The following is a 288,358-nucleotide window of genomic DNA, read 5'->3' as shown; positions in this document are numbered from 1 at the left end:
GTTGGCAGCAATGAGTGATGAGTTTAGTAGGCGTTTTGAGAATACGCAGCCGGAAGATATCATTCAAGTGTTGAATGAATCATTCGGGGTTCCTGACGACGTTGAGAGGCACAAAACTAGTTGTGCCATCTTCAGCGCCCGAATGAAAGATGGGACCTTGGTAACTGATCATGTACTGTACATGATTGAGTTGATCGAGCGTCTAAGCTCTCTTGGCTTTCCCCTTCATGATCAATTGGGGAAGGATGCCATACTAAACTCATTGCCTGGATCATACCGTCCTTTTCTCACTCATTTTCGTATGACGAAACCTGTAGTGAATTATCACCAATTGTTGGGGTTACTACAGATGTTTGAGAATGATCACCAACTTCTTAAGAAGACGGTGAATTTAGTGGGAGGTTCATCCAAGGGTCGCTCCTTTAAGAAAGGGAAAAAGAAAAATAAAATCCAAAAGAAACAGGTGCACCATGCTCAGCCTAGTCAGAAAAAGAATAAAAAGGCTGATCAGAGCAAGGCGGAGTGCTTCTTCTGCAAGAAGCAAGGACATTGGAAGAGGAACTGTCCTCTTTACATTGCATCCCTCGATCCGAACCAGCCTAAGAAAAGTGGGCAATCAGTTGCCAATCAAGGTACTTATATGATAACACCTTGTAATTTTTCTATTTGTGATAATTCGACCTGGGTATTGGATACCGGTAGTGCTTTTAATATTTGCAATTCGTTGCAGGGGCTACAAGTCAGTAAGAGGTTTGAAGAAGGAGAAAGGTTCCTGAATGTTGGAGATGGAAGATCAGTTCCAGTTCTAGCTTTAGGAATTCTTAAACTTGAATTCAGCTCTCATGTAAATGTCCTTAGTGATTGTCACTATTGTCCAAGTTTTCTATTGAATATCATTTCTGTAGGCCTTTTGGCCAAAAATGGTTATGAAATATCAATAAAAAAGGATTATTGCAATGTCATTTGGAATGGTGTTGTTGTAATGAATGGAATTCTGAGTAATGGCATTTACATTTTGTCACAGCCTGTTCATGTAATGTATAAATCCAATAAGCGCCCTAGAATAGATAATGTCATGGATGTCTACCTTTGGCATCATAGACTAGGTCATATTAACACGAATAGGATGAACAGGTTAAGTAAAGAGGGAATCCTTGATGTTAATGATTGTGAATCATTGACAACCTGTGAATCATGTCTTCTTGGTAAAATGACCAAATCACCTTTTACCGAAAAAGGTGAACGAGCCAGTGATTTATTGACCCTTGTACATTCTGATGTATGTGGGCCAATGAGCACAGATGCTAGAGGTGGGTATTCATATTTCATTACGTTTACAGACGACCTTTCTAGGTATGGTTATATCTATTTAATGAGACATAAATCTAAATCATTTGAAATGTTCAAATTATATCGTAATGAAGTAGAAAAACAAACTGGAAAGAGTATTAAAACTCTTCGATCAGATCGAGGAGGTGAATACCTCTACAGTGAATTTTTGACATATCTAGAAGAAAATGAAATTCTCTCCCAATGGACTCCTCCTGGTACACCACAATATAATGGTGTGTCAGAAAGGAGAAATCGAACTCTGTTAGACATGGTTCGATCCATGATGGGGTTTGCTAATCTGCCCATATCTTTTTGGGGATATGCTCTTGAGTCAGCCTGCTATATTCTAAATAAGGTTCCAAGTAAGTCTGTAAATAAAACACCACATGAGATGTGGACTGGACGTAAGCCGATGCTCTCTCACCTTAGGATTTGGGGGTGTCCGGCGTACGCAAACGTTTGAAGACAGACAAACTTGAACCCAAGTCTGACAAATGTTTCTTTGTTGGTTACCCTAAAGAAACTAAAGGATATTACTTCTACTTTGCTGAAGAACAAAAGTTGTTCGTAAGCAATAGAGCAATTTTCTTAGAAAAAGAATTCCTTGGTGAAGGAACAAATAGCTCTAATGTTGAGCTTAGAGAAGTTCAACATGTAGAAGATCCGACACCATCTACTGAACCAGTTGAGTCGGATTTGATTAGATCAGATCCAGAACCCATATTAGATGCACCATTAAGGCGATCGGGTAGAGTACCACGTCAGCCGGACAGATACTACGGTTTCTTGGTCCGGGATGGGGATCCTATCGAACTTGATGAAAACGATGAGGATCCGATCACATATATGGATGCAATGCAGAGGTATGACTCTGATAAATGGCTTGGAGCCATGCAATCCGAAATGGAATCCATGAAGGTCAATGATGTTTGGACATTAGTTGACCCACCCGAAGGAATTAAATCCATAGGGTGTAAGTGGATATTCAAAAGAAAACGGGGCGCAGACGGAAAGGTAGAGACCTATAAAGCCCGTTTGGTTGCCAAGGGTTATCGTCAACGTTATGGTATTGACTATGACGAGACGTTTTCTCCTGTGGCAATGCTCAAGTCCATTCGGATTGTGCTTGCGATAGCAGCACATTTAGACTATGAAATCTGGCAAATGGATGTAAAGACCGCATTTCTAAATGGAGATTTAGAAGAGGAAGTGTATATGATACAACCTGAAGGTTTTACATCTGCAGATGAGTCTAAAGTGTGCAAGCTTCAAAAATCCATTTATGGATTAAAGCAAGCTTCACGGAGTTGGAATATACGTTTTGATAAGGTAATCAAAACATATGGCTTCATTAAGAATGAAGAGGAACCTTGCATTTATAAATGGGCAAATGGTTCAGTTATTATATTCCTTATTTTGTATGTGGATGACATTCTTTTAATCGGGAATGACATTCCTGCATTACAAGGAATAAAGGTTTGGCTATCATCTCAATTTGCCATGAAGGATTTGGGAGAAGCATCTTACATCCTAGGGATGAAGATCTATAGAGATAGATCTAGAAGATTGCTTGGATTATCCCAATCCACATACATTGATACTATACTGAAGAGGTTCAGTATGATTAATTCCAAGAAAGGCTATCTTCCGATGGGCCATGGAATTAACCTCTCTAAAAAGGATTGTCCGACAACCCCTCAAGAAAGAGAGAGTATGGATAGAATTCCATATGCTTCGGCAGTGGGATCTATAATGTATGCCATGACATGTACTAGACCAGACGTGGCATACTCACTAGGAGTAGTGAGCAGATACCAGTCTGATCCAGGTAGCAACCACTGGAAGGTTGTAAAAACCATCCTTAAGTATTTGAGAAATACTAAAGATCAGTGGCTTGTCTATGGTGATTCTGACTTAAAACTTGAGGGATATACTGATTCAAGTTTTCAGTCAGATCAAGATGATAGCAAGAACGTGTCAGGATATATCTTCACTCTTAAGGGTGGGGCCATCTGCTGGAAGAGTTCCAAGCAGCATACAGTGGCAGATTCTACATGTGAAGCAGAATATATCGCAGCATCTGATGCCGCCAAGGAAGCTGTATGGTTGCGGAAGTTCATCACCGAGCTTGGAGTGACACCCTCCATTGATGGTCCAGTGCCTGTATTTTGTGACAATACTGGGGCCATAGCTCAAGCAAGAGAACCCAAAGCACATCAGCGGACCAAGCATATTCTACGTCGCTACCACCTGGTTCGAGAGATCATCGATCGAGGTGATATTGATCTTCAGAAGATTGACACAAAAGAAAATCTGGCTGACCCATTTACCAAAGTCCTCGGCATCAAAGAGTTCGACGAACACAAGTCGAAGATGGGTATTAGATACTGTGCCGATTGGCATTAGGCTAAGTGGGAGTTGTTGGAATTTGTATCCTAAATGTCAATCGTCAGCATATTGATGATTGAATTTTGTAAATGAATTGACAAATTAATAAAGTGTTATTTGGCATTATTCATCATTTCATCTTCAAATGAACTCTTATATGATGAAGTCCTTGGGACTTATGTTATGATAAAGGAGGATTTATCTTTGAGTCCTTAAACTTGTTTGCGACGAAATGATATGTTGTTACTAGGACGACAACATTATCGAGATTAGGTCGTTGTGTGACATATACGTTGGTTGTCCTCTTAACCAAGGAGTGTGGAGACACTGGTATGCCACACAAGTGAAGTGTAGAAGTACATTTCACTAAACGTGACCAATTCCGGAATGCTCTACTGTCGAGAGATGTTCCGAGTGGATATGGGTATAAGTTTGGCCCTCTGACCTGAGACCGTAACCTGTGACTAGCAAGCAACTCACTGTACTTTGGTACCGGACTACCTGAATTTCTAATTCAGTGACGGAAGGTCACTGGGTGCAGTCAAGTACTTGCGTAGTCAGTTGTGAGTCAAGATGGAATTGACCCCTCCTGAAAACAGGAGATAATGTCTTGTGATTAATTTAGCAAAACCTTGGCCAGGGTAATCCCAGTGAGGAGTCACGGGATATCTAAAGTTAATCACATAATGGATGTACTAATTATAGGGTTGACAGTGAGCTCTAAGTCATCCTGGCATTAGGAGTCAAAGGGATTGAATTATACAGTAACCATAGTTCAGGGTTCCAGAATATTTGCTTCGCATATATTCGACCTATCCGGACGTCGGGTACCATTGCTAGATGGTCACATCGATTAGTGTAGAAAATTGTTCCTATACTACTGGCTTAGGTTCGAACCTATGAGGTCACACGCATAGAAGATTCCTGATTGATCAAGAAAGCTGATGAATGATTAAGAATCATTTAGGGGTAATTTGGTCAATTTGATTGGCAAATTATCTTATAAAATAATTAAAGTAATTATTGAAGGATTAATTAGTAATTAAATTACTAATAAACTCAATTTGATTGAGTAATTGTGCTAAGGATGAGCCAAATTGAATTGGATTCAAGTTTGGGCTCAATCAGGGTTTTGACCTGATTGGATTAGGTCAGAACCAAAAAGGACTTAAGCTGATCAAATTAATTTTAAATTAATTTGTTCTTAATTGGAGATTGACCTAATTAAATTAGGTCCAACACAAAGTAATAATTCAATTTGATTGAGTTTGCATGAGCCAAAATTGAATTGGATTCAATTTGAGCTCAATCAGGGTCTGACCTGATTAGATTGGGTTCAACCAAATTGCTTTGTTTTAATTCGGGTTTGACCAAATTTGATTAGGTGCAACCCAAGGGGATTAGGCTCAGATGATGTGACAATTATTGGTGACATGGAATTGGATTTCATGAATTTTAAATAAACCAAAATTATTGCATGGCACATGGACCCATTGCTTGACACATGGCGACATTGTTTGTTATTTGAATTTAAATTCAAACATTAAGCAATGTGTTAAATAATTTTAATCACTCAAACCATCAGCCAAGGTGGCGTCTGAGTTTTTGAATGGATTAAATTCAAATTTCAAGAGGTGATTTCGAAATTATGAAGTGTTTTACCTTGCCGCATGGATTTCAAATTCCTTCCCTCTTGCACATGTGTTTAAAATTTGAATTTAAATCAGATTTGGTTGAGATCTGATTTGGGTTGTTCCTATTCCTTTGCATGTGCCAACTAAAAGAGGTTTTCTGAAAATAAATTTCGAATTTTGAATGAAAATTCGGAGGCCATTAAAAGGGGTCAAACATGGGCACCAAAAACACATCCATTGCAGCCTTCTTCCTCACCCGCCTCCTCCTCCTCTTCTTCTCCATTTTAGATAGGGTTTTCAGGGTGAATATCTAGAAGATTAAAGATCAGATCTGAGTCCTCTACTTCCCTTAAAAACCTCATCTCTATCTGCTTCAAGACGATTGATCAAGAGTTGATTGAATCCCGGCGGACAGATTTCAGCTTTCAAGTGTTCTGCAGCTGCTAGCACTGTTGCGGAAGAAGATCCTTCAGGACTTCGCGTGTACTTCTCGTAGAGGCCATTCGTGTGCGTGGCTGCGAAGTCAAGAATCAGATTCACAACTTTCATCCATCATAAAAGGTATTAATCTAGCATTAATCATTTATTATGGTGTCAAGGTCTAGGTCCAATTCTCCGAGGTTTTACCCTCTTTTGGGGCTCCTCACGGAGATATCTCCAGAATCCATTCGATGGATATTCGGAGATTAATTAGAATAGAGTTCTTAAGTTTCAGATCTGATAGTTAATCATGCATAAAAGTTTTAGCATAATTGTTTAAACGATTCCGGCATAATCCTATATGTTCTTAAGGTGCTGATTTCTAGATTTGATCTTGTAAGCATGCATGAATTAAATTGTTTGATTCGGTTTTTCCGCTGCGTTTTAAAACTTAAAAAGAACTACGTATGGCTTGATCCTCCTTACGAAGGGGTACGTAGGCAACCCGATCAGGTTCAGCCATGGTTTTCAAAAAAAAAAAAAATTCAGCATGCTAAACACCGAAGAACCTAGGATTCACTTTCACTTTTAGGAGGCACGCAGGCCTCTCAAAACATCAAATAAGATGCATGCAAGCATCTAAAATATTACATGACATTACAGATCACATCGCAGGTCATTACATTTGATACCAAAAAAGGGTTTGAATCCTATGATCATCACCACATGCAGCAATTATAATTTTCAGATCTGAAATCTAATTGATTATCTCATGACATAGGTTGCTGATCATGCTAATCATGATTCTAAACTTTGTAATACCATTAACAATGCAATTAGAATCATCTTTTTATCACATAAAAATCAGCATGCAAAAATCAGCACCCCAGAAAAAATCTGCATGCAGAAAATTTTCAGCATGCATAATCATTTAAATTTCAGATCTAATAAGCCTATTAATAATTAATCCTTATCTTAATCTACGATGCCTAGGCTCTGATACCACTGTTAGAAACCTGCCCATGCCTCAGAAAAATTTCAAAAATTTCAGATGCAGCGGAAGAGGCATGCGCGGGATCAACTGTTCATCGCATGAACGTTGTTTAAAACCGTTCGTAGATAGATAAGGATTAAAAACTTTTTAAAATATTAGAAGATCAGATCTTCACCTTGTGCGGGTAGATGATCACCGCAAACTGATGATCGTGGTTTTTGGATGAAGGTTCGCTTGAAGCCGTTCAAGTGCCCGGCCTCTACGGGTATCCACACGAAGCAGGAACCAATCCAAGCTTTCTATCTCCCCGAGGTGCTAGCTCCCTTGCAGAGATAACTTTTGATGGCTGATGTCCTTCCTTTTAATCAACCCTTGATTGTGCTTGGGAGGAGGAAGAAGAAGGATGAAGAGAGGAAGAAGATCAAACCCCTTGCAGCCTTCTTTCTTTTTCCTGCGTTGGAAGGAAGAAGGGAGGAGGAAGAGGCCACCAAACAATCTTCCTTTGCTTTCCCTTGCTTGCGGCTGAAGATGGAGAAGGAGGAGAGGGAGGCCACGGCTGCAAGGAGAGGGAGATCACATCACATAGGGCGCCGGCCCTTGCTCCCTTTTTAAAGCCATCTAGGGCTCCTACAATTTAGGAGCCCTAGACTAACTTCCTAAGAGGGGGCGCCGGCCCCCTCTCTTCATGCCACACCAAGAAAAGGAGAGGGGATCATGCCCCTCTTATTTGGTTAACCTAATCCTCCTCCAAGGAGGATTAGGTGTCCCTCTTGTGGCTTAGTCCTAATCCAATTAGGCTTAAGTCAAATTATGAATCAATTGGGTTCAATCTATGCTAGTCCTAATCCAATTAGAACTTGAATGAACCATGACTCAATTGAACCCTTCAATCCTAATCCAATTAGGAGTCATGTTGATTCATTAGATTAATAATTAATTAGGACTTAAGAAATCCTAATCCAATTAGGACTTATTTAATTTTAGTCCTAATCCAATTAGGACTCTTATTTGAATTTGAAGTCCTAATCCGATTAGGACTCTAGAAATCCTACTCCAAGTAGGAATCCAAATTTAATTCAAAACTCCTAATCTAATTAGGATTGTAGGAATCCTACTCCAAGTAGGAATTCTAGTCCTACTCCAAATAGGATTCCCAGTCCAAGTAGGAATCCCAGTCCAAGTAGGATTCTTGTTTTAAGTCCAATTTAATTATTTTCCTCTGTTCCTTCTTCAACTTATTATCAATCGAATTGATTACTTGTGATTCCTAATTACGATTCAACCATCGGATCGGTCAATACCTCTAGTGTGTGTGAATCCACAGGTTCTACTCTGACTGGTAGTGAGATATATTGTGATCTCTATCACAATATTATTGAAAACTTCTTTCAATGGATTGGAACGATTCCAACTCTACTCATTAGGGTTTATCGATCATCGAGATAATCCCTATGAGTCCCACCATCCACCAGTGACACCAAGCAGCATGTAGTGGCTACCCAGTAGAATAGAATGATGAACCTCTAGGTCCAGTTATCATGTGATACAGTCCTACTATCGTGGATCCCTACAGGACGGAGGTCATGGACAACTTGTCAAACCCCATCGCCTGTCATATGTCAATATTTATTCGACTTAAGTTCGAGAGCGGAGAACTCTTTCTCCACTATGCAATCTGACCCGGCCGAGGTCTTACGAACTCAGTCTTATAAATCACATAGGATCTCTCCTTATCTATCAGGGTCGATAGATTCCTTATAGGTGCATACCCTACTCCTACAGTGAACCTACTGCAGCCAATCTACACTGCATGGACCCATATGGCTAGAGACCATGTATATGTGCAGTCAAATTATAATAACCTCACCGTGAGTAGCCGAAGCATTGCAGGTCAAAGGACCAGTCACACTACTGCAACATCAAGCAAGTCACTGACGAGTGGATAGACATCCAAGTGACTTCTTGTCTTGGTCACGCTCAGTACCCTTGTTCTCTAACAAGCACCTGCACTATTACTTCAGTGTCTCCACACCGTGGACTCGAGTCTCATCCATCCATAGGGAGAGTAATGTGTGCACTGATCTCATCGGATCGATCACCGTCCTCGTGATGATCCATCGATTAGGAGCGTTTAGAAATTAATCACTAATGATACATGGCTCAAATTCTCAACTCTTGAGAATATGCATCATCATCTTATTAATTCCTTGGACGATTCATAGACACAATAACAATATGAATGAAAAAGATGCCTTTCATTTATTCAATAATAAATAGTCAAGTACAAAATTATGTCCCTAGAATTAACAATGTGTCAGCCAGATTGGCTTCTAGGGCATACATCTAACACAATAGAGTCTGATTCCTTCTCTCTGACACTCCGTTGATCTGAGGTGTACCAGGAGGAGTCCATTATGAAACTATACGATTCTCCTTGAGATAATCACGGAACTCTCCACTAAGGTATTCACCTCCTCGATTTGATCGAAGAACCTTAATGAGTTTTTCTGTTTATTTTTCTACTTTATATCTTAACTCTTTAAACCTTTCAAAAGTTTCAGATTTGTGTATCATACACATATCCATACCGTGAGTAATCATCGGTTAATAAAGTAAAAATTACAACCCCTAGCCTGCACATCGAATGGGCCACACACATCAGTGTGTACTAGGTTAAGTATTTTAGTAGACCTTCCTGTGTCCTACAAAGAATAATTTGGCCATCTTTCCTTGAAGGCAGAATTCACAAATCGAATATGACTCGAAAGTCAATGAGCCCAAAAGCTCATGTTTCTCCAATTTGTTTATTCTATCCTCTCCTATATGGCCAAGCTTGAGGTGCCACAAATACTTTAGATTTATCTCATTTCTGGATCTATTAGATTCTATGGTATTTAATGTTTGTTCAAATACATTCACAGATACATCCATATGTATGTGATAGAGACTGTCAATCGTAAAACCACGTTGAACCGATTTATTTCTCAAATAAATGGAATAATAGTCTTATAAAAATCTTTCTATGCTAAACAAGATACATAAATCAAATTTCTGCTAGCAATAGGTAACAGTCCCTAAGTATCCTGAGCATTTCTGACATACCTTCTGAAGGTCTGTCACCCTTCATGTTCTTTATGCTTCTCATGTATGTAGGACAGTTTCTTTTCCAATGGCCGTTCATTATGCAATGAAAACACTTTTCCTTGCAATTGGCCTTTTTCTTGGAACTTCCTTACTTGGCTTCTTGTCCTTTTTCTACTTCTTTGCAGGCTTCTTTTTCTTCCAGATAGACTCTCTCTTGAAAGTAGAAACCAACTCGACAGCGAGAATGATGCCCCTTGAACTCTTCAAGGTCCTTAAGGTAGTTACCAATTTATTTAACAATTCTATTTTTGGTGCATACAATCTTGTTCATATGGTAGTCTACTATAAACAGTTCATATGAATCTAGAAGGGATTGCAGGATCAGATCTATTTGCAATTCCTTATGCATGGTTATACCGAGCTTCTCAAGCTCCTCTAGGTCTTTGATCATAGTCAAACAATGATCGTGGACAGACTGCCCCTTACGCATCTTTGCCTTGAAGAGCCTCTTGGACACTTCAAAACATGCTGCGCGACTCTGATCACCATACAACTCGTGCAGCATTCAGCAGCCGATTCTGTATGCGAAGCAGAGTATGTTGCTGCATCAGATGCGGCAAAGGAAGCTGTTTGGATCAAGAAGTTTGTAAATCAACTTGGTGTTGCTCCCTCAATCAACGGTCCAGTTCTTTTGTATTGTGACAATACTGGAGCCATTGCACAAGCAAAGGAGCCAAAGTCTCACCACAGGACCAAGCACATTCTGCGTCGCTACCACCTTGTACGAGAGATCGTGGAACCAGGTGACGTCAATCTTCAGAAGATCGATGGAAAGGAGAACCTAGCTGACCCATTCACTAAAGCCCTTTCTGTAAAGGAGTTCGATTATCACAAATCGAAGATGGGTATAAGATACTGTACAAATTGGTTTTAGTCCAAGTGGGAGTTGTTGGGAATTGTGTCCCAAAGCCAATTTATTAGTTGTAAGAAATTGAATTATGTATATGTTTTATTAAAATGAATAAAAATTTATTCTGGCAATTTTCTATTCATCACAAGTGTTGCATCTTCAAATTGAACTCCTGTGTATTGTGATGAAGTCCTTAGGACTAATTTAGTGGATAAAAGAGGTTTTATCATTTAGTCCTTAAACCAGTTCGCGACCAAATGACGAGCTGTCAATTGGACGATAGCTATGTCAAGTATAGGTCGTTGTGTGCCATTTAGTTGGTTGTCCTCTTAAACCAAGGAGTGTGGAGATACTGTATGGCATACAGGTGAGATGTAGGAGTACATCGTCACTGAATAGTGACTCACCTGCGTAGCACTCCACTGTCGGGAGTTAGCTCGTAAAACGTATGGGCAAAAGTACCCCTTAGACCTGAGACTGTCACGGTGACTTGCAAGCAACTCACTGTACTTAGGCACTGGATGACCTGAATTTCTAATTCAGGGATCGGAAGGATGCTGGGTGCAGTCAAGTACTCGCGAAGTCTGTGTATGAGTCAAGATGGGATTGACCGCTTCAGATTTTAGGAGTTGATGTCTCACTGTATTTCAATTCAGTAAAATCTTGGCCAGGGTAAACCAAGTGATAAGTCACTTGATTTGATTAATTGAAATACACTATGAATGACCGGACCCAGAGTTCGACAGTTCACTCTGAGGTCATCTTGAGCATCGAAGGTCATAGGGATGAATTATGCAACAACCATACGTCTAGGTTCTTGAATGTTGCTTTGCATATTTGACCTATCCGGACGTCGGGTATCATTGCTAGATGGTCACCTCGATTAGTGCATGGAGTAGTCCATGTACTACCGGCTTAGTGTTCGAACCTATCGGAGTCACGCACATTAGTCAAGCTAAGTAGGAAGGTCTTGACCCAATTTAATTAAGAATTAAATTATGGGTCATTTGGAATTTGGCTCTGTCTATGTTCAGCTAGCACTGAACATGAGGTACATGCTAAATTTTATGGATGAACAACTAATTAAGTCTGTATTTCGGGTCAATCAAGTTTTAATTAATATAATTGAACTTGATCAGGACTCAATTGTTGAGATTGGATTTGATTGGGTCTAAATTAGTGTAATTGGGCTCGATCATGATTTAATTGGGATTTAATTTCGTATTTGTTCTGATCTAAGTCGGACTTGGATCGAGCCGAAACTAGACCCAATTGAATCTCCTATGAGTCAGACTCATGTGGAATTTTTTCGGGTCAAAAATTCATTCAAATGGGCTGCAAATTTGGTTTAGAACCAAATTGACTAACTTATGATCAAATGGGCTAACCCATTTGTATCACAAGTTGACTTTTCCCATTTAGAGTGGTTGCTGACCGTGAATAAATCCCATGGACCCGTGGACCACTCCCTTCACATGGACCCTTAGCACCTTTTTTGTGAGCCGCGACTCACCTGGGACGCATGAAACAGAGCTTCTCTGTTTCACGCGTCCGCAACCCTTCCAACCGTCGATTGCGCGGCCAACCGGCCTCCGGCCAGACGGCCGACTGGACCGGAATGTGCGGTTTTGAACCGCCAACATTCCAGTCCAGTTTGATTTTTGAAATCCAGCAATAATTGACATTAATCACTGTTTTATTCCACGGTTGTTTTTGAAACAATCGTTATCAAATTCATTCATATTTGATAATGAATGAATTCAATAACGCTAGACCATTTATGCCTCTTAACTCCTCTCAGCGTTGGCCTATTTGTAGGCCACCGTTTCCTCTCGAAGAGAGAGAGAGAAAAAATTTTCTTGGGAAGAAAACGTGAGACAGAGAGATAGGTTGATTCTGTGAAGAAGAAGAAGAGTGAGGAAGGAGTTTCTCTCTCTTTCTGGTGGTTTGGAGTTCGGCCCAGGTCCGGCGTCCTCTCCTCCCTTCCATTCCTCTGTGATCAGGATCAAGAGACGGGTGTCTGTTCGGCCTAGGCGTGCTGTGAACAAATGGGAGAAAGAAACCGAAGAAAGAAAGAAAGAGAAGAAAGAAAGAAATAGGAAGGTCCTTTTTCTAGTTTTCCTTTCTTCCAAGGGTCCTTTTGCAAAAGATTGTTTTGCACGAGTAAAGACATCATCCAACCTTCTTGCGAAGCTTTACGTGCGTGCGAAGTAGAGGGCTTGCATATCCAGGCCTTGCAGAGCTACCTTCAGGGATCTAGATCCAGATCCAGATTCAAATTACATCGACCAACTTCCGCTACGGGCTTGAGGTAATTTTACATAAAAGTTAAATTTAATATTTATAATTGTTATAAATAAAATAAAAAAAAATTTAAACTGATTTTCATGCCTGGCGTTCGATTTTATCGGACAACTCGGGAAATGTTTCCTTCAACTGGTATCAGAGCCAGGTTGGCCGATGGAATTGGCCTATAATATCTAGAATTATGCATGATTTAATTTTTAAATTTAGATTAGATCTAGATTTATTGATAAAATATCAATCTTGTGCTGAATTATAAGGTTGTCCTGCTATAAGGTTAACCCCTTATAGTAAAAAGGTTGTCCTAGCACAAAATTGAGATAAATTTGTATCATAAAATAAATAGTTTATTTTTGTGAAATTATGCATAATTGCTGTTTATGAAATTTCAGTTTTAAATTTATTATGGCCATAAAATTTAAATATAAATTGTTTATATTTGGAATAAATTGACACCTTGAATCCATGATCATAATGCATTTAATAAAGAATTAAATGTTGAATTTAAAATTTAAAATTTGAATTTCAAATAAAGATTTAAAATTCAAAATTTGAAATTCGAATTAAAATTTAAATTTGAACATGGGATTTGGGGATGGGTTAGCACAATCAGATTAGTTGACTAGGTTAGACCTAATCATGAAATCAAATTGAAATGGACTAACTTAAGAAACATGATTTAATCTAATCAATAGTTGAACTAGACTAAATCAAGGTTTATAAAATGATCAAACTCAATAGTTGTAGTTTATCATATCCAAACATTTCAATTGGATCTGATTGTGGCTTAGTGGTCGAGCCCGAGTTCCCAAGGATAACCTAAATCAACTTGATAAACCAATTGGTGTCTAAGGTAAGTCGGCATTTGATCATGGTTTTTAATTGGGGCTACCTCTTACCTGGCCAACATAGTTGGTGTCTAGGAAAGAGGTTAATGGCGTAACCCTCCCATGATCTCTCTTACCTGGCCAATTTGGTCGATCAAGTTTTGATTAAGGTACCTTGAGACTTGGCACTCACCCATGCCATTAAGAAAAATCAGTGTGACTGATTTAGGTGTCTAATAGACCAATAAGAGCTAGTCCTCTATATGATTTGGTGAAGTCAGTGGGAGGATTTAGAATTATCCGTCAGTGTTACATATCATTTAAAATCCTCTAAATTATTAGGTCCTTAAAATGATAAAATTATATAGATAACTAGATCATAGCCTCCCATTAAGGTGAATGATAATAGGTCCAATATTACAGTTGAACATGCAGGACGCTTCCGTCTGGTGTTCCTCTGAATACTGGAATTATCCTTCGTTATATGATAGCGTTTTGAGCTATCTAATTGTGATTAGGTTGGCCGAGCCTTCCTCGGGCCTGATCATACATTAGGTAGTGTCATCGAGTTAGTTCATTAATGGTTGGACCTAACCAGGATCTTCAGTGGAGGCCTCCGCCTACTGATTACCACCTGGGGCAAAATTGATTACTAGAAATTGGTTAGAGAAACAATTGGTAATAGACCTACCCTTAGATGCAAATGGGTTGGCCGAGCCTTCCTCGGGCCCGTATGCAGTCTATGCGGATTCTAGTACTCACTAGGGAATTAAAGTAATTCCTCGAATTAAAGGTAGAGGCTATTAATTCGATTAAAATAGTGGGAGAAAACTTTTGACTAAAGTCCAAGTCTTTAGGATTAAATAAATCATATACTGATTAGTTGGGTTTTTCCTTTATTTTTCAGATATAGCTAACTCATTATCCCTCCGAACACTATTAGACAATGATAAGCTTAATGGACCTAACTTCGATAGCTGGTATCGAAGGATGAAAATAGTATTAGAGCATGAGCGGATCCTGTATGTGATATCGGATCCTGCACCTGAGGAACCTGCAGCCAATGCACCACGTGCAATCAGAGACGCTTATCAGAAGTGGCTCAACGATCGCACTACAGTGCGTTGCATCATGAGGGCCTCGATGAATGACGAGTTTAGTCGTAAATTCGAAGAAGCGCAGCCAGTGGAAATCCTTCAAATGTTGAAGGAGTCTTTCGGCACACCTGATGATGTTGAACGACATAAGACCTCCTGCGCTATATTCAATGCCCGCATGAGGGAAGGGGCTCGGTCACCGATCATGTATTGTATATGGTCGAACAAATCGATCGCCTAAGTAAACTTGGCTTTCCTTTGCACGAGCAATTGGGCAAGGATGCCATTTTGAACTCACTTTCCAAGTCCTACCTGACCTTCCTTAGTCATTATAGAATGACTAAACCTGAAGTATCCTATCATGGTTTGCTAGGTTTACTGCAGACCTATGAGAATGATCACCAACTCAAAAAGGAGTCGGTGAATGTGGTAGGTGGGACTTCTGCAGGACTTTCTTCCTTTAAGAAAGGAAAGAAGAAGAAGGTGCAAAAAGCTCGTGCTGGGGTCTCTAAGCCCAGCCAGACTAAGAAGCATAAAGCCGATAAGAGCAAGGCAGAGTGCTTCTTCTGTAAGAAGATGGGTCATTGGAAGCGGAACTGTCCGGCTTATATAGCGTCCCTTGATCCAAATAGGCCTAAGAAGAAAAAAAACAGCAAACAGTTGCTGCATAAGGTAATTATATGATAACACCTTGTAATTTTTCTATTTATGATTCTACTGCTTGGGTATTGGATACCGGAAGTCCAATTAATATTTGCAATTCATTGCAGGGACTTCAAGTTAGTAGAAGATTCAAGAGTGGCGAAAGATTCCTGAACGTTGGAGATGGAAGATCAGTTCCAGTCCTAGCTTTAGGAGTCATTGAGCTTGTTTTTGAATCTAGAGTAGTCATATTAGATGATTGTCATTATTGTCCAACATTTTTAATGAATGTCATCTCTGTAGGCCTTTTGGCCAAAAATGGTTATTGCTTATCAATAAAAGAAAATTTTTGTGATATCATTTTGAATGGTATTAAAATTTTTCGTGGACAATTGAAATATGGCATTTATACTCTATCACTGCCTGTGAATGTAATGTACACCTCTAATAAACGCCCTAAGTTAGATAATGTCAATGAAGCCTATTTATGGCATTGCCGGCTAGGTCACATAAATAAAAACAGGATAAACAGGTTAGCCCAACAGCGCATTTTAGAAATCAATGATTGTGAATCATTGCCAACTTGTGAATCCTGTCTTCTGGGTAAGATGACCAAGTCACCTTTTTCTGGAAAGGGTGAACGAGCCAGCGATGTTCTTGGCCTCATACATACTGATGTATGTGGACCTATGAACATAAGTGCCAAAGGTGGTTATGCCTACTTCATAACCTTCACAGATGACCTATCCAGGTATGGGTATGTCTATATGATGAAGCATAAGTCGGAATCATTTGAAATGTTCAAACAATTTCGTAATGAAGTAGAAAAACAGACTGGAAAGAGTATTAAGATCCTTCGGTCAGACCGAGGAGGAGAATACCTTTCCGGTGATTTCTTGACTTATCTAGAGGAGAATGGGATTCTCTCACAATGGACCCCTCCAGGAACACCTCAGCACCATGGTGTATCCGAAAGGAGGAATCGAACTCTGTTAGACATGGTTCGATCCATGATGGGGTTTACTAGTCTGCCTCTATCTTTTTGGGGTTATGCTTTAGAGTCTGCGTGTATAATACTAAATAAGGTTCCAAGTAAGTCTGTTGAGAAGACTCCATATGAGATATGGACTAGGCGTAAGCCGACACTTTCATACCTTAGGGTTTGGGGATGTCCGGCTTATGTTAAACGTTCTCAAACTGACAAACTTGGTCCTAGGTCCGATAAGTGTTATTTTGTAGGGTACCCCAAGGAAACTAGGGGTTATTACTTCTACCTTCCTGATGAACAAAAGGTGTTCGTAGGACTTAAGGCAACCTTTTTGAAAAAAGAATTCCTTAGTGAAGGAATTGTTGCCTCTAAGGTTGAACTTAATGAAGCTCAGCAGATGGAAGATTTAACACAAACTACTGAACCCATAGAACCGGATTCGATTAGATCAAACCCGGAGCCCAATATAGAAGCACCATTAAGGCGATCAGGTAGAGTACCGCGTCAAGTGGACAGATACTACGGTTTCTTGGTCCAAGACGCAGATCCCATTGAGCTTGATGAGAACAATGAGGATCCGATTACCTATATGGATGCTATGCAGAGGTCCGACTCTGAGTTATGGCTTAATGCCATGAGATCCAAAATGGAATCTGTTACGGGGGAACTTAGCCACCATGCCCCACGTGACCGGCACGCGCGCCCAGGAAGACTAGGCAGCCCCTTGATCCAGCAATCCGACCCCGAGTCGGACATCTTCGGCTCCGCAGCCCGACCCCGAGTCGGCTGCCCCTTGATCCAGCAATCCGACCCCGAGTCGGACATCTTCGGCTCCGCAGCCCGACCCCGAGTCGGCTGCCCCTTGATCCAGCAATCCGACCCCGAGTCGGACATCTTCGTCTCCGCAGCCCGACCCCGAGTCGGACATCTCTCGACAACGACAGGCTATTTCCCAGAGGCACGCCGCGGCCCTCTGCTCCACTACTCCCTGCAACGGTCGTATCCGGCGCTGCTCCACGATCCCCTGTAACAGCCGTACAAAGCGGAGCTCCACTACGCCCTGTCATGGCCGTACCCAGCGCTGCCCCACGACGCCCTGTAACGGCCATGTCAGTAGCAGCTCCATCGTGCTACACGATGACCAACCCCCCAAAAGGGCCCCCCAGCCTGGTATATATGCGGCTGGGGGGAGAAGGGGGAGGGTAAGCAAGAACTTCCAGAGCATTCTCCTACTTGCTACTATTATCTTTCCTTCTTCTCCAATCTCCTCTGACTTGATCGTCGGAGGGCCCCCACTACCCCAGTGGTGGTGCGAGGCTTGCTTGCAGGTTTCCCGGTGGAAAGTGGAGCGCAATCAACACCAACCAAGGCAACCCAAACGGAACCCCGTTCACACCGCTGTGCCAATCGTTCTCGGTTTGGACTACCAGCAACAGTTGGCGCTAGAGGAAGGGCCGAATCTCAGAGCGATCGTAATGGCACGGCGAGGTGGTCGTGGAGCTTCCAATGCCTCCGATCGCGGGGCCTCTCGCGCCTCCGGCCGGGAGGCCGCTGCGTCTCCAACACATTCTCAGCAACACTCCACCGTTCCACCCCCCATTCAGATGGTCGAAGCCGCTCAGTTCGACCAGTTAGCCCAGCAGGTTCGCACCCTCGCGGAGGCAGTGCAGAACTTGCAGGGCGTGATGTCTCGGGCGCCGCAGCGGGCCCAGGAGCCGCTGCTCCCTGAGCGCTCACCTGTCCTCCTCAACCCGCGCTCCTTCCTCTCCCGTGGGGAGGAGCGCCGGCGCGAGGAAGATTCTCGAGCACGGTCCATTCTGCCGGGACCTTCCCATCGGAGCTGCGCGGGGTACGAGAGGCGGGCCCGGGTGCGTTCCCAGACCCCCCAGTCCTCAAGGAACCCGCGCTCCAGTCGGTCCCCCTCTCGGTGCTCCTTGTCTCCCACCCATCGGTCGCGCTCCCTGGACCGGCGGGTGGACGATCTCCACCGACAACTCCAGGTCTTGAAGGGCCACTCCAAAGATCCCTTCGCCGACTTGGAGATCTCCTCCCAGCCGGCGCTTGCCTCGAGGATCCTGCGGACCCCGAATCCGCCGGGGTTTAAAATGCCGGCGATCGAACCCTATGACGGGGCGGCGGACCCGCGGGATCACGTCGAGAGTTTCAGGACCCTTATGCTCCTCCACGGAGCATCAGATCCTCTCCTCTGCAAGGCCTTCCCGGCGACCCTCCGTGGCCCGGCAAGGGCGTGGTTCGCCGGCTTGGAGGCTAACTCAATCCAGTCCTTCGACCAGTTTACTCGCCTTTTCATCACCCATTTCGCCGTCAGTAGCCGGCGGCGACTGGTCTCCGACTCCCTCTTTGATGTCCGGCAAAACGAGGGAGAAAGCTTGCGGGATTATCTTACCCGCTTCAACAAGGCTACGCTGGAAGTCCGGGACCTGAGCCAGGAAGTGGCTCTTTCAGCCCTGAAGCGTGGCTTCCGAAAGGGCAGACTCACCTTCTCCCTGGACAAACGCCTGCCGCGGAGCTTCCCGGAGCTGTTGTCCCGGGCGAACCAGTATGCGGACGCCGAGGAGGCGGCCGCCCACCGGAGCAAGGAGGCCGCCGAGATCCCTCCAAAGCTCGGGAAGAAAAGGCGAAAAGAGGCACGCCAGAGGAGGAGCCCGACGCCTCAACGTCGGCGCAGGAGCCTGTCGCCGGCGAGGAACCACGGCGCCCTACGCCCTCGTTCTCCGCCCCGACGTTTCAACCGGTACACTCCTCTCCTGACTCCCCGGGCCCAGATCCTTATGGAAATCAAGGGGCGGGAGGACCTCCCGGTCCCGAGACAGATGAAGAAGATTCCTGGGAGGAGGCCCTCTCGGGCGTACTGTGAGTACCACCGGGACCACGGCCACGACACCGAAGACTGCTTCCAGCTTCGGGACGAGATCGAGGCTCTCATCCGCCGAGGGCGTCTCGGTCGATATGTGAACGACCGACGTCCCCCCGCAGACCCGCGTCCGGCCGATCCGGCCCCTCAGGAGCCTCGGGAGCAGAATCGACCCGTCACGGGCGTGATCCACACTATCACTGGGGGCTGCCCCCGGCCCGAGAGGAACGCAGGGGGCTCGACTGAAGCGTCAGGGACAGCCGTCGCGAAGAGGCAGAGGGTCGGTAATGTAATCACTTTTTGTGATGAAGATGTAAAGGGGGTTCAGACCCCCCACGATGACGCCATGGTGATCTCCCTCACTATGGCAAACTATGATGTAAGGCGTGTTCTTGTGGATAGTGGAAGCTCAGCTGATATTTTGTTTTACGAGGCCTTCCAAAAGATGAGCTTGTCCAGACAATTGTTGCACAAAACATCCACCCCCCTCATAGGATTCACTGGTGACGCTATCTCGGCCGAAGGTGTCGTTGAGCTGCCTGTGACTGCGGGCGTTGCACCCGCAGAAGCCACGGTGCGGCTCGGGTTCTTGATCGTCCGTGTTCCCTCGGCCTACAACGCTATCCTCGGACGACCCGGACTGAACGCCCTTCGCGCGGTGGTCTCTACGTACCACTTGCTCATGCGGTTCCCCACGGCGGCCGGGATTGGAGAGGTCCGAGGTGACCAACCGACCGCAAGGCAATGTTTCCTAGCAACTCTCAAAGGGAAGAAGCCCGTAGAAGCCTTAAGCGTCGAGTCCCTCGACGCCAGAGACGAGGTGGCCTTGCGGCACGGGGAGCCGGCCGAGGGTGTGATCGAGGTTCCCCTCGAGGAAGGTCGCCCGGACAGGACGATCCGGGTCGGCGTCAATCTCGACCTGGGAGCTCGGGCCCGGTTGGTGGAATTCCTCCGAGCCAATGTCGATGTGTTTGCCTGGTCGGCGGCCGATGTACCTGGGATCGACCCGGAGGTCATTTCTCACGCCCTCAACGTCGACCCGACCCACCGACCGGTAAAACAGAAGAAGAGACACTGTGCCCCGGATCGGATCCGAGTGGTCGACCAGGAGGTAGACAAACTCTTGGAGGCAGGATTCATAAGGGAGGTCAGCTACCCCGAATGGCTGGCAAATGTCGTACTTGTCCGAAAGGCGAGCGGAAAGTGGAGGATGTGCGTCGACTACACCGACCTGAACAAGGCATGCCCCAAGGATAGCTTTCCGCTTCCGCGGATAGACCAACTGGTCGACGCGACTTCCGGATATCAGCTGCTGTCTTTCATGGACGCCTTCTTCGGCTACAACCAGATAATGATGGCTCCACAGGACGAGGAGAAAACTGCCTTTATAACAGACCGGGGGCTGTACTGTTACAAGGTAATGCCCTTCGGTCTGAAGAATGCTGGCGCCACTTACCAGCGCCTCGTCAACAAAATCTTCAAAGAGCAAATCGGCCGGAACATGGAGGTGTACGTGGACGATATGCTGGTGAAGAGCCGCCATACAGACTAGCACATCGCGGATCTGGAGGAGACTTTCGCCACCTTGCGGAAGTTTCACATGAAGCTGAACCCAGCGAAGTGCGCCTTTGGCGCTTCGGCCGGGAGGTTCCTCGGTTTCATTGTCAACCAGCGGGGGATCGAAGCCAACCCGGACAAAATCAAGGCCATCCAAGATATGTCCCCTCCGACCAAAGTGAAGGAGGTTCAGGAGCTCGCTGGGAGGGTCGCCGCGCTCGGACGATTTGTGGCAAAATCGGCCGAACGCTGCCAACCTTTCTTCAAGGTGTTGAAACGCCCGAAAGACTTCCTCTGGACGGCCGAATGTCAAGCAGCATTCGACCAGCTCAAGGAATACTTGGCGTCTCCTCCCCTGCTGTCCAAGCCGCAAGAAGGGGAGATGCTCTACCTCTATCTGGCGGTCTCCCCAACCGCAGTCAGTGCGGTACTGGTTCGGGAAGAGGCAAAGCTCCAGAAGCCTGTGTACTACATCAGCCGGGTCCTACGGGATGCCGAGACGCGGTATACGAAGGCTGAAAAGATCGCCTTCGCGCTGCTGACCGCGACCAGGAGGCTTCGCCCCTATTTCCAGGCCCATTCTGTCACCCTCTTGACCGATCAACCGCTGCGGCAGATCCTCAGCAATCCAGAGAATGCGGGACGGCTGGTGAAGTGGGCAATAGAACTTGGTGAGTTCGACATCCGCTACCAGCCCCGACCCGCCATCAAGGCCCAGGCGCTCGCGGATTTCCTCGCTGAGTGCACGGTGCAGGAGGCGAAACCTAGGTCGCCGGAAACACCCAGCCTCGACCTCCCGATTTGGACGCTTCACATCGATGGGTCGTCGAACCCCGAAGGTGGAGGGGCCGGGCTGGTCCTTACCAGTCCAGATGGAGTGATAGCCGAGTATGCCTTGAGGTTCGGATTTCCAGTGACCAACAACGAGGCGGAGTACGAGGCCCTAGTCACGGAACTCAAACTCACCAAGGAGCTCGGCATCCGGCGCCTGAAGGTCTTCACCGACTCCCAGCTGGTGGTCGGGCAGGTCCGTGGGGAGTTCGAAGCCCGGAACCCGACCATGCAGAATTACGTCCGGAAGGTGCAAGCACTCATTCCCGACCTCGGCAGTGTCGACATCCAGCAGGTCCCAAGAAGTGAAAATGCCAGGGCCGACAGGTTGTCCCGCTTAGTGAGCGCAGACGCGCACAACTTGTCGAGGGCGATCTACCTGGAGACCCTGGATGCCCCGAGCATCGGCGAGGCTGGAGCGGTGATGGCGATTGATCCGGAGCCGTCTTGGATGGACCCGCTTGTCGCCTACTTCGCCGAAGGGATCCTCCCTGAAGACGAAGATCAAGCTCGGCGACTTGTTATGAAGTCCGCCCACTACGTACTCTATGAAGGGAGGCTGTATCGGACCTCGTTCACCGCCCCCCTCTTAAAGTGCCTCCGCCCCTCGGAAGCGACCTACGTCCTCGGCGAAGTCCACGAAGGCGTTTGCGGATCACACTTGGGGGCTAGGTCCTTGGCGCACAAGATCATGAGGCAAGGCTATTATTGGCCTACCTTGTTGGAGGACTCAAAGGATCATGTACGGAAATGCGACGCCTGCCAGCGCCACGCCAACGTTCAGAGAGTCCCTTCTGTCCCCTTGGCGCCAATCACTGCACCCTGGCCCTTCGCCCAGTGGGGAATGGATATCCTCGGACCATTCCCCGTCGCTTCAGCTCAGCGGAAATTTTTGATTGTTGCAATCGACTACTTCACCAAGTGGGTGGAGGCAGAGCCGCTGGCCACTATCACGGAGGCGCAAGTCCGGAAGTTCGTGAAGAAGAACATCATTGTCCGATTTGGGGTACCTCGGGTCCTCATCTCGGATAATGGTCGACAGTTCGACAACAAGCATTTCCGTGACTTCTGCGAGGAGTTTGGGATCGAGCATCGGTTCACATCGGTGTCGCATCCCCAAACCAACGGCGAGGCCGAGGTCACAAATCGGACAATCCTCCAAGGAATCAAAGCGCGAATCGGTCGGACGGGGCAAGCTTGGGTCGAAGAACTCGAGAACGTCCTTTGGGCGTATCGGACCACGCATCGGACCCCTACCGGGGAGACGCCTTTCAGCCTAACCTATGGCACGGAAGCCGTTGTCCCCGTGGAGCTCGGACTCCCCTCACCTCGGGTGGCCGCGCACCGACCCGAGGCCAATTCGGAGCAACTCCGAGGGAACCTGGATCTCTTGGAAGAAGCAAGGGAAATGGCGCAGGTTCGGATGGCGATGTATCAGCGGAGGGTGGCCCGATATTACAACTCCAAGGTCCGACCGAAGCTTTTCAGAATCGGAGATCTGGTGCTAAGGCGAGCTAAAGCATCTCAACCTGCGGAAGGTGGGAAGCTAGCGCCAAATTGGGAAGGCCCGTATAGGGTTCGCTGGGTAAACCGACCTGGCTCCTACCAGTTGGAGGCCCTAGATGGTCGAGAAATTCCAAGGAGCTGGAATTCCGCTAACCTGCGGATGTATTACCAGTAGAACGACAATGCCAGAAAGACAGTTCAAAAATGTATAACACTTTTCATTTCAATAATTTCTGGTTACAATGGTGTGCTCGTGTGATTACAAGGAATTCCCAGAGGGGAATTAGGGCGTAAAGAAAGTAAAGAAGAGGTGGAGACTCCGAGGAGCTGAAGATCTGGGATCCCGAAACCTCCATCCGAAGCGGCTGCAATCCCGCCGGAAGTGGGTGCTTCCAACCGGAGGCGCCATCGGCGTCTCACGAAGAAGACGAAGAGCCGGCGCGGATGAAGAAGAACTGGACGAAGGAGAAGTCCACACTGCTCCTGCCCAGAGGCGCCATCCACGCCTCACGAAAAAGACGAGGAGCCGCCGCAGACGAAGCTCCCGCTGCCTCCAGGGGAACGCCACCTCCAAGGGATATTCCGGTCCTCCCCAGAGTTAGGAGAGAGAAGGAATACAAGGGAGAAGAGCATATGGAGGCGCGGTCCCGGATCAAGCGCCTGGTGCGGAGCTCAATTGGGAGGCCGAACTTCAAGGAGGGGAGACGTGATCCCGGATGAAACGCCTAGAGCGGAGTTCCGCCGGGGAGAACCTCCTTGTTGATCCCAGATGAAACGGCTAGTTGGCGGAAGTCGCGAAGGGCGCGCCTCCCGTTCCTTCGATAGGGGTCTCTCAACCATGCGCCGGAGAGGAGGCCCACGATCCATGGTAACCTGAACAGCTCCGGCTTGGCAGGCTCCATCGCACCTGCACCTATATTTATAGCCAAACTGCGGCCCCCCGGTCGTTCCGCTGCGGGTGGCTCCAATAAATGCGGGCGCATTGAATCCGGAGCCGATCCGGCTCTCGAGGCGTATCTTCCCGCGATTTCCTAAGCGTTATTCTCCTTAATCGCATTCTTTGTGCAAGACACTCCGGGTGGCCTGTACCCCTAGGTCCACATATCTCCGCTCGCGCCCAGGCCGCATCCGCCTCGAAGAACGCGCGTATCGCGGCCGCTTAACTGACACTCCTCGCAAGCAGCAACTGGCGATCCGATTTCCCAGGTAACCCCTCAATTAGCATTTAATGCCCATCTGGTGTTCCCCAGGCGACGCTTGGAGAGGAGGAGAAACACGATCGCAGCTGGCCACGGAGAAATCCCGTCGGGCGGCAAGCGACAGGCGCACGACCAGCGAACGGAATTTCCCGAGGCTCGGCCCTCGGATGCCAGGCTAACCCGATGATCATCCCGGGAGCAGACTAGCCTGAAGCCCCGACCGGTCGCCTCGGCTTGCGCCAGCCTTGGCCGACCAACGAGCGGAATTTCCCGAGGCTCGGCCCTCGGATGCCAGGCTAACCCGATGATCATCCCGGGAGCAGACTAGCCTGAAGCCCCGACCGGTCGCCTCGGCTTGCGCCAGCCTTGGCCGACCAACGAGCGGAATTTCCCGAGGCTCGGCCCTCGGATGCCAGGCTAACCCGATGATCATCCCGGGAGCAGACTAGCCTGAAGCCCCGACCGGTCGCCTCGGCTTGCGCCAGCCTTGGCCGACCAACGAGCGGAATTTCCCGAGGCTCGACCCTCGGATGCCAGGCTAACCCGATGATCATCCCGGGAGCAGACTAGCCTGAAGCCCCGACCGGTCGCCTCGGCTTGCGCCAGCCTTGGCCGACCAACGAGCGGAATTTCCCGAGGCTCGGCCCTCGGATGCCAGGCTAACCCGATGATCATCCCGGGAGCAGACTAGCCTGAAGCCCCGACCGGTCGCCTCGGCTTGCGCCAGCCTTGGCCGACCAACGAGCGGAATTTCTCGAGGCTCGGCCCTCGGATGCCAGGCTAACCCGATGATCATCCCGGGAGCAGACTAGCCTGAAGCCCCGACCTGTCGCCTCGGCTTGCGCCAGCCTTGGCCGACCAACGAGCGGAATTTCCCGAGGCTCGAACCTCGGATGCCAGGCTAACCCGATGATCATCTCGGGAGCAGACTAGCCTGAAGCCCCGACCGGTCGCCTCGGCTTGCACCAGCCTTGGCCGACCAACGAGCGGAATTTTCCGAGGCTCGGCCCTCGGATGCCAGGCTAACCCGATGATCATCCCGGGAGCAGACTAGCCTGAAGCCCCGACTGGTCGCCTCGGCTTGCGCCAGCCTTGGCCGACCAACGAGTGGAATTTCCCGAGGCTCGGCCCTCGGATGCCAGGCTAACCCGATGATCATCCCGGGAGCAGACTAGCCTGAAGCCCCGACCGGTCGCCTCGGCTTGCGCCAGCCTTGGCCGACCAACGAGCGGAATTTCCCGAGGCTCGGCCCTCGGATGCCAGGCTAACCCGATGATCATCCCGGGAGCAGACTAGCCTGAAGCCCCGACCGGTCGCCTCGGCTTGCGCCAGCCTTGGCCGACCAACGAGCGGAATTTCCCGAGGCTCGGCCCTCGGATGCCAGGCTAACCCGATGGTCATCCCGGGAGCAGACTAGCCTGAAGCCCCGACCGGTCGCCTCGGCTTGCGCTAGCCTTGGCCGACCAACGAGCGGAATCTCCCGAGGCACGGCCCTCGGATGCCAGGCTAACCCGATGATCATCCCGGGAGCAGACTAGCCTGAAGCCCCGACCGGTCGCCTCGGCTTGCGCCAGCCTTGGCCGACCAACGAGCGGAAGAAGTTCCTGAGGCCTAACCCTCGGATGCCTGGCTTAGCGCCGGAAGAAGTTCCTGAGGCCTAACCCTCGGATGCCTGGCTTAGCGCCGGAAGAAGTTCCTGAGGCCTAACCCTCGGATGCCTGGCTTAGCGCCGGAAGAAGTTCCTGAGGCCAAACCCTTGGATGCCTGGCTTAGCGCCGGAAGAAGTTCCTGAGGCCTAACCCTCGGATGCCTGGCTTAGCGCCAGAAGAATTTCAAGAGTCGGGAGTCAGCGAGACGCTACCAAGAGTTAAAAAGAAGAAGGACGAAAGTGAAATGAAGAAACTCTATTTGCATTAACTTTCATTGTTTCAGGGCCGAGACCCATACAACTTGGCAAAACGCCAACACACAAAGAAAAGAACGAAAATACAGAAGGTCAGCTTGGAGGAACCCCCGGGTCGGGAACGCCGGCCACGTCCGCAGGGGGTAGGGAGACGGTTGGAGAAGCAGCAGGCAATGGCGCCGGAGGGGAGTCGAGAAGGGAGATCCCACTCAGGTCAATTTCGGGGTACTTAGCCGACACCCTTGCCAGGCCTTCCTCGAAGCCTAAGACAAAGGAGTCGGACCCCGCGTCCGACATGTCACGGACGAACTCGTCAGACTGACGATAGGCCTGTACCGCCTCCGACATATCACGGGTGAACTCGGCGGACTGACGATAAGCCTGTACCGCCTGACGCCCGACCTCCGCACTCTTCTCGGCCAGCGCCGCCTCTGCCCGCTCCATAATCTGAGCCTTCGCCTCCAAGACCTTCGCCACAATCCGGTCGTCCGCCTCGGAGGAGATCCTCAGCAGATCAGCCTGAGCCTCCTTGTGCTTCGCCTCGGCAGCAATGCGAGCAGCCTCAGCCTCCTCCAGGCGCGACTGAAGCTCCTGGTCGCTCGCGCGGGACTTCTCCAAGGCCGACTCCAATTCGCCCAGCTTGGCTTCAAGAGACCGGGTTCGGTTGCGGGCGTTGTCGGCTGACCGCTGGGCCTTCTCCCACCTCTCCCGGTAGTCGGCAGCCTTCCGGGACTGCTTCTCGGCCCGCTCCTCCGCCTTCTTGATCTCGCCCTCGAGACCCGAGGCAACCTTGAGTTGCTCCTGAGCCTCCAACAGTTGCTTCTCGAGGGTGACGAAGCCGAGTGCCCGCTCTTCGGCCACCTGGAGCCTCATCTCGAGGTCCCTGGTCGTCCTCCCCGCCGCAGCCTGACCTCCCTCCTCTACTGCCTTCAGTTGGCTCTCGGCCCTCGCCAGAAGCCTCGCCTGTTCCTCGTAGCACTCCTCCAGGCGGATCATGTACTGGGCGAGCTAAGAGATAGGAAAAACGAGGGCGTCAGGCGGGGATCAACAGAGCCTATAAATGATGAAAGCGACCAAAAGAACACTCACCGACATGAGACAGACGCAGCTGGCAACCCCAACGTCAGGGACCCTCATCTCCCGGACCTGCCTGCAGTCCTTCTCCAGCAGTACCGTCTCGATGAGGCTTCGGGCGCCGGCGAAAGTGAAGGCCGACCCCGACTTCTCCCCGGAGTCGGACGGTGGTTCCGCAGCCTTACCCTTACCCATCGCTTGGGGAAGAGTCATGCTGACCATGCTCGGGGCGGGGACCGCCCCTGGAATTGACAGGGTCCCGCTCGGCCGGGGCCTTGGCGCGTCCCTCCTCGTATCATCCGGAGCCGACCGAGTCAAAGGCTGGGCCGGGGACCGATCACGTCCGACCCGTCCATCTCGGCCGCGCCCGGGTGATGCCTCCGGAGAAACGGTAGTCTCGGCATCGAAGGGCTGATACAGCGTCAACTCCCGGTCCGCGCCCGCGGCGTCCCCCTGATCGGTGGGTCCGGACCCGTCTGTCGGCGTCGGAGTCGCCTGCCGGCGGGACTTCTTCGCCGGTGGGGCCCCGCTCGGAGGAGCTCGTTTCTTCCTCCGGACTGCTTCCAGTAGGGACGTCCTACCAACAGCCGTTGCCTTGTCCGACCGCATGACGTCGTCGATCTCTGCAAAAAGGACGAGGTGGTCGGAGGTTGAGAAACTGAAGGAAAGAACGAGACGAAAGAGGAGAAAAGAGCTAAAAAAGAAATGGTGGCGGGCTCACGGTCAGTGGGGACCGAGCTCAGACCAACGTTCACCAAGGTATCCTCGGAAATAAGGCAAGCCACCGAGGGGAGCCGGCCCTCGGCAACCAACCCCTTTAAGATGGCGACGCCATCGGATTCCTCCCTCGACAACCTCGATAGGCCAATCGGGGACTTCATCGGCGTCTCCCAGGTTGCCCTGATTCCCCAAGAGGGATCTACGTCAATGAAAAAGAAACGCTCCTTCCAGCCGTGAATGGAGGAAGGAGCCTCCTTGACGAGGCCGCACCCTCGCCGCGCCGCAAAGCACCACCACCCTTTGTCCTGGGGGTGGCCGCTCAGGCCGTAGCATTCCCAAAAGACACTCAGGGTGGCGGGAACCTCGTGCATGCGGCAGAGAACCTGGAAGGCCGTCAGGGCGCGCCATGAGTTCGGCACCAGTTGCGTCGGCGCCACTCTTAAACCCCGAAGCACCTACACAACCAAGTCCGAGGGGGGAAAGCGAAACCCAGCCTGAAGAATGCCCTCATTGATGGCGACCTTCCCTGGAGGAGGATGGGACATCCTCTCCTCAGGCCCCGGGAGCGTAACATTGCAAGCCTCGGGAAGGTGGTATCGAGCCACGAACCTATCTAGGTCTTCAGCGACCAGCTCCGTCTTAATGCGGTCTGCTCTCACTTCGCCCATCCCTAATGGCCAGTGAATCTACGGTCAGGACGGGGTCAAGAAGGGGGAAAGGACCGGAACGACTGGAGTACCCTAATACAAAAGGAGAAAGTATGGAGAGCCTTAAATTGAAGAATGGGGCAACTCACCGGAAGAAAAGGAAGAACGGCTCCGAGAGCGTCAAAGGAGGAGCAAGCGAACAGTCCGACGGCAATGGCGGCAGCGCAAAGGAGAAACTCGAAGATGTCTGTAAAGAGAAAGGCGGACGGAGGAGGGCCCCCGGTTAAATAGGCGGAAAGGTGGGTGACGCCTCGGTGACGCCAGAGGACGCCTGGCTGCCGAAGGGTCGCTCGCGCCCCAAAGGCGAATCGACGCCATTAAGGAGGGATGTCCGCCGAAATCCTCAGACTGCCAGGTTAGCAACAACCGCCGTACGCCATAAAGAAGGCGGGGAGCTCGAAGCGCGCGCGCCTCTCCGAGGGATGGCGGCAATCTCGAAGCATCACTCCCTTCACCCGTTCCCCTTCTGATTTCAGGCTCGGAAGTGGGGGGCTACTGTTACGGGGGAACTTAGCCACCATGCCCCACGTGACCGGCACGCGCGCCCAGGAAGACTAGGCAGCCCCTTGATCCAGCAATCCGACCCCGAGTCGGACATCTTCGGCTCCGCAGCCCGACCCCGAGTCGGCTGCCCCTTGATCCAGCAATCCGACCCCGAGTCGGACATCTTCGGCTCCGCAGCCCGACCCCGAGTCGGCTGCCCCTTGATCCAGCAATCCGACCCCGAGTCGGACATCTTCGTCTCCGCAGCCCGACCCCGAGTCAGACATCTCTCGACAATGACAGGCTATTTCCCAGAGGCACGCCGCGGCCCTCTGCTCCACTACTCCCTGCAACGGTCGTATCCGGCGCTGCTCCACGATCCCCTGTAACAGCCGTACAAAGCGGAGCTCCACTACGCCCTGTCATGGCCGTACCCAGCGCTGCCCCACGACGCCCTGTAACGGCCATGTCAGTGGCAGCTCCATCGTGCTACACGATGACCAACCCCCCAAAAGGGCCCCCCAGCCTGGTATATATGCGGCTGGGGGGAGAAGGGGGAGGGTAAGCAAGAACTTCCAGAGCATTCTCCTACTTGCTACTATTATCTTTCCTTCTTCTCCAATCTCCTCTGACTTGATCGTCGGAGGGCCCCCACTACCCCAGTGGTGGTGCGAGGCTTGCTTGCAGGTTTCCCGGTGGAAAGTGGAGCGCAATCAACACCAACCAAGGCAACCCAAACGGAACCCCGTTCACACCGCTGTGCCAATCGTTCTCGGTTTGGACTACCAGCAGCAGAATCCATGGAAATCAATAGTGTATGGACACTAGTTGATCCACCCAAAGGGATAAAACCCATAGGGTGCAAATGGATCTTCAAAAGAAAGAGAGGCGCAGACGGAAAGGTGGAGACCTATAAAGCCCGTTTGGTTGCCAAGGGGTATCGTCAACGTTATGGTATCGACTATGATGAGACTTTTTCCCCTGTGGCAATGCTAAAATCTATTCGGATCATGCTTGCTATAGCAGCATATATGGATTATGAAATCTGGCAAATGGATGTGAAAACAGCTTTTCTAAATGGAGAGCTGGAAGAAGAGGTGTATATGATACAACCTGAGGGTTTCACATCCACAGACGAGTCCAAAGTATGCAAGCTACAAAAGTCCATTTATGGACTTAAGCAAGCTTCTCGAAGTTGGAACATACGTTTCGATAAAACTATCAAAACGTATGGCTTCGTTAAGAACGAAGAAGAACCTTGTGTCTACAAGTGGACTAACGGTTCAGTGATCACATTCCTTGTCTTGTATGTGGATGACATTCTCTTAATTGGAAATGACATTCCTGCATTACAGAATGTGAAACTCTGGTTGTCATCTCCATGAAGGATTTGGGAGAAGCATCCTACATCCTAGGGATGAAGATCTATAGAGATAGATCTAAGAGGTTGCTTGGATTGTCCCAATCCATGTACATCGACGCTATGTTGAAGCGGTTCAACATGGAGAATTCCAAGAAGGGCTATCTTCCGATAGGCCAAGGAATTTCTCTCTCTAAGAAAGATTGTCCGACAACTTCCGAAGAGAGAGAGCGTATGAGTAGAATCCCATATGCTTCTGCAGTAGGTTCTATTATGTACGCCATGACATGTACAAGACCGGATGTTGCTTACTCACTAGCAGTAGCGAGTAGGTATCAGTCTGATCCGAGTGAGAACCATTGGAAGGTGGTGAAAACCATCCTTAAGTATTTAAGAAATACTAAGGACCAATGGTTAATCTATGGAGAATCTGACTTAAAACTTGTGGAGTTTACAGACTCTAGTTTTCAGTCAGACCATGATGATAGTAAGAGTATGTCTGGATTTGTGTTTATCCTTAATGGAGGAGCAGTCTGCTGGAAAAGTTCTAAGCAGCATTCAGTAGCCGATTCTGTATGCGAAGCAGAGTATGTTGCTGCATCAGATGCGGCAAAGGAAGCTGTTTGGATCAAGAAGTTTGTAAATCAACTTGGTGTTGCTCCCTCAATCAACGGTCCAGTTCTTTTGTATTGTGACAATACTGGAGCCATTGCACAAGCAAAGGAGCCAAAGTCTCACCACAGGACCAAGCACATTCTGCGTCGCTACCACCTTGTACGAGAGATCATGGAACGAGGTGACGTCAATCTTCAGAAGATCGATGGAAAGGAGAACCTAGCTGACCCATTCACTAAAGCCCTTTCTGTAAAGGAGTTCGATTATCACAAATCGAAGATGGGTATAAGATACTGTACAAATTGGTTTTAGTCCAAGTAGGAGTTGTTGGGAATTGTGTCCCAAAGCCAATTTATTAGTTGTAAGAAATTGAATTATGTATATGTTTTATTAAAATGAATAAAAATTTATTCTGGCAATTTTCTATTCATCACAAGTGTTGCATCTTCAAATTGAACTCCTGTGTATTGTGATGAAGTCCTTAGGACTAATTTAGTGGATAAAAGAGGTTTTATCATTTAGTCCTTAAACCAGTTCGCGACCAAATGACGAGCTATCAATTGGACGATAGCTATGTCAAGTATAGGTCGTTGTGTGCCATTTAGTTGGTTGTCCTCTTAAACCAAGGAGTGTGGAGACACTGTATGGCATACAGGTGAGATGTAGGAGTACATCGTCACTGAATAGTGACTCACCTGCGTAGCACTCCACTGTCGGGAGTTAGCTCGTAAAACGTATGGGCATAAGTACCCCTTAGACCTGAGACTGTCACGGTGACTTGCAAGCAACTCACTGTACTTAGGCACTGGATGACCTGAATTTCTAATTCAGGAATCGGAAGGATGCTGGGTGCAGTCAAGTACTCGCGAAGTCTGTGTATGAGTCAAGATGGGATTGACCGCTTCAGATTTTAGGAGTTGATGTCTCACTGTATTTCAATTCAGTAAAATCTTGGCCAGGATAAACCAAGTGATAAGTCACTTGATTTAATTAATTGAAATACACTATGAATGATCGGACCCAGAGTTCGACAGTCCACTCTGAGGTCATCTTGAGCATCGAAGGTCATAGGGATGAATTATGCAACAACCATACGTCTAGATTCTTGAATGTTGCTTTGCATATTTGACCTATCCGGACGTCGGGTATCATTGCTAGATGGTCACCTCGATTAGTGCATGGAGTAGTCCATGTACTACCGGCTTAGTGTTCGAACCTATCGGAGTCACGCACATTAGTCAAGCTAAGTAGGAAGGTCTTGACCCAATTTAATTAAGAATTAAATTATGGGTCATTTGGAATTTGGCTCTGTCTATGTTCAGCTAGCACTGAACATGAGGTACATGCTAAATTTCATGGATGAACAACTAATTAAGTCTGTATTTCGGGTCAATCAAGTTTTAATTAATATAATTGAACTTGATCAGGACTCAATTGTTGAGATTGGATTTGATTGGGTCTAAATTAGTGTAATTGGGCTCGATCATGATTTAATTGGGATTTAATTTCGTATTTGTTCTGATCTAAGTCGGACTTGGATCGAGCCGAAACTAGACCCAATTGAATCTCCTATGAGTCAGACTCATGTGGAATTTTTTCGGATCAAAAATTCATTCAAATGGGCTGCAAATTTGGTTTAGAACCAAATTGACTAACTTATGATCAAATGGGCTAACCCATTTGTATCACAAGTTGACTTTTCCCATTTAGAGTGGTTGCTGACCGTGAATAAATCCCATGGACCCGTGGACCACTCCCTTCACATGGACCCTTAGCACCTTTTTTGTGAGCCGCGACTCACCTGGGACGCATGAAACAGAGCTTCTCTGTTTCACGCGTCCGCAACCCTTCCGACCGTCGATTGCGCGGCCAACCGGCCTCCGGCCAGACGGCCGACTGGACCGGAATGTGCGGTTTTGAACCGCCAACATTCCAGTCCAGTTTGATTTTTGAAATCCAGCAATAATTGACATTAATCACTGTTTTATTCCACGGTTGTTTTTGAAACAATCGTTATCAAATTCATTCATATTTGATAATGAATGAATTCAATAACGCTAGACCATTTACGCCTCTTAACTCCTCTCAGCGTTGGCCTATTTGTAGGCCACCGTTTCCTCTCGAAGAGAGAGAGAGAAAAAATTTTCTTGGGAAGAAAACGTGAGACAGAGAGATAGGTTGATTCTGTGAAGAAGAAGAAGAGTGAGGAAGGAGTTTCTCTCTCTTTCTGGTGGTTTGGAGTTCGGCCCAGGTCCGGCGTCCTCTCCTCCCTTCCATTCCTCTGTGATCAGGATCAAGAGACGGGTGTCTGTTCGGCCTAGGCGTGCTGTGAACAAACGGGAGAAAGAAACCGAAGAAAGAAAGAAAGAGAAGAAAGAAAGAAATAGGAAGGTCCTTTTTCTAGTTTTCCTTTCTTCCAAGGGTCCTTTTGCAAATGATTGTTTTGCACGAGTAAAGACATCATCCAACCTTCTTGCGAAGCTTGACGTGCGTGCGAAGTAGAGGGCTTGCAGATCCAGGCCTTGCAGAGCTACCTTCAGGGATCTAGATCCAGATCCAGATTCAAATTACATCGACCAACTTCCGCTACGGGCTTGAGGTAATTTTACATAAAAGTTAAATTTAATATTTATAATTGTTATAAATAAAATAAAAAAAAATTTAAACTGATTTTCATGCCTGGCGTTCGATTTTATCGGACAACTCGGGAAATATTTCCTTCAACTGGTATCAGAGCCAGGTTGGCCGATGGAATTGGCCTATAATATCTAGAATTATGCATGATTTAATTTTTAAATTTAGATTAGATCTAGATTTATTGATAAAATATCAATCTTGTGCTGAATTATAAGGTTGTCCTGCTATAAGGTTAACCCCTTATAGTGAAAAGGTTGTCCTAGCACAAAATTGAGATAAATTTGTATCATAAAATAAATAGTTTATTTTTGTGAAATTATGCATAATTGATGTTTATGATATTTCAGTTTTAAATTTATTATGGCCATAAAATTTAAATATAAATTGTTTATATTTGGAATAAATTGACACCTTGAATCCATGATCATAATGCATTTAATAAAGAATTAAATGTTGAATTTAAAATTTAAAATTTGAATTTCAAATAAAGATTTAAAATTCAAAATTTGAAATTCGAATTAAAATTTAAATTTGAACATGGGATTTGGGGATGGGTTAGCACAATCAGATTAGTTGACTAGGTTAGACCTAATCATGAAATCAAATTGAAATGGACTAACTTAAGAAACATGATTTAATCTAATCAATAGTTGAACTAGACTAAATCAAGGTTTATAAAATGATCAAACTCAATAGTTGTAGTTTATCATATCCAAACATTTCAATTGGATCTGATTGTGGCTTAGTGGTCGAGCCCGAGTTCCCAAGGATAACCTAAATCAACTTGATAAACCAATTGGTGTCTAAGGTAAGTCGGCATTTGATTATGGTTTTTAATTGGGGCTACCTCTTACCTGGCCAACATAGTTGGTGTCTAGGAAAGAGGTTAATGGCGTAACCCTCCCATGATCTCTCTTACCTGGCCAATTTGGTCGATCAAGTTTTGATTAAGGTACCTTGAGACTTGGCACTCACCCATGCCATTAAGAAAAATCAGTGTGACTGATTTAGGTGTCTAATAGACCAATAAGAGCTAGTCCTCTATATGATTTGGTGAAGTCAGTGGGAGGATTTAGAATTATCGGTCAGTGTTACATATCATTTAAAATCCTCTAAATTATTAGGTCCTTAAAATGATAAAGTTATATAGATAACTAGATCATAGCCTCCCATTAAGGTGAATGATAATGGGTCCAATATTACAGTTGAACATACAGGACGCTTCCGTCTGGTGTTCCTCTGAATACTGGAATTATCCTTCGTTATATGATAGCTTTTTGAGCTATCTAATTGTGATTAGGTTGGCCGAGCCTTCCTCGGGCTTGATCATACATTAGGTAGTGTCATCGAGTTAGTTCATTAATGGTTGGACCTAACCAGGATCTTCAGTGGAGGCCTCCGCCTACTGATTACCACCTGGGGCAAAATTGATTACTAGAAATTGGTTAGAGAAACAATTGGTAATAGACCTACCCTTAGATGCAAATGGGTTGGCCGAGCCTTCCTCAGGCCCGTATGCAGTCTATGCGGATTCTAGTACTCACTAGGGAATTAAAGTAATTCCTCGAATTAAAGGTAGAGGCTATTAATTCGATTAAAATAGTGGGAGAAAACTTTTGACTAAAGTCCAAGTCTTTAGGATTAAATAAATCATATACTGATTAGTTGGGTTTTTCCTTTATTTTTCAGATATGGCTAACTCATTGTCCCTCCGAACACTATTAGACAATGATAAGCTTAATGGACCTAACTTCGATAGCTGGTATCGAAAGATGAAAATAGTATTAGAGCATGAGCGGATCCTGTATGTGATATCGGATCCTGCACCTGAGGAACCTGCAGCCAATGCACCACGTGCAATCAGAGACGCTTATCAGAAGTGGCTCAACGATCGCACTACAGTGCGTTGCATCATGAGGGCCTCGATGAATGACGAGTTTAGTCGTAAATTCGAAGAAGCGCAGCCAGTGGAAATCCTTCAAATGTTGAAGGAGTCTTTCGGCACACCTGATGATGTTGAACGACATAAGACCTCCTGCGCTATATTCAATGCCCGCATGAGGGAAGGGGCATCGGTCACCGATCATGTATTGTATATGGTCGAACAAATCGATCGCCTAAGTAAACTTGGCTTTCCTTTGCACGAGCAATTGGGCAAGGACGCCATTTTGAACTCACTTCCCAAGTCCTACCTGACCTTCCTTAGTCATTATAGAATGATTAAACCTGAAGTATCCTATCATGGTTTGCTAGGTTTACTGCAGACCTATGAGAAGGATCACCAACTCAAAAAGGAGTCGGTGAATGTGGTAGGTGGGACTTCTGCAGGATTTTCTTTCTTTAAGAAAGGAAAGAAGAAGAAGGTGCAAAAAAGCTCGTGCTGGGGTCTCTAAGCCCAGCCAGACTAAGAAGCATAAAGTCGATAAGAGCAAGGCAGAGTGCTTCTTCAGTAAGAAGATGGGTCATTGGAAGCGGAACTGTCCGGCTTATATAGCGTCCCTTGATCCAAACAGGCCTAAGAAGAAAAAAAAACAGCAAACAGTTGCTGCACAAGGTAATTATATGATAACACCTTGTAATTTTTCTATTTATGATTCTACTGCTTGGGTATTGGATACCGGAAGTCCAATTAATATTTGCAATTCATTGCAGGGACTTCAAGTTAGTAGAAGATTCAAGAGTGGCGAAAGATTCCTGAACGTTGGAGATGGAAGATCAGTTCCAGTCCTAGCTTTAGGAGTCATTGAGCTTGTTTTTGAATCTAGAGTAGTCATATTAGATGATTGTCATTATTGTCCAACATTTTTAATGAATGTCATCTCTGTAGGCCTTTTGGCCAAAAATGGTTATTGCTTATCAATAAAAGAAAATTTTTGTGATATCATTTTGAATGGTATTAAAATTTTTCGTGAACAATTGAAATATGGCATTTATACTCTATCACCGCCTGTGAATGTAATGTACACCTCTAATAAACGCCCTAAGTTAGATAATGTCAATGAAGCCTATTTATGGCATTGCCGGCTAGGTCACATAAATAAAAACAGGATAAACAGGTTAGCCCAACAGGGCATTTTAGAAATCAATGATTGTGAATCATTGCCAACTTGTGAATCCTGTCTTCTGGGTAAGATGACCAAGTCACCTTTTTCTGGAAAGGGTGAACGAGCCAGCGATGTTCTTGGCCTCATACATACTGATGTATGTGGACCTATGAACGTAAGTGCCAAAGGTGGTTATGCCTACTTCATAACCTTCACAGATGACCTATCCAGGTATGGGTATGTCTATCTGATGAAGCATAAGTCGGAATCATTTGAAATGTTCAAACAATTTCGTAATGAAGTAGAAAAACAGACTGGAAAGAGTATTAAGATCCTTCGGTCAGACCGAGGAGGAGAATACCTTTCCGGTGATTTCTTGACTTATCTAGAGGAGAATGGGATTCTCTCACAATGGACCCCTCCAGGAACACCTCAGCACAATGGTGTATCCGAAAGGAGGAATCGAACTCTGTTAGACATGGTTCGATCCATGATGGGGTTTACTAGTCTGCCTCTATCTTTTTGGGGTTATGCTTTAGAGTCTGCGTGTATAATACTAAATAAGGTTCCAAGTAAGTCTGTTGAGAAGACTCCATATGAGATATGGACTGGGCGTAAGCCGACACTTTCATACCTTAGGGTTTGGGGATGTCCGGCTTATGTTAAACGTTCTCAAACTGACAAACTTGGTCCTAGGTCCGATAAGTGTTATTTTGTAGGGTACCCCAAGGAAACTAGGGGTTATTACTTCTACCTTCCTAATGAACAAAAGGTGTTCGTAGGACTTAAGGCAACCTTTTTGGAAAAAGAATTCCTTAGTGAAGGAATTGTTGCCTCTAAGGTTGAACTTAATGAAGCTCAGCAGATGGAAGATTTAACACAAACTACTGAACCCATAGAACCGGATTCGATTAGATCAAACCCGGAGCCCAATATAGAAGCACCATTAAGGCGATCAGGTAGAGTACCGCGTCAAGTGGACAGATACTACGGTTTTTTGGTCCAAGACGAAGATCCTATTGAGCTTGATGAGAACAATGAGGATCCGATTACCTATATGGATGCTATGCAGAGGTCCGACTCTGAGTTATGGCTTAATGCCATGAGATCCGAAATGGAATCCATGGAAATCAATAGTGTATGGACACTAGTTGATCCACCCGAAGGGATAAAACCCATAGGGTGCAAATGGATCTTCAAAAGAAAGAGAGGCGCAGATGGAAAGGTGGAGATCTATAAAGCCCGTTTGGTTGCCAAGGGATATCGTCAACGTTATGGTATCGACTATGACGAGACTGTTGGAATTTGTATCCTAAATGTCAATCGTCAGCATATTGATGATTGAATTTTGTAAATGAATTGACAAATTAATAAAGTGTTATTTGGCATTATTCATCATTTCATCTTCAAATGAACTCTTATATGATGAAGTCCTTAGGACTTATGTTATGATAAAGGAGGATTTATCTTTGAGTCCTTAAATTTGTTTGCGACGAAATGATATGTTGTTACTAGGACGACAACATTATCGAGATTAGGTCGTTGTGTGACATATACGTTGGTTGTCCTCTTAACCAAGGAGTGTGGAGACACTGGTATGCCACACAAGTGAAGTGTAGAAGTACATTTCACTAAACGTGACCAATTCCGGAACGCTCTACTGTCGAGAGATGTTCCGAGTGGATATGGGTATAAGTTTGGCCCTCTGACCTGAGACCGCAACCTGTGACTAGCAAGCAACTCACTGTACTTTGGTACCGGACTACCTGAATTTCTAATTCAGTGACGGAAGGTCACTGGGTGCAGTCAAGTACTTGCGTAGTCAGTTATGAGTCAAGATGGAATTGACCCCTCCTGAAAACAGGAGATAATGTCTTGTGATTAATTTAGCAAAACCTTGGCCAGGGTAATCCCAGTGAGGAGTCACAGGATATCTAAAGTTAATCACATAATGGATGTACTAATTATAGGGTTGACAGTGAGCTCTAAGTCATCCTGGCATTAGGAGTCAAAGGGATTGAATTATACAGTAACCATAGTTCAGGATTCCAGAATATTTGCTTCGCATATATTCGACCTATCCGGACGTCGGGTACCATTGCTAGATGGTCACATCGATTAGTGTAGAAAATTGTTCCTATACTACCGGCTTAGGTTCGAACCTATGAGGTCACACGCATAGAAGATTCCTGATTGATCAAGAAAGCTGATGAATGATTAAGAATCATTCAGGGGTAATTTGGTCAATTTGATTGGCAAATTATCTTATAAAATAATTAAAGTAATTATTGAAGGATTAATTAGTAATTAAATTACTAATAAACTCAATTTGATTGAGTAATTGTGCTAAGGATGAGCCAAATTGAATTGGATTCAAGTTTGGGCTCAATCAGGGTTTTGACCTGATTGGATTAGGTCAGAACCAAAAAGGACTTAAGCTGATCAAATTAATTTTAAATTAATTTGTTCTTAATTGGGGATTGACCTAATTGAATTAGGTCCAACACAAAGTAATAATTCAATTTGATTGAGTTTGCATGAGCCAAAATTGAATTGGATTCAATTTGAGCTCAATCAGGGTCTGACCTGATTAGATTGGGTTCAACCAAATTGCTTTGTTTTAATTCGGGTTTGACCAAATTTGATTAGGTGCAACCCAAGGGGATTAGGCTCAGATGATGTGGCAATTATTGGTAACATGGAATTGGATTTCATGAATTTTAAATAAACCAAAATTATTGCATGGCACATGGACCCATTGCTTGACACATGGCGACATTGTTTGTTATTTGAATTTAAATTCAAACATTAAGCAATGTGTTAAATGATTTTAATCACTCAAACCATCAGCCAAGGTGGCGTCTGAGTTTTTGAATGGATTAAATTCGAATTTCAAGAGGTGATTTCGAAATTATGAAGTGTTTTACCTTGCCGCGTGGATTTCAAATTCCTTCCCTCTTGCACATGTGTTTAAAATTTGAATTTAAATCAGATTTGGTTGAGATCTGATTTGGGTTGTTCCTATTTCTTTGCACGTGCCAACTAAAAGAGGTTTTCTGAAAATAAATTTTGAATTTTGAATGAAAATTCGGAGGCCATTAAAAGGGGTCAAACATGGGCACCAAAAACACATCCATTGCAGCCTTCTTCCTCACCCGCCTCCTCCTCCTCTTCTTCTCCATTTTAGATAGGGTTTTCAGGGTGAATATCTAGAAGATTCAAGATCAGATCTGAGTCCTCTACTTCCCTTACAAACCTCATCTCTATCTGCTTCAAGACGATTGATCAAGAGTTGATTGAATCCTGGCGGGCAGATTTCAGCTTTCAAGTGTTCTGCAGCTTCTAGCACTGTTGCGGAAGAAGATCCTTCAGGACTTCGCGTGTACTTCTCGTAGAGGCCATTCGTGTGCGTGGCTGCGAAGTCAAGAATCAGATTCACAACTTTCATCCATCATAAAAGGTATTAATCTAGCATTAATCATTTATTATGGTGTCAAGGTCTAGGTCCAATTTTCCGAGGTTTTACCCTCTTTTGGGGCTCCTCACGGAGATATCTCCAGAATCCATTCGATGGATATTCGGAGATTAATTGGAATAGAGTTCTTAAGTTTCAGATCTGATAGTTAATCATGCATAAAAGTTTTAGCATAATTGTTTAAACAATTCTGGCATAATCCTATATGTTCTTAAGGTGCTGATTTCTAGATTTAATCTTGTAAGCATGCATGAATTAAATTGTTTGATTCGGTTTTTCCGCTGCGTTTTAAAACTTAAAAAGAACTACGTATGGCTTGATCCCCCTTATGAAGGGGTACGTAGGCAACCCGATCAGGTTCAGCCATGGTTTTCAAAAAAAAAAAAAAAATTCAGCATGCTAAATACCGAAGAACCTAGGATTCACTTTCAGTGGTATCAGAGCCAGGTTTATGTTTAAACTTTTATGTTTTAATTCTTGCAATTAAATCTGAAATCATTAACATGTTTAGATTAGATCTAAAGTGCTTTTTATGATTGATTTAATTGCTGATTATGCATGATTAAGTAGATCTGAAATTTTGGATGCATATGATGCATGTTTGTGTTAGGATTAGTAACATGAATAAATCTGAAATCATAATATTGTTTAGATTAGATCTAAATAAAGTTTATGATTCATATGATCTTTGATTTTAATGAACAAATCAGATCTGAAAATAAAAGTGAAAAAACAAATACATAAGATGTATGTTGTTTGTATTAATTCATGTTGTTAGGTATATGTGATGCATGAACATAAAACATAATGACTTAAACATGAATTAAATCTGATTACATGTGATTAATTACAAAAACTCAGATCTGAAAATGTGTTTTAAGAACTGAAAGATTGTAATTAATATGTAATTAAAAAGAAATATGCAATGATCAAAACTTTCATAAGTCTAAACTTAATTGAGAATTAAGTGTTATGAAATAGAATTGTAACTCAATTAATTGACATTGCATAATTCTTTGGGCATATGGGTTAGCTTGAATCAAGTTCTTAGGATTGGGTTAGACCTAAGGATAGAATCAAACATGGTCTAATTAGAGTTAATTGATCAAATCTAATTAAGTAGTAACTAGATTAGGTCAAGAAAACTCTAGGTTAAATACAATAGTTGTAGATTGATCAATTCCATGTCTTTGATTAGACCAAGATGGAACTTGATTTAGGCTCAGAGGTGTAGCCCGAGTCATTTGAGTAATCAAATCGAAATTGATTAACCAGTCGGTGTCTAAGATAAGTTTGGCAGTTTTGACCGGTGGTTTTTAATTGGGAGCTACTCGCACTGATTCGTCTTTGTCGAGTTAATGGCATATCCCTTCCACCGATCTCACTTACCTGGCCGACATGGTCAATCACATTTTGATTGGATCACTTAATGATTCGAGTTAGCCCATGCCTTAAGAAAAATCAGTATGACTGATTTAGGTGTCTCCTTAACCGGTTTGAGTCTAATCTGATTTGGTGAAGTCAGTGGGAGAAATTAGACTAACCGGATCTTCTCATCTATCCTAATTATGAAATCCTCTAAAATTATTAGGTCGTTAAAATGAAATGGTTATGGAGATAACTAGGTCATAGCCTCCCATTAAGTTGGGTGATAATGGGTCCAATGTTTTGATAATTATTGGAGGCGCCACACGCCTGGTACTTATCAAGCATTAGAATTGTCATTCAATATATGATGAGTTAAGTGTACCTTCAATAGGCGGTCAGGTGAGCCGAGCCACACTCGGGCTTGGTCGTCTATTAGTTGATTAGACTTAACCCTATCATTTAATGGTTGGACCTGACTAGGGTATTCGGTGGAGGCACCACACACCTGCCGAAAAACCTAGGGCAAAATCATCACTAGAAGTTGCTTGGTGAAGCAATTGGTTAAGAACCTACCAATAGGTGCATATGGGTTGGCCGAGCCACACTCGGGCCTATATGGGATCTATTGGGTTCTAGTGCCCACTAAAGAATTAGGAGTAATTTTTCGAATTAGAGGTAGAGGCTACCAATTTGTATAAAATAGTGGGAATATCTTTAGACTAAAGTCCAAGTCTACTGTGTTTAGTCAATTCATATACTAATAGCCAAATTTTCTTTTTATGCAGAAATGGCCATTAATTTATCACTTCGCTCATTGTTGGACAATGACAAGTTGACTGGTCCAAATTTCAATAATTGGCATAGGAAACTGAAAATAGTGCTAGAGCATGAGAGGATCCTTTATGTGATAACGGATCAAGCACCTGAGCAGCCCGCTGCTAATGCATCAAGATCGGCCAGAGACACTTATCAGAAGTGGCTCAGTGACCGGATCACTGTTCGATGCATCATGTTGGCAGCAATGAGTGATAAGTTTAGTAGGCGTTTTGAGAATACGCAGCCGGAAGATATCATTCAAGTGTTGAATGAATCATTCGGGGTTCCTGATGACGTTGAGAGGCACAAAACTAGTTGTGCCATCTTCAGCGCCCGAATGAAATATGGGACCTCGGTAACTGATCATGTACTGTACATGATTGAGTTGATCGAGCGTCTAAGCTCTCTTGGCTTTCCCCTTCATGATCAATTGGGGAAGGATGCCATACTAAACTTATTGCCTGGATCATACCGTCCTTTTCTCACTCATTTTCGTATGACGAAACCTGTAGTGAATTATCACCAATTGTTGGGGTTACTACAGACGTTTGAGAATGATCACCAACTTCTTAAGAAGACGGTGAATTTAGTGGGAGGTTCATCCAAGGGTCGCTCCTTTAAGAAAGGAAAAAAGAAAAATAAAATCCAAAAGAAACAGGTGCACCATGCTCAGCCTAGTCAGAAAAAGAATAAAAAGGCTGATCAGAGCAAGGCGGAGTGCTTCTTCTGCAAGAAGCAAGGACATTGGAAGAGGAACTGTCCTCTTTACATTGCATCCCTCGATCCGAACCGGCCTAAGAAAAGTGGGCAATCAGTTGCCAATCAAGGTACTTATATGATAACACCTTGCAATTTTTCTATTTGTGATAATTCGATCTGGGTATTGGATACCGGTTGTCCTTTTAATATTTGCAATTCGTTGCAGGGGCTATAAGTCAGTAAGAGGTTTGAAGAAGGAGAAAGGTTCCTGAATGTTGGAGATGGAAGACCAGTTCCAGTTCTAGCTTTAGGAATTCTTAAACTTGAATTCAGCTCTCATGTAAATGTCCTTAGTGATTGTCACTATTGTCCAAGTTTTCTATTGAATATCATTTCTGTAGGCCTTTTGGCCAAAAATGGTTATGAAATATCAATAAAAAAGGATTATTGCAATGTCATTTGGAATGGTGTTGTTGTAATGAATGGAATTCTGAGTAATGGCATTTACATTTTGTCACAGCCTGTTCATGTAATGTATAAATCCAATAAGCGCCCTAGAATAGATAATGTCACGGATGTCTACCTTTGGCATCATAGGCTAGGTCATATTAACAAGAATAGGATGAACAGGTTAAGTAAAGAGGGAATCCTTGATGTTAATGATTGTGAATCATTGACAACCTGTGAATCATGTCTTCTTGGTAAAATGACCAAATCACCTTTTACCGGAAAAGGTGAACGAGCCAGTGATTTATTGACCCTTGTACATTCTGATGTATGTGGGCCAATGAGCACAGATGCTAGAGGTGGGTATTCATATTTCATTACATTTACAGACGACCTTTCTAGGTATGGTTGTCTATTTAATGAGACATAAATCTGAATCATTTGAAATATTCAAATTATATCGTAATGAAGTAGAAAAACAAACTGGAAAGAGTATTAAAACTCTTCGATCAGATCGAGGAGGTGAATACCTCTCCAGTGAATTTTTGACATATCTAGAAGAAAATGGGATTCTCTCCCAATGGACTCCTCCTGGTACACCACAATATAATGGTGTGTCAGAAAGGAGAAATCGAACTCTGTTAGACATGGTTCGATCCATGATGGGGTTTGCTAATCTGCCCATATCCTTTTGGGGATATGCTCTTGAGTCAGCCTGCTATATTTTAAATAAGGTTCCAAGTAAGTCTGTAAATAAAACACCACATGAGATGTGGACTGGACGTAAGCCGATGCTCTCTCACCTTAGGATTTGGGGGTGTCCGGCGTACGTCAAACGTTTGAAGACAGACAAACTTGAACCCAAGTCTGACAAATGTTTCTTTGTTGGTTACCCTAAAGAAACTAAAGGATATTACTTCTACTTTGCTGAAGAACAAAAGTTGTTCGTAAGCAATAGAGCAATTTTCTTAGAAAAGGAATTCCTTGGTGAAGGAACAAATAGCTCTAATGTTGAGCTTAGAGAAGTTCAACATGTAGAAGATCCGACACCATCTACTGAACCAGTTGAGTCGGATTTGATTAGATCAGATCCAGAACCCATATTAGATGCACCATTAAGGCGATCGGGTAGAGTACCACGTCAGCCGGACAAATACTACGGTTTCTTGGTCTGGGATGGGGATCCTATCGAACTTGATGAAAACGATGAGGATCCGATCACATATATGGATGCAATGCAGAGGTATGACTCTGATAAATGGCTTGGAGCCATGCAATCCGAAATGGAATCCATGAAGGTCAATGATGTTTGGACATTAGTTGACCCACCCGAAGGAATTAAATTCATAGGGTGTAAGTGGATATTCAAAAGGAAACGGGGCGCACACGGAAAGGTAGAGACCTATAAAGCCCGTTTGGTTGCCAAGGGTTATCGTCAACGTTATGGTATTGACTATGATGAGACGTTTTCTCCTGTGGCAATGCTCAAGTCCATTCGGATTGTGCTTGCGATAGCAGCACATTTAGACTATGAAATCTGGCAAATGGATGTAAAGACCGCATTTCTAAATGGAGATTTAGAAGAGGAAGTGTATATGATACAATCTGAAGGTTTTACATCTGCAGATGAGTCTAAAGTGTGCAAGCTTCAAAAATCCATTTATGGATTAAAGCAAGCTTCACGGAGTTGAAATATACGTTTTGATAAGGTAATCAAAACATATGGCTTCATTAAGAATGAAGAGGAACCTTGCATTTATAAATGGGCAAATGGTTCAGTTATTATATTCCTTATTTTGTATGTGGATGACATTCTTTTAATCGGGAATGACATTCCTGCATTACAAGGAATAAAGGTTTGGCTATCATCTCAATTTGCCATGAAGGATTTGGGAGAAGCATCTTACATCCTAGGGATGAAGATCTATAGAGATAGATCTAGAAGATTGCTTGGATTATCCCAATCCACATACATTGATACTATACTGAAGAGGTTCAGTATGATTAATTCCAAGAAAGGCTATCTTCCGATGGGCCATGGAATTAACCTCTCTAAAAGGGATTGTCCGACAACCCCTCAAGAAAGAGAGAGTATGGATAGAATTCCATATGCTTCGGCAGTGGGATCTATAATGTATGCCATGACATGTACTAGACCAGACGTGGCATACTCACTAGGAGTAGTGAGCAGATACCAGTCTGATCCAGGTAGCAACCACTGGAAGGTTGTAAAAACCATCCTTAAGTATTTGAGAAATACTAAAGATCAGTGGCTTGTCTATGGTGATTCTGACTTAAAACTTGAGGGATATACTGATTCAAGTTTTCAGTCAGATCAAGATGATAGCAAGAGCGTGTCAGGATATATCTTCACTCTTAAGGGTGGGGCCATCTGCTGGAAGAGTTCCAAGCAGCATACAATGGCAGATTCTACATGTGAAGCAGAATATATCGCAGCATCTGATGCCGCCAAGGAAGCTGTATGGTTGCGGAAGTTCATCACCAAGCTTGGAGTGACACCCTCCATTGATGGTCCAGTGCCTGTATTTTGTGACAATACTGGGGCCATAGCTCAAGCAAGAGAACCCAAAGCACATCAGCGGACTAAGCATATTCTACGTCGCTACCACCTGGTTCGAGAGATCATCGATCGAGGTGATATTGATCTTCAGAAGATTGACACAAAAGAAAATCTGGCTGACCCATTTACCAAAGTCCTCGGCATCAAAGAGTTCGACGAATACAAGTCGAAGATGGGTATTAGATACTGTGCCGATTGGCATTAGGCTAAGTGGGAGTTGTTGGAATTTGTATCCTAAATGTCAATCGTCAGCATATTGATGATTGAATTTTGTAAATGAATTGACAAATTAATAAAGTGTTATTTGGCATTATTCATCATTTCATCTTCAAATGAACTCTTATATGATGAAGTCCTTAGGACTTATGTTATGATAAAGGAGGATTTATCTTTGAGTCCTTAAATTTGTTTGCGATGAAATGATATGTTGTTACTAGGACGACAACATTATCGAGATTAGGCCGTTGTGTGACATATACGTTGGTTGTCCTCTTAACCAAGGAGTGTGGAGACACTGGTATGCCACACAAGTGAAGTGTAGAAGTACATTTCACTAAACGTGACCAATTCCGGAACGCTCTACTGTCGAGAGATGTTCCGAGTGGATATGAGTATAAGTTTGGCCCTCTGACCTGAGACCGCAACCTGTGACTAGCAAGCAACTCACTGTACTTTGGTATCGGACTACCTGAATTTCTAATTCAGTGACGGAAGGTCACTGGGTGCAGTCAAGTACTTGCGTAGTCAGTTGTGAGTCAAGATGGAATAGACCCCTCCTGAAAACAGGAGATAATGTCTTGTGATTAATTTAGCAAAACCTTGGCCAGGGTAATCCCAGTGAGGAGTCACAGGATATCTAAAGTTAATCACATAATGGATGTACTAATTATAGGGTTGACAGTGAGCTCTAAGTCATCCTGGCATTAGGAGTCAAAGGGATTGAATTATACAGTAACCATAGTTCAGGGTTCCAGAATATTTGCTTCGCATATATTCGACCTATCCGGACGTCGGGTACCATTGCTAGATGGTCACATCGATTAGTGTAGAAAATTGTTCCTATACTACCGGCTTAGGTTCGAACCTATGAGGTCACACGCATAGAAGATTCCTGATTGATCAAGAAAGCTGATGAATGATTAAGAATCATTCAGGGGTAATTTGGTCAATTTGATTGGCAAATTATCTTATAAAATAATTAAAGTAATTATTGAAGGATTAATTAGTAATTAAATTACTAATAAACTCAATTTGATTGAGTAATTGTGCTAAAGATGAGCCAAATTGAATTGGATTCAAGTTTGGGCTCAATCAGGGTTTTCACCTGATTGGATTAGGTCAGAACCAAAAAGGACTTAAGCTGATCAAATTAATTTTAAATTAATTTGTTCTTAATTGGGGATTGACCTAATTGAATTAGGTCCAACACAAAGTAATAATTCAATTTGATTGAGTTTGCATGAGCCAAAATTGAATTGGATTCAATTTGAGCTCAATCAGGGTCTGACCCGATTAGATTGGGTTGTTATGGGGGAATTTAGCCACCATGCCCCACGTGACCGGCACGCGCGCCCAGGAAGACTACGGCAGTCCCTTGATCCAGCAATCCGACCCCGAGTCGGATATCTTCGGCTTCGCAGCCCGACCCCGAGTCGGCTGCCCCTTGATCCAGCAATCCGACCCCGAGTCGGATATCTTCGGCTCCGCAGCCCGACCCCGAGTCGGCTGCCCCTTGATCCAGCAATCCGACCCCGAGTCGGATATCTTCGGCTCCGCAGCCCGACCCCGAGTCGGCTGCCCCTTGATCCAGCAATCCGACCCCGAGTCGGATATCTTCGGCTCCGCAGCCCGACCCCGAGTCGGCTGCCCCCTGATCCAGTCATCCGACCCCGAGTCGGCAATCTCTCGACAACAACAGACTGTTCCTCTGAGGCACGCCGCGGCCCCCTGCTCCACTACTCCCTGCAACGGCCGTATCCGGCGCTGCCCCATGATCCCCTGTAACAGCCGTACAAAGCGGAGCTCCACTATGCCCTGCCAGGGCCGTACCCAGCGCTGCCCCACGACGCCCTATAACGGCCATGTCAGTGGCAGCCCCATCGTGCCACACGATGACGAATCTCCGGAAAAACCCCCCAGCCTGATATATATGGGGCTGGGGGGGGAGGGGGAGGGTAAGCAAAGGTTTTCCAGAGTATTCTCTTATCCGTTACTACTATCTCTCCTTCTCCTTCAATCTCCTCTGACTTGATCGTCGGAGGGCCCCCACTACCCCAGTGGTGGTGCGAGGCTTGCCTGCAGGTTTCCCGGTGGAAGGTGGAGCGCAATCAACCCAACTCCAAGGGAACCCCGTTCACACCGCTGTGCCAATCGTTCTCGGTTTGGACCACCAGCAACAGTTGGCGCTAGAAGGAGGGTCGGATCTTAGAGCGATCGTAATGGCACGGCGAGGTGGTCGTGGAGCTTCCAATGCTTCCGGTCGCGGGGCCTCTCGCACCTCTGGCCGGGAAGCCGCTGCATCTCCAACACGCTCTCAGCAACACTCCACCGCCCCACCGCCCATTCAGACGGTCGAAGTCGCCCAGTTCGACCAGCTAGCCCAGCAGGTTCGCACCCTCGCGGAGGCGGTGCAGAATCTGCAGGGTGCGATGTCCCGGGCGCCGCAGCGGGCTCAGGAGCCGCTGCTGCCTGAGCGTTCGCCTGCCCTCCTCAACCCGCGCTCCTTCCTCTCCCATGGGGAGGAGCGCCGGCGCGAGGAGGATTCTCGAGCACGCTCCATTCTGCCGGGACCTTCCCATCGGAGTTGCGCGGGGTACGAGAGGCGGGCCCGGGCGCGTTCCCAGACCCCCCAGTCCTCAAGGAACCCGCGCTCCAGTCGGTCTCCCTCTCGCCGCTCCTTGTCTCCCACCCACCGGTCGCGTTCCCTGGATCGGCGGGTGGACGATCTCCACCGACAACTCCAGGTCCTGAAGGGCCATTCCAAAGATCCCTTCGCCGACTTGGAGATCTCCTCCCAGCCGGCGCTTGCCTCAAGGATCCTGCGGACCCCGAATCCGCCGGGTTTCAAAATGCCGGCGATCGAGCCCTATGACGGGGCGGCGGACCCTCGGGATCACGTTGAGAGTTTCAGGACCCTCATGCTCCTCCACGGAGCATCAGATCCCCTTCTCTGCAAAGCTTTTCCGGCAACCCTCCGTGGCCCGGCGAGGGCGTGGTTCGCCGGGCTGGAGGCTGACTCGATCCGGTCCTTCGACCAGTTCACTCGCCTCTTCATCACTCACTTCGCCGTCAGTAGCCGGCGGCGACTGGTCTCCGACTCCCTCTTTGATGTCCGGCAAAACGAGGGAGAGAGCCTGCGGGATTATCTTACCCGCTTCAACAAGGCTACGCTGGAGGTCCGGAACCTGAGTCAGGAGGTGGCCCTTTCAGCCCTGAAGCGTGGCTTCCGGAAGGGCAGACTCACCTTCTCCCTGGATAAACGCCTGCCACGGAGCTTTCCGGAGCTGTTGTCCCGGGCGAACCAGTATGCGGACGCCGAGGAGGCGGCCGCCCACCGGAGCAAGGAGGCCGCCGAGATCCCTCCAAAGCTTGGGAAGAAAAGGCGAAAAGAGGCACGCCAGAGGAGGAGCCCGACGCCCCAGCGTCGGCGCAGAAGCCCGTCGCCGGCGAGAAACCACGGCACCCCACGCCCTCGTTCTCCGCCTCGACGTTTCAACCGGTACACCCCTCTCCTGACTCCCCGGGCCCAGATCCTTATGGAGATCAAGGGGCGGGAGGATCTCCCGGCTCCGAGACAGATGCGGAAGATCCCTGGGAAGAGGCCCTCTCGGGCGTACTGTGAGTACCACCGAGACCACGGCCACGACACGGAGGACTGCTTCCAGCTTCAGGACGAGATCGAGGCTCTCATCCGTCGGGGGCGTCTCGGTCGATATGTGAGCGACCGACGTCCCCCCGCGGACCCGCGTCCGGCCGACCCGGCTCCTCCGGAGCCTCGGGAGCAGAACCGACCCATTGCGGGCGTGATCCATACTATCACTGGGGGCTGCTCTCGGCCTGTGAGGAACGCAGGGGGCTCGATGGAAGCATCAGGGATGGCCGTCGTAAAGAGGCAGAGGGTCGGCAATGTAATCACCTTTTCTGACGAGGATGTAAAGGGGGTTCAGACTCCCCACGATGACGCCATGGTGATCTCCCTCACTATGGCAAACTATGATGTAAGGCGTGTTCTTGTTGATAGTGGAAGCTCAGCCGATATTTTGTTTTACGAGGCCTTCCAAAAGATGAGCTTGTCCAGACAGTTGTTGCACAAAGTGTCCACCCCCCGCGTAGGATTCACCGGTGACGCAGTCCCGGCGGAAGGTGTCGTTGAGCTGCCTGTGACTGCGGGCGTCGCACCCACAGAAGCCACGGTGCGACTCGGGTTCTTGGTCGTCCGCATCCCCTCGGCCTACAACGCTATCCTCGGGCGACCCGGGCTGAACGCCCTTCGCGCGGTGGTCTCCACGTACCACTTGCTCATGCGGTTCCCCACGGCGATCGGGATCGGAGAGGTCCGAGGTGACCAACCGACCGCACGGCAATGTTTTCTAGCAACCCTCAAAGGGAAGAAGCCCGTGGAAGCCCTAAGCGTCGAGTCCCTTGATGCTAGAGACGAGGTGGCCTTGCGGCACGGGGAGCCGGCCGAGGGAGTGGTCGAAGTTCCCCTCGAGGAAGGCCGCCCGGACCGGACGGTCCGGGTCGGCGCCAATCTCGACTCGGGAGCTCGGGCCCGGTTGGTGGAATTCCTCCGAGCCAATGCCGATGTATTTGCCTGGTCGGCGGCCGATGTACCTGGAATCGACCCGGAGGTCATTTCTCACGCCCTCAACGTCGACCCGACCCACCGACCAATAAAGCAGAAGAAGAGACACTGTGCCCCGGATCGGATCCAGATGGTCGACCAGGAGGTAGACAAGCTCTTGGAGGCAGGATTCATAAGGGAGGTAAGCTACCCCGAGTGGCTGGCAAATGTTGTACTTGTCCGGAAGGCGAGCGGGAAGTGGAGGATGTGCATCGACTATACCGACCTGAACAAGGCGTGCCCTAAGGATAGCTTTCCGCTTCCGCGAATAGACCAACTGGTCGACGCGACTTCCGGATATCAGCTGCTGTCTTTCATGGACGCATTCTCCGGTTACAACCAGATAATGATGGCCCCACAGGACGAGGAGAAAACTGCCTTTATAACAGACCGGGGGCTGTACTGCTACAAGGTAATGCCCTTCGGTCTGAAGAATGCTGGCGCCACTTACCAGCGCCTCGTCAACAAAATCTTCAAAGAGCAAATCAGCCGGAACATGGAGGTGTACGTGGACGATATGCTGGTGAAGAGCCGCCATGCAGACCAGCACATCGCGAATTTGGAGGAAACTTTCACCACCTTGCGAAAGTTTCGCATGAAGCTGAACCCAGCGAAGTGCGCCTTCGGCGCTTCGGCCGGGAGGTTCCTCGGTTTCATTGTCAACCAGCGGGGTATCGAAGCCAACCCAAACAAAATCAAGGCCATCCAAGGTATGTCCCCTCCGACCAAAGTAAAGGAGGTTCAGGAGCTCGCTGGAAGGGTCGCCGCGCTTGGACGATTTGTGGCAAAATCGGCCGAACGCTGCCAACCATTCTTCAAGGTGTTAAAACGCCCGAAAGACTTCCTCTGGACGGCCGAATGTCAAGCAGCATTCGACCAGCTCAAGGAATACCTGGCGTCTCCCCCCTACTGTCCAAGCCGCAAGAAGGGGAGATGCTCTACCTCTATCTGGCGGTCTCCCCAACCGCGGTCAGTGCGGTGCTGGTTCGGAAAGAGGCAAAGCTCCAGAAGCCTGTGTACTACATCAGCCGGGTCCTACGGGATGCCGAGACGCGGTACACGAAGGCTGAAAAGATCGCCTTCGCGCTGCTGACCGCGACCAGGAGGCTTCGCCCCTATTTCCAGGCTCATTCGGTCACCCTCTTAACCGATCAACCACTACGGCAGATCCTCAGCAACCCCGAGAATGCGGGACGACTGGTGAAGTGGGCAGTAGAACTCGGTGAGTTCGACATCCGCTACCAGCCTCGACCCGCCATCAAGGCCCAGGTGCTCGCGGACTTCCTCGCTGAGTGCACGGTGCAGGAGGCGGAACCTAAACCGCCGGACACGCCCAGCCTCGACCTCCCGATTTGGATGCTTCACATCGATGGGTCGTCGAACCCCGAGGGTGGAGGGGCCGGGCTGGTCCTTACCAGTCCTGATGGAGTGATAGCCGAGTATGCCTTGAGGTTTGGATTTCCAGTGACCAACAACGAGGCGGAGTACGAGGCCCTAGTCACGGGACTCAAACTCACCAGGGAGCTCGGCATTCGGCGTTTGAAGGTCTTCACCGACTCCCAGCTGGTGGTCGGGCAGGTTCGTGGGGAGTTCGAGGCCCGGAGCCCGACCATGCAAAACTACGTCCGGAAGGTGCAAGCACTCATTCCCAACCTCGGCAGTGTCGACATCCAGCAGGTCCCCAGAAGCGAAAATGCCAGGGCCGACAGGTTGTCCCGCTTGGTGGGCACAGAGGCGCACAACTTGTCGAGGGCAATCTACCTGGAGACCCTGGATGCCCCGAGCGTCGGCGAGGTTGGAGCGGTGATGGCGATTGATCCGGAGCCGTCTTGGATGGACCCGCTCGTCGCCTACCTCGCCGAAGGGATCCTCCCTGAAGACGAAGATCAAGCTCGGCGACTTGTCAAGAAGTCCGCCCACTACGTACTCTATGAAGGGAGGCTGTACCGGACCTCGTTCACCGCCCCCCTCTTAAGGTGCCTCCGCCCCTCGGAGGCGGCCTACGTCCTCGGTGAAGTCCATGAGGGCGTCTGCGGATCGCACTTGGGGGCTAGGTCCTTAGCGCACAAGATCATGAGGCAAGGCTATTATTGGCCTACCTTGTTGGAGGACTCGAAGAATCACGTACGGAAATGCGACGCCTGCCAGCGCCACGCCAACGTCCAGAGAGTCCCTTCTGTCCCCTTGGCACCAATCACCGCGCCCTGGCCCTTCGCACAGTGGGGAATGGATATCCTCGGACCATTCTCCGTCGCTTCAGCTCAGCGGAAATTTTTGATTGTTGCAATCGACTACTTCACCAAGTGGGTGGAGGCAGAGCCGCTGGCCACTATCACGGAGGCGCAAGTCCGGAAGTTCGTGAAGAAAAACATCATTGTCCGATTTGGGGTACCTCGGGTCCTCATCTCGGATAATGGTCGACAGTTCGACAACAAGCATTTCCGTGACTTCTGCGAGGAGTTCGGGATCGAGCATCGGTTCACATCTGTGTCGCATCCCCAAACCAACGGTGAGGCCGAGGTCACAAATCGGACAATCCTCCAAGGAATTAAGGCGCGAATCGGTCGGACGGGGCAAGCTTGGGTCGAAGAACTCGAGAATGTCCTTTGGGCGTATCGGACCACGCATCGGACCCCTACCGGGGAGACGCCTTTCAGCCTAACCTATGGCACGGAAGCGGTTGTTCCCGTGGAGCTCGGACTCCCCTCGCCCCGGGTGGCCGCGCACCGACCCGAGGCCAATTCGGAGCAACTCCGAGGAAACCTGGACCTCTTGGAAGAAGCAAGAGAAATGGCGCAGGTTCGGATGGCGATGTATCAGCGGAGGGTGGCCCGATATTATAACTCCAAGGTCCGACCGAAACTTTTCAGAATCGGAGATCTGGTGCTAAGGCGAGCCAAAGCATCTCAACCCGCGGAAGGTGGGAAGCTGGCGCCAAATTGGGAAGGCCCGTATAGGGTTCGCTGGGTAAACCGACCTGGCTCCTACCAATTGGAGGCCCTAGATGGTCGAGAAATTCCGAGGAGCTGGAATTCCGCTAACCTGCGGGTGTATTACCAGTAGAACGACAAAGCCAGGAAGACAGTTCGAAAAATGTACAATTCTTTTCATTTCAATAATTCCTGGTTACAACGGTGTGTTCGTGTGATTACAAAGAACTCCCAGAGGGGAATTGGGGAGTAAAGAAAACAAAGAAGAGGTGGAGACTCCGTGGAACTGAAGATCTGGGATCCCGAACCCTCCATCCGAAGCAGCTGCAATCCCACCGGGCGTGGGTGCTTCTCCCCGGAGGCGCCATCGACGCCTCACGCAAAAGACGAAGAGCCGGCGCGGACGAAGAAGAAGTGGACGAAGGAGGAGTTTCCGCTGCCTCCAGAGGAACGCCACCTCCAAGGGATATTTCGGTCCTCCCCAGGAGAAGGGGAGGGAAGGAACACAAGGGAGAAGAGCGCGAGGAGGCGCGAACCCGGATGAAGCGTCTGGCGCAGAGCTCAATCGGGAGGCGGGGCTGAAAGGAGGGGGGATGTGATCCCGGATGAAACGCCTAGAGCGGAGTTCCGCCGGGGAGAACCTCCCTGTTGATCCCAGATGAAACGGCTAGTTGGCGGAAGTCGCGAGGGGCGCGCCTCCCGTTCCTCCGGCGGGGGTTTCCCAGCCACACGCCGGAGAGGAGGTCCACGAACCATGGCAACCTGAATAGCTCCGGCTTGGCAGGCTCCACCGCGCCTGCACTTATATTTATAGCCAAACTGAGGCCCCCTGGTCGTTCCGATGCGGGCGGCTCCAATAAAGGCGGGCGCACCGAATCCGGAGCCGTTCCGGCTCTCGAGGCGTATCCTCCCACGATCTCCTAAGAGTCGTTCTCCTTAATTGCATTCTTCATGCAGGACACTCCGGGCAGCGTGTATCCCGCGGCCCACGTATCTCCGCTCGCGCCCAGGCCGCATCCGCCTCGAAGAGCGCGCGTATCGCGGCCGCTTAACTGACACTCCTTGCAAGCAGCAACTGGCGATCCGATTTTCCAGGTAACGCTTCAATTAGCATTTAATGCCCTTCCAGTGTTCCCCAGGCGACGCTTGGAGAGGAGGAGAAACACGATCGTAGCTGGCCACGGAGAAATCCCGTCGAGCGGCAAGCGACAGGCGCGTGGCCAACGAGCGGAATTTCCCGAGGCTCGGCCCTCGGATGCCAGGCTAACCCGATGATCATCCCGGGAGCAGACTAGCCTGAAGCCCCGACCGGTCGCCTCGGCTTGCGCCAGCCTTGGCCGACCAACGAGCGGAATTTCCCGAGGCTCGGCCCTCGGATGCCAGGCTAACCCGATGATCATCCCGGGAGCAGACTAGCCTGAAGCCCCGACCGGTCGCCTCGGCTTGCGCCAGCCTTGGCCGACCAACGAGCGGAATTTCCCGAGGCTCGGCCCTCGGATGCCAGGCTAACCCGATGATCATCCCGGGAGCAGACTAGCCTGAAGCCCCGACCGGTCGCCTCGGCTTGCGCCAGCCTTGGCCGACCAACGAGCGGAATTTCCCGAGGCTCGGCCCTCGGATGCCAGGCTAACCCGATGATCATCCCAGGAGTAGACTAGCCTGAAGCCCCGACCGGTCGCCTCGGCTTGCGCCAGCCTTGGCCGACCAACGAGCGGAATCTCCCGAGGCTCGGCCCTCGGATGCCTGGCCTAGCGCCGGAAGAATTTTCTGAGGCCTAACCCTCGGACGCCTGGCCTAGCGTCGGAAGAATTTCCTGAGGTCTAACCCTCGGATGCCTGGCCTAGCGCCGGAAGAATTTCCTGAGGCCTAACCCTCGGAGGCCTGGCCTAGCGCCGGAAGAATTTCCTGAGGCCTAACCCTCGGACGCCTGGCCTAGCGCCGGAAGAATTTCCTGAGGCCTAACCCTCGGATACCTGGCCTAGCGTCGGAAGAATTTCCTGAGGCCTAACCCTCGGATGCCTGGCCTAGCGCCGGAAGAATTTTCTGAGGCCTAACCCTCGGACGCCTGGCCTAGCGCCGGAAGAATTTCCTGAGGCCTAACCCTCGGATGCCTGGCCTAGTGCCGGAAGAATTTCCTGAGGCCTGACCCTCGGATGCCTGGCCTAGCGCCGGAAGAATTTCCTAAGGCCTAACCCTCGGACGCCAGGCCTAGCGCCGGAAGAATTTCCTGAGGCCTAACCCTCGGATGCCTGGCCTAGTGCCGGAAGAATTTCCTGAGGCCTAACCCTCGGATGCCTGGCCTAGCGCCGGAAGAACTTCAAGAGTTAGGAGTCGGCGAGACGCTACCAAGAGTTAAAAAGAGGAAGGACGAAAGTGAAATGAAGAAACACTCTATTTGCATTAACTTTCATTGTTTCAGGGCCGAGACCCGTACAACTTGGCAAAACGCCAACATACAAAGAAAAGGACAAAGAAAGGTACAGAGGGTCAGCTTGAAGGAACCCCTGGGTCGGGAACGTCGGGCACGTCCGCAAGGGGTAGGGAGGCAGTTGGAGAATCAGCAGGCAATGGCGCCGGAGGGGAGTCGAGGAGGGAGACCCCACTCAGGTCAATCCCGGGGTATTTGGCCGACACCCTTGCCAAGCCTTCATCGAAGCCTAAGACAAAGGAGTCGGACCCCGCATCCGATATGTCACGGACGAACTCATCGGACCGACGATAGGCCTGTACCGCCTCCGACATGTCACGGATGAACTCGGCGGACTGACGATAGGCCTGTACCGCCAGACGCCCGATTTCCGCGCTCTTCTCGGCCAGCGCCGCCTCTGCTCGCTCCGTAATCTGAGCTTTTGCCTCCATGACCTTCGCCACAATCCGGTCGTCCGCCTCGGAGGAGACCCTCAGCAGATCAGCCCGAGCCTCCTTGTGCTTCGCCTCGGCAGCAATGCGAGCAGCCTCGGCCTCCTCCAGGCGCGAACGAAGCTCCTGGTCGCTCGCGCGGGACTCCTCCAAGACCGACTCCAATTCGCCCAGCTTGGCTTCAAGAGACCGGGTTCGGTTGCGGGCGTTGTCGGCTGACTGCCGGGCCTTCTCCCACCTCTTCCAGAAGTCGACAGCCTTCCGGGACTGCTTTTCGGCCCGCTCCTCCGCCTTCCTGACCTCGCTTTCGAGACCCGAGGCAACCTTGAGTTGCTCCTGAGCCTCCAACAATTGCCTCTCGAGGGCGGCGAAGCCGAGTGCCCGCTCTTCGGCCACCTGGAGCCTCGTCTCGAGGTCCCTGGTCGTCCTCCCCGCCGCAGCCTGGCCTCCCTCCTCTACTGCTTTCAGTTGGCTCTCGGCCCTCGCCAGGAGCCTCGCCTGTTCCTCGTGGCTCTCCTCCAGACGAATCATGTACTGGGCGAGCTAAAAGATAGGAAAAATGAGAGCGTCAGACGGGGATCAATAGAGCTTATGAGTGGCGGAAGCGACCAAAAGAACACTCACCGACATAAGACAGACGCAGCTGGCAGCCCCGACGTCAGGGATCCTCATCTGCCGGACCTGCCTACGGTCCTTCTCCAGCAGCACCGTCTCGATGAGGTTTCGGGCGCCGGCGAAAGTGAAGGCCGACCCCGACTTCGCCCCGGAGCCGGACGGTGGTTCTACAGCCTTACCCTTGCCCATCGCTTGGGGAAGAGTCATGCTGACCGTGCTCGGGGCGGGGGCCGCTCCAGGAATCGACAGGGTCCCGCTCGGCCGGGGCCTCGACGCGCCCCTCCTTCTCGTGTCATCCGAAGCCGACCGAGTCGAAGGCCGGGTTGGGGACCGATCGCGTCCAACCCGGCCGTCTCGGGCGCGCTCGGATGACACCTCCGGAATAACGGTAGTCTCATCACCGGAGGGCTGATACAGCGCCAACTGTCAGTCCGAGCCCGCGGCGTCCCCCTAATCGCGTCTGTCGGCGTCGGAGTCGCCTGCAGGCGGGACTTCTTCGCCGGTGGGACCCCGCTCGGAGGAGTCCGTTTCTTCCTCCGGACCGCTTCCAGTAGGGACGTCCTACCAACAGCCATCGCCTTGTCCGACCGCATGACGTCGTCGATTTCTGCAAAAAGGACGAGATGGTCGGAGACTGAGAAGCTGATGGAAAGAAGAAACGAAAGAGGAGAAAAAAGCTAAAAAAGAAGTGGTGGCGGGCTCACGGTCAGCGGGGACCGAGCTCAGACCGACGTTCACCAAGGTGTCCTCAGAAATAAGGCGAGACACCGGGGGGAGCCGGCCCTCGGCAACCAACCCCTTCAAGACGGCGACGCCATCGGATTCCTCCCTCGACAACCTCGATAGGCCGATCGGGGACTTCATCGGCGTCTCCCAGGTTGCCCTGATTCCCCAAGAGGGATCTACGTCAATGAAAAAGAAACGCTCCTTCCAGCCGTGAATGGAGGAAGGAGCCTCCTTGACGAGGCCGCACCCTCGCCGCGCCGCAAAGCACCACCACCCTCTGTCCTGGGGGTGGCCGTTCAGGCCGTAGCATTCCCAAAAGACATTCAGGGTGGCGGGAACCTCGTGCATGCGGCAGAGAACCTGGAAGGCCGTCAGGGCGCGCCATGAGTTCGGCACCAGTTGCGTCGGCGCCACTCTTAAACCCCGAAGCACCTGCACAACTAAGTCCGAGGGGGGAAAGCGGAACCCGGCCCGAAGGATGTCCTCGTTGATGGCGACCTTCCCCGGAGGAGGATGGGACATCCTCTCCTCAGGCCCCGGGAGCGTGACGTTGCAGGCTTCGGGAAGGTGGTACCGGGCCACGAACCTATCTAGGTCTTCGGGGACCAGATCCGACTGAATGCGGTCCGCTCTTACTTCGTCCATACCTAATGGCCAGTGGATCTACGGTCAGGACAGGGCCAAGAAGGGGGAAAGGACCGGAACGACTGAAGTACACTAATACGGAAGGAGAAAGTATGGAGAGCCCTAAATTGAAGAATGGGGCAACTCACCGGAAGGGAAGGAAGAACGGCTCCGAAGGCGTCAAAGGAGGAGCGAGCAAACAGTCCGACGGCAACGACAGCAGCGCAAGGAAGAAACTCGAAGATGCCTGCGAAGAGAAAAGCGAACGGGGGAGGGCCCCCGATTAAATAGGCGGAAGGGCGGGTGACGCCTCGGTGACGCCAGAGGACGCCTGGCTGCCGAAGGATCGCTCGCGCCCCAAAGGCGAATCGACGCCATTAAGGAAGGATGTCCGCTGAAATCCGCAGACTGCCAGATCAGCGACAACCGCTATACGCCATAATGGAGGCGGGGAGCTCGAAGCGCGCGCGCCTTTCCGAGGGATGGCGGTAATCTCGAAGCATCACTCCCTTCACCCGTTCCCCTCCTGGTTCCAGGCTCGGAAGTGGGGGGCTACTGTTACGGGGGAATTTAGCCACCATGCCCCACGTGACCGGCACGCGCGCCCAGGAAGACTACGGCAGTCCCTTGATCCAGCAATCCGACCCCGAGTCGGATATCTTCGGCTCCGCAGCCCGACCCCGAGTCGGCTGCCCCTTGATCCAGCAATCCGACCCCGAGTCGGATATCTTCGGCTCCGCAGCCCGACCCCGAGTCGGCTGCCCCTTGATCCAGCAATCCGACCCCGAGTCGGATATCTTCGGCTCCGCAGCCCAACCCCGAGTCGGCTGCCCCCTGATCCAGTCATCCGACCCCGAGTCGGCAATCTCTCGACAACAACAGACTGTTCCTCTGAGGCACGCCGCGGCCCCCTGCTCCACTACTCCCTGCAACGGCCGTATCCGGCGCTGCCCCACGATCCCCTGTAACAGCCGTACAAAGCGGAGCTCCACTATGCCCTGCCAGGGCCGTACCCAGCGCTGCCCCACGATGCCCTGTAACGGCCATGTCAGTGGCAGCCCCATCGTGCCACACGATGACGAATCCCCGGAAAAACCCCCCAGCCTGATATATATGGGGCTGGGGGGGGAGGGGGAGGGTAAGCAAAGGTTTTCCAGAGTATTCTCTTATCCGTTACTACTATCTCTCCTTCTCCTTCAATATCCTCTGACTTGATCGTCGGAGGGCCCCCACTACCCCAGTGGTGGTGCGAGGCTTGCCTGCAGGTTTCCCGGTGGAAGGTGGAGCGCAATCAACCCAACTCCAAGGGAACCCCGTTCACACCGCTGTGTCAATCGTTCTCGGTTTGGACCACCAGCAACAGATTGGGTTCAACCAAATTGCTTTGTTTTAATTCGGGTTTGACCAAATTTGATTAGGTGCAACCCAAGGGGATTAGGCTCAGATGATGTGGCAATTATTGGTGACATGGAATTGGATTTCATGAATTTTAAATAAACCAAAATTATTGCATGGTACATGGACCCATTGCTTGACACATGGCGACATTGTTTGTTATTTGAATTTAAATTCAAACATTAAGCAATGTGTTAAATGATTTTAATCACTCAAACCATCAGCCAAGGTGGCGTCTGAGTTTTTGAATGGATTAAATTCAAATTTCAAGAGGTGATTTCGAAATTATGAAGTGTTTTACCTTGCCGCATGGATTTCAAATTCCTTCCCTCTTGCACATGTGTTTAAAATTTGAATTTAAATCAAAAATGGTTGAGATCTGATTTGGATTGTTCCTATTCCTTTGCATGTGCCAACTAAAAGAGGTTTTCTGAAAATAAATTTCGAATTTTGAATGAAAATTCGGAGGCCATTAAAAGGGGTCAAACATGGGCACCAAAAACACATCCATTGCAGCCTTCTTCCTCACCCGCCTCCTCCTCCTCTTCTTCTCCATTTTAGATAGGGTTTTCAGGGTGAATATCTAGAAGATTCAAGATCAGATCTGAGTCCTCTACTTCCCTTACAAACCTCATCTCTATCTGCTTCAAGACGATTGATCAAGAGTTGATTGAATCCCGGCGGGCAGATTTCAGCTTTCAATTGTTCTGCAGCTGCTAGCACTGTTGCGGAAGAAGATCCTTCAGGACTTCGCGTGTACTTCTCGTAGAGGCCATTCGTGTGCGTGGCTGCGAAGTCAAGAATCAGATTCACAACTTTCATCCATCATAAAAGGTATTAATCTAGCATTAAACATTTATTATGGTGTCAAGGTCTAGGTCCAATTCCCCGAGGTTTTACCCTCTTTTGGGGCTCCTCATGGAGATATCTCCAGAATCCATTCGATGGATATTCGGAGATTAATTGGAATAGAGTTCTTAAGTTTCAGATCTGATAGTTAATCATGCATAAAAGTTTTAGCATAATTGTTTAAACGATTCCGGCATAATCCTATATGTTCTTAAGGTGCTGATTTCTAGATTTGATCTTGTAAGCATGCATGAATTAAATTGTTTGATTCGGTTTTTCCACTGCGTTTTAAAACTTAAAAAGAACTACGTAAGGCTTGATCCCCCTTATGAAGGGGTACGTAGGCAACCCGATCAGGTTCAGCCATGGTTTTCAAAAAAAAAAAAAATTCAGCATGCTAAACACCGAAGAACCTAGGATTCACTTTCAGAGACTTTTTCTCCTGTGGCAATGCTAAAATCTATTCGGATCATGCTTGCTATAGTAGCATATATGGATTATGAAATCTGGCAAATGGATGTGAAAACAGCTTTTCTAAATGGAGAGCTGGAAGAAGAGGTGTATATGATACAACCTGAGGGTTTCACATCCACAGACGAGTTCAAAGTATGCAAGCTACAAAAGTCCATTTATGGACTTAAGCAAGCTTCTCGAAGTTGGAACATACGTTTCGATAAAACTATCAAAACGTATGGCTTCGTTAAGAACGAAGAAGAACCTTGTGTCTACAAGTGGACTAACGGTTCAGTGATCACATTCCTTGTCTTGTATGTGGATGACATTCTCTTAATTGGAAATGACATTCCTGCATTACAGAATGTGAAACTCTGGTTGTCATCACAGTTCTCCATGAAGGATTTGGGAGAAGCATCCTACATCCTAGGGATGAAGATCTATAGAGATAGATCTAAGAGGTTGCTTGGATTGTCCCAATCCATGTACATCGACACTATGTTGAAGCGGTTCAACATGGAGAATTCTAAGAAGGGCTATCTTCCGATAGGCCAAGGAATTTCTCTCTCTAAGAAAGATTGTCCGACAACTTCCGAAAAGAGAGAGCGTATGAGTAGAATCCCATATGCTTCTGCAGTAGGTTCTATTATGTACGCCATGACATGTACAAGACCGGATGTTGCTTACTCACTAGCAGTAGCGAGTAGGTATCAGTCTGATTCGGGTGAGAACCATTGGAAGGTGGTGAAAACCATCCTTAAGTATTTAAGAAATACTAAGGACCAATGGTTAATCTATGGAGAATTTGACTTAAAACTTGTGGGGTTTACAGACTCTAGTTTTCAGTCAGACCATGATGACAGTAAGAGTATGTCTGGATTTGTGTTTACCCTGAATGGAGGAGCAGTCTGCTGGAAAAGTTCTAAGCAGTATTCAGTAGCCGATTCCGTATGCGAAGCAGAGTATGTTGCTGCATCAGATGCGGCAAAGGAAGCTGTTTGGATCAAGAAGTTTGTAAATCAACTTGGTGTTGCTCCCTCAATCAACGGTCCAGTTCTTTTGTATTGTGACAATACTGGAGCCATTGCACAAGCAAAGGAGCCAAAGTCTCACCACAGGACCAAGCACATTCTGCGTCGCTACCACCTTGTACGAGAGATCGTGGAACGAGGTGACGTCAATCTTCAGAAGATCGATGGAAAGGAGAACCTAGCTGACCCATTCACTAAAGCCCTTTCTGTAAAGGAGTTCGATTATCACAAATCGAAGATGGGTATAAGATACTGTACAAATTGGTTTTAGTCCAAGTGGGAGTTGTTGGGAATTGTGTCCCAAAGCCAATTTATTAGTTGTAAGAAATTGAATTATATATATGTTTTATTAAAATGAATAAAAATTTATTCTGGCAATTTTCTATTCATCACAAGTGTTGCATCTTCAAATTGAACTCCTGTGTATTGTGATGAAGTCCTTAGGACTAATTTAGTGGATAAAAGAGGTTTTATCATTTAGTCCTTAAACCAGTTCGCGACCAAATGACGAGCTGTCAATTGGACGATAGCTATGTCAAGTATAGGTCGTTGTGTGCCATTTAGTTGGTTGTCCTCTTAAACCAAGGAGTGTGGAGACACTGTATGGCATATAGGTGAGATGTAGGAGTACATCGTCACTGAATAGTGACTCACCTGCGTAGCACTCCACTGTCGGAAGTTAGCTCGTAAAACGTATGGGCATAAGTACCCCTTAGACCTGAGACTGTCACGGTGACTTGCAAGCAACTCACTGTACTTAGGCACTGGATGACCTGAATTTCTAATTCAGGGATCGAAAGGATGCTGGGTGCAGTCAAGTACTCGCGAAGTCTGTGTATGAGTCAAGATGGGATTGACCGCTTCAGATTTTAGGAGTTGATGTCTCATTGAATTTCAATTCAGTAAAACCTTGGCTAGGGTAAACCAAGTGATAAGTCACTTGATTTGATTAATTGAAATACACTATGAATGACCGAACCCAGAGTTCGACAGTCCACTCTGAGGTCATCTTGAGCATCGAAGGTCATAGGGATGAATTATGCAACAACCATACGTCTAGGTTCTTGAATATTGCTTTGCATATTTGACCTATCCGGACGTCAGGTATCATTGCTAGATGGTCACCTCGATTAGTGCATGGAGTAGTCCATGTACTACCGGCTTAGTGTTCGAACCTATCGGAGTCACGCACATTAGTCAAGCTAAGTAGGAAGGTCTTGACCCAATTTAATTAAGAATTAAATTATGGGTCATTTGGAATTTGGCTCTGTCTATGTTCAGCTAGCACTGAACATGAGGTACATGCTAAATTTCATGGATGAACAACTAATTAAGTCTGTATTTCGGGTCAATCAAGTTTTAATTAATATAGTTGAACTTGATCAGGACTCAATTGTTGAGATTGGATTTGATTGGGTCTAAATTAGTGTAATTGGGCTCGATCATGATTTAATTGGGATTTAATTTCGTATTTGTTCTGATCTAAGTCGGACTTGGATCGAGCCGAAACTAGACCCAATTGAATCTCCTATGAGTCAGACTCATGTGGAATTTTTTTGGGTCAAAAATTCATTCAAATGGGCTGCAAATTTGGTTTAGAACCAAATTGACTAACTTATGATCAAATGGGCTAACCCATTTGTATCACAAGTTGACTTTTCCCATTTAGAGTGGTTGCTGACCGTGAATAAATCCCATGGACCCGTGGACCACTCCCTTCACATGGACCCTTAGCACCTTTTTTGTGAGCCGCGACTCACCTGGGACGCATGAAACAGAGCTTCTCTGTTTCACGCGTCCGCAACCCTTCCGACCGTCGATTGCGCAGCCAACCGGCCTCCGGCCAGACGGCCGACTGGATCGGAATGTGCGGTTTTGAACCGCCAACATTCCAGTCCAGTTTGATTTTTGAAATCCAGCAATAATTGACATTAATCACTGTTTTATTCCACGGTTGTTTTTGAAACAATCGTTATCAAATTCATTCATATTTGATAATGAATGAACTCAATAACGCTAGACCATTTACGCCTCTTAACTCCTCTCAGCGTTGGCCTATTTGTAGGCCACCGTTTCCTCTCGAAGAGAGAGAGAGAAAAAATTTTCTTGGGAAGAAAACGTGAGACAGAGAGATAGGTTGATTCTGTGAAGAAGAAGAAGAGTGAGGAAGGAGTTTCTCTCTCTTTCTGGTGGTTTGGAGTTCGGCCCTGGTCCGGCGTCCTCTCCTCCCTTCCATTCCTCTATGATCAGGATCAAGAGACGGGTGTCTGTTCGGCCTAGGCGTGCTGTGAGCAAACGGGAGAAAGAAACCGAAGAAAGAAAGAAAGAGAAGAAAGAAAGAAATAGGAAGGTCCTTTTTCTAGTTTTCCTTTCTTCCAAGGGTCCTTTTGCAAAAGATTGTTTTGCACAAGTAAAGACATCATCCAACCTTCTTGCGAAGCTTGACGTGCGTGCGAAGTAGAGAGCTTGCAGATCCAGGCCTTGCAGAGCTACCTTCAGGGATCTAGATCCAGATCCAGATTCAAATTACATCGACCAACTTCCGCTACGGGCTTGAGGTAATTTTACATAAAAGTTAAATTTAATATTTATAATTGTTTTAAATAAAATAAAAAAATTTTTAAACTGATTTTCATGCCTGGCGTTCGATTTTATCGGACAACTCGAGAAATGTTTCCTTCATGAAATACTTACCCTGGTACACACAGATGTGTGTGGCCCATTCGATGTGCAAGCCAGAGATCGTTATTCGTACTTCATTACCTTTACCGATGATTATTCACGGTATAGGTATGTGTATCTTATGAGACACAAATCTGAATCTTTTGAAAAGTTCAAAGAGTTCAGAAATGAAGTAGAAAAACAAATTGGAAAATTCTTTAAGGCTCTTCAATCAGATCGAGGAGGAGAATACCTTAGTGGAGAATTTTGGGACTATCTCAAAGAGAATGGCATAGTCTCACAATGGACTCCTCCAGGTACATCTCAACTCAACGGGGTATCAGAGAGGAGAAATCAGACTCTATTGGATATGGTCCGGTCCATGATGAGCTTCACTGATTTACCTATATTTCTTTGGGGAGATGCCTTACTTACCGTAGTATATCTACTGAATAGAGTTCCCTCTAAATCCGTTCCTACCACACCGTATGAGATATGGCATGGTAAGAAACCAAGTCTTGATCATCTCAAAATTTGGGGATGTCCGGCCCACGTCAAGGGACTACAGGCGGACAAGCTAGAGGCTAGGACCATAAGTGCTTCTTTTATAGGATATCCTAAAGAGTCATTAGGATATAATTTTTACGTCTCAGAGGATCACAATGTGTTTGTGAGCCGACATGCCATTTTCTTGGAAAAATAGTTTTTCCTTGATAGAGGTAGTGGGAGGAAATTGAGCTTGAAGAGAAAGTCTCTGAAAAGCAACGAGTCATGAATCCTATAGAATCCATTCTTACAGAGCCAGTACACGTTGTTCCTCCACCTCACAGATCTAGTAGGATCTTCCATCCTCCTGATAGATACTTAGGTATGCTTGAAGAGAATACTGATAGTCAACTTTAAAGACCACGCAATAGCACGTATCTGGTAGGATAGTGATTACGGGTATCGATCCACAAGGATTGGGGAACAGTTGCTTTTCTTTTAAAAAAAATAAAAATATTTAAAAGGAAGAGTTTGTGAAGAAAATTAAACTAAGGAATTTAATAAATAAATGCAATTAAAATGATATCAGTTTGAGGAAACTTAGGGCAGGGAATTCATCACTAACATCGGAACAAGGATTATTTATATTTTAATCTATTCTTGGATTAACATGCAAATTGGCTACAAGCCTAATAAGCATTTAAATAGAAATTCACAAAAGTAATTTGAGAATAATCCATCTTCAATTGGCATGAAATGTCTACCCTAAACTAATGTGGCAGGACACCGTATTTTTTCTAAGCATGAACCATCTTATATTTACTTAGTGATCATGAAGAATAGTTGTATAAACGTCATACTTAAAATCACAGAAATTAAATATGAGATGAAATAAAATATTCATTAGGAGCAAAATAAAGTTTATACAACTCCAGGAATAGAAAAGTAAAATATAAAACCCTTGGCCCTTTGTTAGGGCTGCATCCAGCCCTAGTGCAGAGCTTAGGCTTTCAAGCAGTGGTGGACGGCAGCAGCAGCATAGCAGCGGGCTCCCATCATGGCTATCTCCTTCTTTTCTCTGTCTTCTCCCTGCATTTTTACTTCGGTGGGAACTCCTGAGAAGAGATTGGATGAGAAGGCTGGCATGATGACAGAGGGAGCTCTGGCTAATCCCTTTCTTCCATGGGAGAAGGTGGCATGAGAGAGGAGAAGATGGCGTAACGCTAATGAAAGAAGGCCCTGGCTGATCCTTCGATGCCTCTCCATGCAGTGGCAGATAGCCTTTTATAGCTCACTCTTCCTCATGGCTTTATCCAAGTCTTCTACCAGCGGATAACTTCAAATCAAGGGGCTGAGAGGAATCGGGAAGGGCTTCAACGTGGAGGGCTCTATTCGTGGATACGGGAGATCCCTCGTGGTTGGCTGGCGTCAATCCGGAATGCCGAGATGTATTCATTGAATAGCTGGGATTCGGGTTATCTCGTGGATAAGCTGATGCTCTGTTCTTTGGATACTTGCAGTTGGCATCTGGATGAGGATCACGCTGAGATGCACGGTCGCGGATGGAGCTGGGGCGTTGGGATGAATCGTGGATAAGGGGATCTTTGGAATCAAGCCGGAAGAGGAGGATTGAGATGAAGGTGGATCACGGAAAGAATGGGACCTTGATACTTCGGTTTCGAAACAGAGGAAGCTTGTTTGGACGCCGTGAAATCTAGGACTTCGTTTCGAACGGGAGGATGAGACGGAATGGTTGAATGCGAAGAAGGCTTGGAAGCTTGGAGGAAATCTGGGATGATACGGATGACATGGGAGGGTAGGTTGGATTTGGCTGGGGTTAAGCTGGGAGATCCGTGGGATAAGGATGAACTTTGTTTTGAGGCTGGGATGCTTAATCTACGGACACAGGATGGGTAGCTTGGGACTTCGTTAAAGGCTGGGATGAGGGGGGTGGTGTTCTCGGCTGAGAGGAGATGCCGGAAGAATTGGATTTGGGTTCATCCCGTGGATCATGTGATTCTGTTTTGGGATGCAGGGAATCACAAGCGGGATGAGAGTTGGTTCCGAAACAGGGGATAAGCTTGGGAAGTTTGCTGGGATTAGTCCGGAAGGATGTTGGGATGTGGAGAAGATAAGGATGCTAGGAGGAAGATACGATGGGAAGATGAACTGGGATGCAGGGGATTCGGAAGTCATGGGAAGGAGAAATGATTCGTGAGCTGGGATATTCGGAGAAGGAAAGATGTGCTGGGAGCAAATCCGGATGGGGTTGATCCGGCTGAGATGCGGCTGAGCCGGACGCGTTCGAAGATGAAATGGTTAGAAGATGTTGATCCACGGGAGATTAGCTCTATTTTGAATCTAAAACAGGGGAGGAAAGGATGACGTGGAAGCTTTGGATGCGGAAGGGAAGGACGAGGATGAACGCGGAGAAATCCGGAAGAAGGAATCTGTTCTTGTTCTTTGGACATGGGAGGGAAGGACGTGGAACAGGGGATGATCTTGGATTCTTATCCATGGGAGATGAAGATGTTGAATCCTTGTTTTGTGGAAAGGATTGAGTGCATGGGATAGGGATGAACGGCTGAAGCTGGAGAGTCTGTGGGTGATGAAAAGCTAGTTCGGTTGGGAGAAAATTGGATACGGGGATGGCTTGGTTCTGGCTAGGACACGCACATGACTGAGATGCGAATGGGTGCCTGAAACTTGAGGGAACACTAATACGTGGAAGCATTAGATGGATAATTTATTTGCAAAGTAATCCTGCCATCCAAGTGTTCATGATCCTCCTTTTGAAATCCCATGTACTTTGGCATATAGGCATGTGTCACTCGGGATAGCTGCCACGTGTGCTCTAGTGTTATCAGTCTTCATGGTTATGAGTCAGACAAATGATGGGTTCGACCCGACCTGCATACATTAGACTCGACCAAAATAATTAAACCAAACTCGAATTATCAAATAATTTATTAAAATACAATGATGAAGGGAAACATATTTTCTTATGTTTAACTTTAAAATATGTGCATAAAAACAATAATATGTGCTATGTAAAATAGGTAAATTTATTTATTATTTAACACTTATCACACCCCCAACCTACATTTTGCTAGTCCTCAAGCAAAATAAAAACTAACTCACTTTCTCAGGAATCGCGATTGCATTTACCGTATGCAATAAGGCTTTAAACCCCTAGATGGCCCTAGTGGATGAGTTTTGTCTCGTGCGGATTTCCGGCTTAGATACCCACAAACTGTTGTCTCTACCCAAAGAGTTTATTGTTTTATACAATCTAATTTCAAATGCATAAGTGCCAAAAATTTCAAAAGCTCACAAAGTTTTAATTACTAAGTCAGCCCAAAGCCTAGGTCAAAATACAATTCAAGTTGAGGTCATTAAGTTTCCGTTAGGGAGTTGTAAGACTTTTTATTCTTGGGTGCTCGATGAAATCTGGACCATACACAAGCTAAGGCTTTAGATCCTCCAAAATACTGCTAAAGCTAGTAGTTTCCAAGCACTGGTCAATAAGACCTAATCACTGATTCAAAATCATCCTATCTTGCAGAATTTCGAGAGTTGTGGATGTTTACTTTAATACCTCATGGACTTTATCTGTAATATTCCAGTTTACTCGAATTTTTACAACGACGGCTTTCACACTATCGTCTTTTCCAAGGTCAATATTATTTTCTCTTTCTCTTTTTTTTCTTATTTATTTATTTATTTATTTATTTTGTATTTATAAATAAATTATGCACTTTTACTCTTGTAATGATTCCTCCGTGTAGCGAGCATTCAGTCAACAACTCCCACACCAAATGGCATAAGGTGTTGGGCATCAAGACTCCCCTACGGACCTATGCTCGGGTCCATCATTACAAGCCCGCTGACCTTTGACAATAGGTAGCCCTTTTCGATGTACCTGACTAAATTCACCTCTCTTTTTTTTTTAATAGTGAATTAGATAGGTATGATTCATCAGGACTCAAGGTTGCTACCAGACTTAACAACATCATGTTGAACCTAACCCTTAGAAGTGCAGACCATGTGTGCAGACCATGTTTACTTTAATACCTCATGGACTTTATCTGTAATATTCCAGTTTACTCGAATTTTTACAACGACGGCTTTCACACTATCGTCTTTTCCAAGGTCAATATTATTTTCTCTTTCTCTTTTTTTTCTTATTTATTTATTTATTTATTTTGTATTTATAAATAAATTATAAATACAAAATAAATAAATAAATAAGAAAAAAAAAATAATAAATACAAAATATTGACCTTGGAAAAGTACATTACCAAATATCGAATCTTATATAAGATGCACATATATATTTGATGTACATATCATACCAAGTAAAAGTACATTACCAAATATCATTTGCTTCTTCATTTAAAAAAATATTCATTTTTTTATAAAAAAATATTCTTCGAATTGTACATAAGTTACCGATATAAATGGGAGTCCCTGTTAGCCCACGACCTTTCCAGAATTCCGGTTCAACTCCGTAGCCGTTGGTCTCGGCGCCGTTTGATGCGGAGGAATCGGCACGGTCCGCTTTTGAAGAAGTTTGAAACCGGAAAGAAACAGGGACGGTGGAGAAAAGCCGCGTCCTCCCTCGTCTCGCAAAATCTTTGGGCGGAAAGCCGGTGGGGACCGACCCGCGGGTGGACGCCGCGGTTTCCTCTTCCTGCTTTCCAACGATATAAATTTATACCGATATAAATTTATATCGTGGAAAGGTTGTTGACTCCCATTTGGTGTGGGAGTCAACAACTCCCACACCAAATGGCATAAGGTGTTGGGCATCAAGACTCCCCTACGGACCTATGCTCGGGTCCATCATTACAAGCCCGCTGACCTTTGACAATAGGTAGCCCTTTTCGATGTACCTGACTAAATTCACCTCTCTTTTTTTTTTAATAGTGAATTAGATAGGTATGATTCATCAGGACTCAAGGTTGCTACCAGACTTAACAACATCATGTTGAACCTAACCCTTAGAAGTGCAGACCATGTGTGTTGTGAAATTCTAAAGTAAAAATTATCTTGCAACTCACTAAAAGAATTTTTAATGAAAAGAACTCAAGTTGTCTTACTTCTGACTAATCATTGGGCTTGTTAGATTTTATATACTTTGTGTGATTATCATTTCAGCACTAAAACATAGAAATTAAGTTTTTTTTTTCTTTTTTTTGAGATAAAACTTATTTAAAAATACGAAAACTTTCTTCAAATTCGAATTCTATACCCCCTAACCTAGACCAGACGTTGTCCTCAATATTTTTTTTATTTTTTTTTATTTTTATTTTTTAATAATATTATATTATTATTATTTTTTTATTGATTTTGTTATTTTTATTTTGGACGAAAATATGATGCATATGGAGGATAGAAGCATTTTACCGTAGTTACATCAGTAATATGAGGGATCCTGTTAAACATTGAAAAATGCAATAAGAAAAATGCAAAAACGAATTACGAAAATTGGGTTGCCACCCAACAAGCACTAAGTTTAACGTCTTCAGCCAGACGCAGCGCATCCTTAATTATATCATGCCGGGTTCATGCTGAGTTCTCCAAGAAAGAAAATTTGTGGAAAACTGATTGTCAGGCAAGGAGTTGACTGCTTCTATAGCCTTGTCTATATCAAAGTCAAAATGGGCCAAGTATGTTTTTAGAGGGTCATCTTCTAAAATATAGGGAAGGACTTTTTCTATAAGATCATCCATTTTTTCTATTAGGAAGCACTCAACTTTCCTCGCGGGTTAATCAGAAGCACGAAATATATTTAACTTGACCTTCATATTCTCAAAGGATATATTCATCACCCCAGTTCTACAATTTATACTCGCATTGGCTGTAGCTAAAAAGAGGCGCCCAAGGATCACGGAGATTTGTTTCTTAGGATTAGGCTCATGTTCCATATCAAGGACGATAAAATCTACTGAAAAATAGAATTTGTCTACCTTAACAAGAACATCTTCAATTATCCCACGTGGTGTTTTTACAGATCGATCAGCTAATTGAAGGGATACCGATGTTGGTTTTAAGTCACCTAACACAAGTTTCTTATAAACTGAGTAAGGTAAAAGGTTGACACTTGCCCCTAGATCTAAGAGTGCTCGATCAATGAAATTATTTCCTAAGACACAGGAGATGGTGGGAGCACCAGGATCTTTGAATTTCGGAGGGATGTTGTGTTGGAGAATAGAACTCACTTGCTCAGTTAGGAAGACCTTTTTAGGCACATGTGTCCTAGATTTTTGCTTTTGGGTACAAAGGTCTTTGAGAAATTTGGCATAGAAGGAAACTTGTCTAATAGCATCAAGAAGTGGAAGGTTGATTTTAACTTGTTTGAAAACCTCCATCATCTCCTCTAGTGAAGTTCCCTTTTTGCCAAAGGAAGAGGGTGAATTAAGAGCTTCAGGAAATGGGACTTTTGAAATGTGAGTTCTGGCAGAAGGTGGACTAGCTGAAGAAGAAGAAGGTTTTGAATTTTTATGTGATACATTTCTATCCTCTTCTTCACCTTTCTTATTGTTATCCTCACCAATCTTATTGTTTACTACACGTCCACTCCTTAGGGTAGTCAAAGCATTGGCTTGTTCATGATGAAATTGTATTTAGTTGATTTTCTTGAGCCATGTATTGTCCCCTAGGATTACTCACTGGTTGGCTTGGAAGCTTTTCTTCCTCTCGCTTGTTCAGTGCATTTGCTAATTGCCCCATTTGGGATTCTAGCTTGGCGATAGATTGCATGTGAGAGTGCACCAATTGTGTAATGGTTTCCAAACCTTGAAGGGCGGTCAACACTTTCTCCTCAAAGGCTGTGTTTCTATGGGGCGGAGGAGGAGTGTGTTGAAATTGAGTCGAAGGATGGTAGGGATTATCATTCTGGAATGGTTGAAAGTTTTGGAAATAAGGTTGGGAAGTATTGGAAGTCTGCTGCTTCCAAGAGAAATTCGGATGGTTGCGTCATCCCGGGTTGTAAGTGGTAGAATATGGATCATTACCGGGTCGGAATTGTGTTTGGGCAGCATTTACGTGTTCTTGCACAAATTCAGAGAATTGTGCTGCCGAAGGGCACTCAAAAACGGTATGAGATGGACTAGAACAAAGAGCACAAACTTGTTCTTCGAAAAAGTTTGGAAGCTGTTCTCTAGACATTAGCTGGTCCAATTTGCGGGACAGTGCATCTACTTTGTTGGATAGACCTATGGACAGGCTAACTTCATATATGGTCCATTTTCTTTGAGAATTCGGGGGTGCTTGACGAGCGGAGGAGGCATGGTGGAGGAAATTTTCATTAAGGTTTTCAAACATCTGCCATGCCTCATGCTCACTCTTAAGCATGAAAGTTCCCCCACAAGAAGCATCAACCATCTGACGGTTTCGTTCAGACAATCCGTCATAAAAGCATTGCACTAATTGCCATTTAGGTATTTGATGATGCGGGCATTTTCGGAGTAAATATCTAAATTTTTTCTAAGTTTCATGAAATTCTTTCCCATCAGATTGGGAGAAGCTCGTGATAGCACGCCTAAATTGGTTTGTTCTTCCTATGGAAAAATATTTCTTTAGAAATTCATGTTGCATTTGAGCCCAAGAGAGAATAGAATTGGCTTCTAATGAATGGAGCCATTGTTTAGCTCTATCCTTAAGGGAAAAAGTAAACAGCCTAAGTTTCAGAGCGTCATCAGTGAAGTTCTGAATTTTGACAGTAGTGCAGATCTCGAGGAACTCATCTAAATGTTTGTATGGGTCTTCATTGTTGAGTCCATAAAAAGAGGGAAGCATTTGGATGACATTAGACTTAATCTCAAATTGTGCAGCAGCAGTGGTATCAGGTAGTCGAATACAAGATGGAGAGGTATAAATGGAAGGAGTGAAGTACTCTTTTAACAGTTTGGGTTGTTCTTCAGCCATCTCGATAGGTGGAGCAGATCCTATGGTTCTATAGGTACGAATTTCGGCTCGAAGGGCCCTAATAGAACGCTCTATTTCAGAATCGAAAGGTACTAATTCAGGAGATCTGGAACGACACCCTAGCATACACCAATACCTTTCTGATCAGTCAAGTACAGTCAAGCATGCACTAAAAGAAAAACACATCAAGTCCTTGTGTTTGCCCTAAAATCACTAGACAGCTCCTAACTGATTTGAAGAGGGCACCTAAGCCTCCAATCCAGTCTAATAAACTGAGTTGACCAGGTAAGCTCCCAGGTAAGTGGGGGGGTCACGATGCGTTGCAAAGGTCCCACTTAAAAACCACTTGCCTCAAACAGATGAACTGTCTCCCTTGGGACAAAGCTTGCCTAGAAATCAACTAAGCCACAGAGCGAAATTAGTGTAACTTTCGGTGATATTCGTCCTATTGAGCTCGAATGTCCCTAGGGGCCAACGTCTAATTGATTTTAATTAAAGTGGTAATTATGTGAGAATTGATTCACCTAATTTGGGCAAGAATCTGGTGATGAAATCCAGCTCTTATCTTGTTGGGGTGATTGCCCTTACTATGTGCGGATTAATTGGTGTATGTGTATCAAGCATGCATTCACACTTTTGCTGAAATTAAAATCATACAATCACCACAAAATTTCAGGCTAGTTGGAAATCAATTTAAATAGGAAAGGTTCAGATGTTACCAAGAGGAATTTTTCCAGCAATTTTTAAAGCAAACCTTTACAGCATTCCTTTTCCAATAGTTCCCTTTTTGATCGCCCCAGATTTTCTCTTCGATTCCTGATCAAATAATACCAAAATAAAAATCAAGAATTAGTAAGAAAGAAGAAAGGGGATAATTAAAGTAACAAAAATAGAAAATATTTTTATTTTATTATATATATATATATATATATATTTGAAAGTTTTTTTTATATATATATGAAAAGAAAAACAACTATACTAACAATCCCCGGCAACGACGCCAAAAATTGATAGTCAACTTTAAAGACCACGCAATAGCACGTATCTGGTAGGATAGTGATTACGGGTATCGATCCACAGGGATTGGGGAACAGTTGCTTTTCTTTTTAAAAAAATAAAAATATTTAAAAGGAAGAGTTTTTGAAGAAAATTAAACTAAGGAATTTAATAAATAAATGCAATTAAAATGCTATCAGTTTGAGGGAACCTAGGACAGGAAATTCACCACTAACATCGGAACAAGAATTATTTGTATTTTAATCTATTCTTGGATTAACATGCAAATTGGCTACAAGCCTAATAAGCATTTAAATAGAAATTCACAAAAGTAATTTGAGAATAATCCATCTTCAGTTGGCATGAAATATCTATCCTAAACTAATGTGGCAGGACACCGCATCTTCCCTGAGGATGGACTATCTTATATTTACTTAGTGATCATGAAGAATAGTTGTATAAACATCATACTTAAAATTACAGAAATTAAATATGAGAAGAAATAAAATATTCATTAGGAGCAAAATAAAGTTTATAGAACTCCAGGAATAGGAAATTAAAATATAAAACCCTTGGCCCTTTTTTAGGGCTGCATCCAGCCCTAGTGCAGAGCTTAGGCTTTCATGCAGTGGTGGACGGAAGCAGCAGCACAGCAGCGGGCTCCGATCATGGCTATCTCCTTCTTTTCTCTGTCTTCTCCCTGCATTTTTACTTCGGTGGGAACTCCTGAGAAGAGATTGGATAAGAAGGCTGGCATGATGACAGAGGGAGCTCTGGCTAATCCCTTTCTTCCATGGGAGAAGGTGGCGTGAGAGAGGAGAAGATGGCGTAACGCTAATGAAAGAAGGCCCTGGCTAATCCTTCGATGCCTCTCCATGCAGTGGCAGATGGCCTTTTATAGCCCACTCTTCCTCATGGCTTTATCCAAGTCTTCTACCAGTGGATAACTTCAAATCAAGGGCCTGAGAGGAATCTGGAAGGGCTTCAACGTGGAGGGCTCTATTCGTGGATACGGGAGATCCCTTGTGGTTGGCTGGCGTCAATCCGGAATGCCGAGATGTATTCGTTGAATAGCTGGGATTCGGGTTATCTCGTGGATAAGCTGATGCTCTGTTCTTTGGATACTTGCAGTTGGCATCTAGATGAGGATCACGTTGAGATGCACGGTCGCGGAAGGAGCTGAGACGTTGGGATGAATCGTGGATAAGGGGATCTTTGGAATCAAGCTGGAAGAGGAGGATTGAGATGAAGGTGGATCACGGAAAGAATGGGACCTTGATACTTCGGTTTCGAAACAGAGGAAGCTTGTTTGGACGCCGTGAAATCTGGGACTTCGTTCCGAACGGGAGGATGAGACGGAATGGTTGAATGCGAAGAAGGCTTGGAAGCTTGGAGGAAATCTGGGATGATACGGACGACATGGGAGGGTACGTTGGATTTGGCTGGGATTAAGCTGGGAGATCCGTGGGATAAGGATGAACTCTGTTTTGAGGCTGGGATGCTTAATCTACGGACACGGGATGGGTAGCTTGGGACTTCTTTAACGGCTGGGATCAGGGGGGTGGTGTTCTCGGCTGAGAGGAGATGCCGGAAAAATTGGATTTGGGTTCATCCCATGGATCATGGGATTCTGTTTTCGGATGCAGGGAATCACAAGCGGGATGAGAGTTGGTTCCGAAACAGGGGATAAGCTTGGGAAGTTTGCTGGGATTAGTCCGGAAGGATGTTGGGATGTGGAGAAGATAAGGATGCTGGGAGGAAGATACGATGGGAAGATGAACTGGGATGCAGGGGATTCGGAAGTCATGGGAAGAAGAAATGATTCGTGAGCTGGGATATTCGGAGAAGGAAAGATGTGCTGGGAGCAAATCCGGATGGGGTTGATCCGGCTGAGATGCGGCTGAGCCGGATGCGTGGGAAGACGAAACGGTTAGAAGATGTTGATCCATGGGAGATTAGCTCTATTTTGAATCTAAAACAGGGGAGGAAAGGATGACTTGGAAGCTTTGGATGCGGAAGGGAAGGACGAGGATGAACGCGGAGAAATTCGGAAGAAGGAATCTGTTCTTGTTCTTTGGACATGGGAGGGAAGGACGTGGAACAGGGGATGATCTTGGATTCTTATCCATGGGAGATGAAGATGTTGAATGCTTGTTTTGCGGAAAGGATTGAGTGCATGGGATAGGGGTGAACGGCTGAAGCTGGGGAGTCTGTGGGTGATGAAAAGCTAGTTCGGTTGGGAGGAAATTGGATACGGGGACGGCTTGGATCTGGCTAGGACACGCACATGACTGAGATGCGAATGGGTGCCTGAAACTTGAGGGAACTCTAATACGTGGAAGGATTAGATGGATAATTTATTTGCAAAGTAATCCTGCCATTCAAGTGTTCATGAACCTCCTTTTGAAATCCCATGTACTTTGACATATAGGCATGTGTCACTCGGGATAGCTGCCACGTGTGCTCTAGTGTAATCAGTCTTCATGGTTATGAGCCAGACAAATGATGGGTTCGACCCGACCTGCATACATTAGACTCGACCAAAATAATTAAACCAAACTCGAATTACCTAATAATTTATTAAAATACAATGATAAAGAGAAACATATTTTCTTATGTTTAACTTTAAAATATGTGCATAAAAACAATAATATGTGCTATGTAAAATAGGTAAATTTATTTATTATTTAACACTTATCAGATACTAAGGAAATGTTCCTCATGGGAGATAGGGAACACATAGAGGATCTCAAAACCTACAACGAGGCGATATCAGATATCGATTCCGAGAAATGGTTGGAAGCTATGAAGTCAGAGTTAGACTCCATGCATTCCAACCAAGTCTGGACTTTAGTAGATCCACCAGAAGGTATTGTACCTATTGGATACAAATGGATCTACAAAAGGAAGATAGGTTCGGATGGAAAGGTAGAGACCTATAAGGCAAGGCTAGTAGCGAAAGGGTATAGTCAACGCGAAGGCATTGACTATCAGGTGACCTTTTCACCTGTAGGCATGCTGAAATCCATCCGAACATTGCTTGCCATAGCAGCATTTCATGATTATGAAATTTGGTAGATGGACGTGAAAACTGCTTTCCTGAATGGATATCTTGATGAAGATATCTATATGGAACAGCCATTGGGTTTTACCTCCAGTGATGGAGATCACAAGGTCTGCAAGCTGCAAAGGTCCATTTATGGACTAAAGCAAGCATCTCGAAGTTGGAACACTCGTTTTAATGATGCAATCAAAACGTTTGATTTCATCAAAAACGAAGAAGAACCGTGTATTTATAAGAAGGTTAGTGGGAGTGCTGTCATATTTTTCGTATTGTACTTGGACGACATTCTCTTGATAGGGAATGATATTTCCATGCTAACCTCGGTCAAGGTTTGGTTATCAAAAGAATTCTCCATGAAAGACCTTGGGGAAGCATCCTATATTTTGGGGATAAAGGTCTATAGAGATAGATCTAAAAGGATGCTTGGCCTATCAAAGAAGATGTACATAGAGGAAGTGCTGAAAAGGTTCAGCATGGAAAACTCTAAAAGGGGTCTCTTACCCCTAAGGCATGGAATTCATCTCTCCAAGAAGATGTGCCCCAACACATCTGAAGAGATTCAACGCATGAGCAAGATCCCTTATGTATCGGCAATAGGGAGCCTCATGTATGCCATGCTGCGACACGACCTGATATAGCCCTTGCTGTGAGTGTCACTAGTAGATATCAGTCGAATCCAGGTGAAGAGCACTGGACAGCTGTGAAGAATATTCTTAAGTACTTAAGAAGAACTAAAAATTTATTCTTGATCTATGGAGGAACAACAGAGTTAAAGGTAGAAGGATACATAGATTCAGACTTCATGACTGATATTGATGATAGAAAGTCAACATCTGGATATGTATTTTTATGCAATGGTGGTACGGTGAATTGAAAAAGTTCTAAACAGCCGATCATTGCTGATTCTACCATGGAAGCTGAATACATCGCCGCCTCTGAAGCTATTAAGGAAGGCTTCTGGTTCAAGAAATTCATTGCGGAATTGGATGTAATGTCATCAGATAACATAACACTCTACTGCGATAATAATGGCGCCATAGCTCTTGCTAAGGAGCTAAGGTCTCATCAGAAGTCAAAGCATATAGAGCGGCGTTTTCACCCCATACGCGACTATGTTGAGAAGAAATATGTCGAGGTGCAGAGAGTAGACTCCACGGACAACGTGGCGGACTTGTTCACTAAGCAGCTGAGTCAGCAAAAGACTGAAGCCCACCTTGAGAAGATGGGACTAAGATATATGACTGATTGGCTTTAGTGTAAGTGGGAGATTGTTAGATGTATGCCCTAGAAGCCAATTTAACTGACACATTATTAATTCTGGGACATAATTTGTACTTGACTTTATTATTATTGAATAAATGAAAGGCATCTTTTTTATTCATATTTTTTATGTGTCTATTGTTAGAAATCCCGATCATGCCGCTGAAATTTAAAAAAAAATTCAGACGCAGTGGAAAAGGCATGCGCGGGATCAACCGTTCATCGCATGAACGTTGTTCAAAAACCGTTCGTAGATAGATAAGGATTAAAAACTTTTAAAACCTTTAGAAGATCAGATCTTCACCTTGTGCGGGTAGATGATCACCGCAAACTGAAGTTCGTGGTTTAGGATGAAGGTTCGCTTGAAGCCGTTCAAGTGCCCGGCCTCTACGGGTATCCACACGAAGCAGAGGACCAATCCAAGCTTTCTATCTCCCCGGGGTGCTAGCTCCCTTGCAGAGATAATTTTTGATGGCTGATCTCCTCTCTTTCAATGAACCCTTGATTGTGCTTGAGAGGAGGAAGAAGAAGGATGAAGAGAGGAAGAAGATCAAAGCCCCTGCAGCCTTCTTTCTTTTCCTTGCGTTGGAAGGGAGAAGGGAGGAGGAAGAGGCCACCAAACAATCTTCCCTTGCTTTCCTTTGCTTGCGGCTGAAGATGGAGAAGGGAGAGGGAGGCCACGGCTGCAAGGAGGAGAGCATCACATGCATTAGGGCGTCAGCCCCCTTTCACCTCCTTATAAAGCATCTAGGGCTCCTACAAGTTAGGAGCCCTAGACTTTTTTCCAAGAGGGGCGCCGGCCCCTCTTGTGTTGCCGCACCAATGAAGCAAAGGAGGAGGGGCTTGAGCCCCTCCTTCTTGTGTTGCCCCAATCCTCATCTAATGAGGATTGGGAGCCCCTAATGTGGTTTAGCCTTAATCCAATTAGGGTTTAACCAAATCATGAATCAATTGGGTTCAATCTATACTAGTCCTAATCCAATTAGAACTTGAGTGAACCATGACTCAATTGAACTCTTCAATCCTAACCCAATTAGGAGTCATGTTGATTCATTAGATTAATAATTAATTAGGACTTAAGAAATCCTAATCAAATTAGGACTTATTTAATTTTAGTCCTAATCCAATTAGGACTCTAATTTGAATCCGAAGTCCTAATCCGATTAGGACTCTAGGAATCCTACTCCAAGTAGGAATCCAATTTTAATTCAAAACTCCTAATCTAATTAGGATTGTAGGAATCCTATTCCAAGTAGGAATCCCAGTCCTACTCCAACTAGGATTCCCAGTCCTAATCCAATTAGGACTCTAGGAATCCTACTCGAAGTAGGATTTGTGTTTAAGTCCAATTAATTAATTCTCTTTGTTCCTTCTTCAACTGAATATCAATCTAATTGATTACTTGTGATTCCTAATCACGATTCAACCATCGGATCGGTCAATACTTCTAGTGTGTGTGACCCCATAGGTTCTACTCTGACTGGTAGTGAGATATATTATGATCTCTATCACAATATCATTGAAAACTCCTTTCAATGGATTGGAACGATTCCAACTCTACTCATTAGGATTTATCGATCATCGAGATAATCCCTGTGAGTCCCACCATCCACCAGTGACACCTAGCAGCATGTAGTGGCTACCCAGTAGAATAGAATGATGAACCTCTAGGTGCAGTTATCATGTGATACAGTCCTACTATCGTGGATCCCTACAGGATGGAGGTTATGGATAACTCGTCAAACCCCTTCGTCTGTCATATGTCAAGATTTATTCGACTCGAGTTCGTTAATGGAAAACTCTTTCTCCATTTTATATTACTGCCCTGGCCAAGGTCTTAGAACTCAGTCTAACAAATCACATAGGATCACTCCTCTTCTATCAAGGTCGATAGATTCCATGTGAGTGCATACCCTACTCCTACAGTGAACTTACTGCAGCCAATCTACACTACAAGGACCCATATGACTAGAGACCATGTATACGTGTAGTCAAACTACAATAACCTCACTGTGAGTAGCTGAAGCACCGCAGGTCAAAGGACCAGTCATACTACTGCAACATCAAGCAAGTCACTGACGAATGGATAGACATCCAAGTGACTTCTTGTCTTGGTCACGCTCAGTACCCTTGTTCTCTAACAAGCACCTGCACTATCACTTCAGTGTTCCTACACTGTGGACTCAAGTCTCGTCCATCCAGAAGGAAAGTGATCTGTGCACTGATCGGATCGATCACCGTCCTCGTGATGATCCATTGATCAGGAGCATTTAGAAATTAATCACCAATGATACATGGCTCAAATTCTCAACTCTTGAGAATATGCATCATCATCTTATTAATTTCTTGGACGATTCATAGACACATAAACAATATGAATGCCCATTTATTAATCAATAATAATAAAGTCAAGTACCAAATTATGTCCTAGAATTAATAATATGCCAGCCAGATTGGCTTCTAGGGCATACTTCTAACAATCTCCCACTTGCACTAAAGCCAATCAGCCATAAACCTAAGCCCCATCTTCTCATGATGCGCTTTAGTTTTCTGCCGACTTAGCTGCTTAGTGAATGGGTCCGCCACATTTTCTGTGGAGTCTACTCTCTGATCCTCTACTTATTTTTTTCGAGGTAGTTGGTTATTAGGTTAAACTGCCGCTCTATGTGCTTCGATTTCTGGTGAGACCTTTGGCTCCTTAGCTAGTGCTATGGTGCCTTTGTTATCATAGTAGAGTGTTATGTTATCTGATGACATTTCACCTAACTCTGCAATGAACTTTTTAAACCAAAAGATTTCCACTGCACCCTTAGAGACGGCTTAACATTCAGCTTCTAAGGTAGAATCTATAATGATCGGTTGTTTGGAACTCTTCCAATTTACTGAACCACCATTGCACATATTCTGATGTAGACTTTCTATCATCAATATGTGTGCATCCTTCTACCTTCAACTCTGATCTTCTCCCAAAGACCAAGAACAAGTCCTTGGTTCTTCTCAAGTACTTAAGACTGTTCTTCATAGCTATCCAGTGCTTTTTGCCTGGATCTGATTGACATATGCTCGTGACATTCACAGCATGTACTATATCAAGTCATGTACATAGCATGGCATACATGAGGCTCCCTATTGCTGATGCATAGGGGATCTTGCTCATGCGTTGAATCTCTTCAGATGTGTTGGGTCACATCTTCTTGGAGAGATTAATTCCATGCCTTAGGGGTAAGAGACCCCTTTTAGAGTTTTCCATGCTAAACCTTTTCAGCACTTCCTCTATGTACATCTTCTGTGATAGGCCAAGCATCCTTTTAGATCTATCTCTATAGACCTTTATTCCCAAATTATAGGATGCTTCCCCAAGGTCTTTCATGGAGAACCTTTTTGACAACCTGACCTTGACCGAGGTTAGCATGGGAATATCATTTCCTATCAGGAGGACGTCGTCTACGTACAGTACGAGAAATACAACAGCACTCCCACTAACCCTTTTGTAAACACACGGTTCCTCTTCGTTTTTGATGAAATCAAACGTTTTGATTGCGTCATTGAAACGAGTGTTCCAACTCCGAGATGCTTGCTTTAGTCCATAGATGGACCTTTGCAGCTTGCAGACCTTGTGATCTCCATCACTGGAAGTGAAACTCAAAGGCTGTTCCATATAGATGTCTTCATCAAGATATCCATTCAGGAAAGCTGTTTTCACATCCATCTGCTAGATTTCATAATCATGAAATGCTGCAATGGCAAGTAATGTTCGGATGGATTTCAGCATGGCTACAGGTGAAAAGGTCTCCTGATAGTCAATGCCCTCGCGCTGACTATACCCTTTCGCCACAAGCTTTGTCTTATAGGTCTCTACCTCTCCATCCGAACCTGTCTTCCTTTTGTAGATCCATTTTTATCCAATAGGTACAATACCTTCTGGTGGATCTACTAAGGTCCAGACTTGGTTGGAATGCATGGAGTCTAACTCTGACTTCATAGCTTCCAACCATTTCTCGGAATCGATATCAGATATCGCCTCGTCATAGGTTTTGGGATCCTGCGTGTGATCCCTATCTCCCACTAGGAACATTTCCTCGGTATCCTCTTCTAGTATACCTAAGTATCTATCGGAAGGATGGGAGACCCTACTTGATCTACGAGGTGGTCGAGGGACATCGTGTACTGGCTCTGTATGAATGGGTTCGATAGGATCCATGACTCGTTGCTTTTCAGAGACTTTCTCTTCAAGCTTAATTTTCCTCCCACTGCCTCTATCAAGGATAAACTGGTTTTCCAAGAAGATGGCATGACGGCTCACAAACACATTGTGATCCTCTGAGACGTAAAAACTGTATCCTAATGACTCTTTAGGATATCCTATAAAACGAGCACTTATGGTCCTAGCCTCTAATTTGTCCGCCTGTAGTCTTTTGACGTGGGCCGGACATCCCCAAATCTTAAGATGACCAAGACTTGGTTTCTTACCATGCCATATCTCATACGGTGTGGTAGGAACGGATTTAGAGGAAACTCTATTCAACAAGTAAATAGCTGAAAATAGGGCATCTATCTAAAGAAACAAGGGTAAATCAGTGAAGCTCATCATGGACTGGACCATATCAATAGAGTCTGATTTCTCCTCTCTGACACTCCATTGAGCTGAGGTGTACCAGGAGGAGTCCATTATGAAACTATACCATTCTCCTTGAGATAATCACGGAACTCTCCATTAAGGTATTCACTTCCTCGATCTGATCGAAGAACCTTAATGAGTTTTGTGCTTATTTTTCTACTTCATATCTAAGCTTTTTGAACCTTTCAAAAGTTTCATATTTGTGTCTCATACACATATTCATACCGTGAGTAATCATCGGTAAAATGAAGTAAAAATTACAACCCCTAGCCTGCACATCGAATGGGCCACACACATCAGTGTGTACTAGGGTAAGTATTTCAGTGGACCTCCCTGTGTCCTACAAAGGATAATTTGGCCATCTTTCCTTGAAGGCAGAATTCACAAATCAAATATGACTCGGAAGTCAATGAGCCCAAAAGCTCATGTTTCTCCAATTTGTTTATTCTGTCTTCTCTTATATGGCCAAGCCTGAGGTGCCACAAATACTTTAGATTTATCTCATTTTTGGATCTATTAGATCCTATGGTATTCACTGTTTGCTCAGATATATTCACAGATACATCCATATGTATGTGATAGAGACTGTCAATCATAAAACCATATTTAATCAATTTATTTTTTCAAATAAAAATCTTTCTATGCTAAATAAAATACAGAAACCAAATTTCTGCTAGCAATAGGTAACAGTCCCTAAGTATCCTGAGCATATCTGACATACCTTCTGAAGGTCTGTCACCCTTCATGTTCTTTATGCTTCCCATGTATGTAGGACAGTTCCTCTTTCAATGGCCATCCATGATGCAATGGAAACACTTTTCCTTGCAATTGGCCTTTTTCTTGGAACTTCCTTACTTGGTGTTTTCTTAGTCTTCTGTTTCTTTGCAGGCTTCTTCTTCTTCTAAATAGACTCTCTCTTGAAAGTAGAAACCAACTTGACAGCGAAAACGAAGCCCCTTGAACTTCTTCAAGGTCCCTAAGTTAGTTACCAATTTATTTAACAATTCTATTTTGGTGCATACAATCTTGTTCATATGGTAATTTACTATAAACTGTTCATATGAAGCTAGAAGGAATTGTGGGATCAAATCCGTTTGCAATTCCTTGTGCATGGTCATGCCGAGCTTCTCAAGCTTCTTCAAGTCCTTTATCATGATCAAACCATGATTGTGGACAGACTGCCCCTCACGCATCTTTGTCTTAAAGAGCCTCTTGGACACTTCAAAACATGCTGCGTGACTCTGATCACCATACAACTCTTGCAGGTGATTTAATATGTCCCTGGCAGTCTCATGTTCTCATGCTAGCATTGTAATTCATTGGACATGGATGCCATTGTGCAGCACCTTACTTTATTGTCATTGTTCGTCCACTTAGCATGCGTTTTACGCTGATCAGTGATCGGATAGATTGGTAACACGGGGATTCCATGGTCTAGCACATACCCTAATTTCTCATAATTCAAAACTATTTTGAAATTTGCGGAGCCAGTCTTTATAATTGGGTTTGGTCAAACGGTTGTTCTATAGGATATGAGTTAAAAGTCTAAAAGTTAACATTATAATCCTCAGAGAGTAAAGATTCTAGTTAGAATTTTGTACTTGATTCTAATTTGTTCTAGGGTCTTTTAGAACAAATGTACCTCCCACTATTTTTTCGAATTCCTCACACTCTCCTGGTAGGAAAACGGAAATCCTACACGACTAGGGTTTCTAGTGGGTACTGCGGTCCCACCGATTTACATGCCACCTCACCTAACAGTTATTGGTGACACATAAATTGATGAATGTACAACTCTTGTACAATGCTTCTCAAGCATGTTGCAGTGCTACTTGGTCTCTAAGCCATGAAGACCTCACCTAATAGTTATTGGTCCCATTTCTTAGTTAAGTCATACCCACCGTATAACCGTAGAAATAAAGTCGTCGTTGGGTCCTCACCTAACAGTTATTGGTGCCCAACCCCACCTTTATCCTACAACATCTCATGTCCATAGAGAGGTCCAGCCCCCCGATGCAACTTGACCACTGTATCCAGCCGAGACAAATCAACATCAGAAAGGCCTTAGCAGCTCTACTACAGTGGAAGACCTATTGACTTAATATTGGTTAATCAGGTCTTAGTGTTTGCAACTTGAGCTCTTCATAAGAGGTAATCGAACAATTGGCAAGGTAAGCAGGTGAGAGGCTCTCCTTACTCAGAGAGTAAGGTCCTAATTAAGTAACCACCTTTCATGCTTTTCTAGACACCAATTAGATCAATTAGTCTAATATGACTTGCTCATGTTGGTTCACTCTCGACTTGATTGAGGAGGTTTTAATTTAGGTCTCAATTGGGTTTGTTACATCACATGTAAACCTATCTACCCAGCTTTCATTCACATCACATGCAAACGGCACATCACAGGCAGTTATAATCGCAGCATCAAAATAAAGCTAAACTTTAAATAGGTGATGATCATGGATTCTAATTAGGTCGTATTACTAGCACATGCACGTCAATCGATCAATGGTCTTCAACTCTTGAATTGGTTCCAAGCCTCCTTGATTCGATCCTTGACCAACTCTTGATCCAATCGCCATCAACCGCTTAGACCCCTGTTCATCTCATGCCTTGTCTTCAACTTGATCGTTGACGTACATCACATCACAGAAATACAACCAGATGTAAAATAATAATAATAATAATAAATTACATCTTCTTTTAGGAGGCACGCAGGCCTCTCAAAACATCAAATAAGATGCATGTAAGCATCTGAAAAATTACATGACATTGCAGATCACATTGCAGGTCTTTACATTTAATACCAAAAGGGTTTGAATCCTATGATCATCACCACATGCAGCAATTATAATTTTCAGATCTGAAAACTAACTGATTATCTCATGACATAGGTTGCTGATCATGCTAATCATAATTCTAAACTTTGTAATCTCATTAACAATGCAATTAGAATCATCATCTTATCATATAAAAATCAGCATGCAAAAATCAGCACCCTAGAAAAAATCTGCATGCAGAAAATTTTCAGCATGCATAATCTTTCAATTTTCAGATCTAATAAGCCTACTAATAATTAATCCTTACCTTAATCTATGAAGCCTAGGCACTGATACCACTGTTAGAAATCCCGATCATGCCGCTGAAATTTAAAAAAAAATTCAGACGCAGCGGAAGAGGCATGCGCGGGATCAACCGTTCATCGCATGAACGTTGTTCAAAAACCGTTCGTAGATAGATAAGGATTAAAAACTTTTAAAACCTTTAGAAGATCAGATCTTCACCTTGTGCGGGTAGATGATCACCGCAAACTGAAGTTTGTGGTTTAGGATGAAGGTTCGCTTGAAGCCGTTCAAGTGCCCGGCCTCTACAGGTATCCACACGAAGCAGAAGACCAATCCAAGCTTTCTATCTCCCCGGGGTGCTAGCTCCCTTACAGAGATAACTTTTGATGGTTGATCTCCTCTCTTTCAATGAACCCTTGATTGTGCTTGAGAGGAGGAAGAAGAATGATGAAGAGAGGAAGAAGATCAAAGCCCCTGCAGCCTTCTTTCTTTTCCTTGCGTTGGAAGGGAGAAGGGAGGAGGAAGAGGCCACCAAACAATCTTCCCTTGCTTTCCTTTGCTTGCGGCTGAAGATGGAGAAGGGAGAGGGAGGCCACGGCTGCAAGGAGGAGAGCATCACATGCATTAGGGCGTCAGCCCCCTTTCACCTCCTTATAAAGCATCTAGGGCTCCTACAAGTTAGGAGCCCTAGACTTTTTTCCAAGAGGGGCGCCGGCCCCTCTTGTGTTGCCGCACCAATGAAGCAAAGGAGGAGGGGCTTGAGCTCCTCCTTCTTGTGTTGCCCTAATCCTCATCTAATGAGGATTGGGAGCCCCTAATGTGGTTTAGCCCTAATCCAATTAGGGTTTAACCAAATCATGAATTAATTGGGTTCAATCTATACTAGTCCTAATCCAATTAGAACTTGAGTGAACCATGACTCAATTGAACTCTTCAATCCTAACCCAATTAGGAGTCATGTTGATTCATTAGATTAATAATTAATTAGGACTTAAGAAACCCTAATCAAATTAGGACTTATTTAATTTTAGTCCTAATCCAATTAGGACTCTAATTTGAATCCGAAGTCCTAATCCGATTAGGACTCTAGAAATCCTACTCCAAGTAGGAATCCAATTTTAATTCAAAACTCCTAATCTAATTAGGATTGTAGGTGTAGGGTTCTAGCATGTCATAATGGGCAGCGGAAGCTAGGGATTTTAAAAGTTTTCTTAATAAAGTTCCTATGCATGAAACCCTTTTAAGCCTAGATCACCTTAATGATTACAATCAAATAATATAAAATAAATGCAGAATTAGTAGAATACCTCAAACGCTAATCCAAAGTGTACAATCTCCACGAGGCGTCCAAGTGTCCGCCCTCCAATGGTGATCCACACGAAAACTTGATCAAGACTTTAGCTCCAAAGACTTTTGATTCTTAATGCAGAATTCTTCTAAAGAACTCTAATGGCTTGCTTTCCTTCCTTTCTATTTTTCTTTAGCCTTCTAAAATCACTTCTAATCCTTTTGTCCTAAGGAAGACCACCTTGTCTTGGCTTAGGACACACTAGAAGCAATGTTAGAAAGAAAGAAACTAATGTAAGAAAGAAGGGATATGAGAGAGAGAGAGTTGGATTGATTTCCGATGATTGAAAAACACCGGGAGCATTCCCTATTTATAGATGGCGTACGGATGCATTGTAGCCATCCATTCATGCATGAAGAGGGGCGTGAGATCAAGGGGCGTGTCATTTGATGAGAGGGTATATCAGAAGTAGTTAGGATAAGATGAAGTGCTTATGATATGGCGCTTCATCCTTATCCATTCCCTAAGCATCTCTTCATGAAATCCACCGTACTCATGCCTCTCTTCATTTCTTCTCACGCATGAAAAATAGGGAGCATTCTCAACCATTGATCAAGGCTAGATGATGATCCAAAGGCCCTTATTGGTGGCGCCATAAGAAAGAAGGAGAGAGAGAATGATGCGGTTGAAGGGAAAGTAGTTAGGATAAGATGACGTGTCATCTTTATCCAATCCAAGTGGCGCTTCTTCATGAGGCGCCATTCTACATTCACCGTATTCCCTTCTTTCTCACGCCATCTGATGTTGACTAAGTCAATATCACAAGTCCATCACGAGATCATGATCTCCCATCATCCCATGATGAAGATCCAATGGCTCTAATCCATGGCGCCATCCATTTGATCCTTCTCTTCATCCAAATGTTGATCCAACGGTCAAAATTAAATGTTTTATCAAATCTAATCCAATTAGACTCAAATCAAGCCAATTAGATGCCAACTCTTGGCTAACCCATATTAGAATATGATCTAATCAAATTAGATTCTAATCAAATTAGATCAATTAAGAGTCAGATTCGAATCCAATTCGAATCAGATTCGAATCCAATTCGAATCAGATTCGAATCCAATTCGAATCAGATTCGAATCCAGTTCGAATCAGGAGCTAAGGTTTGCAACACCTGCTAGGATGTTTATCTTGCAAATATGATCTAATCCAATTAGACCCTTGATAAGTTTTCTTGTATGTGACCCATTGGGTTCCATACTTAGCCAGCAATAGGTGTGAGTGCGAGTTGACCCAACTTGATTAGAACTCTTCTAATCGATTTAAGTCCAAACTGCGCAAATCCGAACTTAACAATTAGAATCCTTTCTAATTGGTGATCGAATTAAACTCTTTAATTCGATCAAACCTATAAGACAAGATTGACGTCTAGCAACATGTCATGTCTACCCAAAAAATATGAAATTTGGTGGAAATACCAAAAATACCCTTCAGTGGCAAGTTACCATGCAATTCAATCCTTTAATCAAACTGCATCCCAAATATGTATATGAGTATGAATATATGTCAAACTCAATTTCATATTCATATTTTTCTCAATCTTTTAATGATAATTCAAATAATGAAACATTAGAAACTCTTTCTAATTTTCATTCTGCTTTGATCAAAGGCTTCCTGAATTATCATATGATTAGAATAAATAGGATGCTATCTTCTCTTACTAGAAGTGATTAATTCCTTGTTGACCTACTCATAATCTTCATACACAATCCACCATATCCAGAGACCTCGTACATAACTTATTGTCATGAATGAGTATAAACCAAAACATAGGTTCATGTGCACAAGATACCATGGTGATCTTAGGTCAAAGGATCAGTTGCACAACTCCCACTAAGAGAATCATCTTTTGACATGTAAGTAAGACTTCATAAGATTTCTCTTTGTAGGTCAATTCAGTGAACTCATTCTTCTAATGAGCACCCATATCTTTGTATTAGTGTCTCCACACAAATGATTGTGAGATCAATCATCCTCTGCATTGAGCATACATAAGACATGCCAGTCTTTCCGGTAATCATTGATCCCCGACTCAATGTACCAATGACTGGAAATATTTAAGATTAGGATTTTAGAATTTTAAGTCTCACTAGTATGATCTCATCATAGTCTTAAAATCATTGCCCTAATCTAAAGAGTTTATCATAAATATAATCAACAGCATATGATAAAACATAACGCCTTTATTCATATTTAAATGTCATGTACATGATTTGGACAAATCAAAAGAAAAACCCTTCGCAATACATATTGCGATTGGCTTGTAGGGCATCTACTCTTTCAATCTCCCACTTGCACTAAAGCCAATCGCTCTTATATTTTATCCCCATACAATAGAGGTGGCGATCGAACTGCTGTTGTGGTAGAGCTTTAGTGAACGGGTCTGCTAGGTTGTTCTTGGTGTCTACTCGTTCAATGACTATGTCTTGTCTCTCGATAATCTCTCGAACAAGATGGAAGCGTCTTAGAATGTGCTTGGATTTGTGATGAGACCTTGGTTCCTTCGCTTGAGCAACAGCTCCAGTGTTATCACAATAAACTGGGACTGGTCCAGCAATCTCGGGAACTACTCCTAACTCAGAGATGAACTTCTTCATCCAGACAGCTTCCTTAGCGGCTTCACTTACAGCAATGTATTCTGCCTCAGTAGTTGAGTCAGCTACAGTTTGCTGTTTGGAATTCTTCCAGCTCACTGCACCACCATTTAGGGTAAAGACATACCCTGAAGTGGACTTGCTATCATCTGGGTCTGATTGAAAACTAGAATCAGAAAATCCTTCTAGTTTCAACTCAGATCCTCCATAAACTAGAAAAATATCTTTAGTCCTTCTCAAGTACTTAAGAATATTTTTCACAGCTATCCAATGATCCTCTCCTGGATCAGCCTGGAATCTACTTGTTATGCCTAAGGCATAAGCAACATCAGGCCTAGTACATAGCATAGCATACATAATCGATCCTACTGCCGAAGCATAGGGAATAGAATTCATTCTATTCCTCTCTTCAGATGTCTTAGGAGACATCTTCTTGGAGAGACGTATGCCATGACTCATAGGCAAATAACCTCTTTTACTTTCTTCCATGCTGAATCTTCTCAGCACATTATCTATGTACCTAGACTGGGACAAGCCTAGCATCCTTTTAGATCTATCCCTATAGATCTTTATACCAAGTATATAGGATGCTTCTCCCAAATCTTTCATGGAAAAGCTTTTTGACAGCCAAGTCTTGACCGATTGTAACATTGGAATATCATTTCCAATGATCAGTATGTCATCTATGTAGGGTTCTAGCATGTCATAATGGGCAGCGGAAGCTAGGGATTTTAAAATTTTCTTAATAAAGTCCCTATGCATGAAACCCTTTTAAGCCTAGATCACCTTAATGATTACAATCAAATAATATAAAATAAATGCAGAATTAGTAGAATACCTCAAACGCTAATCCAAAGTGTACAATCTCCACGAGGCGTCCAAGTGTCCGCCCTCCAATGGTGATCCACACGAAAACTTGATCAAGACTTTAGCTCCAAAGACTTTTGATCCTTAATGCAGTATTCTTCTAAAGAACTCTAATGGCTTGCTTTCCTTCCTTTCTATTTTTCTTTAGCCTTCTAAAATCACTTCTAATCCTTTTGTCCTAAGGAAGACCACCTTGTCTTGGCTTAGGACACACTAGAAGCAATGTTAGAAAGAAAGAAACTAATGTAAGAAAGAAGGGATATGAGAGAGAGAGAGTTGGATTGATTTCCGATGATTAGAAAACACCGGGAGCATTCCTATTTATAGATGGCGTGGGGATGCATCACCAAAGGATGCATCCCATCCACACATCCTTCAGATGGGGCGTGATAAGAGGAGAGAAGGCGCCACAAAAATAGGGAGAGGCGTATCAAAAGTGGTTAGGATAAGATCAAGCGCTTATGATGTGGCGCTTGATTCCCTAAGCACCTCTTCATGAAAATGCGCCGTACTCTTCCCTTTCTTCACTTCTTCTCACGCAAGAAAAATAGGAACCAACCTTATCCATTCATCAAGTGTTGATGATGATCCAAAGGCCATGAAAGAAGGCGCCATATATCCCTTAGGCGTGATGAAGAGAGAAGAGAGAGAATGGATAAGATCAAATAAATGGTTCATCCTTATCCATTTAATCTTCACGTATTCTCTCTCTTTTCTTCACCTATTTTTCATCTCCATGCCTCCCAATGATATCCATCACGTCATCATGATCTCCCATCATCCTATGATGAAAATCCAATGGCTCCAATTCATGGTGCCATCCATTTATTCCATCTCTTCATCCAAATGTTGATCCAACGGTCAAAAATGAATGATTTATCAAATCTAATCCAATTAGACTCAAACCAAGCCAATTAGGTGCCAACTCTTGGCTAACCCATATTAGAATATGATCTAATCAAATTAGATCAATTAAGAATCAGATTCGAATCCAATTCGAATCAGATTCGAATCCAGTTCGAATCAGGAGCTAAGGTTTGCAACACCTGCTAGGATGTTTATCTTGCAAACATGATCTAATCCAATTAGACCCTTGATAAATTTTCTTGTGTGTGACCCATTGGGTTCCATACTTAGCCAGCAATAGGTGTGAGTGCGAGTTGACCCAACTTGATTAGAACTCTTCTAATCGATTTAAGTCTAAACTGCGCGAATCCGAACTTAACAATTAGAATCCTTTCTAATTGGTGATCGAATTAAACTCTTTAATTCGATCAAACCTATAAGACAAGATTGACGTCTAGCAACGTGTCATGTCTACCCGAAAAATATGGAATTTGGTGGAAATACCAAAAATACCCTTCAGTGGCAAGTTACCATGCAATTCAATCCTTTAATCAAACTGCATCCCAAATATGTATATGAGTATGAATATATGTCAAACTCAATTTCATATTCATATTTTTCTCAATCTTTTAATGATAATTCAAATAATGAAACATTAGAAACTCTTTCTAATTTTCATTCTGCTTTGATCAAAGGCTTCCTGAATTATCATATGATTAGAATAAATAGGATGCTATCTTCTCTTACTAGAAGTGATTAATTCCTTGTTGACCTACTCATAATCTTCGTACACAATCCACCATATCCAGAAGACCTCGTACATAACTTATTGTCATGAATGAGTGTAAACCAAAACATAGGTTCATGTGTGTTGGGAACCCGCCCATGCCGCTGATATTTCAAAAATTTTCAGATGGCAGCGGAATCGGCATGCACGGGTTCGACGTTCATCGCATGAACGTTGTTTCGAGACCTTTCGCAATTAGGTAAGAATTAAAACTTTTAAAACTAATAGGAAGATCAAATCTTCACCTTGCGCGGGTAGATGATCACCGCAAATCTGAATTCGTGGTTTTGGAAGAGGGTTCGCTTGAAGCCGTTCAAACGTCCGGCCTCTACGGGTATCCACACGAAGCAGGATCCGATCCAAGCTCTCTATCTCACCGGGGTGCTAGCTCCCTTGCAGAGATAGCTTTTGATGGCTGATCTCCTCTCTTTCAATCAACCCTTGATTGCACTTGAGAGGAGGAAGAAGAAGGATGAGGAAGAGGAAGAAGATCACAGCCCTTCCCAGCCTTCTTCTTTTCTTACGCGTTGAAGCCAAGAGGAAGGAGAAGGGATGCCGCCTAGCTTCAACTTGCTTGCACCTTGCTTGCGGCCTAACCAAGGGAGGAGAGGGGAGGGTGGCGGCAGCAAGAGGAGGATTCTTCAATGCCTTAGGGCGCCGGCCCCTAGTCCTCCTTTTATAAGGATTGGAGCTCCTAACAATTAGGAGTTCCATGATAACTTACCAAAGGAAGGGGGCGCCGGCCCTAGCTCTTCATGTCGCCCTAGCCAAGTGAAGAGGGGCTGATGTCCTTCTGACTTGGTTAACCTAATCCTCTTCCAAAGAGGATTAGGTGCCTCTCTCATGGTTTCATCCCAATCCAATTAGGATTAGCCAAATTGGGTTCAATCTATGCTAGTCCTAATCTAATTAGGACTTGAATGAACCATGACTCATTTGAACTCTTCAATCCTAATCCAATTAGGAGTCATGTTGATTCATTAGATTAATAATTAATTAGGACTTAAGGAATCCTAATCCAATTAGAATTTGTTTAATTCTAGTCCTAATCCAATTAGGACTCTAATTTGAATCCAAAGTCCTAATCCGATTAGGACTCTAGGAATCCTACTCCAAGTAGGAATCCAATTTTGATTCAAAACTCCTAATCTCATTAGGATTGAGGAATCCTATTCCAAGTAGGAATCCCAGTCCTACTCCAACTAGGATTCCCAGTCCTAATCCAATTAGAACTCTAGGTATCCTACCCGAAGTAGGATTTCTTGTTTCAAGTCCAATTAATTAATTCCCTTTCCTTCTTCAACTTCTTATCAATCAAATTGATTTCTTGTGATTCCTAATCACGATTTCAACCATCGGATCGGTCAATACTTCTAGTGTGTGTGACCCCATAGGTTCTATTCTGACTGGTAGTGAGATATATTATGATCTCTATCTCAATATCATTGAAAACTCCTTTCAATGGGTTGGAACGATTCCAACTCAACTCATTAGGGTTTATCGATCATCAAGATAATCCCTATGAGTCCCACCATCCACCAGTGACACCTAGCAGCATGTAGTGGCTACCCAGCAGAATGGAATGATGAACCTCTAGGTGCAGTTAACGTGTGATACAGTCCTACTATCGTGGATCCCTACAGGACGGAGGTCATGGATAACTCGTCAAACCCCATCGTCTGTCATATGTCAAGATTTATTCGACTTGAGTTCGATAGTGAAAAACTCCTTTTCCACTTCATATTTCTGCCCTGGCCAAGGTCTTAGAACTCAGTCTAACAAATCACATAGGATCACTCCTCTTCTATCAAGGTCGATAGATTCCTTATAGGTGCATACCCTACTCCTACAGTGAACCTACTGCAGCCAATCTACACTGCATGGACCCATATGGCTAGAGACCATGTATGTGTGCAGTCAAACTACAATAACCTCACTGTGAGTAGCCGAAGCACCGTAGGTCAAAGGACCAGTCACACTACTGCAACATCAAGCAAGTCACCGACGAGTGGATAGACATCCAAGTGACTTCTTGTCTTGGTCACGCTCAGTACCCTTGTTCTCTAACAAGCACCTGCACTATCACTTCAGTGTCCCTACACTGTGGACTCAAGTCTCGTCCATCCAGAAGGAAAGTGATCTGTGTACTGATCGGATCGATCACCGTCCTCGTGATGATCCATTGATCAGGAGCATTTAGAAATTAATCACCAATGATACATGGCTCAAATTCTCAACTCTTGAGAATATGTATCATCATCTTATTAATTCCTTGGACGATTCATAGACACATAAATAATATGAATGAAAAGATGCCTTTTATTTATTCAATAATAAACAGTCAAGTACAAAATTATGTCCCTAGAATCAACAATGTGTCAGCCAAATTGGCTTCTAGGGCATACATCTAACAATCTCCCACTTGCACTAAAGCCAATTGGTCATATATCTTAGGCCCATCTTCTCAAGGTGGGCTTCAGTCTTTTGCTGACTCAGCTGCTTAGTGAACGGGTCTGCCATGTTATCCGCGGAGTCTACTCTCTGCACCTCTACATCATAGTCGCGTATGAAATGGAAGCGCCGCTCTATGTGCTTGGACTTCTGATGAGACCATGGCTCCATAGCTAGTGCTATGGTGCCAATGTTATCGCAGTAAAGTGTTATGGCATCTAATGACATTACACCTAATTCTGCTTTTAATCAGAAGGTTTCCACTGCACCCTTAGATACGGCTTAACATTCAGCTTCTAAGGTAGAATCTATAATGATCGGTTGTTTGGAACTCTTCCAATTTACTGAACCACAATTGCACATATTCTGATGTAGACTTTCTATCATCAATATGTGTGCATCTTTCTACCTTCAACTCTGATCTTCTCCCAAAGACCAAGAATATGTCCTTAGTTCTTCTTAAGTACTTAAGACTGTTCTTCACAGCTATCCAGTGCTTCTTGCCTGGATCCGACTGATATCTGCTTGTGACACTCACAGCAAGAGCTATATCAGGTTGTGCACACAGCATGGCATACATGAGGCTTCCTATTGCCGATGCATAGGGAATCTTGCTCATGTGTTGAATCTCTTCAGATGTGTTGGGGCACATCTTCTTGGAGAGATGAATTCCATGTCTTAGGGGTAAGAGACCCCTCTTGGAGTTTTCCATGCTGAACCTCTTCAGCACCTCCTCTATGTACATCTTCTGTGAAAGGCCAAGCATCCTTTTAGATCTATCTCTATAGACCTTTATTCCCAAAATATAGGATGCTTCCCCAAGGTCTTTCATGGAGAATTCTTTTTGACAACCAGACCTTAACCGAGGTTAGCATGGGAATATCATTCCCTATCAGGAGAATGTCATCTACGTACAGTACGAGAAAAACGACCGCACTGCCACTAACCTTTTTGTAAACACACGGTTCCTCTTCGTTTTTGATGAAATCAAACGTTTTGATTGCATCATCGAAACGAGTGTTCCAACTCCGAGATGCTTGCTTTAGTCCATAGATGGACCTTTGCAGCTTGCAGACCTTGTGATCTCCATCACTGGAAGTGAAACCCAAAGGCTGTTCCATATAGATATCTTCATCAAGATATCCATTCAGGAAAGCAGTTTTCACATCCATCTGCCAGATTTCATAATCATGAAATGCTGCAGTGGCAAGCAATGTTCGGATGGATTTTAGCATGGCTACAGGTGAAAAGGTCTCCTGATAGTCAATGCCTTCGCGCTGACTATACCCTTTCGCCACAAGCCTTGCCTTATAGGTCTCTACCTCTCCATCCGAACCTATCTTCCTCTTGTAGATCCATTTGCATCCAATAGGTACAATACCTTCTGGTGGATCTACTAAGGTCCAGACTTAGTTGGAATGCATGGAGTCTAACTCTGACTTCATAGCTTCCAGCCATTTCTCGGAATCGATATCAGATATCGCCTCGTCGTAGGTTTTGGGATCTTGTGTATGATCCCTATCTCCCACTAGGAACATTTCCTTGGTATCTTCTTCTAGTATACCTAAGTATCTATCGGGAGGATGGGAGATCCTACTAAATCTACGAGGTGGTCGAGGGACATCATGTACTGGCTCTTTATGAATGGGTTCTATAGGATCCATGACTCGTTGCTTTTCAGAGACTTTCTCTTCAAGCTCAATTTTCCTCCCACTGCCTCTATCAAGGATAAACTGATTTTCCAAGAAGATGGCATGACGGCTCACAAACACATTGTGATCCTCTGAGACGTAAAAATTGTATCCTAATGACTCTTTAGGATATCCTATAAAATGAGCACTTATGGTCCTAGCCTCTAACTTGTCTGCCTGTAGTCGCTTGACGTGGGCCGGACATCCCCAAATCTTGAGATGACCAAGACTTGGTTTCTTACCATGCCATATCTCATACGGTGTGGTAGGAACGGATTTAGAGGGAACCCTATTCAATAAATAAATCGCTGTGAGTAAGGCATCTCCCCAAAGGAACATAGATAAATCAGTGAAGCTCATCATGGACCTGACCATATCCAATAGGGTCCGATTCCTCCTCTCTGACACCCCGTTGAGTTGAGGTGTACCCGGAGGTGTCCATTGTGAGACTATGCCGTTTTCTTTGAGATAGTCCCGGACTTCCCCACTAAGGTATTCTCCTCCTCGATCTGATCGAAGTGCCTTAAGAGGTTTTTCAGTTTGTTTTTCTACTTCATTCCTGAACTCTTTGAACTTTTCAAAAGATTCAGACTTGTGTCTCATAAGATATACATACCCATACCGTGAATAATCATCGGTAAAGGTAATGAAGTAAGAATAACGTCCCCTGGCTAGCACATCGAATGGGCCACATACATCTGTATGTACTAGGGTAAGTATTTCAGTGGTCCTCTCCCCATGTCCTACAAAGGGCAGTCTAGCCATTTTTCCTTGAAGACAGGACTCGCAAACTGGATATGACTCGGAAGTCAATGAGCCTAAAAGCCCATCTTTATCCATTTTGTTTATTCTGTCTTCTCCAATATGGCCAAGCCTGAGGTGCCACAAATATCTTTGGTTTATCTCATCTCTGGATCTTTTGGATCCTTTGGCACTCACTTCTTGCTCGGTAACATTCACAGATACATCCATATGTAAATGATAGAGACTGTCAATCATGAAACCACGTGCGACTATTTTATTTCTCAAATAAATAGAACAGCAGTCTTTGTCAAATGTAAAAACATGACCTTCCTGTGCTAGACATGAGACAGAAATCAAATTTCTGCTAGCAGCAGGTACATAATAGCAGTCTCTAAGTATTAAACTAAATCCAGACGGTAGTCGCAGATGGTAGGTGCCCACAGCCACAGCAGCAACTTTTGCCCCGTTGCCAACCCGAAGGGTTACCGCACCTTCCGCCAGCCTTCTACTTTCCTTTAGACCCTGCATGGTAGTGCACAAATGAGCACTAGAACCAGAATCTATAACCCAACTAGAAGTAGAAGAAACCGTTAGATTAGTTTCAATTATGAGCAAGTCTATACCTTCTGAAGGTGTGTCACCTTTCTTGTTCTTCAGGCTCTCGAGGTATGAAGGACAGTTTCTCTTCCAGTGGCCTTCGACATTGCAGTGGAAACATTTTCCTTTGTCGTTAGCCTTTTTCTTTTGAACTTCCTTCTTTGGCTTCTTGTCCCTCTTCTGCTTCTTAGCAGGCTTCTTTTTCTTCCAAGTAGACTTTCTCTTGGAACCAGAAGTCAACTCAGCAGCAAGGACATTGCCCCTTGAACCTTTCAAGGCTCCCTCAGCAGTTACCAACATGTTGATTAGTTCAGTCTTAGTGCATTCAATCTTATTCATGTGGTAGTTTACTATAAACTGACCAAATGAATCAGGAAGTGACTGTAGGATCAAATCCACTTGTAATTCCTTGTGCATGTCCATACCGAGCTTCTCAAGCTCCTCTAGGTCCTTGATCATGGTCAGACCGTGATCATGGACAGACTGCCCCTCGCGCATCTTCGCTTTGAAAAGTCTCTTGGACACTTCAAAACGAGCTGTGCGACTCTGCTCACCATACAACTCTTGCAGGTGTGCCAGTATTTTCCTAGCAGTCTTCATATTTTCATGCTGGCATTGGAGTTCATTTGACATAGATGCCATCATATAGCATTTAACTCTTATGTCATCATCCAACCACTTTTTATGCAACTCACGCTGAACATCAGTAGGACGTGCTGGTAGTGTGGGGATATCTGAATCGAGTATGTAGCCTATCTTCTCACAGTCCAAAACTATTTTGAGATTTCTAAGCCAGTCTTTGTAATTGGTTCCGGTCAGTCGGTTGGTCTCAAGAATATGGGTCAGAGGGTTTGAAGCCGACATGTATCTGCAGAGAGTAAAGATTCTAGTTAGACTTTTGTACTTGATCCTAATCTGTTCTAAGGTCTTTTAGAACAAATGTGACTCCCACTATTTTCTCGAATTCCTCACACTCCCCTGGTAGGAAAACGGAAATCCCACACGACTAAGGTTTCTAGTGGGTACTGTGGTCCCACCGATTTACATGCCACCTCACCTAACAGTTATTGGTGACACATAGATGGATGAGTGTACAACTCTTGTACAATGCTTCTCAAGCATGTTGCAGTGTAACTTGGTCTCTAAGCCATGAAGACCTCACCTAACAGTTATTGGTCCCATTTCTTAGTTAAGTCAGACCCACCGTATAACCGTAGGAATAAAGTCGTCATTGGGTCCTCACCTAACAGTTATTGGTGCCCAACCCCACCTTTACCCTACAACATCTCATGTCTATAGAGAGGTCCAGCCCCCCGATGCAACTTGACCACTGTGTCCAGCCGAGACAAATCAACATCAGAAAGACCTTAACAGCTCTACTACAGTGGAAGACCTATTGACTTAATATTGGTTAATCAGGTCTTAGTGTTTGCAACTTGAGCCCTTCATAAGAGGTAATCGAACAATTGGCCAGGTAAGCAGGTGGGAGGCTCCCCTTACTCAGAGAGTAAGGTCCTAATTAAGTAACCACTTTTCATGCTTTCCTAGACACCAATTAGATCAATTAATCTAATATGACTTGCTCATGTCGGTTCACTCTCGACTTGATTGAGGAGGTTTTGATTTAGGTCTCAATTGGGTTTGCTACATCACATGTAAACCTATCTACCCGACTCGCATTCACATCACATGCAAACGGCACATCACAGGCAGTTATAATCGCAGCATCAAATTAAAGCTAAACTTTAACTAGGTGATGATTATGGATTCTAATTAGATCGTATTACAAGCACATGCACATCAATCGATCAAGTGGTCTTCAACTCTTGAATTGGTTCCAAGCCTCCTTGATTCGATCCTTGATCAACCCTTGATCCCATCGCCATCAACCGCTTGGATCACCTTTCATCTCATGCTTATGCTTCAACTTGATCGTTGATGTACATCACATCACAGAAATACAACCAGATGTAAAATAAAAATAAAAATAAATTACATCTCCTTTTAGGAGACACGCAGGCCTCTCAAAACATCAAATAAGATGCATGCAAGCATCTGAAAAATTACATGACATTGCAGATTACATCGCAGGTCATTACATTTGATACCAAAAGGGGTTGAATCCTATGATCATCACCGTATGCAACAATTATAATTTTCAGATCTGAAAACTAACTGATTGTATCATGACATAGGTCGCTGATCATGCTAATCATGATTCTAAACTTTGTAATCCCATTAACAATGTAATTAGAATCATCATTTTATCACATAAAAATCAGCATGCAAAAATCAGCACCCCTGAAAAATCTGCATGCAGAATTTTTCAGCATGCATGATCAATCAATTTTCAGATCTAATAAGCCTTTAGATATTTAATTCTTACCTTAATCTACGAAGCCTAGGCTCTGATACCACTGTTGGGAACCCGCCCATGCCGCTGATATTTCAAAAATTTTCAGATGGCAGCGGAATCGGCATGCACGGGTTCGACGTTCATCGCATGAACGTTGTTTCGAGACCTTTCGCAATTAGGTAAGAATTAAAACTTTTAAAACTAATAGGAAGATCAAATCTTCACCTTGCGCGGGTAGATGATCACTGCAAATCTGAATTCATGGTTTTGGAAGAGGGTTCGCTTGAAGCCGTTCAAACGTCCGGCCTCTACGGGTATCCACACGAAGCAGGATCCGATCCAAGCTCTCTATCTCACCGGGGTGCTAGCTCCCTTGCAGAGATAGCTTTTGATGGCTGATCTCCTCTCTTTCAATCAACCCTTGATTGCACTTGAGAGGAGGAAGAAGAAGGATGAAGAAGAGGAAGAAGATCACAGCCCTTCGCAGCCTTCTTCTTTTCTTACGCGTTGAAGCCAAGAGGAAGGAGAAGGGATGCCGCCTAGCTTCAACTTGCTTGCACCTTGCTTGCGGCCTAACCAAGGGAGGAGAGGGGAGGGTGGCGGCAGCAAGAGGAGGATTCTTCAATGCCTTAGGGCGCCGGCCCCTAGTCCTCCTTTTATAAGGATTGGAGCTCCTAACAATTAGGAGTTCCATGATAACTTACCAAAGGAAGGGGGCGCCGGCCCTAGCTCTTCATGTCGCCCTAGCCAAGTGAAGAGGGGCTGATGTCCTTCTTACTTGGTTAACCTAATCCTCTTCCAAAGAGGATTAGGTGCCTCTCTCATGGTTTCATCCCAATCCAATTAGGATTAGCCAAATTGGGTTCAATCTATGCTAGTCCTAATCCAATTAGGACTTGAATGAACCATGACTCATTTGAACTCTTCAATCCTAATCCAATTAGGAGTCATGTTGATTCATTAGATTAATAATTAATTAGGACTTAAGGAATCCTAATCCAATTAGGATTTGTTTAATTCTAGTCCTAATCCAATTAGGACTCTAATTTGAATCCAAAGTCCTAATCCGATTAGGACTCTAGGAATCCTACTCCAAGTAGGAATCCAATTTTGATTCAAAACTCCTAATCTCATTAGGATTGAGGAATCCTATTCCAAGTAGAAATTCCAGTCCTACTCCAACTAGGATTCCCAGTCCTAATCCAATTAGAACTCTAGGTATCCTACCCGAAGTAGGATTTCTTGTTTCAAGTCCAATTAATTAATTCCCTTTCCTTCTTCAACTTCTTATCAATCAAATTGATTTCTTGTGATTCCTAATCACGATTTCAACCATCGGATCGGTCAATACTTCTAGTGTGTGTGACCCCATAGGTTCTATTCTGACTGGTAGTGAGATATATTGTGATCTCTATCTCAATATCATTGAAAACTCCTTTCAATGGGTTGGAACGATTCCAACTCAACTCATTAGGGTTTATCGATCATCAAGATAATCCCTATGAGTCCCACCATCCACCAGTGACACCTAGCAGCATATAGTGGCTACCCAGCAGAATAGAATGATGAACCTCTAGGTGCAGTTAACATGTGATACAGTCCTACTATCGTGGATCCCTACAGGACGAAGGTCATGGATAACTCGTCAAACCCCATCGTCTGTCATATGTCAAGATTTATTCGACTTGAGTTCGATAGTGAAAAACTCCTTTTCCACTTCATATTTCTGCCCTGGCCAAGGTCTTAGAACTCAGTCTAACAAATCACATAGGATCACTCCTCTTCTATCAAGGTCGATAGATTCTTTATAGGTGCATACCCTACTCCTACAGTGAACCTACTGCAGCCAATCTACACTGCATGGACCCATATGGCTAGAGACCATGTATGTGTGCAGTCAAACTACAATAACCTCACTGTGAGTAGCCGAAGCACCGTAGGTCAAAGGACCAGTCACACTACTGCAACATCAAGCAAGTCACCGACGAGTGGATAGACATCCAAGTGACTTCTTGTCTTGGTCACGCTCAGTACCCTTGTTCTCTAACAAGCACCTGCACTATCACTTCAGTGTCCCTACACTGTGGACTCAAGTCTCGTCCATCCAGAAGGAAAGTGATCTGTGTACTGATCGGATCGATCACCGTCCTCGTGATGATCCATTGATCAGGAGCATTTAGAAATTAATCACCAATGATACATGGCTCAAATTCTCAACTCTTGAGAATATGTATCATCATCTTATTAATTCCTTGGACGATTCATAGACACATAAATAATATGAATGAAAAGATGACTTTTATTTATTCAATAATAAACAGTCAAGTACAAAATTATGTCCCTAGAATCAACAATGTGTCAGCCAAATTGGCTTCTAGGGCATACATCTAACAATGTGCACAAGATACCATGGTGATCTCAGGTCAAAGGATCAGTTGCACAACTCCCACTAAGAGAATCATCTTTTGACATGTAAGTAAGACTTCATAAGATTTCTCTTTGTAGGTCAATTCAGTGAACTCATTCTTCTAATGAGCACCCATATCTTTGTATTAGTGTCTCCACACAAATGATTGTGAGATCAATCATCCTCTGCATCGAGCATACATAAGACATGTGTTGCCCAGATAGACAACCCAAGAGGGGGGGTGAATTGGGTTTTAAAATAATTTTACAATTAAAACTTTTGTAGATGACTAATTAATACTTTTGCAAGGTGATTAATTAGTTGCTATGTGCTGTGAGTGAAATGAGAATGAGAGAAAGAGAGACAACCAATCACAAATACAAAGTTTTTATAGTGGTTCGGAGCTAACCCTTGCTCCTACGTCCACTCCCCAAGTCTTACTTGGGAATTCACTATAACCCCTTGGATTACAGCCGGTTGTTTTACAAGCTCACAACCTAACTTGTTGTTTTACGAGCTCACAACGAACTCGGTTGGTTTTCCCAGGCTCACCGACTAGAACCACCCCGATTGTTTTCCCGGGATCACAATCGAACCCTTACACGTTGGTTTTAACCTAGGCTCACCAACTAACCTCTACACCCTTGATTCAATCTCCCGATTGAATCAAGCAAAGACAATATGGAAAGAATAAGAAACAAACAGAAAAACTGAGCTTCTTAAAAAGCATATTTGCTACAATATAAACTAGAGAGAAGTTAAGAGCCCTCAAACACTTTTGCGTTGGAGTAGAATAAGGCTTCTTGAACTTTGAGTCTCCTCTGGAACGTCTGATCGACTTGAATGCAGGAGGAGACTTCTTTCAATGCTGGGAAGAGGTTGTTGGATTGAGTTAATGGCGCTCTTTTTTCTTTTTCGTTGAAAGCAAGTTTGCAGAGAATAAATACTTGATCTCTTTGAATGGAATGGTAGTTCTCTACCTTGCTACAGTCCTCTGTGGCTATTTAAGCCATCCCCCACGGAAACTAGCCGTTAGACACCTATTTCTGCCCGTTCTGCACACTCTGCACAACCTGACAATGTGTCCGTTGGGGTCGGAGTCGACTCGCGCGATCAGGAGTCGACTCGGCTGTAGCGGGAGTCGACTCATGCTTTTCTGGAGTCGACTCGGCAACTGTTTCGGATTTGAATTAAAGTAGCTTCTTCGACTGGGAGTCGACTCGTCTTGACCCGGAGTCGACTCGCCAACTTCTGGAGCTGACTTGGCATTTTCGGAGTCGGCTCCTCCCATGAAATCCGTAGATCAACTTTTCAATTTGGTCCGCTCGAGTCGACTCGACAGTCCTGGGAGTCGACTCGGCGCTCAGAGCCCGAACTCCCGATCTTCTGTCTTTTGGCTCGTCCAGTCTTGGAGTCGACTCGAACTTCCCCGGAGTCGACTCGGCTCTCAGTTTCCGAAACTTAGTCTTCTGCCTTTTTGGTGTACCGCTGCCTTAGAGTCGACTCGAGCTGTCTGGGAGTCGACTCGGCTCTCAGAGACAACAAATTGATCTTCTGTCTTTTTGGGTCGCGCTGTCTTGGAGTCGACTCGCGTATTGCGGGAGTCGACTCGAATCTCAAAGTCCGAAAACGGTTCTCTGACTTTTGCCTTGTGTTCCACTGAGAGTCGACTCTCACTTTCTTTGAAGTCGACCTGCCAACCATCGGAGTCGACTCGCGTTCCACAGGAGTCGACTCGAATCTCAGAGTCCGAAAACGGTTCTCTTACTTTTCTGTCTGTAGCTTCTTGGAGCGACTCATATTACTCCGGAGTCGACTCGGTAAGCATCGGAGTCGACTCGCGCACTTCAGGAGTCGACTCGCTGACAGGTTTTGAGTTGATGCTTTTTGTTCATCTGTCTGTTCTCAGTCGGAGTCGACTCGTACTGGTCTGGAGTCGACTCGAGCCCGTGCCAGTGATTCTGATACGCTTGGAGTCGACTCAAGTCTCAGACTTTGGTTCAAACTGACTTCATACCTTATCCAAAATATCTTGAACCAAGTCTAGAAACACTTAGACACGATTTTCACTGAAACACTTAATTGAATTCATTAGTAAACATAAGATATACTCAAACGCTTTGAGCTCATCAAAATCAAATAGGAGTTTTAATCAATCACTCCACAATCTCCCCCTTTTTGATGATGACAAAACTTTGAGTATATGTAAAGTGAATTGCTTAATAAACAAGAAAATAAAATCCATAAATGAATTCAAATGTCTGGTTATTTGATTTATCCAATCTTGAAAGGTGTGAAACAATAAATTTTGGAGTTAAAGCTCCCCCTTTCATTTGGAATTATATAAGCCTTCATATCATGCAATCAATTGTTTGGCTTATATATATTTAATGATTTAGCTTTCTTAAAAATTCAGATTCTCCCCCTCAACATACGCATTCTACTTTATTTTGATTCTCTGAATTTTCTTTTAATGCATTGAAGTTTTTGAACTGAAATTTTTGGTTTTTAGAGAGAAAATCTGTCAATTTGTTCTTGAGTAGGATTCGGCTAATCTCCGAATATCCCTTGAATAGATTCTGGAGATTACTCCATTAGGAGCCCCAACAGAGAGATAATGAGCCTCGAGGTACCAAATCCACTAAGAACAAATTATGTTTTAATTTTCATTTTGATTCCTTTTATGTTGATTCCATTTACATATCTATTAAATATTTCTCCCCCTTTTTGTCATCGTATCAAAAAGGAGGTAATCAGAACACACAATCAATCATAGATCAAATGGCACAGAATTTGCAGAAAATATGGCTACTCATTGTATTGATTTGTATGTAAATACATTTGAGAATACAATAAGTAAAGGAAAACAATACATATCCAAATACAAAACGATATCTAGGGCTTCCTCGAAGAGGATGTGGCTCCTCGAGGCATGCGCTCAGCGAGTGCTTGGACCGCATTGGTGACGTGCTCTAGCTGTCAGATGATGGCCGAGGTGGCCCTGCTATGCATCGTGTCGAGCTCGGTCACCGACTTCTGAAGTGCGTCCAGCTTGTCGATGAGCACATTCGACAAGCGCTCGGCCCCCTGAGTAGTGGTGCTCATGTCCTTCCGGATGTCATCGCGCATCTTCCGAGTGATACCCGTGACCTCACTCATGCTGGAGAACTGAGCCTGGATCAAGCTCCGGACATTGTAGATCTCTTCCTGTACATGGGCCGTCATGTCAGTCACGGCAGTCAAGGAAGGGACCAACTCAGAAGATGTGGGTGCAGGAGTGGGAGCAGGCACTGAACCTCGGAGCTCCCGAAGTAGATCATCCCGCAGGTCTCTGACAATCTCCTGCCGCAACTCCAGGAGCTGCTCAGGAGCGATCCGGACCTCCATGGGTGGTGGAGCTGAGGAGGAGGGTTCGGCTGAGGTGGAGGGTACTGGAGTGGAAGGCTGAGTGGGATAATCAGAGTCTGGGTCAGGACTAGGAGAGTGTCTGGTGGTACGTGTGGAGGTAGAAGACTTCCTAACCCATGTCCCCTCGACCTTCCGAAACCCCATCCTGTGTAGGGTCCCCGGACGCATGCGATCTGTCCATCGCAATGCGCAAGAGGGTTCCCCCTCAGGAATAGGGATCTCGGCCTCCCTAAAGATAAGGGTGAACAACATGCCATAGGGGAGGGTGAGCCTAGGTCTATCTAGTGGCTCACATAGGTATCTATATATCATCTTGGGAAAGTTTATGGGGGTATCCTGGAGAAAGTAGTACATGAGGGCTAGGTCCCTCTCAGACACAAAGTCGAACCGTCCGATCTTTGGGAACAAAGACCGAGAAATGATGCTCAAGAGGAGCCGCATCTCAACTGAAAGTGAGCTGGCGGACACCTCATCTAAAGGGGACTGGGGTGGATGCCCTAGAATGGCCGTAAGGGCCTCAGTCCTATCTTCGGGGTGTGTGGGAGCCACCCCTAACTGTGGAAGGTGGAGGATTTGGGCTATGAAATCCTCGGAAATAAACAGTGGGACACCGGCTACGGTTCCCTCTATTCCCCCATCCCCCCTATGGACAGTACCATAGAACTCTCTAATCAGGCCAGGATATGTGGGGAGGTCTAGGGAACAAAAGTACTCTAAACCCTGGGCCCTAAGTCTATCTCCTATAGTGAAGCCCTCCCGGGAGAGATAGTCGAAATCGACGTATCTCCCGGTGGAGACCGCCTTCCCGGCACACGGCCTCGAGGGAACGGCCCTCGGCGGGGAACGAGCCGGAGGTTGTGGCCTCACGGGGTCGTTCCGAGCCTTGGAACGCCGCTCGGCACCGGTTGCGGAATGGGGCCTCTTCCGGCTTGGGACAGAGGCATGGTTGACCTAGAATGGGATGAGAAACCTAATGGACTATGAAAGATCGACGGAAAAAGACCTAGGGGCGGCCGGAGACGATCTAGGAGTCGGCTCTAGGGTTTTGAACAGTGGCGGCGGTGAAAATAAGTGTTTTCTAAACGATGGAGTTAGGGTTAAAAAGTCGGATCCCGACTGCGAGTCGACTCCACTGAGTCGCGAGTCGACTCGACCTCGAGTCGACTCCAAAATATGCACGAGTCGACTCTCCTTATGCGCCTGTTTACCTTGAGTCGACTCCCGACTGTATGCGAGTCGACTCCCCCTCTGCTGCCATCGTTCTCGAGTCGACTTCCGTAAATGTGCGAGTCGACTTCCCCTTACGAGCCGACTCTGAAACTTGCTCGAGTCGTCTTGAACCCTGGCACGCACCTAAAAATCATGCTATGTTCGTGCCGTATGAGGGAAAATCACTAAGTTATGATCTGATTTGATGATCATTGTAAAGAAACTCTAAATTAACCATGATCTAATCATCAAAATCAATGAACTAGTGGAAAATACCACTAGGATGGATCAATCACTCCTAATCCCCTCCTAAGCACACTAAATCTCTCTTCACTTAGGGGTTTTGTAAAAATGTCAGCTAATTGATCATCAGTGCACACAAATTGTAGTGTCACATCACCATTCAGTACATGATCTCTTATGAAGTGATGTCTTATCTCAATATGTTTAGTTCTTGAATGCTGAATTGGATTTTTAGTTAGATTAATGGCACTTGTATTATCACAATTAATGGGTATTTTATCTTGTTTAATGCCATAATCTTCTAATTATTGTTTGATCCATAAGATTTGAGCACAACAACTCCCGGCTGCAACATATTCAGCTTCAGCATTAGATAATGCAACCGAGTTTTGTTTCTTGCTAAACCATGAGATTAGGTTTTCTCCTAGGAATTGACATGACCCGCTGGTGCTTTTTCTATCAAGTTTACATCCAGCAAAGTCTGAATCTGTATATCCTATTAAGTTCAGACTAGATTCTTTAGAATACCATAAACCTATGTTCTTAGTTCCTATTAGGTATTTAAAGATTCTCTTAACTGCAATTAGATGTGATTCCTTAGGATTAGACTGATATCTTGCACACATGCAAACACTAAACATGATATCAGGCCTACTTGCAGTAAGATACAGTAAAGATCCTATCATACCTCTATATAGTTTCTGATCTACAGATTTACCTGATTCATCTTGGTCTAATTTACATGATGAGCTCATGGGGGTGCTGATTGACTTGTTTCCCTCCATATCAAACTTCTTGAGCATCTCCTTGATATATTTGGCTTGATTGATGAAGATGCCTCCTTCGGACTGTTTGATTTGAAGCCCGAGGAAGTAGTTCAGCTCTCCCATCATGCTTATCTCAAATTCACTCTGCATCAAATCAGCAAATTCTTCGCAGAGGCGATTGTTAGTAGCACCGAAAATGATATCATCAACATAAATCTGCACTAACAACATATCTTTGTTTTGCTTTTTCAGAAATAGTGTTGTATCTACATTACCCCTAGAGAACTCATGTTCTAATAGAAATTTGCTAAGCCTTTCATACCATGCTCTAGGTGCTTGTTTCAAACCATAAAGTGCTTTGTTCAATTTATAAACATGATTAGGGTATTGATGATTTTCAAAAGCAGGAGGTTGTTCTACATATACCTCCTCATTAATATATCCATTTAAAAATATACTTTTTACATCCATTTGAAATAATTTAAAGTCCTTAGAGCATGAAAAAGCTAGTAAAAGTCTAATTGCTTCAAGTCTAGCTACCGGAGCAAAGGTTTCATCAAAATCTATACCTTCTTCTTGATTATAACCCTTTGCTACTAGTCTAGCCTTATTCCTTATTACAATACCATTTTCATCAAGTTTATTTTTATAAATCCATTTGGTACCTATAATTGAATATTCAGTAGGTCTTTCAACTAGATTCCATACTTTGTTTCTAGTAAATTGGTTTAATTCTTCTTGCATTGCATTTATCCAATTTACATCTTTTTCAGCTTCTTCTATGTGTTTGGGCTCAAAATGTGAAACGAAAGCTAGATAATTGTTTAAGTTCCTAAGGGATGCTCTAGTCCTAATAGGTTGAGATGGATCATCTAGAATTAATTCCTTAGGATGCCCGTGAGCATACCTCCAAGCTTTAGTTAGCCCATGATCCACAATAGCCTCTTGGCTTGATGATGCACCTTCAATTAATTTTTGATTATCATCTTGTAATGTCATCTCATCTATCTTTTCTTCAAGAATTTCAGCATCATCATCAAAATTAACTCTCTTGCTAGAAGAGATGTCACTAGAATCATCAAATACAACATGTATAGATTCTTCTATAACTAAGGTTTTTTTATTAAAGACTCTATAGGCTTTGCTAGTTGTAGAGTACCCCAAGAATATAGCCTCATCAGATTTTGAGTCAAATTTTTCTAGATTATCTTTCCCATTATTATGAACAAAACACCTACATTCAAAGACATGAAAATAGTTTACCTTTGGTTTTCTGTTTTTCCAAAGTTCATAAGGTGTTTTCTTTATAATAGGTCTCAATAAAACTCTATTTAGTATATGACAGGAAGTATTAATGGCTTCTCCCCATAAGTACTTAGGGAGGTTACTTTCACATAACATAGTTCTAGCCATTTCCTCTAGAGTTCTATTTTTTCTCTCCACAACTCCATTTTGTTGTGGTGTCCTAGGTGCAGAAAAGTTGTGTGTTATCCCCTTTTTACTACAAAATTCTTCAAATAAATAATTTTCAAATTCGGTACCATGGTCACTTCTAATAGCTATTACTGAAGTATCCCTAGCATTGGTTACTTCTTTATGAAATTTCTTGAAAACTGAAAAAGCTTGATCCTTATGAGTTAAGAACATGACCCAAGTGTATCTAGAATAATCATCTACAATAACTAGACCATATTTATTTCTACCTAGGCTTGTGGTTCTAGTTGGTCCGAATAGGTCCATGTGTAGTAGTTCTAGAGGTCTAGAAGTTGAGACACAATTTATAGATTTAAAGGAGTTCCTTGATTGTTTGCCAAATTGACATGCTTCACAAATTTTATTCTTTTCAAACTTTAATTTTGGCAAACCTATCACAGAATCTCTTTTAACTAGTTTGGATATTGTGTCCATGCTTGCATGACCTAACTTACGGTGCCATAACCAACTAGCATCATTGTCCTTAGTTTCATTAACAACTAAGCATGGGTTGTGTTTGGCAAGATCCTCAAGGTCTACAACATACACATTTCCACGTCTTATTCCTTTAAAAACTAAACTATTGTCATTTGGGTTTGTTACGATGCATAGTGATGGTTTAAACATAACATCATAGCCTCTATCACATAATTGACTAATGCTTAATAAATTATGCTTAAGACCATCAACATATCGAACATTATCAATAAAAGTAGAAGGGATAATTTGTACTTTACCTATACCAATGATGTGACCTTGGTTGTTGTCTCCAAAAGTCACAGCACCTCCCTTCTTAGCTTCAAGGGTGAAGAATTGATCCTTGTCACCCGTCATGTGTCTTGAGCAGCCACTGTCCAAATACCAGCAATTTTTGTTGACCTTGGCTGCAAGACACTCCTACACAAGCAGATCATATAATCTTAGGTACCCAAGTTTTCTTGGGTCCTTCATGGTTAGTCATATTGGTTCCTTTTGGAACCCATACCCTTTTAATTTTTCTTTTAGTTTTCCCTTTCCTATAGTCACATATGTTTGCTTTATGTCCTACAGTTCCACAACAAAAGCAGGTTACTTTCTTAGTTTTGCTTTCTCCAGCTTTAACAAAGAAGTTACTAAGAAGTTTTTGCTTATTTTTAGGTTTATATCCTAAACCCGCTCTATTAAATATGGCTCGTTGACTATTAAGTATCATATTCAGTTTTTCTGAACTATATGTAAATTTTTCAACCAAAGGTTTGTACTTTTCAAGTTCTTTAGTTAGAGTTTGTTTTTCGGTTTTTAGAATGTTTAAATCTTTTATGACATTCTCGTTTAAGATTTGTTTATTGTTTTTAAGTTCTGAAATTTTCTTAGTTAGTTTTTCAATATCTTTACTCAAGGTATTAGTCTTTTGAGTTAAGAGTTGATTGCTTGTCTTAAGTTCTAAATTTTCTTTGGTGATAGAGTCCTTATCCTTAACTAATTTATCGTATTTATGTAAGTAAGATTGATTAGCTAGCTTTAGCTCTTTGTTCTTAAGGTTTATAGCCTTATATTCTATCATTAATTCATTAAATGCATCATACAATTCATCAAATGTAAAATCTAGATGCGTTTCGGACGTTACCTCATTTTCATTGGCCATGAAGCAGAAATTGGCCTTTTCTTCTTGTTCTTCATCCGATGATGAAGATGATGCGTCAGAGTCCGATAAGGTGGTAACAAGGGCTTTCTTCTTCTTGTACTTGCTGCTCTTCTTTAGTAAGGGACACTCAGCTCTGATGTGTCCCGGCTTTTTGCACTCATAGCAACCAATCCCCTCATTTTCTCTTTCCTTACCTTTATCCTTGCGATAGGAATTTGAGGGGCCTCTCCTTTGATGATAGGACTTCTTGTGGTTGATGAATTTTCTGAATTTGCGCACAAGAAGAGCCTCATCATCATCTCCCTCATGATCCTCTTCTTCACTGCTGCTACTGCAAGATAAGTCCTTGTTAGATGATGTAGATTTAAGAGCTATTACCTTTTTCTTATGGGAGGACTCTTCTTCGCTGTGCTGCTTCATTGTTAGCTCGTGAGTCATTAGGGATCCAAGGAGCTCTTCAAGTGGAAGTTTGTTCAAGTCCTTAGCTTCTTGGATTGCCGTCACCTTGGCTTCCCATGACCTTGGTAGACAGCGAAGAATTTTCCTGACAAGATCACTGTTAGTATAGTTTTTGCCAAGGCTTTTTAGGCCATTGACAATGTCAGTAAACCTAGTGAACATGCTAGTGATTGTCTCATTAGAATCCATCTTAAATAGTTCATACTTATGAACTAATATATTTATTTTGGATTCTTTGACTTGATTCGTGCCCTCATGGGTCACTTCAAGTCTGTCCCAAATCTCTTTTGCAGAATTGCAAGTAGAGACTCTATTGAATTCATTCCTATCTAATGCACAGTAAAGCACATTCATTGCTTTAGAATTGAGTTGGGCCTTTCTCATGTCATGTTCATCCCAATCCTTTTCTAGTTTGGGTACAGTGACCCCCTCTACATAGATGGATGGGATGTATGGTCCATTTGATACAATGGTCCACATCTCATAGTCTTGGGCTTGGATGAATATTCTCATCCTAGCCTTCCAATATGAGTAATCGGATCCATTAAAGAATGGGGGTCTTTGGGTGGACTGACCCTCAATGTGAGAAGATCCAAATGGGGTTGTTATTTCGATCTTTTACTCTTAGGGTAGAAGAGTTTAGGCTCTGATACCACTTGTTGCCCAGATAGACAACCCAAGAGGGGGGGTGAATTGGGTTTTAAAATAATTTTACAATTAAAACTTTTGTAGATGACTAATTAATACTTTTGCAAGGTGATTAATTGTTAGATGTATGCCCTAGAAGCCAATTTGGCTGACACATTGTTGATTCTAGGGACATAATTTTGTACTTGACTATTTATTATTGAATAAATAAAAGGCATCTTTTTCATTCATATTGTTTATGTGTCTATGAATCGTCCAAGAAATTAATAAGATGATGATACATATTCTCAAGAGTTGAGAATTTGAGCCATGTATCATTGGTGATTAATTTCTAAATGCTCCTGATCAAAGGATCATCACGAGGACGGTGATCGATCCGATCAGTGCACAGATCACTCTCCTTCTGGATGGACGAGACTTGAGTCCACAGTGTAGGGACACTGAAGTGATACTGCAGGTGCTTGTTAGAGAACAAGGGTACTGAGCGTGACCAATACAAGAAGTCACTTGGATGTCTATCCACTCGTCAGTGACTTGCTTGATGTTGCAGTAGTGTGACTGGTCCTTTGACCTGCGGTGCTTCGGCTACTCACAGTGAGGTTATTGTAGTTTGACTGCACACATACATGGTCTCTAGCCATATGGGTCCATGCAGTGTAGATTGGCTGCAGTAAGTTCACTGTAGGAGTAGGGTATGCACCTATATGGAATCTATCGACCTTGATAGATAAGGAGAGATCCTATGTGATTTATAAGACTGAGTTCGTAAGACCTCGGCCGGGGCAGTATGCACAGTGGAGAAAGAGTTTTTCACTATCGAACTCGAGTCGAATAAATCTTGACATATGATAGACGATGGGGTTTGACGAGTTGTCCATGACCTCCGTCCTGTAGGGATCCACGATAGTAGGACTGTATCACATGTTTAACTGCACCTAGAGGTTCATCATTCTATTCTGCTGGGTAGCCACTACATGCTGCTAGGTGTCACTGGTGGATGGTGGGACTCATAGGGATTATCTTGATGATCGATAAACCCCAATGAGTTGAGTTGGAATCGTTCCAACCCATTGAAAGGAGTTTTCAATGATATAGTGATAGAGATCACAATATATCTCACTACCAGTCAGAATAGAACCTATGGGGTCACACACACTAGAAGTATTGACCGATCCGATGGTTGAAATCGTGATTAGGAATCACAAGAAATCAATTTGATTGATAAAAGGATGAAGAAGGAAAAAGGAATTAATTAATTGGACTTGAAACAAGAATCCTACTTCGGATAGGATACCTAGAGTTCTAATTGGATTAGGACTGGGATTCCTACTTGGAATAGGATTCCTCAATCCTAATAAGATTAGGAATTTTGAATCTAAATCGGATTCCTACTTGGAGTAGGATTCCTAGGAATCCTAAATGGATTAGGACTTCGGATTCAAATCTAATCCTAATTGGATTAGGACTAAATACATCCTAATATGGATTAGGGTTTCTTAAGTCACAATTAATTATTAATCTAATGAATCAATAAGACTCCTAATTGGATTAGGATTGAAGAGTTCAATTGAGTCAAAATTGATTCAAGTTCTAATTGGATTAGGACTTACCTAGATTGGATCCATTGGTTCACCCTTGGGCTAAACCTAATAGGATTAGGGCTTGACCACATTAGGGCAATGCAAACCCTAATGTGGACTAGGGTTTACCAAGAGGGAGGGGCGCAAGCCCCTCCCCCTTGATCCATTGGTGCGGCACAAGAGAGGGGGCCGGCGCCCCCTCTTTGGAAAGATGTCTAGGGCTCCTACTTAGTAGGAACCCTAGATGGCTATAAAAGGAGGTGTGAGGCCGGCGCCCTAAGCATAGAAGAACTCCTCCTTCTCCTTGCCGTGAGCCTCCCTCTCCTCTCTTCTTGTGATCAGCCGCAAGCAAGGAAGACCAAGGCCAAAGGTTGGCGGCATCCTCTTCCTCCCTTCTTCCTTCCAACGCAGGGAAAAGAAAGAAGGCTGCGTGGGGATTCTTCTTCTTCCTCTTCTTCAACCTTCTTCTTCCTCCTCTCAAGCACTTTCAAGAGTTGAAAGAAAGAGAAGAGATCAGCCATCAAAGGAGTCTTTGCAAGGGAGCTAGCACCCCGGGAGGACAAGAAAGCTTTGATCGGTTCTCTACTTCGTGTGGATACCCGTAGAGGCCGGACGTTTGAACGGCTTCAAACGAACCCTCTTCCAAAACCACGAATTCAGATTCGCGGTGATCGTCTACCCGCGCAAGGTGAAGATTTGATCTTCCTATTAGTTCTAAAAGTTTTAATTCTTACCTAATTACGAAAGGTCTCGAAACAAGCGTTCATGCGATGAACGTCGAACCCGTGCATGCCGATTCCGCTGCCATCTGAAAAATTTTTGAAATATCAGCGGCATGGGCGGGTTCCCAACAGTGGTATCAGAGCCAGGTTTTCGTAGATTAAGGTAAGAATTAAACATCTAGAGGCATATTAGATCTGAAAATTAAATGATCATGCATGCTGAAAAATTCTGCATGCAGATTTTTTCAGGGGTGCTGATTTTTACATGCTGATTTTTATGTGATAAAAGGATGATTCTAATTGCATTGTTAATGGGATTACAAAGTTTAGAATCATGATTAGCATGATCAGCGACCTATGTCATGATATAATCAGTTAAGTTTCAGATCTGAAAATTATAATTGTAGCATACTGTGATGATCATAGGATTCAACCCCTTTTGGTATCAAATGTAATGACCTGCGATGTGATCTGCGATGTCATGTAATTTTTCAGATGCTTGCATGCATCTTATTTGATGTTTTGAGAGGCCTGCGTGCCTCCTAAAAGGAGATGTAAATTATTTTTATTTTTATTTTACATCTGGTTGTATTTCTGTGATGTGATGTACATCAACGATCAAGTTGAAGCAAAGGCATGAGATGAAAGGTGATCCAAGCGGTTGATGGCGATGGGATCAAGGGTTGATCAAGGATCGAATCAAGGAGGCTTGGAACCAATTCAAGAGTTGAAGACCACTTGATCAATTGATGTGCATGTGCTTGTAATACGACCTAATTAGAATCCATGATCATCACCTAGTTAAAGTTTAGCTTTAATTATTGCCGCGATTATAACTGCCTGCAATGCGCCGTTTGCATGTGATGTGAATGAGAGTCGGGTAGATAGGTCTACATGTGATGTAGCAAACCCAATTGAGACCTAAATCAAAACCTCCTCAATCAAGTCAAGAGTGAACCGACATGAGCAAGTCATATTAGATTAATTGATCTAATTGGTGTCTAGGAAAGCATGAAAGGTGGTTACTTAATTAGGACCTTACTCTCTGAGTAAGGGGAGCCTCCCACCTGCTTACCTGGCCAATTGTTCAATTACCTCTTATGAAAGGCTCAAGTTGCAAACACTAAGACCTGATTAACCAATATTAAGTCAATAGGTCTTCCACTGTAGTAGAGCTGCTAAGGCCTTTCTGATGTTGACTTGTCTCGGCTGGACACAGTGGTCAAGTTGCATTGGGGGGCTGGACCTCTCTATAGACATGAGATGTTGTAGGGTAAAGATGGGGTTGGGCACCAATAACTGTTAGGTGAGGACCCAATGACGACTTTATTCCTACGGTTATACAGTGGGTCTGACTTAACTAAGAAATGGGACCAATAACTGTTAGGTGAGGTCTTCATGGCTTAGAGACCAAGTTGCACTGCAACATGCTTGAGAAGCATTGTACAAGAGTTGTACACTCATCCATCTATGTGTCACCAATAACTGTTAGGTGAGGTGGCATGTAAATTGGTGGGACCGCAGTACCCACTAGAAACCCTAGTCGTGTGGGATTTCCGTTTTCCTACCAGGGGAGTGTGAGGAATTCGAGAAAATAGTGGGAGTCACATTTGTTCTAAAAGACCTTAGGACAGATTAGGATCAAGTACAAGAGTCTAACTAGAATCTTTACTCTCTGCAGATACAATGTCGGCTTCAAACCCTTTGACCCGTATTCTTGAGACCAACCGACTGACCGGAACCAATTACAAGGACTGGCTTAGAAATCTCAAAATAGTTTTGGACTGTGAGAAGATAGGTTATATACTCGATTCAGATATCCCCACATTACCAGCACGTCCCACTGATGTTCAGCGTGAGATGCATAAAAAGTGGTTGGACGATGACATTAGAGTAAAATGCTATATGATGGCATCTATGTCTAATGAACTCCAATGCCAGCATGAAAATATAAAGACTGCTAGGGACATACTGGCACACCTACAAGAGTTGTATGGTGAGCAGAGTCGCACAGCTCGTTTTGAAGTGTCCAAGAGGCTTTTCAAAGCGAAGATGCACGAAGGGCAGTCTGTTCATGATCACGGTCTGACCATGATCAAGGACCTAGAGGAGCTTGAGAAGCTCGGTATGGACATGCACAAGGAATTGCAAGTGGATTTGATTCTACAGTCACTTCCTGATTCATTTGGTCAGTTTATAGTAAACTACCACATGAATAAGATTGAATGCACTAAGACTGAACTAATCAACATGTTGGTAACTGCTGAGGGAGCCTTGAAAGGTTCAAGGGGCAATGTCCTCGCTGCTGAGTTGACTTCTGGTTCCAAGAGAAAGTCTACTTGGAAGAAAAAGAAGCCTGCTAAGAAGCAGAAGAAAGACAAGAAGCCAAAGAAGAAAGTTCAAAAGAAAAAGGCTAACAACAAAGGAAAATGTTTCCACTGTAATGTCGAAGGCCACTGGAAGAGAAACTGTCCTTCATACCTCGAGAGCCTGAAGAACAAGAAAGGTGACACACCTTCAGAAGGTATAGACTTGCTCATAGTTGAAACTAATCTAACGGTTTCTTCTACTTCTAGTTGGGTTATAGATTCTGGTTCTAGTGCTCATCTGTGCACTACCATGCAGGGTCTAAAGGAAAGTAGAAGGCTGGCAGAAGGTGCGGTAACCCTTAGGGTTGGCAACGGGGCAAAAGTTGCTGCTGTGGCTGTGGGCACCTACCATCTGCGACTACCGTCTGGATTTAGTTTAATACTTAGAGACTGCTATTATGTACCTGTTGCTAGCAGAAATTTGATTTCTGTTTCATGTCTAGCACAGGAAGGTCATGTTTTTACATTTGACAAAGACTGCTGTTCTATTTATTTGAGAAATAAAATAGTCGCACGTGGTTTTATGATTGACAGTCTCTATCATTTACATATGGATGTATCTGTGAATGTTACCGAGCAAGATGTGAGTGCCAAAGGATCCAAAAGATCCAGAGATGAGATAAACCAAAGATATTTGTGGCACCTCAGACTTGGCCATATTGGAGAAGATAGAATGAACAAAATGGATAAAGATGGGCTCTTAGGCTCATTGACTTCCGAGTCATATCCAGTTTGCGAGTCCTGTCTTCAAGGAAAAATGGCTAGACTGCCCTTTGTAGGACATGGGGAGAGGACCACTGAAATACTTACCCTAGTACATACAGATGTATGTGGCCCATTCGATGTGCTAGCCAGGGGACGTTATTCTTACTTCATTACCTTTACCGATGATTATTCACGGTATGGGTATGTGTATCTTATGAGACACAAGTCTGAATCCTTTGAAAAGTTCAAAGAGTTCAAAAATAAAGTAGAAAAACAAACTGGAAAACCTCTTAAGGCTCTTCGATCAGATCGGGGAGGAGAATACCTTAGTGGGGAATTTCGGGACTATCTCAAAGAAAACGGCATAGTCTCACAATGGACACCTCCGGGTACACCTCAACTCAACGGGGTGTCAGAGAGGAGAAATCGGACCCTATTGGATATGGTCAGGTCCATGATGAGCTTCACTGATTTACCTATGTTCCTTTGGGGAGATGCCTTACTCACAGCGATTTATTTATTGAATAGAGTTCCCTCTAAATCCGTTCCTACCACACCGTATGAGATATGGCATGGTAAGAAACCAAGTCTGGGTCATCTCAAGATTTGGGAATGTCCGGCCCACGTCAAGCGACTACAGGCGGACAAGTTAGAGGCTAGGACCATAAGTGCTCGTTTTATAGGATATCCTAAAGAGTCATTAGGATACAATTTTTACGTCTCAGAGGATCACAATGTGTTTGTGAGCCGTCATGCCATCTTCTTGGAAAATCAGTTTATCCTTGATAGAGGCAGTGGGAGGAAAATTGAGCTTGAAGAGAAAGTCTCCGAAAAGCAACGAGTCATGGATCCTAAAGAACCTATTCATAAGGAGCCAGTACACGATGTCCCTCAACCACCTCGTAGATCTAGTAGAGTCTCCCATCCTCCCGATAGATACTTAGGTATAATTGAAGAGGATACTGAGGAAATGTTCCTAGTGGGAGATAGGGATCACATACAGGATCCCAAAACCTACAACGAGGCGATATCTGATATCGATTCCGAGAAATGGCTGGAAGCTATGAAGTCAGAGATAGACTCCATGCATTCCAACCAAGTCTGGACCTTAGTAGATCCACCAGAAGGTATTGTACCTATTGGATGCAAATGGATCTACAAAAGGAAGATAGGTTCGGATGGAGAGGTAGAGACCTATAAGGCAAGGCTTGTGGCGAAAGGGTATAGTCAGCGCGAAGGCATTGACTATCAGGAGACCTTTTCACCTGTAGCCATGCTAAAATCCATCCGAACATTGCTTGCCATTGCAGCATTTCATGATTATGAAATCTGGCAGATGGATGTGAAAACTGCTTTTCTGAATGGATATCTTGATGAAGATATCTATATGGAACAGCCTTTGGGTTTTACTTCCAGTGATGGAGATCACAAGGTCTGCAAGCTGCAAAGGTCCATCTATGGACTAAAGCAAGCATCTCGGAGTTGGAACACTCGTTTCGATGATACAATCAAAACGTTTGATTTCATCAAAAACGAGGAGGAACCATGTGTTTATAAAAAGGTTAGTGGGAGTGCTGTCGTTTTTCTCGTACTGTACGTAGATGACATTCTCCTGATTGGGAATGATATTCCCATGCTAACCTCGGTCAAGGTCTGGTTGTCAAAAGAATTCTCCATGAAAGACCTTGGGGAAGCATCCTATATTTTGGGAATAAAGGTCTATAGAGATAGATCTAAAAGGATGCTTGGCCTGTCACAGAAAATGTACATAGAGGAGGTGCTGAAGAGGTTCAGCATGGAAAACTCCAAGAGGGGTCTTTTACCCCTAAGGCATGGAATTCATCTCTCCAAGAAGATGTGCCCCAACACACCTGAGGAGATTCAACGCATGAGCAAGATTCCTTATGCATCGGCAATAGGAAGCCTCATGTATGCCATGCTATGTACACGACCTGATATAGCTCTTGCTGTGAGTGTCACAAGCAGATATCAGTCGAATCCAGGTGAAGAACACTGGACAGCTGTGAAGAATATTCTTAAGTACTTGAGAAGAACTAAAGATTTATTCTTGGTTTTTGGAGGATCATCAGAGTTAAAGGTAGAAGGGTACACAGATTCAGACTTCATGACTGATGTCGATGACAGGAAGTCAACATCTGGATATGTGTTCTTGTGCAATGGTGGTGCGGTAAATTGGAAGAGTTCTAAACAACCGATCATTGCTGATTCTACTATGGAAGCCGAATACATCGCCGCCTCTGAAGCTGCTAAGGAAGGCTTCTGGTTCAAGAAATTCATTGCAAGAGTTGGATGTGATGACATCAGATGCCATAACACTCTACTGCGATAATAATGGCGCCATAGCCCTTGCTAAGGAGCCAAGGTCTCATCAGAAGTCTAAGCATATAGAGCAGCGCTTTCACCTCATACGCGACTATGTGGAGAAGAAATATGTAGAGGTGCAGAGAGTAGACTCCGCGGATAACGTGGCAGACCCTTTCACTAAGCAGCTGAGTCAGCAAAAGACTGAAGCCCACCTTGAGAAGATGGGCCTAAGATATATGACCAATTGGCTTTAGTGCAAGTGGGAGATTGTTAGATGTATGCCCTAGAAGCCAATTTGGCTGACACATTGTTGATTCTAGGGACATAATTTTGTACTTGACTATTTATTATTGAATAAATAAAAGGCATCTTTTTCATTCATATTGTTTATGTGTCTATGAATCGTCCAAGAAATTAATAAGATAATGATACATATTCTCAAGAGTTGAGAATTTGAGCCATGTATCATTGGTGATTAATTTCTAAATGCTCCTGATCAAAGGATCATCACGAGGACGGTGATCGATCCGATCAGTGCACAGATCACTCTCCTTCTGGATGGACGAGACTTGAGTCCACAGTGTAGGGACACTGAAGTGATACTGCAGGTGCTTGTTAGAGAACAAGGGTACTGAGCGTGACCAATACAAGAAGTCACTTGGATGTCTATCCACTCGTCAGTGACTTGCTTGATGTTGCAGTAGTGTGACTGGTCCTTTGACCTGCGGTGCTTCGGCTACTCACAGTGAGGTTATTGTAGTTTGACTGCACACATACATGGTCTCTAGCCATATGGGTCCATGCAGTGTAGATTGGCTGCAGTAAGTTCACTGTAGGAGTAGGGTATGCACCTATATGGAATCTATCGACCTTGATAGATAAGGAGAGATCCTATGTGATTTATAAGACTGAGTTCGTAAGACCTCGGCCGGGGCAGTATGCACAGTGGAGAAAGAGTTTTTCACTATCGAACTCGAGTCGAATAAATCTTGACATATGACAGACGATGGGGTTTGACGAGTTGTCCATGACCTCCGTCCTGTAGGGATCCACGATAGTAGGACTGTATCACATGTTTAACTGCACCTAGAGGTTCATCATTCTATTCTGCTGGGTAGCCACTACATGCTGCTAGGTGTCACTGGTGGATGGTGGGACTCATAGGGATTATCTTGATGATCGATAAACCCCAATGAGTTGAGTTGGAATCGTTCCAACCCATTGAAAGGAGTTTTCAATGATATAGTGATAGAGATCACAATATATCTCACTACCAGTCAGAATAGAACCTATGGGGTCACACACACTAGAAGTATTGACCGATCCGATGGTTGAAATCGTGATTAGGAATCACAAGAAATCAATTTGATTGATAAAAGGATGAAGAAGGAAAAAGGAATTAATTAATTGGACTTGAAACAAGAATCCTACTTCGGATAGGATACCTAGAGTTCTAATTGGATTAGGACTGGGATTCCTACTTGGAATAGGATTCCTCAATCCTAATAAGATTAGGAATTTTGAATCTAAATCGGATTCCTACTTGGAGTAGGATTCCTAGGAATCCTAAATGGATTAGGACTTCGGATTCAAATCTAATCCTAATTGGATTAGGACTAAATACATCCTAATATGGATTAGGGTTTCTTAAGTCACAATTAATTATTAATCTAATGAATCAATAAGACTCCTAATTGGATTAGGATTGAAGAGTTCAATTGAGTCAAAATTGATTCAAGTTCTAATTGGATTAGGACTTACCTAGATTGGATCCATTGGTTCACCCTTGGGCTAAACCTAATAGGATTAGGGCTTGACCACATTAGGGCAATGCAAACCCTAATGTGGACTAGGGTTTACCAAGAGGGAGGGGCGCAAGCCCCTCCCCCTTGATCCATTGGTGCGGCACAAGAGAGGGGGCCGGCGCCCCCTCTTTGGAAAGATGTCTAGGGCTCCTACTTAGTAGGAACCCTAGATGGCTATAAAAGGAGGTGTGAGGCCGGCGCCCTAAGCATAGAAGAACTCCTCCTTCTCCTTGCCGTGAGCCTCCCTCTCCTCTCTTCTTGTGATCAGCCGCAAGCAAGGAAGACCAAGGCCAAAGGTTGGCGGCATCCTCTTCCTCCCTTCTTCCTTCCAACGCAGGGAAAAGAAAGAAGGCTGCGTGGGGATTCTTCTTCTTCCTCTTCTTCAACCTTCTTCTTCCTCCTCTCAAGCACTTTCAAGAGTTGAAAGAAAGAGAAGAGATCAGCCATCAAAGGAGTCTTTGCAAGGGAGCTAGCACCCCGGGAAGACAAGAAAGCTTTGATCGGTTCTCTACTTCGTGTGGATACCCGTAGAGGCCGGACGTTTGAACGGCTTCAAACGAACCCTCTTCCAAAACCACGAATTCAGATTCGCGGTGATCGTCTACCCGCGCAAGGTGAAGATTTGATCTTCCTATTAGTTCTAAAAGTTTTAATTCTTACCTAATTACGAAAGGTCTCGAAACAAGCGTTCATGCGATGAACGTCGAACCCGTGCATGCCGATTCCGCTGCCATCTGAAAAATTTTTGAAATATCAGCGGCATGGGCGGGTTCCCAACATTAATTAGTTGCTATGTGCTGTGTGTGAAATGAGAATGAGAGAAAGAGAGACAACCAATCACAAACACAAAGTTTTTATAGTGGTTCGGAGCTAACCCTTGCTCCTACGTCCACTCCCCAAGTCTTACTTGGGAATTCACTATAACCCCTTGGATTACAGCCGGTTGTTTTACAAGCTCACAACCTAACTTGTTGTTTTACGAGCTCACAACGAACTCGGTCGGTTTTCCCAGGCTCACCGACTAGAACCACCCCGATTGTTTTCCCGGGATCACAATCGAACCCTTACACATTGGTTTTAACCTAGGCTCACCAACTAACCTCTACACCCTTGATTCAATCTCCCGATTGAATCAAGCAAAGACAATATGAAAAGAATAAGAAACAAACAGAAAAACTGAGCTTCTTAAAAAGCAGATTTGCTACAATATAAACTAGAGAGAAGTTAAGAGCCCTCAAACACTTTTGCGTTGGAGTAGAATAAGGCTTCTTGAACTTTGAGTCTCCTCTGGAACGTCTGATCGACTTGAATGCAGGAGGAGACTTCTTTCAATGCTGGGAAGAGGTTGTTGGATTGAGTTAATGGCGCTCTTTTTTCTTTTTCGTTGAAAGCAAGTTTGCAGAGAATAAATGCTTGATCTCTTTGAATGGAATGGTAGTTCTCTACCTTGCTACAGTCCTCTGTGGCTATTTAAGCCATCCCCCACGGAAACTAGCCGTTAGACACCTATTTCTGCCCGTTCTGCACACTCTGCACAACCTGACAATGTGTCCGTTGGGGTCGGAGTCGACTCGCGCGATCAGGAGTCGACTCGGCTGTAGCGGGAGTCGACTCATGCTTTTCTGGAGTCGACTCGGCAACTGTTTCGGATTTGAATTAAAGTAGCTTCTTCGACTGGGAGTCGACTCGTCTTGACCCGGAGTCGACTCGCCAACTTCTGGAGCTGACTTGGCATTTTCGGAGTCGGCTCCTCCCATGAAATCCGTAGATCAACTTTTCAATTTGGTCCGCTCGAGTCGACTCGACAGTCCTGGGAGTCGACTCGGCGCTCAGAGCCCGAACTCCCGATCTTCTGTCTTTTGGCTCGTCCAGTCTTGGAGTCGACTCGAACTTCCCCGGAGTCGACTCGGCTCTCAGTTTCCGAAACTTAGTCTTCTGCCTTTTTGGTGTACCGCTGCCTTGGAGTCGACTCGAGCTGTCTGGGAGTCGACTCGGCTCTCAGAGACAACAAATTGATCTTCTGTGTTTTTGGGTCGCGCTGTCTTGGAGTCGACTCGCGTATTGCGGGAGTCGACTCGAATCTCAGAGTCCGAAAACGGTTCTCTGACTTTTGCCTTGTGTTCCACTGAGAGTCGACTCTCACTTTCTTTGGAGTCGACCTGCCAACCATCGGAGTCGACTCGCGTTCCACAGGAGTCGACTCGAATCTCAGAGTCCGAAAACGGTTCTCTTACTTTTCTGTCTGTAGCTTCTTGGAGTCGACTCATATTACTCCGGAGTCGACTCGGTAAGCATCGGAGTCGACTCGCGCACTTCAGGAGTCGACTCGCTGACAGGTTTTGAGTTGATGCTTTCTGTTCGTCTGTCTGTTCTCAGTCGGAGTCGACTCGTACTGGTCTGGAGTCGACTCGAGCCCGTGCCAGTGATTCTGATATGCTTGGAGTCGACTCGTAATATCCTGGAGTCGACTCAAGTCTCAGACTTTGGTTCAAACTGACTTCATACCTTATCCAAAATATCTTGAACCAAGTCTAGAAACACTTAGACACGATTTTCACTGAAACACTTAATTGAATTCATTAGTAAACATAAGATATACTCAAATGCTTTGAGCTCATCAAAATCAAATAGGGGTTTTAATCAATCACTCCACAACATGCCAGTCTTTCCGGTAATCATTGATCCCCGACTCAATATACCAATGACTGGGAATATTTAAGATTAGGATTTTAGGATTTTAAGTCTCACTAGTATGATCTCATCATAGTCTTAAAACCATTGTCCTAATCTAAGGAGTTTATCATAAATATAATCAACAGCATATGATAAAACATAACGCCTTTATTCATATTTAAAAGTCATGTACATGTTTTGGACAAATCAAAAGAAAAACCCTTCGCAATACATATTGCGATTGGCTTGTAGGGCATCTACTCTTTCAATCTCCCACTTGCACTAAAGCCAATCGCTCTTATATTTTATTCCCATACAATCGAGGTGGCGATCGAACTGCTGTTGTGGTAGAGCTTTAGTGAACGGGTCTGCTAAGTTGTTCTTGGTGTCTACTCGTTCAATGACTATGTCTTGTCTCTCGACAATCTCTCGAACAAGATGGAAGCGTCTTAGAATGTGCTTGGATTTGTGATGAGACCTTGGTTCCTTCGCTTGAGCAACAGCTCCAGTGTTATCACAATAAACTGAGACTGGTCCAGCAATCTCGGAAACTACTCCTAACTCAGAGATGAACTTCTTCATCCAGACAGCTTCCTTAGCGGCTTCACTTACAGCAATGTATTCTGCCTCAGTAATTGAGTCAGCTACAGTTTGCTGTTTGGAACTCTTCCAGCTCATTGCACCACCATTTAGGGTAAAGACATACCCTGAAGTGGACTTGCTATCATCTGGATCTGATTGAAAACTAGAATCAGAAAATCCTTCTAGTTTTAACTCAGATCCTCCATAAACTAGAAAAATATCTTTAGTCCTTCTCAAGTACTTAAGAATATTTTTCACAGCTATCCAATGATCCTCTCCTGGATCAGCCTGGAATCTACTTGTTATGCCTAAGGCATAAGCAACATCAGGCCTAGTACATAGCATAGCATACATAATCGATCCTACTGCCGAAGCATAGGGAATAGAATTCATTCTATTCCTCTCTTCAGATGTCTTAGGAGACATCTTCTTAGAGAGACGTATGCCATGACTCATAGGCAAATAACCTCTTTTACTTTCTTCCATGCTGAATCTTTTCAGCAATTATCTATGTACCTAGACTGGGACAAGCCTAGCATCCTTTTAGATCTATCCCTATAGATCTTTATACCAAGCATATAGGATGCTTCTCCCAAGTCTTTCATGGAAAAGCTTTTTGACAGCCAAGTCTTGACCGATTGTAACATTGGAATATCATTTCCAATGATCAGTATGTCATCTACATACAATATTAAGAAGACAATGGCACTCCCACTAGTCTTTTTGTACACACATGGTTCATCCACATTTTTGATAAAACCAAACTCTTTGACTGTTGTATCAAAACGGATGTTCCAACTCCTTGATGCTTGCTTTAATCCAGAAATGGATCTCTTAAGCTTGCATACTTGATTTGCTCTCTTACTTGAGACAAATCCTTCTGGCTGTGTCATGTAAACCTCTTCCTCAAGATAACCATTAAGGAAGGCGGTTTTGACATCCATCTGCCAGATTTCATAATCATAGTATGCAGCTATTGCAAGCAAAATCCGAATAGATTTGAGCATAGCTACTGGCAAAAAAGTTTCATCATAGTCAATTCCTTGCTTTTGCCTGAAACCTTTTGCCACCAATCTAGCCTTGTAGGTTTCTACTTGGCCATCTGCTCCAATCTTTTTCTTATAGACCCATTTGCAACCTATAGGGTTTACACCCTCTGGTGCATCAACCAAAGTCCATACTTGGTTGGTATACATAGAATCTATTTCGGATTTCATGGCTTCTAGCCATTTGTCAGAGTCACTACTCATGACAGCTTCCGAATAGGTCAGAGGATCATTATTCTGAACAATGTGGGCTTCATCATTCTCAATGATGAACCCATACCTCTGAGGTGCTCTTTGCACTCTATTTGACCTTCGGAGAGGAGATGTGTGTTGTGGTTGTACCTCATCAATGGGTACATCTGGTTGAAGAATTTCTTGTGTTTCTATTTGTAGGTTTTGAACTTCTTCAAGTTCAATTTTCCTATCCTTGCCCTTTTCTAAGATAAACTCTTTTTCTAAGAAAATGGCATGCCTACCTACAAAAACTTTTTGTTCGGTAGGATGATAGAAGATGTATCCTATACTATCTTTAGGATAACCTACAAAAATATATTTATCTGATCTAGCACTTAGCTTATGTCCAAAATTTCTTTTGACATAAGCTTGACAACCCCATATCTTAAGATACTTAAGATTAGGCTTCTTTTCTCTCCATATCTCATATGGAGTGCTAGGTACAGACTTAGAAGGTACCTTGTTTAATATTAGTGCAGCAGTCTCTAGGGCAAAACCCCAGAAGGAAATAGAAAGATCAGTAAAGCACATCATGGACCTTACCGGATCTAATAGAGTACGATTCCTCCGTTCAGCTACACCATTTAATTGTGGCGTATACGGAGGTGTCCATTCAGAGAGAATGCCCTTTTCTTTAAGATGATTTAAAAACTCACTAGAAAGGTATTCACCTCCTCGATCAGATCGAAGGATTTTAATACACTTTCTGGTTTTTTTTTCAACCATACTTTGATACTCTTTAAACTTATCAAAAGCTTCGAATTTATGTTTCATAAGATACACATATCCGAACCTTGATAAATCATCAGTGAATGTGATGAAGTAAGAGTATCCACCTCTAGCTGGAGTTGTCATAGGACCACATACATCTGTGTGTATAAGTCCTAATAACTCACTTGCCCTTTCTCCATGTCCAGTGAATGGAGACTTAGTCATTTTACCCATAAGACAAGATTCACAAGTTTCTAATGATTCATAATCATAAGGATCAAAGAACTCTTCTTTGTATAACTTGTTGATTCTTGATTCACTTATGTGACCAAGTCGGCAATGCCAAAGAAGGGTGTTATTTACTTCCTCTCTCTTTCTTTTATTGCTTTTATTAATATGAAAGACATTGTCATTAAGTAATAAAACAAGAAGACCATTTTCCATAATGCCATTGCAAAGATGCTTATTAGAAAAATAAATAGAGCAACCATTGCCCTTTCCATTAATTTCAAATCCTTTCTTTAACAACAAAGGAATGGAAATTACATTTCTAATAATTTTGGGCATATAATAACAATCTTCTAATTGTAGGAGCTCTCCCGAAGGTAACTCCAAGTTGTAGGTTCCAACAGCTTCAGCCTGGATGGACTCTCCTCCAGCGCCATACAGCTCGAAGTCACCTTTCTTCAAAATTTTAATTTTTTGTAGTCCATGCAAAGATTTGCAAATGTGAAAACCACAGCCGGTATCCAATACCCATGAATTTGAATTTGAAGAACTTAATGACAAGTTGGCATGTAACATAAACATACCTTTTGATGCAACTCTTGCATCGGTCTTCATACTTGCAAGAAAACTCTTGCAATTTTTTTTCTAGTGGCCAGCTTTGCCGCAATGAAAACAGGTACTTGATCCGGAGTTTTTCTTTCCTTTTTTCTTTTTGATGCTACTCTTGGGGTTCAATCGTTTCTTAGAACCCTTATTTCCCGATTTCCTTTTAGAAGTGCTATTTATAAGAAGGAGTGGACCTTTATCCTTCTTAATATGGCCTTCAGCTGTTTTGAGCATATTTAACAGCTCGGGCAGGGAGGTGTTCAGCTTGTTCATGTGAAAGTTCACAACAAACTGAGAGAATGAATCAGGCAGTGATTGCAGGATCAAATCCTGACTGAGCTCACTATCCATAGCAAAACCTAATTGACTTAATCTAGTGATTAAGTCTATAACCATAAGAACATGGTTTTGCACTAGAGTTCCTTCATTCATTTTAGCACGGAACAACTGCTTAGATATCTCATACCTAGCAGTCCTGCTTTGTTCTCCATACAACTCTTTTAAATTGAGAAGTATGGATTGAGTGTCCATGCCTTCATGTTGCCTCTGTAATTCATTGCTCATAGAGGCAAGTATGATACATTTGACAGTCAAACTGTCATTTTTCCACATCTTATGTGTGGCAACCTCCTCTTCTGTAGCATCATCCCCTAGATCTCCAAGATCAGGGGTTTCAAGTATATAGGAAATTTTCTCCTGAGTGAGTACTATCTTTAAATTCCTCAACCAGTCCACATAGTTTGGTCCGGTCAACTTGTTGGCATCTAAGATGCCTCTTAGTGAAAGTGAAGAAGCCATTTAATAATTCTACATATGCAAGAACATAACTAATATAAGCAGACCAATCATGATGACATGTTTGCAACTAGATAAGGACTTTAATCTAATTTGTCTCCTACTATTTTTATCGAATATCATAGCCCTCTCCTATGATAAACGTGAAAATATAATTTTTCTTAGTAGGGTTGAGATCCTAATTCATCATAAAAAGCCTTGTGTTTACACAACAAACTCTTATGAGTTCAAAGGTAGGAAACTCTTTCCAATTGCATCTCATGCAATTCTCAACTTTATTTTGTCCTCTTAAAATACTTATTGCCTTGTGTTAGCACAACAAACAATAATATTTTAGTTAAGTCAAACCCTTCATTTCCATATAGTCATATTCGAATAATATTGCCCTTGTGGTTGCACAACAAGGCAATATATTAAAATATGCCATAGGCATCTTAATGCACCAAGACAGTATAACATCAGTCCCCATTGCAAGTTTTGTGTTAGCACAACAAACTAGCATGGATCTTGACATAATAATATCGAGGCATGAAGGAAGGCTATCAATAGTGTTATATCAATATTAAGCTTATCCATAATAGGCAATCAAACAATTGGCCAGGTAAGCAGGTGGGAGGCTCCCCTTACTCAAAGAGTAAGGTCCTAATTAAGTAACCACCTTTAGTGCTTTCCTTAGACACCAATTTGTGGAGTGATTGATTAAAACCCCGTTTGATTTTGATGAGCTCAAAGCATTTGAGTATATCGTGTGATTACTAATGAATTCAATTGAGTGTTTCAGTGAAAATCCTGCTCAAGTGTTTCTAGACATGGTTTACAGTATTTTGGATAAGTTAAGAAGTCTGCTGAACCAATGTCTGAGACTCGAGTCGACTCCCGAGTTTCACGAGTCGACTCCAAGCGTATCAAGGTCACTGGCACGAGCTCGAGTCGACTCCTAATCAGTATGAGTCGACTCCGACTGAAAACAGACAGAAGGATAGAAGAGCAATCTTTCAGATCTGAGATTCGAGTCGACTCCAGTGGAACGCGAGTCGACTCCCAGCGGTGCACAAAGAAAGAGTCAGAGAGTATTTTATGGACTCTGAGATTCGAGTCGACTCCAGTGGAACGCGAGTCGACTCCCAGCGGTACACAAAGAAAGAGTCAGAGAGTATTTTATGGACTCTGAGATTCGAGTCGACTCCAGTGGAACGCGAGTCGACTCCCACCGGTGCACAAAGAAAAAGTCAGAGAGTGTTTTATGGACTCTGAGATTCGAGTCGACTCCCGCATTACGCGAGTCGACTCCAAGATTGTGCGACCATCAACAGAGAAAACCATGTTACTGCCACTGAGATTCGAGTCGACTCCCAGACAGCTCGAGTCGACACCAAGACAAGCTTCACGTCAAAAGGCAGAAGACCAACTTTCGGAAACTGAGAGCCGAGTCGACTCCAAGGAAGTTCGAGTCGACTCCAAGACTGGATGAGCCAAAAGACAGAGAATCGGGAGTTCGGGCTCTGAGATTCGAGTCGACTCCCAGGACAGTCGAGTCGACTCGAGAGGGCAAAATTCAAATTTGTATCCACGGTCTACAGAGGAAAAGCCGACTCCAAAATTGCCAGGTCAGCGCCAGAAGTTGGCGAGTCGACTCCGGGCCAAGACGAGTCGACTCCCAGTCGTGACGGCAACTTTAATTCAAACTTGGAACAGTTGCCGAGTCGACTCCTGAAAAGCTTGAGTCGACTCCCGCTACAGCCGAGTCGACTCCTGATCGCGCGAGTCGACTCCAACCCACCAACGGTCACATTGTCAGGCTGCGCAGAGTGTGCAGAACGGCCAGAAAAAGTGGAGTAACGGCTAGTTTCCGTGGGGGTTGGCTTAAATAGCCACAGAAGACTGTAGCAAAATAGAGAACATACATTCCACTCCAAGCATTCAAGTCTTCAAGCTTTGCAAGTGCTCTTCAACGAGAAAAAGGGGAGATCAGCATTTACTGCGCCACCAACTTCTCCCCAGCATTCAAAGCTTCCTCCTCCTACATTCAAGTCGATCACTCATCCAAGAGGAGACCAGAGTCAAGAAGCCATTCCTCTACTTAAGCTTAAAAGCGTTTGAGGGCTTCTAAACTCATCCTTGAATATATTGTTTCATACCTGCTTTTGAGAAGCTTATTTTCTGTTTTCTTTCTACTACGTGTATTTACTTGGTTCAATCGGGGGATTGAATCAAGGGGATAAAGGTTAGTTGGTGAGCCAGTTTTAAAACCAACGTGTGAAAGGGTTTGATTGTGAGCCCGGGAAAACAATCGGGGTTGGTTCTAGTCGGTGAGCCTGGGAAAACCGACCGAGTTCGTTGTTAGCTCGTAAAACAACAAGTTTGGTTGTGAGCTTGCAAAACAACCGGCTGTAATCCAAGGGGGTTATAGTGTATTCCCAAGAGAAACTTGGGGAGTGGACGTAGGAGCAAGGGATAGCTCCGAACCACTATAAAACTTGTGTTTGTGATTGATTGTCTCTTCCTCTTCTCATTTCATATTGCTCACAGCACATAGTAATTAATTAAATAACTTGGCATAGTTTTTAATTAATCATCCATAACGTTTTAAATTATCCAAATTGTTTTAAAACCCAATTCACCCCCCCCTCTTGGGTTGTCTATCTGGGCAACAGGTGGTATCAGAGCCAAAAACTCTTCCACTCAAGAGTTAAAAGATCAAAATGACAACCCCATTTGGATCTTCTCACATTGAGGGTCAGTCCACCCAAAGACCCCCTTTCTTCAATGGATCCGACTACTCATACTGGAAGGCTAGGATGAAAATATTCATCCAAGCCCAAGACTATGAGATGTGGACCATTGTTGTAAATGGCCCATACATCCCATCCATATATATAGATGGTGTCAAGGTACCCAAACTAGAAACGGATTGGGATGAACATGACATGAGGAAGGCACAATTAAACTCTAAAGCAATGAATGTCTTCTATTGTGCCTTAGACCGTAATGAATTCAATAGGATTTCAACTTGTAATTCAGCAAAAGAAATTTGGGACAGACTTGAAGTGACCCATGAGGGCACGAATCAAGTCAAGGAATCCAAAATAAACATCTTGGTTCATAAATATGAACTATTTAAAATGGATTCAAATGAAACTATCACATCCATGTTCACTAGGTTTACTGATATTGTCAATGGCCTAAAAAGCCTTGGCAAGAACTATACTAACAGTGAGCTTGTCAGGAAAATCCTTCGATGTCTACCGAGGTTGTGGGAAGCTAAAGTGACAGCGATCCAAGAAGCTAAAGACTTGAACAAGCTTCCACTTGAGGAGCTCCTTGGATCCCTGATGACTCACGAACTCACCATGAAACAACACGAGGAAGAGTCTTCCCATAAGAAAAAGGTAATAGCTTTAAAATCTACTTCTTCTAACAAGGACTTATCTTGCAGCAGCAGCAGTGAAGAAGAAGAAGATGAGGAAGATGGTGGTGAGGCTCTTCTTGTGCGCAAATTCAAGAAATTCATCAACCACAAGAAGTCCTATCATCAAAGGAGAGGGCCCTCAAATTTCTACCGGAAGGACAAAGGTAAGGAAAGAGAAAACGAGGGGATTGGATGTTACGAGTGCAAGAAGCCGGGTCACATAAGAGCTGAATGCCCCTTACTGAAGAAGGGGAGTAAGTACAAGAAGAAGAAAGCTCTTGTCACTACACTATCCGACTCCGACTCATCATCCTCCTCTTCTGACGAGGAACAAGAAGAAAAGGCCAATTTCTGCTTCATGGCCAACGAAGACGAGGTAACTTCCGATACGCATCCTGATTTTTCTTTTGATGAACTTTATGATGCGTTCAATGAATTAATGATTGAGTATAAGAATATAAATGTTAAAAACAGAGAACTAAAAGTAACTAATCAAACTTATATTCATAAGCATGATTCATTAATTAAGGATAAAGATAATCTTACCAAAGAAAATCTAGAACTTAAGACAAGCAATCAACTTTTAATTAAGAAGACTAACACCTTAACTAAAGATAATGAAAAACTAACTAAGGAACTTTCAAACCATAAACAAGTCTTAAACAAGGATCTAACAAAAGAACTAAATGATTTAAAAACAGAAAATCAAACATTAACTAAAGAACTTAACAAATACAAACCCTTAGTTGAAAAATTTACATATAGTTCAGAAAAGTTAAACATGATACTAAATAGTCAACGTGCAGTATTTAATAAAGCAGGCTTAGGGTACAAACCAAGGAATAAGCAAAAACTTCTTAGTAATTTCTTTGTTAAAGCTGGGGAAACAAAAACTAAGAAAATCACCTGTTTCTGTTGTGGAAATATAGGACATAAAGCAAATACATGTGACTATAGGAAAAGGAAAACTAAAAGAAAAATTAAAAGGGTATGGGTTCCAAAAGGAACCAACTTGACTAACCATGAAGGACCCAAGAAAACTTGGGTACCTAAGATGACATGATTTGCTTGTGTAGGAGTGTCTTGCAGCCAAGGTCAACAAAAATTGCTGGTATTTGGATAGTGGCTGCTCAAGGCACATGACGGGTGATAAAGACCAATTTTTCACCCTTGAAGCTAAGAAGGGAGGTGTTGTGACGTTTGGAGACAACAACCAAGGTCACATCATTGGCATTGGTAAAGTTCAAATCACCCCTTCTACTTTTATAGATAATGTTAGATATGTTGATGGTCTTAAACATAACTTGTTAAGCATTAGTCAATTATGTGATAAAGGATATGATGTTATGTTTAAACCATCACTATGTATTGTAACAAATCCTAATGATAATAGTTTGGTCTTTAAAGGGATTAGACGTGGAAATGTATATGTTGTAGACCTAGAAGATCTTGCAAAACATAACCAATGTCTAGTTGTAAATGAAACCAAAGAAAATGATGCTAGTTGGTTATGGCACCGTAAGTTAGGTCATGCAAGCATGGACACAATAACTAAACTAGTTAAAAGAGACTCCGTGATAGGTTTGCCAAAATTAAAATTTGAAAAGAACAAAATCTGTGAAGCATGTCAATTTGGCAAACAATCTAGGAATTCTTTTAAATCCATAAAATGTGTCTCTACCTCTAGGCCTCTAGAATTATTACATATGGACTTATTTGGTCCTACTAGAACAACAAGCCTAGGTGGAAATAAATATGGTCTAGGTATAGTAGATGATTACTCTAGGTACACATGGGTCATGTTTCTAGCGCATAAGGATCAAGCATTTTCTATGTTTAAGAAGTTCCACAAGGAAGTAACAAATGCTAGAGAATCCTCAGTTATAGCTATTAGAAGTGACCATGGTACCGAATTCGAAAATCAATTATTTGATGAATTTTGTAGCAAAAAGGGGATAACCCATAATTTCTCAGCACCTAGGACACCACAGCAAAATGGAGTTGTTGAAAGGAAAAATAGAACACTAGAGGAAATGGCTAGAACGATGTTATGTGAAAGTAACCTCCCTAAGTATTTTTGGGGAGAAGCCATTAATACTTCTTGCCATATATTAAATAGAGTTCTATTAAGACCCATCATAAAGAAAACACCATATGAACTGTGGAAAAACAGAAAACCAAAGGTTAACTATTTTCATGTTTTTGGATGTAGGTGTTTTGTACATAATAATGGGAAAGATAATCTAGGGAAATTTGACCCTAAATCTGATGAAGGAATATTCCTAGGTTATTCTACAACTAGTAAAGCCTATAGAATCTTTAATAAAAGAACTCTAGTTATAGAAGAATCCATACATGTTGTTTTTGATGACTCTAGTGACATCTCATCTAGTAAGAAGGTTAATTTTGATGATGATATTGAAATACTTGAAGAAAAGATAGATGAGATGGGATTACGAGATGATAATCAAAAGTTGATTGAAGGAGAATCATCAAACCAAGAGCCTATAGTGGATCATGGGCTAACTAAAGCTTGGAGGTATGCTCACGGGCATCCTAAGGAACTAATTCTAGATGATCCATCACAACCGGTTAGGACTAGAGCATCCCTTAGGAATATGAATAATCATCTAGCCTTTGTTTCACACTTTGAGCCCAAACATATAGAAGAAGCCGAAAATGATGTAAATTGGATAAATGCAATGCAAGAAGAACTAAACCAATTTACTAGAAACAAAGTGTGGGATCTAGTAGAGAGACCTTCTGAATATCCAATTATTGGTACAAAATGGATATATAAAAATAAGCTAGATGAAAATGGAATTGTTATACGGAATAAGGCTAGACTAGTAGCAAAGGGTTATAATCAAGAAGAAGGTATAGACTTTGATGAAACCTTTGCTCCCGTAGCTAGACTTGAGGCTATTAGACTATTATTAGCATATGCATGCTCTAAAGATTTCAAACTATTTCAAATGGATGTAAAGAGTGCATTTTTAAATGGGTATATTAATGAGGAGGTGTATGTAGAACAACCTCCTGGTTTCGAAAATCATCAATACCCTAATCATGTGTATAAACTAAACAAAGCACTTTATGGGTTAAAACAAGCACCTAGAGCATGGTATGAGAGACTTAGTAAATTCCTATTAGAACATGAATTCTCTAGGGGAAATGTAGACACAACATTATTTCTGAAAAGACAAAATAAGGATATGTTGTTAGTACAGATTTATGTTGATGATATCATTTTCGGTGCCACTAACAATCGCCTCTGCGAAGAATTTGCTGATTTGATGCAGAGTGAGTTTGAAATGAGCATGATGGGAGAACTGAACTACTTCCTCGGGCTTCAAATCAAACAATCTGAAGAAGGCATCTTCATCAATCAAGTAAAATATATCAAGGAGATGCTCAAGAAGTTTGATATGGAGGGAAACAAATCAATCAGCACCCCCATGAGCTCATCATGTAAGTTAGACCAAGATGAATCAGGTAAATCCGTCGATCAAAAACTTTATAGAGGTATGATAGGTTCTTTACTGTATCTTACTGCAAGTAGACCTGATATTATGTTTAGTGTGTGCATGTGTGCTAGATATCAGGCTAATCCTAAAGAATCACACCTAGCTGCAGTTAAAAGAATCTTTAAATACTTAATAGGAACTAAGAACATAGGACTGTGGTACTCTAAAGAATCTAGCCTAAACTTAATAGGGTACACAGATTCAGACTTCGCTGGATGTAAACTTGATAGAAAAAGTACCAGCGGGTCTTGTCAATTTCTAGGAGAAAACCTAATCTCATGGTTTAGCAAGAAACAAAACTCGGTTGCATTATCCACTGCAGAAGCTGAATATGTTGCAGCCGGGAGTTGTTGTGCTCAAATCTTATGGATTAAACAACAATTAGAAGATTATGGCATTAAACAAGATGAAATCCCCATTAATTGTGATAACACAAGTGCCATAAATCTAACTAAAAATCCAATTCAACACTCAAGAACTAAACACATTGAGATAAGACATCACTTCATAAGAGATCATGTATTGAATGGTGATGTGTCACTCCACTTTGTGTGTACTGATAATCAATTAGCAGATATTTTCACAAAACCCCTAAGTGAAGAGAGATTTAGTGTGCTTAGAAGGGGATTAGGAGTGATTGATCCATCCTAGTGGGAGTTACCACTAGATTAATTGATTTTGATGATGAGAATGAGGTTAAAAGAGAGTTTCTATTCAATGATCATCATATCAGTCCTTAATTAGGTGATTTTCCCTCATTTGGCGCGATTATAGCAAGAGTTTTAAGTGCGTGCCAAGGTTAGAGACGACTCGAGTAAGTTTCAGAGCCGGCTCCTAAGGGGGAGTCGACTCGCGCATTTGCGGGAGTCGACTCGCAAAGCTGGCAGCAAAAGGGGAGTCGACTCGCGCATATTCTGGAGTCGACTCGAGGTAGAGTCGACTCGCGACTCAGGGGAGTCGACTCGCAGTCGGGATCCGACTTTTTAACCCTAGGTTTGTCGTTTCGCAAACACTTTTCCTCAAGCCGCCACTGTTCACAAAGCCCTAGAGCCGACTCCTAGGTCATCCCCGATCGTCTCCAAGCCTTTTTTCCCGTCGATTCTTCGCCGGACATTGAGTTTCCATCCGTTCCTAGGTCATTTCCGGTCCGTCCCGAGCTTCCTCTGTCCGTCCTTCATCGTCCTCAAGGTATTTTTATTCCCGTTTAGGTCAAGATGCCTCGTAAGGCCGTCGTTAGGAAGAGGTCCCGTCCCGCGGCCGTTCCCGAGCGGCGCTCCAAGGCGCGGCATGATCCCGCGAGGCAACCACCTCCGGATCGTTCCCCGCCTAGGGAGGTTCATGTTAGGCCATTGGCCGGGAAGGCCGTCTCCACCGGGAGGTATGTCGATTTTGACTTCCTCTCCCGGGAAGGGTTCACCATAGGCGATAGGCTTAGAGCCCAGGGTCTAGAGTACTTCCTCACCTTGGACCTTCCCACCTATCCTGGCCTAGTTCAAGAGTTCTATAGTACCGTCCATCGGGGAGATGGAGGTATTGAGGGCACGGTATTAGGTGTCCCATTACGTGTCACGGAGGATCTCGTTGCCCATATCCTCCACCTCCCACTGGTAGGGGTAGCTCCTGCACATCCTGAGGATAGATTTGAGGCCCTTACGATCGTCTTAGGGCAGCCACCTCAGTCCCCCCTAGATGAGGTATCTGCTAGCTCACTTCCTATTGAAGTGAGAATCCTCTTGAGCATTCTATCCAGGTCCATCTTCCCTAAGACAGGAAGATTTGATTTTGTGAATGAGAGGGACCTAGCTATTATGTCTTACATTCTTCAGGACACCCCGGTCAACTTCCCCAAGCTGATTTATAGGTATATGTGTGAGCCTTTAGATAGACCTAGGCTCTCCCTCCCATACGGGATGCTATTCACTCTCCTGTTTAGGCAGTACGAAATTTCCATTCCTGAGAGGGAACCCTCTCGTGCCTTGCGATGGACTGATCGCTTGGGTACGGGGACCATGCACAGGATGGAATTTCGGAAGAAAGACGGGATCTGGGTTAGGAAGTCCACTCTCACTGCTCAGACCACCAGACCATCACCCAGTCCTGAGCCAGACTCTGATTACCCAGACTCTCCACATCATCCAGACCTTCCATCCACTCCTCCTGCTCCTACCACCTCTGCCGGACCTTCCTCCTCAGCTCCACCATCTATGGAGGTCCGTATTGATCCAGAACAGCTCCGAGAGCTGCGGCAGGAGATCGTCCGAGATTTGAGGGACGAGCTGCTCCGGGAGCTCCGAGGTTCCGTGCCAGCTGCCACTCCTGCACCCACTCCTGCACCCACTCCTGCACCCACTCCATCCTCCGCATTGGTGCCATCCTTGACAGCCGTGACAGACATGACGGCTAAAGTGCGGGAAGAGATATATAATATCAGGGATTTGATGCAGGCCCAGTTCCGCAACATGAGGGAGATCAAGAGCACCACTCGACAGTTTCGAGAGGAGATAGGCCGTGACATGCACACCACTACCGAGGGGGCCGAGCGCTTGTCGAATGTGATTGTCGGCAAGCTGGACGCACTTCAGACCTCAGTGACTGGGCTTCAGACGTCGGTGACTGAGCTCTCCACTATGCACAGCAGAGCCACCTCGTCTATCATCACACAGCTTAGCCATGTCACAGAGGCAGTCGCCCTCCTCATGGAGCGGAGCAGATTGGGAGGAGGAGCCACATCCTCCAGAGGAGGAGACGCATCCTCGAGAGGAGGAGCTACATCCTCGAGAGGAGGAGCTACATCCTCGAGAGGGGGAGCTACATCCTCGAGGAGGACATAGATGATTTTGAGTTGTGTTTTATCTTCTTTTGTATTGTTTTTGCCTTACTTATAGTATGCTCAAATGTATTCACCTTCATATCAATACAATGAGTAGACATCTTATCTTTATTTCTGTGCCAATTGACTGTGCCATTTGATGTTTGATTGTGCCATTTGTGCCATTGATTGTGTGTGTGATTACCTCCTTTTTGATATGATGACAAAAAGGGGGAGAAATATGTATAAAATATGTAATAAGGGGAGAAATATGGTTAAAATATGTAAAAGAACTCTTAAAAACACACACAAATTTGTTCTAAGTGGATTCGGTACCTCGAGGCTCATTATCTCTCTTTTGGGGCTCCTAATGGAGTAATCTCCAGAATCTATTCAAGGGATATTCGGAGATTAGCTTAATCGTACTCAAGAACAAATTGACAGATTTTCCCTCTAAAAACAAAAAATTCAGTTCAAAAATTTCAAAGCATTAAAAGGAAATTCAGAAAACTAAAACTAGTTGAATGCATATGTTGAGGGGGAGAATCTGAATTTTAATCAAGATAAATCATTGATAACATATAAGCCAAACAATTGATTGCATAATATGGAGGCTTATATAATTCCAAATGAAAGGGGGAGCTTTAACTCCGAAATTTAAATGTTTCACACCTTTCAAACTTGGATAAATTAAATTTTCAGACATTTGAATTCACTTGTGAATTTTATTTCATTATTTATTGAGCAATTCATTTTACGTATACTCAAAGTTTTGTCATCATCAAAAAGGGGGAGATTGTGGAGTGATTGATTAAAACCCCGTTTGATTTTGATGAGCTCAAAGCATTTGAGTATATCGTGTGATTACTAATGAATTCAATTGAGTGTTTCAGTGAAAATCCTGCTCAAGTGTTTCTAGACATGGTTTACAGTATTTTGGATAAGTTAAGAAGTCTGCTGAACCAATGTCTGAGACTCGAGTCGACTCCCGAGTTTCACGAGTCGACTCCAAGCGTATCAAGGTCACTGGCACGAGCTCGAGTCGACTCCTAATCAGTATGAGTCGACTCCGACTGAAAACAGACAGAAGGATAGAAGAGCAATCTTTCAGATCTGAGATTCGAGTCGACTCCAGTGGAACGCGAGTCGACTCCCAGCGGTGCACAAAGAAAGAGTCAGAGAGTATTTTATGGACTCTGAGATTCGAGTCGACTCCAGTGGAACGCGAGTCGACTCCCAGCGGTACACAAAGAAAGAGTCAGAGAGTATTTTATGGACTCTGAGATTCGAGTCGACTCCAGTGGAACGCGAGTCGACTCCCACCGGTGCACAAAGAAAAAGTCAGAGAGTGTTTTATGGACTCTGAGATTCGAGTCGACTCCCGCATTACGCGAGTCGACTCCAAGATTGTGCGACCATCAACAGAGAAAACCATGTTACTGCCACTGAGATTCGAGTCGACTCCCAGACAGCTCGAGTCGACACCAAGACAAGCTTCACGTCAAAAGGCAGAAGACCAACTTTCGGAAACTGAGAGCCGAGTCGACTCCAAGGAAGTTCGAGTCGACTCCAAGACTGGATGAGCCAAAAGACAGAGAATCGGGAGTTCGGGCTCTGAGATTCGAGTCGACTCCCAGGACAGTCGAGTCGACTCGAGAGGGCAAAATTCAAATTTGTATCCACGGTCTACAGAGGAAAAGCCGACTCCAAAATTGCCAGGTCAGCGCCAGAAGTTGGCGAGTCGACTCCGGGCCAAGACGAGTCGACTCCCAGTCGTGACGGCAACTTTAATTCAAACTTGGAACAGTTGCCGAGTCGACTCCTGAAAAGCTTGAGTCGACTCCCGCTACAGCCGAGTCGACTCCTGATCGCGCGAGTCGACTCCAACCCACCAACGGTCACATTGTCAGGCTGCGCAGAGTGTGCAGAACGGCCAGAAAAAGTGGAGTAACGGCTAGTTTCCGTGGGGGTTGGCTTAAATAGCCACAGAAGACTGTAGCAAAATAGAGAACATACATTCCACTCCAAGCATTCAAGTCTTCAAGCTTTGCAAGTGCTCTTCAACGAGAAAAAGGGGAGATCAGCATTTACTGCGCCACCAACTTCTCCCCAGCATTCAAAGCTTCCTCCTCCTACATTCAAGTCGATCACTCATCCAAGAGGAGACCAGAGTCAAGAAGCCATTCCTCTACTTAAGCTTAAAAGCGTTTGAGGGCTTCTAAACTCATCCTTGAATATATTGTTTCATACCTGCTTTTGAGAAGCTTATTTTCTGTTTTCTTTCTACTACGTGTATTTACTTGGTTCAATCGGGGGATTGAATCAAGGGGATAAAGGTTAGTTGGTGAGCCAGTTTTAAAACCAACGTGTGAAAGGGTTTGATTGTGAGCCCGGGAAAACAATCGGGGTTGGTTCTAGTCGGTGAGCCTGGGAAAACCGACCGAGTTCGTTGTTAGCTCGTAAAACAACAAGTTTGGTTGTGAGCTTGCAAAACAACCGGCTGTAATCCAAGGGGGTTATAGTGTATTCCCAAGAGAAACTTGGGGAGTGGACGTAGGAGCAAGGGATAGCTCCGAACTTGTGTTTGTGATTGATTGTCTCTTCCTCTTCTCATTTCATATTGCTCACAGCACATAGTAATTAATTAAATAACTTGGCATAGTTTTTAATTAATCATCCATAACGTTTTAAATTATCCAAATTGTTTTAAAACCCAATTCACCCCCCCCTCTTGGGTTGTCTATCTGGGCAACACAATTAGATTAATTGTTCTAGAATGGGTTAGCTCAAAATTTTTTAACACTATGACTTAATATAATTTTTATTGAGGGCTTACTAGTCTCTAGCACATTCTTTAATTGTAACATATATTTAACATATCTAAAATAAGCTATCATGCATCATAGCTATCTCATAGCATGTATAAATCATAAGCAACTAATTAACATGCTTCAACATATTTTCATATGGAAAATTTCATATCATGACATTTTATTACATATCATATCATATATGAATCATATATTTCAGCATTTCATTAAGCATATGACATTACTATCTCATAGTAAATTAATAATCATACATCATGCATTATTATTTGATTGAACCAATTAAGGATAGCTCTGATACCACTGTAGGGTTCTAGCATGTCATAATGGGCAGCGGAAGCTAGGGATTTTAAAATTTTCTTAATAAAGTCCCTATGCATGAAACCCTTTTAAGCCTAGATCACCTTAATGATTACAATCAAATAATATAAAATAAATGCAGAATTAGTAGAATACCTCAAACTTTAATCCAAAGTGTACAATCTCCACGAGGCGTCCAAGTGTCCGCCCTCCAATGGTGATCCACACGAAAACTTGATCAAGACTTTAGCTCCAAAGACTTTTGATCCTTAATGCAGAATTCTTCTAAAGAACTCTAATGGCTTGCTTTCTTTCCTTTCTATTTTTTTTTAGCCTTCTAAAATCACTTCTAATCCTTTTGTCCTAAGGAAGACCACCTTGTCTTGGCTTAGGACACACTAGAAGCAATGTTAGAAAGAAAGAAACTAATGTAAGAAAGAAGGGATATGAGAGAGAGAGAGTTGGATTGATTTCCGATGATTAGAAAACACCGGGAGCATTCCTATTTATAGATGGCGTGGGGATGCATCACCAAAGGATGCATCCCATCCACACATCCTTCAGATGGGGCGTGATAAGAGGAGAGAAGGCGCCACAAAAATAGGGAGAGGCGTATCAAAAGTGGTTAGGATAAGATCAAGCGCTTATGATGTGGCGCTTGATTCCCTAAGCACCTCTTCATGAAAATGCGCCGTACTCTTCCCTTTCTTCACTTCTTCTCACGCAAGAAAAATAGGAACCAACCTTATCCATTCATCAAGTGTTGATGATGATCCAAAGGCCATGAAAGAAGGCGCCATATATCCCTTAGGCGTGATGAAGAGAGAAGAGAGAGAATGGATAAGATCAAATAAATGGTTCATCCTTATCCATTTAATCTTCACGTATTCTCTCTCTTTCCTTCACCTATTTTTCATCTCCACGCCTCCCAATGATATCCATCACGTCATCATGATCTCCCATCATCCTATGATGAAAATCCAATGGCTCCAATTCATGGTGCCATCCATTTGATCCATCTCTTCATCCAAATGTTGATCCAACGGTCAAAAATGAATGATTTATCAAATCTAATCCAATTAGACTCAAACCAAGCCAATTAGGTGCCAACTCTTGGCTAACCCATATTAGAATATGATCTAATCAAATTAGATCAATTAAAAATCAGATTCGAATCCAGTTCGAATCAGATTCGAATCCAGTTCGAATCAGGAGCTAAGGTTTGCAACACCTGCTAGGATGTTTATCTTGCAAACATGATCTAATCCAATTAGACCCTTGATAAATTTTCTTGTGTGTGACCCATTGGGTTCCATACTTAGCCAGCAATAGGTGTGAGTGCGAGTTGACCCAACTTGATTATAACTCTTCTAATCGATTTAAGTCTAAACTGCGCGAATCCGAACTTAACAATTAGAATCCTTTCTAATTGGTGATCGAATTAAACTCTTTAATTCGATCAAACCTATAAGACAAGATTGACGTCTAGCAACGTGTCATGTCTACCCGAAAAATATGAAATTTGGTGGAAATACCAAAAATACCCTTCAGTGGCAAGTTACCATGCAATTCAATCCTTTAATCAAACTGCATCCCAAATATGTATATGAGTATGAATATATGTCAAACTCAATTTCATATTCATATTTTTCTCAATCTTTTAATGATAATTCAAATAATGAAACATTAGAAACTCTTTCTAATTTTCATTCTGCTTTGATAAAAGGCTTCCTGAATTATCATATGATTAGAATAAATAGGATGCTATCTTCTCTTACTAGAAGTGATTAATTCCTTGTTGACCTACTCATAATTTTCGTACACAATCCACCATATCCAGAAGACCTCGTACATAACTTATTGTCATGAATGAGTGTAAACCAAAACATAGGTTCATGTGCACAAGATACCATGGTGATCTCAGGTCAAAGGATCAGTTGCACAACTCCCACTAAGAGAATCATCTTTTGACATGTAAGTAAGACTTCATAAGATTTCTCTTTGTAGGTCAATTCAGTGAACTCATTCTTCTAATGAGCACCCATATCTTTGTATTAGTGTCTCCACACAAATGATTGTGAGATCAATCATCCTCTGCATCGAGCATACATAAGACATGCCAGTCTTTCCGGTAATCATTGATCCCCGACTCAATGTACCAATGACTGGAAATATTTAAGATTAGGATTTTAGAATTTTAAGTCTCCCTAGTATGATCTCATCATAGTCTTAAAACCATTGCCCTAATCTAAGGAGTTTATCATAAATATAATCAACAGCATATGATAAAACATAACGCCTTTATTCATATTTAAAAGTCATGTACATGTTTTGGACAAATCAAAAGAAAAACCCTTCGCAATACATATTGCGATTGGCTTGTAGGGCATCTACTCTTTCAATCTACATACAATATTAAGAAGACAATGGCACTCCCACTAGTCTTCTTGTACACACATGGTTCATCCACATTTTTGATGAAACCAAACTCTTTGACTGTTGTATCAAAACGGATGTTCCAACTCCTCGATGCTTGCTTTAATCCATAAATGGATCTCTTAAGCTTGCATACTTGATTTGCTCTCTTACTTGAGACAAATCCTTCTGGCTGTGTCATGTAAACCTCTTCCTCAAGATAACCATTAAGGAAGGCGGTTTTGACATCCATCTGCCAGATTTCATAATCATAGTATGCAGCTATTGCAAGCAAAATCCGAATAGATTTGAGCATAGCTACTGGCGAAAAAGTTTCATCATAGTCAATTCCTTGCTTTTGCCTGAAACCTTTTGCCACCAATCTAGCCTTGTAGGTTTCTACTTGGCCATCTGCTCCAATCTTTTTCTTATAGACCCATTTGCAACCTATAGGGTTTACACCCTCTGGTGCATCAACCAAAGTCCATACTTGGTTGGTATACATAGAATCTATTTCGGATTTTATAGCTTCTAGCCATTTGTCAGAGTCACTACTCATGACAGCTTCCGAATAGGTCAGAGGATCATTATTCTGAACAATGTGGGCTTCATCATTCTCAATGATGAACCCATACCTCTCAGGTGCTCTTCGCACTCTATCTGACCTTCGGAGAGGAGATGTATGTTGTGGTTGTACCTCATCAATGGGTACATCTGGTTGAAGAATTTCTTGTGTTTCTATTTGTAGGTCTTGAACTTCTTCAAGTTCAATTTTCCTATCCTTGCCCTTTTCTAAGATAAACTCTTTTTCTAAGAAAATGGCATGCCTACCTACAAAAACTTTTTGTTCGGTAGGATGATAGAAGATGTATCCTATACTATCTTTAGGATAACCTACAAAAATATATTTATCTGATCTAGCACTTAGCTTGTGTCCAAAATTTCTTTTGACATAAGCTTGACAACCCCATATCTTAAGATACTTAAGATTAGGCTTCTTTCCTCTCCATATCTCATATGGAGTGCTAGGTACAGACTTAGAAGGTACCCTGTTTAATATTAGTGCAGCAGTCTCTAGGGCAAAACCCCAGAAGGAAATAGAAAGATCAGTAAAGCACATCATGGACCTTACCATATCTAATAGAGTACGATTCCTCCGTTCAGCTACACCATTTAATTGTGGCGTATATGGAGGTGTCCATTCATAGAGAATGTCCTTTTCTTTAAGATGATTTAAAAACTCACTAGAAAGGTATTCACTTCCTCGATCAGATCGAAGGATTTTAATATACTTTCCGGTTTGTTTTTCAACCATACTTTGATACTCTTTAAACTTATCAAAAGCTTCGGATTTATGTTTCATAAGATACACATATCCGAACCTTGATAAATCATCAGTGAATGTGATGAAGTAAGAGTATCCACCTCTAGCTGGAGTTGTCATAGGACCACATACATCTGTGTGTATAAGTCCTAATAACTCACTTGCCCTTTCTCCATGTCCAGTGAATGGAGACTTAGTCATTTTACCCATAAGACAAGATTCACAAGTTCCTAATGATTCATAATCATAAGGATCAAAGAACTCTTCTTTGTATAACTTGTTGATTCTTGATTCACTTATGTGACCAAGTCGGCAATGCCAAAGAAGGGTGTTATTTACTTCCTCTCTCTTTCTTTTATTGCTTTTATTAATATGAAAGACATTGTCATTAAGTAATAAAACAAGAAGACCATTTTCCATAATGCCATTGCAAAGATGCTTATTAGAAAAATAAATAGAGCAACCATTGCCCTTTCCATTAATTTCAAATCCTTTCTTTAACAACAAAGGAATGGAAATTACATTTCTAATAATTTTGGGCATATAATAACAATCTTCTAATTGTAGGAGCTCTCCCAAAGGTAACTCCAAGTTGTAGGTTCCAACAGCTTCAGCCTGGATGGACTCTCCTCCAGCGCCATACAGCTCGAAGTCACCTTTCTTCAAAATTTTAATTTTCTGTAGTCCATGTAAAGATTTGCAAATGTGAAAACCACAGCCGGTATCCAATACCCATGAATTTGAATTTGAAGAACTTAATGACAAGTTGGCATGTAACATAAACATACCTTTTGATGCAACTCTTGCATCGGTCTTCATACTTGCAAGAAAACTCTTGCAATTCCTTTTCCAGTGGCCAGCTTTGCCACAATGAAAACAGGTACTTGATCCAGAGTTTTTCTTTTCTTTTTTCTTTTTGATGCTACTCTTGGGGTTCAATCGTTTCCTAGAACTCTTATTTTCCGATTTCCTTTTAGAAGTGCTATTTATAAGAAGGAGTGGACCTTTATCCTTCTTAATATGGCCTTCAGCTGTTTTGAGCATATTTAACAGCTCGGGCAGGGAGGTGTTCAGCTTGTTCATGTGAAAGTTCACAATAAACTGAGAGAATGAATCAGGCAGTGATTGCAGGATCAAATCCTGACTGAGCTCACTATCCATAGCAAAACCTAATTGACTTAATCTAGTGATTAAGTCTATAACCATAAGAACATAGTTTTGCACTGGAGTTCCTTCATTCATTCTAGCACGGAACAACTGCTTAGATATCTCATACCTAGCAGTCATGCTTTATTCTCCATACAACTCTTTTAAATTGAGAAGTATGGATTGAGTGTCCATGCCTTCATGTTGCCTCTGTAATTCATTGCTCATAGAGGCAAGTATGATACATTTGACAGTCAAACTGTCATTTTTCCACATCTTATGTGCGGCAACCTTCTGAGTGAGTACTATCTTTAAATTCCTCAACCAGTCCACATAGTTTGGTCCGGTCAACTTGTTGGCATCTAAGATGCCTCTTAGTGAAAGTGAAGAAGCCATTTAATAATTCTACATATGCAAGAACATAACTAATATAAGCAGACCAATCATGATGACATGTTTGCAACTAGATAAGGACTTTAATCTAATTTGTCTCCTACTATTTTTATCGAATATCATAGCCCTCTTCTATGATAAACGTGAAAATATAATTTTTCTTTGTAGGGTTGAGATCCTAATTCATCATAAAAAGCCTTGTGTTTACACAACAAACTCTTATGAGTTCAAAGGTAGGAAACTCTTTCCAATTGCATCTCATGCAATTCTCAACTTTATCTTGTCCTCTTAAAATACTTATTGCCTTGTGTTAGCACAACAAACAATAATATTTTAGTTAAGTCAAACCCTTCATTTCCATATAGTCATATTCGAATAATATTGCCCTTGTGGTTGCACAACAAGGCAATATATTAAAATATACCATAAGCATCTTAATGCACCAAGACAGTATAACATCAGTCCCCATTGCAAGTTTTGTGTTAGCACAACAAACTAGCATGGATCTTGACATAATAATATCGAGGCATGAAGGAAGGCTATCAATAGTGTTATATCAATATTATGCTTATCCATAATAGACAATCAAATAATTGGCCAGGTAAGCAGGTGGGAGGCTCCCCTTACTCAAAGAGTAAGGTCCTAATTAAGTAACCACCTTTAGTGCTTTCCTTAGACACCAATTAGATTAATTGTTCTAGAATGGGTTAGCTCAAAGTTTTTCAATACTATGACTTAATATAATTTTTATTGAGGGCTTACTAGTCTCTAGCACATTCTTTAATTGTAACATATATTTAACATATCTAAAATAAGCTATTATGCATCATAGCTATCTCATAGCATGTATAAATCATAAGCAACTAATTAACATGCTTCAACATATCTTCATATGGAAAATTTCATATCATGACATTTTATTACATATCATATCATATATGAATCATATATTTCAGCATTTCATTAAGCATATGACATTACTATCTCATAGTAAATTAATAATCATACATCATGCATTATTATTTGATTGAACCAATTAAGGATAGCTCTGATACCACTGTAGGGTTCTAGCATGTCATAATGGGCAGCGGAAGCTAGGGATTTTAAAAATTTTCTTAATAAAGTCCCTATGCATGAAACCCTTTTAAGCCTAGATCACCTTAATGATTACAATCAAATAATATAAAATAAATGCAGAATTAGTAGAATACCTCAAACGCTAATCCAAAGTGTACAATCTCCACGAGGTGTCCAAGTGTCCGCCCTCCAATGGTGATCCACACGAAAACTTGATCAAGACTTTAGCTCCAAAGACTTTTGATCCTTAATGCAGAATTCTTCTAAAGAACTCTAATGGCTTGCTTTCCTTCCTTTCTATTTTTCTTTAGCCTTCTAAAATCACTTCTAATCCTTTTGTCCTAAGGAAGACCACCTTGTCTTGGCTTAGGACACACTAGAAGCAATGTTAGAAAGAAAGAAACTAATGTAAGAAAGAAGGGATATGAGAGAGAGAGAGAGTTGGATTGATTTCCGATGATTGAAAAACACCGGGAGCATTCCCTATTTATAGATGGCGTACGGATGCATTGTAGCCATCCATTCATGCATGAAGAGGGGCGTGAGATCAAGGGGTGTGTCATTTGATGAGAGGGCATATCAGAAGTAGTTAGGATAAGATGAAGTGCTTATGATATGGCGCTTCATCCTTATCCATTCCCTAAGCATCTCTTCATGAAATCCACCGTACTCATGCCTCTCTTCATTTCTTCTCACGCATGAAAAATAGGGAGCATTCTCAACCATTGATCAAGGCTAAATGATGATCCAAAGGCCCTTATTGGTGGCGCCATAAGAAAGAAGGAGAGAGAGAATGATGCGGTTGAAGGGAAAGTAGTTAGGATAAGATGACGTGTCATCTTTATCCAATCCAAGTGGCGCTTCTTCATGAGGCGCCATTCTACATTCACCGTATTCCCTTCTTTCTCACGCCATCTGATGTTGACTAAGTCAATATCACAAGTCCATCAAGAGATCATGATCTCCCATCATCCCATGATGAAGATCCAATGGCTCTAATCCATGGCGCCATCCATTTGATCATTCTCTTCATCCAAATGTTGATCCAACGGTCAAAATTAAATGTTTTATCAAATCTAATCCAATTAGACTCAAATCAAGCCAATTAGGTGCCAACTCTTGGCTAACCCATATTAGAATATGATCTAATCAAATTAGATCAATTAAGAATCAGATTTGAATCCAATTCGAATCAGATTCGAATCCAGTTCGAATCAGGAGCTAAGGTTTGCAACACCTGCTAGGATGTTTATCTTGCAAACATGATCTAATCCAATTAGACCCTTGATAAGTTTTCTTGTATGTGACCCATTGGGTTCCATACTTAGCCAGCAATAGGTGTGAGTGCGAGTTGACCCAACTTGATTAGAACTCATCTAATCGATTTAAGTCCAAACTGCGCGAATCCGAACTTAACAATTAGAATCCTTTCTAATTGGTGATCGAATTAAACTCTTTAATTCGATCAAACCTATAAGACAAGATTGACGTCTAGCAACATGTCATGTCTACCCGAAAAATATGAAATTTGGTGGAAATACCAAAAATACCCTTCAGTGGCAAGTTACCATGCAATTCAATCCTTTAATCAAACTGCATCCCAAATATGTATATGAGTATGAATATATGTCAAACTCAATTTCATATTCATATTTTTCTCAATCTTTTAATGATAATTCAAATAATGAAACATTAGAAACTCTTTCTAATTTTCATTCTGCTTTGATCAAAGGCTTCCTGAATTATCATATGATTAGAATAAATAGGATGCTATCTTCTCTTACTAGAAGTGATTAATTCCTTGTTGACCTACTCATAATCTTCATACACAATCCACCATATCCAGAAGACCTCGTACATAACTTATTGTCATGAATGAGTGTAAACCAAAACATAGGTTCATGTGCACAAGATACCATGGTGATCTCAGGTCAAAGGATCAGTTGCACAACTCCTACTAAGAGAATCATCTTTTGACATGTAAGTAAGACTTCATAAGATTTCTCTTTGTAGGTCAATTCAGTGAACTCATTCTTCTAATGAGCACCCATATCTTTGTATTAGTGTCTCCACACAAATGATTGTGAGATCAATCATCCTCTGCATTGAGCATACATAAGACATGCCAGTCTTTCCGGTAATCATTGATCCCCGACTCAATGTACCAATGACTGGAAATATTTAAGATTAGGATTTTAGGATTTTAAGTCTTACTAGTATGATCTCATCATAGTCTTAAAACCATTGCCCTAATCTAAGGAGTTTATCATAAATATAATCAACAGCATATGATAAAACATAACGCCTTTATTCATATTTAAATGTCATGTACATGATTTGGACAAATCAAAAGAAAAACCCTTCGCAATACATATTGCGATTGGCTTGTAGGGCATCTACTCTTTCAATCTCCCACTTGCACTAAAGCCAATCGCTCTTATATTTTATCCCCATACAATAGAGGTGGCGATCGAACTGCTGTTGTGGTAGAGCTTTAGTGAACGGGTCTGCTAGGTTGTTCTTGGTGTCTACTCGTTCAATGACTATGTCTTGTCTCTCGATAATCTCTCGAACAAGATGGAAGCGTCTTAGAATGTGCTTGGATTTGTGATGAGACCTTGGTTCCTTCGCTTGAGCAACAGCTCCAGTGTTATCACAATAAACTGGGACTGGTCCAGCAATCTCGGGAACTACTCCTAACTCAGAGATGAACTTCTTCATCCAGACAGCTTCCTTAGCGGCTTCACTTACAGCAATGTATTCTGCCTCAGTAGTTGAGTCAGCTACAGTTTGCTGTTTGGAACTCTTCCAGCTCACTGCACCACCATTTAGGGTAAAGACATACCCTGAAGTGGACTTGCTATCATCTGGGTCTGATTGAAAACTAGAATCAGAAAATCCTTCTAGTTTCAACTCAGATCCTCCATAAACTAGAAAAATATCTTTAGTCCTTCTCAAGTACTTAAGAATATTTTTCATAGCTATCCAATGATCCTCTCCTGGATCAGCCTGGAATCTACTTGTTATGCCTAAGGCATAAGCAACATCAGGCCTAGTACATAGCATAGCATACATAATCGATCCTACTGCCGAAGCATAGGGAATAGAATTCATTCTATTCCTCTCTTCAGATGTCTTAGGAGACATCTTCTTAGAGAGACGTATGCCATGACTCATAGGCAAATAACCTCTTTTACTTTCTTCCATGCTGAATCTTTTCAGCACATTATCTATGTACCTAGACTGGGACAAGCCTAGCATCCTTTTAGATCTATTCCTATAGATCTTTATACCAAGTATATAGGATGCTTCTCCCAAATCTTTTATGGAAAAGCTTTTTGACAGCCAAGTCTTGCCGATTGTAACATCGGAATATCATTTCCAATGATCAGTATGTCATCTACATACAATATTAAGAAGACAATGGCACTCCCACTAGTCTTCTTGTACACACATGGTTCATCCACATTTTTGATAAAACCAAACTCTTTGACTGTTGTATCAAAACAGATGTTCCAACTCCTCGATGCTTGCTTTAACCCATAAATGGATCTCTTAAGCTTGCATACTTGATTTGCTCTCTTACTTGAGACAAATCCTTCTGGCTGTGTCATGTAAACCTCTTCCTCAGGATAACCATTAAGGAAGGCGATTTTGACATCCATCTGCCAGATTTCATAATCATAGTATGCAGCTATTGCAAGCAAAATCCGAATAGATTTGAGCATAGCTACTGGCGAAAAAGTTTCATCATAGTCAATTCCTTGCTTTTGCCTGAAACCTTTTGCCACCAATCTAGCCTTGTAGGTTTCTACTTGGCCATCTGCTCCAATCTTTTTCTTATAGACCCATTTGCAACCTATAGGGTTTACACCCTCTGGTGCATCAACCAAAGTCCATACTTGGTTGGTATACATAGAATCTATTTCGGATTTCATGGCTTCTAGCCATTTGTCAGAGTCACTACTCATGACAGCTTCCGAATAGGTCAGAGGATCATTATTCTGAACAATGTGGGCTTCATCATTCTCAATAATGAACCCATACCTCTCAGGTGCTCTTCGCACTCTATCTGACCTTCGGAGAGGAGATGTATGTTGTGGTTGTACCTCATCAATGGGTACATCTGGTTGAAGAATTTCTTGTGTTTCTATTTGTAGGTCTTGAACTTCTTCATGTTCAATTTTCCTATCCTTGCCCTTTTCTAAGATAAACTCTTTTTCTAAGAAAATGGCATGCCTACCTACAAAAACTTTTTGTTCGGTAGGATGATAGAAGATGTATCCTATACTATCTTTAGGATAACCTACAAAAATATATTTATCTGATCTAGCACTTAGCTTGTGTCCAAAATTTCTTTTGACATAAGCTTGACAACCCCATATCTTAAGATACTTAAGATTAGGCTTCTTTCCTCTCCATATCTCATATGGAGTGCTAGGTACAGACTTAGAAGGTACCCTGTTTAATATTAGTGCAGCAGTCTCTAGGACAAAACCCCAGAAGGAAATAGGAAGATCAGTAAAGCACATCATGGACCTTACCATATCTAATAGAGTACGATTCCTCCGTTCATCTACACCATTTAATTGTGGCGTATACGGAGGTGTCCATTCAGAGAGAATGCCCTTTTCTTTAAGATGATTTAAAAACTCACTAGAAAGGTATTCACCTCCTCGATCAGATCGAAGGATTTTAATACACTTTCCGGTTTGTTTTTCAACCATACTTTGATACTCTTTAAACTTATCAAAAGCTTCGAATTTATGTTTCATAAGATACACATATCCGAACCTTGATAAATCATCAGTGAATGTGATGAAGTAAGAGTATCCACCTCTAGCTGGAGTTGTCATAGGACCACATAAATCTGTGTGTATAAGTCCTAATAACTCACTTGCCCTTTCTCCATGTCCAGTGAATGGAGACTTAGTCATTTTACCCATAAGACAAGATTCACAAGTTCCTAATGATTCATAATCATAAGGATCAAAGAACTCTTCTTTGTATAACTTGTTGATTCTTGATTCACTTAGGACTCTAGGAATCCTACTCGAAGTAGGATTTGTGTTTAAGTCCAATTAATTAATTCTCTTTGTTCCTTCTTCAACTGAATATCAATCTAATTGATTACTTGTGATTCCTAATCACGATTCAACCATCAGATCGGTCAATACTTCTAGTGTGTGTGACCCCATAGGTTCTACTCTGACTGGTAGTGAGATATATTATGATCTCTATCACAATATCATTGAAAACTCCTTTCAATGGATTGGAACGATTCCAACTCTACTCATTAGGGTTTATCGATCATCGAGATAATCACTGTGAGTCCCACCATCCACCAGTGACACCTAGCAGCATGTAGTGGCTACCCAGTAGAATAGAATGATGAACCTCTAGGTGCAGTTATCATGTGATACAGTCCTACTATCGTGGATCCCTACAGGACGGAGGTCATGGATAACTCGTCAAACCCCTTCGTCTGTCATATGTCAAGATTTATTCGACTCGAGTTCGTTAGTGAAAAACTCTTTCTCCACTTTATATTACTGCCCTGGCCAAGGTCTTAGAACTCAGTCTAACAAATCACATAGGATCACTCCTCTTCTATCAAGGTCGATAGATTTCATGTGAGTGGATACCCTACTCCTACAGTGAACTTACTGCAGCCAATCTACACTACAAGGACCCATATGACTAGAGACCATGTATACGTGTAGTCAAACTACAATAACCTCACTGTGAGTAGCTGAAGCACCGCAGGTCAAAGGACCAGTCATACTACTGCAACATCAAGCAAGTCACTGACGAATGGATAGACATCCAAGTGACTTCTTGTCTTGGTCACGCTCAATACCCTTGTTCTCTAACAAGCACCTGCACTATCACTTCAGTGTCCCTACATTGTGGACTCAAGTCTCGTCCATCCAGAAGGAAAGTGATCTGTGCACTGATCGGATCGATCGCCGTCCTCGTGATGATCCATTGATCAGGAGCATTTAGAAATTAATCACCAATGATACATGGCTCAAATTCTCAACTCTTGAGAATATGCATCATCATCTTATTAATTTCTTGGATGATTCATAGACACATAAACAATATGAATGAAAAGAATGCCCATTTATTAATCAATAATAATAAAGTCAAGTACCAAATTATGTCCTAGAATTAATAATGTGTCAGCCAGATTGGCTTCTAGGGCATACTTGTAACATCTATGAATCGTCCAAAAAATTAATAAGATAATGATGCACATTCTCAAGAGTTGAGAATTTGAGCCATGTATCATTGGTGATTGATTTCTAAATGCTCCTGATCGATGGATCATCATGAGGACGGTGATCGATCCGATCAGTGCACACATTACTTTTCTTAAGGATAGACAAGACTCGAGTCCACGGTGTGGGGACATTGAAGTAATAGTGCAGGTGTTTGTTAAAGAACAAGGGTACTGAGTGTGACCAAGACAAGAAGTCACTTGGATTTCTATCCACTCGTCAGTGACTTGCTTGATGTTGCAGTAGTGTGACTGGTCCTTTGACCTGCGGTGCTTCGGCTACTCACAGTGAGGTTATTGTAGTTTGACTGCACATATACATGGTCTCTAGACATATGGGTCCATGCAGTGTAGATTGGCTGTAGTAGGTTCACTGTAGGAGTAGGGTATGCACCTATATGGAATCTATCGACCTTGGTAGATAAGGAGAGATCCTATGTGATTTATGAGACTGAGTTCATAAGACCTCGGCCGGGGCAGTAAAAATAGTGGAGAAAGAGTTTTCCACTCTCGAACTTAAGTCGAATAAATCTTGACATATGACAGACGATGGGGTTTGACGAGTTGTCCATGACCTCCGTCCTGTAGGGATCCACGATAGTAGGACTGTATCATACAATAACTGCACCTAGAGGTTCATCATTCCGTTCTGCTGAGTGGCCACTACATGCTGCTAGGTGTCATTGGTGGATGGTGAGACTCACAGGGAATATCTTGATGATCGATAAACCCTGATGAGTTGAGTTGGAACTGTTCCAACTCATTGAAAGGAGTTTTCAATGATGTTATGATAGAGATCGCAATATATCTCACTACCAGTCAGAATAGAACCTATGGAGTCACACACACAAGAAGTATTGACCGATCGGATGGTTGAAATGTGATTATGAATCACGAGTAATCAATTCGATTGATAATCAGTTGAAGAAGGAACAATGGAAATTGATTAATTGGACTTAAAACACGAATCCTACTTGGAGTAGGATTTCTAGAGTCCTAATTGGATTAGGACTGGAATTCCTTCTTGGACTAGGACTGGGAGTCCCACTCAGAGTAGGATTCTTACAATCCTAATTAAATTAGTATTTTGAATTCAATTTGGATTCCTACTTAGAATAGGAATCCTAGAAGTTCTAATTAGATTACGACTTCAAATTCAAATACGAGTCCAATTGGATTTGGACTAAAATAAGTCCTAATTGGATTAGGACTTCTTAAGTCCTAATTAATTATTAATCTAATGAATCAAGATGACTCCTAATTGGGTTAGGATTGAAGAGTTCAATTGAGTCATGGTTCATTCAAGTTCTAATTGGATTAGGACTTGCATAAAATCCAATTTGGTTCACCCTTAGACTAAGCCTAATTAGATTAGGACTTAGCCACTAGAAGCCCCCCTAATCCTCCTTAGAGGAGGACTAGGGCTAACCAAGAGGAGGGCCGTATGCACCCTCCTCCTTTTCTTCTTCGGTGCGGCAAGACAAGAGGGGCCGGCGCCCCTCTTGGAATATCATCAAGGAGCTCCTAAAAGTTAGGAGCTCCACTTGCTTTATAAAAGGGTATGGGAGGCACCTAGGGCATTCATTCAAGCCCTCTTCTCCCTTGTGCCGTACGCCTCCCTCTCCCCTTTCCTTGGTTCAGCCGCAAGCAAGGAGAAGAAAGAAGTGTTGGCGGCATCCTCTTTCTCCCTTCCTCCTTCCAATGCATGCAAAGGAAAAGGGGCTGCAAGGCTTGGTGATCTTCTTCCTTGAGTCCACCTTCTTCATCCTCCTCCCTTAGGCAATCAAGGGTTGATTAAAAGAGAGGACATCAGCCATCAAAACAAATCTCTACAAGGGAGCTAGCACCCCGGGGAGATTGGAGCGTTTGGATCGGTTCTTTGCTTCGTGTGGATAACTGTAGAGGCTGGACGCTTGTGCGGCTTCAAGCGAGCCTTCTTCCAAAACCATGATCATCAGTTTGCGGGGATCATCTACCCGCACAAGGTGAAGATCTAATCTTCATAATTGTTTTAAAAGTTTTTAATTCTAATCTATCTACGAACGGTTTTTAAATAACGTTCATGTGATGAACGTCGATCTCGCTTATGCCTCTTCCGCTGCCATCTGAAAATTTTTAATTTTCTACGGCATGGGCGGGTTTCCAACACCTTTTTCTTATGAACTTCCTTCTTAGGCTTCTTGTCTTTCTTCTGCTTTTAGCAGGCTTCTTTTTCTTCCAAGTAGACTTTCTCTTGGAACCAGAAGTCAGCTCAGCAGCTAGAACAGAGCCCCTTGAACCTTTCAAGGCCCCTTCAACAGTTACCAACATGTTCAACAATTCGGTCTTAGTGCATTTAATCTTATTCATATGGTAGTTTACTACAAACTGCCCAAATGAATCAGGAAGGGATTGCAGGATCAGATCTATCTGCAGTTCCTTATGCATGGACATACCGAGCTTCTCAAGCTCCTCAAGGTCCTTGATCATAGTCAGACAATGATCATGGACAGACTGCCCCTCGCGCATCTTTGCCTTGAAGAGTCTCTTGGACACTTCAAAGCGTGTTGTGCGACTCTGCTCACCATACAACTCTTGTAGGTGAGCCAGTATTTCTCTAGCAGTCTTCATGTTCTCATGCTGGCATTGAAGTTCATTAGTCATGGATGCCATGATGTAGCACTTGACCCTAATGTCATCATCTGTCCACTTTTGATGCGTCTCACGTTGATCATCAGTAGGACGTGCTGGTAACCTGGGGATGTCATTCTCGAGCACATACCCTAATTTCTCATAATTCAGAATAATTTTTAGGTTTTTAAGCCAGTCTTTGTAATTGGTTTCGGTCAGTCGGTTGGTCTCAAGGATACGGGTCAAAGGATTTGAAGCTGACATTGTGATATGTAGAGAGTAAAGATTCTAGTTAGACTTTGTACTTGAACTCTATTTGTTTTAGGATCTTTTAAAATAAATGTACTCTCACTATTTTCTCGAATCCCTCATACTCTCCTGATGGAGAAACAAAAATCCTACGTGACTAGTATTTCTAGTGAGTACTGCAGTCTCACCGATTTACATGCCACCTCACCTAACAGTTATTGGTGACGTATAAATAGATGAGTGTACAACTCTTGTACAATGCTATTCAAGCATATTGCAGTGGTACTTGGTCTCTAAGTCATGAAGACCTCACCTAACAGTTATTAGCCCCATTACTTAGTTAAGTCAGACCCACCGTATAACCGCAGAAATAAAGTCATCATTGGGTCCTCACCTAACAGTTATTGGTGTCCAACCCCACCTTTACCCCATAACATCTCATGTCTAATAGAGAGGTCCAATCTTCCGATGCAACTTGCCCACTGTGTCCAGCCGAGACAAATCAACACCGAAAAGACCTTAGCAGCTCTACTACGGTGGAAGACCTATGGACTTAATATTGCATAATCAAGTCTTAGTGTTTACAACTTGAGTTCTTCATAAGAGATAATCGAACAATTGGCCAGGTAAGCAGGTGGAAGGCTCCCCTTACTCAGAGAGTAAGGTCCTAATTAAGTAACCACCTTTTAGGCTTGCCTAGACACCAATTAAATTAATTAATCTAATATGACTAACTCATGTTGGTTCACCCTTGACTGATTAGGGAGGTTTAGATTTAGGTCTCACTCGATCGCGTATTCATATCTCATGCAAATATAAATCTATCCGCATAAACATAAGCATTAAACATCGAGGCATTTATTAAAAATAAAATTAAATGGTGATGATCATGGATCTAGGATGGGGTCATTTTACAAGCACATGCACGTCAATTGGTTAGATCGTCTTCAACTCTTGACTTGATCTTGATTCCTTAGGTACAATTGTGATCAACTCCTTGATCCATCTTCAATCAATCCTTGATCTCGATTCGCGCATGTTGAGCTTGTTGATGTACATATCGATCGACCATCGACGTGCATCACACATCATAGATTACATCCCACATTGCTTTAAAAAATTAAATAAAAATAAAATTACAACCCTTTTTCATGAGACACGCAGGTTTCTAATACATGAATTTAAGATGCACACAGGCATCTGAAAAATTAAAATTACATGCATCACAGAACATCGCAGAACATTTCAGCACATTCAAAGGGTCCATCCATGATCATCACCATACGCATCACATGCATAAAAATTATTTTTCAGATCTGTAATTTAATTGATTATTTCATCTCATGACTTGCTGATCATGCTAGATTTGACTCTAAACATTTGTAATCACATTATCAAAGCATTAGAATCATTAATCTAAGCATCTAAAAATTAGTATGCAGAAAAATCAGCAAGCTGAAAATTCTGCATACATAAATTTCAGCAAGCATAATTCCTTAAATTTTAGATCTAAAATATCTTTAAAAATTTAATTCTAATCTTAATCTACATAACCATGGCTCTGATACCACTGTTAGCATCCCTCATATGCCATGAAAATTTTGAAATAATTTTCAGATTGCAGCGGAAAAGCATATGCGGGATCCGTTCATCGCATGAACGTATTTTAAAACCTTTCGTTTGCAGATAGATTAGAATTAAATTATTTTAAACCATTTTAAAATCATTAAGAAGATTAGATCTTCACCTTGTGTGGGTAGATGGTCTTCGCAAATCTGATTTATGTGGTATTTGATCAAGGCTCAGTGGAAGCTGCACACGCGTCCGGCCTCTACGGGTATCCACACGAAGTAATGAGTCGATCGAAGCCTTTGGATCTCCCCGGGGTGCTAGCTCCCTTGCAGAGAAGGCTATTGATGGCTGAAGTTCTCTCCTTTGAATCAACCTTTGATTGGCTTGAGAGGAATAGTAAGAAGGAAGAACCAAGGAAGAAGATTGAATGCCTCTGCGCAACCTTTTTCTTTTCCTTCTTTTTGAACTAAGATGAAGAAGGAAGAGGGTGTCCTAGGCTTTCCTTTTTCTTCTCTTGATTGCAGCTCAAAGGAGGAAGATGGAGGAGGATGCTCACCACTGGAATGAGGAGGAAAGAGGTTCTTTGTAAGAGAGCCATCTTATGAGTGAGAGGCATCCGACGCTAGCTCAGATGATATTCGAAGTTTACCCGGAAAGAGTCGCAACTTGGAATTGAATAGCCAAACCTTTTGACCAGGTTCGAAGGACTTATGGTTAATGTTTTTATCATGAAAAGCCTTAGTCCTTGCTTTATAAATTTTAGCATTCTCATAGGCCTCATTGCGCAACTCTTCAAGTTCACTTAGTTGGAGTTTTCGGTTAGGACCAGCTGCTGCCATGTTTAACTTAAACTTTTTGATAGCCCAGAAAGCTCTATGTCAAGTTCTACCGGTAAGTGACAAGCTTTTCCAAAAACTAATCGGTAGGGGGACATGCCAATAGGAGTTTTGTAGGCAGTACGGTAGGCCCAGAGTGCATCATTTATTCTTTGAGACCAATCTTTTCTATTGGGACGTACCGTTTTTTCTAAGATGTGTTTTAACTCCCTATTGGACACCTCGATTTGTCCACTCGTTTGGGGATGGTATGGGGTAGCAACTTTGTGGGTGATGTTATATTTGCGAGCCAAAGCCTCGAAACACCGGTTGCAAAAATGAGATCCCCCATCACTGATGGTGGCTCGGGGTGTGCCAAAATGACAAAAGATGTTTTCATGTAAAAATTTAATCACAACCTTGTGGTCATTAGTTTTAGTGGCGACAGCTTCTACCCATTTTGAAACATAATCAACCCCTACAAGAATATATTCGAAACCAAAGAATGGTGGGAAAGGGCCCATGAAGTCAATACCCCATACATCAAAGATTTCTACAATTAAAATAGGATTGAGAGGCATCATATCTCTACGGGAGATGATACCCATCCGTCGGCACCGTTCAAAAGTTTGGAAAAAGTTATGGGCATCTTTGAAAAGTGTGGGCTAATAAAATCCACTCTGTAAAACTTTTGCTGCAGTTTTTCTACCCCCAAAATGTCCCCCACAAGCTTGTGAATGGCAGAATGAAAGAATACTTTGAAATTCGCATTCGGAGACACATCGACGGATTACTTGATCGGGACAATACTTGAATAGATCGGGATCATCCCAATAATAGAACTTTACTTGTGAAAAGAATCAGTTCTTCTCTTGAGTTGACCAATCATCAGAAATTCATCCTATGGCAAGGTAATTTACTATGTTTGCAAACCATGGCGTTTTCATTCCTTGTACCTCAAATAATTGTTCATCTGGGAAAGCATCATGTAAGGGTGAGGTATTCTTAGAGGGCTCAAGAAGAATCCTAGATAAGTGGTCTGCTACGATATTTGCAGTTCCTTTCTTGTCACGAATTTCTAGGTCAAATTCTTGTAGTAAAAGAATCCATCGAATCAGATAGGGTCTAGTGTCCTTCTTTGCAAGAAGATGTCGAAGGACAGCATGATCAATGAATACGGTAATCTTGGATCCTAATAGGTAAGATTGAAACTTGTCTAGCGCGAATACTACAGCTAGCAATTCTTTCTCAGTGGTGTTGTAGTTCAATTGTGCATCTGAGAGTGCTTTACTAGCGTAGTAGATGACATGAGGTACTTTATCTAGCCGTTGCCCTAAAACTGCCCCAATTGCATAGTCGGATGCGTCACACATTAATTCAAATGGAAGGGTCCAATTAGGGGGCCGTATGATAGGTGCAGTGGTCAATTTCGAGCGAAGATTTTCAAATGCCTCCTCGCATGCTTTATCAAAGACAAAGGGAGTGTCCTTGGCAAGAAGATTGCACAAGAGTTTGCAAATCTTACTGAAATCCTGAATGAAACGATGGTAGAAACCAGCATAGCCAAGGAATGATCGGATTTGTTTCACAGTTTTGGGTGGAGGGAGATTGGAAATAAGATCGACTTTAGCTTTATCTACTTCAATGCCCCTCTTGTACACGACGTGTCCTAAAACTATGCCTTCTTGAACCATGAAATGGCTCTTTTTCTAACTTAATACTAGGTTGGTTTCCTTACATCTTTTTAAAACTAAGGTCAAATTGTCCAGACAATCGTCAAAAGATAGGCTAAAAACTAAGAAATCATCAATGAACACTTCTAGAAAGTTTTCCACCATATCTGAAAAAATCGTCATCATGCATCGTTGAAAAGTTGCGGGTGCATTGCATAGTTCAAAAGGCATCCTCCTATATGCAAATGTTCCAAATGGGCAACTAAAAGTGGTTTTCTCTTGATCGTCCAGGTAAACAGGTACTTAATTATATCTAGAATAACCATCTAAGAAGCAGTAGAAACCTTGACCAGCCAACCATTCCAAAATTTGATCGATGAAAGGTAGAGGAAAATGGTCCTTCCTAGTCATTGAATTAAGTTTCCTGTAGTCAATGCACACGCGCCAACCCGTGGTTGTGCGTGTTTGTATCAATTCTCCTTCCGTATTTTCAACCACAGTGATACCTGATTTTTTGGGTACCACTTGTGGGAGACTCACCCACTTACTATCAGAAATTGGATAAATGATTCCGGCATCTAATAACTTCACCACTTCTTTTTTGACTACCTCCTTCATGTTAGGATTGAGTCTTCTTTGCATTTCTCGGATGGGTTTTGCATCATCTTCGAGATGAATTCGATGCATACAAACAGAGGGGTCAACCCCTTTCAAATCGGCTACAGACCATCCTATGGCATGTTTATTGTCTTCTAGCACTCTTAAAAGTTTACCCTCCTGTTCAGTAGATAAGTTAGCTGCGATGATTACAGAGAGGCTATCTTCTGGTCCTAGAAAGGCATATTGAAGATTTGTCGGAAGTGGCTTTAACTCAATTTTAGGTGGAGAATCAATGGAAGGACAAAGTGGTGCGCTAGCAATAGGGGGAAGAGGTTCAGGTCGGATCTTCCAAGAAAGGGAACTCATGGGAGATTGATTGTCAAGTAAGATATTAACTTCTTCTATGGCCTTGTCTATATCAAAGTTGTCAATGTCAAAATGGGCCAAACATGCCTCTAGGGGGTCATCTGCTAAGATATAAGGAAGGGCTTCCTCTACAAGATCATCCATTTCGTCAATTAGGCAACACTCGTCTTCCCTCACATGTTGGTCGGCGGCATGAAACACATTCAACTTAATTTTCATGTTTCTAAATGATATATCCATTGCCCCAGTTCTACAGTTGATACATGCATTGACTGTCGCTAAAAAGGGACGACCAAGAATCACAGAAATTTATTTTTTTAGGTTGGGCACATGTTCCATGTCAAGGACGATAAAATCTACTGAAAAATAGAATTTGTCTACCTTGACAAGAACATCTTCAATCATCCCCCTTGGCATCTTCACCGATCGATCAGCCAATTGTAAAGATACCGACGTAGGTTTCAATTCACCCAACCCAAATTTTTCATAGACTGAATAGGGTAGAAGATTCACACTTGCCCCTAGATCTAAAAATGCTCGATCAATGGAGTTATCTCCTATGACACAGAAAATAGTGGGAGCACCAGGATCTTTGAATTTTGGAGGGGTGTTGTATTGAAGAATGGAACTTACCTGTTCAGTAAGTAGGACCTGCCCTAGATTTTCGCTTTTGGGTGCAAAGGTCTTTGAGAAACTTGGCATAGGAGGGAACTTATTTGATGGCATCAAGGAGTGGAAGGTTGATTTTAACTTGTTTGAAAATCTCTATCATCTCTTATAGTGAAGTTCTCTTCTTGCCAAAGGAAGTGGGTGCATGAAGTGCTTCAGGGAATGGGGCCTTTGGAATGTGGGTTGTGGCAGATAGTGGACTAGCTCAAGAAGGTTTTGGGTTTTCATGTGAGACATTCCTCTCCTCTTCTTCACCTTCCTTATTGTTACCCTCCCCAACCTTATTATCTATTATACGGCCACTCCTCAGGGTAGTCAAAGCAATGGCTTGTTCATGATTTAGTCGAGTTTCTTGAGCCACGTATTGTCCCCTTAGATTACTTATTGGTTGACTTGGAAGCTTACCTTCCTCTCGTTTGTTTAATGCATTGGCCAGTTGACCCATTTGGGATTCTATTTTAGCAATTGATTGCGTGTGAGAGTGCAATAGTTGTGTGTTTGCCTCCAAACCTTGAAGGGCAGTCAACACTTTCTCCTCAAAGGTTGTATTTCTTAGGGTTGGAGGAGGTGGGTGTTGAAATTGAGTTGAGGGATGATAGAAATGAAAATTCTAAGGGTTTTGAAAATTTTGGAAGTAGGGTTGGGCAGTATTCGAAGCTTGCTGTCTCCAAGAGAAATTTGGATGATTCCGCCATCCCGGGTTATATGTATTGAAAAATGGGTCATTACCTGGTCTGGGCTGTGTTTGAGCAGCATTGATGTGTTCTTGCACGAGTTCGGGAAATTGGGGCGCTGAGGGGCACTCATGAATAGGGTGGGATGGGCTAGAACATATAGTACACGCTTGTGCTTGAGAAGAGTTAATGAAATGCCCACCTATCATCAGTTGGTCAATCTTATGGGATAATGCATCTACCTTGCTAGACAGGTCCATAGAATAACTTATTTCATAAATGGTTCCTTTTCTTTGAGAACTCGGGGGTGCTTGACGAGAACAGAAAGCATGGTGGAGAAAGTTTTCATTAATATTTTCAAATAATTGCCATGCTTTATGCTCATTTTGAAACATAAAAGTCCCCCTGCATGCAGCATCGATCATCTGACGGTTTCGTTCAGTCAATCCGTCATAGAAACATTGCACTAGCTGCCACTTAGGTATTTGATGATGAGGACATTTACGGATTAGGTCCTGAAATCTCTTCCAAGTTTCATGAAATTCTTCTCCCTCGGTTTGGGAGAAGCTTGTAATGGCACGTTGAAACTGGTTCGTTCTTCCTATGGGAAAGTATTTTTTAAGGAATTCTTATTGCATTTGATCCCAAGAACGAATCGAGTTGGCTTCTAAAGAATTCAGCCATTGTTTGACTCTATCTTCAAGGGAGAAGGGGAATAATCTATGTTTCAGAGCATCATCAGTGAAGTTCTGAATTTTGACAGTGGTGCAAATCTCAAGAAATTCATCTAGGTGTTTATATGGGTCTTCATTGGTGAGCCCATAAAAAGATGGGAGCATTTGGATTACACTAGACTTTATTTCATATTGTACAGCTGCTACTTCAGGTAATCGAATGCAAGATGGAGAAGTGTAAATGGTGGGAGTAAAGTACTCCCTCAGGAGTTTGGGTTGTTCTTCAGCCATCTCAGAAGGTGGGGATGATTCTATTGTTCTGATCTCAGCTCGAATATTTCTAAGGGTCCGTTCTATTTCAGGGTCAAAAGATAATAGGTCACGTACTCTAGAACGACTCCCTTGCATACACTAGTACTTGATCAATCAAGCATGCAATAAAAGAAAAACACATCAATCCTTGTATTTGTCCTAAAATCACTAGACAGCTCCTAACTGGTTTGAAGAGGGCACCTAAGCCTCCAATCCGGTCTAATGAACCGAGTTGACCAGGTAAGCTCCCAGGTAAGTGGAGGGGTCATGATGCATTCGCAAAGGTCCCACTTAAAACCCACTTGCCTTGAACAGATGAACTGTCTCCCTTATAGGGACAAAGCTTGCCTAGACATCAACTAAGCCACAGAGCGAAATTGATGCAACTTTCGGTGATCTTCGTCCTATTGAGCTCGAATGTCCTTAGGAGCCAATGTCTAATTGATTTTAATTAATGTGACTCTATGTGAGATTGAGTTCACCTAAGTTGGGCAAGAGTCCGGTGATGAAATCCGGCTCTTATCTTGTTGGGGTGATTGCCCTTACTAAGTGTAGATCAATTGGTGTATGTGTATCAGGCATGCATTCACAATTTTGCTGAAATTAAAATTAAACAATCACCATAAAATTTTAAACTAATAATCAATTTAAACAAGAAAGGTTTAGAGGTTACCAAAGAAAATTTTTCCAGCAATTAAATTTATTTTTTTAGGCAAACCTCTACAGCATTTCTTTTCCAGTAGTTCTCTTTCTGATCATCCCAGATTTTTTCTCGATTTCTGATAAAATAATATATAAAAAAAATTAAAAGTTAGTGAGAAAAAAAAGGAGATAAGAAAAGTAACAACAATAGAAAATATTTTTATTTTAGATATATATATATTTGAAAGTTTTTTTTTAATTAATTTTTTTTAATGATAGGAAAAATAACAATGCTAGCAATCCCCAGCAATGACACCAAAAATTGATCGGTCCTTTCAATTTCAAAAATAAATTATGCAATAGCACGTATCCTGTAGGATAGTGATTAAGGGTGTCGGTCCACAGGAATTGGAGACAAGTTATTTTTCTTTTAAAAAAATAAATCAAGAAGAAGAATTTACTAACTTGAATTAACTAAATTAAACTATAAGTACGAATTAGAATTTATCAGATTAAATGGATCTAGGGTTTGGAGTCCACCACATAGCATTGCATCAGGGTCTGTGTTCTTTAATTTTTTTTTTTATCTTTTGGAGAGGCATGCAATATTGGCTACAAGCCTTTTAAAATAAACGCATAAAGAGTTTTAAGAAAATCCATCTTAGGAATAGCAAGAAGTGTCTACCTAATTATCCTAACCTAGGGTGTAGTACATCTTTTCTTCCTAGGCATGGATCATCTTAGACTACTTTAGCAAACATGAATAATAAATGGCATGCTCAAGGTTTAAATATCATAAAAGAAATATTTCATTGAAGATAAGAATTTAAACAAGCTCCAAAATAATAAAAAAAATAAGAACTACAATGTCCTGATACATTGCTAGGGCTTCATCCAGCCCTAGACTAGACGTTTAGCCGAGCATGGCTTCCGGACGACCTCCCATCTTCAAATGAAAGTCTTCACTTCCCATTATTCCCAAAATATCCAAAATACTCTCTCTCTCCCCCTCCTTTCTCTCTTTTTTTATTTCTTTTTCTCTTCTTCCCTCTCGGCTTTCTTCTTCTTTTCACCAAAATAGGGGGTCTCCCCTGTTTTTCTCAACCAAGCTCCCCCTCTTCCCTGCCGATGGCTTCTTCATATAGACCCTCTCACCCGGTGATGGATCCCTTGGGATGGCTGGGAGGATTGCTCCGGACGACTTCTTTCTTTGGACCGTGGAAGGAATGGATGTGGGATCGCCGGACGCCTGATGCGGAAGAATGGCTGACTCTGAGAGCGGCTGGGACGCGATGCTGGGAGGAGCGGAAGAAGAAGGTGGCCAGATCCATGGCGTGATACGCTGGGACGCGATGTTGTCTCGAATGCTCGGAATGGCCGCTATGCGGAGGCGCTGGCGCAGGTGGATGAAGAGGCGGAGGAACGGGAGGCTGGCTGCACCGCGTGGAGGATTGCGTGGAGGATCTCTTAGGCGATGCCATCTCGTGGCTGGAACGGGAGAATCGACGGGAATCTCGGCCGTGATGCACTGCGGGGGAGGGGGGAAGAAGATGAATAGTGGAGTTTTCATTTGTTTTATTATATATATATTTTTTTTGTAACACTGTTCATATGAACAGTGTTTTCACGGGACACTGCTCATATGAATAGTGAATCATGGATATTTAATTATTATTATTATTATTATTTATTTTAAAATTATAAATTTTATATGAAGACAGGTAAGGAATTGGTTGGGAATTAGCTTTGGATTTGAGGTGGGTTATGATCGTTGATTTGCTTGAACTTGCTCTCGAGCCCAATGTCATTTAAATTTAATTCTTGCTGAACTACTTCAGACCGGACTCGACAAGACTAAAAACAGGACTATGACTTAATAAAAAGGGTTAATCAAACTTTTTTGCTCATACAAAAATAATTATCTAATCAGGACCAAAACCTATTTAATTATAACTTTAGCATGGTTACAACTCCATCAGGATACTAAATCGGGTCAACAATCTCCTCCTTATATGTTTTTCTGTAGTTTTCATGAAAGATCGTCACCAAGAGAGAGACAAGTTCAGAGTCTGGTTTAAGAAAAGAATTATTTACTTCTTACCATATTTTAAATTTATTTCAATGATTATTCAATTTCATGGTAAAATATGTATTTATCAGTTTAAGAATATTGATAAGTGCTATGGAAAGATAACTAAATCATAGATTATTAAGCACTTATCAGAGGCGTGTGTTCATGAGGAGCTCAGATGCGGGTCCTTCCCGGATGGCAAAATACGGAAGAGGAAGCATGGATCGCGGGCTCCGAGGAATGAAGTGTTGTTTCCTTTTTTCGACCACAAAAAAAAAGGGAACGCGGAGATGCGTGGAGGGCGGATCCAACGCAGAAGGAATATGAGATGCTTGGGCTCGCGGATGATGAAGCCGCGGACACTGAGGATTACTGGGCCTCAATCTCCGAAAGCTGGAACGCGTGAGGCGCGGGATGAGCGGACGGAGCGGGCGGGAGTTGGACCAGGGACTTGGATGGATGCGTGGAGGAAGCTGGAAGCAGGACTCCGGAAACTAGAAATGCTGCTGATTTCTTTCTTTATTTTGAATTCCAATTCAGAGTTCCAATGCACTCTAGGGACTGTTGTTAGAAGTATGCCCTAGAAGCCAACGTGGCTGACGCATATTTGTAATATGAGCATAAATTTGTAATTTGACACTTATTAATAAATAAGATTGGGCAATTTATTTTTCATTCATGTTTGTATGTGTCCATGAATCGTCCAAAAAATTAATAGATGATGACACATAATTTCAAGGAGTTGAGAATTTGAGGCATGTGTCATTAGGGATTAATTTATAAATGCTCCTGATCGATGGATCCATCATGAGGGACGGTGATCGATCCGCTGAGATTAGTGCACAGATCACTTAGTCAGATGGACGAGTCTCGAGTCCATGGTGTAGAGACACTGGAGTGCTTATGCAAGTACTTGTTAGAGAACAAGGTACTGAGCGTGACCAAAGATAGTAGTCAATGGATGTCTATCCACTCGTCGGTGACTACTTATACTGCAGTTGTATGACTGGTCCTTTGACTTGCGATGCCTCAGCTATTCACTATGAGGTTGCTGTAGTTTGACGAGCATGTGAACTTGGGCCCTAGTCATTCGGGTCCTTGTAGTGCGAATTGGCTGCAGTAGGTTCATTTTGGAATAGGGTTGCATCTAGATGGGATCTATCGACCTTGATAGATTAGGAGTGATCCTATGTGATTTATGAGACTGAGTTCGATAAATTTATGGCCAGGTATTTTGGAAAAAGAGTTTTCTATATCTCGAACTGGAAGTCGTATAAATTTGACATATGACAGACGATGGGGTTTGACGAGATATCCATAACCTCCATCACGTCGGGATCCATGATAGAGGGACTGTATCATACGCTAACTGCACCAAGAGGTTCAGATATTCCATTCTGCTAGGTTGCCACCACATACTGCTAGGTGTCACTAGTGGATTGTGAGACTCGAAGGCATTCACTTGGTGATCAGTGAACTCTAAGAGTAGAACTGAAATCGTTTCAGTCTACTGAAAAGAGTTTCAGTAATATTGAGATGGAGATCTCAATATTTCTCACTACCAGTCAGAATAGAACCTACGGGATCACACACATAGAGGATTTAATTAGTCAGACTATCATAATTGTGATTTGGAAACATAATAGAAATCAATCATCAATATGATTGGTGATTGAATTAATCCACTAAGTGTTAGTGAGTTAATGGAAGAAGAATTAAATCAACCTCCTTCTCCACGGCAGCAAGGGGTCTTCATCCTCTTCTTCCATGGTAGCAAGGCAAGGAAGATCTACGTGCAAGATTCCTCCTTCCTCTTCCTCCATCGCGAGTAAGGTTGAAGAAGAAAGGGTTCTTCTTTAAGGAGGTATGTTGCAGATTTTTATCTTCTAATCTATATGATAGTCATCAGATGTCTTTGCAAGGAGCTAGCACTCCAGTAAGACCCTATCTGAGATGATTAGATCCTCGTGTAGATACCTGTAGAGGCCGGACAATTGTGTGGCTCAAATAGGAACCTAGATAGATCATCAGGCTACGGTGCTCTTCACCTGTAGAATTTTTGAAGATGAGATCTTCAAATTAATTTTTTCTGATTTTAGTTTCAGTTTTATGAATCTTAATTAACCTTCCTCAGATCCTAATCTCTCCTCCCTAATGATTCAAAGATCTTCTGGATTTGGATCCAGAAAAATTTTTGAATTCTACGATCCGAGGCGCGTTCATGTGATGAACGACGTTCCGTTCGAATTCCGCTGCGAACGTCGCATTGAACGGGGCGTAACTCAGCAACTATGACGTGCGGACACATCTTGCTCAGGTGCAAGTGTGCTTAACCTGGTTCAATTATGCTCCAGTGTAATCAGGCTTGAAGTCATGAATCATCACAATCTATACCAAATGCGCATTTAAACTCTGATTTACGACAACCTGTGCCAAATAAAAATATAATATTAAATCAGCAATTTTATCATTATCTGTTGAAAATAATACTAATTTAAGTGGTACATAGATCGCACTTTTATACTCTCATCACACCCCCCAACTAGCTTATTGCTAGTCTCTAGCAATTAACGAGCAAATAAAATAACCTGAGAGTGCAAAGATGGTGTGGTTTAACCTATGTCATTTTATTGAAGCTAAAAGCACAAAACTAAGATATGTACCCATTTTCGTATGGCATCACGATTGCACTTAGCATATGCAACAAGCCGTTAAACCCCTAGGTTATCCTAGTGGACGAGTGTTGTCTCATGAGGGTTTGCAGAGATGTTATCCACAAACATCATGAATAATATGACATGACATGAGATCCTAATAATAATGTGAAATAAATTCTAAGACAATACATATGTATTTAATTAATATATATATATTCAAGCATGGCAACTATCAAAGTAAGAAAATATAAAAGTGTAGCATGCATAAAATAGTATGACTTTATCAGAGTACTAATACCTCCACCACAACAGGGCACCATCCGAGTTTTAGGCGCACTACTCAAGTTCACAAGTGTTTTCTACAGTTTGTTAGAACCTGACCCATCAAATTTTCAGAATATCACATGTTGTCTAAATTTGTCAAGAATGGTTTGCACGTAAAGAATATACATGAGATGCATATGGTAATCATAATGTTTATACTTGTTGAAGGTTATGTTTAAAATAATGTATGTATTAGTTAAACAAAAATTTATTTGCATGAGATGTAAATAAAATCCTTAAACAATAGGACATTTACATAAGATGTAAACTAAAATAATTATGTCATTTACATAAGATGTAATCATATAATATATGAAAGGGTTTCATAATTACATAGGATGTAAACCTGAACCAATGTGACATTTACATAAGATGTAAATCGAATGACATATGGTATGGGGTAGATGGTTACATTAGATATAAATCCCAAGAGACCTAAAACCTTCCTAAATCAATCGAGAGTGAACGATACATTGAGCTAGCCATATTTGATTAATTGATCTAATTGGTGTCTAGGCAAGCTCAAAGGTGGTTTCTTAATTAGGACCTTATTCTCTGAGTAAGGGGAGCCTCCCACCTGCTTACCTGGCCAATTGATCGATTACCTCCTATGGAAAGCTCAAAGTTGGAATCCCTAAGATCTGATTACCCAATATTAAGTCAATTGGTCTTCCACCATAGTAAAGTTGCTAAGATCTTTCCGGCGTTGATTAGTCTCGGCTGGATACAGTGGGCTAGTTGCATCGGGGGATTGGACCTCTCTATTAACATTAGACCTTGTGGGGTAAAGGTGGGGTTGGGCTCCAATAACTGTTAGGTGAGGACCCAATCACAGCTTTATTTTTGCGGGATATACGGTGGGTCTGACTTAACCAAGGAACGGGTCCAATAACTGTTAGGTGAGGTCCTTATGACTTGGAGACCAGGTTAGCTCAATATGCTTACGAAGCATTGTACAAGAGTTGTACACTCATCATCTATGTGTCTCCAATAACTGTTAGGTGAGGTGATATGTAGATTGGTGAGACCGTGGCGCCCCACTCGAAACCCTAAGTCGCAGGTTTCCGTATCTTTACCAGGGGAGTGTGAGAGATCCGAGAAATAGTGGAAGAATTTGATCCAATTTTGTTTTAAAAGTCTCTAAAACAAATTAATGTCAAATACAAATTTCTAATTAGAATCTTTACTCTCTGCAGATGTCAATGGCTTCCAACCCGATAGTTCGAATTCTAGATAACAATAGGTTGACCAGACCAAACTATAAAGATTGGCTCCGCAACTTGAAGATTGTCTTGAGTTGCGAAAAGATAGCTTATGTTCTTGACCATGAACTTCCGGTGTTACCAACCCGTGCAACCAATGAGCAGCGTGAGACGCATGCAAAATGGTTGGATGGCGACAATAAGTTTAGGTGCTACATTTTGGCATCCATGTCCAACGAATTGCAATGCCAGCATGAAGACTGCTAAGGACATACTTGATCACCTACAAGAGTTGTATGGTGAACAGAGTCACGCAGCAAGGTTTGAAGTGTCCAAGCGGCTCTTCAAAGCTAAGATGCGTGATGGGCAGTCCGTCCATGAACATGGTTTGGCCATGATCAAGGATCTTGAGGAGCTTGAGAAGCTTGGCATGACCATGCATAAGGATTTGCAAATGGGTTTGATCCTACAATTGTTGCCATCTTCATATGGGCAGTTTATTGTAAACTACCATATGAATAAAATTGAATGCACCAAACTTGAATTGTTGAATATGTTGGTAACAACTGAGGGAGCCTTGAAAGGTTCAAGGGGCACAGTTCTCACTGCTGAGCTAGCTTCTACTTCCAAGAGAAAGTCTACTGGGAATAAGAAAAAGCCTGCGAAGAAGCAGAAGACCGAGAAAAAGCCGAAGAAGGAAGTTCCTAAGAAGAAGGCCGAACCCAAAGGAAAATATTTCCATTGCAATGAAGACGGCCATTGGAAGAGGAACTGTCCTATCTACATGGGAAACATAAAGAGCAAGAAGGGTGACACGCCTTCTGAAGGTATGTCTAATATGCTCATTATTGAAACTAATCTAACGGTTTCTTCTATTTCCAGTTGGGTTATAGACTCTAGTTCTAGTGTTCACTTATGCACTACCATGCAGGGTCTAAAGAAAAGTAGAAGGCTTACGGAAGGTGCGGTAACCCTAAGGGTTGGCAATGGAGCAAGAGTTGCTGCTGTTGCTGTGGGCACATTTCCTTTGCATTTACCGTCAGGATTTAGTTTGATACTTAGAGATTGTTATTTTGTACCTAGTGCTAGCAGAAATCTGATTTCTGTATCTTGTCTAGCACAGGAACATTATGAATTCAATTTCAATAAAGACTACGTTTCTATTTATTTACGAAATAAACTGTTTGGACGTGGTTTTATGATTGACGGTCTCTATCACTTGCATATGGATGTATCTATGAACGTATCTGAGCATACAGTGAGTACCATAGGATCAAAAAGATCTAGAAATGAGATAAATCAAAAGTATTTATGGCACCTCAGACTCGGTCATATAGGAGAAGATAGAATTAACAAATTAGAGAAATATGGGCTTTTGAGTTCATTGACTTCTGAGTCATATTCGATTTGTGAATCCTGCCTTCAAGAAAAAATGGCCAAATTACCCCTTGTAGGACACGGAAAGAGGTCCACTGAAATACTTGCCCTAGTACACACTGATGTGTGTGGCCCATTCGATGTGCAGGCTAGGGGTCAATTTTTCTACTTTATTACTTTTACCGATGATTTCTCACGGTATGGTTATGTCTATCTTATGAGACATAAATCTGAAGCATTTGAAAGGTTCAAAGAATTCAGATTTAGAGTAGAAAAACAGACAGGAAAACTCATTAAGGTTCTTCGATCAGATCGAGGAGGAGAATACCTTAGTGGAGAGTTTCGCGATTATCTCAAACAAAATGGTATAGTTTCACAATGGACACCTTCTGGAACACCTCAACTCAACGGAGTGTCAGAAAGGAGGAATCGGACCCTATTGGATATGGTCAGGTCCATGATGAGCTTCACTGACTTACCCTTACTCTTGTGGAAAGATGCCCTACTTACAATTATCTATATATTGAATAGAGTTCCCTCTAAGTCCGTTCCTACCACACCGTATGAGATATGGCATGGTAAGAAACCAAGTCTTGGTTATCTCAAGATTCGGAGATGTCCAGCCCAAGTCAAGCAACAACAGGCGGACAAGTTAGAGTCTAGGACAATTGGTGCTCGTTTCATTAGATATCCTAAAGAGTCGTTAGGATACAATTTTTACATCCTAGAAGATCACAAAGTGTTTGTGAGCTGACATGCCATCTTCTTGGAAAAATAGTTTATCCTTGATAGAGGCAGTGGGAGAAAAATTGAGCTCGAAGAGAAAGTCTCTGAAGAGCAACGAGCAATTGAGCCTAGTGATCCTATTCACATTGAGCCAATACATGAAGAACCTCATCCACTTCGTAGATCCAGTAGGATCTCCCATCCTCCTGAAAGATACTTAGGTATGCTTACAGAGGAAATAGAGGAAGAGTTCCTCATGGGAGAAAGAGATCATAGTAATGATCCCAAGACCTACAACGAAGCGATGTTAGACATCGACACCGAAAAATGGATTGATGCGATGAAGTCAGAAATAGACTCCATGCATTTCAACCAAGTATGAACCTTAGTAGATCCGCCTAGTACCTATTGGGTGTAAATGGATCTACAAAAGAAAAATGGGTTCGGATGGCAAGATAGAGACCTATAAGGTAAGGTTGGTGGCAAAATGTTATAGTCAGCGCGAAGGCATTGACTATCAAGATACCTTTTCACCGGTAGCCATGCTGAAGTTCATTCGAACGTTGCTTGCCATTGCAGCTTATCATGATTATGGGATATGGCAGATGGATGTGAAAACTGCTTTTCTTAATGGATATCTTGAGGAAGATATCTATATGGAACAACCTCAGGGTTTCACTTTCAGTGATGGTAATCACAAGGTCTGCAAGCTGCAAAGATCCATTTATGGACTAAAGCAAGCATCTCGGAGTTGGAACACTCGTTTCGATGATGTGATCAAATTGTTTGATTTCATCAAGAATGAAGAGGAACCATATGTGTACAAAAAGGTCAGTGGGAGGGCTACAGTATTCCTCATATTGTACGTGGATGATATACTCCTAATTGGGAATGATATTCCTATGCTCACATCGGTCAAGTTATGGCTGTCTAAGAAGTTCTCCATGAAAGATCTAGGTGAAGCATCTTATATTTTGGGGATTAAGGTCTATAGAGATAGATCTAAGAGGATATTTGGTCTATCACAGAAAATGTACATAGAGGAAGTGCTGAAGAGGTTTAGCATGGAAAATTCTAAGAGGGGATTGTTACCCCTAAGGCATGGGATAAATCTCTCCAAAAAGATGTGCCCCAAAACATCTGAAGAGATTCAGCGCATGAGTAGGATCACTTATGCATCGACAATAGGGAGCCTCATGTATGCCATGCTATGTACTCGACCTGATATAGCACATACTGTGAGTGTCACGAGCAGATATCAGTCAAATCCAGACGAGGAGCACTGGATAGCTGTGAAAAATATCCTTAAGTACTTGAGAAGGACTAAGGATCTGTTTTTGGTCATTGGGGGAGGCACAAAGTTAAAGGTAGAAGAATATACTGATTCAGACTTCATGACTGATCCTGATGATAGAAAGTCTACATCAGGATATGTATTCTTATGCAATGGAGGATTGGTAAATTGGAAGAGTTCCAAGCAACCGATTATTGCAGATTCTACCATGGAAGCAGAGTACATTATTGCATCGAATGCTGCGAAGGAAGCGTTCTGGTACAAGAAGTTTGTCGAAGAGCTAGAAGTCATGTCATCAGATGCCATAACCCTTTTCTGCGACAACAACGGCGCTATAGCACTGGCTAAGGAGCCGAGGTCTCACCAGAAGTCCAAGCACATAGAGCGGCGATTTCATCTAATTTGTGACTACCTCAAAAAGAAATATGTAGAGGTGCAGAGAGTAGACTCCACTGATAATGTGGCAGACCCATTCACTAAGCAGCTGAGTCAGAAGAAATTAGAAGTCTATCTTGAAAAAATGTGACTTAAATATATGTCTGATTGGCTTTAGTGCAAGTGGGAGATTGTTAGAAGTATGCCCTAGAAGCCAACGTGGCTGATGCATATTTGTAATATGGGGCATAAATTTGTAATTTGACACTTATTAATAAATAAGATTGGGCAATTTATTTTTCATTCATGTTTGTATGTGTCCATGAATCCTCCAAAAAATTAATAGATGATGACACATAATTTCAAGGAGTTGAGAATTTGAGGCATGTGTCATTAGGGATTAATTTCTAAATGCTTCTGATCGATGGATCCATCATGAGGGACGGTGATCGATCCGCTGAGATTAGTACACAGATCACTTAGTCAGATAGACGAGTCTCGAGTCCACGGTGTAGAGACACTGGAGTAATTATGCAAGTACTTGTTAGAGAACAAGGTACTGAGCGTGACCAAAGATAGTAGTCACATGGATGTCTATCCACTCGTCAGTGACTACTTATACTGCAGTTGTATGACTGGTCCTTTGACCTGCGATGCCTCAGCTATTCATTGTGAGGTTGCTGTAGTTTGACGAGCATGTGAACTTGGGCCTTAGTCATTCGGATCCTTGTAGTGCGAATTAGCTGCAGTAGGTTCATTTTGGAATAGGGTTGCATCTAGATGGGATCTATCGACCTTGATAGATTAGGAGTGATCCTATGTGATTTATGAGACTGAGTTCGATAAATTCCTGGCTAGATATTTTGGAAAAAGAATTTTCCATATCTCGAACTGAAAGTCGTATAAATTTGACATATGACAGACGATGGGGTTTGACGAGATATCCATAACCTCCGTCACGTCGGGATCCATGATAGAGGGACTGTATCATACACTAACTGCACCAAGAGGTTCAGATATTTCATTCTGCTGGGTTGCCACCACATACTGCTAGGTGTCACTAGTGGATTGTGAGACTCGAAGGCATTCACTTAGTGATCAGTGAACTCTAAGAGTAGAACTGAAATCGTTTCAGTCCACTGAAAGGAGTTTTAGTGATATTGAGATGGAGATCTCAATATTTCTCACAACCAGTCAGAATAGAACCTACGGGGTCACACACATAGAGGATTTAATTAGTCAGACTATCATAATTGTGATTTGGAATCATAATAGAAATCAATCATCAATATGATTGGTGATTGAATTAATCCACTAAGTGTTAGTGAGTTAATGGAAGAAGAATTAAGTGGAATTGATTGCAATTGGATTGCAATTGGGCTGATTTAATGAGCCAAATTAAATTGGGTTCGACCCAAATTGATTTGGGTTCATGATTGGGTCAATTTGATTAAACCAAGGTTTGTGCGGATTTTAAAGACCACATGTTGTTGTAGGATGAATATGACTTAAGTCATGTTCACACTATGCAGACTTTAAAGTCCACATAGCGTCGTAGGATGCATGCTCCGAAATCAATTAATTCTCTTAATGAGATTAGAAATCCTAATATGATTAGAAAATTAATCAATTGATTATATAGACACATGTCATGCATCTATGAGCACAAGGATTGGACACTTGGCATTAATCCAATGGTGGGTTATAGTTCCATACTCCTAATAAGATTAGGAGGAGCCCTAAACCCAATCTATAAAAGGGTAGCAAGGAAGAAGTTATGAATTAATTCTCTCCTCTTCCTCTCCACGCCTCCTCTTCTTTCTTCCTCCTTCTCCACGACAGCAAGGGGTCTTCATCCTCCTCTTCTTCCACGGTAGCAAGGTAAAGAAGATCCACGTGCAAGGTTCCTCCTTCCTCTTCCTCCATCGCGAGTAAGGTTGAAGAAGAAAGGGTTCTTCTTTAAGGAGGTATGTTGCAGATTTTTATCTTCTAATCTATATGATAGTCATGAGAGGTCTTTGCAAGGAGCTAGCACTCCGGTAAGACCCTATCTCAGATGATTAGATCCTCGTGTGGATACCTGTAGAGGCTGGACAATTGTGTGGCTCAAACAGGAACCTAGATAGATCATTAGGCTGCGGTGTTCTTCACCTACAGAATTTTTGAAGATGAGATCTTCAAATTAATTTCTTCTGATTTTAGTTTCAGTTTTATGAATCTTAATCAACCTTCCTCAGATCCTAATCTCTCCTCCCTAATGAATTCAAAGATCTTCTGGATTTGAATCCAGAAAATTTTTTGAATTCTACAATCTGAGGCGCGTTCATGCGATGAACGACGTCCCGTTCGAATTCTGCTGCGAACGTTGCATTGAACGGGGCGTAACTCAGCAACTGTGATGTGTAGACACGTCTTGCTCAGGTGCAAGTGTGCTTAACCAGGTTCAATCGTGCTCCAGTGTAATCAGGCTTGAAGTCATAAATCATCACAATCTGTACCAAATGCGTATTTAAACTCTGATTTACGACAACCTATGCCAAATAAAAATATAATATTAAATCAGCAATTTTATCATTATCTGTTGAAAATAATACTAATTTAAGTGGTACATAGATCGCACTTTTGTGCTCTCATCACACCCCCTAACTAGCTTATTGCTAGTCTCTAGCAATTAACGAGCAAATAATAACCTGAGAGTGCAAAAAAGGTGTGGTTTAACCTATGTCATTTTATTGAAGCTAAAAGCACAAAACTAAGATACGTACCCATTTTCGTATTGAAGAAAAAATCTCCCGAGTTGTCCGATAAAATCGAACGCCAGGCATGAAAAATCAGTTTTAAAATTTTTATTTATTTTATTTATAACAATTATAAATATTTAATTTAACTTTTATGTAAAATTACCTCAAGCCCGCAGCGGAAGTTGGTCAAGGTAATCTGGATCTGGATCCGGATCTAGATCCTTGAAGGTAGCTCTGCGAGGCCTGGTTCTGCAAGCCCTCTACTTCGCACGCACGTCAAACTTCACAAGAAGGTTGGATGATGTCTTTACTCATGCAAAACAATCTTTTGCAAAAAGGACCCTTGGAAGAAAAGAAATCCAGAAAAAGGACCTTTTCTTTTCTCTTTCTTTCTTTCTTCTCTTTCTTTCTTTCTTCGGTTTCTTTTCTCCCGTTTCTTCACAGCACGCCTGGGCCACAGACGCCCGTCTCTTGATCCTGATCACAGAGGGAATGGAAGGGAGGAGAGGACACCGGATCTAGGCCGAACTCCAAACCACCAGAGAGAAAGGACTCCTTCCTCTCTCTTCTTCTTCTTCTTCACAGAATCAAATCTCCTTCTCTGTCTGACAATTTCTTCTCAAGAAAATTCTCTTCCTCTCTCTTTTTCTAAGAGGATACGGTGGCCTACAAATAGGCCAACGCTGAGAGGAGTTAAGAGGCGTTATTGGCCAAGCATTAAAGAATTCATTCATGATGAATTTCATAACGTTTGTTTCAAAAACAAACGGTGGAAAAAACTAGTGAATCCATGAAAACGTGCCAGATTTCGAAAATCTAAATGAACCGGAATGTAGCCGGTTCTAAACCGAACATTTCGGTCCAGACGGCAAGCCGAACGGAGTCCGGATGGTGGCACAGTGTGGCGTTGAACCAAGGACGGAGAAGACTCTGTTTTTGCTCCCAAGCGTTTCTTTTCCATCGCGGCTCACAAGCATCTCTTAAGGGTCCATGAGCTTAAGGGTCCATGGGTCCACAGGAGTTTAAAACAAGTCAGCCGTCACCATTCAAATGGGATTAGCCAAATAGAAAATGGGTTAGCCCATTTTGAAATAAAACAAGCCTATTTGGTTCTAAACCAAATTGACAGCCCATTTGAATGATTTTTGACCCGAAAAAATTCCACATGAGTCCGACTCATGAGAGATACAATTAGGTCCAGTTTCGCTTCGATCCAAGTCCGACTTAGATCAGAACAAATACGAAATTAAATCCCAATTAAATCATGATCGAGCCCAATTACACTAATTTAGACCCAATCAAATCCAATCTCAACAATTGAGTCCTGATCAAGTTCAATTATATTAATTAAAACTTGATTGATCCGAAATACAGACTTAATTAGTTGTTCATCCATGAAATTTAGCATGTACCTCATGTTCAGTGCTAGCTGAACATAGACAGAACCAAATTCCAAATGACCCACAATTTAATTCTTAATTAAATTGGATCAAGACCTTCCTACTTAGTTTGACTAATGTGCGTGACTCCGATAGGTTCGAACACTAAGCCGGTAGTACATGGACTACTCCATGCACTAATCGAGGTGACCATCTAGCAATGATACCCGACGTCCGGATAGGTCGAATATGCAAAGCAATATTCAAGAACCTAGACGTATGGTTGTTGCATAATTCATCCCTATGACCATCATTGCTCAAGATGACCTCAGAGTGGACTGTCGACCTCCGGGTCCGGTCATCCATAGTGTATTTCAATTAATCAAATCAAGTGACCATCACTTGGTTTACCCTGGCCAAGGTTTTACTGAATTGAAATACAGCGAGACATCAACTCCTATGATCTAGAGCGGTCAATCCCATCTTGACTCGTACACAAACTTTGCGAGTACTTGACTGCACCCAGCATCCTTCCGATCCCTGAATTAGAAATTCAGGTCATCCAGTGCCTAAGTACAGTGAGTTGCTTGCAAGTCACCGTGACAGTCTCAGGTCTAAGGGGTACTTATGCCCATACGCTTTGCGAGCTAACTCCCGACAGTGGAGTGCTACGCAGGTGAGTCACTGTTCAGTGATGATGTACTCCTACATCTCACCTGTATGCCATACAGTGTCTCCACACTCCTTGGTTTAAGAGGACAACCAACTAAATGACACACAACGACCTATACTTGACATAGCTATTGTCCAATTGACAGCTCATCATTTGGTCGCGAACTGGTTTAAGGACTAAATGATAAAACCTCTTTTATCCACTAAATTAGTCCTAAGGACTTCATCACAATACACAGGAGTTCAATTTGAAGATGTAACACTTGTGATGAATAGAAAATTGCCAGAATAAATTTTTATTCATTTTAATAAAATATATACATAATCCAATTTCTTACAATTAAAAATTGGCTTTGGAACACAATTCCCAACAACTCCCACTTAGACTAAAGTGAATTTATACAGTATCTTATACCCATCTTCAATTTGTGATAATCGAACTCCTTTACAGAAAGGGCTTTAGTGAATGGGTCAGCTAGGTTCTCCTTTCCATCGATCTTCTGAAGATTGACGTCACCTCGTTCCACGATCTCTCGTACAAGGTGGTAGCGACGCAGAATGTGCTTGGTCCTGTGGTGAGACTTTGGCTCCTTTGCTTGTGCAATGGCTCCAGTATTGTCACAATACAAAAGAACTGGACCGTTGATTGAGGAAGCAACACCAAGTTGATTTACAAATTTCTTGATCCAAACAGCTTCTTTTGCCGCATCTGATGCAGCAACATACTCTGCTTCGCATATGGAATCGGCTACTGAATGCTGCTTAGAACTTTTCCAGCAGACTGCTCCTCCATTCAGGGTAAACACAAATCTTGACATACTCTTACTGTCATCATGGTCTGACTAAAAACTAGAGTCTGTAAACCCCACAAGTTTTAAGTCAGATTCTCCATAGATTAACCATTGGTCCTTAGTATTTCTTAAATACTTAAGGATGGTTTTCACCACCTTCCAATGGTTCTCACCCGGATCAAACTGATACCTACTCGCTACTGCTAGTGAGTAAGCAATATCCGGTCTTGTACATGTCATGGCGTACATGATAGAACCTATTGCAGAAGCATATGGGATTCTACTCATACGCTCTCTCTCTTCGGAAGTTGTCGGACAATCTTTCTTAGAGAGAGAAATTCCTTGGCCTATCGGAAGATAGCCCTTCTTGGAATTCTCCATGTTGAACCACTTCAACATAGTGTCGATGTACGTGGATTGGGACAATCCAAGCAACCTCTTAGATCTATCTCTATAGATTTTCATCCCTAGGATGTAGGATGCTTCTCCGAAATCCTTCATGGAGAATTGTGATGACAACCAGAGTTTCACATTCTGTAATGCAGGAATGTCATTCCCAATTAAGAGAATGTCATCCACATACAAGACAAGGAATGTGATCACTGAACCGTTAGCCCACTTGTAGACACAAGGTTCTTCTTCGTTCTTAATGAAGCCATATGTTTTGATAGTTTTATCGAAATGTATGTTCCAACTTCGAGAAGCTTGCTTAAGTCTATAAATGGACTTTTGTAGCTTGCATACTTTGGACTCGTCTGTGGATGTGAAACCCTCAGGTTGTATCATATACACCTCTTCTTCCAGCTCTCCATTTAGAAAAGCTGTTTTTCCATCCATTTGCCAGATTTCATAATCCATATATGCTGCTATAGCAAGCATGATCCGAATAGATTTTAACATTGCCACAGGAGAAAAAGTCTCGTCATAGTCGATACCATAACGTTGACGATATCCCTTGGCAACCAGACGGGCTTTATAGGTCTCCACCTTTCGGTCTGCGCCTCTCTTTCTTTTGAAGATCCATTTGCACCCTATGGGTTTTATCCCTTCGGGTGGATCAACTAGTGTCCATACACTATTGTTGCCCAGTAGATACAACCCAAGAGGGGGGGTGAATTGGGTCTTTTAAAACTTTTAAGCTACTTCTAACATTTTTCAATTAATTATGCTAAGTTGTATAGTTGCACAGTGAAATTTAAACTTAGCAATAGGTTGATTTATCGAATGAGACTTGATTAAGTAAATTGAATATGCTTGCAACAATAATCCTACAGATTACAGCCGGTTGTTTTACAAGCTCACAACCCAACTTGTTGTTTTGCGAGATAACAACGAACTCGGTCGGTTTTCACAGGCTCACCGACTAGAACCAACCGATTGTTTTTCCGGGTTCACAATCAAACCCAGTTGGTTTTCCCACAGGCTCACCAACCACAACCTTACAACGATTGTTTTTCGGGTTCACAATCAACCCAGTTGGTTTTCCCAAAGGCTCACCAACCACAACCTAACACCGTTGGTTTTCCCCTTTGGCTCACCAACAAACCTTAACCCCTTGATTCAATCCCTTGATTGAATCAAGTTACAAGATATTAAAACAAAGGTTTAAAACAAATCAAAGCTTCTTAAACAAGCAAATATAACAATATAAACAAATAGAGTAAAGAGAAGCCCTTAAACGAGTTTTGAAGATGAAGGAGCTCGGCTTCTTCTTTACTTGACCCTCTTCTGATTTGGCACGAAGTAGAGGATCACCGAGGCAGTACACGGATGGAGAGGAAGCTTTGGGATTCACTTGGATGCTCTTCTTCTCTCTGTTTCGCTTTGGATGGCCCTTTTGTGCTTATAGGAGATTTCCCTTGTAATCTCTTTGAAATCTCTTCTCTAAATGTTCTCTCCCACTTCCATACCGTCTCCCCTAGCTCTCCTCTTGATTTTATAGCTTTACATGTCGTGGAACCAGAAATCTAGCCGTTAGAGACAAAAATAGAGTCGTTGTCCACAGTCTGCAACTCCTGACAAAGTTTCCGTTGGGATCGGAGTCGACTCGCGCGATCTGGAGTCGACTCGACTGTAGCAGGAGTCGACTCATGCTTTTCTGGAGTCGGCTCGGCAACTGTTCCAGATTTGAATTAAAGTGGTCTTCTCGACTGGGAGTCGACTCGACTTAACCCGGAGTCGACTCGCCAAAATCTGGAACTGACCTTGCACTTTTGGAGTCGGCTCATCCCAAGGAATCCATGGATGCATTTTTCAACTTTGCTTACTCGAGTCGACTCGGAAATTCTGGGAGTCGACTCGGTGCTCAGAGTCCGAACTCCCGAGCTTCTGTCTTTTGGCTCGTGCTGTCTCGGAGTCGACTCGAACTGTCTCGGAGTCGACTCGGCCCTCAGTATCCAAAAAACAGTCTTCTGTCTTTTGGGGTCGCGCTGCCTTGGAGTCGACTCGAACTGTCTTGGAGTCGACTCGCCTCTCAGAGACGAAAATGCCGTCTTCTGTCTGTGGGGTTGCGCTGCCTCGGAGTCGACTCGGATTTTGCGGGAGTCGACTCGGCTCTCAGTGTCTGAAATTGGCTCTCTGACTTTTTGCTTGTTTTCCTCTGGGAGTCGACTCTAGCTTCCTTTGGAGTCGACCTGCCAACCATCGGAGTCGACTCGAGTTCCTCAGGAGTCGACTCGGCTCTCAGGGTCCAAAATAACTTCTCTGTGTTTCTGCCTTGTTACTCCCTGGAGTCGACTCGTACTATCCAGGAGTCGACTCGAGGACTATTCTTTTGGATTTTTCTTTGAATTTGCTCTTCCAACTTGAGTCCTTTGAACTTGAAACTTGGGTCAATAAATTGTAGCTTTCTTCCAACTTTTCTTGAGAGCTTTGGAGGCCTTCTTGTGTTCTTCCAACTTGCTATATTCCTTGCAAAATAACTATCTTTCTCCTTGCAACACAAACGTTAGTATTTATACTTCAAGGTTTTGTGATCATCAAAATCAATCTTTAAATCAATCTTTGGGTCATCAACTATTGATTTCCATGGATTCCATTTCGGATCTCATGGCATTAAGCCATAACTCAGAGTCGGACCTCTGCATAGCATCCATATAGGTAATCGGATCCTCATTGTTCTCATCAAGCTCAATGGGATCTGCGTCTTGGACCAAGAAACCGTAGTATCTGTCCACTTGACGCGGTACTCTACCTGATCGCCTTAATAGTGCTTCTACATTGGGCTCCGGGTTTGATCTAATCGAATCCGGTTCTGTGGGTTCAGTAGTTTGTGTTAAATCTTCCATCTGCTGAGCTTCATTAAGTTCAACCTTAGAGGCAACAATTCCTTCACTAAGGAATTCTTTTTCCAAAATGGTTGCCTTAAGTCCTACGAACACCTTTTGTTCATTAGGAAGGTAGAAGTAATAACCCCTAGTTTCCTTGGGGTACCCTACAAAATAACACTTATCGGATCTAGGACCAAGTTTATCAGTTTGAGAACGTTTAACATAAGCCGGACATCCCCAAACCCTAAGGTATGAAAGTGTCGGCTTACGCCCAGTCCATATCTTATATGGAGTCTTCTCAACAAACTTACTTGGAACCTTATTTAGTATTATACACGCAGACTCTAAAGCATAACCCCAAAAAGATACAGGCAGACTAATAAACCCCATCATGGATCGAACCATGTCTAATAGAGTTCGATTCCTCCTTTCGGATACACCATTGTGCTGAGGTGTTCCTGGAGGGGTCCATTGTGAGAGAATCCCATTCTCCTCTAGATAAGTCAAGAAATCACCAGAAAGGTATTCTCCTCCTCGGTCTGACCGAAGGATCTTAATACTCTTTCCAGTCTATTTTTCTACTTCATTACGAAATTGTTTGAACATTTCAAATGATTCCGATTTATGCTTCATCAGATAGACATACCCATACCTGGATAGGTCATTTGTGAAGGTTATGAAATAGGCATAACCACCTTTGGCACTTACGTTCATAGGTCCACATACATCAGTATGTATGAGGCCAAGAACATCGCTGGCTCGTTCACCCTTTTCAGAAAAAGGTGACTTGGTCATCTTACCCAGAAGACAGGATTCACAAGTTGGCAATGATTCACAATCATTGATTTCTAAAATGCCCTGTTGGGCTAACCTGTTTATCCTGTTTTTATTTATGTGACCTAACCGGCAATGCCACAAATAGGCTTCATTAACATTATCTAACTTAGGGCGTTTATTAGATGTGTACATTACATTCACAGGCAGTGATAGAGTATAAATGCCATATTTCAATTGTCCACGAAAAATTTTAATACCATTCAAAATGATATCACAAAAATTTTCTTTATTGATAAATAATAACCATTTTTGGCCAAAAGGCCTACAGAGATGACATTCATTAAAAATGTTGGACAATAATGACAATCATCTAATATGACTACTCTAGATTCAAAAACAAGCTGAATGACTCCTAAAGCTAGGACTGGAACTGATCTTCCATCTCCAACGTTCAGGAATCTCTCGTCATTCTTGAATCTTCTACTAACTTGAAGTCCCTGCAATGAATTGCAAATATTAATTGGACTTCCGGTATCCAATACCCAAGTGGTAGAATCATAAATTGAAAAATTACAAGGTGTTATCGTATAATTACCTTGTGCAGCAACTGTTTGCTGCTTTTTCTTCTTAGGCCTGTTTGGATCAAGGGACGCTATATAAGCCGGACAGTTCCGCTTCCAATGACCCATCTTCTTACAGAAGAAGCACTCTGCCTTGCCCTTATCGGCTTTATGCTTCTTAGTCTGGCTGGGCTTAGAGACCCCAGCACGAGCTTTCTGCACCTTCTTCTTCTTTCCTTTCTTAAAGGAAGAAAGTCTTGCAGAAGTCCCACCTACCACATTCACCGACTCCTTTTTGAGTTGGTGATCCTTCTCATAGGTCTGCAGTAAACCTAGCAAACCATGATAGGATACTTCAGGTTTAGTCATTCTATAATGACTAAGGAAGGTCAGGTAGGACTTGGGAAGTGAATTCAAAATGGCATCCTTGCCCAATTGCTCGTGCAAAGGAAAGCCAAGTTTACTTAGGCGATCGATTTGTTCGACCATGTACAATACATGATCGGTGACCGATGCCCCTTCCCTCATGCGGGCATTGAATATAGCACAGGAGGTCTTATGTCGTTCAACATCATCAGGTGTGCCAAAAGACTCCTTCAACATTTGAAGGATTTCCACTGGCTGCGCTTCCTCGAATTTACGACTAAACTTGTCATTCATCGAGGCCCTCATGATGCAACGCACTGTAGTGCGATCATTGAGCCACTTCTGATAAGTGTCTCTGATTGCACGTGGTGCATTGGCTGCAGGTTCCTCAGGTGCAGGATCCGATATCACATACAGGATCCGCTCATGCTCTAATACTATTTTCATCTTTTGATACCAGCTATCGAAGTTAGGTCCATTAAGCTTATCATTGTCTAATAGTGTTCGGAGGGATAATGAGTTAGCCATATCTAAAAAATAAAGAAAAAACCCAACTAATCAGTATATGATTTATTTAATCCTAAAGACTTGGACTTTAGTCTAAAGTTTTCTTCCACTATTTTAATCAAATTAATAGCCTCTACCTTTAATTCGAGGAATTACTTTAATTCCCTAGTGGGTACTAGAATCCGCATAGACTGCATACGGGCCCAAGGAAGGCTCGGCCAACCCATGTGCATCTAAGGGTAGGTACACACCAATTATTTCTCTAAACAATTTCTAGCAATCAATTTTGCCCCAAGTGGTAATCAGTAGGCGGAGGCCTCCACTGAAAATCCTGGTTAGGTCCAACCATTAATGAACTAACTCGATGATACTACCTAATGTATGATCAGGCCCGAGGAAGGCTCGGCCAACCTAATCACAATTAGATAGCTCAAAAAGCTATCATATAATGAAGGATAATTCCAGTATTTAGAGGAACACCAGACGGAAGCGTCCTGCATGTTCAACTGTAATATTGGACCTATTATCATTCACCTTAATGGGAGGCTATGATCTAGTTATCTATATAACTTTATCATTTTGAGGACCTAATAATTTAGAGGATTTTAAATGATATGTAACCTGATCGATAATTCTAAATCCTCCCACTGATTTCACCAAATCATATAGAGAACTAGCTCTTATTGGTCTATTAGACACCTAATTCAGTCACACTGATTTCCTTAATGGCATGGGTGAGTGCCAAGTCTCAAGGTACCTTAATCAAAACTTGATCGACCAAATTGGCCAGGTAAGAGAGATCATGGGAGGGTTACGCCATTAACCTCTTTCCTAGACACCAACTATGTTGGCCAGGTAAGAGGTAGCCCCAATTAAAAACCATGATCAAATGCCGACTTACCTTAGACACCAATTGGTTTATCAAGTTGATTTAGGTTATCCTTAGGAACTCGGGCTCGACCACTGAGCCACAATCAGATCCAATTGAAATGTTTGGATATGATAAACTACAACTATTGAGTTTATCCTTTTATAAAGCTTGATTTAGTCTAGTTCAACTATTGATTAGATTAAATCATGTTTCTTAAGTTAGTCCATTTCAATTTGATTTCATGATTAGGTCTAACCTAGTCAACTAATCTGATTGTGCTAACCATGCCCCAAAACTCATGTTCAAATTTAAATTTTAATTCGAATTTTAAATTTTGAATTTTAAATCTTTATTTGAAATTCAAATTTTAAATTTTAAATTCAACATTTAATTCTTTATTAAATGTATTATGATCATGGATTCAAGGTGTCAATTTATTACAAATATAAACAATTTATATTTAAACTTTGTGGTCATAATAAATTTAAAACTAAAATTTCATAAACATCAATTATGCATAATTTCACAAAAATAAACTATTTATTTTATGATACAAATTAATCTCAATTTTGTGCTAGGACAACCTTTTTAGTATAAGGGATTAACCTTATAGCAGGACAACCTTATAATTCAGCACAAGATTGATATTTTATCAATAAATCTAGATCTAACCTAAATTTAAAAATTAAATCATGCATAATTCTAGATATTATAGGCCAATTCCATCGGCCAACCTGGCTCTGATACCAGTTGAAGGAAAAATCTCCCGAGTTGTCCGATAAAATCGAACGCCAGGCATGAAAAATCAGTTTTAAAATTTTTATTTATTTTATTTATAACAATTATAAATATTTAATTTAACTTTTATGTAAAATTACCTCAAGCCCGCAGCGGAAGTTGGTCAAGGTAATCTGAATCTGGATCCGGATCTAGATCCTTGAAGGTAGCTCTGCGAGGCCTGGATCTGCAAGCCCTCTACTTCGCACGCACGTCAAACTTCGCAAGAAGGTTGGATGATGTCTTTACTCGTGCAAAACAATCTTTTGCAAAAAGGACCCTTGGAAGAAAAGAAATCCAGAAAAAGGACCTTCTCTTTTCTCTTTCTTTCTTTCTTCTCTTTCTTTCTTTCTTCGGTTTCTTTTCTCCCGTTTCTTCACAGCACGCCTGGGCCACAGACGCCCGTCTCTTGATCCTGATCACAGAGGGAATGGAAGGGAGGAGAGGACACCGGATCTGGGCCGAACTCCAAACCACCAGAGAGAAAGGACTCCTTCCTCTCTCTTCTTCTTCTTCTTCTTCACAGAATCAAATCTCCTTCTCTGTCTGACAATTTCTTCCCAAGAAAATTCTCTTCCTCTCTCTTTTTCTAAGAGGATACGGTGGCCTACAAATAGGCCAACGCTGAGAGGAGTTAAGAGGCGTTATTGGCCAAGCATTAAAGAATTCATTCATGATGAATTTCATAACGTTTGTTTCAAAAACAAACGGTGGAAAAAACTGGTGAATCCATGAAAACGTGCCAGATTTCGAAAATCTAAATGAACCGGAATGTAGCCGGTTCAAAACCGAACATTCCGGTCCAGACGGCAAGCCGAACGGAGTCCGGATGGTGGCACGGTGTGGCGTTGAACCAAGGATGGAGAAGACTCTGTTTTTGCTCCCAAGCGTTTCTTTTCCATCGCGGCTCACAAGCATCTCTTAAGGGTCCATGAGCTTAAGGGTCCACGGGTCCACAGGAGTTTAAAACAAGTCAGCCGTTCACCATTCAAATGGGATTAGCCAAATAGGAAATGGGTTAGCCCATTTTGAAATAAAACAAGCCTATTTGGTTCTAAACCAAATTGACAGCCCATTTGAATGATTTTTGACACGAAAAAATTCCACATGAGTCCGACTCATGAGAGATACAATTAGGTCCAGTTTCGCTTCGATCCAAGTCCGACTTAGATCAGAACAAATACGAAATTAAATCCCAATTAAATCATGATCGAGCCCAATTACACTAATTTATACCCAATCAAATCCAATCTCAACAATTGAGTCCTGATCAAGTTCAATTATATTAATTAAAACTTGATTGACCCGAAATACAGACTTAATTAGTTGTTCATCCATGAAATTTAGCATGTACCTCATGTTCAGTGCTAGCTGAACATAGACAGAACCAAATTCCAAATGACCCACAATTTAATTCTTAATTAAATTGGATCAAGACCTTCCTACTTAGTTTGACTAATGTGCGTGACTCCGATAGGTTCGAACACTAAGCCGGTAGTACATGGACTACTCCATGCACTAATCGAGGTGACCATCTAGCAATGATACCCGACATCCGGATAGGTCGAATATGCAAAGCAATATTCAAGAACCTAGACGTATGGTTGTTGCATAATTCATCCCTATGACCATCGATGCTCAAGATGACCTTAGAGTGGACTGTCGACCTCCGGATCCGGTCATCCATAGTGTATTTCAATTAATCAAATCAAGTGACCATCACTTGATTTACCCTGGCCAAGGTTTTACTGAATTGAAATACAGCGAGACATCAACTCCTATGATCTGGAGCGGTCAATCCCATCTTGACTCGTACACAGACTTCGCGAGTACTTGACTGCACCCAGCATCCTTCCGATCCCTGAATTAGAAATTCAGGTCATCCAGTGCCTAAGTACAGTGAGTTGCTTGCAAGTCACCGTGACAGTCTCAGGTCTAAGGGGTACTTATGCCCATACGCATTGCGAGCTAACTCCCGACAGTGGAGTGCTACGCAGGTGAGTCACTGTTCAGTGATGATGTACTCCTACATCTCACCTGTATGCCATACAGTGTCTCCACACTCCTTGGTTTAAGAGGACAACCAACTAAATGACACACAACGACCTATACTTGACATAGCTATTGTCCAATTGACAGCTCATCATTTGGTCGCGAACTGGTTTAAGGACTAAATGATAAAACCTCTTTTATCCACCAAATTAGTCCTAAGGACTTCATCACAATACACAGGAGTTCAATTTGAAGATGTAACACTTGTGATGAATAAAAAATTGCCAGAATAAATTTTTATTTATTTTAATAAAATATATACATAATCCAATTTCTTACAATTAAAAATTGACTTTGGAACACAATTCCCAACACGTATGGCATCACGATTGCACTTAGCACGTGCAACAAGCCGTTAAACCCTTAGGTTACCGTAGTGGACGAGTGTTGTCTCGTGAGGGTTTGCAGAGATGTTACCCACAAACATCATGAATAATATGACATGACATGAGATCCTAATAATAATGTGAAATAAATTCTAAGACAATACATATGTATTTAATTAATATATATATATATATTCAAGCATGGCAACTATCAAAGCAAGGAAATATAAAAGTGTAGCATGCATAAAATAGTATGACTTTATTAGAGTACTAATACCTCCACCACAACAGGGCACCGTCCGAGTTTTAGGCGCACTACTCAAGTTCACAAGTGTTTTCTACAGTTTGTTAGAACCTGGCCCATCAAATTTTTAGAATATCACATGTTGTCTAAATTTGTCAAGAATGGTTTGTACGTAAAGAATGAGCTATCAATCCCAACCAAACAACCTGGGTACACAGAGGTCCAACACAATGGAGTCAAATCAGCCATTACCTCATGTCACTGGGTTCAGTCTGACCAACCCATTCATGCTTATTATTATTATTATTATTATTATTATTTTATTTTATTTATTTTTTTTGCAAAATATTTTCCTCCCCCGAACTTAAACATTGCATTGTCCTCAATGTAATAGACAAAAAAAACTATATATGAGAGACAGTAGAGAAAATAATATTGGAGAGAAGAGGAATACCTTGAGCTGTTGATATCCAGAAAAGAAGACCTACAAAATAAAAAGAAAACTAGAAATAAAAGAAAAAATAATTCTAACTAATATATACATACCTTTGCCGTCATGCTCAGTCATAAGATGGTTTCCCCAAGGAAAAAGAGTCCTCTTCATCTGCAAAATTCTCAAAAAAAGATTTTAACCTGTGTCCATTCACCTTAAATATCGTGCCATCTCGTGGATTCTCAATTTCAACCGCCGCATATGGAAAAATAGTTTTTATAATGTAAGGACATGTCCATCTCGATCGCAACTTACCAGAAAACAGATGTAAGCGGGAGTCGTATATAAGAACTTTTTGCAATGGTTGAAAAGATTTTTTCAAAATTGTTTTATCATGTAAGATCTTCATTCGTTCTTTGCAAATTTTAGCATTGTCAAAGCATATCTGTGAATCTCGTTAAGCTCATTCAATTGCAATTTTCTAGCTAGACTGGCATCATATAAATCAAAATTCAATTTTCTAATTGCCCAATATAATTTATGCTCTATTTCTACAGGCAGATGACATGCTTTTCCATAGACTAGCCGGTAGAAAGACATGCCAAGAATAGTTTTATATGCAGTACGATAAGCCCATAATGCATCTAATAGTTTCAAGGACCAATCTTTTCATGATGGGTTCACCATTTTCTCTAAAATACGCTTGATCTTTCTATTGGCTAACTCTACCTGGCCACTAGTTTGTGGATGATATGGGGTAGCAACTCTGTGAGTGACACCATACTTTTTCAATAAGGTCTCGAAAGGCTTATTATAAAAGTGCTTTCCACCATCACTAATTATGACCTTAGGCATCCTAAATCGTGAAAAAATATTTTCTTTTAGAAATTTCAAAACAGGTTTGTGATCATTGGTTCTACAGGCAACAGCTTCTACCCATTTGGACACATACTCGACACCAACTAAAATGTACTCACATCCAAAAGATGGTGGAAATGGGCCCATGAAATCGATGCCCCAACAGTCAAAAATTTCGTTAATAGTAATGGGTTGAAGAGGCATCATTTGCCTACGAGTTAGACTTCCAATACGTTTACATGGATCACATGTCCTGCAGAACTCGTGGGCATCTTTGAACATAGTAGGCCAATAGAAACCACATTGCAAGACCTTTGCAGCGGTTTTCTTAGAAGCAAAGTGTCCACCACAAGCATCAGTATGGCAAAAATATAGTACGCTTTGTATATCATGATCTGGTATGCATCGTCTAAAAATTTGGTCATTGCAAATAGTAATAATTCTTCACTTCGCGCAAAAAGTTTTTTCTATCTGTCGACCCCCAATGCTCCGAAGTTCGGTTCGTAACAAGAAAATTTACAATATCAACATACCATGGCACAGTAGAGAGTGCAAACAACTGCTCTTCAGGGAATGAGTCCTTGATGGGAAACTGTGGCACCGAATCATGAAAACTAGCCGTGATAAATGATCAACAACCACATTCTCTACTCCCTTTTTATCTTTGATAGTGATGTCAAATTCTTGGAGTAGAAGTATCCATCGTATTAAGCATAGTTTGGCCTCTTTCTTATCCAGCAAATATTTTAGCGTTGCATGGTCCGTGAAGATAACAATAGGGGTACCAAGGATATAAGAACGAAATTTGTCTAATGCAAATACTATTGCAAACAATTCCTTTTCGGTAGTGGTGTAATTTATTTGAGCATCGTTTAAGGTTTTGCTTGCATAGTAAATGACATATGGCTTATTATCCTTGCGTTGTCCTAGGATAGCTCCTATCGCATAGTTGCTAGCGTCGCACATGATCTCAAAAGGTAGTGAGCAATCGGGTGGTCGAACGATGGGTGCAGTGCTAAGCATAGACTTCAACTTTTCGAATGCATCTTGACAGGTTTCAGTCCAATTGAACAGTGTATCAAGGGATAGGAGGTTACATAACGGTCGAGCTATGACACTAAAGTTCTTGATGAACCTCATATAAAATCCAACGTGATCCAAAAATGATCTAACATCTCTAACCGTCTTGGGTGCAGGTAGCTTAGAATTTGAAAATCATCTATTTGAAAAATTTTGTAGTAAAAAGCGGATAACTCATAATTTTTCTGCACCTAGGACTCCATAACAAAATGGAGTGGTGGAAAGAAAGAATACAACCCTAGAGAAAATGGCTAGGACTATGTTATGTGAAAGTGATCTCTCAAAGTATTTTTGGGGTGAAGCTATTAACACATTATGTTATATTCTAAATAGAGTTCTATTGAGTCCAATTATAAAGAAAACACCTTATGAACTTTGGAGAGATAGAAAGCCCAAATTAAACTACTTTCATATTTTAGATTGTAGGTATTTCATTCATAATAATGGCAAAGATAACTTAGGTAAATTTGATTTCAAATCTGATAAAGGTATCTTTTTGAGATATTCTACATCAAGTAGGGTATATAGAATCTTCAACAAAAGAACTCTTATTATTGAAGAATCTATTCATGTTGTTTTTGATGAGACTAATGATGCTTCCTCTACCAAGGGAGTAACTTTTGATGATGATGTAGGGATACTTGAGGAAAAGATGGATGACATGACCTTACAAGAGGATGAACCGAAGCAAATTGAAGAGACTTCAACAAGCCAAGAGGTAATTGCTGAATATGGGCTTACAAAGGCTTGGAGGTATGCTCACGATCACCCTAAAGAGTTAATCTTAGATGATCCATCTCAACCTGTTAGAACTAGAGCCTCTCTTAGAAACTTAAATAATCATTTTGCATTTGTATCACATTTAGAACCTAAAAAAATTGAAGAAGCTAAAAATGATGTAAATTGGATAAATGCTATGCAAGAGGAACTAAACCAATTTACAAGGAACAAAGTATGGAACTTAGTTGAAAGATCCTCTGAATACTCAACAATTGAAACCAAATGGGTGTACAAAAATAAACTTGATGAAAATGGAGTTGTAGTTAGGAACAAGGCTAGACTAGTAGCAAAGGGCTATAATCAAGAAGAAGGTATAGATTTTGATGAGACCTTTGCTCCTGTGGCTAGACTCGAGGCAATTAGATTGTTACTAGCATTTGCATGTTTTAAAGATTTTAAATTATTTCAAATGGATGTAAAAAGTGCTTTCTTGAATGGGTATATTAATGAGGAGGTTTATGTAGAAGAATCACCTGATTTTGAAAATCATCAATACCTCAACCATGTTTACAAATTAAATAAAGCACTTTATGGTCTAAAACAAGCTCCTAGAGCATGGTATGAAAGACTTAGCAAATTTCTTTTAGACTATGAATTTTCTAGAGAAAATGTTGATACAACCTTATTTTTGAAAAAGAAAAACAAAGATATATCAGTAGTGTAGATTTATGTAGATGATATTATTTTCGGTGCTACTAACAATCGTCTTTATGAAGAATTTGCTAAATTAATGCAGAGTGAATTTGAGATGAGCATGATGGGAGAGTTGAACTACTTCCTCGGACTTCAAATCAAACAATCTAAGAAAGGTATTTTCATCAATCAAGCTAAGTACATCAAGAAAATGCTAAAGAAATTTGATATGGATGGAAACAAGTTAATTGGCACCCCCATGAGCTCATCATACAAACTAGACAAAGATGAATCAGGTAAGTCAGTAGATCAAAAGCTGTATAGAGGTATAATCGGATCATTGTTATATCTTACAGCAAGTAGACCTGATATCATGTTTAATGGATGCATGTGTGATAGATATCAATCTAATCCTAAGGAATCACACCTAATTGCAGTTAAAAGAATTTTCAAGTATCTAATAGGAACAAAAAATATAGGGTTATGGTACTCTAAAGAATCAAGCATAGACTTAATAGAGTACACTGATTCTGACTTTGCTGATTGTAAACTTGATAGGAAAAGCACCAGCAGGTCATGCCAATTCTTAGGAGAAAACTTAATCTCATGGTTTAGCAAGAAACAAAACTCGGTTGCACTATCTATGGTAGAGGCCGAATACGTTGCTGCCGAGAGTTGTTGTGCTCAAATTTTATGGATCAAGCAACAACTTGAAGATTATGGCATTAAGCAAGAGAAGATTTCCAAAAACTGTGATAACACAAGTGCCATAAATCTAACTAAAAATCTAATTCAGCACTCAAGAACTAAACATATTGAGATAAGACATCACTTCATAAGAGATCATGTGTTAAATGGTGATGTGATGCTTGAATTTGTTTGTACTGATGATCAACTTGCTGATATCTTTACAAAACCCTTAAGTGAAGATCGATTTTGCACTCTTAGAAGAGGATTAGGATTGATTGATCCATTTCTTTGATTCTTTTCTCTCATTCATTGATTTTGATCATTAATTTACGTTTGATATAGTATTCCACGTCTATGATTATTAAATCATTCCTTAAGCTCTAAAGATTACCATATCTCTCTTTTGGCACGGTATTAACTGAGATTTTGGTTATGTGCCAGAGTTCGAATCAACTCGGATGATTCTGAGAGTCGACTCGTGGGCAAGTCGACTCGCGAATTTTTAGAAGTCGACTCGAGGTCGGAAATCCGTCTTTTAACCCTAAACGAAATGATTTTTTTCAAATCTTTTTTTTCAGCTGCCACTGTTCCAAAACCCTCAAGTCGTCTCCCCCGGTCGTCTCTACCTCCTCTCTTTATTTCTTCTCCGATTTTCCTCCCTTTTCATGTCTCTCCATCCTTGGGTAGGTCAAGATGCCTAGAAAAATCATTGTACCTCGCCGGAAGAGACATCTTGCAGTGAGCGGCGCCGAGAGATGATCCAAGGCGTGGAATGAACCCGTGAGGTCACCTCCTCTGGTTCCCTCTCCACCTCGGTTGGTTCCCTCGCGTTCGTGCGCCGGGAGGATTGTCTCAACCGGAAGAAAAGTCTATTTTGACTTCCTCTCCTGTGAAGGGTTCACCTTAGGGCATCGTCTTAGGGCTCAAGGTTTAGATTACTTTTATTCCCTTCACCTTCCTACATATCCTGGGTTAGTCCAAAAATTCTATGGCACCGTCACACGGGGTGGCGGTGGTATTCAAGGAAGGGTAGCCAATGTCTCTATTTCCATTTTGGAGGATCTCATTGCACGAGTCCTCCACCTCTCTCATGAGGGTATAGCTCCCACTCACCCTACTGATAGGTCTGAGGCCCTTACGACCATTCTAGGGAGAGCACCCCGGTCCCCCATTAAGGAGATTTTCGCAAATCAGCTCTCCGCTGAGATGCGCCTCCTACTTAGTATAATTTCTCGCACTCTCTTTCCTAAAATGGGTAGCTTTGACTTTATTTCCGAGAGAGACCTAGCTATCATGTTTAACATCCTACATGACGTCCCTCTCAACTTTTCTAAACTCATTTACAGTTATATTTGTGAATCCTTTGACAAACCTAAACTGAGTTTTCCCTATGGTATGATCTTTACCTTGATCTTTAGAGAGTTTGAGGTTCCTATCTCTGAGGGGGAATCCTCTCGTTCACTTCGATACACTGACCATATGGGGGAGGGGACTCTCCACCGAATGGGTTTCCACAAGGTTGAGGGTATTTGGGTTAGAAAGAGTTCCTCTACCATACCATCTGACCCCACTGCTCCTCATTCTCCCACTTCTAAACTTGAACCAGATATCTCCGCAGATCCCTCCACCTTCCCATCCACTGCTGGCCCTTCATCCACTGCTGGTCCATCATCTATTGTGCCACCACCTGAGCAGTCCCTTGAGGTTAGGATTAGTAGTGAGCAGCTCAGAGAACTGAGGGATGACATTTTGAGAGAACTAAGGAGTACCACTAGTACACCCTCCACTGAAATGATCCCCTCCACTGTAGCAGTGTCAGTGATGATTGCTGAAGTCAAGGAGGAACTATCCAGTCTGAGAAGTCTTATTCAGGATCAATATATGAGATTCTCAGAAATTAAGGAAGAAACGAAGCAGATGCAAGATTCAGTGAGATCTGAGCTGCTAAGGCTAAATGAAGGAGCTGAAAGAGTAGCAAATGCTGTTATCCATAAGCTTAACGAGAACACTGAAAGTATAAACCAGCTGACCCAATTCCACAATACGACTACTTCGGAAATTATTCAGCAATTGGGGAATATCTCTGAGGGAGTTCGTCTGCTTATGGAGTGTCAGCACAGAAATATTGGAGCTTCATCTTCCTCTAGACGTCTACCTCCCTAGACTTGTATTTTCTTGAAAATCATATGAAGTCCTTTGGACTTTCAATCACTGTACTCATTTTTGTAATATTTACAATGAATTGAAAAGTTTTATCTTTATCTAAGAATTTATTTATGCTTTTTGTGCTTTGAGTACTATGTACTTCTTTATCTCATCTTGTATGTTTTTGACTCTTTGATACTTCACCTTTTTGCTATGATGACAAAAAGGGGGAGAACATATGATATATTGTAAATAAAGGGAATCACTAAACAAGAAAATCTTTAAGCAAAATATGATTTATTCTCAATGGATTTGATACCTTGAGGCTCATTATCCCTCTGTTGGGGCTTCTCAAGGAGTAATCTCCAAAATCTATTCAAGAAATATTCGGAGATTAGTTGAATCATATTCAAGAACAAATCGTCAGATTTTTCCTTCTATAATTAAGAACTTAAGCTCAAGTTTAAAACATTAAAAGAAAATTCAGAAAACTTGAACAAAATTCAAACAAAATTGAATGCACATGCTGAGGGGGAGAATCTGAAATTCCAAGAAAGCAAATTCATTAAAGACATATAAGCCAAATAATTGATTGCATGATTTGAAGGTTTATATAATTCCAAATGAAAGGAGGAGCTTTAATTGCAGAGTTTACTGACTCATACCTTTCAATTTTGGATACACTAAATGACTAGATATTTGAATTCAGTTCAAAACTTTACTATGAATCACTTCTTGAATGAGCAATTCGCTTTACAAATACTCAATGTTTTGTCATCATCAAAAAGGGGGAGATTGTGGAGTGATTGAGTATTCCCTAATTGATTTTGATGAGCTCAAAGCATTGGAGTATGTCTTATGTTATTCTAATGAATTCAATCTAGTGGTTCAGGTAAATCTTTATGAATTTCTATCTAAGTGTCTTGAGCTTTGGTTCAAAATAGTTTGGTTGAGTATTGAACTCTATTTGAACCAAAGCCTGCATCACGAGTCGACTCCTGAACCTTGCGAGTCGACTCCTGCACTTCGAGTTTTTGGCACAAGCTCGAGTTGACTCCGAAGCTCTTCGAGTTGACTCCGACTGAGAACAGACAGAAAGACAAAATGATAGATTTTAGACCTTGTTAACGAGTCGACTCCAAAAGGTTGAGAGCCGACTCCAGATGATCCCGAGTCGACTCCAAAGGGTAATAGACAAAAGACAGAACGCTTGTTTTTGAGACCCTGTCAACGAGCCGTCTCGCGAAGCCTACGAGTCGTCTCCCATGTCAGCCGAGTCGACTCCCAATTTGTCCGAGTCGACTCCCAGAGGAAAGCAGTCTGAAAGGAAGAGACTCAGTTTTGGAGACCTTGTGAACGAGTCGACTCCAAGTGTTTCAGAGTCGACCCTCAAGTTAGCCGAGTCGACTCCAACAAGGCTCGAGTCGACTCCGAGGCAGAACAGCTCAAAAGACAGAGAATCAATTTTTTGGTCTCTAAGAATGAGATGTTTCCCAAAGATCTTGAGTCGCCTCTCAAGTCAGCCGAGTCGACTCCAAGTAAATCCGAGTCGACTCGAGGAAGAAAAATAGAAAGTTGGGTTTCTGGAACCCTGAGAATGAGCCGATCCCTAAGTGCCCGAGTCGTCTCCTGTTGGCGAGTCGACTCCAATTTGGCCTGAGTCGACCCCAGGACGAGGCATGCACTTTAATTCAAATCTAGAATAGCGGGGGAGTCGTCTCCAATAAAGCGCGAGTCGACTCCAGTAACAGATGAGTCAACTCCAGATCGCACGAGTCGACTCCGATCCCAACGGATACATTGTCAGATTATGCAGACGGGTCAGAACGGCTCCAAATCACTCTCTAACGGCTATTTTTTAAAAGGAATCACTTAAATAGCTAGAGTGAACAGTAGTAGACAACAAGAGAGTTATTCCATTTGAGCATTAAAGGTTTTCAACCACCAAGAGCTTCCATCAAGTGAATCCAAGCAAAAGAAGGAAGAAGTGCATTCAACTCAAACCCAATAGGCTTCCTTTGCATTCAAGGCTCTACCTACTGTTCTCCATCCTTCGACTCATTCAAGAGGAGACTCAGAAATCGAGAAGCCCCACTTCTTCATCTCATATCTGTTTGAGGGCTTCTAACTCAACCTTGCTTACATTGTTTCACATTAGCTTTTTTAGAAGCTTCTTCTTGTGAACTATAAACTCTTATTTTGTATACTTGATTCAATCAGGGGATTGAATCAAGGGTTGTAAGGTTTGTTGGTGAGCCAAAGATAAAACCAACAGTGTAAGGTTGTGGTTGGTGAACCGGAAAAAACCAACTGGGTTTGATTATGAATCCGAAAAAACAGTCGAGTGGTTCTATCGGTGAGCCTATCAAAACCGACCGAGTTCGTTGTGACCTCGTGAAAACAACAAGTTAGATTGTGAGCTTACAAAACAACCGCCTGTAATCCTAGGAATTATAGTGAACTCCCAAGTGCGACTTGGGGAGTGGACGTAGGAGCAAGGGTTGGCTCTGAACCACTATAAAACTTTCTATGATTGTATTGGACCGTATCTCTTTCTCTCTCTTCACTCATTGCATCTAGTGATCTAACAAATTCACTTGCAGTAGACTTAGTTAATCACTCATCTTATTTTTAATTGGTCAATAATTAATTAAAACCCAATTCACCCCCCCTCTTGGGTTGTCTTCTTGGGCAACAGCTACAGTTTGCTGCTTGAAACTCTTCCAGCTCACTGCACCACCATTTAGGGTAAAGACATACCCTGAAGTGGATTTGCTATCATCTGGATCGGACTGAAAACTAGAATCAGAAAATCCTTCTAGTTTCAACTCAGATCCTCCATAAACTAGAAAAATATCTTTAGTCCTTCTCAAGTACTTAAGAATATTTTTCACAGCTATCCAATGATCCTCTCCTGGATCAGCCTGGAATATGCTTGTTATGCCTAAGGCATAAGCAACATCAGGCCTGGTACATAGCATAACATACATAATCGATCCTACTGCTGAAGCATAGGGAATAGAATTCATTCTATTCCTTTCTTCAGATGTCTTAGGAGACATCTTCTTAGAGAGACGTATGCCATGACTCATAGGCAAGTAACCTCTTTTACTTTCTTCCATGCTGAATCTTTTCAGCACATGATCTATGTACCTAGACTAGGACAAGCCTAGCATCCTTTTAGATCTATCTCTATAGATCTTTATGCCAAGTATATAGGATACTTCTCTCAAGTCTTTTATGGAAAAGCTTTTTGATAGCCAAGTCTTAACCGATTGTAACATAGGAATATCATTTCCTATAATTAGTAGTCATCTATATACAATATTAAGAAGACAATGGCGCTCCCACTAGTTTTCTTGTACACACATGGTTCATCCACATTTTTGATAAAACCAAACTCTTTGACTGTTGTATCAAAACGGATGTTCCAACTCCTCGATGCTTGCTTTAATCCATAAATGGATCTCTTAAACTTGCATACTTGATTTGCTCTCCCACTTGAGACAAATCCTTCTGGCTGTGTCATGTAAACCTCTTCCTTAAGATTACCATTAAAAAAGACGGTTTTGACATCCATCTGCCAGATTCATAATCATAGTATGCAGCTATTGCAAGCAAAATCCGAATAGATTTAAGCATGGCAACTGGTGAAAAAGTTTCATCATAATCAATTTCTTGCTTTTGCCTGAAACCTTTTGCCACCAGTCTGGCCTTGTAGGTTTCTACTTGGCTATCTACTCCAATCGTTTTCTTATAGACCCATTTGCAACCTATAGGGTTTACACCTTTCGGTGCATCAACCAAAGTCGATACTTGGTTGGTATACATAGAGTCTATTTCGGATTTCATGGCCTTTAGCCATTTGTCAGAGTCACTACTCATGACAGCTTCCGAATAGGTCAGAGGATCATCATTTTCAATGATGTGGGCTTCATCATTCTCAATGATAAACCCATACCTCTTAGGTGCATTTCGCACTCTATCTGACCTTCGAAGAGGAAATGTGTGTTGTGGTTGTACCTCATTAATAGGTACATCTGGTTGAGGAATATCTTGTATATTTATTTGTAGGTCTTGAACTTCTTCAAGTTCAATTCTTCTATCCTTGCATTTTTCAAAGAAAAACTCTTTCTCCATGAAAGTGGCATGCCTACCTACAAAAACCTTTTCTTCGGTAGGTTGATAGAAGATGTATCCTATAGTATCTTTAGGATAACCTATAAATATACACTTATCTGATCTAGCACTTAGCTTGTGTCCAAAATTTTTTTTGACATAAGCTTGGCAGCCCCATATCTTAAGGTACTTAAGATTTGGCTTTTTACCTCTCCATATCTCATATGGAGCGCTAGGTACAGACTTAGAAGGTATCCTATTTAATATTAGTGCAGCAGTCTCTAGGGCAAAACTTCAGAAGGAAATAGGAAGATCAGTAAAACACATCATGGACCGTACCATATCTAATAAAGTACGATTTCTCCATTCGGCTACACAACTGTGGCGTATACGGAGGTGTCCATTTAGAGAGAATGCCTTTTTCTTTAAGATGATTTAAAAACTCACTAGAAAGGTATTCACCTTCTCGATCAGATCAAAGGATTTTAATACACTTTCCAGTTTGTTTTTCAACCATACTTTGATACTCTTCGAACTTATCAAAGGCTTCGGATTTATGTTTCATAAGATACACATATCCGAACCTTGATAAATCATCAGTGAATGTGATGAAGTAAGAGTATCCACCTATAGCTGAAGTTGTCATAGGACCACATATATCTGTATGTATAAGTCCTAATAACTCACTTGCCTTTTCTCCATGTCCAGTGAATAGAGACTTGGTCATTTTTTCCATAAGACAATATTCACAAGTTCCCAATGATTCATAATCATAAGGATCAAAGAACTCTTCTTTGTATAACTTGTTAATTCTTAATTCACTTAAGTGACCAAGTCGGCAATGCCAAAGGAGCGTATTATTCACTTCCTCTCTCTTTCTTTTATTGCTTTTATTAATATGAAAGACATTGTCATTAAGTAATAAAACAAGAAGACCATTTTCCATAATGCCATTGCAAAGATGCTTATTAGAAAAATAAATAGAGCAACCATTGTCCTTTTCATTAATTTCAAAATCTTTCTTTAACAAAAAAGGAATGAAAATTACATTTCTAATAATTTTGGGCATATAATAACAATCTTCTAATTGTAAGAGCTCTCCCGAAGGCAACTCCAAGTTGTAGGTTCCAACAGCTTCAGCCTGAATGGACTCTCCTCCAACGCCATACAGCTCGAAGTCACCTTTCTTCAAAATTTTAATTTTCTATAGTCCATGCAAAGATTTGCAAATGTAAAAACCACAGCCGGTATCCAATACCCATGAATTTGAATTTGAAGAACTTAATGACAAGTTGGTTTGTAGCATAAACATACCTTTCGATGCAACTTTTGCATCGGTCTTCAAACTTGCAAGAAAACTCTTGCAATTCCTTTTCCAGTAGCCAGCTTTACCGTAATGGAAACGAGTACTTGATTCGAAGTTTTTCTTTCCTTTCTTCTTTTTGATGCTACTCTTAGGGTTTAATCTTTTCTTAGAACCCTTATTTTCCGATTTTCTCTTAGAGGTGCCATCTATAAGAAGGAGTGGACCTTTATCCTTCTTAATATGGCCTTCAGCTATTTTGAGCATATTTAACAGCTCGGGCAGGGAGGTGTTCAGCTTGTTCATGTGAAAGTTCACAACAAACTGAGAAAATAAATCAGGTAGTGATTGCATGATCAAATCCTAGCTGAGCTCACTATCCATAACAAAATCTAATTGACTTAATTTGGTGATTAAGGTCTATAACCATAAGAACATGGTTTTGCACTGGAGTTCCTTCATTCATTCTAGCACAGAACAACTGCTTAGATATCTCATACCTAACAGTCCTGCTTTGTTCTCCATACAACTCTTTTAAATTTAGAAGTATGGATTGAGTGTCCATGCTTTCATGTTGCCTTTGTAATTCATTGCTCATAGAGGCAAGCATGATACATTTGATAGTCAAACTGTCATTTTTCTACATCTTATGTGTGGCAACCTCCTCTTCTATAGAATCATCCCCTAGATCTCCAAGATCCGGGATTTCAAGTATACAGAAAATTTTCTCCTGAGTGAGTACTATCTTTAAATTCCTCAACCAGTCCACATAGTTTGGACCAGTCAACTTGTTGGCATCTAAGATGCCTCTTAGTGAAAGTGAAGAAGCCATTTAATAATTCTACATATGCAAGAACAAAACTAACATAAGCTAACCAATCATGATGACATATATGCAACTAGATAAGAACTTTTATCTAATTTATCTCCTACTATTTTTATCGAATATCATAGCCCTCTCCTATGATAAACGTAAAAATATAATTTTTCTTAGTAGGGTTGAGATCCTAATTTATTATATAAGCCTTGTGGTTACACAACAAACCCTTTAGTACTTTCCTTAGACACCAATTAGATTAATTATTCTAGAATGGGTTAGCCCAAAGCTTTTCAACACTATGACTTAATATAATTTTTATTGAGGGCTTACTAGTCTCTAGCACATTCTTTAATTGTAACATATATTTAACATGTCTAAAATAAACTATCATGCATCATGGTGATAAGTGCTTAATAATTTATAATTTAGTTCTCTTTCCATAGCACTTATCAATGTTCTTAAACTGATAAAAACATATTTTACCATGAAATTGAATAAACATTAAAATAAATTTAAAATATGGTAAGAAGTAAATAATTCTTTTCTTAAACCAAACTCTGAACTTGTCTCTCTCTTGGTTGCGATCTTTCATGAAAACTACTGAAAAACATATAAGAAGAAGATTGTGTTGACCCGGTTCGGTAACCTGATGGAATTGTAATCAAACTAAGGGTATAATTAAATGAGTTTTGGTCCTGATTAGATTGAAAGTTATAATTAATTATTTTTGTATGGGAAAAAGGTCTGAGTAATCCTTTTTATTAAGTCACAGTCTTGTTTATTTTATCTGGTCGAGTTCGGTCTGAAGCAGTTTAGCAAGAATTAAATTTAAATAACATTGGGCTCGAGAACAAGTTCAAGCAAATCAACAATCATGACCCACCTCAAATTCAAAGCCAATTCCCAACCAATTCCTTACCTACCTTCGTATAAAATTTATAATTTTAAAACTAAAAATAATAATTAAATATCCACAGTAATTTTGGGAAAAATTACTGGAATCACTGTTCATATGAACAGTGTTCCGTGAAAAACACTGTTCATATGAACAGTGTTACAAAAAAAAATATAAAATATAATCCACTGTTTATCTTCTTCCTCCCGCAGTGCACCACGGTCGTCCACCTTCCTCCCGTCGATCCCATGACCAGATCCGCCGCCCGTTCCAGCCGCATTAGCCGCATGTCTTCTGCATCTAGGTAGTTGCGGCATCGTCGTCGTCCCCGGGTGTTCCGCCATCAGTCAATGCAGCCAGCGACCACTCCTCCGCGATCCCAGCCGGCTGCAATCAACAAGCCATTCCAACTGCCCAGCAGCCAAGATTCGCATCCACCGATCAGCCCATTCCAGCCAGCGACCGAGTGGAAGACCAATCTCCTCCATGATCATCGTCCGCCCAGCCACGAGCTGCCGAATCACAGAAATGGCATTCCGTCTCTTCCTCTTCCGAATTCCCATCGATCCTCCGATTGGCTCCTCCCTGCGTATCCCCTGCATTCGTGAAGGAAATCCCAGCAGCCGGTGATTCAGCCCTTCCGCATCAAGCCAAGGATCATGCATCCAAATCGGGATATGTATTCAACCCCTTCTCCCGTCTGTATTCATCTTCCACGGACCACTCTTCCGCGACCAGCTCCCATGATCCAGCCTCCGCCCAAGGATCATGCGTCCGTTCCCCTTGGATTCATTGCCAGGGAGAGATCTATATAAAGGGTACAAGAAGAGAAAGAAGAGGAGGGTAGCTCGGTTCGAAAGAAACAGGGGAGATCCTGTTTCGGTGAAGAGAAGAAGAGAGCTGAGAACCAGAGAAAAGAAATAAAAAAAAAGAAAGGATGGGGGGAGAGAGTATTTTGGATATTTTGGGAATAGAGGGAGCCGAATGGAAGCGGAAGACTTTCATTTGAAGATGGAAGGTCGTTCGGATGCCATGCTCGGCTAAACATCCAATCTAGGGCTAGATGAAGCCCTAGCAATGTATCAGGGCATTGTAGTTCTTACTTTTTTTTATTATTTTGGAGCTTGTTGAAATTCTTATCTTCAATGAAATATTTTTTTTATAATGTTTAAACCTTGAGCATGCCATTTACTAATCATGTTTGCTAAAGTAGTTTAAGATGATCCATGCCTAGGAAGATGAGGTGTGCTGCACCCTAGATTAGCATACTTAGGTAGACACTTCGTGCTATACCGAAGATGGATCTTCCTAAAACTCTTTATATTTTTATTTTAAAAGGCTTGTAGCCAAATTGCATGCCTCTCCAAAAGACAAAAATTAAGAACACAGTCCCTGATGTAATGCTATGTGGTGGATTCCAAATACTAGATCCATTTACTCTGATAAATTCTAATTCGTACTCATAGTTTAATTTAGTTAAATCAAGTTAGCAAATCCTTCTTCTTGATTTATTTTTAAAAGAAAAATAACTTATTCTTCAATCCCTATGGACCGACACCCGTAATCACTATCCTACAGAATACGTGCTATTGCGTGGTTTATTTTCAAAATTGAAATAACCGATCAATTTTTGGCGCCGTTGCCGGGGATTGCTAGCATAGTTATTTTTCCTATCATTAAAAAAAATTAATTAATTTTAAAAAAAACTTTCAAAAAAATATATATATCTAAAATAAAATAAAAAATTATTTTCTATTATTGTTACTTTTCTTATCTCCTTTTTCTTTTCTACTATTTTTTTTTAATTTTTCTTTTGGACTTATTTGATCAGGAATCGAAGAAAAAATCTGGGATGATCAAAAGAAGAATAGCTGGAAAAGGAATGCTGTGAAGGTTTGCCTAAAAAAATTTAAATTACTGGGAAAATTTCCTTTGGTAACCTCTAAACCTTTCTTATTTAAATTAATTATTAGCTTGAAATTTTATGGTGATTGTTTAATTTTAATTTCAGCAAAATTGTGAATGCATGTCTAATACACATTCACCAATTAATCTGCACTTAGTAAGGGCAATCACCCCAATAAGATAAGAGCCGGATTTCATCACCGGACTCTTGCCCAACTTAGGTGAACACAATCTTACATAGTGTCACTTTTATTAAAATCAATTAGATGTTGGCTCCTAGGGACATTCGAGCTCAATAGGACGAAGATCACCGAAAGTTGCACCAATTTCGCTTTGTGGCTTAGTTGATGTCTAGGCAAGCTTTGTCCCTATAAGAGAGACAGTTCATCTGTTCAAGACAAGTGGATTTTAAGTGGGACCTTTGCGAATGCATCGTGATCCCTCCACTTACCTGGGAGCTTATTTGGTCAACTCGGTTCATTAGACCGGATTGGAGGCTTAGGTGCCCTCTTCAAACCAGTTGGGAGCTGTCTAGTGATTTTAGGACAAATACAAGGATTGATGAGTTTTTCTTTTATTGCATGCTTGATTGATCAAGTACTAGTGTATGCAAGGGAGTTGTTCTAGAGTACGTGACCTATTACCTTTTGACCCTGAAATAGAACGACCCTTAGAAATATTCGAGCTGAGATCAGAACAATAGAATCATCCCCACCTCTTGAGATGGCTGAAGAACAACCCAAACTCCTGAGGGAGTACTTTACTCCCACCATTTACACTTCCCCATCTTGCATTCGATTACCTGAAGTAGCAGCTGTACAATATGAAATAAAGTCTAGTGTGATCCAAATGCTCCCATCTTTTTATGGGCTCACCAATGAAGACCCATATAAACACCTAGATGAATTTCTTGAGATTTGCACCACTGTCAAGATTCAGAACTTCACTGATGATGCTCTGAAACTTAGATTATTCTCCTTATCCCTTAAAGATAGAGCCAAACAATGGCTGAATTCTTTAGAAGCCAACTTGATTCATTCTTGGGATCAAATGCAACAAGAATTCCTTAAAAAATACTTTCCCATAGGAAGAATGAATCAGTTTAGACGTGCCATCACAAGCTTCTCCCAAACTGAGGGAGAAGAATTTCATGAAACTTGTGAGAGATTTCGGAACCTAATCCGTAAATGCCCACATCATCAAATACCTAAATGGTAGCTAGTGCAATGTTTCTATGATGGATTGACTGAACAAAACCGTCAGATGATTGATGCCGCATGCGGGGGGACATTCATGCTTCAAAATGAGCATGAAGCATGGCAATTATTTGAAAATCTAAATGAATACTCCCTCCACCATGCTTCCTGTTCTCATCAAGCACCCCTGAGTTCTCAAAGAAAAGGGACCATTTGTGAAATAAGTCATTCTATGGACCTGTCTAGCAAGGTAGATGCATTGTCCCATAAGATTGACCAACTGATGATAGGTGGGCATTACATTAACTCTTCCCAAGCACAAGTATGTACTATCTGTTCTAGCCCATCCCACCCTATTCATGAGTGCCCTTCAGTGCCCCAATTCCCCGAACTTGTGCAAGAACACATCAATGCTGCTCAAACACAGCCTAGATCGGGTAATGACCCATTTTCCAATACATATAACCCGGGATGGCGAAATCATCCAAACTTTTCTTGGAAGCAGCAAGCTTCGAATACAGCCCAACTCTATTTTCAAAATTTTCAAAATCCTCAGAATTTTCAAACCCCACAAAATATTCATCCCTACCATCCCTCGATTCAATTTCAACACACTCCTCGTCCACCCCAAAGAAACACAGCCTTTGAGGAGAAAGTGTTGAACGCCCTTCAAGGTTTGGAAACCATTACACAATTGGTGCACTCTCACATGCAATCCATCGCCAAGCTAGAATCCCAAATGGGCCAACTAGCTAATGCACTGAACAAGCGAGAGGAAGGAAAGCTTCCAAGCCAACCATTAAGTAATCCTAGGGGACAATACATGGCTTAAGAAAATCAACTAAATGCAATTCATCATGAACAAGCCAATGCTTTGACTACCCTAAGGAGTGGACGTATAATAGACAATAAGATTGGGAAAGATAACAATAAGGAAGATGAAGAAGAGGATAGACATGTGTCAAATAAAAATCTAAAACCTTCTTCTTCTTCAACTAGTCCACCTTCTGCCAAAACTCACATCCCAAAGGCCCCATTTTCTGAAGCTCTTAATTCACCCTCTCCCTTTGACAGAAAGAAAACTTCACTAGAGAAAATAATGGAGGTTTCCAAACAAGTGAAAATCAACCTTCCGCTTCTTGATGCTATTAAACAAGTTCCCTCCTATGCTAAATTTCTCAAAGACCTTTGCACCCAAAAGCGAAAATCTAGGACACATGTGCCTAGAAAGGTCTTTCTAACTGAGCAAGTGAGTTCTATTCTCCAACACAATACCCCTCCGAAATTCAAAGATCCTGGTGCTCCCACCATCTTCTGTGTCTTAGAAAATAATTTCATTGATCGAGCACTCTTAGATCTAGGGGCAAGTGTCAACCTTTTACCTTATTCAGTTTATGAGAAGCTTGGGTTAGGTAAGTTAAAACCAACCTCAGTATCCCTTCAATTGGCTGATCGATCTGTAAAAACACCACGTGGGATAATTGAAGATGTTCTTGTCAAGGTAGACAAATTCTATTTTCTAGTAGATTTCATCATCCTTGATATGGAGTATGAACCTAATCCTAAGAAACAAATCCCCGTGATCCTTGGGCGGCCCCTTTTTAGCAACAACCAATGCGTGCATCAATTGTAGAACAGGGATAATGAACATATCATTTGGGAACTTGAAGGTAAAATTAAATGTGTTCAATGCGGCCGACCAACCCGCGAGGAAAGTTGAGTGTTTTATGATAGTCAATATAGATGACCTCATAAAAGAAGATGCAAAAACTACCTCACTGTGTCTGGCTAAAGACAATAAACTTAGCGCTTATTGGGAGGCAACCCAATTCTTCTAGATTTCTTTAACATTGAGGACAATGTTAGGTTTAGGTTTGGAGATATTTTTAAGCATTTTTGGTTTTATTTGCATCTCTTGCATTCATTTTCACTTCACAATGTCAGGTTTAGGTTTGGGGGTCTTCATCTTGATTTTCATCCCAACAAAAAAAATAATAAAAATAAATAAATAAATAAATAAAAATAAAATAAAAAAATAAAATTCATCTTTTAAAAATAAAAAAATTTGTTCATTGAAAAAAATATAAAAAAAATAAAAGAAAAAATAATAATAAATAATAAAAAAAATTAAATTAAAGTTTTTAAAAAAAAACCTAATTTCTGTACATTAATGCGAGAATGATAAACACACAAGGTATATAAAATCTAAAAAGCCCAATAACTAGTCGGAAGTAATACAAATTTAAGTTCTTTTTATTAAGTCTCTCTTAGGGAGTTGTAAGCTAATTAATACTTTGTAATTTTACTACATACTGGCTGATCCTTCTAATGTCTAGGCTCGATATTATGTTGATAGTATAGTAGTAACCTTGAACCCTGATGAATTATACCTATCTAATCCAAAAAAAAGAAAAAAAAACAACCATCAATAAAAATGGATTTAGTCAGGAACATCGAAAAGGGCTACCTATTGTCAAAGGTCAAGTGGGCTTGTGATGTGGACTCCGAGCATAAGTCCGTAGAGGAGTCTTGATGCCCGACACCTTGTGCCAACTGGTGTGAGAGTTGTCGACTGATTGCTCGTTACACAGAGAAATCACCATAAGAGTAAAAATGCACAATTTATACATTTTCTTTTATGATAAATAATAATAAAAAAAACTCTATATTGACCTTGTAAAAGATAATAGTGTGAAAGCCGTCGTTGTAAAAATTTGAGTAAACTGGAATATTACATATAAAGCTCGTGAGGTACTAAAGTAAACATCCACAACTCTTGAAATCCTGCAGATAAGATGATTTTGAATCAGTGAGCAGGTCCTTTCGACCAATCCTTGAAAACTACTAGTATTAGCAATAGTTTGGAGATCCGAACTCTTAGCTTGTGTACGGTCCAGATTTCACCGAGCACTCCAGTATAAATAAGTCTTACAACTCCCTAACGGAAACTTAATGACCTCAACTTGAATTGCATTTTGACCTAAGATTTGGGCTGACTTAGTAAATAAAACCGTGTGTGCTTTGAAATTCTTATCATTTATGTAACTTAAAATTAGATTTTAATAATAATAATGAAAAAAAAGAGAGTTTTTGAAATTCTTAGCTAGTATGCATTTGGAATTTGATTTTCACTTCATAGATCAATCGATCTAAAAAATAATAATAAAAATAATAATAATAATAATAATAATAATAATAATAATAACAATAATAATAAATGATTTATTTTAAGATTGAAGTTTGTGGGTATCTTCACTGAAAACCCTCACGAGACTATAACTCATCCACTAGGATAACCTAGGGGTTTGAAGCCTTGTTGCATATGGTAAATGCAATTGCGATTCCTGCGAAAGTGAGTTAATTTCTTTTCTATTTTGCTCGAGGACTAGCAAAATGTAGGTTTGGGGGTGTGATAAGTGCTTAATAATTTATAATTTAGTTATCTTTCCATAGCACTTATCATTGTTCTTAAACTGATAAATACATATTTTACCATGAAATTGAATAAACATTGAAATAAATTTAAAATATGGTAAGAAGTAAATAATTCTTTTCTTAAACCAGACTCTGAACTTGTCTCTCTCTTGGTTGCGATCTTTCATGAAAACTACTGGAAAACATATAAGGAGGAGATTGTGTTGACCCGGTTCGGTAACCTGATGGAATTGTAATCAAGCTAAGGGTATAATTAAATGGGTTTTGGTCCTGATTAGATTGAAAGTTATAATTAATTATTTTTGTATGGGGAAAAGGTTTGAGTAATCTTTTTTATTAAGTCACAGTCTTGTTTATTTTATCTGGTCGAGTTCGGTCTGAAGCAGTTTAGCAAGAATTAAATTTAAATAACTTTGGGCTCGAGAACAAGTTCAAGCAAATCAACGATCATGACCCACCTCAAATCCAAAGCCAATTCCCAACCAATTTCTTACCTACCTTCGTATAAAATTTATAATTTTAAAACTAAAAAAAATTAAATATCCACAGTAATTTCGGAAAAAATTACTGGAATCACTGTTCATATGAACAGTGTTCCGTGAAAAACACTGTTCATATGAACAGTGTTACAAAAAAAATATATATAAAATATAATCCACTGTTTATCTTCTTCCTCCCACAGTGCACCGCGGTCGTCCACCTTCCTCCCGTCGATCCCGCGACCAGATCCACCGCCCGTTCCAGCCACATCAGCCGCATGTCTTCCGCATCCAGGTAGCTGCGGCATCGTCGTCGTCCCCGGGTGTTCCGCCATCAGTCGATGCAGCCAGCGACCACTCCTCCGCGATCCTAGCCGGCTGCAATCAACGAGCCATTCCAACCGCCCAGCAGCCGAGATTCACGTCCTCCGATCAGCCCATTCCAGCTAGCGACCGAGTGGAAGACCAATCTCCTCCGCGATCATCGTCTGCCCAGCCACCAGCTGCCGAATCACAGAAATGGCGTTCCGTCTCTTCCTCTTCCGGATTCCCATCGATCCTCCGATTGGCTCCTCCCAGCGTATCCCCTACATCCGTGAAGGAAATCCCAGCAGCCGGTGATTCAGCCCTCCCGCATCAAGCCAAGGATCATGCATCCAAATCGGGATATGTATTCAGCCCCTTCTCCCGTCCGTATTCATCTTCCACAGACCACTCTTCCGCGACCAGCTCCCATGATCCAGCCTCCACCCAAGGATCATGCGTCTGTTCCCCTTGGATTCATTGCCAGGGAGAGATCTATATAAAGGGTAGAAGAAGAGAAAGAAGAGGAGGGTAGCTCGGTTCGAAAGAAACAGGGGAGACCCTGTTTCGGTGAAGAGAAGAAGAGAGCCGAGAACCAGAGAAAAGAAATAAAAAAAAAACAAAGGAGGGGGGAGAGAGAGTATTTTGGATATTTTGGGAATAGAGGGAGCCGAGTGGGAGCGGAAGACTTTCATTTGAAGATGGGAGGTCGTTCGGAAGCCATGCTCGGCTAAACGTGCAATCTAGGGCTGGATGAAGCCCTCAATGTATCAGGCCATTGTAGTTCTTACTTTTTTTTATTATTTTGGAGCTTGTTTAAATTCTTATCTTCAATAAAATATTTTTTTTATGATGTTTAAACCTTGAGCATGCCATTTACTAATCATGTTTGCTAAAGTAGTTTAAGATGATCCATGCCTAGGAAGATGAGGTGTGCTGCATCCTAGATTAGCATACTTAGGTAGACACTTCATGCTATACCGAAGATGGATCTTCCTAAAACTCTTTATGTTTTTATTTTAAAAGGCTTGTAGCCAAATTGCATGCCACTCCAAAAGACAAAAATTAAGAACACAGTCCCTGATGTAATGCTATGTGGTGGATTCCAAATCCTAGATCCATTTACTCTGATAAATTCTAATTCGTACTCATAGTTTAATTTAGTTAAATCAAGTTAGCAAATCCTTCTTCTTGATTTATTTTTAAAAGAAAAATAACTTATTCTTCAATCCCTGTGGACCGACACCCGTAATCACTATCCTACAGGATACGTGCTATTGCGTGGTTTATTTTCAAAATTAAAATAACCGATCACATGGCTATCTCATAGCATGTATAAATCATAAGCAATTGATTGAATCAATTAACATGCTTCAACATATCTTCATATGGAAAATTTCATATCATGACATTTTATTACATATCATATCATATATGAATCATACATTTCAGCATTTCACTAAGCATATGACATTACTATCTCATAGTAAATTAATAATCATATATCATGCATAATTATTTGATTGAACCAATTAAGGACGGCTCTGATACCACTGTAGGGTTCTAGCATGTCATAATATGCAGAGAAAGCTAAAAATTTTAAAAATTTCTTAGTAAAATTCCTTAACATGAAACCCTTATTAGCCTAGATCACCTTAATGGTAACAATCAAATAACATATAAATATAAATATAGGAATAGAAGAATACTTCTAATGCTAAATCCAAGTTTGTAGAATCTCCACGAGGCGTCCAAGTGTCCGCCCTCCAACGGTGATCGACACGAAAACTTGATCAAGACTTTAGCTCCAAAGACTTTTGATCCTTAATGCAGAATTCTTCTAAAGAACTCTAATGGCTTGTTTTCCTTCCTTTCTAATTTTTTTCTTTTTCTAAATCTCCTTCTAAGCTATTTGTCCTAAAGAAGACCTCCTTGTCTTGAATTAGGACAACCTAAGAGGGATGTTAGAAAGAAAGAAGGCTTGTAAGAAAGAAGGGATAAGAGAGAGAGAGTTGGATTGGAATCGGGATGAATTAAATCACCGGGAGCAACTCCCTTTTATAGATGGCATGGGGATGCATCACCAAAGGATGCATCCCATCCACACATCCTTCAGATGGGACGTGATAAGAGGGGAAGAGGCGCCACAAAAAGAGGGAGAGGCGTATTCAAGAGAGGGAGGCATATCTTGATTGGAAGTTAAGATAAGGATGATGTGGCGCTTCATCCTTATATAATCCCAAGGGGCACCTCTCTCTCCTTTTTTAATACGTAAACCCACTTCTCATCTTTTTTATCATACCATCCGATGAGGCCTTATGCTTTTCACGCCATCAATCATGATCATCCATCATTTCATGTTGAAGATCCAAGGGCATCAATGCAAGGCGCCATAAGGATAAGGTTAAGTCATCATCCAACGGTTCTAGAATGATCCAATGGTCCCAATGCAAGGCGCCATGTACTTGACTCATTATGTCTTCATCCAACGGCTGATGAAGATCTAATGGTCATGATTAAAAGCCACTTCTAACCCAATCCAATTGGGTTCAAACCAACTCATCATTATGTCTTCATCCAACGGTAGATGAAGATCTAACGGTCAAAAATAAATAATTTATCAAATCTAATTCAATTAGACTCAAACCAAGCTAATTAGGTGCCAACTCTTGGCTAACCCATATTAGAACATGATCTAATCAAATTAGATCAATTAAGAATCAGATTTGAATCCAATTCGAATCAAGAGTTAAGGGTTTGCAACACCTGCTAGGATGTCTATCTTGCAAATATGATCTAATCCAATTAGACCCTTGATAAGTTTTTTTGTGTGTGACCCATTGGGTTCCATACTTAGCCAGCAATAGGTGTGAGTGCGAACTTAGCAACTCGTCAGAACACGAGTTGGGACTAGTTCACCCTGCTCATTTTCGACTACCGTCAGACCCGCTTTCTTGGGCACGACTTGAGTAGGACTCACCCACTTGTTGTCGAAAATCGGGTAAATAATACTCACATCAAGCAACTTCAGGACTTCTATTTTAACCACGTCTCTCATTGTCGGATTCAGCCTATGCTGCATTTGCCTTGTGGTTTTTGCATTATCCTCCAAATATATCCGATGCATGCAAATCAAAGGGTTAATCCCTTTTAAGTCTGCAATCGACCATCCAAGCGCTTCTTTATGACTCTTTAGGACCGTAAGTAATTTTCCTTCTTGATCATTATCGAGCTCAGTCGAGATAATTACGGAAAAAGTGTTATCGGGTCCAAGAAAGGCATACTTGAGTTTCCTTGGTAAGGGTTTCAGCTCAAGTATGGGTGCTTGTTTTCGAGATTGTGAAATTTTCGTCCCCTGTGAGGGCAACTGCTCGAATTTCTCTATTCTCGGTCTCCATCCATTGACCATCATGACATCCGAATTATCTAAAACAGGTGGGACCACATCATCAGCAGTACCTTCGGAACACCAATCTATTAAACCATTGTCGACCGATTCAGTAAATATTTCTTTTAACAAATATTCTTCCGCAATGGTTTCAACCCATTCAACCTCTTTACTTTCTTCATGATCACTGGGTTGTCTGCCTATACTACAGACGTTCAGTTTCAAGGTCATATTGCCAACAGAAAGCTTCATGACACCATTCCTACAATTGATCAATGCATTAGAAGTTGCAAGGAATGGACGTCCTAAGATGATCGAAATCTGAGATGGTGAATTGGAAGCCGGATGTGTGTCCAATACGATAAAGTCGACAGAAAAATAGAACTTGTCTACTTGGACCAACACATCTTCGATAATCCCTCTAGGGATCTTCACTGACCTGTCAGCTAATTATAAGGTGACAGTTATTGGTTTCAACTCATCCAAACCGAGTTGCTCATATACCGTAAATGGCAACAAGTTCACACTCGCTCCTAAATCTAGCAATGCTCGCTCAATCCTAAAATTGCCAATGATGCATGAGATAGTTGGGCAACCTAGATCCTTATATTTAAGAAGAATGTTATGCTGTAAAATTGCACTTACATTTTCAGCCAGAAATGCCTTCTTCTTGACATTTAATCGACGTTTGACAGTGCACAAATCCTTCAAAAATTTTGCATATGAAGGCACTTGTTTGATTGCATCAAGAAGAGGTACATTGATTTTTACTTGCTTAAAAAGCTCAAGAATTTCAAAGTTTGGTTCAAGCTTTTGCAAGGGCTTTAATCTTTGTGAAAATGGTGCAGAAAAAGGACATTTGATTTTTTCAGTAGATGTTGGTGCTTCGATTTCTTTATTATCCTTTTCTTTTGTCTTGGGAGGGTCAGAATCAGGTATGACTTGAGTCTGTTCTAGGACTGGAATGTCAATAACCTTTCCACTTCGCAAAGTTATTATACTCTTTGCTTGTTCTTTATGTGAAGTTGAAGGTGATGCATTTTTACCGCTATAGACTTGAGGGTTTGGTTGTGGTTGAGCTGGTAGCTTACCCTTCTCTTGAGAACTTAAAGCAGTGGTCAGCGTTGTCAGTTGATTTCTTATTTCATCATTGATTTTGGCTTGACCTTGCATGAAAGATTGCAAAGTTTCTTCGAGACTGGGTTTTTGAGGGAGTGTGTGTGCATAATGAGGTTGCGGAGGTGGAGGAGTTGGGTTATATACTTGTTGAGGTTGGTCATTCCTCCACCTGAAATTTGGATGGTTCTTCCATCCAGGGTTGTAAGTACCCGAAAAAGGATTATTAAAATTTTTTTGATAGGTATTCATAACATTGGTCTAATCGTGCAAGACTTTCTTGAATGCGGGTATTGTGGGGCAATTAGTGGTGAGATGGCCAGGCATCTCACAAATCCTACAACACTCGTTGTTATGTTCTACGGTCTTGACGGGTTTAATCCTTTTAAGTTCAATTTCCTCTATCTTCCTAGTAAGGGCTGCTATTTTAGCCTGAATATCATCCTGAGTACTAAGGTTATAAAGGCCCCCGTGTCCAATGCTAGTAGGCTTAGGCAAAGGTTTATTCACTCTATCCCCTGCATCCCATAATTGTGCAGTCTCTACAAGAGAGTCTAAATAGTCCCATGCCTCATCGGGTTGCTTTTCCAAAAATAGACCATTGCACATAGTCTCTATAAGTTGTTTTAACTATGGAGACAACCCTTCGTAAAAGAAACTAATGGTTCTCCATGTTTCAAACCTGTGATGAGGACAAGAGAGAAGCAACTCTTTAAATCTCTCCCAGCATTCATAAAATGTTTCATGGTCTTTTTGTTGGAAATTACTAATGTGCCTTTTCAAAAAGTTAGTCCTTTGTGCAGAAAAGAATTTTTTCAAAAATTCTCTTTGCATATCATGCCATGTTCCTAACGATCTAGGTCTCAAGGAGTTCAGCCATGTTTTGGCTTTATCCTTTAAGAAAAAAGAAAACAAGGTCAATTTAAGGACGTCTTCCGATACATTTGGCACTCTAATGTGATGCTAATTTTCTCAAAATCCTTAAAGTGAAGATAAGGATTCTCGGATTCCATCCCATGATATTTTGGCAGCAATTGAATTACTCCTGGTTTGATTTCAAAGTGTCCTACGTTTTCAGGAATAATCATGCATGAAGGTTGACTAGTCCTAGTGGGGTGTAAGTATTGTCGAAGTGTCATAAATGGGGGTCTACCTTCATTACCATGGTGACTTCCTACATCATCATCAGCCATCTCACCAGATCTAAGATTTTGCGAAAGAGTTTCAATAATATGATCTAAGAAATTGTCAAAAGTTTGTCGATTCAGACGCCCAATGTCGTCCCTATTCCAACCTAGCATACAAAATTTCAGAGTTTATTTATTTATTTTTTTCAATGATTACCCTTGATCTTTTCTTAAAGTTCTTATCAATTTTCAATTAGCAATAAGGGTTAATGAGATATGATAATAATAAAATTCTGATTCTAAAAAAAAATTAAACACAGAAAATTTAAACAGATAGCAGCAAGGTTTTATATTAACCCTTATAAAATATCAATCAGACCGTTCAGATGAAAGAAACATGTGTCCTGCACCAGCTGACCAAATTTGAGTCCAATCAGATAGTGAATTACTCTGATATCAGAGTTTGATGCAGACTGTGCAGGGAATTAAAAAAAAAAAATTAGTTTTAATTTTACTGTAAGGTTCAACCTAGCTACTAAGGTACTAATTAAATCTAAAATTACACTAATAACTCAGTTGTTCCCCGGCAACGGCGCCAAAAACTTGACACGTTCGTAAAAATGCTTTCGCGAAACTAATCTCCCAAGTGCAGGAGAATCGCACAAGTAGTAAATTCTTGAAAGTCCGAGATCAAATCCTCATAAAACGAAATATATATGAGATTATTTAATATAATTTTAGATTAATTAATTTAATAAATTTATAGATTAAGATGATGTTTTGCAAATAGAAAATAAATCAGTAAACAGAGAATCGAAGTTTGGATAGATTAAGATGGTCTAGGGATCTAGAATCTCCCTTGACAATAGTACATTCAAGATATAAACTCTACGGTTTCTGATTTAAAAGTTCAAATGTAGGGTAGATCTAATCATGGAATATATTGTTTGAACACACGAACTCAATTTCTAAGCATTTGTCATGCTGGTTATGTCTACGACAAATCAAATAATAAAGTAATCCATGCATCAATAGATATAAACCATTAAAGAACTATCTACAACATAGGCAAGCAAGAAACAAAACATATCAAAAGATCTAAATTGAATAGAACAATAGTTTAGAGTTTACTTCAAGAAAGTAACAAGTCAAGGGTTCTCCCATCACCCTTCACCTAAGGGATTAGCCGGCCATCAACATAAAAGAAAACTCCCCTATTCCTCTTCCTTCATTTTTTTCTTTTTATTTTCGGAAACAGGGGATGCCCTGTTTCCTTTTCTTTTTTTTTTCTTTTCAAATGGCAGGGGGCCTCCTCTGTTTTTTGAATGAACGCCCCCCCAGCCAAGAGAACCCCTCTATATGTTGCAATGGATCCCTGATCCCACAGGATACGTGGAGATGCCGAGTATCACGGATGCGAGAAGGCCAAACGCAGGATGGGAGCTGATCACGGATCCTAGGATGCTGATGATCTTCGAACACGGAGGAATGGCTGGATAGCAGAAACGGGAGATCACACGCATGCAAATCCAGTGGAAGAAGCGGATGGATCGGAAGGAAGATAGGACTCAGGGCTTGGGAGATCCACATGCGGACGGCTGGAGGCTCTGGGATGCGAACTCGGAAGGCTGAGATGCATTGGATGCTGGGATGAAGTCGGATCTTTGCTGGAAAATCGCTGGGAAGAGATGCGGAAATGCTGGGATTCTTGCGAACGACTGGATGAACGCGTGGACTCGGATGATGTGCTGGATGGTCACCGAGCTAAAGATGAATCTTGGACTCGTGAGGCCTGGATGAATGGAGCTTGATCGTGAAGAGTGCTGGAGCGTGGAAGCTTCAGAATGCAACACGGGAAGGAGCTAACGGCGGAAGAATGTGGCTCGATTGAGAAGGATCGGGATCTCTTCCACGCGGGCGGACGCGTGGGATTGAACGTAGACAGCTGCATCGCGATCTTCTTCAAATGGACGCACGGGATGAGACGAGAAGGAAGCTGGACACGCTGTTGATTTCTTTCTTTATTTTGAATTCCAATGCAGAATTCCAATGCACTCTAGGGACTGTGACGTGCAGACAAGTGTTTCTCAGGTGCAAGTGTACTTGATCAGAATAATTATGCTCCAGCATGATCAGGTTTGGAGTTATGCATCATCCCAATCTGTACCAAATGCGCATCTTAACTCTGATTTACGATCATCTGCATCCAACAAGAAAATATAATATTAATACAACACTTCTATCATTATTTGTTAGCAATATACTAATTTAAGTGATGTGTAGATCGCACTTTTGTGCTCTCATCAGGGGTTCATCGCAAATATAATCAACAACATATGATGAAACACAATGCCTTTATTTATATTAAATGTCATATACATGATTTGGAAAATCAAAAGAAAATCCTTCGCAATACATAATGCGATTGGCTTGTGGGGCATCTACTCTTTCAAGTTGTGTAATTGATCCTATGACCTGAGATCACCATGGTATGTTGGGCACATGAACCCATGTTTTGGTTTACACTCATTCATAACTTTAAGTTGTGTACGGTGTCTTCTAGATATGGTGAATTGTGTACGAAGATTATGAGTAGGTCAACAAGAAATCAATCACTTCTAGTAAGAGAAGATCGCATCCCCTTTATTCTAATCATATAATTTAGGGAGCCTTTGATCAAACTAGAATGAAAATTAGAAAGAGTTTCTAATGTTTCATGATTCGAATTATCATTAGAAGATTAAGAGAAATATGAATATGAAATTGAGTTTAACATACATTCATACTCATATACATATTCGGAATGCAGTTTGATTGAAGGATTGAATTGTACGGTAACTTGCCACTGAAGGGTATTTTTGGTATTTTCATCAAATTTTATATTTTTTGGGCAGACATGACATGTTGCTAGACGTCAATCTTGTCTTATAGGTTTGATCGAATTAAAGAGTTTAATTCGATCACCAATTAGAAAAGATTCTAATTGTTAAGTTCCGGTTCGCGCAGTTTGGACCTAAATCGATTATAAGAGTTCTAATCAAGTTGGGTCAACTCATATTCACACCTATTGCTGGCTAAGTATGGAACCTAATGGGTCACACAGAAGAAAATTGATCAAGGGTCTAATTGGATTTGATCATGTTTGCAAGATAAACATCCTAGTAGGTGTTGCAAACCTTAGCGCCTGATTCGACTTGGATTCGAATCTGATTCTTAATTGATCTAATTTGATTAGATCATATCCTAATATGGGTTAGCCAAAAGTTGATACCTAATTGGCTTGGTTTGAGTCTAATTGAATTAGATTTGATAAATCATTTATCTTTGACCATTAGATCTTCATCTACCATTGGATGAAGACATAATGGTGAGTTGGTTTGAACCCAATGGGATTGGGTTAGATAGAGCCTTTAATCATGATCATTTGATCTTCATCAACCATTAGATGAAGACATAATGGGATCATGATGAGGTGCCTTAAATTAGAGTCCTTGGATCATCTTTGATGATGAGATGGATCAAGTATGATGGCGCATGCATTCCTAGCCATTGGATCGTGATCATGTGATGGCACATCATAATCACCATTGGATGGCGTGATGGGCTTCTTGGGAGGCATGATGACGTGAGAACGAGTGCATGAGAAGGAGATGGGTGCATGATATAAATCACTGTATCATGAAGAGGCGCTTCTATGGATGGATAAGGATGAAACATAACTAACTTCTTATCCACTTATCATATCTCCTTATCTCTCCTCATCACACCTTATCTAGATAAGACTTCTCATTAGGAGGTGCATCCCTTGGATCCCACACCCCCCTTGATGCATGAATGGATGGCTACAATGCATCCGTATGCCATCTATAAATAGGAATGCTCCCGGTGTTTTCTAATCATCGGAACTCTAGAATTCCAACTCTCTCTCTTATCCCTTCTTTCTTACATTAGTTTCTTTTTTTCTAGCATTGCTTCTAGAGTATCCTAAGCCAAGACTAGGTGGTCTTCTTTAGGACAAAAGGATTAGAAGTGATTTTAGAAGGTGAAAGAAAAATAGAAAGCAAGGAAAGCAAGCCATTAGAATTCTTTGGAAGAATTCTGCATTAAGGATCAAAGTCTTTGGAGCTAAAATCTTGAATCAAGTTTTCGTGTGGATCACCATTGGAGGGCGGACATGATGAGAGCACAAAAGTGCGATCTACATATCACCTAAATTAGTGTTATTGCTAACTGATAATGATAAATTCACCAGTTTAATATTATATTTTTGTTTGGTACAAGTTACTATAAATTAAAGTCTAAATGCGCATTTGGTATAGACTGGGTTTAGAGAGATGCATCATGGCCCCAAACCGTGTGGGCCCAATCCTGCCATGATCTGATCGAGCACATTTGCACCATCCAAGGATCATAGAACCGAGCCCGATTTGAAGACATAGAGTAGGAGAGCTAACAGTGAAGTCCCACCAACCGACCACATCCTTCCAAATCAGTCTACACGTATCTCATCCCGTAAGATCACGCGAGCCCAAGCATCAAGTCACAATGAGCATCTCATGCGATCTCTAGCTTCATCAAGGGAGAAGAAATGGTCCCACGATCAACCGAGCCGGGCGTTCCTCCCAATAATCAAGCCATTCACCATCCGTCCGCGTTCACAACACGTCGAAGCAGCGCCCCAGCCCCGTTGTCCTGATTCGGCGATCCATCCTAGCATCGCGTCCAAGCTGCATCAAAATCCCAGCCTCCTTCCCGTGAACCCATCCTCCACTGCGGTCGTGATCGGCTCCTCCCAGCAGCCCAAGAGTCCGTCAGCATTCATCCTCCCAGCATCCCAGCTCTTCCACACATCACAACGCGTCTACAGAGCTTCTTCCGCCTGTTCCAGCCACACCCAACGATCTTGCCGAACCCCTCATCCGAATTCCATCGATCATGCATGATGAGAGCACAAAAGTGCAATCGTCAGACCATTTTAATCAGTATTTTAGCTAATCATTAAAAATAAAATTAACTAATTAATATTTTATTCGTACAAGCATCCCACGTTCCATGTCCAGGTTCAACCGAGTCCCAGCTGCATCTAACTTCTCTTAATTCCCACAGCCATCACCCTGATGGAGTCAAGTCACTGCCGACCGCCATCCCACCGTTGTTTCAGCCCAACTGAGATTTCGGCTCCCAATCGCGCGTATCAGCGTATCAGCCATTCATTCTGCAATCAACCCGTCGTCCGCATCGCAACGCCCGCGTCCCCAGCGTGCCAGCCAGCAGCTAACATCCCAGGGTCTCCAAATCAACCGCGTTCCAGATCCCATGCGAAAGAAGGGGAGAAGAAAGGATTCACCAGCCACCGTCCCCACCTTCCGCATGCGTCCCAAATCCATTCCGTGATCCCAGCGCCTCCCAGCCAGCCATTCACGAAGCTTCCAATTCGGCCATCCTCCCTTCCGCTCCAGCCGTGAAGCTCCCAAGCATCTTCTGTGATCACGTTCCGGCTCCCCATCCCAGCAATCCGGATCACGCGTGATCCCAACATCTCAGCCTTCCCGCGATCCACGCGCCTCCTTCCTTCCGCGACTGGTCCAGCCTCCACCGTGGCCATGATCGGATTCTCCCCAAGATCTCAGCTTCCAGCCGGATCAATCTTCCCGAGTCCCTGCTCCTTCCACATTCTCCGCAATCCATCCCGTGATGCACTCCCGCAGCTCTTCCGCGATCAAGGCTGCAGCCCCTCCTCCTCGGCGCGCTGTTGGGAACCCGCCCATGCCGCTGATATTTCAAAAATTAAATCAGGTGGCAGCGGAAGAGGCATGTGCGGGATCGACGTTCATCGCATGAACGTTGTTTCGAGACCTTTCGTAATTAGGTAAGAATTAAAACTTTTAAAACAATTAGGAAGATCAAATCTTCACCTTGCGCGGTTAGATGATCACCGCAAATCTGAATTCGTGGTTTTGGAAGAGGGTTCGCTTGAAGCCGTTCAAACGTCCGGCCTCTACGGGTATCCACACGAAGCAGGATCCGATCCAAGCTCTCTATCTCACCGGGGTGCTAGCTCCCTTGCAGAGATAGCTTTGATGGCTGATGTCCTCTCTTTCAATCAACTCTTGATTGCACTAGAGAGGAGGAAGAAGAAGGATCTTTGAAGAAGAACCAAAGCCTGACTGCAGCCCTTTTATTTTCCTTGCGCTGGAGGAAGAAAGCAAGGATGGAGGAGGGCCACCAATCACCTTCTTTTGATTCCTTGCTTGCGGCTGAAGATGGAGAAGGAGGCCACGGCTGCAAGGAGAGGGAGAGCTCTTCTACCTAGGGCGCCGGCCTCATGCCTCCTTATAAAGCCATCTAGGGCTCCTACAATCTAGGAGCCCTAGACATATTGCCTAAGAGGGAAGGGGGGCGCCGGCCCCTCTCTTCATGCCACACACAAGGAGAGGAGGAGGGGCGTGATCCCTCCTTCTTGTGATGCCCTAATCCTCTTCCAAAGAGGATTGGGTGCCTCTCTTATGGTTAAGTCCTAATCTAATTAGGATTGACCATATTGGGTTCAATCTACGCTAGTCCTAATCCAATTAGGACTTGAATGAACCATGACTCAATTGAACTCTTCAATCCTAATCCAATTAGGAGTCATGTTGATTCATTAGATTATTAATTAATTTAGACTTAAGGAATCCTAATCCAATTAGGATTTGTTTAATTTTAGTCCTAATCCAATTAGGACTCTATTTGAATCCGTAGTCCTAATCCAATTAGGATTTCTAGGAATCCTACTCCAAGTAGGAATCCAATTTTGATTCAAAATTCCTAATCTCATTAGGATTGTAGGAATCCTATTCTAAGTAGGAATTCCAGTCCTACTCCAACTAGGATTCCCAGCCCTAATCCAATTAGGACTCTAGGAATCCTACCCGAAGTAGGATTTGTGTTTAAGTCTAATTAATTAATTTCCTTTGTTCCTTCTTCAACTTCTTATCAATCAAATTGATTACTTGTGATTCCTAATCACAATTTCAACCATCGGATCGGTCAATACTTCTAGTGTGTGTGACCCCATAGGTTCTATTCTGACTGGTAGTGAGATATATTGTGATCTCTATCACTATATCATTGAAAACTCCTTTCAATGGGTTGGAACGATTCCAACTCAACTCATTAGGGTTTATCGATCATCAAGATAATCCCTATGAGTCCCACCATCCACCAGTGACACCTAGCAGCATGTAGTGGCTACCCAGCAGAATGGAATGATGAACCTCTAGGTGCAGTTAACATGTGATACAGTCCTACTATCGTGGATCCCTACAGGACGGAGGTCATGGACAACTCGTCAAACCCCATCGTCTGTCATATGTCAAGATTTATTCGACTTGAGTTCGATAGTGGAAAACTCTTTTTCCACTTTATATTACTGCCCTGGCCAAGGTCTTAGAACTCAGTCTAACAAATCACATAGGATCACTCCTCTTCTATCAAGGTCGATAGATTCCTTATAGGTGCATACCCTACTCCTACAGTGAACCTACTGCAGCCAATCTACACTGCATGGACCCATATGGCTAGAGACCATGTATGTGTGCAGTCAAACTACAATAACCTCACTGTGAGTAGCCGAAGCACCGCAGGTCAAAGGACCAGTCACACTACTGCAACATCAAGCAAGTCACTGACGAGTGGATAGACATCCAAGTGACTTCTTGTCTTGGTCACGCTCAGTACCCTTGTTCTCTAACAAGCACCTGCACTATCACTTCAGTGTCCCTACACTGTGGACTCAAGTCTCGTCCATCCAGAAGGAAAGTGATCTGTGCACTGATCGGATCGATCACCGTCCTCGTGATGATCCTTTGATCAGGAGCATTTAGAAATTAATCACCAATGATACATGGCTCAAATTCTCAACTCTTGAGAATATGTATCATCATCTTATTAATTCCTTGGACGATTCATAGACACATAAATAATATGAATGAAAAGATGCCTTTTATTTATTCAATAATAAACAGTCAAGTACAAAATTATGTCCCTAGAATCGACAATGTGTCAGCCAAATTGGCTTCTAGGGCATACATCTAACAATCTCCCACTTGCACTAAAGCCAATTGGTCATATATCTTAGGCCCATCTTCTCAAGGTGGGCTTCAGTCTTTTGCTGACTCAGCTGCTTAGTGAACGAGTCTGCCACGTTATCCGCGGAGTCTACTCTCTGCACCTCTACATCATAGTCGCGTATGAAATGGAAGCGCCGCTCTATGTGCTTGGACTTCTGATGAGACCATGGCTCCATAGCTAGTGCTATGGTGCCAATGTTATCGCAGTAAAGTGTTATGGCATCTAATGACATTACACCTAACTCTGCAATTAACTTTTAATCAGAAGGTTTCCACTGCACCCTTAGATACGGCTTAACATTCAGCTTCTAAGGTAGATCTATAATGATCGGTTGTTTGGAACTCTTCCAATTTACTGAACCACAATTGCACATATTCTGATGTAGACTTTCTATCATCAATATGTGTGCATCCTTCTACCTTCAACTCTGATCTTCTCCGAAGACCAAGAATAAATCTTTAGTTCTTCTCAAGTACTTAAGAATATTCTTCACAGCTATCCGGTGTTCTTCACCTGGATTCGACTGATATCTGCTTGTGACACTCACAGCAAGGGCTATATCAGGTCGTGTACACAGCATGGCATACATGAGGCTTCCCATTGCCGATGCATAGGGAATCTTGCTCATGTGTTGAATCTCTTCAGCACCTCCTCTATGTACATCTTCTGTGAAAGGCCAAGCATTCTTTTAGATCTATCTCTATAGACCTTTATTTCCAAAATATAGGATGCTTCCCCAAGGTCTTTCATGGAGAATTCTTTTGACAACCAGACCTTGACCGAGGTTAGCATGGAAATATCATTCTCAATCAGGAGAATGTCATCTACGTACAGTACGAGAAAAACGACAGCACTCCCACTAACCTTTTTGTAAACACATGGTTCCTCTTCGTTTTTGATGAAATCAATCGTTTTGATTGCGTCATCGAAACGAGTGTTCCAACTCCGAGATGCTTGCTTTAGTCCATAGATGGACCTTTGCAGCTTGCAGACCTTGTGATCTCCATCACTGGAAGTGAAACCCAAAGGCTGTTCCATATAGATATCTTCATCAAAATATCCATTCAGGAAAGCAGTTTTCACATCCATCTGCCAGATTTCATAATCATGAAATGCTGCAATGGCAAGCAATGTTCGGATGGATTTTAGCATGGCTACAGGTGAAAAGGTCTCCTGATAGTCAATGCCTTCGCGCTGACTATACCCTTTCGCCACAAGCCTTGCCTTATAGGTCTCTACCTCTCCATCCGAACCTATTTTCCTTTTGTAGATCCATTTACATCCAATAGGTACAATACCTTCTGGTGGATCTACTAAGGTCCAGACTTGGTTGGAATGCATGGAGTCTAACTCTGACTTCATGGCTTCCAGCCATTTCTCGGAATCGATATCAGATATCGCCTCGTTGTAGGTTTTGGGATCCTGTATGTGATCCCTATCTCCTACTAGGAACATTTCCTCGGTATCCTCTTCTAGTATACCTAAGTATCTATCGGGAGGATGGGAGACCCTACTAGATCTACGAGGTGGTCGAGGGACATCGTGTACTGGCTCTTTATGAATGGGTTCTATAGGATCCATGACTCGTTGCTTTTCAGAGACTTTCTCTTCAAGCTCAATTTTCCTCCCACTGCCTCTATCAAGGATAAACTGATTTTCCAAGAAGATGGCATGACGGCTCACAAACACATTGTGATCCTCTGAGATGTAGAAATTGTATCCTAATGACTCTTTAGGATATCCTATAAAACGAGCACTTATGGTCCTAGCCTCTAACTTGTCCGCCTGTAGTCGCTTGACGTGGGCCGGACATCCCCAAATCTTGAGATGACCCAGACTTGGTTTCTTACCATGCCATATCTCATACGGTGTGGTAGGAACGGATTTAGAGGAAACTCTATTCAATAAATAAATCGCTGTGAGTAAGGCATCTCCCCAAAGGAACATAGGTAAATCAGTGAAGCTCATCATGGACCTGACCATATCCAATAGGGTCCGATTCCTCCTTTCTGACACTCTGTTGAACTGAGGTGTACCAGAAGGAGTCCATTATAAAACTATACCATTTTCTTTGAGATAATCACGGAACTCTCAACTAAGGTATTTACCTCTTCGATCTGATCGAAGAACCTTAGTGAGTTTTTCTATATGTTTTTCTACTTCATATTTAAACTCTTTGAACCTTTCAAAAGTTTCATATTTGTGTCTCATACACATATCCATACCGTGAATAATCATCGGTAAATTGAAGTAAAAAATTACAACCCCTAGCCTGCACATCGAATGGGCCACACACATCAGTGTGTACTAGGGTAAGTATTTCAGTGAACCTCCCTGTGTCCTACAAAGGATAATTTGGCCATCTTTCCTTGAAGGCAGAATTCACAAATCAAATATGACTCGAAAGTCAATGAGCCCAAAAGCTCATGTTTCTCCAATTTGTTTATTCTGTCTTCTCCTATATGGCCAAGCCTGAGGTGCCTTAAATACTTTAGATTTATCTCATTTTTGGATCTATTAGATCCTATGGTATTCACTGTTTGCTCAGATATATTCACAAATACATCCATATGTATGTGATAGAGACTGTCAATCTTGAAACCACGTGCGACTATTTTATTTCTTAAATAAATAGAACAGCAGTCTTTGTCAAATGTAAAAACATGACCTTCCTGTGCTAGACATGAAACAGAAATCAAATTTCTGCTAGCAACGGGTACATAATAGCAGTCTCTAAGTATTAAACTAAATCCAGACGGTAGTCGCAGATGGTAGGTGCCCACAGCCACAGTAGCAACTTTTGTCCCGTTGCCAATCCGAAGGGTTACCGCACCTTCCGCCAGCCTTCTACTTTCCTTTAGACCCTGCATGGTAGTGCACAAATGAGCACTAGAACCAGAATCTATAACCCAACTAGAAGTAGAAGAAACCGTTAGATTAGTTTCAATTATGAGCAAGTCTATACCTTCTGAAGGTGTGTCACCTTTCTTGTTCTTCAGGCTCTCGAGGTATGAAGGACAGTTTCTCTTCCAGTGGCCTTCGACATTGCAGTGGAAACATTTTCCTTTGTCGTTAGCCTTTTTCTTTTGAACTTCCTTCTTTGGCTTCTTGTCCCTCTTCTGCTTCTTAGCAGGCTTCTTTTTCTTCCAAGTAGACTTTCTCTTGGAACCAGAAGTCAACTCAGCAGCAAGGACATTGCCCCTTGAACCTTTCAAGGCTCCCTCAGCAGTTACCAACATGTTGATTAGTTCAGTCTTAATGCATTCAATCTTATTCATGTGGTAGTTTACTATAAACTGACCAAATGAATTAGGAAGTGACTGTAGGATCAAATCCACTTGTAATTTCTTGTGCATGTCCATACCGAGCTTCTCAAGCTCCTCTAGGTCCTTGATCATGGTCAGACCGTGATCATGGACAGACTGCCCCTCGCGCATCTTCGCTTTGAAAAGTCTCTTGGACACTTCAAAACGAGCTGTGCGACTCTGCTCACCATACAACTCTTGCAGGTGTGCCAGTATTTTCCTAGCAGTCTTCATATTTTCATGCTGGCATTGGAGTTCATTTGACATAGATGCCATCATATAGCATTTAACTCTTATGTCATCATCCAACCACTTTTTATGCAACTCACGCTGAACATCAGTAGGACGTGCTGGTAGTGTGGGGATATCTGAATCGAGTATGTAGCCTATCTTCTCACAGTCCAAAACTATTTTGAGATTTCTAAGCCAGTCTTTGTAATTGGTTCCGGTCAGTCGGTTGGTCTCAAGAATACGGGTCAGAGGGTTTGAAGCCGACATTGTATCTGCAGAGAGTAAAGATTCTAGTTAGACTTTTGTACTTGATCCTAATCTGTTCTAAGGTCTTTTAGAACAAATGTGACTCCCACTATTTTCTCGAATTCCTCACACTCCCCTGGTAGGAAAACGAAAATCCCACACGACTAGGGTTTCTAGTGGGTACTGCGGTCCCACCGATTTACATGCCACCTCACCTAACAGTTATTGGTGACACATAGATGGATGAGTGTACAACTCTTGTACAATGCTTCTCAAGCATATTGCAGTGTAACTTGGTCTCTAAGCCATGAAGACCTCACCTAACAGTTATTGGTCCCATTTCTTAGTTAAGTCAGACCCACCGTATAACCGTAGGAATAAAGTCGTCATTGGGTCCTCACCTAACAGTTATTGGTGCCCAACCCCACCTTTACCCTACAACATCTCATGTCTATAGAGAGGTCCAGCCCCCCGATGCAACTTGACCACTGTGTCCAGCCGAGACAAATCAACATCAGAAAGACCTTAGCAGCTCTACTACAGTGGAAGACCTATTGACTTAATATTGGTTAATCAGGTCTTAGTGTTTGCAACTTGAGCCCTTCATAAGAGGTAATCGAACAATTGGCCAGGTAAGCAGGTGGGAGGCTCCCCTTACTCAGAGAGTAAGGTCCTAATTAAGTAACCACCTTTCATGCTTTCCTAGACACCAATTAGATCAATTAATCTAATATGACTTGCTCATGTCGGTTCACTCTCGACTTGATTGAGGAGGTTTTGATTTAGGTCTCAATTGGGTTTGCTACATCACATGTAAACCTATCTACCCGACTCGCATTCACATCACATGCAAACGGCACATCACAGGCAGTTATAATCGCAGCATCAAATTAAAGCTAAACTTTAACTAGGTGATGATTATGGATTCTAATTAGGTCGTATTACAAGCACAAGCACATCAATCGATCAAGTGGTCTTCAACTCTTGAATTGGTTCCAAGCCTCCTTGATTCGATCCTTGATCAACCCTTGATCCCATCGCCATCAACCGCTTGGATCACCTTTCATCTCATGCTTATGCTTCAACTTGATCGTTGATTTACATCACATCACAGAAATACAACCAGATGTAAAATAAAAATAAAAATAAATTACATCTCCTTTTAGGAGACACGCAGGCCTCTCAAAACATCAAATAAGATGCATGCAAGCATCTGAAAAATTACATGACATTGCAGATTACATCGCAGGTCGTTACATTTGAAACCAAAAGGGGTTGAATCCTATGATCATCACCGTATGCAACAATTATAATTTTCAGATCTGAAAACTAACTGATTGTATCATGACATAGGTCGCTGATCATGCTAATCATGATTCTAAACTTTGTAATCCCATTAACAATGTAATTAGAATCATCATTTTATCACATAAAAATCAGCATGCAAAAATCAGCACCCCTGAAAAATCTGCATGCAGAATTTTTCAGCATGCATGATCATTCAATTTTCAGATCTAATAAGCCTTTAGATATTTAATTCTTACCTTAATCTACGAAGCCTAGGCTCTGATACCACTGTTGGGAACCCGCCCATGCCGCTGATATTTCAAAAATTAAATCAGGTGGCAGCGGAAGAGGCATGTGCGGGATCGACGTTCATCGCATGAACGTTGTTTCGAGACCTTTCGTAATTAGGTAAGAATTAAAACTTTTAAAACTATTAGGAAGATCAAATCTTCACCTTGCGCGGGTAGATGATCACCGCAAATCTGAATTCGTGGTTTTGGAAGAGGGTTCGCTTGAAGCCGTTCAAACATCCGGCCTCTACGGGTATCCACACGAAGCAGGATCCGATCCAAGCTCTCTATCTCACCGGGGTGCTAGCTCCCTTGCAGAGATAGCTTTGATGGCTGATGTCCTCTCTTTCAATCAACTCTTGATTGCACTAGAGAGGAGGAAGAAGAAGGATCTTTGAAGAAGAACCAAAGCCTGACTGCAGCCCTTTTATTTTCCTTGCGCTGGAGGAAGAAAGCAAGGATGGAGGAGGGCCGCCAATCACCTTCTTTTGATTCCTTGCTTGCGGCTGAAGATGGAGAAGGAGGAGAAGGAGGCCACGGCTGCAAGAAGAGGGAGAGCTCTTCTACCTAGGGCGCCGGCCTCATGCCTCCTTATAAAGCCATCTAGGGCTCCTACAATCTAGGAGCCCTAGACATATTGCCTAAGAGGGAAGGGGGGCGCCGGCCCCTCTCTTCATGCCGCACACAAGGAGAGGAGGAGGGGCGTGATCCCTCCTTCTTGTGATGCCCTAATCCTCTTCCAAAGAGGATTGGGTGCCTCTCTTATGGTTAAGTCCTAATCTAATTAGGATTGACCATATTGGGTTCAATCTACGCTAGTCCTAATCCAATTAGGACTTGAATGAACCATGACTCAATTGAACTCTTCAATCCTAATCCAATTAGGAGTCATGTTGATTCATTAGATTATTAATTAATTTAGACTTAAGGAATCCTAATCCAATTAGGATTTGTTTAATTTTAGTCCTAATCCAATTAGGACTCTATTTGAATCCGTAGTCCTAATCCAATTAGGATTTCTAGGAATCCTACTCCAAGTAGGAATCCAATTTTGATTCAAAATTCCTAATCTCATTAGGATTGTAGGAATCCTATTCTAAGTAGGAATTCCAGTCCTACTCCAATTAGGATTCCCAGCCCTAATCCAATTAGGACTCTAGAAATCCTACCCGAAGTAGGATTTGTGTTTAAGTCTAATTAATTAATTTCCTTTGTTCCTTCTTCAACTTCTTATCAATCAAATTGATTACTTGTGATTCCTAATTACAATTTCAACCATCGGATCGGTCAATACTTCTAGTGTGTGTGACCCCATAGGTTCTATTCTGACTGGTAGTGAGATATATTGTGATCTCTATCACTATATCATTGAAAACTCCTTTCAATGGGTTGGAACGATTCCAACTCAACTCATTAGGGTTTATCGATCATCAAGATAATCCCTATGAGTCCCACCATCCACCAGTGACACCTAGCAGCATGTAGTGGCTACCCAGCAGAATGGAATGATGAACCTCTAGGTGCAGTTAACATGTGATACAGTCCTACTATCGTGGATCCCTGCAGGACGGAGGTCATGGACAACTCGTCAAACCCCATCGTCTGTCATATGTCAAGATTTATTTGACTTGAGTTCGATAGTGGAAAACTCTTTTTCCACTTTATATTACTGCCCTGGCCAAGGTCTTAGAACTCAGTCTAACAAATCACATAGGATCACTTCTCTTCTATCAAGGTTGATAGATTCCTTATAGGTGCATACCCTACTCCTACAGTGAACCTACTGCAGCCAATCTACACTGCATGGACCCATATGGCTAGAGACCATGTATATGTGCAGTCAAACTACAATAACCTCACTGTGAGTAGCCGAAGCACCGCAGGTCAAAGGACCAGTCACACTACTGCAACATCAAGCAAGTCACAGACGAGTGGATAGACATCCAAGTGACTTCTTGTCTTGGTCACGCTCAGTACCCTTGTTCTCTAACAAGCACCTGCACTATCACTTCAGTGTCCCTACACTGTGGACTCAAGTCTCGTCCATCTAGAAGGAAAGTGATCTGTGCGTTGATCGGATTGATCACCGTCCTCGTGATGATCCTTTGATCAGGAGCATTTAGAAATTAATCACCAATGATACATGGCTCAAATTCTCAACTCTTGAGAATATGTATCATCATCTTATTAATTCCTTGGACGATTCATAGACACATAAATAATATGAATGAAAAGATGCCTTTTATTTATTCAATAATAAACAGTCAAGTACAAAATTATGTCCCTAGAATCAATAATGTGTCAGCCAAATTGGCTTCTAGGGCATACATCTAACACGCGCGTCTCCACCTTCCGCTTTCAACGCCAGCATCACGCGTCCGTGAATGGCGTCCAACCTTCCGCATGCGTCCCCCTCTTCCCATTTTCCTCTATTTCCTCAGCTGTCCTTCCGCCGATGATTCAGCCATCCATGCTTGCTGTGGCTGTTGCCCAGTAGATACAACCCAAGAGGGGGGGTGAATTGGGTCTTTTAAAACTTTTAAGCTACTTCTAGCACTTTTTGATTAATTATGCTAAGTTGTATATATGCGCAGTGAAAGTTAAACTTAGCGACAGTTTGATGTATAGAATGTGACTTGATTGAGTATGCTTGCAACTAAAGAATTCGCGGATAATAGTTAAGCAAGCAATTTATCTAAGTGAGTAAGTGTGTGAGTTAGATAATGACAAAAAGCATTACAAACACAGCAAACATATAGTGGTTCGGTGCACCCCAGCACCTACATCCACTCCCCAAGACTTCTTGGGAATTTCACTATAATCCTACAGATTACAGTCGGTTGTTTTACAAGCTCACAACCCAACTTGTTGTTTTACGAGCGCACAACGAACTCGGTCAGTTTTCCCAGGCTCACCGACTAGAACCTCCCCGATTGTTTTCCCGGGATCACAATCAAACCCTTACACGTTGGTTTTACCCTCGGCTCACCAACAAACCTAAACCCCGTTGGTTTTCCCTTTGGCTCACCAACAAACCTTAACCCCGTTGGTTTTCCCTTTGGCTCACCAACAAACCTTACACCGTTGGTTTTCCCTTTGGCTCACCAACAAACCTTTACCCCTTGATTCAATCCCGTGATTGAATCAAGTTACAAGATATTATAACAAAGTTTAAGATAAATCAAAGCTTCTTAAACAAGCAAATATAACACTATAAGCAAATAGAGTAAAGTGAAGTCCTCAAACGAGTTTGGAAGATGAAGGAGCTCGACTTCTTCTTTACTTGACCCTCTTCTGATTTGGCACGAAGTGGAGGATCACTGAGGCAGCACACGGATGGAGAGGAAGCTTTGGGATTCACTTGGATGCTCTTCTTCCCTCTATTTCACTTTGAATGGCCCTTTTGTGCTTTTGGGAGATTTCCCTTGTAATCTGTTTGGAATCTCTTCCCTAAAAGTTCTCTCCCACTTCCATGAGTTCTCCCCTAGCTCTCTTCTTGTTTTTATAGCTTTAGATGGAGTGGAAACAAGAATATAGCCGTTAGAGACAAAAATATAGCCGTTGGAACCAGTCTGCACCTCCTGACAATATTACCGTTGGGATCGGAGTCGACTCGCGCGATCAGGAGTCGACTCGGCTGTAGCGGGAGTCGACTCAAGCTTTTCCGGAGTCGACTCGGCAACTGTTCCAAATTTGAATTTTGTCCACTCGAGTCGACTCGACTATCCTGGGAGTCGACTCGAATCTCAGAGCCCGAACTCCCGATTCTCTGTCTTTTGGCTCATCCAGTCTTGGAGTCGACTCGAACTTCCTTGGAGTCGACTCGGCTCTCAGTTTCCGAAAGTTGGTCTTCTGCCATCTTAGTGTAGCGCTGCCTTGGAGTCGACTCGAGCTGTCTGGGAGTCGACTCGAATCTCAGAGTCGGAAAACTGATCCTCTGTATTTTGGAGCCGCGCTGCCTTGGAGTCGACTCGACTTGTCTTGGAGTCGACTCGCCTCTCAGAGACGAAAATACCGTCTTCTGTCTTGGGGTTGCGCTGTCTTTGGAGTCGACTCGGACTTTGTGGGAGTCGACTCGAATCTCAGTGTCCAAAAACTGCTTCTCTGAGTTTTCCCTTGTGTACCACTGAGAGTCGACTCTCGCTTTCTTTGGAGTCGACCCGACAACCATTGGAGTCGACTCGCATTCCTCAGGAGTCGACTCGAATCTCAGGGTCGAAAATCCCTCTCTGACTTTTCTGCCTTTTACACCCTGGAGTCGACTCGTTCTACTCTCGAGTTGACTCGCCAAGCATTGGAGTCGACTCGAATTCCTCAGGAGTCGACTCGAAGACTATTCTTTTAAATTTTCTTTGAATTTGCTCCTCCAATTTGAATCTTTTGAACTTGAGACTTGGGCCAATAACTTGTAGCTTTCTTCCAACTTTTCTTGAGTGCTTTTAGAGGCCTTCTTGTGTTCTTCCAACTTGCTATGTTCCTTGCAACATAAATATCTTTCTCCTTGCAACATAAACATTAGTATCTATACTTCAAGGTTTTGTGATCATCAAAATCAATCTATGAATCAATCTTTGGGTCATCAATCTCCCCCTTTTTGATGATGACAAAACTTGGAGTATATGCAATATAAAAGATATTGTTTTCTAGAAGTAATACATAGCTAAGTTGCATGAAGTAGAAAACATATATATTTGAAACATACTTCATGATACTGCTTTAGATTCAATCAGCTTAACACAATCAATTTAAGCTGATTTGTACTCAATACAAAAAGCATTATAAGCATATAATTATAAGCATATACTTAAATATTTCTCCCCCTTTTTGACAACATCAAAAAAAAATAGGGAAACATTAAGCACAAATATTTCTTTTCCTTATTGTACTCTGATTTGAATGTTGAATTATTGCAAGAATATGAATCATATAACTCAAGGCAATAATATTGGAATCAGATTAGTGAGCACAGATCAGAGCCAATTAAGATAATTTCAGAGCAGAACACATTGAATGTGATTTCAAGAAGTTTTCTAATTTGATACCACAGATAGTTTTCTAATCAAGTGTGGGTGGAATCTCTCTTAGGTTAATTCAAGAAGTACCACAAATGATATTCAATGAAAAGCACGAATGGAAGTCTAACATCTCTTCAATAATAAGTATGAAAGCTTGTTCATTTAAGATCTTTTGCCCAATCTATTAAGTGTTTTATCAACAGGAGAGCAATTTAATTAATTTTCAGAGTAACAGGTCAAAACCTATATATGTAAAAGACACATCATCATGTTGGATCATTAAGTCTTAATAACTTCAAAGTTCTTTAATGATAATAAGATCATTGGGGCACAAACACCAAAATATGAAATCATGCAACATGATTTCTTTAGAGACTTTCTTTTATCTCTGTAGAAAGTAAGCACAATTTGATACATAACAATATGAATTGGCACACAATTTAAGTTCTAAAGTTCAAGTCAATTACACGTTATTCTCCCCCTTTTTCATTAAGTTAGAGGCTCTCAAGATTTGTAATTTGGTTCATGAGTGATGCATAAGATATACTAACCAAATAACACGCCTCAAGGTGTATCATAAAGATTTTCAGATTTAAATTTCAGATGATACATATTGGAGAGTATTAGGATCACTTTTCATTTAGTATTCTTTCCCTCTCCTATAGATTCATGTAATTAAGTTCCATAAGACCTCTCCTTCTGAAATTTTCTTTCTCCCCCTCAATTGATCATTCCATTTAAGAGTTTAGAATCCTAAGATAATGTTCAACAAAATTGTCAATCTCAAAAATATATTTTCTATAAGTTTCAGCTTATTTTCATAAGACTCAAGGTTTGAGATAAGACAACCTTTATAGAACTCATCTCAAGGTAATTAAAGCATGTCTTGCAATATAAGGAGGTTCATCAAAATCAATCCATAAAGTTCAAAGCATGCATCAAAATAAAGTGTCTTTGGGATAGGATACTGAATATCTAAAGCTCCCCCTCAAAAGATGCATTCTTCTTTAATCATTTTAAATTGTTGAATTTCAGATTATAGTGATAAACGTGAATAACACTGAAATTCTATGACATCGAGAATGTAGAGTAATCTAGTATTATTCAAAATTTGTAGCAATTACTCTTTCTAATCCTTTAAGAACAAGGTATGCTTCCTCTTCAACTTTGAGAAAATGTACTGAAATATTAATCAAAAATGATTCATTTGAAGCTCAGTTTCTTTCAAAACCATTTACATTTTCTTTCTTTTAGACTCATTTGAGTGAGGTGAAATATTTCTAGGCTTTAAGATCATTCACTATATTAATGGAAGTCTTTTATAATGTAGGAGGGAAAAACATATAGATGATCATTGAGGTATATATTTTATAAACTTCAATTTCTTAATCACAGTTTTTCAGCTATGTACACATGAAGCTCAATAAAATTTTAAATATTAAAATAAAGTCATATATTTAAAAATATTTGCTTGTAATCAAGATCATTGATCATTTAGACCAATATTAGTAGATTTTAATGATAAGAAAGGATATGTTTCGGATGCGTATCGGAGCAATCAGCCAAGACATCAAAATTAATTCTGTTTTTCTTAAATTAAGATTTTATTTAGAAATCATATTGAGTTTAAGCTTTTATACAAAATCAGATTCTGAATTTTCATAAGAATTTTCAAGAAGGCTCTCAAAATTTGAGATATGTATCTTCTACTTTGTAGCTCATCTTAAATTACTAAGATTGAAAACACATATTTCAATAACATTAGAGCACTTTCAGAATCTTTGTATTTAGTATTGAGTTTCGATACAAAATGGAGGATATTTTAACAAGTATTAGGATATTATGTATCAAAGTTAGGCAAGTAGAAAGATAGATCAAGATCAATTCATTTTGCCTAAATAGAGATATCTTTCTCTTCTCATTTCAACTTTCACATTTTAACGATGATTGTGAATGACAAATCTGAATTTTCTTAACAAACAAAAATTTTATGTAGTATTTCAAACAATCAATCAAATTGTCCAAGCATGAAGCATTACAAAATATTGAGAATCCATAATTTAAAGCATCATGCCATATGCAAAATATATTATGTGTTAAGTCATGCATTAGAATATTAAGAGTAAGAATGTTAAGGATCAAAATCAATTCTTTTCAAATAAACTCCCCCTATTTAAATATAATTTTGCACTGATTTCATCCTTAAAGTGTGTTTTCAAGTGATTAAAAATTTGACTTAATTCTACTTTCATTTACTTTGTTTTTCATTTATAACTTTCTTATGCTCTATACTCTATTTGCTCCCTATCCGGTGGAGTTGGGAAGGGGCACGAGGTACTACCACTAGCCTCCCTCTTGTGCCGTCCCTAATATGCCCTACACCGAATAGTTGGGTCAAATAGTGCCGGGTACTACCACTAGCCTCCCCATTGGCACCATCCCTATGATAAGCAATATAGAAAGGTTAAACTATTTACTTTAAACTCTCCCTCTATTTAAGTGTAATTCATTACGGATTTTATCCTTCCAAAAGAATGCTCACACAAGTGCTGAATATATTATGCTTGTTTTGCTTTTTCTTAAGATTGGAGTATTTGCCTTTACTTAGATTTTACTTCTCTTGAATAATATCCATTATCTTTTCTTTATCTCTCTTTCTCTTTGTTATTCTCAAGTAATTTACTTGAAAGAGCAGAATAAAGAAATAATCAAATGTATCATATAGAGGTATATCATGCAAACAACATTTTCATTATGCTCAAGAATTCATAGCTTCTCACAAGTCATTTTAAATCAAAAAATTTTAAGCATAAACTTGTGTAGTTCATGGTTATGACATAGGCAAAGATATATTTTAGTTTGGGCAAACCATGAAACAATTTCTAAAAGCATAAGTCAATCAATACATATATATAGACATGATATCAAGGAATTAATAATTAAAGATTTTAACCATGCCATACTAAGATTTAAGTTATTGACTTTGCTCAATTAATTTATGAGAGAGGTATCTAGAATTACCAATCCATTCTGCATTCTTCAGTCAAATACCTACTAGATTTCTTATGTATGAACTTTTGGCTGAAGAAGGTCCTCTCTCTTGTTTGCATGAGAATGTTTATTGTATCTTACGTGGAGATATCCTTCAAGTTGAAATCTCTCATTTTCTTGCTCAAGGATCCTGCAAGCTCCTTTTCTTCCTTGAAAGAAAGTTATTAGTTTCTTCAAGATACAAAACATTCATCCACCATATTTTTAACTAGATGACTCGATATAAGATATGATACTAGTTGAATGTTGAGTCACTTTACTCAAGAGATTCCCTAAGTATAAGCAAGCACATATCACTTGAACTAAAGAGATGGTTTCATTAACCAATATGGTTCAAGTACAAGCATGTGAGACAATAGAATGATTTATCAAGATCAAATCAATTTCTTATTTTCAACATCAATTTAGCTTAGATTCTATTTGCTTAAGATAATTGTCAATAAGGCATGCTAGCTAAGTTTTGATCAAATTGCCTTAAACAATTGTTTCTATCAAAATTCAGATTATGATTCATTTGTTATCAATAAATTATGATTCATTAGAGTTAGATTGAAGTCTTGCACAAGGGCACATAATGATCACACAATCTGGTCTATTAGGTATATGATAAAATAATTATTCTATCATGCTTTTGATGCTTGTTCCAAATCACATATTGCTTTATCATATATGTAATGTGTAATCTTTAAATATGGTGGTTATTTTACATAGATCTCCTTTTTTTTAATGAAATAACCACATAGGAGTGAATTCTACACATTCATTTGACAGATTATAAAGCTCATGAAGCAAACAAATAATAATGGTGATCTTTACTTCTAATCATGCAAAAATCTTATCAAGATCTATCTTTTCTTGATTTAGTCTTTTAGTAGTTATCAATTTTTCTTCATTAAGTGCATATCTGAAAAATCCAATTTTGGTTCTAATTATTAACAAGTTTTTCAGATTGTTATATATAAAAGATTAACCATATACATATATAATTTGTTTTTAGTATTTTGATAATAAATCATTAGTCTCATAAAGAATAAAATGAATTGATACCTCTACAACTAGAATTTTTCATGAATGTTCTATATGCATTGCTTGATGAATGATATCCAAGGATAGAAGTATCTTTATCAGATTTGGCATTATTTTCATAAGAGCATATCAAGCATAACATGTACGACTGAAAAATATGAAAGATATGCAATGGTTCATTTTCCATTTTTCAGAAGATCAAAATTTTCATCAAAAATAGATCTAATAGAAATCATATGTATGACAAGCAGTGATGATAGTCTTTTAAAAAATTATTTGAGTAGATGACTATCATACATAATTGTCTTTTTCATTTCTTCAAGAATTCTATTAACCCTATTTTACTTATGATGTCCTTGGAGCTGAAATAATTGAATTTAATATTATTTTCTGTATAACCTTAATCAGGATTTTGGTTTTCAACACTGTGCCATGATCTTCACAGTTTGGAAACCTTTTTCATTTGAAACGCTTTTACAAGATTCAGTAAATACAGAAAAATACTTCAGTTTTATTTTCCAAGAACAAATCCAATGTAAGCTTTTGAAAACTTAGTGATGGAAACAACATCTTTAGATTTAGAAATGATTTTTGTTTGTTTCCTTAGTTAGCATGCATAGCAAAACTTTGACCTTTAAGTAGATAATCTAAGTAAGCCTATGGCAAGGTCTTTTGAGATTAAGTACATACTAGCATGAGTTGATTCTATGTGCCAAGGATGGTTTCTTTAATCTTGGTATTCATAGTGCATATATTCAAAAGCATACCAAGTACACATTATCATATCTATGATCAATAAACAATAATGCCATGGATAAAAACTCTCAATCAAGCATATAGAGAATTCATAGAATTAATCTTAATAATGATTAATCATTTAGCAACTTTATCCAAGGGTGAGTAAAGTATCCTATAAAATGAAGTGATTTGATTATATTTCCAAAAGTAGTTTCTATATCACAAAATTGATCAATACTAGCAATTCATACTAAAGCAAAAATAATGATGAGATGCAAGGATTACTGATTTCATTATTATTATTATTTAAAATTACTTTTCATAAGTATATTTTAAGTTTCAATGTGTCTAGAATACCCATTTGTATGAATCTATTTGTTTCATGGGTATCTTGGCACATCTATGTCTACATCCTCATATTTTCATTTTGGGTACCCAAGCTTGCTTGGATCCTTGAGAGTTAGGACATATAGTTCCTTTTGGAACCCAAATTTGTTTAATTGTAATAACTTTACTACTTGATTTAATTATGTTAGAACGATAGGTAAAGTTGTTATGCCCATTCTTTTCATGTTTGAAATAAGTTATCTTATTTAATGGATTGCTTGGTGAATTGATAACCTTTTTCTTTAGGGATTCATTGCTAAGTGAAGGAGTTAAGCCAAATTTTGATTTATCAAAATCTGTATGTTGGCTTTCAAACATCATTTTTAATCTTGCTGAACTTACAGTAAATTTGTTAATAAAAGACTTCAATTGGTTAATTTCTTTACTTAAGTTTTGATTTTCTTTAATTAAATTTTGATTTTTCTGAATTAATTGTTCTGAATTTAACCTTAAAATTTTATTTTCAGAATTTAGTTTATCTTGTATTTCATTATTAGAATTTCTTTCTTTTGAAATTTTCAGATTTAGTTTCTTAAGATTTTTATTCTTCACAGCTAATTTTCTACATTCACCATACAAATCATGAAAAGTATTTAATAATTCATCATAAGATAATTCTTCTTGAAAATCATTTGAGGTAAGAGTAGATTCAGATTTTACCTTGTCTTCTTGTGCCATAAAGCACGAGTTAGTTACCTCTTGTAGTTCCTTGGAGCTAATATCATCATTGTTGCTCCTAACTTTTAATTTCTTGCTTGACTCTTTCTTGGTCAAGGCTTTCTTCCTTTTTATCTCTTTCTTCCTTTCTTCTAGCTTCCTCTTCTTCTTTGTCTTTAGGAAGCTTTTGAATCTTTCTTCCTGATTTAGAGTGTTTCCTGCATGCTCAATGTTAGTCTTGCAATTATCCTCAAGTAAACTAACATGGGGTTCTTCGAAAATATCATAAGTTGCTTCAAGAGTATCCCATATTTGTTTGGCAGATGAACATATATAAATTTGGTTGAAAATATTTTTATTAAATGCACAGTAGAGAAGGTTCATAGCCTTAGCATTTAGTTCAGCCAAATTTTTATCGAACATACTTTCAATTAATTTCGTGGGTGTGTGTAGGCCATTTGTTATGACATTCCATAACTCATAGTTTTGTGATTGAGTAAAGATTTTCATTCTAGCTTTCCATTGAATATAGTTAGATCCATCAAACAGTGGAGGTCTGTTTGTGGAAAGTCCCTCAGCAAGTAATACGTTATGTGGGGTTGTCATGATCTTTGGCTCTAGTCGGTTAAGACTACAAATAATATTTGAGCACCTGCTCTGATACCACTTGTTGCCCAGTAGATACAACCCAAGAGGGGGGGTGAATTGGGTCTTTTAAAACTTTTAAGCTACTTCTAGCACTTTTTGATTAATTATGCTAAGTTGTATATATGCGCAGTGAAAGTTAAACTTAGCGACAGTTTGATGTATAGAATGTGACTTGATTGAGTATGCTTGCAACTAAAGAATTCGCGGATAATAGTTAAGCAAGCAATTTATCTAAGTGAGTAAGTGTGTGAGTTAGATAATGACAAAAAGCATTACAAACACAGCAAACATATAGTGGTTCGGTGCACCCCAGCACCTACATCCACTCCCCAAGACTTCTTGGGAATTTCACTATAATCCTACAGATTACAGTCGGTTGTTTTACAAGCTCACAACCCAACTTGTTGTTTTACGAGCGCACAACGAACTCGGTCAGTTTTCCCAGGCTCACCGACTAGAACCTCCCCGATTGTTTTCCCGGGATCACAATCAAACCCTTACACGTTGGTTTTACCCTCGGCTCACCAACAAACCTAAACCCCGTTGGTTTTCCCTTTGGCTCACCAACAAACCTTAACCCCGTTGGTTTTCCCTTTGGCTCACCAACAAACCTTACACCGTTGGTTTTCCCTTTGGCTCACCAACAAACCTTTACCCCTTGATTCAATCCCGTGATTGAATCAAGTTACAAGATATTATAACAAAGTTTAAGATAAATCAAAGCTTCTTAAACAAGCAAATATAACACTATAAGCAAATAGAGTAAAGTGAAGTCCTCAAACGAGTTTGGAAGATGAAGGAGCTCGACTTCTTCTTTACTTGACCCTCTTCTGATTTGGCACGAAGTGGAGGATCACTGAGGCAGCACACGGATGGAGAGGAAGCTTTGGGATTCACTTGGATGCTCTTCTTCCCTCTATTTCACTTTGAATGGCCCTTTTGTGCTTTTGGGAGATTTCCCTTGTAATCTGTTTGGAATCTCTTCCCTAAAAGTTCTCTCCCACTTCCATGAGTTCTCCCCTAGCTCTCTTCTTGTTTTTATAGCTTTAGATGGAGTGGAAACAAGAATATAGCCGTTAGAGACAAAAATATAGCCGTTGGAACCAGTCTGCACCTCCTGACAATATTACCGTTGGGATCGGAGTCGACTCGCGCGATCAGGAGTCGACTCGGCTGTAGCGGGAGTCGACTCAAGCTTTTCCGGAGTCGACTCGGCAACTGTTCCAAATTTGAATTTTGTCCACTCGAGTCGACTCGACTATCCTGGGAGTCGACTCGAATCTCAGAGCCCGAACTCCCGATTCTCTGTCTTTTGGCTCATCCAGTCTTGGAGTCGACTCGAACTTCCTTGGAGTCGACTCGGCTCTCAGTTTCCGAAAGTTGGTCTTCTGCCATCTTAGTGTAGCGCTGCCTTGGAGTCGACTCGAGCTGTCTGGGAGTCGACTCGAATCTCAGAGTCGGAAAACTGATCCTCTGTATTTTGGAGCCGCGCTGCCTTGGAGTCGACTCGACTTGTCTTGGAGTCGACTCGCCTCTCAGAGACGAAAATACCGTCTTCTGTCTTGGGGTTGCGCTGTCTTTGGAGTCGACTCGGACTTTGTGGGAGTCGACTCGAATCTCAGTGTCCAAAAACTGCTTCTCTGAGTTTTCCCTTGTGTACCACTGAGAGTCGACTCTCGCTTTCTTTGGAGTCGACCCGACAACCATTGGAGTCGACTCGCATTCCTCAGGAGTCGACTCGAATCTCAGGGTCGAAAATCCCTCTCTGACTTTTCTGCCTTTTACACCCTGGAGTCGACTCGTTCTACTCTCGAGTTGACTCGCCAAGCATTGGAGTCGACTCGAATTCCTCAGGAGTCGACTCGAAGACTATTCTTTTAAATTTTCTTTGAATTTGCTCCTCCAATTTGAATCTTTTGAACTTGAGACTTGGGCCAATAACTTGTAGCTTTCTTCCAACTTTTCTTGAGTGCTTTTAGAGGCCTTCTTGTGTTCTTCCAACTTGCTATGTTCCTTGCAACATAAATATCTTTCTCCTTGCAACATAAACATTAGTATCTATACTTCAAGGTTTTGTGATCATCAAAATCAATCTATGAATCAATCTTTGGGTCATCAGTGGCACTATAAGAGGACGTGGTGGCCGGCTGGTTCGGGGGGAAGAGGCGGAGAGGAGGAGAGGGCCAAGGGGGGGTGTGCTCGGTTGGGGTGGTGGCTGGCTGGTCGAAGGAAGAAGGAGTTTGGCTCCTTCGGTTAGTCCAAAGAAACAGGGGAAGAGGAGAGAGGGAGGAGGGGAGCGCTCGGTTGTGGGCCAAAGAAATAGGGGAAGGGAAGCTCTGTTCCAAAGAAAAAAGGAGAGTTTTGAGTTTGTGCTCTGTTTTCAAACAGAGCACGTTGTTGTTCTTCTTTTTTTCTTTTTATTTTTTTGTTTTATTTTAATTAAGAGCAGTGTTGTTTTTAATTTTAATTAAGAGTTTTATTTGTAATTCTTTCTGTTGCAATTTTACTGGAGAGTTTTATTTTAAGAGCTTTAGATTTGCAATTTTAATTTATGTTTTTCACATTCTATAATTTTTCTTTTCATGCAATATATGAAATTCTCTCTCATGCAATTTAGATTCCAAGCTTTAATCTTCTTAATCACTGTTTTCATCCATGCCAAAGTTTTCCTTTGAATAGTTAAATATTTCATGAAATTTATAAATGCTCTTCGATTTCTAAGTACTTGTCTTTTCTTTATTTTAAAAATAATGAAGATTCTCTGGTAGACCAGAAAATCAGTCAACATCCCCAACGAAATGTTTTTCTTCTATCATTCAAAAATCGATTTCAAATCCGAGTGAACGTTTTAATTTTTATGCAACTCCAATCGCCTCCCTGTGGATCGACCTCTTACAACCGCTATTCTTCGAGTAGAACAGGTAAGAGTAAAAATTTAAATTAAACTTTGTTTGTCGGTTCTAACAACGATCTGTCTAGTATATTTTTAGTTAGACAGGAATCGCACAACAAATTTTTGGCAAGCTCTCTCGTGCCAGCTCTTCCGAATCCCATGATTCAGTCCGTGATCCCAGATCCCACGTCCATGAAGGAAACTCCAGCCCATCAACGCGTTCACAGTCAGCGATCCAGCCTTCTCCCAGCGCCTCACAGCAGCCCATCCACATCTCAAACCATTTTCAAGCATCCCAACCGCATCCCGAGCCTCCCAAATCAGCAGCCACAGCAACGGATTTTCAGCAATCCTCCACCGCGTCCATGATCGGCTCCTCCCGAAGATCACGCTCCCAGCTCTTCCGTGATCTTCTCCTCCGCATCCAAGCGCCCGGCCGCCTCTTGCGCATCCTCCGCGTTCTCCTCCTCGTCCCAGTGCTATAAGAAGGGGGGAAGAGGAAAGGCAGGGTGTGCTCGGTTGCTGGTGGAGGCCTAGAACTAGGGAAGAGGGAGGCCATCGGTTGGGGTGGAAGCCAAGAGAGGAGAGTGCTCTGTTTGTGAGAGAAGAAAGAGGGGAAGAGTAATGCTCTGTTTTCAGATTTGAAAACAGAGCATCACGTTTCCTTAGTATTTTTTATTGTTTTAGTTGTTTACTTTTTTTTAGAAGTTATGTTTTTAATTTGTGTATTAGTGATTTTGGGCATTATGTTGTTCCTATTTCTTTATTTTAATTGAGAGCAATGTTTTAATTTTTTTAGTAGGAGTTTTATTTTGAAACATGTTGTTTTGGGATTTTTAGATTTAGTTTAATAAAGAGTTGTATTTATGCTAAAGTTTTTAATTTATGTTGTTTTTAATTTCCGTTCCTCAGATTCTGTAATCTTTCTTTAATACATTAAAATTTCTTTCATGAAATCGATGTTCTAGTCTTCAATCTCCCTAAGCACTATTTTCATCCATTTTAATTTTATGCCAGAGCTTTATTTTTTATTAAAAATGCTTTTTGAATCTAAGTACATGTCATCTAGTTTATTCCAATTAAAAATCATTCTCCGGTAGACTAGAGAATCCATCAACATCCCCGACATAATGTTTTTCTTTTATTATTCAAAAATCGATTTTGAATCCGAGTGAATGTTCTAATTTTTATGCAACTCCAATCGCCTCCCTATGGATCGACCTCTTACAACCACTATTCTTCGAGTAGAACAGGTAAGAGTAAATTAAATTTAAACTTTGTTTGTCGGTTCTAACAACGATCTGTTTAGCATATTTTTAGTTAGACAGGAAAAAGACGAACAAAAATTTGGCGCCGTTGCCGGGGAGGCAAATCGAGAAGCAAGAACGATCACGAAGATCAAATTGGATTTTGGATGCCCGGAGTGAACGCACTCCGGTAGTAAGTTTTTATTTTTATTCATTTTCCTTATTTTGATTATTTTTAGTTAATAATTTCGTAGTTATTAAATTCTGAAATTTGAAATTCGAAATTTAAAGTTTTCTAAAAAAAAGTAAAAAAAAATTTGAAAAAATTTCCAAAATTCAAAAATTCAAAAATTTTAATTCAAAATTGGAATTCTGTGATTCGAAATTTGAAATTTTAAAAAAAAGTTAAAAAAAATTAATTAAATCAAAAAAAAATTTAAAAAAAAATATTATTTTTGCTAGTAATTGATAGGGTGCAATCCCCCGAGGTGATCATACCTCTATTGGGGCTCCTCACGGAGTAATCTCCAGAACTTATTCAACGTGCATTCGGAGATTGACTGACGCATAAGGATTAGTTTTAGTTTACATTCAAGTTATTCCTATATAAAAAAATTAAAAAAAAAACAACATAAAATTAAAAAAAAATTATTAAGAAAAATAAAAAAAATTGCTTGCTCATTTAATCAGTACAACCTAATGACATCGCATAAACTTTAAAAAATCATTGATTATTTACTGCATTTAGTATTAAGCATTTGCATAAAAAAATTTAAGGGCAAAACCCATTAAAAAGATAAGGTCAGGAAGTCATTACCTGTCCTTAGCCCAAATATCACCACCTTGCATACATATCCTAAGCCAAATTAAATTAAAATCAAATTAGACGTCGGCCTTAGGGTTTTCGAGCTCAATTAGGCTCTTGGAAAGAAGCGGCTGAAAGCCACTCCAGTGAGAATTTAGTAATTGGTAATGTCTAAGAAAGTTTTACAACAGTGAGAACTGTTACGGGTATTGTGGTATCGGTGTATCCCTTCTGGCACCACCACACACCCCGGGACTTTCCTGGTCACTGGTTACTGGATTGCTTAACTGGTAAGCTCAAGCTTAATCTGAAAGGAAGATTAGGAGCTGTCTAATCTAGAGAGAATTTCAGGAACTTTTTAACCTGATAAGTCTCTATGCAACTAGATTTAAGAAGCTACTAAACCTCACTTAGTTCTAAGACTAATAAGGTCAAATTGTTGTGTGGTGTTGATTGTGGTCATCTTGGTCTAGCCCTTCTTCTCTTCTTCTAGGATTTCATTTAAGAGTCGAGTCTAATTAAGTTGTGGATAATGTATGCATGGTAGAAGATCATTAAGGGGTAAGTTAACACCATTTAACCCAGAGGTTGGAAAAAAGCATCATCACACCCGACGAATTATTGATCAACCACCAATCTCTACAATGGGTGATCACATTAGAACCCTGAATGAATTATTCGCCCCTGCATCCGCTAGTCCACCTACATGTATAGTATTGCCAATAAATAATGCGGCCCAATTTGAAATTCGGGCTGCAACAATAAACATGTTACCCAAGTTTCATGGGTTCGAGAGTGAACAACCCTATATTCATCTAAACAAGTTTTTGACAATCTGTCAAACATTTAGAAATCAAAACTTAGATAAAGAGGGTATTAAATTAAGATTGTTTCTCATGACTTTAGAAGATCGTGCTGCTGCATGGCTGTATTCCCTTGCTTCAAATTCCATCACATCATGGGAACAGTTGTCTAGGAAGTTCATGGCTAAGTTCTATCCCATGGTAAAAACTGAAAAAATTAAGGATGCCATCAGAACTTTTAGAGGAAAATCTGAAGAAGAATTCTTTCAAACTTGGGAACGATTCCATGACTTGTTGGTCAAATGCCCACACCATGGGCTTGATAAGGCTGATCTGGTCCACTTCTGTTATAAAGGACTAACTCCGGCACATAGAAACATGATTGAGTCCATGCACAAGGGTAGGTTCATGAACCAAACCCCGGATCAAGCCTATGAATTTCTTGTTGACTTAGCTGAAAATGCCCAAAATTGGAATAGCTATGGTGAGGAAGTAATTAGAGATGAGTTTGGGTCTAGAAAAACTAGGTAATTATGAAATGAAAGTAGACCCAGAACTCAAAAATGTCATGTCTAATCTGGTGACTGGAATGAACAACTTAAGTAAAAAGTTTGATGCTTTCACTGTTTCCACTAGTTCGAGTTCATACAAAGAGTCAAATCCCGTCATGAAAGTGGATCACGAGTCATATAATTTGTGTGTCTTGTGTAACAGTCCGGAGCATCTAGTGGAGTGCTGCCCTAATCTGCCCACCATAAAGGCCGAGCAAGCAAATGCTCTAAATTCATATAGTGCCTTTAAGAAGCCCACTCCCAACTCGTTCAGCCCAGTTTATCACCCTGATAATAGGTTCCACCCAAATTTCTCATACAAGCAAAATGAACCTATTCAGCATCAAGGTGGTCCACCAGGTTTTCAGAACAACTTTCCCAGGATAGGTCCATCACAAATGAACCAACCATTGGTTCCATCTGTACCTCCTTATAATGCCCCTATCCCACAGCAACATTCACAATTAGAAACCATGATGGCTAATATGATGAAACAACAACAAGATTTTATCAAGCAACAACAACAGACCAATACAGCCCAAGCCCAGACTAACCAATTCCATGCACAAGCAATTGCAAAACTTGAGGTTAGTCTGAGCCAAATAGCTAACTCTCTAGGGGATAGGAAGAAAGGTGAACTACCTAGTCAACCAGTGCCTAACCCTAGTAGACAACAAAATCAAGGTCAGATAGGTCAGTATCAAATCAATTCTAATGGAAATCCGACCTATGAAGTCCAGGCAATTACCACTTTAAGGTTTGGCAAGCAAGTGGACAATAAAGTCCAACTTCCTGAACATGAAAAAAAAAATAAAACTGAATCCGATAAGAACCCTATTCAGAAGAGGGGTCAAGAACAGAACAAACCGAAAAAAAGGGAAGAACCCATTGAAACATACAAACCCAAGGTTCCCTTTCCCAGTAGACTTCAGGACTCCAAGAAACAATCTAACTTTGATGAAATCATGGAAGTCTTTAAAACTGTTCAAATAAATATACCTTTTCTCGATGCCATAAGACAAATTTCCTCCTATGCAAAATTCTTGAAAGACCTCACCACGGTCAAAAGAAAAATCAGTACTCCTAGGCAAGCTGTTATGGCTGCACAAGCCTCATCTCTCATTCAACAACAGATTGCCCCGAAATTCAAAGACCCTGGTTGCCCAACTATTGAAATAAAAATAGGAGAGACGATCATCCAGAGAGCTCTATTAGATTTAGGAGCCAGTGTAAACCTACTTCCCTACTATGTGTACCAAAAATTAGGTTTGGGAGAATTAAAGCCTACAAATATTACCCTTTCCTTAGCAGATAGGACAGTGAAGTACCCCAAGGGGATTGTAGAGGATGTAATAGTGAAAGTAAATGAGTTTTACTATCCTGTGGACTTCGTTATCCTTGAGACTGAACCTGCAATACATCCAGATAGTCACACACCTATAATTTTAGGTAGACCTTTCTTAGCCACAGCAAATGCTGTGATCAACTGTCGAAATGGGATGCTGAAGTTATCTTTTGGAAACATGAAAGTCGAGCTTAATGTCTTCAACATAAGTAAACAACCACCAGACGACAAAGAAATCAATGAAGTTGACATGATTGAAAGTCTGGTTCAGGAGACTTTCTTACAAATTTATAATAAGGACCCTTTAGAAGCTTACCTTGCCCATTCCGAGGAAGGGGTCAAGCATGCGCCCCTTAGTTCTGTTCCCCTTATGAGCATAGATCGTCATCAGCCGACTGTTCTTCATCGGACTCTTCTAAAACCATTCTTAGATAATGGTTGAAAAAAAAAAGGAGGATTTAAATTTTGTCCGGCTGAAGACATAAAACTTAGCGCTCTTTGGGAGGCAACCCAACATGTAAGTTTCTTTTTTTTTTAAAAAAAAAAAACCCATCAATAAATTACTAACTTGCAGGTTTGGGGGATTTTGCCCTAATTTTTAATTTACCCACCCATATCAGGTAACCTCTCCTCTGTCCTCTTACTGCTTTAAATTTTCTTTAACATTGAGGACAATGTTAGATTTAGGTTTGGGGGTATTTTTAAGCATTTGGAATTTTATATATATATATAAAAAAAATTAAATTTTTGAAAAAAAAATAATAATAATAATTATACAACACACAAGGTATATAAAATCTAAGAGCCCAATGACTAGTTGGAAGTAGTGCAAAGTGAGTTTTCTTTTTATTAAGTTCCTTTTAGTGAGTTGTAACCTAATTAGTGCTTTGAATTTCACAACACATCTGGCCTGCATTTTCTAAGGTATAGGTTCGACATTGTGTTGAGAATATGGTAGCAACCTCGAATCCTGATGAACCATCTTTTTCTGATCCCCCAAAAAAAAAATGGTGGATTTAGTCAGGTACATCGAAAAGGGCTACCTATTGTCAAAGGTCAGCGGGCTTGTGATGAGGAACCCGAGCATAGGTCCGTAGGGGAGTCTTGATGCCCGACACCTCATGCCAACTGGTGTGAGAATTGTCGACTAATTGCTCGCTACATGGAGGAATCATCACAGGAGTAAAAGTGCACAATATATACATTATCATTTCTTTTTAATGCAAAAAAAAAATCAAAAAAAAAATAAAAAAAAATGTATATTGACCTTAAGAAAGACAATAGTGTGAAAGCCATCGTTGTAAAAATTCGAGTAAACTGGAATATTACAGATAAAGCCCATGAGGTATTAAAGTAAACATCCACAGCTCTCGAAATCCTGCAGAAAAGATGATTTTGAATCAGCAAATAGGTCTTGTCCGACCAATTCTTGGAAACTACTAATATTAGCGATATTTTGGAGATCCAAAACCTTAGCTTGTGCATGGTCCAAACTTCACTGAGCACTCAAGTATAAATAAGTCTTACAACTTCCTAACGGAAAACTTAATAACTTCAACTTAAATTGCATACTAACCTAGAAATTGGGCTACTTAGTAATTAAAACCTTGTGTGCTTTTGAAATTCTTATCAGTTATGTACTTGAAATTAGACTTTCATTTCACAAATCAAATTTTACTTTGGGATTGAAGTTTGTGGGTAACTTCACTGCAAACCCTCACGAGACAATACTCGTCCACTAGGGTAACCTAGGGGTTTAACGGCTTGTTGCACGTGCTAAGTGCAATCGTAATGCTCTACGAAAGTGAGTATTTATCTTAGTTCATGTATATTTATATATATATAATAAATAAAACTTTTTGCACTCTCATTTATCATTGACGCACTAAATTGCTGGAGACTAGCAATAAGCTGGTTGGGGGGTGTGATGAGAGCACAAAAGTGCAATCATCAGACCATTTTAATCAGTATTTTAGCTAATCATTAAAAATAAAATTAACTAATTAATGTTTTATTCGTGCAAGCATCCCACGTTCCATGTCCAGGTTCAACCGAGTCCCAGCTGCATCTAACTTCTCTTAATTCCCACAGCCATCACCCTGATGGAGTCAAGTCACTGCCGACTGCCATCCCACCGTTGTTTCAGCCCAACTGAGATTTCGGCTCCCAATCGCGCGTATCAGCGTATCAGCCATTGATTCTGCAATCAGCCCGTCGTCCGCATCGCAACGCCCGCGTCCCCAGCATGCCAGCCAGCAGCAAACATCCCAGGGTCTCCAAATCAATCGCGTGCCAGATCCCATGCGAAAGAAGGGGAGAAGAAAGGATTCACCAGCCACCGTCCCCACCTTCCGCATGCGTCCCAAATCCATTCCGTGATACCAGCGCCTCCCAGCCAGCCATTCACGAAGCTTCCAATTCGGCCATCCTCCCTTCCGCTCCAGCCGTGAAGCTCCCAAGCATCTTCTGTGATCACGTTCCGGCTCCCCATCCCAGCAATCCGGATCACGCGTGATCCCAACATATCAGCCTTCCCGTGATCCACGCGCCTCCTTCCTTCCGCGACTGGTCCAGCCTCCACCGTGGCCATGATCGGATTCTCCCCAAGATCTCAGCTTCCAGCCGGATCAATCTTCCCGAGTCCCTGCTCCTTCCACATTCTCCGCGATCCATCCCGTGATGCACTCCCGCAGCTCTTCCGCGATCAAGGCTGCAGCCCCTCCTCCTCGGCGTGCGTCTCCACCTTCCGCTTTCAACGCCAGCTGTTGGGAATTGTATCCTAAATGTCAATCGTCAGCATATTGATGATTGAATTTTGTAAATAAATTGACAAATTAATAAAGTATTATTTGGCATTATTCATCATTTCATCTTCAAATGAAAGAATATGATGAAGTCCTTAGGACTTATGTTATGATAAAGGAGGATTTATCTTTGAGTCCTTAAACTTGTTCGCGACCAAATAATATGTTGTTACTAGGACGACAACATTATCGAGATTAGGTCGTTGTGTGACATATACGTTGGTTGTCCTCTTAACCAAGGAGTGTGGAGACACTGGTATGCCATACAGGTGAAGTGTAGGAGTACATTTCACTGAACGTGACCAATTCCGGAACGCTCTACTGTCGAGAGATGTTCCGAGTGGATATGGGTATAAGTTTGGCCCTCTGACCTGAGACCGCAACCTGTGACTAGCAAGCAACTCACTGTACTTTGGTATCGGACTACCTGAATTTCTAATTCAGTGACGGAAGGTCACTGGGTGCAGTCAAGTACTTGCGTAGTCAGTTGTGAGTCAAGATGGAATTGACCCCTCCTGGAAACAGGAATAATGTCTTGTGATTAATTTAGCAAAACCTTGGCCAGGGTAATCCCAGTGAGGAGTCACGGGATATCTAAAGTTAATCACATAATGGATGTACTAATTATAGGGTTGACAGTGAGCTCTAAGTCATCCTGGCATTAGGAGTCAAAGGGATTGAATTATACAGTAACCATAGTCCAGGGTTCCAGAATATTTGCTTCGCATATATTCGGCCTATCCGGACGTCAGGTACCATTGCTAGATGGTCACATCGATTAGTATAGGAAGACGTTCCTATACTACCGGCTTAGGTTCGAACCTATGAGGTCACACGCATAGAAGTTTCTAGGTTGATCAAATGGCTGATTGATGATTAAGAATTATTCAGGGGTAATTTGGTCAATTCGATTGACAAATTATCCAAAGCAAAAATTGTATTAAAATAATTATTGAATTATTGAAGGATTAATTAGTAATTAGATTACTAATGAACTCAATTTGATTGAGTAAATTGGGATTAGGTTGAGCCAAATTGAATAGGATTCAATTTGGGCTGCATCAGGGTTTGACCTAATTGGATTGGGTTCAACCCAAGTAGATTGAGCTTGACCCAATTGATGGGACTTGACCCAATTGGATTGGGCTTGATCCAAATCAATTAGAAGACCTTATTTGATGAGGATTATGAGTCCAAATAATCAGAATTGGATAAGGAGAAGAATCCCTAAATTTTAGAAATCCATCCTTATCTTCTTGGAGAAGAATGACACCTTAATTTATTCCCAATAATTTCTATGCCTATCCTCTTTATTTTTGGCCAAAAATTGGCATGAGAAGAGAGGAGGCCTGGGGCTATAATTTCTATAAAAATGGCGCCTTAAATCTTTCTAGAAAGATTTAGATGAATTTCCTAATTTGCAGGGATTGCATGGTGCATGAAATAGGGTGGTCTGCGGCTGAACTTTGGACGCATGAATTCCTATCTTTTAGGAATCCAAAATGCACGAAATTTGGATATGTTTATCTCCTCTTAGCTGTCAAACCACCAGAATTTTTTGGGAATTTTATCAGCCAAATTAGTTGGCTAAATTAGGTGTGATACGTGGGGGGATCTTTTGGCTATAAAAGACCCCCATGCCTTGGGTTCAAGATATACCATATTTAGATGTTTCAAAAAATTCTGAAAAAATTTCCTGAGGGCCTCCATCCCTTCTTCTCCTTCTTCCTCACATCCATCCTCCATCTCCTTGAAAAACAATCAAAGGTTGAGTGTTTAGAAGGAGAAAGCTTCAGCCATTGCTGCGTTCCTGCGCGAGCTAGCACTCCCGCGGAAGACGATCTACCTAGGGCTTCGCGTGTACTTCTCATAGAGGCCATTCGTGTGCGTGGCTACGAAGTCAAGGATCAGATCCATAAGTTTCTTCCATCATAAAAGATATTAATCCCACATCAATATTTTATTTTGGAGTCAGAGTCTAGGTCTGATTCTCCGAGGTTTTACCCTCCTTTGGGGCTCCTCACGGAGTTATCTCCAGAATCCATTCGATGGATATTCGGAGATTAATCGGAATAGAGTTCTTAAGTTTCAGATCTGATAGTTAATCATGCATGAATGTTTTAGCATAATTGTTTAAACGATTCCGGCATAATTCTATGTGTTCTTAAGGTGCTGATTTCTAGATTTGATCTTGTAAGCATGCATGAATAAAATTGTTTGATTCGATTTTTCCGCTGCATTTTAAAATTTAAAAAGAACTACGTATAGCTTGATCCCCCTTATGAAGGGTACGTAGGCAGCCCGATCAGGTTCAGCCATGGTTTTTCAAAAAAAAAACAGCATGCTTAACACCGTATAACCTAGGATTCACTTTCAGTGGTATCAGAGCCAGGTTCATGTTTAAACTTTTATGTTTTAATTTTTGCAATTGAATCTGAAATCATGAGCATGCTTAGATTAGATCTAAAGTATTTTTTATGATTGATTTAATTACTGATTATGCATGATTAACTAGATCTGAAATTTTGGATGCATATGATGCATGTTTGTGTTAGGATTAGTAACATGAATACATCTGAAATTATAATATTATTTAGATTAGATCTAAATAAAGTTTATGATTTATATGATCTCTGATTTTAATGAACAAATCAGATTTAAAAATAAAAGTGAAAAAATAAATACATAAGATGTATGTTATTTGAATTAATTCATGTTGTTGTGTATTTGTGATGCATGAACATAAAACATAATGACTTAAACATACCTTTTGATGCAACTCTTGCATCGGTCTTCATACTTGCAAGAAAACTCTTGCAATTTCTTTTCCAGTGGCCAGCTTTGCCGCAATGAAAACAGGTACTTGATCCAGAGTTTTTCTTTTCTTTTTTCTTTTTGATGCTACTCTTGGGGTTCAATCGTTTCTTAGAACCCTTATTTCTCGATTTTCTCATAGAGGTGCTATTTATAAGAAGGAGTGGACCTTTATCCTTCTTAATATGCCCTTCAGCTGTTTTGAGCATATTTAACAGCTCGGGCAGGAAGGTGTTCAGCTTGTTCATGTGAAAGTTCACAACAAACTGAGAGAATGAATCAGGCAGTGATTGCAGGATCAAATCCTGACTGAGATCACTATCCATAGCAAAACCTAATTGACTTAATCTGGTGATCAAGTCTATAACCATAAGAACATGGTTTTGCACTGGAGTTCCTTCATTCATTCTAGCACGGAACAACTGCTTAGATATCTCATACCTAGCAGTCCTGCTTTGTTCTCCATACAACTCTTTTAAATTGAGAAGTATGGATTGAGTGTCCATGCCTTCATGTTGCCTCTGTAATTCATTGTTCATAGAGGCAAGTATGATACATTTGACAGTCACATTGTCATTTTTTCACATCTTATGTGTGGCAACCTCCTCTTCTGTAGCATCATCCCCTAGATCTCCAAGATCAGGGGTTTCAAGTATATAGGAAATTTTCTCCTGAGTGAGTACTATCTTTAAATTCCTCAACCAGTCCACATAGTTTGGTCCGGTCAACTTGTTGGCATCTAAGATGCCTCTTAGTGAAAGTGAAGAAGCCATTTAATAATTCTACATATGCAAGAACAAAACTAATATAAGCAGACCAATCATGATGACATGTTTGCAACTAGATAAGGACTTTAATCTAATTTGTCTCCTACTATTTTTATCGAATATCATAGCCCTCTCCTATGATAAACGTAAAAATATAATTTTTCTTAGTAGGGTTGAGATCCTAATTCATCATAAAAAGCCTTGTGTTTACACAACAAACTCTTATGAGTTCAAAGGTAGGAAACTCTTTCCAATTGCATCTCATGCAATTCTCAACTTTATCTTGTCCTCTTAAAATACTTATTGCCTTGTGTTAGCACAACAAACAATAATATTTTAGTTAAGTCAAACCCTTCATTTCCATATAGTCATATTCGAATAATATTGCCCTTGTGGTTGCACAACAAGGCAATATATTAAAATATGCCATAAGCATCTTAATGCACCAAGACAGTATAACATCAGTCCCCATTGCAAGTCTTGTGTTAGCACAACAAACTAGCATGGATCTTGACATAATAATATCGAGGCATGAAGGAAGGCTATCAATAGTGTTATATCAATATTAAGCTTATCCATAATAGGCAATCAAACAATTGGCCAGATAAGCAGGTGGGAGGCTCCCCTTACTCAGAGAGTAAGGTCCTAATTAAGTAACCACCTTTAGTGCTTTCCTTAGACACCAATTAGATTAATTGTTCTAGAATGGGTTAGCTCAAAGTTTTTCAACACTATGACTTAATATAATTTTTATTGAGGGCTTACTAGTCTCTAGCACATTCTTTAATTGTAACATACATTTAACATGTCTAAAATAAACTATTATGCATCATGGCTATCTCATAGCATGTATAAATCATAAGCAATTAATTAACATGCTTCAACATATTTTCATATGGAAAATTTCATATCATGATATTTTATTACATAACATATCATATATTAATCATACATTTCAGCATTTCTCTAAGCATATGACATTACTATCTCATAGTAAATTAATAATCATACATCATACATAATTATTTGATTGAACCAATTAAGGATGGCTCTGATACCACTGAAGGATTTTAGCATGTTATAATGCGCAGCGGAAGCTAGGGATTTTAAAAATTTCTTAATAAAGTCCCTATGCATGAAACCCTTTTAAGCCTAGATCACCTTAATGATTACAATCAAATGATATAAAATAAATGCAGGATTAGTAGAATACCTCAAACGCTAATCCAAAGTGTACAATCTCCACGAGGCGTCCAAGTGTCCGCCCTCCAATGGTGATCCACACGAAAACTTGATCAAGACTTTAGCTCCAAAGACTTTTGATCCTTAATGCAGAATTCTTCTAAAGAACTCTAATGGCTTGCTTTCCTTCCTTTCTATTTTCCTTTAGCCTTCTAAAATCACTTCTAATCCTTTTGTCCTAAAGAAGACCACCTTGTCTTGGCTTAGGACACACTAGAAGCAATGCTAGAAAGAAAGAAACTAATGTAAGAAAGAAAGAAGAGAGGAGTGGGGTGGAATTGGAATGATGAAACCCATGGAGTGCTAACCTATTTATAATAGGTGTAGGGATGCATCTCCAAGGGATGCATCCCATCCACACATCCTCTCATGAAAGGGCATCATCTAAAGGGCCATATCAAATAAGAGGAGGTGCAGATCAAGTGAGGAGGTGTATCAAATGATATGTCCTTTCATGTGGTGCCATATTTTGACCAAGTCAACATCACATGCTAATCACATGTCCATCACGCCTCACCTTTTGATCTTTCATGATGATGATCCAAGGGCTCCAATGCAAGGCGCCATTCACTTGACCCATTATATCTTCATCCAATGGTGGGATTAAGATCCAATGGTCAATTATGGTAGCCATCCTCTAACCCAATCCAATTGGGTTAAACCAACTCTCCATTATGTCTTCATCCAACGGTAGATCAAGATCTAACGGTCTAGATTGAATGATTTATTAAATCTAATCTAATTAGACTCAAACCAAGCCAATTAGGTGCCAACTCTTGGCTAACCCATATTAGAATATGATCTAATCAAATTAGATCAATTAAGAATCAGATTCGAATCCAATTCGAATCAGATTCGAATCCAATTCGAATCAGGAGCTAAGGTTTGCAACACCTGCTAGGATGTTTATCTTGCAAACATGATCTAATCCAATTAGACCCTTGATAAGTTTTCTTGTGTGTGACCCATTGGGTTCCATACTTAGCCAGCAATAGGTGTGAGTGCGAGTTGACCCAACTTGATTAGAACTCTTCTAATCGATTTAAGTCCAAACTGCGCGAACCCGAACTTAACAATTAGAATCCTTTCTAATTGGTGATCGAATTAAACTCTTTAATTTGATCAAACCTATAAAACAAGATTGACGTCTAGCAACGTGTCATGTCTACCCGAAAAATATGGAATTTGGTGGAAATACCAAAAATACCCTTCAGTGGCAAGTTACCATGCAATTCAATCCTTTAATCAAACTGCATCCCAAATATGTATATGAGTATGAATATATGTCAAACTCAATTTCATATTCATATTTTTCTCAATCTTTTAATGATAATTCAAATAATGAAATATTAGAAACTCTTTCTAATTTTCATTCTGCTTTGATCAAAGGCTTCCTGAATTATCATATGATTAGAATAAATAGGATGCTATCTTCTCTTACTAGAAGTGATTAATTCCTTGTTGACCTACTCATAATTTTCGTACACAATTCACCATATCCAGAAGACCTCGTACATAACTTATTGTTATGAATGAGTGTAAACCAAAATATGGGTTCATGTGCACAAGATACCATGGTGATCTCAGGTCATAGGATCAGTTGCACAACTCCCACTAAGAGAATCATCTTTTGACATGTAAGTAAGACTTCATAAGATTTCTCTTTGTAGGTCAATTCAGTGAACTCATTCCTCTAATGAGCACCCACATCTTTGTATTAGTGTCTCCACACAAATGATTGTGAGATCAATCATCCTCTGCATCGAGCATACATAAGACATACCAGTCTTTCCGGTAATCATTGATCCCCGACTCAATGTACCAATGACTGGGAATATTTAAGATTAGGATTTTAGGATTTTAAGTCTCACTAGTATGATCTCATCATAGTCTTAAAACCATTGCCCTAATCTAAGGAGTTTATCATAAATATAATCAACAGCATATGATAAAACATAACGCCTTTATTCATATTTAAATGTCATGTACATGATTTGGACAAATCAAAAGAAAAAACCTTTCGCAATACATATTGCGATTGACTTGTAGGGCATCTACTCTTTCAATCTCCCACTTGCACTAAAGCCAATCGCTCTTATATTTTATCCCCATACAATCGAGGTGGCGATCGAACTGCTGTTGTGGTAGAGCTTTAGTGAATGGGTCTGCTAAGTTGTTCTTTGTGTCTACTCGTTCAATGACTATGTCTTGTCTCTCGACGATCTCTCGAACGAGGTGGAAGCGTCTTAGAATGTGCTTGGATTTGTGATGAGATCTTGGTTCTTTGCTTGAGCAACAGCTCCAGTGTTATCACAATAAACTAAAACTGGTCCAGCAATCTCAGGAACTACTTCCAACTCAGCGATGAACTTCTTCATCCAGACAGCTTCCTTAGCGGCTTCACTTACAGCGATGTATTCTGCCTCAGTAGTTGAGTCAGCTACAGTTTGCTGCTTGGAACTCTTCCAGCTCACTGCACCACCATTTAGGGTAAAGACATACCCTGAAGTGGACTTGCTATCATCTGGATCTGATTGAAAACTAGAATCAGAAAATCCTTCTAGTTTCAACTCAGATCCTCCATAAACTAGAAAAATATCTTTAGTCCTTCTTAAGTACTTAAGAATATTTTTCACAGCTATCCAATAATTTTCTCCTGCATCAGCCTGGAATCTGCTTGTTATGCCTAAGGCATAAGCAACATCAGGCCTAGTACATAGCATAGCATACATAATTGATCCTACTGCCGAAGCATAGGGAATAGAATTCATTCTATTCCTCTCTTCAGATGTTTTAGGAGACATCTTCTTAGAGAGACGTATGCCATGACTCATAGGTAAGTAACCTCTTTTACTTCCTTCCATGCTGAATCTTTTCAGCACACGATCTATGTACTTAGACTGGGACAAGCCTAGCATCCTTTTAGATCTATCCCTATAGATCTTTATACCAAGTATATAGGATGCTTCTCCCAAGTCTTTCATGGAAAAGCTTTTTGATAGCCAAGTCTTGACCGATTGTAACATTGGAATATCATTTCCAATGATTAGTATGTCATCTACATACAATATTAAGAAGACAACGGCACTCCCACTAGTCTTCTTGTACACACATGGTTCATCCACATTTTTGATAAAACCAAACTCTTTGACTGTTGTATCAAAACGGATGTTCCAACTCCTCGATGCTTGCTTTAATCCATAAATGGATCTCTTAAGCTTGCATACTTGATTTGCTCTCCCACTTGAGACAAATCCTTCTGGCTGTGTCATGTAAACCTCTTCCTCAAGATAACCATTAAGGAAGGCGGTTTTGACATCCATCTGCCAAATTTCATAATCATAGTATGCAGCTATTGCAAGCAAAATTCGAATAGATTTAAGCATGGCAACTGGTGAAAAAGTTTCATCATAGTCAATTCCTTGCTTTTGACTGAAACCTTTTGCCACCAATCTAGCCTTGTAGGTTTCTACTTGGCCATCTGCTCCAATCTTCTTCTTATAGACCCATTTGCAACCTATAGGGTTTACACCTTCTGGTGCATCAACCAAAGTCCATACTTGGTTGGTATACATAGAGTCTATTTCGGATTTCATAGCTTCTAACCATTTGTTAGAGTCATTACTCATGATAGCTTCCGAATAGGTCAGAGGATCATCATTTTCGATGATGTGGGCTTCATTATTCTCAATAATAAACCCATACCTCTTAGGTGCATTTCGCACTCTATCTGACCTTTGGAGAGGAGATGTGTGTTGTGGTTGTACTTCATCAATGGGTACATCTGGTTGAAGAATTTCTTGTGTTTCTATTTGTAGGTCTTGAACTTCATTAAGTTCAATTCTTCTTTCACTGCCCTTTTCTAAGATAAACTCTTTTTCTAAGAAAGTGGCATGCCTACTAACAAATACCTTTTGTTCAGTAGGGTGATAGAAGAGATATCCAATACTTTCTTTGGAATAACCTATAAATGTACATTTATCTGATCTAGCACTTAGCTTATGTCCAAAATTTTTTTTGACATATGCTTGGCAGCCCCATATTTTAAAATATTTAAGATTGGGCTTTCTACCTCTCCATATCTCATATGGAGTACTAGATACAGATTTTGAAGGTATCCTGTTTAGCACATATGTAGCAGTTTCTAAGGCATAACCCCAGAAGGAAATAGGAAGATCTGTAAAGCACATCATGGACCTTACCATATCAAATAGAGTACGATTCCTCCGTTCAGCTACACCATTTAGTTGTGGCGTATACGGAGGTGTCCATTCAGAGAGAATGCCCTTTTCTTTAAGATGATTTAAAAATTCACTAGAAAGGTATTCACCTCCTCGATCAGATTGAAGAATTTTAATACACTTTCCGGTTTGTTTTTCAACCATACTTTGATACTCTTTAAACTTATCAAAGGCTTCGTATTTATGTTTCATAAGATACACAAATCCGAACCTTGATAAATCATCAGTGAATGTGATGAAGTAAGAGTATCCACCTCTAGCTGGAGTTGTCATAGGACCACATATATCTGTATGTATAAGTCCTAATAACTCACTTGCCCTTTCTCCATGTCCAGTGAATGGAGACTTGGTCATTTTTCCCATAAGACAAGATTCACAAGTTCCTAATGATTCATAATCATAAGGATCAAAGAACTCTTCTTTGTATAACTTGTTGATTCTTGATTCACTTATGTGACTAAGTCGGCAATGCCAAAGGAGGGTATTATTCACTTCCTCTCTCTTTCTTTTATTGCTTTTATTAATATGAAAGACATTGTCATTAAGTAATAAAACTAGAAGACCATTTTTCATAATGCCATTGCAAAGATGCTTATTAGAAAAATAAATAGAGCAACCATTACCCTTTCCATTAATTTCAAAACCTTTCTTTAACAACAAAGGAATGAAAATTACATTTCTAATAATTTTGGGCATATAATAACAATCTTCTAATTGTAGGAGCTTTCCCGAAGGCAATTCCAAGTTGTAGGTTCCAACAGCTTCAGCCTGGATGGACTCTCCTCCAGCGCCATACAGCTCGAAGTCACCTTTCTTCAAAATTTTAATTTTCTGTAGTCAATGCAAAGATTTGCAAATGTGAAAACCACAGCCGGTATCCAATACCCATGAATTTGAATTTGAAGAACTTAATGACAAGTTGGCATGTAACATAAACATACCTTTTGATGCAACTCTTGCATCGGTCTTCATACTTGCAAGAAAACTCTTGCAATTTCTTTTCCAGTGGCCAGCTTTGCCGCAATGAAAACAGGTACTTGATCCGGAGTTTTTCTTTCCTTTTTTCTTTTTGATGCTACTCTTGGGGTTCAATCGTTTCTTAGAACCCTTATTTCTCGATTTTCTCATAGAGGTGCTATTTATAAGAAGGAGTGGACCTTTATCCTTCTTAATATGCCCTTCAGCTGTTTTGAGCATATTTAACAGCTCAGGCAGGGAGGTGTTCAGCTTGTTCATGTGAAAGTTCACAACAAACTGAGAGAATGAATCAGACAGTGATTGCAGGATCAAATCCTGACTGAGATCACTATTTATAGCAAAACCTAATTGACTTAATCTGGTGATCAAGTCTATAACCATAAGAACATGGTTTTGCACTGGAGTTCCTTCATTCATTCTAGCACGGAACAACTGCTTAGATATCTCATACCTAGCAGTCCTGCTTTGTTCTCCATACAACTCTTTTAAATTGAGAAGTATGGATTGAGTGTCCATGCCTTCATGTTGCCTCTGTAATTCATTGTTCATAGAGGCAAGTATGATACATTTGACAGTCACACTGTCATTTTTCCACATCTTATGTGTGGCAACCTCCTCTTCTGTAGCATCATCCCCTAGATCTCCAAGATCAGGGGTTTCAAGTATATAGAAAATTTTCTCCTGAGTGAGTACTATCTTTAAATTCCTCAACCAGTCCACATAGTTTGGTCCGGTCAACTTGTTGGCATCTAAGATGCCTCTTAGTGAAAGTGAAGAAGCCATTTAATAATTCTACATATGCAAGAACAAAACTAATATAAGCAGACCAATCATGATGACATGTTTGCAACTAGATAAGGACTTTAATCTAATTTGTCTCCTACTATTTTTATCGAATATCATAGCCCTCTCCTATGATAAACGTAAAAATATAATTTTTCTTAGTAGGGTTGAGATCCTAATTCATCATAAAAAGCCTTGTGTTTACACAACAAACTCTTATGAGTTCAAAGGTAGGAAACTCTTTCCAATTGCATCTCATGCAATTCTCAACTTTATCTTGTCCTCTTAAAATACTTATTGCCTTGTGTTAGCACAACAAACAATAATATTTTAGTTAAGTCAAACCCTTCATTTCCATATAGTCATATTCGAATAATATTGCCCTTGTGGTTGCACAACAAGGCAATATATTAAAATATGCCATAAGCATCTTAATGCACCAAGATAGTATAACATCAGTCCCCATTGCAAGTCTTGTGTTAGCACAACAAACTAGCATGGATCTTGACATAATAATATCGAGGCATGAAGGAAGGCTATCAATAGTGTTATATCAATATTAAGCTTATCCATAATAGGCAATCAAACAATTGGCCAGATAAGCAGGTGGGAGGCTTCCCTTACTCAGAGAGTAAGGTCCTAATTAAGTAACCACCTTTAGTGCTTTCCTTAGACACCAATTAGATTAATTGTTCTAGAATGGGTTAGCTCAAAGTTTTTCAACACTATGACTTAATATAATTTTTATTGAGGGCTTACTAGTCTCTAGCACATTCTTTAATTGTAACATACATTTAACATGTCTAAAATAAACTATTATGCATCATGGCTATCTCATAGCATGTATAAATCATAAGCAATTAATTAACATGCTTCAACATATTTTCATATGAAAAATTTCATATCATGATATTTTATTACATAACATATCATATATTAATCATACATTTCAGCATTTCTCTAAGCATATGACATTACTATCTCATAGTAAATTAATAATCATACATCATACATAATTATTTGATTGAACCAATTAAGGATGGCTCTGATACCACTGAAGGGTTTTAGCATGTTATAATGCGCAGCGGAAGCTAGGGATTTTAAAAATTTCTTAATAAAGTTCCTATGCATGAAACCCTTTTAAGCCTAGATCACCTTAATGATTACAATCAAATGATATAAAATAAATGCAGGATTAGTAGAATACCTCAAACGCTAATCCAAAGTGTACAATCTCCACGAGGCGTCCAAGTGTCCGCCCTCCAATGGTGATCCACACGAAAACTTGATCAAGACTTTAGCTCCAAAGACTTTTGATCCTTAATGCAGAGTTCTTCTAAAGAACTCTAATGGCTTGCTTTCCTTCCTTTCTATTTTTCTTTAGCCTTCTAAAATCACTTCTAATCCTTTTATCCTAAAGAAGACCACCTTGTCTTGGCTTAGGACACACTAGAAGCAATGCTAGAAAGAAAGAAACTAATGTAAGAAAGAAAGAAGAGAGGAGTGGGGGGAATTGGAATGATGAAACCCATGGAGTGCTAACCTATTTATAATAGGTGTAGGGATGCATCTCCAAGGGATGCATCCCATCCACACATCCTCTCATGAAAGGGCATCATCTAAAGGGCCATATCAAATAAGAAGAGGTGCAGATCAAGTGAGGAGGTGTATCAAATGATATGTCCTTTCATGCGGTGCCATATTTTGACCAAGTCAACATCACATGCTAATCACATGTCCATCACGCCTCACCTCTTGATCTTTCATGATGATGATCCAAGGGCTCCAATGCAAGGCGCCATTCACTTGACCCATTATGTCTTCATCCAATGGTGGGATTAAGATCCAATGGTCAATTATGGTAGCCATCCTCTAACCCAATCCAATTGGGTTAAACCAACTCTCCATTATGTCTTCATCCAACGGTAGATCAAGATCTAACGGTCTAGATTGAATGATTTATTAAATCTAATCTAATTAGACTCAAACCAAGCCAATTAGGTGCCAACTCTTGGCTAACCCATATTAGAATATGATCTAATCAAATTAGATCAATTAAGAATCAGATTCGAATCCAATTCGAATCAGATTCGAATCCAATTCGAATCAGATTCGAATCCAATTCGAATCAGGAGCTAAGGTTTGCAACACCTGCTAGAATGTTTATCTTGCAAACATGATCTAATCCAATTAGACCCTTGATAAGTTTTCTTGTGTGTGACCCATTGGGTTCCATACTTAGCCAGCAATAGGTGTGAGTGCGAGTTGACCCAACTTGATTAGAGCTCTTCTAATCGATTTAAGTCCAAACTGCGCGAACCCGAACTTAACAATTAGAATCCTTTCTAATTGGTGATCGAATTAAACTCTTTAATTTGATCAAACCTATAAAACAAGATTGATGTCTAGCAACGTGTCATGTCTACCCGGAAAATATGGAATTTGGTGGAAATACCAAAAATACCCTTCAGTGGCAAGTTACCATGCAATTCAATCCTTTAATCAAACTGCATCCCAAATATGTATATGAGTATGAATATATGTCAAACTCAATTTCATATTCATATTTTTCTCAATCTTTTAATGATAATTCAAATAATGAAATATTAGAAACTCTTTCTAATTTTCATTCTGCTTTGATCAAAGGCTTCCTGAATTATCATATGATTAGAATAAATAGGATGCTATCTTCTCTTACTAGAAGTGATTAATTCCTTGTTGACCTACTCATAATCTTCGTACACAATTCACCATATCCAGAAGACCTCGTACATAACTTATTGTTATGAATGAGTGTAAACCAAAATATGGGTTCATGTGCACAACATACCATGGTGATCTCAGGTCATAGGATCAGTTGCACAACTCCCACTAAGAGAATCATCTTTTGACATGTAAGTAAGACTTCATAAGATTTCTCTTTGTAGGTCAATTCAGTGAACTCATTCCTCTAATGAGCACCCACATCTTTGTATTAGTGTCTCCACACAAATGATTGTGAGATCAATCATCCTCTGCATCGAGCATACATAAGACATGCCAGTCTTTCCGGTAATCATTGATCCTCGACTCAATGTACCAATGACTGGGAATATTTAAGATTAGGATTTTAGGATTTTAAGTTTCACTAGTATGATCTCATCATAGTCTTAAAACCATTGCCCTAATCTAAGGAGTTTATCATAAATATAATCAACAGCATATGATAAAACATAACGCCTTTATTCATATTTAAATGTCATGTACATGATTTGGACAAATCAAAAGAAAAGACCTTTCGCAATACATATTGCGATTGACTTGTAGGGCATCTACTCTTTCACAGCCATTGCTGCATTCCTGCGCGAGCTAGCACTCCCGCGGAAGACGATCTACCTAGGGCTTCGCGTGTACTTCTCATAGAGGCCATTCGTGTGCGTGGCTATGAAGTCAAGGATCAGATCCATAAGTTTCTTCCATCATAAAAGATATTAATCCCACATCAATATTTTATTTTGGAGTCAGAGTCTAGGTCTGATTCTCCGAGGTTTTACCCTCCTTTGGGGCTCCTCACGGAGTTATCTCCAGAATCCATTCGATGGATATTCGGAGATTAATCGGAATAGAGTTCTTAAGTTTTAGATCTGATAGTTAATCATGCATGAATATTTTAGCATAATTGTTTAAACGATTCCGGCATAATTCTATGTGTTCTTAAGGTGCTGATTTCTAGATTTGATCTTGTAAGCATGCATGAATAAAATTGTTTGATTCGATTTTTCCGCTGCATTTTAAAACATAAAAAGAACTACGTATAGCTTGATCCCCCTTATGAAGGGGTACGTAGGCAACCCGATCAGGTTCAGCCATGGTTTTTCAAAAAAAAAAACAGCATGCTTAACACCGTATAACCTAGGATTCACTTTCAGTGGTATCAGAGCCAGGTTCATGTTTAAACTTTTATGTTTTAATTTTTGCAATTGAATTTGAAATCATGAGCATGCTTAGATTAGATCTAAAGTATTTTTTATGATTGATTTAATTACTGATTATGCATGATTAACTAGATCTGAAATTTTGGATGCATATGATGCATGTTTGTGTTAGGATTAGTAACATGAATACATCTGAAATTATAATATTATTTAGATTAGATCTAAATAAAGTTTATGATTTATATGATCTCTGATTTTAATGAACAAATCAGATTTGAAAATAAAAGTGAAAAAATAAATACATAAGATGTATGTTATTTGAATTAATTCATGTTGTTGTGTATTTGTGATGCATGAACATAAAACATAATGACTTAAACATGAATTAAATCTGATTACATGTGATTAATTACAAAAACTCAGATCTGAAAATATGTTTTAAGAACTGAAAGATTGTAATTAATATGTAATTAAAAAGAAATATGCAATGATCAAAACATTCATAAGTCTAAACTTAATTGAGAATTAAGGTTATGAAATAGAATTGTAACTCAATTAATTGACATTGCATAATTCTTTGGGCATATGGGTTAGCTTGAATCAAGTTCCTGGGATTGGGTTAGACCTAAGGTTAGAATCATACATGGACAAATAGAATTAATTGATCAAATCTAATTAAGTAGTAACTAGATTAGGTCAAGAAAATTCTAGATCAATTTACAATAGTTGTAGATGGATCAAGTCCATATCTTTGATTAGACCAAGATGGAACTTGATTTAGGCTCAAACGTGTAGCCCGAGTCAGTTGAGTAATCAAATCGAAATTGATTAACCAGTCGGTGTCTAAGGTAAATTTGGCAGTTTTGACCGGTGGTTTTTAATTGGGAGCTACTCGCACTGATTCGTCTTTGTCGAGTTAATGGCATATCCCTTCCACCGATCTCACTTACCTGGCCGACATGGTCAATCACATTTTGATTGGATCACTTAATGATTCGAGTTAGCCCATGCCTATAAGGAAAATCAGTTTGACTGATTTAGGTGCCTCCTTAACCAGTTTAAGTCTAATCTGATTTGGTGAAGTCAGTGGGAGAAATTAGACTAACCAGATCTTCTTATCTATCCTAATTAAGAAATCCTCTAAAATTATTAGGTCCTTAAATGAAATGGTTATGGGGATAACTAGGTCATAGCCTCCCATTAAGTTGGGTGATAATGGGTCCAATGCTTTGATAATTATTGGAGGCGCGACACGCCTGGTACTTATCAAGCATTGGAATTGTCATTCAATATATGATGAGTTAAGTGTACCTTCAATAGGCGGTCAGGTGAGCCGAGCCACACTCGGGCTTGGTCGTCTATTAGTTGATTAGACTTAACCCTATCATTTAATGGTTGGACCTGACTAGGGTATTCGGTGGAGGCGCCACACGCCTGTCGAAGAACCTAGGGCAAAATTATCACTAGAAGTTGCTTGGTGAAGCAACTGGTTTAGAACCTACCAATAGGTGCATATGGGTTAGCCAAGCCACACTCGGGCCTATATGCGATCTATTGGGTTCTAGTGCCCACTAAAGAATTAGGAGTAATTTTTCGAATTGGAGGTAGAGGCTACCAATTTGTACAAAATAGTGGGAGTACCTTTAGACTAAAGTCCAAGTCAAATGTGTTTAGTCAATTCATATACTAATAGCCAAATTTTCTTTTATACAGAAATGGCCACTAATTTGTCACTTCGCTCATTATTGGATAATGACAAGTTGACAGGTCCCAACTTCAATAATTGGTATAGGAAACTGAAAATTGTGCTAGAGCATGAATGGATCCTTTATGTGATAACAGATCCGGCACCTGAGCAGCCCGCTGCTAATGCACGGGGTACAGTCAGAGACACTTATCAGAAGTGGCTCAGTGATCATATCACTGTCCGTTGCATTATGCTCGCTGCAATGAATGATGAGTTTAGTAGGCATTTTGAGAATGCGCAGCCGGAAGACATCATTCAAGTGTTGAATGAATCTTTCGGTATTCCTGATGATGTTGAAAGGCACAAGACTAGTTGTGCTATTTTCAGCGCACGTATGAAGGATGGGGCTTCGGTGACCGATCATGTATTGTACATGATTGAGTTAATCGAGCGCCTAAGCACTTTCGGATCTCCCCTATATGATCAATTGGGGAAGGATGCTATACTGAATTCTCTTTCTGGTTCGTACTGCCCATTTCTCATCAACTTTCATATGACGAAACTGGTAGTAAATTATCACCAATTGTTGGGTTTACTACAAACTTTTGAGAAGGATCACCAACTCCTAAAAGGGTCGGTGAATTTAGTGGGAGGTTCGTCCAGAGGTCGTGGTACCTTTAAAGGAAAGAAGAAAAATAAGAATCAAAAGAAAAAGGTGCAACGTGCTAAGCCAAGTCAGACCAAAAAGATTAAGGCTGACCACAATCTGGCAGAATGCTTCTATTGTAAGAAGCAGGGGCATTGGAAGAGAAATTGTCCTCAGTACCTTACCTCACTTGACCCGAACAGGCTAAGCAAGAGAAAAGGGCAATCAGTTGCTGATCAAGGTATTTATATGATAACACCTTGTAATTTCTCTATATGTGATAATTCGACCTGGGTATTAGATACTGGAAGTCCGTTTAATATATGCAATTTGTTGCAAGGACTTCAGGTCAATGAGAGATTTGAAAACAGTGAGAGATTCCTGAATGTTGGAGATGGAAGATCTGTTCCAGTTCTAGCTTTAGGAAATCTCAAACTTGTTTTCAATTCTCATGTAGTTGTCTTGAGTGATTGTCACTATTGTCCTACATTCTTATTGAATGTAATTTCCGTAGGCCTTTTGGCCATGAACGGTTATGAAATTTCAATAAAGAAATATTCTTGTGATATCATTATGAATGGTGTTACTGTAATGAATGGACAATTGAGCAATGGCATCTACTTGTTATCACAACCTGTTAATGTAATGTACACGTCAAGTAAGCGTCCTAGAATAGATAATGTCACGGATGTCTACCTTTGGCATCATAGGCTAGGTCATATTAACAAGAACAGGATGAACAGGTTAAGTAAAGAGGGAATCCTCAATGTTAATGATTGTGAATCATTGACAACCTGTGAGTCATGTCTTCTTGGTAAGATGACCAAATCACCTTTTACCGGAAAAGGTGAACGAGCCAGTGATTTATTGACCCTTGTACATTCTGATGTATGTGGGCCAATAAGCACAGATGCTAGAGGTGGGTATTCATATTTCATTACGTTTACAGACGACCTTTCTAGGTATGGTTATGTCTATTTAATGAGACATAAATCTGAATCATTTGAAATGTTCAAATTATATCGTAATGAAGTAGAAAAACAAACTGGAAAGAGTATTAAAACTCTTCGATCAGATCGAGGAGGTGAATACCTCACCAGTGAGTTTTTGACATATCTAGGAGAAAATGGGATTCTTTCTCAATGGACTCCTCCTGGTACACTATAGTATAACGGTGTATCAGAAAGGAGAAATCGAACTCTGTTAGACATGGTTCGATCCATGATGGGGTTTGCTGATCTGCCCATATTCTTTTGGGAATATGCTCTTGAGTCAGCCTGCTACATTCTAAATAAGGTTCCAAATAAGTCTGTAAATAAAACACCACATGAGATGTGGACTGGACGTAAGCCGGTGCTCTCTCACCTTAGGGTTTGGGGGTGTCCAGCGTACGTCAAACGTTTGAAGACAGACAAACTTGAACCCAAGTCTGACAAATGTTTCTTTATTGGTTATCCTAAAGAAACTAAAGGATATTACTTCTACTTTGCTAAAGAACAAAAGTTATTCGTAAGCAATAGAGCTATTTTCTTAGAGAAAGAATTCCTTAGTGAAGGAACTAAAAACTCTAATGTTGAGCTTAGGGAAGTTCAACATGTAGAAGATCCGACACCATCTACTGAACTAGTTAAGTCAGATTTGATTAGATCAGATCCAGAACCCATCTTAGATGCACCATTAAGGCGATCAGGTAGAGTACCACGTCAGCCGGACAGATACTACGGTTTCTTGGTCCAGGACGGGGATCCTGTCGAACTTGATGAAAACGATGAGGATCCGATCACCTATATGGATGCTATGCAGAGGCATGACTCTGATGCATGGCTTGGAGCCATGCAATCCGAAATGGAATCCATGAAGGTCAATGATGTATGGACATTAGTTGACCCACCCGAAGGGATTAAACCCATAGGGTGTAAGTGGATTTTCAAAAGAAAACGGGGCGCAGACGGAAAAGTAGAAACCTATAAAGCCCGTTTGGTTGCCAAGGGATATCGTCAACGTTATGGTATTGACTATGACGAGACGTTTTCTCCTGTGGCAATGCTCAAATTCATTCGGATTATGCTTGCGATAGCAGCACACTTAGATTATGAGATCTGGCAGATGGATGTTAAAACCGCTTTTCTAAATGGAGATTTAGAAGAGGAGGTGTATATGATGCAACCTGAAGGTTTTATATCTGCGGATGAGTCTAAGGTGTGCAAGCTTCAAAAATCCATTTATGGATTAAAGCAAGCTTCACGGAGTTGGAACATACGATTTGATAAGGTGATCAAATCATATGGCTTCATTAAGAATGAAGAGAAACCTTGCATTTATAAATGGGCAAATGGTTCAGTTATTATATTTCTTGTTTTGTATATGGATGACATTCTTTTAATCGGGAATGACATTCCTGCATTACAAGGAATAAAGGTTTGGCTATCATCTCAATTTGCCATGAAGGATTTGGGAGAAGCATCTTACATCCTAGGGATAAAGATCTATAGAGATAGATCTAGAAGATTGCTTGGATTATCCCAATCCACATACATTGATACTATACTGAAAAGGTTCAGTATGATTAATTCCAAGAAAGGCTATCTTCCAATGGGCCATGAAATTAACCTCTCTAAAAGGATTGTCCGACAACCTCTCAAGAAAGAGAGAGTATGGATAGAATTCCATATGCTTCGGCAGTGGGATCTATAATGTATGCCATGACATGTACTAGACCAGACGTGGCATACTCATTAGGAGTAGTGAGTAGATACCAGTCTGATCCAGGTAGCAACCACTGGAAGGTTGTAAAAACCATCCTTAAGTATTTGAGAAATACTAAAGATCAGTGGCTTGTCTACGGTGATTCTGACTTAAAACTTGAGGGATATACCGATTCAAGTTTTCAGTCAGATCAAGATGATAGCAAGAGCGTGTCGGGATATATCTTCACTCTTAAGGGTGGGGCCATCTGCTGGAAGAGTTCCAAGCAGCATACAGTGGCAGATTCTACATGTGAAGCAGAATACATTGTAGCATCTGATGCAGCCAAGGAAGCCGTATGGTTGCGCAAGTTCATCACCGAGCTGGGAGTGGCACCTTCCATTGATGGTCCAGTTCCTATATTTTGTGATAATACTGGAGCCATAGCTCAGGCAAAGGAACCTAAAGTACATCAGCGGACCAAGCATATTCTGCGACGCTATCACCTGGTTCGAGAGATTATAGAACGAGGTGATATTGATCTTCAGAAGATTGACACAAAAGAAAATCTGGCTGACCCATTTACCAAAGTTCTCGGCATCAAAGAGTTCAACGAACACAAGTCGAAGATGGGTATTAGATACTGTGCCGATTGGCTTTAGGCTAAGTGGGAGTTGTTGGGAATTGTATCCTAAATGTCAATCGTCAGCATATTGATGATTGAATTTTGTAAATAAATTGACAAATTAATAAAGTATTATATGGCATTATTCATCATTTCATCTTCAAATGAACTCTTATATGATGAAGTCCTTAGGACTTATGTTATGATAAAGGAGGATTTATCTTTGAGTCCTTAAACTTGTTCGCGACCAAATAATATGTTGTTACTAGGACGACAACATTATCGAGATTAGGTTGTTGTGTGACATATACGTTGGTTGTCCTCTTAACCAAGGAGTGTGGAGACACTGGTATGCCATACAGGTGAAGTGTAGGAGTACATTTCACTGAACGTGACCAATTCCGGAACGCTCTACTGTCGAGAGATGTTCCGAGTGGATATGGGTATAAGTTTGGCCCTCTGACCTGAGACCGCAACCTGTGACTAGCAAGCAACTCACTGTACTTTGGTACCGAACTACCTGAATTTCTAATTCAGTGACGGAAGGTCACTGGGTGCAGTCAAGTACTTGCGTAGTCAGTTGTGAGTCAAGATGGAATTGACCCCTCCTGGAAACAGGAATAATGTCTTGTGATTAATTTAGCAAAACCTTGGCCAGGGTAATCCCAGTGAGGAGTCACGGGATATCTAAAGTTAATCACATAATGGATGTACTAATTATAGGGTTGACAGTAAGCTCTAAGTCATCCTGGCATTAGGAGTCAAAGGGATTGAATTATACAGTAACCATAGTCCAGGGTTCCAGAATATTTGCTTCGCATATATTCGGCCTATCCGGACGTCGGGTACCATTGCTAGATGGTCACATCGATTAGTATAAGAAGACGTTCCTATACTACCGGCTTAGGTTCGAACCTATGAGGTCACACGCATAGAAGTTTCTAGGTTGATCAAATGGCTGATTGATGATTAAGAATCATTCAGGGGTAATTTGGTCAATTCGATTGACAAATTATCCAAAGCAAAAATTGTATTAAAATAATTATTGAATTATTGGAGGATTAATTAGTAATTAGATTACTAATGAACTCAATTTGATTGAGTAAATTGGGCTTAGGTTGAGCCAAATTGAATAGGATTCAATTTGGGCTGCATGAGGGTTTGACCTAATTGGATTGGGTTCAACCCAAGTAGATTGAGCTTGACCCAATTGATGGGACTTGACCCAATTGGATTGGGCTTGATCCAAATCAATTAGAAGACCTTATTTGATGAGGATTATGAGTCCAAATAATCAGAATTGGATAAGGAGAAGAATCCCTAAATTTTAGGAACCCATCCTTATCTTCTTGGAGAAGAATGACACCTTAATTTATTCCCAATAATTTCTACGCCTATCCTCTTTATTTTTGGCCAAAAATTGGCATGAAAGAGAGGAGGCGTGGGGCTATAATTTCTATAAAAATGGCACCTTAAATCTTTCTAGAAAGATTTAGATGAATTTCCTAATTTGTAGGGATTGCATGGTGCATGAAATAGGGTGGTCTGCGGCTGAAATTTGGACGCATGAATTCCTATCTTTTAGGGATCCAAAATGCACGAAATTTGGATATGTTTATCTCCTCTTAGCTGTCAAACCACAAGAATTTTTTGGGAATTTTATCAGCCAAATTAGTTGGCTAAATTAGGTGTGATACGTGGGGGGATCTTTTGGCTATAAAAGACCCCCATGCCTTGGGTTCAAGATATACCATATTTAGATGTTTCAAAAAATTCTGAAAAAATTCCCTGAGGGCCTCCATCCCTTCTTCTCCTTCTTCCTCACATCCATCCTCCATCTCCTTGAAGAACAATCAAAGGTTGAGTATTTAGAAGGAGAAAGCTTCAGCCATTGCTGCGTTCCTGCGCGAGCTAGCACTCCCGCGGAAGACGATCTACCTAGGGCTTCGCGTGTACTTCTCATAGAGGCCATTCATGTGCGTGGCTACGAAGTCAAGGATCAGATCCATAAGTTTCTTCCATCATAAAAGGTATTAATTGTTGGGAACCCGCCCATGCCGCTGATATTTCAAAAATTAAATCAGGTGGCAGCGGAAGAGGCATGTGTGGGATCGACGTTCATCGCATGAACGTTGTTTCGAGACCTTTCGTAATTAGGTAAGAATTAAAACTTTTAAAACTATTAGGAAGATCAAATCTTCACCTTGCGCGGGTAGATGATCACCGCAAATCTAAATTCGTGGTTTTGGAAGAGGGTTCGCTTGAAGCCGTTCAAACGTCCGGCCTCTACGGGTATCCACACGAAGCAGGATCCGATCTAAGCTCTCTATCTCACCGGGGTGCTAGCTCCCTTGCAGAGATAGCTTTGATGGCTGATGTCCTCTCTTTCAATCAACTCTTGATTGCACTAGAGAGGAGGAAGAAGAAGGATCTTTGAAGAAGAACCAAAGCCTGACTGCAGCCCTTTTATTTTCCTTGCGCTGGAGGAAGAAAGCAAGGATGGAGGAGGGCCGCCAATCACCTTCTTTTGATTCCTTGCTTGCGGCTGAAGATGGAGAAGGAGGAGAAGGAGGCCACGGCTGCAAGGAGAGGGAGAGCTCTTCTTCCTAGGGCGCCGGCCTCATGCCTCCTTATAAAGCCATCTAGGGCTCCTACAATCTAGGAGCCCTAGACATATTGCCTAAGAGGGAAGGGGGGCGCCGGCCCCTCTCTTCATGCCGCACACAAGGAGAGGAGGAGGGGCGTGATCCCTCCTTCTTGTGATGCCCTAATCCTCTTCCAAAGAGGATTGGGTGCCTCTCTTATGGTTAAGTCCTAATCTAATTAGGATTGACCATATTGGGTTCAATCTATGCTAGTCCTAATCCAATTAGGACTTGAATGAACCATGACTCAATTGAACTCTTCAATCCTAATCCAATTAGGAGTCATGTTGATTCATTAGATTATTAATTAATTTAGACTTAAGGAATCCTAATCCAATTAGGATTTGTTTAATTTTAGTCCTAATCCAATTAGGACTCTATTTGAATCCGTAGTCCTAATCCAATTAGGATTTCTAGGAATCCTACTCCAAGTAGGAATCCAATTTTGATTCAAAACTCCTAATCTCATTAGGATTGAGGAATCCTATTCCAAGTAGGAATCCCAGTCCTACTCCAACTAGGATTCCCAGTCCTAATCCAATTAGAACTCTAGGTATCCTACCCGAAGTAGGATTCTTGTTTCAAGTCCAATTAATTAATTCCCTTTTCTTCTTCAACTTCTTATCAATCAAATTGATTTCTTGTGATTCCTAATCACGATTTCAACTATCGGATCGGTCAATACTTCTAGTGTGTGTGACCCCATAGGTTCTATTCTGACTGGTAGTGAGATATATTGTGATCTCTATCTCAATATCATTGAAAACTCCTTTCAATGGGTTGGAACGATTCCAACTCAACTCATTAGGATTTTTCGATCATCAAGATAATCCCTATGAGTCCCACCATCCACCAGTGACACCTAGCAGCATGTAGTGGCCACCCAGCAGAATGGAATGATGAACCTCTAGGTGCAGTTAACGTGTGATACAGTCCTACTATCGTGGATCCCTACAGGACGGAGGTCATGGACAACTCGTCAAACCCCATCGTCTGTCATATGTCAAGATTTATTCGACTCGAGTTCGATAGTGGAAAACTCTTTTTCCACTTTATATTACTGCCCTGGCCAAGGTCTTAGAACTCAGTCTAACAAATCACATAGGATCACTCCTCTTCTATCAAGGTCGATAGATTCCTTATAGGTGCATACCCTACTCCTACAGTGAACCTACTGCAGCCAATCTACACTGCATGGACCCATATGGCTAGAGACCATGTATGTGTGCAGTCAAACTACAATAACCTCACTGTGAGTAGCCGAAGCACCGCAGGTCAAAGGACCAGTCATACTACTGCAACATCAAGCAAGTCACTGACGAGTGGATAGACATCCAAGTGACTTCTTGTCTTGGTCACGCTCAGTACCCTTGTTCTCTAACAAGCACCTGCACTATCACTTCAGTGTCCCTACACTGTGGACTCAAGTCTCGTCCATCCAGAAGGAAAGTGATCTGTGCACTGATCGGATCGATAACCGTCCTCGTGATGATCCATTGATCAGGAGCATTTAGAAATTAATCACCAATGATACATGGCTCAAATTTTCAACTCTTGAGAATATGTATCATCATCTTATTAATTCCTTGGACGATTCATAGACACATAAACAATATGAATGAAAAGATGCCTTTTATTTATTCAATAATAAATAGTCAAGTACAAAATTATGTCCCTAGAATCAACAATGTGTCAGCCAAATTGGCTTCTAGGGCATACATCTAACATTAATCCCACATCAATATTTTATTTTGGAGTCAGAGTCTAGGTCTGATTCCCCGAGGTTTTACCCTCCTTTGGGGCTCCTCACGGAGTTATCTCCAGATCCATTCGATGGATATTCGGAGATTAATTGGAATAGAGTTCTTAAGTTTCAGATCTGATAGTTAATCATGCATGAAAGTTTTAGCATAATTGTTTAAACGATTCCGGCATAATTCTATGTGTTCTTAAGGTGCTGATTTCTAGATTTGATCTTGTAAGCATGCATGAATAAAATTGTTTGATTTGATTTTTCCGCTGCATTTTAAAACTTAAAAAGAACTACGTATGGCTTGATCCCCCTTGTGAAGGGGTACGTAGGCAACCTGATCAGGTTCAGCCATGGTTTTAAAAAAAAAAAAACAGCATGCTTAACACCGTATAACCTAGGATTCACTTTCACCAGCATCACGCGTCCGTGAATGGCGTCCAACCTTCCGCATGCGTCCCCCTCTTCCCATTTTCCTCTATTTCCTCAGCTGTCCTTCCACCGATGATTCAGCCATCCATGCTTGCTGTGGCACTATAAGAGGACGTGGTGGCCGGCTGGTTCGGGGGGAAGAGGCGGAGAGGAGGAGAGGGCCAAGGGGGGGGTGCTCGGTTGGGGTGGTGGCTGGCTGGTCGAAGGAAGAAGAAGGAGTTTGGCTCCTTCGATTTGTCCAAAGAAACAGGGGAAGAGGAGAGAGGGAGGAGGGGAGCGCTCAGTTGTGGGCCAAAGAAACAGGGGAAGGGAAGCTCTGTTCCAAAGAAAAAAGGAGAGTTTTGAGTTTGTGCTCTGTTTTCAAACAGAGCACATTGTTGTTCTTCTTTTTTTCTTTTTATTTTTTTGTTTTATTTTAATTAAGAGCAGTGTTGTTTTTAATTTTAATTAAGAGTTTTATTTGTAATTCTTTCTGTTGCAATTTTACTGGAGAGTTTTATTTTAAGAGCTTTAGATTTGCAATTTTAATTTATGTTTTTCACATTCTATAATTTTTCTTTTCATGCAATATATGAAATTCTCTCTCATGCAATTTAGATTCCAAGCTTTAATCTTCTTAATCACTGTTTTCATCCATGCCAAAGTTTTTCTTTGAATAGTTAAATATTTCATGAAATTTATAAATGCTCTTCGATTTCTAAGTACTTGTCTTTTCTTTATTTTAAAAATAATGAAGATTCTCTGGTAGACCAGAAAATCAGTCAACATCCCCAACGAAATGTTTTTCTTCTATCATTCAAAAATCGATTTCAAATCCGAGTGAACGTTTTAATTTTTATGCAACTCCAATCGCCTCCCTGTGGATCGACCTCTTACAACCGCTATTCTTCGAGTAGAACAGATAAGAGTAAAAATTTAAATTAAACTTTATTTGTCGGTTCTAATAACGATCTGTCTAGTATATTTTTAGTTAGACAGGAATCGCACAACAATGCACTCTCGGCGATTTTCCAGCTCCCGCGATATATGCAATCACGATCCATCCGTGCGTCCACCTCTCCCAGATTTGTCATCATCAACCAGTGCGCTCCCAGGGGATCCATCACCGGGTGAGAGTTGGCTATATAAGGAGGCCATCGGCTGAGAGGAAAGGGGGGAAAAGAAGGGAGCTCTCGGTTGGGGCCAAGTGACAGAGGAGAAAACAGAGCCATGCTCTGTTCTTGAAGGAAAAGAATAAAAAAAAAGGATTTTTCCACCGAGAGGGAAAAGAGAAGTGATTTGTTTTTCTTTATTTTCTTTATTTTATGTGCAAAAGAGGAGTATTAGGCCTCTAATCTCCATTTTTATTTGTAATCAATTTTATTTTTATAAAATCTATCATTTCTTTTTTATACAATCCTTGTTCTAGGTTTAGTTTAATTTCTATTTTTTTTATGCAATCTTTTAATTTTTCTTTCATGCAATATATAAAATTTTCTTTTATGCAATTTATGTTCTAGGCTTCAATCTTCTTAGCACTGTTTTCATCCATTTTAATTTATGCCAAAGCTCATCTTTGATTAGTTAAATATATAAATGCTCCTTGAATCTAAGTACCTACTTTTTATTAAAACTAGAGAATCATTTAACATCCTCAAAGTAATGTTTTTCTTCTATCTTTCAAAAATCGATTTCGAATCTGAGTGAACGTTTACATTTTTATGCAACTCCAATTGCCTCCCTATGGATCGACCTCTTACGACCACTATACTTCGAGTAGAAAAGGTAAGAGTAAAATTAAATTGAACTTTGTTTGTTGGTTTTAACAACAATCTGTTTAGCATATTTTTAGGTAAACAGAAATCGGACAACAAAATTTTGGCGCCGTTGCCGGGAAGGCAAATCGAGAAGCAAGAATGATCACGAAGATCAAATCAAATTTTGGATGCCCGGAGTGAACGCACTCCGATAGTAAGTTTTTTTTTTTAATTTTTTTTCTTGTTTTGATTATCTTTAGTTAATAATTTCGTAGTTAGTAAATTCTGAAATTTGAAATTTGAAATTTAAAATTTTGAAAAAAAATTCCAAAATTCTAAAATTTAAAAATCTAAATTCAAAATTTGAATTCTGAAATTCAAAATTTGAAATTTAAAAAAAAATTAAAAAAAATTGCTAGTAATTGATAGGGTGCAATCCTTCGAGGTTATCATATCTCTATTGGGGCTCCTCACGGAGTAATCTCCAGAGCTTATTCAACGGGCATTCAGAGATTGACTGACGCATAAGGATTAGTTTTTAGTTTACATTCAAGTTATTCGTATATAAAACTTTAAATAAAAAAACATAAAATTAAAAAAAAAATTAAAGAAAAATAAATATAAAAATAAAATAAATTTTTTTTTGCTTGCTCATTTAATCAGTACAACCTAATGACATTCCATAAACTTTAAAAAAAAATCATTGAATATTTGCTGCATTTAGTATTAAGCATTTGCATAAAATAATTTAAGGGCAAAATCCATTAAAAAGATAAGGTCGGAAAGTCATTACCTGTCCTTAGCCCAAAAATCACCACCTTGCATACATATCCTAAGCCAAATTAAATTAAATTAAAATCAATTAGACGTTGGCCTTAGGATTTTCGAGCTCAATTAGGCTCTTGAAAAGAAGCGGCTGAAAGCCACTCCAGTGAGAATTTAGTAATTGGTGATGTCTAGAAAAGTTTTACAATAGTGAGAACTATTACGCGTATTGTGGTATTGGTGTATCCCTTCTGGCACCACCACACACCCCGGAACTTTTCTGGTTAATGGTTACTGGATAGCTTAACTGAGAAACTCAAGCTTAATCTGAAAGGGAGATTAGGAGCTGTTTAATCTAGGAGAGAATTTTAGGAAATTTTACCTAATAATTCTCCACGCAACTAGATTTAAGAAGCTACTAAACCTCACTTAATTCTAAAACTAATAGAGTCAAATTGTTGTATGGTGTTGGTTGTGGTCATCTGTGTCTAGCCCTTCTTTTCTCTTAGGATTTTGTTCATTTTAGGAGTCAAATCTAATGAATTGTTGATAATGTATGCATGGTAAAAGGTCATTAAGGGGTAAGTTAACATCATTTGATCCTGAGATTGATAGAACTTTTCATCACAATCAGCGAATTGTAAGCCAACCGTCAATCTCTACAATGGGTGAACATATTAGAACTTTGAATGAGTTGTTTGCACCCGCATCCGCTAGTCCCCCTACTTGCATAGTACTACCAATTAATAGTGCAGCCCAATTCGAGATTCGGGCTGCAACAATAAACATGTTACCTAAATTTCATAGGTTTGAGAGTGAACAACCATATATTCATCTAAACAAATTTTTGACAATCTGTCAAACATTTAGAAATCAAGATTTAGATGAAGAGGATATTAAATTAAGGTTGTTTTCCATGACTTTTGTGGAGTGATTGATTAAAACCCTATTTGATTTTGATGAGCTCAAAGCATTTGAGTATATCTTTTGTTTACTAATGAATTCAATTGAGTGTTTCAGTGAAAATCTTGTCTAAGTGTTTCTAGATTTGGTTCAAGATATTTTGATAAGTTAAGAAGTCAGTTTGAGCCAAAGTCTGAGACTCGAGTCGACTCCAGAATAGTACGAGTCGACTCCAAGCGTATCAGAATCCCTGGCACGGGCTCGAGTCGACTCCGGATCATTACGAGTCGACTCCGACTGAGAACAGACAGACGAACAGAAAGACTCAACTCAAAACCTGTCAGCGAGTCGACTCCTGAAGTGCGCGAGTCGACTCCAATGCTTACAGAGTCGACTCTGGAGTAGTATGAGTCGACTCCAAGGAGTTACAGACAGAAAAGTCAGAGAGCGATTTTCGACCCTGAGATTCGAGTCGACTCCTGTGGAACGCGAGTCGACTCCGATGGTTGGCAGGTCGACTCCAAAGAAAGCGAGAGTCGACTCTCAGTGGTACACAAGGCAAAAGTCAGAGAGCAGTTTTCGGACTCTGAGATCCGAGTCGACTCCCGCAATGCGCGAGTCGACTCCGAGACAGCGCGACCCCAAAAAGATAGAAGACCGAATTATTATCTCTGAGAGCCGAGTCGACTCCCAGACAGCTCGAGTCGACTCCAAGGCAGCGCTACATCAAAAAGGCAGAAGGCTGTGTTTCGGAAACTGAGAGCCGAGTCGACTCCGGAACAGTCCGAGTCGACTCCAAGACTGGACGAGCCAAAAGACAGAAGATCGGGAGTTCGGGCTCTGAGCGCCGAGTCGACTCCCAGGATTGTCGAGTCGACTCGAGTGGGCCAAGTTGAAAAATTAGCTCCATGGACTTCATGGGATGAGCCGACTCCGAAAATGGCAAGTCAGCTCCAGAAGTTGGCGAGTCGACTCCGGGTTAAGTCGAGTCGACTCCCAGTCGCGGAGGTCACTTTAATTCAAATCCGGAACAGTTGCCGAGCCGACTCCAGAAAAGCATGAGTCGACTCCCTCTACAGTCGAGTCGACTCCAGATCGCGCGAGTCGACTCCGACCCCAACGGACATATTGTCAGGATGTGCAGAGTGTGCAGAACGGGCAGAAAAAGGTGTCTAACGGCTAGTTTCCGTGGGGGATGGCTTAAATAGCCACAGAGGACTGTAGCAAGGTAGAGAAGCACTATTCCACTCAAAGAAATCAAGCATCCTATCTCTGCCAACTGGTTTTCAACAGAAAAGAAGGAAGAGCGCCATTAACTCCATCCAGCTACCTCTTCCCAGCATTTAAAAGAAGTCTCCTCCTGCCTTCAAGTCGACCAGACATTCAAGAGGAGACTTACAGTTCAAAAAGCCCTACTCTACTCCAACTCAAACGTGTTTGAGGGCTCTTAACTTCTCTCTAGTTTATATCGCTGTATATCTGCTTTTTAGAAGCTCTGTTTTTCGGTTTGTGTCTGTTCTTTCCATCTTAACTTTGCTTGATTCAATCAGGGGATTGAATCAAGAGTGCATAGAGGTTGGTTGGTGAGCCGAGGGTAAAACCAACGTGTAAGGGTTCGATTGTGATCCCGGAAAAACAATCGGGGTGGTTCTAGTCGGTGAGCCTGGGAAAACCGACCGAGTTCGTTGTGAGCTCGTAAAACAACAAGTTGGGTTGTGAGCTTGTAAAACAACCGGCTGTAATCCGAGGGGTTATAGTGAATTCCCAAGTGAGACTTGGAGAGTGGACGTAGGAGCTAGGGTAAGCTCCGAACCACTATAAACATTGTGTTTGTGATTGCTTGTGTCTCTTTCTCTCACTCTCATTTCACTCACAGCACATAGCAACTAATTATTCATCTTGCAAAAGTATTAATCAGTCATTTACAAACGTTTCAATTGCAAAATTATTTTTAAAACCCAATTCACCCCCCCTCTTGGGTTGTCTATCTGGGCAACAACTTTAGAGGATTGTGCTGCTGCATGGCTGTATTATCTTGCTTCAAATTCCATCACATCATGGGAACAACTATCTAGGAAGTTCGTGGCTAAGTTCTATCCCATGGTAAAGACTGAAAAAATTAAGGATGCCATCATAACTTTTAGAAAAAAATCTGAGGAGGAATTTTTCCAACTTTGGAAAAGATTCCATGATCTGTTGGTCAAATGCCCACACCATGGGCTTGATAAGGCTGATCTGGTCAACTTCTTTTATAAAGGACTACTTCCGGCATATAGAAACATGATCGAGTCCATGCACAAGGGTAGGTTCATGAACCAAACCCCGGATCAAGCCTATGAATTTCTTGTTGACTTAGCCGAGAACGCCCAAAATTGGAGTAGCTATGGTGAGGAAGTAAATAGAGATGAGTTCGGGTCTAGAAAACCAAGTAATTATGAAATAAAAGCAGACCTAGATCTCAAAAATATCATGTCCAATCTAGTAACTGGAGTAAACAACTTAAGTAAAATGTTTGATGCTTTCACTATTTCCACTAGTTCGAGTTCATATAAAAAATCAAATCCCATCATGAAAGTGGAACACGAGCCACATAGTTTGTGTATCTTGTGTAACAGTCCTGAGCATCTGGTGGAGTGCTGTCCTAATCTCTCCACCATAAAGGCCGAGCAAGCAAATGCTCTAAATTCATATAGTGCCTTTAAGAAGCCCACTCCCAACTCGTTCAGCCTAGTTTACCACCCTGATAATAGGTTCCACCCAAATTTCTCATACAAGCAAAATGAACCTATTCAGCATCAAGGTGGTCTACCAGGTTTTCAGAACAACTTTCCCAGGATAGGTCCATCACAAATGAACCAACCTTTGGTTCCATCTGTACCTTCTTATAATGCCCCTATCCCACAGCAACCTTCACCATTAGAAACCATGATAGCTAATATGATGAAACAACAACAAAATTTTATCAAGTAACAACAACAGACCAATACAGCCCAAGCCCAGACTAACCAATTCCATATGCAAGCAATTACAAAACTTGAGGTTAGTCTAAGCCAAATAGCAAACTCTCTAAGGGATAGAAAGAAAGGTGAACTACCTAGTCAACCTGTGCCTAATCCTACTAGACAACAAAATCAAGGTCAGAGAGGTCAGTATCAAATCGATTCTAATCAAAATTCAACCTATGAAGTCCAGGCAATTACCACTTTAAGGTCTGGCAAGCAAGTGGACAATAAAGTCTAACTTTCTGAACACGTAAAAGAAAATCAGAATGAATCCAATAAGAACCCTATTCAAAAGAGGGGTCAAGAACAGGACAAAAAGGAAGAATCCATAGAAACATACAAACCTAAGGTTCCCTTTCTCAGTAGACTTCAGGACTCCAAGAAACAATCTAACTTTGATGAAATAAAAGAAATCTTTAAAACTGTTCAAATAAATATACCTTTTCTTGATGCCATACGACAAATTCCCTCCTATACAAAATTCTTGAAAGACCTCACCACGATTAAAAGAAAAACCAGCAATTACCACTTTAAGGTCTGGCAAGCAAGTGGACAATAAAGTCTAACTTTCTGAACACGTAAAAGAAAATCAGAATGAATCCAATAAGAACCGTATTCAAAAGAGGGGTCAAGAACAGGACAAAAAGGAAGAATCCATAGAAACATACAAACCTAAGGTTCCCTTTCTCAGTAGACTTCAGGACTCCAAGAAACAATCTAACTTTGATGAAATAATAGAAATCTTTAAAACTGTTCAAATAAATATACCTTTTCTTGATGCCATACGACAAACTCCCTCCTATACAAAATTCTTGAAAGGCCTCACCACGATTAAAAGAAAAACCAGCATTCCTAGGCAAGCTGTTATGGTTGCACAAGCCTCATCTCTCATTCAACAACAGATTGCCCCGAAATTCAAAGACCCTGGTTGCCCCACCATTGAAATAAAAATAGGAGAGACGATCATCTAGAGAGCCCTATTAGATTTAGGAGCCAGTGTGAACCTACTTCCCTACTATGTGTACCAAAAGTTAGGTTTGGAGGAATTAAAGCCCACAAATATTATCCTTTCCTTAGCAGATAGGACGGTGAAGTACCCAAGGAGATTGTAGAGGATGTAATAGTGAAGGTAAACGAGTTTTACTATCCTGTGGACTTCGTTATCCTTGAGACCAAACCTATAATACATCCAGACGGTCACACACCTATAATTTTAGGTAGACCTTTCTTAGCCACAGCAAATGCTATGATAAATTGTCGAAATGGCATGCTGAAGTTATCTTTTCGCAACATGAAAGTCGAGCTTAATGTCTTCAACATAAGTAAACAACCACCAGATGATGAAGAAATCAATGAAGTTGACATGATTGAAAGTCTGGTTCAGGAGACTTTCTTACAAACTTATAGTAAGGACTCTTTAGAGGCTTACCTTGCCCATTTTGAGGAAGGGGTGGAGCATGCACTCTCTAATTCTGTTCCCTTTATGAGCATAGATCGTCATCGGCTGACTGTTCTTACTCGGACTCTTCCCAAACCATTCTTATATAATGGTTGAAAAAAAATGAATCTACATTTTCTCTGGCTGAAGACATAAAACTTAGCGCTCTTGGAAGGCAACCCGACATGTAAATATTATTAAAAAAATATATAAAAAATTTAATAAATTACTAACATGCAGGTTTGGAGGTTTTTGCCCCAATTGTCAATTTACCTACCAATATCAGGTAACTTCTCCTCTATCCTATTGCTGCTTTAACATTGAGGACAATGTTAGATTTAGGTATGGGGGTGAGAATATTTTTGATTTTTCTGCCTAAAAAGATTTTTGTGTTAAAAAAAAGGGAGGGGGGATTTCAAATTTTTAACTCAAAATCTAATCTTTTTGGTAGTATAAACTAGGAATTGCTTTGACAATAGCTTGGAGTCAAAAAATATGATAGTAGTTCTAGCTTGAATTTTCGTCCCACCTATCTTCTGCTAACATGATAGAAGACGATTTAGTACCTACACGTAAGTACATGAATAGTAGGATATGTAAACTTGCGACTAATATGAATACTTTTAATCTTTTGGATAATTTAAAGTTATATGTGTGATGAACACCCTATTAAAAAATATATATATAAATAAAAAAAAGAGAAGAAAATAAAACGAGTTTATTTTAAGTCTTCTCACTGAGTAACTGGGCCTCTTGCCTGGCAAGCAGCGAGTGTTCGCATAAAAAGGCAAGGATGACTAAGATTAAACTCTGAGTGACTAATTCGGCCTTGGAGTCTAGTTGACTTGAGTTATTAAGCCTGTTAGGGTGTCTTTATACCTAGTGCCCTGAGCCATCTGGATCAGGAGTCATTGGCCTAACACTCGCTACATAGGTTAGCTAGAAAGCTTAATAAGGCTAGATATTGCACAAGTCATTCTTCTTAGCATTCAGTCTGATTAAAAGTTAAATTCTGGGTGTTCATTACCATTTAACTCTATAAAGTCTTAAAAATTAGGGTGATCACGTTGGAAGTAAGTGAAAACCACTCATTTATATAATACTATCTTGCACCTCACTCTATTCTTGACTTGTTAGCAGATAGATAGGGTGTAATGGAACTTGAGTTAGAGTCTGCTTAAATATGATAGCAATAAGTCTTTATTGTATTTGCAATTCTAGGTTCATACAATAATACTTGTTCAAATTTTTAGTTAAACATTGGAAATCCCTGACTGATGAAGTTTGTGGGTAACTTCACTACAAACCCTCACGAGACAACACTCGTCCACTAGGGTAGCCTAGGGGTTTAAAGGCTTGTTGCACGTGCTAGGTGCAATCGTGATTCCCTACGAAAATAGGTACATATCTTAGTTTTGTGCATTTAGCTTCAATAAAAAAAAATCTAAAAAAATAGAAGAAGTCATAAGTTAGACTACATCTTTTTGTGCCCTCATTTTATCATTTGCTTGTTAATTGCTAGAGACTAGCAATAAGCTAGTTGGGGGGTGTGATGAGAGCACAAAAGTACGATCTACATATCACCTAAATTAGTGTTATTGCTA

At 41.5% G+C, this 288,358-nt stretch overlaps 1 long non-coding RNA gene across 1 annotated transcript; it reads right to left on the bottom strand.

The window, feature by feature from the left end:
- Positions 1–66,871: 66,871 nt before the first annotated feature.
- On the bottom strand, positions 66,872–76,863 carry LOC149753751 (uncharacterized). The gene is made up of 2 exons (XR_016400219.1): positions 74,641–76,863; positions 66,872–68,899 (listed from the first exon to the last, which is right to left on the bottom strand). It is a non-coding gene; the product is annotated as an uncharacterized LOC149753751 (long non-coding RNA).
- Between the last annotated feature and the right edge of the window lie 211,495 nt (positions 76,864–288,358).

This window comes from Phoenix dactylifera, chromosome 4 (assembly GCF_051530095.1).
Source record: "Phoenix dactylifera cultivar Ajwa chromosome 4, Ajwa_hap1_PhDact_Kaust_v1.1, whole genome shotgun sequence".
NCBI classification, from domain to species: domain Eukaryota; kingdom Viridiplantae; phylum Streptophyta; class Magnoliopsida; order Arecales; family Arecaceae; genus Phoenix; species Phoenix dactylifera.
Note: the sequence above shows the minus strand (reverse complement) of the source record. Positions and strands in the feature narration are given on the sequence as shown.